At 39.5% G+C, this 288,358-nt stretch overlaps 1 protein-coding gene across 1 annotated transcript; it reads right to left on the reverse strand.

Annotated features, from left to right (window-relative positions):
* Positions 1–13,200: 13,200 nt before the first annotated feature.
* Positions 13,201–209,391, reverse strand: F13A1 (coagulation factor XIII A chain). Its single transcript, XM_024552286.3, has 15 exons — positions 209,257–209,391; positions 207,093–207,262; positions 187,972–188,160; positions 151,985–152,236; positions 122,822–122,940; positions 120,268–120,375; positions 100,383–100,557; positions 97,409–97,547; positions 72,727–72,830; positions 71,032–71,120; positions 62,306–62,459; positions 54,356–54,643; positions 48,174–48,334; positions 25,662–25,798; positions 13,201–15,035 (listed from the first exon to the last, which is right to left on the reverse strand). Exons 2-15 carry the CDS (start codon positions 207,220–207,222, stop codon positions 14,882–14,884), a joined length of 2,199 nt encoding a protein of 732 aa, XP_024408054.2. The 5' UTR covers positions 207,223–207,262; positions 209,257–209,391; the 3' UTR covers positions 13,201–14,881.
* Between the last annotated feature and the right edge of the window lie 78,967 nt (positions 209,392–288,358).

The raw sequence follows: 288,358 nt of genomic DNA on the forward strand, positions 1-288,358 counted from the left end.
CTTCTGCTTGCTCTGGGCTGTCTTTGTTGTTGTTCCTCCAGTTCTTGTAGGCATAGGGTTAGGTTGTTTGTTTGAACTGTTTCTAACTTCTTAAGGTAGGCCTGTATTGCTATGAACTTCCCTCTCAGGACTGCCTTTGCTGTGTCCCATAGGTTTTGGGTTGTTGTGAGTTCGTTTTCATTTGTTTCCAGGAAGTTTTTGATTTCTTCCCTAATCTCGTTCTTGACCCATTCATTGTTTAATAGCATGCTATTCAGTCTCCATGCTTTTGAGTGTTTTGGGTTTTTACCCTTGGCATCCGTTTCTAGTTTCAGACCCTTGTGGTCAGAGAAGACGCTTGATATGATTTCAATTTTCTTGAATTTGTTGAGGCTTGCTTTGTGTCCTATCATGTGGTCTATCTTTGAAAAAGTTCCATGGACACTTGAAAAGAACGTGTATTTTGCTTCTTTGGGATGAAAAGCTCTGTATATATCAGTTAAGTCCATTTCCTCTAAGGTATTGTTAAGTGACACAATATCTTTGTTGATCTTTTGTTTGGAAGACCTGTCCATTTTTGATAGTGGGGTGTTAAAATCCCCTACTATAATTGTGTTGCTGTCAATATCTTTCTTGAAATCCTCCAAGATTTTCTTTATGTATTTGGGTGCTCCTATGTTGGGTGCATATATATTTACAATGTTTATGTCTTCTTGGTGGATTCTTCCTTTGAGTATTATGAAGTGACCTTCTGGGTCTCTCTTTATGGCCCTTCTTTGGAAGTCTATTTTGTCAGATATGAGTATTGCTACCCCTGCTTTTTTTTCCTGTCCGTTTGCTTGGAAAATTTGTTTCCAGCCCTTCACTTTCAGTCTGTGTAAGTCTTTTGTCCTTAGATGGGTCTCTTGTAGGCAGCATATGTGTGGGTCATGTTTTCGTATCCATTCAGCTGTTCTATGTCTTTTGATTGGAGCATTTAATCCATTTACGTTTAAGGTTATTATCGATAGGTAGTTATTCATTGCCATTATTTCCTACCTGTGTTCCTCTGTCTTTCTCTTTTCCTTCCTTTCCTTAAAGCAGTCCCTTTAGCATCTCTTGCAGAGCTGGTTTGATGGAGCTGTATTCTTTTAGACTTTTTTTGTCTGGGAAACTCTTTATTTGGTCTTCTATCTTGATTGAGATCCTTGCTGGGTAAAGTAGTCTTGGTTGCAGGCCTCTGGTTCTCATTACTTGGAATATTTTTTGCCATTCTCTTCTGGCTTGGAGCGTTTCCATTGAGAAGTCAGTTGCTAACCTTATTGGGGCTCCCTTGTATGTTACTTCCTTTTTCTCCCTTGCTGCCTTTAAGATCCTCTCTTTGTCTTGGAAATTTGCCATTTTAATTATGATGTGTCTTGCAGTGGGTCTCTTTGGGTTCCTCTTGCTTGGGACTCTCTGTGTTTCCTGGATTTGGGTGACTTTTTCTCTCCTCAGATTAGGGAAATTTTCCATCATTACTTTTTCAAACAGGTTTTCTATCCCTTGCTCTTCTTCTTCTCCTTCTGGTATTCCTATTATACGGATATTGTTACGTTTCATGTTGTCCTGCATTTCCCTTATTGCCTCTTCATTCTTTCTGAGCCTCTTTTCCTTTTCTTGCTCCTTCTGGGTGTTTTTTTCTACTTTATCCTCCAGCTCGCTGATCCGATCCTCTGCTTCATCAAGTCTGCTTTTAATTCCTTCTACTGTGTTCTTCAATTCAGAAATTGTATTCTTCATTTCCGCTTGGCTCTTGTTGATATTTTCTATTTCCTTTTTCATGTTGATATAGTTTGCAGTGAGTTCATTGTAGTTTCCTTGTAGTTTCTGGTAGTTCTCTTTGAGCTCAGAGAGCTCAGTGAGTTTCCTGATGACCATTGCTTTGAACTCAGTATCTGATAGTTGACTTGCCTCTTTTTCGGTTAGTATTCTTTCTGAGACTTCCTCCTTTCCTTTCATTTGGGAATTGTTTCTTTGTCTTCCCATTGTTTGTGAGGCTCTTCTTGTTGGCCTCTGCGTCTTAAATTGCTTTGTTCTGACTCCCTGGATTTATGATATGAACTTCTATGGTAGAATGCCAATGGGATTCGGTGGTGCTGTCTCCTTACTCTCCTGTGCTCACTGGTCTTGAGCTGACGTTTATGTGTTTAACACGGTCTAACTCTAGTCTTTTCAGCACTCCAGGTTTTGTTGTCTCACCTGTGGGAAAAAGAGAAAGGGGGGGCGAAAGAAAAGAAAAAAAAAAAACACACACACACATACACACAAAACAAACCAAAACAAAGATGGGAAGGAGGGAAAAAGGAAATAGGAAAGGAGGAAAGGAAGGAAGGAGGGAAGAAGGAATAAAGAAAGATCGGAGGCAAGATAAGAAGGAATTTTAGCAAAAATTAAAACATAGAAATAGATAAAAGAAGGCAGGAAGAAGACATAAAAATGGTAAAGGATGGGAGGAAGAAGGAATGAAAAAAAAGAAAAAAAGAGAGAGGAAGAAGGAATTCAGGGGGAAAGGAAAAAAAAGAAAAAGGATAAAAAAAAAAATCTTCTCTTGGCTTTAAACCGGTCAGGTTATTTCTGCTGGTGTCCTGTCTGTGCAACGGGAGGGGGTGGTTGGAAGGATTGGTTTCACTTTTCTCTCTTCCTGGGTCACACTCTTCGCTGTTTTGTAGGTGTGGTCCCTGGCAGTCAATCAGTCCGTTGATCAGCCAATCCAGCCGCTTTGGCTTGTGACGCGTGCGCGCGCAGCAGGGGAATCCAGCCGCTTTGGGTCTGTGACGTTATTTTGTGCCCTGAGCGCGCAGCCGGCGGACCAATCGAGCCGCCATGGCTTGGAACGCTGGTGCGCAGGTGGCGGATTCAGCCGCCTTGGGGTTAGGACACTCGCCAGCAGCTTTGTATTTGGAAAACAGGCACCCAGCTGGCCCTGTGCTTGGTGAGCGCGCGCAGCCCGCTGAGCCACAGGCTCTGTGCTTGGGGGCCCGATCCAGCCGCCCTGGGCTTGAGTCTCTCGGGCGGGCGGGGCCGCCCTGGGACTGAATCACGCGGCACTCGGTTCCGAGGTTTTGGGCCTGTGGGTGGAGCAGCTAGTCTCTGCTCCAAATTATCTCGGAGGTTTCAGGTGTGGGCGCCCCTCCGGGGTTTCAAGTGTGGGTCCCGTTCGCTAATCTGCTCGCGAGCGCGACCGGACCTCAGGTGAGCGTAGCAGTCCAGGGGTGGAGGGGGAGGGGCGCCAGGGGCCTCGGCTACTACCGAGAGTTCTCTAATTAGCCCCTGAGTGTCTCTATTTTCTTTTTCTTTTTGAGAAATTCCTCCTTTTCAAGCCCCCCTGGTCTAATCAAGCACCTGGCTGCTCACAGCGCAGCCTGGCCCTCTCCCAAGACTCCTGCCGCAGCCCCTGCGCCAGGGCTGGCGCTTCTGCCGCCCTTGTACCGAGCGGTCCTGGGTCCCGTGGACCTTATTGTCCTTGAGCATTCTTTTTACCGTCAGATCTTTCAGTGTCCTCTATCTTTGGTCTCTGATCTTCGTATATGCTGGAATACTGTTGGCTGTTCGCTCTGCTCCTCAGATCAGCTAGGTATTTCCCTGGCGTTGAGGGGAAGTGGACTCTGCTCCCACCTATGTTGCCGCCATCTTCACACTATGAATTAGCCTTTTAAGACTAAAATGATACTGTCTTCCAACAACTAACATGGAATGAAATCACTGTTGGTTTAAAGGGTAGATGACCTATACCATTAGAGATTTTCAAAAAGTGTATCTTTATTATTTAACTTCTAAAAAGCTTTTCACTCATCTTTTTCCTGTCTTTCCTTTCTCTTTATATATAATTAACAACTAATTGTGATAGAGTTAAAGAGAAATTATCATAAAAGTCAATGAAATTAGATCCTGCTATGAGTGACTACATATTTAGAGAAGGGCTATTGTCTCTATCTTAAGCTTCCTTAATATACAAATCTAGAATCCTTTTAGTGAGCTCTATAGTTGATGATGCTTTTGTGCTCAGCACAGCCAACATTTTAATTTGGATCCATTCAACAATCAGCCACAGCGAGGTCCTGTGTCTTTATTATCCTTTCCTGGAATTCCAAAATCTAGTTTTGTTTTTGTTTTTCATATGCATATGCAAATGAGCCATCATAGAGAGGGGCTGCACAGGGGAGGCAAAGATGCTGAGAACACTTCATAAAGGGTCAGGAAAAGGCAAGGGAGGGAGGGAGCTATTGTGAGTCTGAGATGAAATCTGTGAAAAGAGGTGGCATTGAGTCATGGTGTGTCAGTTTCCAGTCTGCTCTGGCCTCCCCCCCTTTCTCAGGACTTAGCCCCAATGCATCTACAATCAGGGGATATGTTGTCAGCACTGGTCTTTTGAGGCATAAGGAATTTTCTTTTTTTCATAGCATCATTTCCTTTAATATGTATTTCTCCAAGAACATAGTTCTCATACATTTAAAGCCTTAAGAATTTGGAAATAATAGACATCTATATTCAATTCCAAATGGGATATCTATATATCTGGAATTACAGGCTTTTTCTTTCCCAGAAAATTACTCCACAGGAGGTGAAAGGACAGACACAAGAATGGAGTTTTAAACATCACTCTTTCTGTCCAGAGGTGGTGTTTTTTCTGCTCTGTTAAGATGAAGGACAAAGAAAGTGGCAATTATATCACCAGCCCTTAATGCCTTATTCTTTATAAAACACACATTACTGAATATTCTATGACCTTCAGTAGCGTTATAGACTCTGGGGACTGAACCTTCAGACTAACAGCCTGGTTCAGCTCTGAAACACAGAAGACTTTTTACCGCTCCCTGGTGGATAAAGTCAGAGAAACGTGGTTCCCAAGGACCAATGCCAACGAGCCAGAAATTTGGTAATCTTTGGAGGATGTGAGGTGAGAAGGTGGAGCAAAATTAAGTAGATGTGGATTGCTAAAGTAGGGGACAGTTTGGTACCCCTCTTATTCAAATGTCCTGGCTTCCTATATTATAGTGTCCCCTGTAAGGCCCAGGTCCTTCACTATATTCACTCTGGTCTACCACTCTGGCTTACCCTTCCTACCCATGGGTTCCTAACACTTCCCTTGCTAAAGAAGGGGTCCCTCCTCCAGCTAACTTTGAGGGACAATAATTCTTTATCTCATCATATGGGGTTCATCTGTCTTGTTCTTGACAACATTCCTACTGCCCCCTCCTGCCCCGCTGCCCCCAGCCCCCAGACCTGCCTTCTTATCCTAGCTTTCTAAAAGCTTATCCATATTCTGGGTAGTGGTTAGCTAGGAGTAAGTCTATGTAACACAGAGTACCATGTGTTTTCCAAGGAGTTTATGCCTCCAATACATATGCAGTGTGTTTTGGAACTCTAACTCTTCCAACCTGCTAATATGATGAACAGTCATTTTTGCACCCGGGACTGTTATTAGTTGCCTAGACCTTAACATCTCTTTGATTCCAGATCTTTATTTTCTGGTCTTTTACAACATCCTCTAGTTGTTAATTGGGAGGCAAATGTCATTAAAAATGGGTACTTAGATACTGTGGAAAAGGCCTGAATCTAACTAATGAATTGGGAAGTCTCTCACTCCATTTGTTCCTCCTTCTACCAGCTTTCACTTTTGGCATTCGAAGAACATATTGTCTTTATCTGAGAAAAACACTTGGCTAGAAAGGCATACTGATAAGGCTTAAATTATGAGATATGAGTAAGGTAATAAAGTTCTTATTTACATACACAATCCATGAATGACACAGTGAGTATTTTGGCTCTTAGTGTTGGTGGGGAGATGTTAGGTGTTATAGTATCTCAAATATAGAATAGTATAATAATAGATTCTTGGAAATCATCTTTAGGAATCATCTTATCCCTTCTTTTGCCTAGTTTAGCAATCCTTAGCAAACCATTCCCACCGAGTGCTGGATGGGCTGGGTGCTTAGCCTGCTTGGACATCCTCAGTTTGGGGCTCATTACCTTGAATTGTTGTTTGGTCTATGGTGGTAAATTTGTGGGAAATGAGTATTTGTGGGAAGGTAAATACATAGTTTCTAGTTGTGCGATAGAAAATGAAAGCTCAGCTTCTTTCTTCTGTTAGCCTTATCTCTAAATTCTCTAAACCTCATCCTGAGCTCCAATCTTAGCAACAGAAGGAGCTTAGAGTGACTGATGTTTTCTGCAGAATTGTTTAAAATCATTTTGGCAGTAGTATGAGGAGAAAAAAGGACTATTTCTGAATCTCTGATTATTTTTTTGAGTGTGCTTGAGCATGAGAAAATGAGAGCTATGTTGTTGGGAAACTTGTTTAACATTCAGTTTAGGATGATTCAGAATATTTCATTTCTAGGGAGGGGCGGATAGACAATAGACTATGCTCAACTGAGCTGTGCTCAATGGCTGAGTTCTGATTCTCATTTCATATTGACCCTGGTTCCCTTTGATATTATTTAGGCTTTTATACCTAGGCCAATTCTTGGAGGTGGAATGGTAAAGAGAAAACAAACTGTCTGGAAACAGAGGACTTTGGGATTTTAGTGGTATGAAAAATGCTTGAATGGGAGTAACCAAAATGACAGAGGGCAGCCTGAAGGAGTCCAGGGAGGGTAGCGCTTCATCTCATTCATTCATTCATTCATTCACCAAATTCTTATTGACAGGCTACTCTGTACCAGGCACATAGTGGTGCAGGCACCAGAACCACACAGTTCCTTTTATAAGTTGAAAATAGATGTTTCCTAAATGGGATCTATTTTAGTCAGTTGAGATTGTTAGTCATTTTTGGCAAAGAAAATCATCGTGATGGGTCAGTCAGATATTACAACTTCTTTCAACATTTGGTAGAAATTGTCAGGGAAGCCATGCCAAGGCATAACAGAGATGAAAAGAGATAATTAACTTTAAACTTAAGGGTATTATTTTTCTGCATGTTAACATATGGTCTAACATATAATCTCTGTTGTATTTACTGGTTTTCATATACAATGAAGCACATCCAAGTTGAATGAGACTAAATATTAATGGTGAAAGACATTTGTTTTTCAGGTTCTTTTCTAAGCTGTGTCTAAAATGTGATACTGAAGTGAAAACAGCACCTCCTCCCTCCCTGGCATCTAGATACTGCCTTCTTAGCTAGAGAAGTAGACTAGCAGGGCGGAGGCTTGTTTTGGTCCAGTCAGATGATGGTCTTTCAGGAGATGAATCCTGAAACTTGATGGCTTCTGTTAGGAAGGAAGGACCTCCAGTACTGTGTATTAGAACTCAATAAATATTCAAGGATAGCCTCTTAGGCCAAGGAAGGATGCTATGAAAAAAATGTCTGTATAGCAAGATCCTTGATTTCATCTTGGAAATTCTAAGAATAATTTTTCCATAAATTGAGGTATAACTAAGATCACCCTCAGTGATCACTGCGTCCTAATATTCATGCCCTGTGTAATTCTCTCCCCTTAACTATGGGCTGGACCCAGTGACTCACTTTTAACAGAATATGACAAAAATTATAGGGTGTCATTCTGAGTTTAAGTAACAAAAATATTTTGGGTTCTATCTTGCTTGGCCTAGTTTGCTCTCTTGCTTTCTCACTGTGATGGAAGTCAGGTATGAGGTTGTGAGCTGTCCTATGGGAAGACCAGCATGACAGGGAACTGAGAGAGGCCTCCAGCCACCAGCCAGAGAAGAATGGAGGTCCTCGGTTTGCGGGTCTGCAAGGAATCCATGAATGAGCTTAAAAGCCAGAGTCTGTCTCCCAGAGGACACTACGGTCATGGCTAACCTTGATCACAGACTTGTGAGAAATCTTGAGCCAGAGCACCCAGCTAAGCCACATTTGGATTTCTAATTTTTTTGTTGGAGGGGGGTGGTATTTTGAATACTATGAATATTCTTGAATACTCTTATCTTTTGGTGAATATATGTAAAAATTTCTGTTTAGACATATACCTAGGTGTGGAATTACTGGGTCACCACCTGAAGTCATTAGTAGATAATGCCAAATAGTTTTTGAAAGAAGTTGGACCAATTATGCTCTTACCTGCAGTGCCCAAGACCAATTTAGTATTTCACTATTTTGGCTGGACTGTTTGTTCCTCTCAATTCAGCACAGGACGAAGTATGCCATAAGATTTTAATGGCATATTTTATTAGTAGTAATACTAATAAAAAGAATCATAACAGTGAAGGTACCTTTTGGATACCGGATTACTTAATGTATTAATTTTTGAAGAGCCATATATATACAATCAGTACTTATCTGTAATTATTTTGCATGTATTGATCACTAACAGAACAACACATTAAGTACTCGTTAGAATGGCTGTCTTTAAATTAGGTTTTGTAGGAGATAATCAAGAGTAAGGAATAAAAATAGTCAAAGTAGAATTCTCTTATGTTCTCAATATTAGGTTACTTAGATGAGCTCAGGCTTTTCTTTTTTTAGCTAAAATTTCTCAAATAACGACCTTAACTTTTTGCTCAACATTGCTAGAGAATATATTACTGAATCCTATTTTTTATCATAGAGAAAGGTTTTATTTTATACTTATTTTTCAATTTTATGTCATTAATATGACTTTGTTGATCTATCTGGGCTTTTAGCATTGTATGCTTGATGGAGCTAATTGGGATATTATTGAAGATACTAAGCATTTCTTTTAATGATCAGCATAAAAGGCAGATTCCTTTATTAGAGTTATACATTTTGAATTCATGGTTATGGGCAAGATAAAAGAATAATACTCATGAGCTTGTCCTTGCATCTATAATAAAAGCAATGTATGAAAAACAAACAAATACAGATATCCATATTTGACATATGGGTAATAGCTATGAGAAACTGGCACCAGAAATAGTAAAGGTTAAGTGAATGATAAAATATTATGTCATTATGGTAGGAAAACATTCAAAACCCATATTAAATGCCATAATTCATAATGTAAGAAAACACTCTACTAAGTTTAGGACTCTCTCTTCTGAGGAAAAGGTATAGAATGACAAATTAGATGCTCTTCTGCTTTCTAAGGACCATGTAGTCCTGCTGAGCACAGGCAAGAGCAATGAGGGTACATGAGAGAGACTAACTCCAGTGCCTCTGTCAGGGACCATGGGGAGGTGACCTCCTGTGTGTTTTGGAGGGTGCTTTGATGAAAGACTCTGCCTGGAGATGTGGGGCCCAGCTGTGGCACAAAGCCTCTTGTAGAAGAGAGGCTGGGCAGAAGAACTGCTGCTCATTATGGCCACTGGTGAGTGCTGAGGACACATTTCTAGAGGATAAGACTGTTTTAGGGTCATGCCATCAACTGCAGCAAAATGGTGACATATCCTACCTCCATGGCTACTTTATGACTCATCTTTAATGAGAAACTCTGGTTTCAGGCCATTATTTAACTTAGCTGTAGCAGTGACCACAAACTTTTAGTGTAACTACATGAAAAGAAATTATTTTTTTTCCTATTGTGTTTCACATAACACAGTTAGTGAACTAAATCAGTGTAGACCTCTGTGCAAATCAAGACATGTTTGAATGTTCAGGGAGAAAAAAATGGAATATAGCTTCATGACCCGACCATTTGACTATTTCCTAGTGTTTTAGCTCATGGAAAAGCTGGGGTTTTGTGGGTGGTAGAGGGTCTGACATCTCTTTGAGGTTCTCAATGGAACAGTTCTATTTCCTAAGTCTTTGTGAAAGGACAATGTCATCCTTCATCATTGTGCCCTCTCTCTTAACTTCAAGTTAGCCAAATCTTGATGGACATGAAGGTGATGAAGTGTCCAGAAAACCATAGCCTAAAAGGAAGAGTTAAAAACACTGGCAATACTTAAATTAGTTAGATCTCTTCAAATCTACAGAGGCTGTTGAGTAATCTCAAACATAGTGGCTTAAAAATAACCATTTTACATATCTCATAATTTTGTTGGTCAAGAATTTGTGCAAGGCTTTGCGGAGCACATTTTCTGCTCTCAATGGTATTGACTGAGATCACTTGATAGCATTCAGCTGGTGGATGGACTGGTATGGAGGGCCCAAGATGGCTTCATTTTCATGACTGGGGCCTTGGCATGGGTAGCTGGAAGGCTGAGCTCAGTGAGGATGGCTGACCAGAGCATCTACATGTATATTCTCCAGTATGGCATTTTCAAAGTAGTTGAACTTTCACGTGGAAGCTCAGGACTTCCATGGAAAGGATTTCAAGAGACAAGAAGTGAAAACTGCCAGTTTCCCAAGGCTTAAGCTGAGAACTGATAGTGTTGTTTCTACCACTTTCCATCTGTCAAAGCAATCACAGAACTGACTAGAATCAAAGGGAAGGGAGAGAAGTTGGACCCTACCTCTCAACTGGAGGAGTAAGGATATTCTCTGGTTATTGATGCTCTATCACTTTTACTAAGAGGAATACTCACTAGGACCCCTTATGTTTGAAACTTCAGGGATGGTGAAATATTGCTTAGATAATTACTTAAGTCCTAGAATAATGATTAATTAATGTGAAATGGGAGTTCAGGAATTGTATCAGCAGTAAGCTTACCAAGCATCTTTTAAAAAATGTCCATTGTTTTTGGAGTTAGAAAATGCTCACTGTAAGTCCTGGCAACTGAGGTTAGCACAATTTCCTATAAGTTTTCCTACGGCAATTAAGGAGCTTTCCCCACCTCTTCTCATGTATTCATTTATGTGTTTGTTTTTAAAGAATGAAATCTGGTAGACATATTCAAAATATGTTGTTGTTATTGTTGTCTTGTTTTCATTTTCTTAATAGAGTCTTATGAAAGCAAAACCGAGTCTAAATCCATTGAGGTGCTAGCACAGAAGGAAAACCTTGTTGTAAGATGGGAAGCGTCTTTAGAAGCAGCTGGATTTCTTGAGTACTGAGTTGAAGAGCTTTGCCTTTGAGGCAGAAGTGAGCATGGCCCTCAAAAAGAGATTGAGTATTTATCATTCCCTTGGCTACCCACTGTTAGCCTCTAGGAAGTTGGTTGTCGCATACTTGTATCAGTTTTTGAAATGGGCAGCTCCCCTCAACATGCTACCTTGTCCACTTTATCTACATCTCATTTCTCATATTTGAGCCCAAATGTAGCTATATCCCAATCTTATACCTCCCTCACTGACCTAAGTTAGGCATTCTACCCATACTCTCTTGGCCTTGACCTACCTATAGGTTTTAGTTCTGCATCCAGTGTGTTATTAGCATTTTCTGTTACCCTCCCTCCATGACATGCCTAGAAGGAACAAATTCTCATTCATGGAAGTGCTCCAGCTCCTGCATTTCTGTGGCTAGAAGTCTTTGCAGATAGTTTCTCACACATGACCCCATGAATGATTATGGTGAATATGGAAAACACTGCCTCTGCTTGCTGGATTTTTATGCCCAGCTAATTGCAGTTCTCTAAAAGGGCCATGCTCTTCCTGTCCTCTAGGCTATTACATGAGTTCTTCTCTGTCAAATTATCTCCGACCTACCTCCTATTCTTTTTTTTTTCCCAAGAGTCTATTTAAATATTTTCCCATATTCTTGCAGATTTGGGGGAAGGCCTTTTCATGCATTTTTTTCTATTTATTTCTATAGTACTCTGGACATACTTGAATTAACATATCTATCCTTTGTACTTTATTCATGTATCTGGCTCCTATGATGGCTTGTGACTTCTTCCTTGGTAGAGACCATGGGGTTTCCAAAAGCTCTTCCACTAGAGCTTTTGAATAACAAAGCTCTAGCATGATACCTAATATTCAATAAATACTTTCTGAATTCATGTCTGAATGTATTTATTAACAAATGGTTGGGTGGTTAGATGGATGATTGGAATAAAGAATGGACAGGTGGTTGGAAGGCTGGCTGGCTGAATCATGGGAGGATGGCTGAATGGTAGAAAAGGTGAATGAATGGACAGTTGGTTGACTGACTACTTATCAATTTGTAGTAATATTGGATGGATGTTCATAAATGAGTTTGTACCTAGAATTCTGTGACTTTTAATTGCCACTCAGTCTAGCACAAACTTCATTTCCCCCATATTACTATTATTTATGTGCACACATTTTTGTCTGTTATACTACAGTTCTTCAGTGAGTCTTGAAGTTAGTTTTAAATTAGGAATCTTAAAACTCTGGGGAGATTAGAGATTTAAAGAGTACACAGAAATCCACCGCCTACTCCCACCCCAGTTAATTTGCCATGATACATGGCTTCTTAGGCCTTTTTTAAGTTCTTCATCAATAGTTTGGAAATAATTACATTACTCCTTTTACAGATTGGTGAAGTAAAATTATTTGAATAAACCCCACATATATTTTTTATAATATCTATCTATCTCTCTAGTTATCTATCATCTATCTATCTATCTATCTATCTATCTATCTATCTATCTATCTATCTATCTTAGTTTTGCATGTGTTGTTATTAAGGTTTGCTTGATATATCCCCCAGAAGAACCTTGGGGAAATGTAAGTATTGTTATCCCTCTTTAGTCATTGAGGCTATAAACATAAATAAGGATTTGTTCAGAAGCACAGAGAACTAGCATAGCCAGAAACTAGGATTCAGAATTTCTGCTGCTATCTGTGATACATTGCTTACTATTGCCAAATACAATTTGTAGAGCAACAGTGTTATTACACAGTATAGGATCCCAGCTATCAAAAGAGTTGGGCTGGCTCTAAGATAGGCATAGCAAATAGATTTTGTGTGCCAACTCCAAATTAGTTGGTAATAGTTTCCTGGAGTACTGTGTTGAGAAGAACTCTGAGGCTCTATCTGAGCTACAATTGTTCAGTGATGACTGCCATAAATCAAGGCTCTCCTGTGAATATTTGCCATATATTTTTTATCTGGTTTAAGACCACAAAAGGTGTTCATTATGATAGATGTTCATGCTAGCTTGTCCACTGGTTCACCCTAATGGTTCATGAGATCATTCATGAAAAAGTTTCTACAGATATTTTGCAGTTTCTAGAAGCCAATTTTTGAACTAAATATGTAAATATCCTCCTTCTGTGAATGTAGTTAAAATATAGAGAGAGCAGTGAGGAAAGCTAACTGTGACATCAGTACCTATTAGAGTCATTTTTTTTTTTGAAAGGAGAAATGCTTGTCTTCCTATCCAGGAGGATTATCCACTACTATAGGAGGGTGATTTATTGAGCAGTTGTAATTAGTAGTATGTCCTATTGAAAATTGAAAGCATTCACTTCTGTGCAGATGCAAATACAATCAGATTAACTTTATTTTAAGCTTTGATTACATTCTAGTTAATAAGAACATACTATGTTAAGGCAGTTTAACAGTCTAGCAAAATGCATTTAATTTTAAAATTGGATATTGGAAGGCTTGGCAAATGCTGGGAGATTATTCAATAGCGTTAGTATGATGTTCCTATGGGGACCAGCTACCCTCATGGACTCCTGGTACTGAAGGCTCAGGAACAGTCTCAAAGGTTGAAATGTGGTTATATAGACCAGGGAATTCCATTCTGGCTTCTTCCTCAGGTTTCTTCCTGCTGTTTTTTGTTTGTTAAGAAGCACAATCTGCTGATCCAACTCACACCCTAGGCATATCAGTGGATAATTCTGACCATAAATCAGCCTTGCAAATAAATACCCAGCAGTCTTGTCTGTTGAAACCTTGGAGCACAATACAAATGATAGGGCAGCAGTACTACTGGCTATTTGCAAGGCGAATATTGCCTCTCAGCACCTGACTGATGAGCTGAGGTCTCTACATGGGTGATGTGAAGGACAAGAAAGAATTAGTGGCTGCCCACCCTCCCTCATGTTTGGTCACTTAATCTGCCAGCTTGTCCAAATTGTTGGGCTTATTCTTATTGTATCTCTGAAAATATACCTGGGTCTGCATTATTATGCAAAGATGATCTCATAGAGACAGGTGAAATATAATCACTAATTAAAGAGATTAATTCTTCATTCCTCCTGTCCCAAGCCAGCCTCATTACTTTCCAGTACAGGCGTACTTGCATTATTTTACAAATTGAAGGCAAGACCCTTCACCACCACAAAGGCTGCAACTCGTTTTATTGGGATATTCACTTTATCGTGGTGGTCTGGAAGGGAACCTGCAATGCTTCTGAGGTATGCCTGTACTATAGCCCCCAAAAGGGATAAAGAAAGGGCTATTAATCCTTGCTGATCAGGCCATGATGTGATACCTCCCATAAAACACCATAAAACTACATTATTTAATAGATCTGAGTATTGCACCTGCTTTCTTAGCTCCTCTTAGGTGATTAAGTTTCTCACAAATGCAATTTGTTAATATGGGACCACATCTTCTCACAAGGTAAATCTGTGAAATTTGGCAGGCAGTTGCTTTGCTGCAGGTGCAAGATGAAAGACCTTTCCCTGGCTTTGCCAAGAAGACAAATGATGCTGTACTCAATCCATGGGAAAAATATTCTGACACGGAGGGCAGAACCTGTTTCTATGAAAGGAGAATAGAATTCTAGGGTTTGAATCATGTGCTTCCCTACTTTGGGGGGAGTATGTTACCCTTAAGGGCTGAGTGGAGGACCAGAAGTCTTACATGAGGCCAGGTATTAAGCGAATCCCCTTACTAAGGGAAGTCCTCTGATATTTGAAGCTGCAGCCATTTGTGATGATAAATGATGACTTTTATGATCTATGAGAGCTTAATTAGGGCTTAATTAAAGCTAATGTTCAGAATCCTTTGAAAGATAGAGCCATTACAAACTAACTTCCACTCTGAATAGCCCGGGTTTGGAAAGTGTGTCTTTGCATTCACCCTTTGGTGCCCTATCCAGTCCTGTCTGGGTGTTCATGCCTAAGTTAAAGCAAGAGCTGACTATTTTTGCATTAGCATTTCCTTAGGCAAGACTAGAAGAAGCCAAGTGCTTGGTTCCCTCTCAGCCTCCTGTGCATTTAGACAGAAGGTTGTCTTTGAATCTGCAAATTCAGCTCGCCATACACATGTCTCAGGGAGTCACTGGTCATGCTGGCTATCAGCTTCCGAGGGCCGGAGACCCAAGGACGACACACTTCTTCCCACTGCACAGTGGAGTTGGGCCGGATTTCACTGAAAGAATGAAAAGAGAGGAAAGGTTTTACTTCCCAAGGAGGTAGATCCAGTTTCATATCTTGATCAAGGAGTGAGAACACCTGATCACTTCTCTCAGTTGATGGTGGCTAGAAGACTGGCTGGTTCCACTTGTTAAAACCCAAATAAGGCCCCTGAGAAGGCTCTACCAGGGTCTGCTAGTGACAGTCCCTTGGGTCATGATTTTTTCCTCTTGGATGCATCAGCATGTCTCTCAATATGTGTGGTCCATTCAGTGTGTGGTGGAGTTGGGCTGAGCCCTACGAGCTACGAGTTAACTGAACTCTAACTCGTTCAGTTCCCAAGCCTCCTTGTCAATGTGACTGATCAGCCTTGGCTCATTTTTTTGACTCTCTAGTTCCCATCTGGGACTCAGCTCCTGTCTAAATCTCCTGGATGCCTTTGCTGAGGTGCTGACACTCTGATTAGTTCTTACCAGCCCCCTTGGGATAGACTTTGTTCCTAAGGCCCAAGATCACAACCTACCTGCTACCCATGAACTTTTGAGTGTCTGTATGGTCTGTGGTTCATAATCCTGTTTCAACCACAAAACTACGTCCTCTGCCCATATTTTTGCCTACTCCACCTTTCTGCTCCTCATTTGTTGCCTGTTGATAGTGGTCTTGGCATTCTCCTCTTCCTCTGCCACCCATGCTTTGAGGCTTTCCTGAACTTCATGGCCAAGCCCACTCCAGTGCATAACTGAGGTCAGGAAGTGCTGGGGGTATTTTGGCTCCTCTGGAGTGCTTCACATATATCACCCCATACAGGCTTTGAGAGGAGATTATAGCAGGTTTAATGTGTATGATAGTCCCTTGAGGTAGATACTATTTGACACATTTTAGAGTTAAGAAAAATGGAAGATAAAACAAGTGAAGCAACATTACAAGATCACAGATATATTAATGGGCAGAGACAAGATTTTTTAAAAATATATTCATTGATTATGCTATTACAGTTGTCCCATTCCCCCCCCCTTCACTCCACTCCATCCTGCCCACCCCCTCCCTCTCACATTCCCCTCCTATAGTTCATGTCCATGGGTCATACTTGAAGTTGTTTGGCTTCTACATTTCCTACACTATTCTTACCCTCCCCCGTCTATTTTCCACCTATCATCTATGCTACTTATTCTCTGTACCTTTCCCCCCCTCTCCCCCTCCCACTCCCCTATTGACAACCCTCCATTTTTTGACTCCATCTCTATGTGATCTCCATCTCTATGGTTCTGTTCCTGTTCTAGTTGTTTGCCTAGTTTGCTCTTGTTTTTGTTTTAGGTGTGGTCGTTAATAACTGTGAGTTTGCTGTCATTTTTACTGTTGATATTTTTGATCTTCTTTTTCTTAGATAAGTCCCTTCAACATTTCGTATAATAAGGGCTTGGTGATGATGAACTCCTTGAACTTGACCTTATCTTAGAAGGACTTTATCTGCCCTTCCATTCTAAATGATAGCTTTGCTGGATACAGTAATCTTGGATGTAGGCTCTTACCTTTCATGACTTGGAATACTTCTTGCCAGTCCCTTCTTGCCTGTAAGGTCTCTTTTGAGAAATCAGCTGACAGTCTTATGGGAACCCCTTTGTAGGTAACTGTGTCCTTTTCTCTTGCTGCTTGTAAGATTCTCACCTTCTGTGTAATCTTGGCTAATGTAATTATGATGTGCCTTGGTGTGTTCCTCCTTGGGTCCAGCTTCTTTGGGACTCTCTGAGCTTCCTGGACTTCCTGGAAGTCCATTTCCTTTGCCAAATTAGGGAAGTTCTCCTTCATTATTTGTTCAAATAAGTTTTCAATTTTTTGTTCTTCCTCTTCTCCTTCTGGCACCCCTATAATTCGGATGTTGGAACATTTCAAGATGTCCTGGAGGTTCCTAAGCCTCTCCTCATTTTTTTGAATTCTTGTTTCTTCATTCTTTTCTGGTTGGATGTTTCTTTCTTCCTTCTGGTCCACACTGTTGATTTGAGTCCCAGTTTCCTTCACATCACTATTGGTTCCCTGTACATTTTCCTTTGTTTCTCTTAGCATAGGCTTCATTTTTTCATCTAGTTTTCAACCAAATTCAACCAATTCTGTGAGCATCCTAATTACCAGTGTTTTGAACTGTACATCTGATAGGTTGGCTATCTGTTCACTGCTTAGTTGAATTATTTCTGGAGCTTTGAAGTGTTCTGTCATTTGGGCCATTTTTTTTTTTGTCTTGGTGCTTCTGTTACTTAAAGGGGCGGAGCCTTAGGTGTTCACCGGGGCGGGGTAACACTGGTCGGTGGGCTGTGATGCTGTACGTGGGGGAGGGGCCGAGAGGGAGCAATGGTGCTTGCTCCACTCTCCACAGGATTTCAGCCACTCCCTTGGCTACCCACAATCAAACTGGGCCCCTCTGGTGCTGATTCATGAGTGGGTGGGTTTGTGTGTGTTCTAGGCTCCTGTGGGTCTCTCCCATAACCTCTCCAGTGAGGCTCGGAGTTTCTCTTGCTGCCGCCCCAACCCCCATGGGTGTTTTCAATCAGAGATTTGAGGCTTTATTTCCCCGAGCTGGAGCCCTGGGTTGTGTGGTCTGCTTCGCTCCTCCATTGTTCTTCCTGGTTTATCTGCACGAATGTGGAGCCGCAGGGTGCTAACCACCGCTCTGCCTGCCCCGTTCTCTGCCACTCTGAGTCCAGCCCTCTCGATTTATCTGTGTGCGAATGTAGGGCCGCAGGGTCTGCTAGTGGTCAGACTGCCTGCCCCTTTCATCCCACACTCCACCAGTCTCAGTCCCACCACAGCAACTCGAGTCCTCTCTGCCCGGCTGCCCCTCTCCACCCCTCCTACCGATCTGGATGAATGTTTCTTTTTTATCTCCTTGGTGTCGGACTTCCTTGTCCTTCGATTTTCTCTCAGTTCTGGTTGTGCGAGGAGGCGCAGTGTGTCTACCTACGCCTCCATCTTGGTTCTCAGAGACACAAGATTTGAACCCAGGTTTATCTGATTTCCAAATCTATGCTTTTTATACTACTATATACTGTATTTCATACTATGTCCTGTAAGAAGGTGGCATTTTGACCACTGTGCTTGCTTTTCCACATGTTTGATTTCTCAAGCAAGACAGACACCCTTTTATTCTGTACCAAGAGCTTCCTGCAAGTGTCCTTGGAGGACTGCTGGACTTTGCTCTCTGACCCTCAGGGAGGGCATGTGCTGGGTGGAGCATGGGAGCCTTGGCCAGTGCTTTTTTGGGAGAGAATTGGGGAAATGAATGGAGACTCCATGCATGTTTTTAAAACAGGGAAAAGGGATCTAATTATTGTCAGGATGTACGAGGCACAGCATGTGAGAATTGGAAAGCATGTAGACATTACTTAGATCAATGCTCTCATTCCACAGATGAGGAGACTGAGATCCAAAGGGGCATACGGAAGCTTCCATGGTCACAGAGACCAACAATCCAGACAATGGACAAAGAGAGACCAATGGGGGACATAATGAGGGTGCTTGTGTTCAGAAACAATAAATGTGTTCTGTAGATGAATTCTGTGGATAGACCCATAGATAGATAGGTCAAGGGCTGGAGGAAGGTACTTTTGTTAGCACCATGGAGGGACCTGAGGAAACAGAGAATCTGGAAGTAAACTGTAGCTTCAGACTCAGGGAGGTTCAGTGGGTTATAAGGAAGGAGAATGTTGAAGATAAATCAGGAGTGGTTCATGGGACTCATTTGCACAAGCTCACATTTGCTCTTGGGGGCTGGGGCCATATCGTATCACTTTATTTTTTAAGTATATTTTATTGATTATGCTATTATAGTTGTCCCATTTTTAAAGCCCCCTTTATCCCCCTCTGCACTGCAACCATCTCCCTCTAGCATTCGCCACTCAACTTAGTTCATGTACTTGGGTCGTACAAATAAGTTCTTGGCTTCTCCATTTCCTATACTATTCTTAACCTCCCCCTGTCTATTTTGTACCTACCATTTATGCCTCTTATTCCCTGTACCTTTTCCCCCATTCTTCTCCCTCCCCGTCCCCACTGATAACCCTCCATGTGATCTCTATTTCTGTGAATCTGTTCCTGTACTGGTTGTTTAGTTCATTTTTGTTTTTGTTTATTTAGGTTTGGTTGTTGATAGTTGTGATTTTTTTTGTTGTCATTTTACTGTTCTTCTTTTTCTTTTTTTTTTGATCTTCTTCTTTTTCTTAGATAAGTCCCTTTAACATTTCATATAATAAGGGCTTGGTGATGATGAACTCCTTTAACTTGACTTAATCTGGGAAGCACTTTATCTGCCCTTCTGTTCAAAATGATAGCTTTGCTGGATAGAGTAATTGTAGGTCCTTGCCTTTCATGACTTTGAATACTTCTTGCCAGCCCCTTCTTGCCTGCAAGGTTTCTTTTGAGAAATCAGCTGACAGTCTTATGGAAATTCCTTTGTAGGTAACTGTCTCCTTTTCTCTTGCTGCTTTTAAGATTCTCTTCTTATCTTTAGTCTTGGGTAATTTAATTATGATGTGCCTTGGAATGTGCTTCCTTGGGTCTAACTTTTTTGGGACTTTCTGAGCTTCCTGGACTTCCTGGAAGTCTATTTCTTTTGCCAGACTAGGGAAGTTTTCCATTATTTGTTCAAATAAGTTTTCAATTTCTTTCTCTTCCTATTCTCCTTCTGGCACCCATATGATTCAGATGTTGAAACATTCAAAGTTGTCCCGGACAAATAAGCTTCTCCTTATTTTTTTGAATTCTTGTTTCTTCATTTGTTCTAGTTGAATGGTTATTTCTTCCTTCTGCTCCAACATGTTGATTTGAGTCCTGATTTGCTTTCCTTCACTTTTGTTTCTCTGTATATTTTTCTTTATTTCACTTTGCATAGCCTTCACTTCTTCCTTTATTTTCTGCCATACTCAATCATTTCTGCGAGCATCCTGATTACCAGTGCTTTGAACTCTGCATCTGATAGGTTGTGTATCTCCTCATCACTTAGTTCTTTTTCTGGAGTTTTGTTCTGTTCTTTCATTTGGGCCATATTTATTTGTCTTGGCATACCTGTTATATTGTATGTGACAAAGACTTAGGCATTTGCCAGGGTGGGGCAACCTACTTTGCTATGTTGTGGCCCTGTATGTGGGGGAGGGATCAGAGAAGGAACAATGCCACTGGCTTGGCTCTTACCCTGCTTTCAGTTACTTCCCCTGCTACCCACAAGTGGATCAAACCCTTTGAGGTGCTGCTCTAGTGCTGATTCCCAGGTGGGTGTGCTTGTGTACATTCTAGGACCCTGAGGGTTCCTCCAATGGACTCTCCTGTAAAACTGTGAGTTTCTCCTGCCTCTTCAACCCCCACAGGTTTTTACAGCCAGAGGTTTTGAAACGCTCTTTTCCTGCACTGGAACACTGGGTTGTGTGGTCTGTCTCACTCTCCAGTTGTTTCTCTAAGTATATCTGCATGTGAACGTGGGACTACCTGGTCCTCCAGCCACCTCCTTGCCCACCTGGTCCACCAGCTGCAGCCTTTTTGCATGTCTTCTCTGCCCAGGCTGTCTGTTTGTGGCCCTCCTACCTATCTGAATAAGTGTTTCTTCTTTAACTCCTTGGTTGTCAGACTTCCATACAGTTAGATTTTTGGAAGTTCTGCTTGTTTTTTGTTTTTAAATTGGTTGTTGTCCTTCCTTGGGTTGTGTGTGGAAGCAAGTGTGTCTACCTACACCTCCATCTTGGCTGGAAGCCATGTTGTATCACTTTAGGTAGACAGAGCCAAGGTGAAGGGAGAAACATGGGGCCACATACTTGTGCTTGACCTATTCTATGTAAAGTTGGAACCCAAAGATTTCCTCAAATGTCACTAAAACTATATATATTTCAGCTGGCTGTGGGTATATCCTCTGTGACAAAAAAGGGAAAGGGCCCAAATGTCAGAAGTCTAAGAGATCCCTTTCTCTCTTGTATCTGTGACCAATGAATAGAGAAAGGCATCGAAGGCCTTGAGAACCTCTCTCTTTGGGACTTCTCCAGGCACTGACTTTGACACTGAGAATCTGCATGTCTCAATTAGTTTGGTATTTGCTAACACTTTTTCTAATTTTTGTCCCTTATAAATGTGACTATAAATATTTAAACCAGATATATAAAAGCCAAACTATGTGAAAGTACACACACATAACCTATATGTATATTTTTTTCAAACTCATTAAATTGATTTTATGATTCAAAGTTTAAAAATTACTGACCTCACCAGTAAAAGGCAGATACTGTGGAAGATTGAAGAGTATGTGAAGAATTTATACTTATACTGTGCTTAGACCTATGGCAAGCCATAGTAAATGCCAAGTGTTAGGTGTGTGGTGTTATTTTTATCATCACCATAACTTTTGTGATTGCTCTTTGCTCTGCTTGGAGCCTCTGCAAAATAATTTAGAATAATAAGTTCCTATTGCCTGTACATAGAAAAATAGTTCTCCATCCTTAATTTACAGTGATTAATTCAATAGGTATATAGGTTTTGAGATGTTTATTTCTCAATAACTGTGTTACTTTACCCAGATCTACTCATTTTCCCTTCTCTGGTTTCCCCAAGTGATCAATCAGAAACATTTCAACATACATGACCCATGGACATGAACTAAGGAGGAGATTGCTGGAGGGAATGAATGGGAGGTAACAGGTGGAAGGTGGCAAAGGGGGAAAATGGGACAACTGTGTAGTATAAAATTAAAAAAAAAGAAAGAAATGTTTCATGGAATAGTTAGTCATCTTTCTCAAAAATCTGGCTTGGAGTTACATAGTGCATGTAAGTATTGGGTTGGTCAAAAAGTCCATATGGATTTTTCCATAAAATAAAAGACACATTTTCAGTTTCACCAATAATTGTATTGATTTTGTTATGTTGGCTATCTCCCATTATTGGCTTCTATGGGGTAGAGGCCAGGGGTGCTGCTAAATATCTTCCAACGCATAAGACAGCCCCACAGCAAATAATTGTTTAGCCAAGATGTCAATAGTACCAATAAACTTCACAAACCACTTTTGACACATTTGATCAGTCACAGCACCTTCTCCATACACCACACAAACATTTTTCTTTTGCATTTCATTTGTGTTGTTACCTTTCTTGAAATAATATAGCCTAATATGCCAAAAATGTTGCATATCTTCTTCCATCTTCAACATTAAAATGGCTCCACAAAATTCACCAATTTTGATAAGTTTTTTAAAATTCATGCTTATATGACAGCTCTTACAATACAATCTAACAAAATTGTTTTGAATGAAGTTAAAGACAACTAAGCACACTACTAGAGCCATCTTATGGAAAAAACCAAATGGACTTTTTGGCCAACCCAATACATCTAAAAGAAATTATAGTCTCTGAGCTTTTCTTCATCATTTGTGCTTACTCATTAACTTGTCCACATGATGATATTCATACCTGTATCTCATACATGCAAATATGTACAGTCTTCATATATAAGTATCACACAAAGATACTCATAAAAGAATATGCACATGCATGTCTAAGTATGCATTTACCTACAGATAAGTAGATACAGAAAGAAAGAAAGAAATCCTTTACCCATCTTGGTAAGTGGAGTCATACTGGAATAATCTCATTTACCTGGAAATAGATGTGGTGATACATTGTTCTCGGTAATGTGCTGAGCCATCAGGATATGCTGGCCATTTATCATCTTGAACACATGCAGGCAAATGGGATTATTATTACAATAACCTGCAACTCTCTATGGTTTGTGCTCTGTGTGTCTACCCTCAGCTTCTATCTTACTTGAAAAACTCGAAACTTAAATCAAAATCACAAAGTCAGGGAACATTTCTCTTGAAATAACTTCCTGAGCCTGATAATTTTTTTAGAGAGAAAAATGAACCTGGAAGATGAATTATTTGATGTCCTAGGAATATCAAGTGCAGAAACTTGAAAGCTGAGAGTCCGTGGGAGGAAGTGGGGGAAGAGTAGGAAGGTAAGCCTTCTTGGAGTTGAGTTGGCTTATACCCTGATCAAGGAATGAGACATGGCACCCACTGCCTTCCTTGTTCCTAGTTCAGTTCCCTGCTCATCAGGTCCCACCTTCCAGGCCCACTGCTTTGAGCAAGAAACCCTCTGCCTTCTAGGACCCCAGCAGGGGTGTGGATGGACAGGCAGGGTGGTGACTCCCTCAACTATTCATGATGGGTATCCTAGAAAGGAACATAGTCTTGTGAAGGATTCTGGTTCTACAGAATTGCCCTTTTTAGGAGTCCAAGTTGTTATCTAGATCTGCCACTCTTAGGTCAGATCTTGTCAGCAGAGGGCACACTGGCGTGTTTCTAATTGGCTGGCAGTAGGGATGAGGGCACTGGCTGGCTCTGGGCTTGGTTGTGAAGGTATGTGCTAGAGTCAGGAGGAAATGGATAAAGTAGTGCTCTCTCCAGAGTCCCAGACTCACCCTAGATAATAAATATTTTCCAATTTTTGACAGCCTGTGAGAAATAAGGCTTCCCTGGTTTTGGAGAGATATACACACCCCTCCACCCCTGCCAGATCTCAATTTCCATAAGACACTGAGGACCTGGTGTTCTGTCTGTTACCTAACTTCCATAGACAAATATACTAAAGCAACTAGTTATAGTAACTTAAGCAGAGGATGGGTGCGATATTTGCCTAGTGTCCATGTAGGGACTAGTCTCTTTCATCCTTTCACTGATTAACTCCACTTTGTCCACCCTAATGTAAGATATTAGCAATAAACAATTCACTGGACACTCAACCTATTTCGAGCATTGTACCTCCCAAATGGTGGGTCATTGTACTGTGTGAGCATTAATTTTCCCTCTAACACATAGATTGTTTCTTTTCATGCATTGGCTTTTGATCAGTGTGGGATTCTTGGCATAGCCCAGGTTGAAAGGTAGCAGGAGGTTCTGTGCTACCCCAGAAGAAACTTCTGGTGCCCCAGATGAAACATGTGGGGTTACTGTTTCAGAGAAAAAAAATGGATACAGCAGGGAGCTGTTTTGAAGAAACATGTTTCACTTTGCCTGAGCAATTCTTACATCTTATTCTAGTGGGAAGGTGTGAGGACGGGTGAGTGAGACCATCATTTCTGACGAAAGCAGGACTGTTAATGCTGACCTCTCCCTCTAGCTGTGGTTGATTTCTAATTTAAATCTTTTTTTTCTCCTGCAACTTTCCTATTAGCACAGGAAGGTTGTTATGTTTTGTGCTTACATATTTTTAAAGCACTCAAATTATTTTCTCTGCTGTTTATTGCATCCACAAGCATCAGGCATCTCTAAAACTATGGGAGGCAAAAGCTGTGAACACTGTAATTTGAAAGAAATGCCGAGAGCTCTTAGTGGGCAAATTGGCTTTCAAAGGTGCCCCAGAAGGGGTGAAGGAGGCCTTGCAGTTGTCCCACAGATTGCAGAGCAAGGTAGCTTCATATATGGGACACTGGGGAAACTCCTAACATACCTGGTCATCAGGCAGTTTCCAAAGCTTTCTACCTCCCTTTCTATAGTTTAGGTCACCACACAGGAAATTTGCTAGATTGATTGATGCCGACAGGGACTTATTTGTGGTATAAATGAAAGTAAAAAACCTCAGATTGGGGTCTGTTCTGGGTGTCACACTCTAAGAGGATCACTGACAAATTAGAGTATGTGGAAGAGGGAGGGAGCTAGAACCACATTAGAGGCAAGAGGAATGAAGTCAGGGTAGGCATAGAGAAGACTCAAGGAAGATGCGACATTGTCTGCAAACATTTGCCAGCCATCAGATGGAAGAGAGATGGGCCTTATTCTATGTATAGGTCCAGATGACAGAATTAGGATCAATGGTAGGATGAAAAGGTACAATTGCTTTCTAACAATTAGAGTTAGCTGACCATGGAATGGTCTGTTTTCTTGGGTGACAGTTTATGTCAGCAGAAGTCACAGAAGCTGAGAAGTGTATGGCACAATCTGATGGTGTTAGGGGCGAATGAAGCAGAGTTTCATTATGTTATTACAGAGCCTGGGTTAGTCATTGGTTCACTGAGTAGGCAACTAAGTCTACAATGTTTCAAGCTCAACTTTATTTTACTGAAAGCAATAGCTCTAGAGAGAGTGCTTGGTTGGTAAAATCTTGTTTTTACCAACACCAAGGTAAAAATAAGATTTTACCAACCAAGCTGGTGTTGGAAGGAAAGGATCCAAGAAAAGGAATACCTAAGGAATAGCATAATATTTGACACATAATAGGAACTCAATAAATATTAGTCAAATTGATACATAAAGAAGTAGGATGGCAAAATGCTTGAAACTTGGGTTCTGCAATCATCAGCCACCCTGAGTCTGAATCTTGGTGCTACTCTTATAAATTCTGCTCCTTGGGGCAATCCAGTTGACCTCTCAAAGCCTCAAATTCCTCTCCTACCAAAGGGAGATAATAACGGTACTCACCTCATTTGAGTGGTTTTAGGGATTAAAAGATGGAGTGCCTATCAAACCAACCCTATTTTTACCCCATGCCCCACAGAAATGCCAGTAAGGAAGTAGCAGCTTCTCAGACATGCTCACTGGGAATTAGATGTAAATTGGGAAAAGACTCACAGAAAAAACTTCCCAGAGCCCCACATCACCATCCCATAATCCCCAGCACATACCGGAACATCTTCCTCATTGGTTTTGTCACTCCAGGCCCATCTAGGCGTATCCAAACATTTTGCAGAGTTTCATTTAAAGGATTGGTGAACTCAACAGTCACAACCATGTCAGAACCAACCATTTTAGCGCCACGGACCTGAGAAATGAGTTGGGGGAGAACACAGCTCATTAGCAGCACATAAACCTCCCTCTGTTTTCCTATGTCCTTAACCACCTTTACTTCTGCTTTGGTTTTACAGTAGGATTATTTTTTGGCAATGGAACCAGTGTGATGAGGATAGCTTACTGCTTTGACTGGGAGATACCTATTGAGAAAACGATGGAAAATTACTAATTAGAATCACACTCTTTTCCTCATTATAAAACCACCCTAATTAGAGCTCAGGTTAATAGCCTTGCTGCCGGCTGCTCTTTGTCAGCAGGAGGTGGAAATGCTTTTGGTGCTGCAACAGATTTCTGTGGTGAGGGCAGCAGGGCCGTGTCTGCTTCTGGATGGGGCTCAAGTTTCCTGTCAGAACTTGGGGGATTCCTGAGTTCAAGAGGAAAAATACCCCAGGGGGCCTGTGCCTTTTCACTATTAGAAACACTGTAGAGCAATATGTTCAAAGAGGGAGTCCTCACTATTGAACTTGAAGAAGAGGAAGCTGGACACTAAAACAGTCAGAAGAGACTTCATTTGCAGCTACAACATCTGAGTCTGGGAGGGTGTGAGGCTATTTGTGGGTGAGTTTATTCATAACAAATCTCAGAAGTATCAGGTATTTGGCCAGAGATGATAGTTCAATGCCAGCTTCAACACTTCTTAGCAGTAAGGACTTGTGACTTCCTCAACCTTTCTGAGACTGTTTCCTTGCCTCTGAAATAGACTGACATTTCCATGGGGTGATCTATGGAGAATGCTATTATTAGTCATTGTTTTGATACTGTGTTTCTCTGTGCCACACACTGGGAGCTATATGCTTTTGCAACACCATTACAACGTGCTGGAAAATGGTCTTTGCTTCTTTGCTTAGGGGCTGTGTGTCCCAAATGGATGGATCTCTATAAGTGCTAAGTAACTTGGAATAATAAATAAAAGTTCTTCCTCATAAGAGAGGGATAGAATGAGATAATACATAAAAAGCAGCTAGCACATTGTATAGCTCCTACTTTTTTGAAGAGGCAATGCTTGGAGTAGTTTGTTTTGTTCACCTGACATTCTAGCCTGCTTTCTGCTCCAACATCTAGCCAATGGCCAGTAAATATTTGTTAAATTAGGTTGACTACTTACAAAAAGAATTTAATGGTTATTTGATTTTTCTACATAACAACCCGTCATTAAAACCTTATTTCTTTTTCTTTTTTGTAAAGTGGGAGATAACCTGTATTTAATTTTATTTAAAGTATATTTTATTGATTATGCTATTATGGTTTTCCCATTTTTTCCCATTTATCCCCCTCTGCCCTGCAACCCCCCACCCTCCAGCATTCCCCCCTTAGTTCATGTTCATGGGTTGTATATATAAGTTCTTTGAATTCTCTGTTTCCTATACAATTTTTGACCTCCCCCCATCTATTTTATGCCTACCAATTATGCTTCTTCTTCCCTGTACCTTTTCCCCCCTATTCCTCCCCTTCCCCTCCCCACTGAACCCTCCATGTGATGTCCATTGCTTTGATTCTGTTCTTGTTCTAGTTGTTTGCTTAGTTTTTGTTTCATTGTTTTTCTTTTTTGTAAGGTTCCTTTCTTGATAGTTGTGAGTTTGTTGTCATTTTACTGTTCAAAGTTTTTGATCTTCTTCAATTTCTTAGATAAGTCCCTTTAACCTTTTTATATAATAAGGGCTTGGTGATGAACTCCTTTAACTTGACCTTATCTGGGAAGCATTTTAACTGCACTTCCATAGCTTTGCTGGATAGAGTCATCTAGGTTGTACGTCCTTGCTTTTTATGACTTCAAATACTTCTTTCCATCCCCTTCCTGCCTGTAAGGTTTCTTTTGAGAAATCAGCTGCTAGTCTTATGGGAACTCCTTTGTAGGTAACTGTCTCCTTTTCTCTTGCTGCTTTTAAGATTCTCTCTTTATCTTTAATCTTGGGTAACTTAATGATGATGTGCCTTGGTGTGTTCCTCTTTGGGTCCAACTTCTTTGGGTCTCTCTGGGCTTCCTGGACTTCCTGCAAGTCTATTTTCTTCACCAGACTGGGGAAGTTTTCCTTCATTATTTGTTCAAATAAGTTTTCAATTTCTTGCTCTTGTCTTTCTCCTTATGGCACACCTATAATTCGAATATTGGAATGTTTCAAGTTGTCCCAGAGATTCCTCAACCTCTCTTCATTTTTTCGAATTCTTGCTTCTTCATTCTGTTCTGGATGGATGTTTCTTTCTTTCTTTTGTTCCAAATCGTTGAGTTGAGTCCTGGTTTCCTTCCTGTCACTGCTGGTTCCCTGAATATTTAGCTTTATTTCACTTTGGGTATCCTTCATCTGTTCTTTCATTTTTCGACCAAGCTCAATCTGTTCTGTGAGCATTTTGATTACCAGGGCTTTGAACTCTCCATCAGATAGGTTGGCTATCTCCTTGCAGCTTAGCTCTCTTTCTGGAGTTTTGCTCTGTTCTTTCATTTGGGCCCTATTACTTTGTCTCGGCACACCCGTTAAGTAGTCAGGGGGTGGGGCCTTAGGTGTTCATCAGGGCAGGGCAACCCTCCTTGCTTCCCTGCAGTGCTGCCTGTGGGGGAGGGGCCAAAGAGGGAACAAAACAGCTCACTTGCTGGGCACTAGCCCCACTTTCCAGCAAACCCTCCTGTGAGACTGGGAGTTTCTCCCACCAGGGCAACCCCCCGCCGTAGTCCACAGTCAGCTCTGAGTCTGTTTCCTGTTCAGCCAGCCCTGCCCACAGGGTCTGCCATCTCACCTCAGGTTCTCTCCATCTGCCAGTCTTACTGGTCTGGTTGGTCTGGTTGACTGTTTCTTTAATTCCCTGGATGTCAGAGTTCTATGCAGTTTGATTTTCTGGCACTTTTGGTTGTTTATGGATTTTAGATTGGTTGTTATCCTCCTTTTGGTTGTGTGAGGAAGTGAAGGGTATCTACCTATGACTCCATCTTGGCTGGAACTCCATACCCTATTTCTTTAAGCAGTGTGTGTAATATTGGAAATAGCATATAGAAATGAGCCTTTCTTATGAAAGGTTCATAAGGTTCAGTGAGAACAGTGTCCAGAGAAGATGACTCTACAGTCAAGAATAGAACTTTGTCATTCTCAAGATGGCAGCCAGATACCTAGGAGCAGAGTCCACTTCCCCCTGCATACGGGTGACACACCTAGCTGATCTACTGAGGAACAAAGCGAACAGCCAACAGTACCCCAGCGTTTATGAAGACAGGAGACTAAAAAGTATAGAGGACACTGAAAAAACAGATGGTAGGGGGACTGCTTCAAGACAAAAAGGTCCCTGGGACCAGCACAGGGACCAGGGCGGCTGCAGCCCCAGGCCCAGGCCCACTGGGCCTGTCACAGGACTCCTGGGAGAGAGCCAGGTTAAAGGCTCCCTCCCCTGCCAAACAAGGCTTGAGCAGCACTGAGAGAGATCTGATTGCTTTAAGTCACAGGGAGGGGAAGAGGGACGAAGTGGTAAACCCACGGAGACTGTGGGCACTGGCTGGGGAGAGTTGAGAGTTGGGCCGTGTGGGGCCTTGACCCGGATAGTCCCTGGTCTAGCTGGAGAGGTGGGCTGTGTGATAGGACAGGCCCTTCTTTGTATGGAGGGGCAGGATTGAGCAGGAGGATTTTCTCAAAAACAAAAATTCCCTCAGGGGCAGTTTGGGGAATTCTCCTGTAGCAGCAGCTCCACTTTCCTCTCCACCTGGCTGCCTGGTGCTCCTGCAGGGTTGTGGAGGACATTGAGCCCAAATCTGAAACACTGGGGAGAGTGTGCACCTCAGTGGGGCCTGAAACCACAGGGACCAGGGAGAGTGCTACCATGGAAGGCCCCTCGAGTGCACCCATAGCCTGAAGGAGTGTGAGTACCTGAACCTGTGGGTTTGGGGGCTGCTGGAGAGCTGGGCTGGAGGCTGCCTGAGTGCTGGTTGGGAACAGCAATGAAGAAGAGCTGGGCTAGGCCCCCTGAGTTAGCTGTAGCCAAAAAGACCAGCAAAACTGGCTTGGCCAGTTTGAAGCCAGCAGGTTTGTTTTTTTTTTCCTTTTTTAAAAGTAATTCTTTATTATTATTTTTTCGTTCTTTTAACACCTTCTTCCTCTCTTTCCTTCTTTCTGTTCTACTCCTTCTTTCTCTCCCTTTATATCTCTTCTCCCTTCCATCTTTTTTTTTTTTAATCCTCACAAGTGAGACAGTAAAACCTGGAACTGTGAAAAGACCAGAGTTGGACCCAAAGAGGGGGCATCCCAACAGCTGAGACAGTGAAACAAATTTCACTTTACTACTCCAGAGAACTTGCAAGTTATTTGTATTATTATGTTTTTTCATTTTTCTTACATCACTCATTTTATTAGTATTAGTATTAGTATTCTGTTTAGTCTTCTTCACTTGACTGGTTAATTTGCATTGTTTGACTGGTTTCCCCTTGTTATCTCTTCCACAGTGTATTGTTAATTAACTGTCTTTCACTTCATTTGTGTTCCACCACTCTAGGACCTATACTCCCTATTCTAGTTATCCAGATCACATAGATTCTGTCATATGGTTGTTGCTCCATTACTATTGTAAATAATAGCTGGTCCATACATTTGTAAATACTATGCAGAATCCCTCCCACATCTCAGCCCACTTCACTGGTTCCTGACCTTTATTACTGGCGTGGTTAACTCTATTCTCTCACACGTTACACCTATTTTCTACCCTTTACTCTCACTTTACCTCATAATCTGACCTCCCACAACCTCACAGTTTTCTAGATCAAACTCATAATCCTTCCCCCACTAAACAAGAGTCTTATATTCTTTCTGCCCTTTCTAAAAAGTGGCCAGGTGGGTGAATTATCACGGTTAACACTATACATATCCATAGGATCTCCTATCTCTTCTCTAATGGATGGTACTTTAAATATCATATAATACACTCCTGCTGTTTTAAACTATTTCTCCTTCTCCCTACAACCTATCACAAAAAAGAGTAGGTAGGAGCTGTGAACACCAGGATACCTCCTAGAAGAGAAAACCCACCAACAAAGGAACCACCAACAGCTAAGAACAGAAGAAGGTGAAGGAGGGAGTGGAAGTCACACTAACTCAACCCAGGACCTATCTGGAAATACAACTAAATAGTGGAGATTAACTGGAACAAACAACTGAACAACAGCAAGACAAAAGCCTCAAAACCTTGTACACACGGGAGAACCAGTTCCAACACAACCAGCCCCCACCTGCACAACAGAAAACAAGAGGTGGGGGACAGACTGATCCTCATAACCAGCTGGTGGGAAGGACCCACCAAAGAAAGACCCAACAACAACCAAAAACCAAAGACATACACAGAGCCAACATAAACCACAGCCCAAGATCAGTAAGCCCAGGAGATCAAGGAGACTGTCCCACTGAATCTCACAAGTATTCTACCACAGAAGTTTACACCATAAATCCAGGGGGCAAGAACAGAGCAACTTAACAAGCAGAGGCTAACAGGAAGAGTCTCATAAACAATGGGAAGACAAAGACACAACCCCCAAATGAAAGGAAAGGAGGAATCCTCAGAAAGCATGCTAAATGAAAAAGAGGCAAGTCAACTATAAGATATTGAGTTCAAAGTATTGATTATAAGGAAGCTTAATGAGCTCAAACAGAATTACCAAAAACTACAGGGAAACTACAATGAACTCACTGCAAACTATATCAACATGAAAAAGGAAATAGAAACTATCAACAAGGGCCAAGAGGAAATGAAGAATACAATTTCTGAACTGAAGAACACAATAGAAGGAATCAAAAGCAGGATCGATGAAGCAGAGGATCATATCGGGGAACTGGAGGACAAGGTAGAAGAAAACACCCAGAAAGACCAAGAAAAGGAAAAGAGGCTCAGAAAGAATGAAGAGGGATTAAGGGAAATACAGGGCAACATGAAACACAACAATATCCGTATAATAGGAATACCAGAAGGAGGAGAAGAAGAAGAGCAAGGGATAGAAAACCTGTTTGAAAAAGTAATGATGGAAAATTTCCCTAATCTGAGGAGAGAAAAAGTCACCCAATTCCAGGAAACACAGAGAGTCCCAAGCAAGAGGAACCCAAAGAGGCCCACTGCAAGACACATCATTATTAAAATGGCAAAATTCCAAGACAAAGAGAGGATCTTAAAGGCATCAAGGGAGAAACAGGAAGTAACATACAAGGGAGCCCCAATAAGGTTAGCAGCTGACTTCTCAATGGAAATGCTCCAAGCCAGAAGAAGAGAATGGCAAAAAATACTCCAAGTAATGAGAACCAGAGGCCTGCAACCAAGACTACTTTACCCAGGAAGGCTCTAAATCAAAATAGAATGCCAAATAAGGAGTTTCCCAGACAAAAGAAATCTAAAAGAATATACCACCACCAAACTAGCTCTGCAAGAGATGCTAAAGGGACTGCTTTAAGGAAAGGAAGGAAAAGAGAGAGAGAGGAACACAGGTACAAAAAAATGGCAATGAATAACTATCTATCGATAATAACCTTAAATGTAAATGGATTAAATGCTCCAATCAAAAGACAGAGAATAGCTGAATGGATAAGAAAGCATGGCCCACACATATGCTGCCTACAAGACACCCACCTCAGGACAAAAGACCTACACAGACTGAAAGTGAAGGGCTGGAAACAAGTTTTCCAAGCAAATGGACAGAAAAAAAAAGCAGGGGTAGCAATACTCATATCAGGCAAAAAAGAATTCGAAAAAAGGGCCATAAAGAGAGACCCAGAAGGTCACTTCATAATACTCAAAGGAAGAATCCACCAAGAAGACATAAACATTGTAAATATATATGCACCCAACATAGGAGCACCCAAATACATAAAGGAAATCTTGGAGGACTTCAAGAAAGACATTGACAGCAACACAATTATAGTAGGGGATTTTAACACCCCACTATCAAAGATGGACAGATCTTCCAAACAAAATACCAACAAAGATATTGTGGCATTGAAAAATGCCCTAGAAGGGTAGAGAGGGGGGAGGGAGGTGGGTTCACTTGGGGTGGGGTGGAGGGATGGGGAGAAAAGGCATACAACTGTAATTGAATAACAATAAAAAAAATGCCCTAGATGAAATGGACTTAACTGATATATATAGAGCTTTTCATCCCAAAGAAGCAAAATACACATTCTTTTCAAATGCACATGGATTATTTTCAAAGATAGACGACAAGATAGGACACAAAACAAGCCTCAACAAGTCCAAGAAAATTGAAATCATATCAAGCATTTTCTCTGACCACAAGGGACTGAAACTAGAAACAAATCTCCAGGAAAAAAACACAAAACACTCAAAAACATGGAGATTGAATAGCATGCTATTAAACAATGAATGGATGAAGAATGAGATTAGGGAAGAAATCAAAAACTTTCTGGAAACAAATGAAAATGAACTCACAACAATCCAAAACCTATGGAACACAGCAAAGACAGTCTGGAGAGGGAAGTTCATAGCAATATAGGCCTACCTAAAATGAATAGAAACATTTCAAATAAACAACCTAACTCTATACCTACAGGAACTCGAGAAACAACAACAAAGACAACCCAGAGCAAGTACAAGGAAGGAAATAACCAAGATCAGAGCTGAGTTAAATGACATAGAGACTAAAGGGACAATTTTAAGGATCAATGAATCCAGGAGATGGTTCTTTGAAAAGATAAACAAAATAGATAAGCCTTTAAGCAGGCTCATCAAGAAAAAGAGAGAGAGGACCCAAATAAACACAATCAGAAATGAAAGAGGAGAGATTACAACCGATACCACAGAAATACAAAGGATTGTAAGAAATTACTATGAAGAACTATATGCCAAGAAATGTGAAAACCTAGATGAAATGGACAAATTTCTAGAAATATATAACCTCCCAAAACTCAATTAAGATGATGCAGAAAGCCTGAACAGACCAATAACACCTGATGAAATTGAAACAGTAATCAAAAAGCTTCTGACACACAAAAGTCCTGGACCAGACAGTTTCACAGGAGAATTCTACAGAGCATTTAAGGGAGAGCTAACCTCCATCCTCCACAGATTATTACAAAAAATTCAAGAAGATGGAAGACTCCCAAACTCATTTTATGAAGCCAACATCATCCTAATCCGCAAACCAGATAAAGACATAAAAAAGAAAGAAAACTTCAGGCCAATATCGCTGATGAACATAGATACTAAAATTCTCAACAAAATATTCCAAACTGCATCCAGCAATACTTTAAAAAGATCATACACCATGATCAAGTGGGATTCATCCCGAGGATGCAAGGATGGTACAATATTCACAAATCAGTAAACATAATACACCACATAAACAAAAGCAATGACAAAAACCACATGATCATATCAATAGATGTGGAAAAAGCATTTGATAAGATACAGCGCCCATTTCTGATAAAAACACTCAGCAAAGTGGGAATAGAGGGAATATTCCTCAACATAATAAAGGTCATATATGAGAGACCTACCGCCAACATCATACTCAACTAGCAAAAACTTAGAGCTTTCCCAGTAAGATCAGGAACAAGACAAGGATGCCCTCTCTCACCACTCCTATTCAACATATTACTGGAAGCCCTAGCCATAGCAATCAAACAAGAAAAAGCAATAAAAGGCATCCAAATTGGAAAGGAGGAAATGAAACTGTCATTGTGTTGCAGATGACATGATAGTGGACATGGAAAATCCTATAGACTCCACCAAAAAACTACTCGACCTAATAAATGAATTTGGCAAAACAGCTGGATACAAAGTCAATACTCAGAAATCAAAGGCATTCTTGTATGCCAACAATGAAATTGCAGAAACAGAAATCAGGAAAAAAATCCCATTTGATATAGCAACAAGAAAAATAAAGTACCTAGGAATAAACCTAACCAAGGAGGTAAAAGACCTGTACTCAGAAAACTACAAACACTGAAGAAAGAAATTAAGGAAGACACAAACAAATGGAAGCATGTACCATGTTCGTGGATTGGAAGAATTAACATCATCAAAATGGCCATACTACCAAAAGTGATTTATAGATTCAATGCAATCCTTATTAAAGTACCCATGACATATTTCACAGATATAGAGCAAACATTTCAGAAATTTATATGGAACCATAAATGACCCTGAATAGCTGCAGCCATTTTGAGAAAGAAGAACAAAGCAGGAGGGATCATAATACCCGATATCAAACTGTATTACAAGGCCACTGTAATCCAAACAGCCTGGTACTGGCATAAAAACAGGCACATAGACCAATGGAACAGAACAGAGAGCCCAGAAATAAACCCAGATCTCTACAGTCAATTAATATTTGACAAAGGAGGCAGGAGCATAAATGAAGTAAAAATAGCCTCTTCAACAAATGGTGTTGGGAGATCTGGACAGCTACGTGCAAAAAAATGAAACTCGATCACCAACTTACATCATACACAAAAATAAATTCAAGGTGGATAAAAGACTTAAATAAAATATAAGTCGTAACACTATGAAAGTCCTAGACGAAAACATTGGCAGGAAAATCTAAGACATTCCACGCAGCAACATCCTCACAGACATGTCCCCTAAAGCAAGGGACATAAAGGAAAGAATAAACAAATGGGACCTCATCAAAATAAAAAGCTTCTGCACGGCTAAAAAAACAGCATTAAAATGAAAAGAGAACCAACAGTATGGGAAAACATAATTGTCAATGATACCTCAGACAAGGGCCTGATCTCCAAAATATGTAAAGAACTCACAGGACTCCACTCCAGGAAGACAATCAACCCAATTAAAAATTGGGCAAAGGACTTGAACAGACAATTCTCCAAGGAAGACATACAGAGGGCCCAGAGACATATGAAAAGATGCTCAGCATCACTAGCCATCAGAGAGATGCAAATTAAAACCACAATGAGGTACTATCTCACACCAGTCAGAGTGGCCAACATAAACAAATCAACAAACAAATGTTGGAGAGGATGTGGAGAAAAGGGAACCCTAGTACACTGTTGGTGGGAATGCAGACTGGTGCAGCCACTGTGGAAAACAGTATGGAATTTCCTCTGAAAACTAAAAATGGAACTGCCTTGTGACCCAGCAATTTCACTGCTGGGATTATACCCTAAGAGCCCTGAAACACCAATCCAAAAGAACCTATGCACCCCAATGTTCATAGCAGCACAATTTACAATAGCCAAATACTGGAAGAAACCTAAGTGCCCATCAGCAAATGAGTGGATCCAAAAACTATGGTACATTTACACAATGGAATTCTATGCAGTAGAGAGAAAGAAGGAGCTTATACCCTTTGCAACAGCATGGATGGAACTGGAGAGCATTATGCTAAGTGAAATAATCCAGGTGGTGAGGGACAAATACTATATGATCTCACCTTTAACTGGAACATAATCAACAGAAGGAAAAAGCAAACAAAATATAACCAGAGACATTGAAGTTAAGAACAATCTAACAATGGCCAGAGGGCAGTGGGGAGGGTGTAATGGGGAGAGGGGTTTTCCAGAAGTATATGAAGGACACATGGACAAAACCAAGGGGGAGGGTGGAAGCAGGGGAGGGAGGTGGGTTTGGTTGGGGTGGGGTAGAGGGGTGGTTTGAAAATTCAGACAAGTGTAATTGAACAACAATAAAATAATTAAAAAAATAGAACTTTATGGCTTTACTCTTTATGATACAATTTATGACTAAATCTCTATCTATGCGATCTTTCCACTCTGCAAGTAAACTAAAAATTGCAGCCAATTCCCAAGCCCCCATCTCTTGGTTTGGGGTCGGTGGAGAATAGTTTCAGAGGAGTCAGTGTGGACATAGTTTCAGAGGAGAGAGTGATCACGATGCTGTCTACAGCAGATGTCACTAATATAACCCAGACCGTGGGCCAAGCAGTGTGTTCAGCACTTTAGCCCATGGTCCTTAGCCTGGCACGCAGAATAGAATCACTTGGAGATCTTTAAAATTACAGAGGTCCAGGCCCACCCCAAACAATGACATTAGAATCTTGGGTGGTGCAGCCTGTCTACTCCAAGCACCCCTTTTGATTTCTAAGGACTAACTTAGAAAACTGCACCCCCCGACCCCAGTTGAAAACTGCTGATGTAGACAAAACATTTGGAAGAGAGACTGGATTTTTCCTTTTTCCCATATGTACTGACTCTATCACAGATGTTGGAGGTATGGAAGTGCATTATGATAACACTTCACATGATACCCTAGGTTTCATTCTCAAGTGTGTCCAATATATTTTTCCTAAGTTGAAGAAAAGTTTTCAGAATGCTTTTGCATTTTAAAAAATACAAACTAAAGATAATATTTACAAAAACTGTGTATATTTGAGAAAGCAGGGCTGCTTCAGAGACACTACTGGTAAAAGCATTTGCTCTGATCACTTCAAGTTTGGGGGAGGGGACATTTTGAAGCCATCTGCCTTCATCTGCATGCTTTGGTAAGTCTGAGCACAAGTCCCTTAAAAAAATCTGACCCTTCCTCCACACAGACACACACAATGACAAATATGAGACATGCACAACTCACAAGTAGTTTTAGGGGAGTCATTTAGATAGACCCAGGTCATCTGTCCACGGCCCTCTGGGGCTCATAGGCTCCAGGTTGAGAGTCATTTCCATACTGGTAGGCCAACTCTACAGGAAGATCCTGGGGCTGTGGAAAGCCAAGAGCACCTTTCCAGGTCACTGATGAAAGTGATGGGGGAATTTAGGTTATTTGAAAGGTTGGTCCATGTGTTTGGGCCTTCATGGATAGGTTTAAGATCTGAATTTGATTAGAAAAGTAAGTCTTCTCAGATAATTTCATATGCCATGCCTAATCAGTTTGCTTCCAGAGATTATCTCTGTAATTAGCTGCTGACAGGGGTATATAAATACTGCCTAGGCTTCCCTGATGCTAGAGCAGGGAGGAGGCTGGGGAGGGGTGGGAGAAGAAAAAAAAGGGGTTGTACAATGTTTCTTTTGTGATTAACACAGACTCAGTGTCCATTTTCTGACATTTGTCTCCTGTACCCAAATTTAATTGCCTGACTACTGAGGTGATAATCAGCTTTAAAACTCAAACCAAATCAAATCCAAAAGCCTGCCCAACATTTATCATCACCATTTTCTGCTTAGAAATTTAAGTGGCGACAGTTTCCTCCATTCTTTTGAGGAAAATGGAGCGTACATATAGCATTTTCATACTATGTGCTGATTTAAATGATGTGCCATGGATGGTATCTGTGAAATGCTGTGAATGATGACTATTGTGGCTGAAAGTGTCTGTTGAAATCTAATTTTTTAGGACTCTGCACTGCTTTTCTTCAATATTGTAAAAATAATTCTATATCAACACAATTATATTTCTGATTTTCTTGCTTTTATAAAACCTTAAGTAAAGGGAGCCTTTAGCAATCCAGAGATGGTTAGATTAAGAAGACACTTCAGTGTATATTCACCTTAGAGAAGAGAAGCTACTACTCAAACCAGAGAAAAGGATAAAGCCTATGTCATACTTTGTGACATTAAATTCTTTTCCATGTGTTTCATGGTCCCAATTCTCTAAAATTTTCCATTAAATATATGTTTTGAGAAGTTGATGATATATGCTTACCAAGTTAAACATCATTCACCAATATTGACATATTGAGTTGTTTTTTATGCTATTTCATGATAATGGGCAACTTCTGATTCTTTGGTAAACAGGAAAGTTACTGACATATACAAACACAAACTTTTGGGAAGATATTTCTTTTTAGGAAATCACAAGATCTCTTCCATGGAGTATATGCTTTACAATATACATAGCTATATTCAAAATTGAAACTGAAATGAAGGAAAAAGTTTGAGAAAGAATGAATATTGTTAACAATACGATTCATATGATTTATGAATTCACTTCACAGCCCTTACTTCCAGTGCTTTCAATCATGTGTTACATGTATTGCTGGAAAATGAACTTTTTTCTCCTCCTCAGCCTGTGATCACTGCAGGTAATAAGCAGCTACTTGTTTGTAAACTGTGTTCATCAGCACTTGCACCACACTGCTATTAGCTACCACACTTAGCTTGGCATTTAAGTGATTTAAGATAGATAGGCAGCCCTGGCTGGTGTAGTTCAGTTGGTTGGAGTGTTGTCCCATAAACCGAGTGGTCATGGGTTCCATTCCTGGTCAGCGCACATGCCTAGGTTGTGGGTTTGGTCCCAGGTCAGGGCACGTATGAGAGGCAACCAGTCGATGTTTCTCTCACATCAGTGTTTCTCTCCCTCTCTCTCCCTCCCACTTCCCTCTCTAAAATCAATAAGCATGTGCTTGGGTGAGGATTTAAGAAAAAGATAGCCAGGCAATGTTCTACATCTGCACTGTCTGATATGGTGGCCCCTAACAACATGTGGCTATTTAAATTTAAATTAATTGAATTGAATTAAATTAAATTAAAAATTCAGTTCCTTAGTTGCACTAGCCACATTTCAAGTGCTCAGTAACTATATGTGGCTAGTGGCTATTGTATTGGACAGCACAGATTTAGAATATTTCCATAATTATAGAAAAAGTTCTAGTGAACAGTGCTGTTAAGTGATTTATGTATATTAACTCATTTAATCCTCACAACCATATGAGGTAGATACTATGAGTCTTCATTTCACAGATGAGGAAACTGGGGCACAGAGAAGATACATCACTTGTTCAAGTTCACACAGTAAGTAGGGGAAGTGATACTTAAATGCAGACAGTTTGGTGCAGAGTCATTGTTTAACCATACCCCTAGACTGACTGATTAGTAATAATAATATTAATAACTTACATTGTTTTAGTGTTCAGTCAGTAATGCAGACATTCTTTTTGTCATTTTGTTTGTATTGTTCAATCCTCCCTACAGCCCCACAGGCTTGGGAGCAGACATGATCATTACATATCACATGTCACATATCACATATCACATTCCATTGATGTGAAACTGAAACTTAGAAGGTAAACAAAGTGCCCAAGTGACAGAGCCGGTAAGTTGGTAGAACCCTGATATAAATCTAGGTCTTTCTGACTGCAAAACAGTCATGTTTAAATACCACATACATTGTAGTCTCTCACAGTATAGAGGCAAAAACAGTAATGTTTTCTTTGCTGGAAATAGCCTCACTATTTTCTGAAATCCACTGAGGAATCATTTGCTATATTATCTTATATTGTCACTAAACTACCAGTTGAGTGCAATGATTATAACTTGACCCTGAACTAAATTTGAAACCATATATACAACCAACTCTTTTTTTTTTTTTACTTTATGGAGAGAGAATCAAATTCCTATGCCAGAGTAAAATGTGGCAAGATAGCCTTGGGGCCTTGATATATTATACTACTTGATGATAATAGGATTTTCTATTTAGTGTAAAGATAGAGATATCATTTCAAAAAATAACCAGTAAACCAAATATAGTGGGATTATATGATAAAGTAAATGGGGCTCATTATTCTTGATGTCTTACTTTATGTGTGTCTTCTATTAAGATTAAAAAAATGGCAAACAGGATATGCATAGAGCAAATTATGTTTTAGATACCCCAGTTACTAGAGATTTCTCATTTCATTCTCTGGCACAGGCTGTCGTGCAGCTGTGCTGCCCAGGAAGATGGAAATGTGCATGCTCTGGGGGCCGGGCTCACTCACTGCCATGCTCTGTCTAGGATGTGCCCTCCTGGCTGACGGAGCACACCCACTGTCTGGTCCTTTGTGACCACCAGCCACGAGCGGGTGAGGAGTCACCAACCACGAGCGGGCTGAGCATGTAAAGTCATGGTTGGTGGTGCCCTGCCTGGGACCCTCCCAGGATACATAGGCTTTAACTGCTCAGACCCCCTCATTATAGGACCTCAGATAGACGTGTTTGATTTTCTCCAGAGACCGTGTAGGACCGTACCACGGGGCACAAGTGCAGTGGCTGAGACACAGACAGTGACCATATTTGGGGAAGCTGAGGGGAAAGCTTGCTAGACTCAGGGTCTGAAGACCAGGGGTTGCCACAGTATGTCCTTTGGCCAAGTGGCTTGGCCTCTCTGGTGTCTGTTTCATATGTGGTTATGGAGAGGATTCAATGTGAAAGCATCTGGTGGAGCATCTGAAACATACCAGCATTTACTGAATCTAAATGCTACTGAGGTTTAAAGGAAGACATGTTGCCAAGGTGACCATGAGAACTCCTCATCCCTAGGTTCTCCCATGGAGAATGAGGTGGACTTGGTTTCTTAGGTACTGGGGAAGAGAACCACAAAGGAGAGAAGCTGGGAGCCTCCACCAACACTTTCTAAAGAGAAGTGGAGAAGCCCAGCTCCCTGTGCCCCTGCCCCAGCCTCCCACTAAGGGGCCTTGGGGATGGGCAGGGCAGTGGTGCATCCTGATGCACACCAGGGAGAACCAGGGAGGTGGGAAGGGAGACAAGTGCTTGGTTGGAGGCATGGGAGGGGAAATGGTTCACAGTCAGGGCTTAATTAGAACACAGTTTCTGTTTCATTTTCTATCTTGGTGGAAAGTTTCAGATATTTAGATTCTCATAGAACAAAAGTAAAGTGTAGTTAGGTCTCACAATTTACCTACTGACTGTCAAGCATTTGGGGGATACTTAATACATTTCAAGTGGATTCCCCAAGTTTAACCATTCCTGTGGGATAAGGGGTATGAATTGGGATGTCATAGGAGCAGGGCCCCGACACCCACCACAGTAACCATCAATGCCTTGTTCTACTCTGGTTAAAATGAAGGCCATGAGGAGGATTCTACACTTAACCCCAGGAAGAGTGGTGTGCTCAATTAGAGGACAACATTAGAGCAGCTGTTAAGAAAAATTGTGTAGTGTCTTCAGTTAGAAGAGATCTGAATATGGAGCCAGCACCAGGTATATCTGGGCAAGTTAGGAATCGGCGCTGCTCTTCTGGGTGGGTGCAGCTCTTTGCATGGCCTGGTGAGGGGTGAATAGTGACAGAGCTGGTTTTGGTGCTATCACAGCCACCCCACTCCCAGGCTGAGCACAATTTGTACTAGGAAGTGTTGGCCTGGAGGGGAGCCCACTCAGAGGTGGGTCCCAGCAGTCCCCTGGAGGGTTGGCGGGGACATTGCCCATGGGACCTGCATTATCCTCACTGCTGCAGGACCAGAGCCCTGAGGCCCAGCCAGTCAAAGCTGGTGGTGCAGACATTCTGCTAGTGATTTCTATGAACTACCCACTTTCATAGGCCCCGTGTACACTGTCCATGGGAGAGCAACCTGCCAGGCTGTGTGGTGGTGGTAGGCAACCTGTGAGAAAACAGGGCAGCTGTGCTCTTGGAGCTGACCAAGGACTGAAGAGAAAGACCAGCAATCTTTTAAAGAAAAAGTCAGTAAATGTTCTCAATGTTGAGTTTTTCTCTGATAATTTTTAAAAAGCATTTTCTATGACTTATGTACAGAGGGGGCACCAAATAACTATTTGTTGAGTGAATTAAATAAATGAATTAATTAATGAGTGACAGAATAAACAAAGGGATGAATAAACACTAGAAATTTATTTCAGTCAACAGAACAACTAAGTAAGGGGTAAATGTGTGTTAAAATCTTGTCAACGCCACTTTAGGCCAACACTTACCCTTGCGGGGACTGTGTTCACCCTAGGGGTGGGGAAGTCAGCGAGGCATGTTAAAACACATGTTAAAAAAAATCTTAGAAACAGTTCATTTTTCTTATTTTAAAAGTTCAAAATTTTTTTTAAAATTTGGAGGCACCTATGTGTTCATGGTTGTAATTTTTAATATTATACACATATAAAGTGGTTATATTTTCTCTTAGCAAAACTGTTCCTAGCTCATATGAGAAAACGGGCTACTGGTGTTTTGTGATGTTCTGCAAAGGCTGCAGGACTTGTTTCACAGGATAATCCTACCAAGGTCTTAGCACATGAGCTGCTTTAGAATGGCACTTGGAAGAGTCTATTTCCCAGATACTAAGCAGAGGTCATCTGAGGAACATGTAAAAGCCTCTGCTCTCTTTCCCCACAGCCTTACTCCAGGCTCTTGAAGACTGGCTCCCCTCACATGAGGGAACAACGCACTCACTCAACACCCAGTGGTCAGATTCAGATTCCATACCACTAGGTGAATATTACCTTCATTTTAGGCCAGAGGACCACATGCTGCTCTAAACAGTTCTCAGGGTGTAACTGTGGGATAGATGGGACTAGGTAGGGAGGGAGGACATTTTAACCAGCAATTACCAGGTCCTAGCATGGGCTAAGCCTTCTCACAAACATTATATATGTTAACTCACAAAAACTTTGTGTTTTATATGTGATTATAATTTATAAGTGATTGTATTTTATATGTGATTGTAATTATCAGTAGGTTGAGCATTTTGCAAAAGGGGACACTGAAGTTCAGAGAAAGAGGATGTGTGTTTATGAGAGAGAGGAGAAAGAAGAGGAGGAGCAGAGGAGAAGGAAGGAGAAGAAAAATAAAGTGGAGGCTAGATATGTGTGGAGGCTAGAAGCTAAAAGAAAGATATTGGTCTTTGTTGAGTGCTTACTATGATCAAGGCATTGTACTATGCTAAGCTCTGTATGTGAATTATTTCAGTGAACCCTCCCAGCAACCCAATGAGGTCAGTACTATTGTTGGACCCACTTTACTTCTGAGATGGTTGAGCAATTAGCCCAAAGCAGCCTGGGCAGGATTATGAACCCAGGTGGTCTGACTGCAGCCGTCTTTAAGCCACCATGCTACTCTGCGTCTCTATGAAAGGAGCTGCAGGTGTCACTGCTGGTGATCTTGATCTAGAGGACTTGGATGAGAACATAAAAAATGTGAAATGTCAGTGCTGACAGTGGGAGAAACCCCCCAGAATGCTACTCCCATATCGTACACCACAGATTCCAGACAAACCAGTCTGTAGCCTGGAGACCAGCTGAATTCCCTCAAGTGCCTCTATCCTTTCCAAAAAGTAGCTGTTCATTAAAAATTAAAATGCTGAAGAGTCTTTTTCTGACTTAAAACATCCTACAACTATCAACACATGCGAAGGCAGAGAAAAATTCTATGTCTGATTTTAATAAAATATACTTTTCTCATCAAAATATTTTGATAGCATGGAAAAAGAAATGTGTGCTCATTAAAGTTTAATGAATGTCTCTCCCTGCCATTTTCCATATGAAGATCATACACTATGACTCATGCTTCGTGGGTGGTGGGAATAGTTAACTTATCATCATGGGGAAGAATGCAAACCAAGACTGAGTTTACAAGGATGTAAGTACATGTCCACTGGACTACTGCTTTGGTTGACAGGTGTCTGAGTCCCACCTGTGGATTCAGACAGGTGGGCTCAATATTGTTCCAGGTTGGCTCTATTTGCTCTGAAAAGGGGGCTAGTTAAGAATAGCTGCAAACTTGCTGCCCAGTAACTCTGGTCCCAAGGCTAAGCTCAGGACTACCAGAATAAGACAATGATTTGGACAAAGTCTTTGAGGAGAAAGGAGAAAGAAAAGAAGTTCTGACTCTTGGGAGGACAGAGTTGACAATGTTACACTTATGCTCTAGAATGTTCACTGAAGCCTCTGCTCATAGACTGAATTATATAGCTCTCATCTAAAAATTTTAGGCTCACCCTGTAATGGTCCCAAGCTGCCTTTCTAGGTTTATCACCATTAGTCCCCTGCTTCCAGCAGCCTTGACTCCAACCAAAGCAGACTTCTAGTTGCTCCCCACTCCTGCCATCTACCTCTCCTTGTCATTGATTACATTATTGCCTAGGATCTGGAGTGATCTCTCCATCCATCTCTACTGCTTGAAATGCTGTCCATTCACTGAGGATCATCTACTGCTCTACAGCCTTAATTTTTGATACCCCATTTCAACCTAACTCATATGATCTTTCTCCCTTGAAAACCACAGAAGCTTTTGTGAAGGCAGTCACCATCTTCCACTTACTGTGAAAGTTCCAGTGGAAGAGCAATGTAGCCTAGTGGTTATCTGTACAGACTTTCAAGTCAGAAGGACCTGGGTTAGAAGCTTCACTCATTCTTTTATTAGGCACATGATCACAGGCGAGTTGCTTACAAATAGTAATAATGACAGTAGTAACAACAACCAACATATCCTTGGCACTTACTGTGAGTTGGGCATTAGGTGTCCCTGAACTCATTATATACTCACAACAACCCTATGAAGTAAGTATTGTCATTCTCTCTTTTTCACAGGTGAGAAAAAGATGCTAAGAGAGATCAGGTGATATGTCCAGGGTCACAGTTATTATGTTGAGAAAACTGGCTTTGAACTCAGATAGTTTGGTCCCAAAGCCCATGTTTCGAACACTATGCTACAGGGGACTGCCCTGTCTGGGCCTCAGTTTTCTCATCTGTAAAATGTGGATTATAGTAATATCCACCTTGTAAGATGGCACTGAGCATTAAATAGGATAATACAAGAGAAGTATAACATAGAGCACACTAATTAATAGCTGCTATCATTGTCATCGCCATGTGCTGCTCTGTCCCCTCCTCCTGCCCAAGAGTTAAGGACAGACAGGAGGGTAATGTCCCCCTCACCCTTTGATTTCCACATCATCTCCCCTGTGCATGGCACATTCATTATAGAGACCTTGAGAAGTTCTGCCAGCTGTGGACCCGTGCCAGGCTCAAAGAGATTGACAAAGATTTCTAGTATTTTCCTAGAACTTGGGGAAGTGTCCTAGGCAATTCCGGACCTCTGAGCCATTGTGGGTTTTTTTGTGCTTTCACTGCATTTAGCTGTCCCCTCCCCCGCCCCAGCTCACCCAGGTCCTGTTTTATTCAATTCATTTGACTCCTCTTTGTAAGGTCTCTTGTATAATACTTCAATGTAACATTTTCTTTCTCTTCTCCCCTGCCCCCTTTGCTTTCCCCCTTCTCCTCTGCTATTCTCTTCTCTTTCCTCTCTTCCTTTCCCCTCCCTTCCTTCCCCTCTCTTGCCCTCCCCTCCCCTGTTTTCTGGGTGTCCTCTTTCCCTCCCCAGTCACTCTTAGGATGAAGACTGACATCTGGATGCCATGACTGTATTTTATTTTTCCAGTAGGCTAATCAGGTCCCTGCTCCATTAAGCAGAGTTTCTGGAATCAGGGTGTGAGGTGCTTTCCCCAGGAATACCTCTTCCCCTGCTTGGATTTAGTTTGTTCTCGAGGTTAATGTGGTTAATGGGGTTAGTAGTTAAGGGGCAGTTTATGTGAGGCTGCCTCCTGCCTCCTCTCCTGAATAATCTGGGCACTGGACAGAGCCAGAATTTCCATGCTCGAGTCCTCATCAAACAGTTCTACCTCTAAATAAGTTTCCTCCAGGAAAAGCATCCCTGATACCTTAATGCTAATTAAAAACAAACCGGAAACACAACTTTTTAAAAAGTGCACCCTCCCCGCCCATCTTACGCAACTTGTTGGAGAAGGTATCTTGTTGATTCTGCCACTAGAGAATTAAACTGCAATTTAAGTAAACCAAACAGATAACTAACAAATAATCCTTCAAATTAATAATGTCTAAAGGGTGAAAGTTACTAGTTTTTTTTATACATCCAGTTTACTGTCAGCAGTGCAGTTCAGTTCCATTCTGTGCCATGGTGTGAGCACTGCACAGCTTGGGGGGCTCTCTCCTGAGCCCTTCACAGGACAGGCTGTCGCTGCACAGGTGGGGAGAGCATGCAGGCCTTGCCTCTGCTGGAAAGCTTCCTAGGATGAGTCCATGAAGGACAGTGGGAGGGGGTAACAGAGAGGCCTGCAGGTCACCGCCCATGTGTCCCAGGGCCAGCAGGCCAGGAGGGAAGCCTGCCCATTTGGGAGTACTAGGCAGGACCACCCTGCTTATAGTACCCAGCGCCTCACGCTATTAAATTCATGTTTTCACAGATTAATGGCACCTCTGGAGGAATGCCAATACTACTCCTCCATTTTACATGTTTCCTATTCTGCCTGCAGACCCTGCACATGCTCACTGTTGTCTCCTGAGGCCTCTAGTGCGTATGGTGCTCAGATGGGCCTGTTGGGGGCGACTGGGGTGAAACAACTGAACAGAGATGATGACTTAAGCCTTTCTAGAAACGAAGGGCCTGGGGTTCTTGTCCTCTGTGGGCACTACATATCTGTGCTTGGATGAGCCTTGTCCTAGGGTGACACAATGTATGATAGTCCTCAAGTGTCATCCACATGGCACGAGATGCAACAAAAGCTGTCATTTTGAATGCTACTCAACAATTATTAGTTTTACAAATGATTCACAGAAAATCATTCATAAGACACAAGGCCTAACTCCCTCTCCATCCCCTTGCTACCCCAAACCCCCAACTCTAAGGGTATTTACAATGTGAGAAATTGTTTTAAGACTTTGATTTGGTTATTGTTTTAGAGGAATGCAGCTAGGATCTGTGCTAATCACTCTTGATCACTTCAAGAAAAATGTCTCCAGTGACTTGGGAAGGTCTCTAAGCCCTAGATAAGGCTGGCAGGAGATGCCACACCCCAAGGACCTGCTAGAGGCCTGATTTCTGCTTACAGGGCAGAAAGGTGTGTCAGGGACACAGGACGATGCTGCCAGTGCTCCTGAGATGCAGGAGCTAATGGGCTACCATATTCAGCCCTCCTCTGCCAAGTTCCTTTGAGCCATCTGGACAGAGATTTCCAGTGGTAAATAGGGAGACAGTGTTAAAACTACTAGCCAAGTGGGCCAAAAAACAACAAAACAAAACAAAACAAAACAAAAAAACAAACCAAAAAACCCACTGTGACAAAAGTCAGAAAAGTGGTTATGTCGGTAAATTGGGGTGGAGGTTATTTCCTGGAAAAGGCACGAGGGAACTTTCCACGGTGTTGAAAATCCTCCACATCTTCATCTCGCTGGTGGTTGCGAGGTGTGTACGTGTGTAAGGAGTCATTGTCATCAAGCTGACATTTCACTTTGTGCGTTCTACCGTATACAATTATATCTCAGTGAATGGTGGTACTGTCCAAAACGCAGGTGGAAGGTGATCCAAGCAGTTTCCATTTCGTGCCATGCCTGACCCACTTTGTGCTGGAAGCAGTGAGAGTTCTAAGTTTATGTATCCATTACACATCTTTATCTCCCTCTACATGTGTTTTTATACCTAGAGGCTATATTTATATCTGCAGCCAGATTTATATATTTAAATCTGGAGAGGAGAGAAAAGTGTTACATATGCGTGTCTATATATAGGGTGGTTTACTTCTTTCAAAGAACAGGCGGATCCCAGCTCCATTTTTATTTTTTGGGAGGAGGACACACACACACACACACACACACACACACGAAAACACAGTAAGCCTGAATAAATAATCAAAAACCTTGCCATTCTCTCTTGTCTGAGATGCTAAAACTAACCTTGATGATGATCTTGGGGATTGTCAGCACAGTGGACTTCTGCTTGGCCAGAATATCCCCAGTATCATTGACGCGAGCTGTGACAAAGAAGTGCAGGGTTGCTTGTTCCAGCAGCTGGCCCATGTACTCGCCGGCTCTGATCAGCACCTCCTTCTTCTTGACTGGCAGAGGGAAACAAACATGCCAGGTGTCAGGACCTGAGCTAGGAGCTGCTTTACTTTTTCCAAGCACCTCCATCTTTCCCACATTAGCACAACACCCACCAGAAACACAGCAAAGGTGAGGGAGGGGCAGATGGAACAAGGAGTCAATCAGTGATAAACTCTCCTGCTTCTGGGTAAAGAAAGAATGTGTTGGAAATTTAATATTCAGTACAGTCTTATTAGAGAAAATGTGTCAAATTTTCCAAACAGTGCTTTTGCTGTTGCAAAATATAATGCAATGTTTAAAATCAAGGACCAAGGGGTTTTAACTGCCGCTGCTTTGATTCAGCCAGGAACAATCTCAAGATAGCCCATGTGAAGCAGTGAAGTTCAAGGACACCGTTCCACGTGCTGACCTCTCATGCAATAAGAAACATTTCATGCAGGCCATGGGCCACACTGGAGCAAGACTGTCAATTACCTAAACCTTTTATTCCCGTGTAGTGCCCCACATTTTCTTTCCAGCTTCTTCTGAACCAAGCTGACATTGTTTTTCTATTTAAGAGAAAGAAGCTGTTGAAACCAGTTTTCACCATAGGCATTCAACTTCTTCCCACCCCCTCTCCTGTTGCCACTTAAAAGACATCTGTGCCAAAAGATTGTTTCCTCAAGTCACCGAGTTTAGCTTTTGGGATGACACTAGAGGATGAGCAGTGGTCCTGGCTCCCTCCGTTCACCATCAGGCTGAGGACGGGGATTCCATCTTGTGGCTCTGGCCATAGCAGTGAGGTTCTGTTTAGCCGAATCACCCGCTTTCTCTATCAGTCAGTCCCCTGTCCCACAGCCCAGGATTCTAGAGAGCGAAGGGCAGTCCTTCTGCAGCCCGAGCCCGGGCCACAGTGCAGCACCTGCTGCTACCTATGTGGTCAGAGCCACAGCCACGTGTTAGCGTGACATTGTCAGCCAGCAGCCCAGCAGGGAAATGGTGGCTCGCACCCCCACTGCCACGCACAGGCTCTGCAAAGTTCAGGGACTTTAACGTCTCCACCACTGCTTCCCTGCCCAATGTCTGCCTTTTGCCAAAGGTTCCTCTTTTTTGCAAAAGTTATTGAAGGAAGTAACTCCCATGATTGATAGTTTCAAGTGAGGAGCATTGTTCCTTACAGCCCTTCATAAAGAGCAGCGGCCCGGTAACCAGGAAGGACGCTGTGTGGAGGCAGCTCCAGGGCACAGGGAAGCCTCCTGACTGGCTGGCTCTCAGGTGAGGGTGAATCAGCCCCTGACTGAAAGCTCCTCATGAATGAGCAGGTGCTGTGACCACCTCCAGCCCTCTGACTGAAGAGTTCTCAATCTTGGCTCCACATCTCAATCATCCTGCTGGATCCCGCCCCAGACCAATTAAATCGGAATCTTGTGAGTTGGGGCTGGGCATCGTTTTAAGTGCTGATGCAGACTCTAGTATGCACCGGGGATGGAGAAGTGGTGCTCCAACCACCACAGAGGTTCCCCGCGGAATCACCCCTGAAAAAGCCGTGGTGAAAGCAGAAAGGACATCCTTTCCTACCCAGGTCCCTGCTGCTCCAGGTGTGGTCTCCACCCCTGTAGACTGCCATCACGGGGCGGGGGCGGGGAGGGGGAAGGACTTGTTAGAGATGAAGGTTCTCTAGCCCTACCCCACCAACTGGATCAGGCTCTGCTCTTGATTAAGATGCCCAGATGATGGGTATGCATGTTTGAAAAGCTCCCAGAGACAGGAGGTTTTAGCAGCAGAAGCAGCAGAGTTTGAGCACAGTTAGGGCGGACTTAGGACAGCCAGTTTTAAAAAGGAAAAGTTCTGTACCCCAGAGCCTACTCAACTCCAGGCAAACTGGAAAGGCTGTTCATCCTAGACCAGTGGTTGTCAACTGGGGTCAATTCCCCTCCCCCACCCCCAGGGGATGTTTGGCAATATGGAGACATTTTTGGTTGTCAGAACTGAGGGTTGCTACTGGCTTCAAGTCGGTAGAGGCCAAGGATGCTGCTAAACTCCTACAATGCACTGGACAGCCTCCACAAGAGTCACCTGCAGCCTGGAATGTAGGTGGTGCCTCTGCTGAGAAACACTGCCCTAGGCTATGCAGAGTTTTAGAAGGTATTGGTCCCTCCCAGGCAGATACTAAACTAGCTGGATTGATTTCTGGGGCAGTCCTATTCCAGTCAGAGCCAGCCATTTGAATCTATGAACTGGCCTTGATCTTGGCCCTTGAATACTGCATTTTGGAATGACCCAATTATACCACCTTTTTGGGGTCTGAGCCTGAACCCTGCATCCTCTGTGGCTCCCCCATCAGTTAATTGTCCAGATGAATAAGACTCTGTCCCTCAGTTAGATACAATCTCAGATGAACACACAGGGCTTGCTTTTCATTTCTCCAGATCTGGACAAATGGGGTGGCAAAATAATCGGCCTTGAAGAATGTACATTTTGCCTCTAGATACCTCCAGCAATAACAAAATAGGGGCCTCCCCTGGCCATTACTAGAGGATTGTGTTTGACCACTGGATTCCTTAAGGTTTGTGAGATATGTCTGACTTCTTTCCATCAATCTTTACAGAGGCTCTCACTATGTTAATAGTGTTGGCATCAGGACCCCTTTACCTCCGAGGCAGAGCTTTCTCTCATAGCACCAGGCAAACTGGGCTGTGCTTCCAGCCCAAGAGAACAGCATGCCTGAAATAGTACATTATGTAAGTGCTGTATTTTGCTACCACACAAGAAATTGTTCTAGATAAAGTTTATTAAACGCGGCAAGAGAAAGAAGAATAGATTTTCATTCTATGGGTGGTGGAGCTGGGATCCTGCCAATATCATTTACGGTGTCTGGGGAAAGCCAAGGGAGACACAGACTGGAGCTGCCTCGTCTCTTTTCCAAAAAGCACAGAAATCTAAATATAGCCATGTGGAAATGATAGCACCTTTGAAGGTACTGGAAGGTTTAAGTTATTCAGGTTTTCCAAGCTGATTCTAGCCCACACATTTTCTTTAATCATCAGTCTGGAAAGTGTGCCTCCCATTCTACTTGGAAAACTTTCTTTGCAAGACAGCCTCCTAGGAAAGTACTCTGACCTGCTAAATCAAGGTCTAGAATCATGTGGAACTTTGCAATAATGTGCAATTTATTTTAGATTGCAGTATACAGTTTGTTGCATGCAATTAATGCCACCTGCCTGTAGGGTAAAGCAAGAAATAATTTCCAACTCCCTTCAAGTTATTCAGGACAAGCCCTGGAGTGGGCCGAGTAGGTGGGACCAGTGTAAATCCTGAGTCTGGCTTAGGTTTGGTCAGCTGTCCCCAGATCAGTGACTGAGAGGGCTAATATATATATATCATTCTAGCCCACTAGCTCATGTAAGCTCACTCATTTATTTGATCAGGGAGAGAAAGAGAAGGAGATTGAGAGATGGGGGCTTTCGTGAAGTGGAAAAAGGGTGGCATATAGTTCCCAGTTCAGTAGAGGGAGGGGCAGCTGGACTCCAGGTAACAAGGGCACGAGTAAGGAAACTGGCCCACCTTAGGGCCAAAGGTTACAGCAAGTTGGTTTACTGTCATTGCCTGAATGGGATCTGCCTTCTGTTATCTGCTTTGCCTCTACTTACTGTGTGTGACCTTGAATACATCTTCAGTCTCAGTTTCCCAAAATGTAAACATGTTGGAAATTAACATTTACTGGGAGCCTACCATGTATGAAGCATTTCACGTATATTTATCTCATTTAGTTTCCTCCACACTCTCCTCTCACACCGCACAACCAACAGTCAACCACTCTGGTGGGCTCTGCCTTCAGAACTTCTGACCAGTTCTCACTACCTCCCTTGCTACCCCACCATCTCTCAATAAACTGTTGCAATAGCATCCTAACTAGTCCTAAGCTTTAGCTCTACTTCCCAGAGTCTATTCTCAACACAGCAGCCAGAGTGATCTTTCAAAATCTAAGTCATGCCATACTTCTGCTCTGAACCCCTTAATGGTTCTGCAGGTTACCTGGAAGCAATGCCAAAGTCCATAAGAGCCTACAGCTCTTCTCACAGTCTGTACCCTCCACTCTCCACTCGTCATTTTTGCTCCTGACTCCGATCTCCTTGTCGCTCATTGAATATATCAGACATGCTGTGGCCTCAGGGCCTTTGTACTTACGGTTTCTCCTGACTGGATAGTTTGCTCCTACCCTTTTCAGGTTTCTCTTAAATGGTTTCTTCCCCAAACACCCCATATCCACCACCACTTCCTATCTCCATTACCCTGCTTTTATTTCCCTATTATAGCCCAACCACACTACATATTTGCTTGTCTGATTATTTATTGTTGAGCCCCATCCCCACCACACGAGACCATAAACTCCATGAGGGTAGTAGGTACTTCTGTCTTATTCATTGATATGCATCCAGCACAAACCAGAACTGGACTTGGACTTGTGAGCATAAAATAAAGGTTTGAGGAATGAATCAACAACCCTGTGATATGGGTGGCATTGCTTCCATGTACAGATGAGGAGAATGAGCTCACATTACTAAAGTAGCTTGCCTAAGGACACATAGATAGTAGGTGACATAGTCACACCTCAAATCCAGACTTGGCTAATTCCAGACTCAGGCTCTAAAATTCACTGTGGCTTCCTGCGCTAAACAATTGCAATGACCGTTCTGCTCCTAAGTCCTTTACCAACTGCTCTTTTCTCTAAGAATTCCTTTTCCAATCCCTAGGGATAGGAAAAGTCTTCCAGTTTCCAAAGAAAATAATATGATGATTGATTTCCTAGTTGTTAAAACCACATTACTGAAGCTAGGGTGCATTTCTTCCTTCAAGTTTGGATAGGTTTCTTAGAATTAGGATTTTTAGGAATAGTTTCCCTTTTTTTTTTCTGGGAATATATTTCTGAATTTACTGTGGCTTGGAACAGATATCAAATCCAGAAAGCTTGAACACTGTGGAGACATGATATGGTCCTCTGCTTTTATTATTCATATACCTTTCCTTTTCTCTTTTCTTTTTCAGTGCCACACATCAGGTCAACAACATTCTAGTATCCTGAGGAGTTCAGGTCCTTTCCAACCTGCTCTGTCTGACTCGACATGCTCTGCCTGGAGACCAGTTTCTTCCACTTGACTCATTTTGCCAGTTGTGTGCCTATCCGTTGTGCCCACTAAATACTAGGACCCCGGGAAATGAGATTGATTGAAATTGCAATCCCCAGTGCAAGCTGCATTGTGTCAGTCCCAATCCTGCCCAAAACATTCTCGATTGTTATAGTGAAGATACTTTGGAGGGCCATGTATACAGGGGAGGCTGGAAGGGATCAAGGATGATAAAGAATCCCCCGAAAGATGGCAGAGAGAGCAAAGCCCCTCAGAGGCTCTTGGACAGCACATCCTGAGCCTCCCACCTCCTCTCCCAAGGGTGGCCTCTCTCCTGTCTTTATATATCATACAGATCAATTTTCAGAAATGGCCTTTATGCAGAGCTTAGATCTCCCTTCCTTCTGAATTGTGAAACAACACCCATCATTCCTGCTGGGGAAGCCCCATAAAACCTGACTTGGGGAGAGAGGCAGCACCAGGAGACCTGCTTTCTGGGGTGTGTTCTTTACCTACTTTCCTGTGTACTCAATGCCCTTGGTATCTTCTTCAAATGCAGATTCTGATTTGACAGGTCTGGGTGGGGCCTGAGAGTCTGCATTTCTAACCAGCTCCCTAGGGATGCTGATGCTTCAGGTCCTCAACCCACACTTTGAGTAGCAAGAAGTTAAGTTATATTTAATTTTTATGACTCACGGGGCTGACTCTAGGCTTTGAAAATTTCAGTGTTCACTTCTATGCATGAGACATGAAGATGAAAGGTGAGGCCTCTCTAAAAGAGGTTGGTTCTCCCATGTGGTTCCCACCCCTGAATTCTGGGACAGAACTTGAACTTCAACAGAAAGTTATTAGAGGGTATCAGCACTGAGCAAGACCGAAAAGCAGATCACAAGTCCTAGAGAGAACAGCCCCTGCTGATTAGCTTACAGGACAAAGGCTCCAGAGTCACATCAAATGTCTCCTTCTTGAATTCCTCCTTGGAGACCCCAGTGTAGAAGATGATGTTGCCTGAGAGATAGGCGGAGATGGTATAAGCGCTGGGGCTATTGTTCTGGAAGGTAATAGTGAGCCTGAAGTCTTTTCCCAGCACAGCATTTTCCACTTCAAAGTCCATGTCCACATCAGACCTCGACTTCACGATGCCTTCTGTGTTGAGGGGCTTTTTAACTCCATACATCAGGGCAGTTTCAAGGGCCAGCCTCTCTTCCTTTTGACCTAGGAAAGATGGAGAGATAATGACAGGGGAAAAGAAATGCAACCCATCAAAGAGAAAGTTGCAGTAATAGACACCCGATGTGCTGTACCTGTTGCGTTTCCTCTATAAGCCACACACCTTCCTTTGAGGCAGGTGTCAAGGTTTTTCCTGTGTTACAAATTCTGCCAAGTCAACTTCCCAGAGAGTTGTGACCTGCCCCAGCTGTGGAGTTAGGCAGCATTCCCAGGGCCAATCTGGCAGGAGTTGCTAAGGGGCTTGCTCTAACAGTTGTTTCTCCAGTGTTGAGCAGTAGAATTGCAAAAAATCTAACCCTCCTCAAACTGCTGTATCTATTTGCTTCCCTCCCCAAGCACTAGCCATGAATTTGGGAATCTCTTAGCAAAGACATTGGCAATAGTCACATCTGGCCATTCCTCGTTCTCCATTATGAATTTCCTACTATTCCTGGATCTCTCCAGCAAGACCTGTCTTCCCATCTCTCTTTCCGTTTAGGCCTGTCCCATTGGCTCCTGCTGAGCTGACCCTGGGCAGCTCTCATCCTATCCTCCACTCCTTCCTCTGTTGTCATTTGCTTCCAACAGAGTGCAGAGATTGCTGTTTCCCAAAGAGTGCACTGCACTGTAGACTATGATCTAGCAAACTGTTCACAAGCTCTCCCTGAAAAAGGGCTCTAGGCCAAGTTCCCTTGGGGAGTACTGGGTTCTCCAGTGCCTCTTGGATGTTCACGATGTCCAATAGCCTAGGGAAGGTTCTGAGATTGAGCCCTACAATGGGGAGACTTGTTTATCAAGATTTCCCAAACTCATCTGACACTGAACACTTTTTTTTTTTTGAGGGATGTCTATTGGCATGGTGGTACTGTTGAGACACGGGGGCTGTTTTTAGGAATATGTCTTTTGTAGGGTTTCGAAGGTGGTGGTGGTAGAGGTGAAGGTAGGGAGAGGAGGAGTAGGGGTGAACTCTGGAGGAAGAAATAAATAGCTTTTTTGTTTGTTTGTTTAATAATATTTAAAAATTTTTTATTTTTATTTTTACTCAGTTACATTATGCTAAGTGAAATAAGCCAGGCAGTGAGGGACAAATACCATATGATCTCACCTTTAACTGGAACATAATCAACAAAAGAAAAAAACAAACAAAATATAACCAGAGACATTGAAATTAAGAACAATCTAACAATAGCCAGAGGGGAGTGGGGAGGGGATAGTGGGGAGAAGGGTCTAAATAGCTTTTCTACAGGTGAGGAAGTGAGAAGTACAGGTAAAAGTTAGGCCTCAGAGTTTGCTTCTCCTGGCTCCAAGCTGGGTAAACATTCCTCATAGAGTACAGGACAAAATGCTTGGCCTTGGGGACAGGGATTGAGGAGGTGTGGAGGAATAGTTGCTAGTCTCTTTACCATCCTAGTACCTTTGGGTGGGTATATCTTAGTGCATTGTGGAAACTAGAGAGGCACATTTTTTGGCTTGTAAAAAATAGTCATGGGAATGGCTAGTAAAAACAAAAAAAAACACTTCAGTATAAAAATGCTGGCTTGTATAATTATGTTAATTTTAAGATATTATTGCTTTACTTAGTTCATAATAAAATGCAATAGAAATGAGGAGGTCAATAAATAATAGTAACTACCGTTGACAGCTAACTCTGTGATGGACGTTGTGGTAAGTACATATTGTATATTATCTCATTTAATCCTCAGAACAACCAACAAGGCAGGCACTATTATTACCATCAGTTTCCTGGTTTGTAAAACAAGGGAGCCAACATCATAGAGTTCTTAGGTGGATTTAAGGTAGCACATGCATAAAAATTGACAGCTACTAGTACTTTGCAAAGACAGAGAAAACGCCAGCTAGTTTTGCAAACAATGGAAAATGTGTATTTGTGTGTGCATGTGTATTTACAATTTTTCTAATTGTCAAGACAACCAGAATGGTCCTCAGCTAGTTGGGCAAAGTCCCACAGAGCAAAGGGTTGCTGGTTCAATTCCTGGTCAGGGTACATGCCTGGATTGTGGGTTTGGTCCCCAGTTGGGGGTGTATGAGAGGCAACTGATCTATGTTCTCTTTCACAGCAATGTTTCACTCCTACTTTTCTCTCTCTTCCTCTCTCTAAAAATAAATAAAATGTTTAAAAAAGACTGTCAGAATGTGCCCAAAGCCATTTGTCTAGGACAAAGATTGGCTAGAGCACATGCTTACAGATCAATAGGGGGGGGAGACAGTAATAAAGGGAAGGAGGGGCTGGCTATGAGAAGGAAAGTAGTGAAGTATTTTAGCAGAATGCATCTGGCAAATAGCTCTGTGAGAAAGAGGGCATTAGTGGCTATTGCTTTGGATGAATACCAAATATGCATTTAGGCAAAACACAGGGGGCAAATAGCAGCAGCAAAAACACGGCCAGAGAGGTGTCTACTTTGGGGAGAGAGGCTGAGCTGGGTGGGATGAGGGGAGGGGGCCGGGGAAGGCTTGTAGGGCTAAGAGAGACTTTACAGCTTGTCGTGCCATGGATGGGGGAACCTCTAGCTTCATTCTGGGGACAAGCCTGCTGCTGTGAGCAGGAAGTGCCAGGCAGAGGCAGGCTGGGATGTTACAGAAAGCACAGGCCCAAACAGGAGGCAACAGTGCAGGGTTTCCCAGAGCATGGCAGAAGCCCCCACCACTCTCAAGTTGGGCTTTGTGCTCTGATGTTTCACATAATTCAGGCCATGAGTTTGGTGCTATGAGAGTATGATCTAAAGCCAGATTACATTTTCTGAGATTCCTCTGTGGCCTCTAGGAGCAAGGTCACAGACATCTTTCTGTTAACTGGGATGCAATGGGAGTGCCCTTTTGTTTGATGAAGCCTCTTCTCATCGTTTGGGTCTTAGCTCAGATGTCACCTTCTCAGAATGCCCTCTTACCCTGTGTAATATGTCCCCAACCCCAGCCCTTTCATCTCTCACTAACATATTACCTGATTTTATTTCCTTTTGCCTGTACATGTCACTACATGGCATTATTTCCCCTGTTATAATGCAAACTCTGTGTCCTCAGGACCTAGGACCTAGCCTGGCACAGAGGCTCTGAAGGATTGAGGTTTGGTGAAGCCTTTTGCTTTCATCCAGACACAAAACTTTCATCTTTATAATAGATACTAAATAGTCCAGTTTAGGATATTTGATGTTCAATTAAGCCACCTGAGTTACCACTTATTTGATCATTTCATGCTAGTTGAGTACCTATAATGCCCAGGCACTGTGCTTAGGTGAGAAGCACAACAGTTCCCGTAGGGGTCCAGGGGGCCAATGAAGAGGGATCAGCATACCTGACTCTATCACAGATGCTGGGGCAGATGTTTCTGTGTGATGCTGGAAACAGGGAGAGATTCAACAGCACCTGGGGGCAAGGAAGTCTTCTCTGAGGGTTTTTCCCTCCTCAGCGAAAACAAAGGCCTGGAGGCAAGTGGGAGCCTGGCTTGCTGGAGGAACTGTCAGCAGCTCACCTGGTTGCAGCTTATGATACCTGTGGGTGCAGTTAGGAGGGGCCCTGAAGGGGCCAAAAAGGCAGAGAGCAGAGGCTTCGCCAAGCTTCGATTGCAATGCCCTGGAGGTGGCTGAAGAGAGTGAGGGCTTTTAAGTAGTGCAGTACCAGGCTCAGATATACATTTTAAATATGTCACTTTGGCAGCGATGCGGGGTTTAGAATGAGGGAAAGAGGATAAGGGGGAAAGGTAGAACTGGGAAGCTTTGGCAGGTTTCCAGGAGAAAAAGCATCCTAGCCGAAGCTAATAGTAGTATTATGGTAGAAATAATAAAACTACCAGCAGTAGCAGAGACTTACTTTTATTGGACCTTTCTAGGTACGACCACTATAATAAAGGCTTTCAGCATGCGATACCAGTTAATTCTCAGACGGTGGCCATGGAGGAAAAGAGGAGCAGATGAATTTCAGCTATTTCAGAGGGGGCATTTGGAAGATTTGCTGCTTGACTGATTCTCAAATTGCTAAATGTGGTTGGATCCTAGTTCTCTTCTCTGGGGTAGGGAGTGGAGGAGAAATAGATCTGGGGTGGTGTGGGGGGAGTGGGAAAGGTGACTTTTGGGAAGGTTCAGTTTCAGGTTTCTGGGGGACTGTGGGTAAACGTGGAGCTGAAAAGTGAAGTCTAAACTGGAGTGAGCAACCTGGGAGTGATCAGTGTTTATTTGGGTCTGTATAGAAAGAATGTAAAGGAAGTGGGCATGAAACCCAAGGATGGGAGCTTTGAGTGAAGTAAAGTTCAGAGGGAGTAAGAACGAGGGGAGCATAGAATCAGAAGGAGATAGATAAAAGAACCAAGCAGGTTGGAATGGCAGCAGGAGACATTTGTATCAATGAAACAAAGAAAATAGAGAGTTTCAAGACTTGGGAGGGAGCAATTGCATCAACAGGTGTAGGCAAGCTGATGTCTACAAAATGATTATTCCACATGGCAACCTGGTGGTCTTGGCAATCCTGAGAAACTTCAAGGATAGGCTGTAGCAGATCTCAGGGCACAACAGGTGAGAAATAAAAGGAAAAGGAACATGACAGGATGCCAGGTGTAGGCAGCTCTCCCAAGACACCTGCCTATGGAGGCGAGGAGAAAGAAAGCTCAGGCGTATCTGATGGGGGATATATTGTTGAAAAAGAATTTGTACACTTTTTAAAACATAGGTGGCACTTGAGCCTGCTGAAATTCTAATGGGAAAGAGCTCATACAGGAGAGAGAAAAATACAAGTGACAGAAGGAATCACTGATGAAGCAATGAGGAAATGGGATCCAGATATCATCATAAAGATACATTGCCACAGAACAAGTTTTTTTTTGTATTTTCATTTTTTTTAGATTTTATTGTTGTTCAAGTATAGTTTAGAACAAGTTTTAAGGATTCTAGTTTTCAAAATTTTATAGCATAAAAGGTATAAAATTAATGTAAAGCTTTAGTTCATCAAAGTGAAAAGTGATCTCTACACAATTTAGTTAATTAAAATAGTAAATTCCTAAATCTGGTAATAATTTCTTTTTTTATGTTTTTACTCATTGCCAAATTTTAGTGGCCCCAGTGAGAACTTGTGGGTAGAGAATTTATATGAGAGATTCAATAATGAGAATCAGCGTGGCCAATGCAGGGACACAAATGCTGGCAGCCCCTTCCTGGATGCCCATGGCAGACATCGGTTGTCACTCACTCTTCCACTCTGTTGAGAGCAGTCTCAGCATACTTCTCTAAATAGTACTCCATTTGGTCATTCCCAAAGCTAGAATTAGAAAGGCATATGCCATCTATGATTAAGAAGCTAATTGTCCATCTACTTGGTTTCAAACTCTAGCCCAGAAGTGGGATGGGTGTCTCTTACAACTATCTATGAAAATTTAGGGACTATTTTGTTTTAGACCAGACCTCCACTCAGTTCACTCAGTCCACTCCACTCAGTCCACTATCTGAGTTTTGACTTCTTTCCAAACTCTGGAGACCTGGATTACAAATGTTTTCCACATTCAAAGCTGGCACATTTTATTTGTTTTAATCTGGTGTCCACTCCTGACCAAGCTCCTGACTTCTTTTTTTGTAGTCAGGAGCTTTAGCAGTAGCCTTTGGGTCCTTTCTTTCTTGACATCTGACCCTTATTTGGACTTCACTGTCACATCTGTGGCTGACAGCTAATGCCTTTCTGCTGTGTGATTTAGACAAGACAGCTGATGGCTTGGATGGCTCCCTGTAGGCCTATGTCTTGTTCTTTTGTCTGGTCAGGACTTCTTCTACCCTAGGGGAGTTTGCCCACACTCCTTGTCCTGCTGCCTCTTCCTGGAGAGCTCCTTCCCCATGCTTCACCTAGCCAAGTTTTGTTTGTCTTTCCATCTCAGTGAGCCCATCATGAAAGTCCTCCAGGATCTCTGAGACTGGCTTGTGACTCCCTTCTCTGTGGCCTGTAGCATCTGTCCACCCCCTTTTCAGGACACCCATCCCACAACTTGGTGATGGTTTGCTTCCTGCTGGTCTCTCCAGTTAGATGGGAAGGCAGGGATCTTCATGTCTCCATTTGTACCCAGTGTTGAAAATATGGGGGTGGCTAATAGCAAGTTGTTGAATGAATGCACGAAGGAATGAATGTTGCAGTTAGTTTCTTTTACCTTTTTTATGCATTTTTCTTTTTTCTTCCAAACCTTTTTGCCTGTAACTCTATAACAAGAGAACATTGCTTGTTTGGTTTATTTTATCGTGCTTGTATTTTTTTTTAGCACAAAAATGTTTTTTGGATTGTTTCTATTGCTATGCCTTCAAATTAATTATTTCTCCCTCTTTTTAGGAAAAAGCCAAAAAAAAATCTTTTGTATTTATGCTGTACAATGTATGATAACCAAGAGAAAAGAAGGATGAACGATTTTAGAAATACAGCAACAATTCACTAGGTCAGTGACAGAATTTTTGGATTTCTAATACTATGCACAAGAGTTCTTAGTTCAGCAAACTTCCTCTTCATAGTGCAAATTGCTTTTGTAAATAAGAGCACAAAGAGTGTCTAAAATCTTCAAAACAAATTCTGTACTCCTTAGCACTTCAGGAATACTGAAGAATATTTAGATATCTGCTAATTATTTATCATTTTTATACATTTACTAAAATAAATACTATTCCCAAGAACTCTGATGGTGACTCATCTCAAAAATATACTCCAAAATCCCCATCAACACACCTAAGCTCTGCTGCTGACCTTTGGCAGCTTTGTCTTCAGCTGCTGGGCACTCTGAGCTTGATGCTTTAGTAATGCCTGCAGGACCCTGAGCACCAACCAGGTGCTTCATACCTCCACACTTTGCCCATGTTCCCACTGCCTGGGAGCCCCTTGCCAGCTTTCTTTAACTATGGTCTGTGATTTCTCTCACCCAGCTTCGCTTTTTCTGTATCACCTGGTTGGACTGAATGCCCCTCTTCTTTTTATCAAATCTCCCTCTGCATAATGATCCTATCAGTTGGCCAGGGTCCGAAATTGGGTCCTCCTCACTAAGATGATCTCTAGCACTAAACATAATCCCAGGTATAGAGTAGGCAATCAGTAGTGATTAAGAGAGAATTGAACTCAACAGCTCCATTTAAGACATTCTATACAATAAAAGCTAACAAAACCACCTTGTCACTATTTTATAATTGAAATGGGCCTTCAACTTAATTGGCCTGAATTAATAACATTGCACTGTCCTGTTAATATTGTGTTATCTTCCTCAAGGGGTTTCCATGATAATTCAGTGGAACACTGTATATAAGAATAGTATATGAAGTATTAAAACAGATGTGAATCATTATTTAAATTTATATTATTGAACTAAAATTACATTAGTTATACAATATTTTCTAATAGAATCATTTAAAATTATTTTTGTTCTTTCATATATTCCATATTATGTTAAAGTAGATATGACTTAAAATAAAATCATTTTGACAAGTCATGTGAAGGAGGATTCTGCTCAAAGCAAACATGCAAATGAAACTACAATGAAAAATTGTGGGTGTGATGTGTCTTTCACTCATGAGAGTTTATACTTTGGCTCTGACTCCCATATGCTGTAAACACCACTGCATCCTCTGGAACACAGCTGGTAGGGATCATGGGTAAGTACTAAATGGACTGGGGCAAAGAAAGTGTCACTCAATGATAGTAAATTACCTTCTTGGAACTTGTAGGTATCAGTAATATCCTTCATGCCATCTCCTCCAACTTCTTTTGTCACAATTAATTTCCCAATGTGGGTGGTATCAACAGCTTCCACTACATGAGTGCCATCTTTCTTCGCTGTAATGTAAACAAGATCACTGTTGACCTAAAAATGGGAAAAAAGAGCATTAGCTATCATCAAACATCTTTGTTACCAAAATCTCTAACTCTCAATGGTGTAGTCATCTAAAATCCCTAGAACTGACATTTCTTCAACAACATTGGATTCACAGGGCTAAACTATTTTAAAACTGTTCTGAAAGAGAATCTAGGCTAGATTAAATTAAGAATATTTAGGGCTGGGACTATCAGTTGTCTAAATATCAGTGACTTCTTTCCCTCTCTCCCTTTTCCTGCTGGTAAATTTTATCTCCTAAGAGAGAGCCAAAAATTCCATGTATATTACTATCTTTTCCAGGCCTCTTTTAAGCTAGCAGTGGCTGTGTGATGTTCTTTTAGGAAAAAGAGAAAGTTTGTTGTTTGGCTTCTGGGAAAGATTTTTCTTTTTTACAAAAGGAGAGAAGACTTGGAAGAGTTTGCCTTTCTCTTCCTCTTTTGAATGTTTTCACGTGAAGTGAAGTGATGCTTAGAGCTGCTTTAGCCATCCTGAGACAGTGAAGAGCAACATTGTCAACAGTACAAAGACAGTGGAGTAGAAACCTAAGAAGCATGGAGGGCTTCACAATGCTGTTAAATGGCTAAGCCAGCCGAAGGGCTACCTACTTTAGGATGTTTTGAGTACATTCCACACCAATGAGTCACTTCCAACTCCTGGTGACTCTATGAATGAGGATGTTCACAAGGTCTTGCAGAGCCCTGCTCAGCTCCTATAGACTTATGCCTACGACTTCTTTCCTGTAGCCCATCTCATACTTGGTCTCCCTCTTTTCCTGCTTCCTTTGTTTTTCCCAGTGTAACTGTCTTCTTAAAAGAACCCCCATCTTCTCATGATGTGCCCGAAGTAGGACAGCTTCAGTTTTGTCATTTTTACTGCCGGCGATGTTTCAGGCTTAATTTGCTCTAGAGCCTACTTGTTCATGTTTCTGCTTGTCCAGTGTATCCACAGAGCTCTTCTCCAACTCTGTATTTCAAATAAATAATTTTTTCCTATTAGCTTTCTTTGCTATCAAACTTCTGCATCCATGCATTAATTGGGAATACAAGGGTGTGGATAATCTTAGCCTTGGTCTCTAACGGCACACCTTTGTTCTTGGTGATCTTTCCTAATTCTTTTATTGCTCCCCTTTAAATCTCCATCTTCTTTTGGGCTGCAGTCTCCATCTGTTATTGATGACTGAACCAAGATAAGCAAAATCTTTAACAATTTCAATGTCTTCATTGTTTATGTTAAAGCTGCATATTTCTTCTGTAGTCATGATTTTTGTCTTCTTGATGTTCAAGTATAGTCCTGCTTTGGCGCTTTCCCCTTTCAGTTTCATCAGAAGTCATTTCAAATCATTGCTACTTTCTGTCAGCAAGATAGTGTCATCTGCATATCTGCCACCCATGTTCACTCCTCCTCCCTCTGAGTTTAGCCTAGTGTTTCATATGATATGTTCTGTGTATAGATTAAACAATAGGGAGATAAACTGCACATTCGTCTGACACCTTTGCCTGTAGCAAACCATTCTGTCTCCACACACTAGCCTTATAGCGACTTCCTGTCTGTGACACAGGCCAAGCATCAGGACACTCCAGTGCTGAGGTACACCCCTTTCTTTCAGAGCAAACCAGAGCTTTCCATAATCCCCACAGTCAAGGGTTTACTGAGGTTTGTAAAACATACACTAACCTTTCAACCTTGAGGGTTTCTTATATGAGAAAAGTTAAACTTAAACTCCTACCATTTAAGTCATCTTAATTATTACTTGCAACCAAAAGCATTTTTATTGAAAAATAATATTAGACTATCCAGACAGAATTCAGGCAACTTCCTGATGATTCAGCAACTAAACCATGCTATCTGTGGGACTTGGAAATAACATCTTGGGGCCATGCTGGCTCACCCCCTTCCAAGGTTCTGCCTCATCACTCTCCATTTGAGAGACAATATCTATATCTGTGCTTGAAGGCTGATTCCCCCAGAGTCCCTTATTACATTCTTTACAATCACTTCCTTGTGTTCCACTTATTAGTGTGGAAGCAGGTAGGAAACACAAATTGCACTGCTATATCAGGTGTTTTGCTGAAAATAGTCTCTGATGTATTTACTAAGTATTTTCCAAGCCCCTCCAAGCCTCAGTTCCCTCCTCTTTTTAAAAGGATAATAATAGCTCCTTCCTCAGGATAGTTCAAAGAATTAACTGAAAGAAACATATGTAAATTACTTATCATAGTGCCTGGTATAGAGCAAACACCCATAAATATTATCAATAATAAAAATAACAAATTATTTATTAGTATTGCCAGATAGTTTTTAAGGTAGTAGAGTCCTAATGACATAGATGAACAACATAAATTCAGCCTCTTAGAGAGTTTATACTCTAGTAAGAAATATTCTGTGCATCTGAATCACCTGGTGAAATTTAAAAAAAAATAGATATATGGTCAAGGAGGTCTTAGATGGGACCTTAAATCTATTAACTTAAAAAAAAAATGTCCAAGGTAATTCTATTGGACACCCAAGCCAGAGAACCGCTGCAATACACACAATGAGTACCTTGCAGGGGAATGTCTAAGATACCATGGGGACTTCTGGGGTGAGGCAGGATGGGTTGGGGGGCTAGGAATTAACAGCCAAGTTTAAATCTGAAAGATGTATAGAAGTTAGTGAACTAAAGGATCTCATGTTAAGTGTTCTTACCAAAAAACAAATAGAGAAACAAATAAACACAAAACCCACAAAAGGACACAAAGATTTTTTTTTTAAGTGATGGATATGTGTAGTACCTTGGTTGTGGTTATGTGTGCAATTTAGAATGATCAGTTATGATCCTAATAAAGCTAGAAACAATTAAAGCATAAAACAGAAAGAAGGAAGTCTACAACAGGCAGAGGGACCAGTCCCTATAAAGGTTCAGAAGAACATATTCGAAAGGCACACTGGATTAGCTGTAAGATACTTGGATTCTAAAAAGTTACCTTAGCCTTTATGACCTTCAGTTTCTGCTTCTATGAAGTGAAAACAGTTATACTTGTCTTGCCAATTTTATAGCAACATTTTAGGACTGAGTTAGATCGGATCTAGGTGAGCATGACTTGTAAATTTCAAAATGGAGTAAAAATCTAATGGGGAACCTTGATGATAGAGTTTTATGTTTTAAAGCTGAGGTTAAAAAGGTTTAAAAGTCTCCACTTTCTCACAAAATGTTTTGAATTTTGATTTTACATAAATTTGATTCTACTATGGAGAAAGTAAGTAGCTAACATTTGCTAAATAGCGATGACGTTTCAGAGACATTTTAAAATTATTTAATTTAACCCCTACAACAATCCTGTGAAGTATGCATTATTATCCCAGCTTTACAGATGCAGCCACCAAGACTCAGACGGTCGGCAAAGTGTGGGCACATGGTTGAGAGCTGGTAGAGAAGAGGTGCAAACCCTGGGCTGGCTCATTGCCTGCTCCCTGACTCTGACCCTGAACTGGCCCCTAGCACATTCCTTGACCTTCACAGCTCACGGCCTCTCCCACAGCAACCTGCAGGACCAAGAGCAGCACTGTGCACGGTGAACTGTTTCCCTGCTTGGGCCTCAGAGTTCTGAGGGGGGAAAAATGGTGACCCTGCTACTCAACAGAGTCTCTGGGCTCTGTGGTACGAGCCATATGACGTGAAAGACCGAAATGTGAAATCAGGAATCAGGACAGGAGATGACAAAGCAGACCCCTAAGAAATGTTTGTTGCTTTGAAAAAAAGAAAAGATAGTTAAGTAACCTTTAAATGAACTTCCTGAGAATTTTGCCTTTTCCTCTGGGATAGGCCATGTAAGCACAAAGAGCTCCTCCTTCACTTGCAAATTATAGCAACAATAATGACAAATATCTTTTTAATAACAGCCTTTATAATAGCTTAAGTTTATCCAGGGGGACAAGGCTAAATATGAAAGTGGCTAAATCCTTGTCTCCCCTTGGGCACAGCTTAGGAAATTTATGTAGGTGAAAATCTCAGGGCAGCTCAACAGCACTGTCCCTTGTGGAGAGAGGAGAGAAGAAACACATAAGAAATGGCTTTTGCATGTGTCTGTTGCGGAGGGGGGAGCAGGAAGTATTCTTTCCAAACGACATGACACCCACAAGCTTTTCTATTCAGTTTCAGTCACTTCACTAATGGTTCTCCATCCTGATCACACATTAGAGTCATTAAGGAGCTTAAAAAGCAGCAGTGATAGGTCCCCACCTGAAACCAATTGCATGTGTACAGTAGAATAGTCATAAGTGCAGGGGATGCTGGAAAAAATATTGGATAAATGCTGTGTAACTTTAAGCAAGTTACTGAATGTCTCTGAGTTTAATAATACTATCCTTGTAGGGCTTGTAGGTGGATCAGTACTGCTTGTGAAAACCTATGTTTAAGGCCACTTTCTTTTGAATGGAAAGAAGTCTTCATTAGTCCAGGGGTACCAAACTCATTTTCACTGGGGGTCACAACAGCCTTGTGGTTGCCTTCAAAGGGCCAAATGTAATTTTAGGACTGTATAAATGTAGCTACTCCTTAACAGTTAAGTGAGTGAGAGCTTGGCGCTGCTACCAGGTAGAGACAAGGTACTGGGCCAGATAAAACAAGGTAGAGGGCTGGACTCGGCCCACAGGCCTTGTGTTTGACACCTGTGAACTAGTCCTACCAGTATATCTGAAGGGACTATGGTCAGGAAGCGCCTGGACATCCCAATCTGAAAACTGGTGCTATTTTCAGCATACTACACCCTTGCCTCCTGGTCAGACATGGGCACTTCCCACACAGCCTCTGCTGAGGTGCAAGCCCAGGGGGCTCAGTGAAGGTAGGTCAGGGTGGAAGGCTAGAGGAGCCTCTCTGCAAACTTCTGCTTGTGTTCTTGGAATGGAAACATATGCCCACTGCTGTCAGAAGCTACACTCTTCCCCACCAAGGATGGAGACTTTCTTCAGAACCCAGGACAGAGTTTTCTTTGTTCGTGTGTTCCCAGATAGATATAACTACACAGCTCTTAAGCTGTGCAGAGGAAGTGGTGGTCCTCTGAGGATACATCAAGGCACGGGGTACCTACCTGGTCCAACTGCCCTATGTCAGCTCTGTGCTCACTGTTCCTGCAGCTTGTAGCAGCCATGCTGCCAGGCCCCCTGGGCCTCATCTCCCATCCATGTTGGGGGGTGCCATCTGGTCCCTATCTCTCTGAGACACCATTCTTAGCAGTGTACTCAGGTCAGCTTTTGTTTGCTTCCTTGCTTGATTCATTCATTCATCCAACAAGTATTTATTCATGACTACTATGTGCCAGAACTCGCTTTCAGCAATGAGAATACAGAAAGAGATACAATCACCCCTAAGGCAAGATAGAAAGATTAAAAACAACAGAGGAAGTGGGGTGAGAGAAGGCCTCTTTGGCAGGTGACTTGAACAGAGACCAGGATACAGTGAGGGAACAGAACAGTCCCCTATCATACAATAGGGAAGAGATTTCACTGCAAAAAGAACAGTATGTGTAAAGACTCTAAAACGAGAGCATGTTTGGAAGTTTTCAGAAGAGTAAGAGGATCAGTATAACTGGGGGGGAAATGAGCAAGGGGTGGGAGTGAAGGGGAAGCTGGGGGCCAGATCACAGCAAATCTGATAAAGATTTATGTACAATTTTATTTTAAGGGTGGTGGCAATCTGTTAGAGGTTGGAGCAGGGTAGTGACAAGTTTTTGTTTACATTTTGAAAATAAAATTCTAGCTGATTTGTGGAGAATAGATAGAAAAACGGGTAAGAGGAGGAGGGAGATGCATTAGCAGGAAACTTCACAGGGCTCAGTGCTTTGCACACCTCAAAGGGTAATGATCAACTATCATAGACATAGTTGATGAGTGACAATTTTTAAAGGTGTTTCTGGCAAGATGCCCGAGGAAGATTAAGAAAAGAAGCCAAGATAATTTCCAAGTTTTATGTTATTTAATTGAATGGATGAATAATTTTAGGTCAGAAAAATGGTGCCAAAATCAGCTGCATCTAATAAGTGGTCATAATATAAACAACTTTGAATTGAGAATAAAAAGTCTGCAGAGAAGCAACTGTACAGGTTGGACATAGAGAACTGATGGCCTAGAGCTTGGGTAGGTGGAGCTTCTGGAGCCACAGGGTGGTACTGTGGTCCTCAGGAACCAGTCATCACCACTGCAAAAACCAGCTCAGTGCCTGGGAGGGAAGACAGGAGTGTGTGTGTTGTGTTCATGCATGTGGCATGTATGTTTGCAGGCACATGCATGTTTGCATATGTATGTGTGTACATGCATGTGTGAGTTTGAAGTGGGATAGTGTGAAGGAGACAACAGATCCAATCAGAAGAAGCTAAGCTAGAAGAGAAGCAATTCCCGAGAGCTTAATGAAGATGGCGATTCAGAAGATGACTCCAGACTTTTAGGACCACTCTGCTCCCTTGTTACCTCTTTGGGAGCCTGAGGGCACCATGAGTTGGGGAGAGAAAAGGCAGATGGCCCTCCAGAACTGAGAAACTCTCCCCTGCAATGAGAGCATGAGAAGGGAGGAGGAAAGAAGTAAATTTCAAGCCCTGAAAAGAATCTATAAATGCTCAGGATAAATTTCCAAAATGGAGGAGGATAGGAAAAGGGACAGAGGTAAGATGCTCTCTATGCATAACCCCTCTTGTTTGGGGTTCTGCCTTGCTAAAGAAGACCAATTTCCTGACAAGAGCAAAAACATCAATAAACATGATGCTTGCTCTGGCCCGGAAATGAGTAAGGAATGACCAAGAAAGCATGCGAGAGACAAGAGAAGGCAGAATCCAGCTGACCCACCTGGGGTAAGTAGTGAGAGGCAAGCTTACACAGCCAGGAAGTGGGAATGGGAAGAGAGGACGCAGCCTACAGCCTGAGTCATGAGACGCACCCTGTGGTGTCCTATTTCAGGTACCATTGAGAAAAGATTCTTCATACCCCTTTCAACAGCTCAAATGTCTCTTATAAATGACTCAGCCCTGGAGCTCAGCCTGTACCAGAGCAACAGACTGTACACTCTGCCAGACAAGTATGCAGTGATGAGCGCAGTGATTATAATCTGCAAACCCTGATGACATTCAAAACACCCCAATCTATATTTAATAATAGCAAAAGTGTTTGCTTTAATAGTATTAGGCAATTTGCTCTTGGAGGGAGGTTCCTTCCTCTCTCCCTCTTTGCAGCAATAAAGCATAAGAAAAGTATAAAAACAAGGCCTTGTGGATTTTAGAGTGATTTTCTATTAAGAGGTTCTCATAGCATCATAAACTATTAGATGGCAACTGGGAGGTTTAGATAAATCTTCAAGTCCCAAGGCAAAATTGAGGAAATAAAATTCCACATACGATATGCTTGTTCTTCCAAGGCTTCTAGAAACTGTAATGGGAGATATAGTGGGAGAAATGCTGTTCGTTTTGTGTATTTCACATTTCTGATTTTGCTGTTTAAATATTTATGCTTTTTATACTTCCTGAATATTTCCCAATCCTGCTTCCTCCTTCATCCTTGATTGTCATTTGTCCAGTCCTCTCTGGTGTGGAGTAATGTCACAGCCTTTTAGCTGGTCTCCCCACCTCAATGACAGTCCCATCCAGTCCGTGCTCCACAAATCTCACGGCTCTCCCCTGTGGTAATGCCTTTATTTACAGGATGGAGTTCCCACTTCTCAGGACCTAAGTCCCTCATATCTACTTCCTTCAGCTGTCATCTTTTGACACCCACTGATGCATCATTTTTTGTGAGCTTTGAATGTCTCCAACACACCATTTGGATGCTCAAGTCATCCTCCCTGTGTGAAATTCTTTCCTTCCTTTGGCTTCTTTCTTACCCACTTTGCCCAGATAACCACTAATCACCTAACAAGACTCAGCTCAGGCACTAATTCCTGCAGTCAGCATCTGGATGCTTCTTACAGGCTCTGGCAACACCCTGCTCATCTTACTGTGGCTATCACCAAGGTGTCATTACTGCCTGTCCTCATGTCACCCTCCCACCCGAGACATGGTCTTATGGCCTTTGCTCCCCTACTTCAGTTCCTGGCCCATATTTTTCAGGGCCAGGAACTGATACATACAATGAATCTGGATGTATAAATGTAGATTATTTATCATCTAAGTTGCCCATCTGACAGTTAGTTCCATAGCATCTCTTGTATTATTATTTAACTTTTGAAGTGTTTATATACTCTACCCCTCATCAAGAATCAAATTTCTTAAGGACATAGGCCCCTGAATTCCCCACAGCACAATGCCTGTTGCCTGTTAATAGTAGATATTTACTCATTCTAGTCATAGAGTGTGGTGGTTAGTAAAGCAATTGCTTTTGAGGGAAAAATAATCTCAAAACATCCAGGAAAGAAAAACGTTAGCTAAGAACTGCATTTGGAATTAATAGCCTGGAGGTTGGAATGATGTCTAGTTAACTTTGTAGGCACAAAGCATGTGCCACATGCCTTGGAAATTTAGAAGCAAAAAAACTCAGTATCTTACTCTGTGAGGTGTTTAGAGGTCTGGGAAGAAAGCAGCACTTTCCCTGGTGTCCCACTTACCTCTGCAAAAACGAAGGGTGCGTCAAACTGGAAGCAAACATGACCATGCTTAATGGCTTGAACAGAGGCTGGGCCACACCGATACATCCCTGCATTGTATAGAGGAAAAGAGGATGAGTTTGTGTCTTCAAGTCTGTCCACATTTACATAGCATAGAGGTGGCTCTGCAGAGGCAAGTGTTCGTCAGGTTCGTCATTGATTTAGCCCAGTGCTTTCAGTGCCAGGGAGGGCAGAGGACCAACGTATGTAATCAGGATTGTTTTGTTGGAAATGTCTCCTCAAAGCAAAATTTGAAGCCATGACAAAATGCAGGGAATCACTGCTCCTGTGTCTATTCTTCTACCTACAAACACATACTCAAGTGTGGGTGCCATGCTGTTGGGTAACATAACATTTATATGCTTTTACAGTTGGCATCTGGGATGTTGGAAATGGGATATGTCCTCAGGGGTTGTGTTGTTGTTTGTTTCGTGTTTTGGACATTGAGAACACCTGCCAAGAGAATTTGGACACTAATCACACACATTGACCAATGCCCAATATGCACTGAGAAAGTCAATAAGACCCTGTTTGTTTATTTACAAAGTTTTAAAATTGTAACCAGTTGTCTCTAGTTAATAAGAGATTTACTGCTATTAATCATCTCTAAAGTCTCTTCATTATATAGGGTGAGGCAAAAGTAGGTTTATAGTTGACAGTATGCAAAACACACAGTTCATTCTTTTATTATTATTTATTAATTATTGTATTATTTTCCATAAAAACAACTGAAAACCTACTTTTCCACTACCCTGTATAACCCAGAACACCAGAAAGTGTTGAACTTTCTCCCTTAAAATCCACTGAGTTTTTTTTATAAATACGTAATGAATGTTTATATATATGTACTTGTATACATACACACACACCAATTTCTCATATCAACCTGAGGAAATAAACATAATGTTCCCAGGCCATTGCCTTTCATCATCATATTAGAGATAAATAGAGGCTTATGATGTGATTTTATTAAAATCTGGTGGGGGAGTCATACTGCTATTCTTTGCTAAGCATCGTTTGCAAGTTACCTGACAAATGCTCAAGTTTTGACAGAAATCACATAATATAAAAAGAAATTAGATTCTGGGAAAACACAAACTTTTTGAGACCTTTATTTCTCTACTGCCTTATTTCTTACCGCTGTATACCAAGGAGGGTGGAAGTATGTTTTATAGCCTAGTAAAAGTGCTTACACAGATATTTTTTCTCCTTTTCTTCAAAACTGCTTATCAAAGCAGGAATAGATGAATTATGTATGTAAAGTTTTACGCTTTTTTCCCTAAAAGTTATAAAGTAATCAGCATAAAGCCAACCATTGAAATGAAATTAAGTTAAAGAACATGTATAAATGACCCATGGACATGGACAATAGGGTGGGGATTGACTGTGGGAATGGGAGATGGGTGTGGCAGAGGAGAGCAATGGGAGAAAATTGGGACGACTGTAATAGAACAACAATAAAAAAAAACAGAAAAAGAAAAAAAAGGAAATGAAATTAACCCTGATTGGCAGGTAGTTACTACAGCATATGTGCACAGGAAGCATGTTTTCGAGGTTGGTTCCCACTGGGAGTGTTTCCCACACATCAAGGGCAATCATAAAAGCAAAATGAAGATCAGCAGTTAAATAGCTCCTTCAGAAAGGATGCAGGTTTACCATCACTGTTTTCCTGAGGGGTGCTGTCCACAGCTTGCCAACCTCCAAACCCAACAGGTAGATCAGGCCTCGTCATCCAGGCTTCATTCCAGCTATGGTAGTTCCTTGGAAAACACCACTTCAGTCAGAACCAATTTCCCATCACATTCAATGCTCCAAAAAATTAAAAAGTGACCCAAATCCTGAGAATATACCATCTACTAATTATTGGAAAGGATTAACTAATTGAGGACTCCCAGAAATATTCTGGGCTCTAGACTTGAGTTTGCTGGGCAGATCCATTCCTATTCGTGCCCCTAGGGGCACTCACATGGCTGGACAGTGCTCTTTTCCAGCTAATCTGTTTCAAGTCTCCCCAGAGATATTCTAATTAGCACATTAAACAGTTTTGATATTAATCATTCTCTGCTGCCTAATAAAACATAACGTACTACATGCTAAAATGATAGGAAAAAGTTAATTGAAAATAAAATACATACATCTTTGCATTTCTTTTATATTTATGTGTATTAGATTTATAAAGCATATCCCTTGTAACAATTAAGCAATAAAATGCCTGTGTTTACCAGTTTAGACCATTGCCATGGAAACTATAACACTGACTCCTCACTATAATTGTGGCAAATTTCCATTTGCTCTTCAGCATGAAGGAAAGGTTGTCGGGGTGAGTGTATCTTTACCCTTCATCAAGGTGGATAACCTATGAGCTGAAGGCCATGCAAAACTTGTCACAACTTTGCAAGTGACCCTGGAGGTAAGAGCATGGAACAAAATGTCATCATGAATTGTATTACTATGTCCTTGGAAAGACCTGAAATTATATGATGCTACAGAAACAAATGAGAGCACGTGAACCCATCCACACTCAGAACACTACAGAAAACATTCATATAGTAATAACAATTTAACAGGAGGTGAAGTAGTTGCAGCAGTCTTTGTTTATAGCACTGATGAATTTCAAATCCAATCACTAACTATCCTTTTCCTAACTGTCCCTCAGCATTATTAATTTGTGCATGCTCCCATCTCTCTGAGTACAGCTCAACTTTGGCTCAATTCAGAGGTATTTATTTAACTATGCACCCATTATGTGTCAGACACCATGCTATGTACTGGAGATTCAATTAAGATCAAGATGTAGGTTTTGGACCATAAAGAGCCTCACAATCTAGGAGAAATGGCAAACTTAAACCAATTGTTCAAATGTTTCATAAGTTTGCCATGAGGCTTAAACAAGATAATATATTTATAGCACTCTACGTCCTGCATGTGATAAATGCTAAAAAATGGTAACTCTCAGACTTTTAAAAATAATTGATATGATGCATACCACAGTGGAAATTCATCTGGGGTGCAATAGGTCTCAGTGGGAAACTCTCAGGGCATAAGCAAAGACTTCACAGCAGAAGTGATATTTGAACTGAGTCCTGAAAAGTAAGTGGGACTTTCACAGGTCAACAAATGGAGTAAGAACAAAGCTGTGAAGGCATGAAATCAATCCACAGTATATTTGGGGAAATATGTGCTGTGGCTGTGCCTGGAGGGTAGCTTTTTTTTGCATATTTGTGTGCATGAGAGAAGAGGGTGATGGGTGAGGGTGGACAGCAAATCACAATGCTGACAAATACACATAACACTTAATATGTGCCAGGCATCATTCTAAAAGCTTTCTGTAATTAACTCTGGATGTTTCTACTGCCCTATCAGAAGGGCACTGTTATTTTCCCCAGTTTGCAAGGGAGGAAACTGAAGCACAGAGAGGTTAAGACTCTTGCCTGAGGTCACACAGATAGTAATAGAACTCCCAGGTCTGAGTTATGGTGCAGGTAAAGATGAGGTAGTGAGACCCTTTTATCGCAAATTAAATATTTGGGCTTTATTCTTGGGAAAATTAAATTTGAAATTCTGTATTTGTGAGAGATGTGTGAACAGGCAATATGAGAGATTGAGCCAAATTACCCCTGCTCCTAAATACTACAAATAGTTGCAATGGGTCAAAAATATGTTTACTACAGAGGTGGTCATCACAGTGGAAAGGGAGAGGAGCCACTGGAGGTTCAATGATGGCTTATGGAGATGTGAGGGAATCGGATGAGTTGAGGAGGACTTTTTACATTTATGAAGACTGAATGAAGGAGGAACAGAACAAGGTTCATGTTGAAGGAGGCAGTGTTGGGTGGGTGACAGGTTTATTTTGGACGTGATGAACTTGAGTGTCTGTGGCAAATCCAGGAGATGGAACCCAAGAGGCATTTTGAAATACACATGTGACAGTCAGGATTGGATGAAGAAGAAGTCCCTGGCATCTTTACAGGTGATGGAGAGTAGGGCAACAGCCTGAGGAGGAGTGAGTGAAGGGGAGAGATGCAGTGTAGATTTCTCCCCTAAGAGTGGTCTAGATTGTGAAGGGAAGAAGAGAAGATAGGGAAATGGCTAGAAATAATGCTATGTAAGAGAGATTGTTTGGATTATTTTTATATTAGGGGAGATTGTCAGCTCATAGAGGGGAAAAACTGGTCTAGAAGGAGTGGGAGTAAATAGAGATGGAATGAAAGGAGGCTCCAATACCAAGGATGCAAGAGATCAAGAGCAGTACCGTGGACAGGTGTGGGGAGCAAGGTATTGTTTGTGGGGGAGGGAGGTGTAGATGTAGATCAGAATCAGGGTATGGAGGTGTTGGGGCAGGAACATGAGGTTGGTTCCCACTTGAGAGCCTCTATCTTTGCTCTGAAGCTGGAAGAAAGGTCACTGTATTAAACAATGACTGCTAGCCTCCTTTTAGGATGGTGGAGTTCATACCATCAGGCCGAGAGATCCAGAAAACACAGCAATGAAACATTTGCAATCCTAAATGGACACAGTCCTGCTTCCTATACAATATGTGGTGTTTACCAACCCTGGCTTCCACCAATATACTACCATTCTAGATTAATATGCCCCAGAATTTCCTTACTGAAATTTAAATATCTTGGGCAAGTTTAAGCCTTGAACAAGATAAACAAGCTTTGCATTTAAGATCTCAGGTAAAAACTTTTATTTGAGGATAATATTTCTTTTCTTTCTTTTTTTTAAAATATATTCATTGATTATGCTATTACAGTTGTCCCATTCCCCCCCCCACTCCACTCCATCCTGCCCACCCCCTCCCTCCCACATTCCCCCCTATAGTTCATGTCCATGGGTCATACTTATAAGTTCTTTGGCTTCTACATTTCCTACACTATTCTTACCCTCCCCCTGTCTATTTTCCACCTATCATGTATACTACTTATTCTCTGTACCTTTGCCCCCCTCTCCCCCTCCCACTCCCCTATTGACACCCCTCCATGTGATTTCCATCTCTATGGTTCTGTTCCTGTTCTAGTTGTTTGTCTAGTTTGCTCTTGTTTTTGTTTTAGGTGTGGTCGTTAATAACTGTGAGTTTGCTGTCATTTTTACTGTTCCTATTTTTGATCTTCTTTTTCTTAGGTAACTCCCTTTAACATTTCATATAATAAGGGCTTGGTGATGATGAACTTCTTTAACTTGACCTTATCTGAGAAGCACTTTATCTTCCCTTCCATTCTAAATGATAGCTTTGCTGGATGCAGTAATCTTGGATGTAGGTCCTTGCGTTTAATCTTGGGTAATGTAATTATGATGTGCCTTGGTGTGTTCCTCCTTGGGTCCAGCTTCTTTGGGACTCTCTGAGCTTCCTGGACTTCCTGGAAGTCTATTTCCTTTGCCATATTAGGGAAGTTCTCCTTCATTATTTGTTCAAATAAGTTTTCAATTTTTTGTTCTTCCTCTTCTCCTTCTGGCACCCCTATAATTCAGATGGTGGAATGTTTCGAGATGTCCTGGAGGTTCCTATGCCTCTCCTCATTTTTCCGAGTTCTTGTTTCTTCATTCTTTTCTGGTTGGATGTTTGTTTCTTCCTTCTGGTCCACACCATTGATTTGAGTCCCAGTTTCCTTCGCTTCACTATTGGTTCCCTGTACATTTTCCTTTGTTTCTATTTGCATAGGCTTCATTTTTTCATCTACTTTTCAAACAGATTCAACCAATTCTGTGAGCATATTGATAACCAGTGCTTTGAACTGTGTATCCGATAGGTTGGCTATCTCTTCCTCGCTTAGTTGTATTTTTTCTGGAGCTTTGAAGTGTTCTTTCATTTGGGCCATTTTTTTTTTTTTTGTCTTGGCTCATCTGTTACTTTAAGGGGCGGAGCCTTAGGTGTTCACCCGGGCGGGGTAATGCTGGTCGTGTGCTGTGAGGCTGTACGTGGGGGAGGGGCCGAGAGGGGGCAATGGCGCCCGCCTCATTCTCCTCCGGATTTCAGTCTTTCACTCCGATACCCACAATCAAACTGGGCCCCTCTGGTGCTGGTTCCCCAGTGGGTGGGCTTGTGCACACTCTAGGCCCCTGTGGGTCTCTCCAACGACCTCTCCCGTGAGGCTGGGAGTCTCTCCTGCTGCTGCCCCAACCCCCATAGGCGCTTTCAATCAGAGGTTTGAGGCTTTATTTCCCAGAGCTGGAGCCCTGGGTTGCGCAGTCTGCTTCGTTCCCCACCGTTCGCCTGGTTTATCTGTGTGTGAATGTGGGTCCCCAGGGTGCTACCCACTGCTCTGCCTGCCCCGCTCTCTGCCACTCTGAGTCCGGCCCTCTTGGTTTGCACAAATGTAGGGTTGCAGGGTCTGCTAGTGCTCGGACTGCCTGCCGCATCATCCCACACTCCGCCAGTCTCAGTCCCACCACGGCCACGTGAGTGCTCTCCACCCTGGTGCCCGTCTCCGCCCCTCCTACCTTCTGGATGAATGTTTATTTTGTATTTCCTTGGTGTTGGACCCCCTTGCCGTGGATTTTCTGTCAGTTCTGGTTGTGCGAGGATGCGCAGTGTGTCTACCTACGCCGCCATCTTGGTTCTCCCGAGGATAATATTTCTTTTCAAATGACCAGGAGGTGGGGAAAACTTTGTTTTCGCTCATCATGATATCTAACTATTTATTCATGATCTCTTCCACTTTAACCTAGGACTGAGACCTTACCTAAGGGTAGAAGAGTTTAATAAGAGGGTCAGTAGCTTGTAGGCAGTGAGAGAGATGGACAGAACTATGAGCTGTCTACCTCACCCACTGCCTAAGAGTTCCAGGGGCTGGGTCTTAGTCGACACACAGAAAGGCAATGGCTGGGCTCCCAGCGTGGCTGTGAGCAGAGGGAGCCATGGGGCTTTTTTCCAGCATGCTGTTCTCTGTTCAGCAATGGCCGGGGAACGTGTATTCTGGGCCGCTCATTCCGAGAGGGTTCCCTTTAGGCTGGATGTTAAGTATTTCTGGGTACACATACTTGTCTTATATTTCAAGTTCTCCCATGAAAGAGGCTAACAATTACAGACATTTCTGAATTCCATTTACCTACTCTTCAGGTTGGGAAATGTAAATGCTTCCTGAAGGCTCATTCTTATTTGGTAGCTTCTTTGTCTAGATTCTTAATAGCCACTCTGCTTTCATGCTGTGGCTTCAGCGCGCCTGTGCAGAGTGCATGGATTCCCTTCGGAGCTCTGTCTTGTTCACCGTCACATTCTCAGCACCAAGCTGGCTCTTGGGAGGCACTTGCAAAGTAATGGTTGATTAAAAGGTGAGGGCACCTAGCAAGGCAGGTGTAATTAAACCTTTGTTTGTTTTTAAGATTCAAAGTTTTATATTTTCTCAGTCATCATTTGAAGCCTGACTTCCCATTATACCACCAAAATGTGCAGTGTCCCTTTAAAATGAAAATGATTATAAACCTTCAAAGTGATCTACTTTCCTTATTGCCCTTTCTAAAGAAGCAGTGTCAAAATTAAGACAAAGCCCCCATTTCATTGAGAGTTATTTAATCAAGTTGAATTAAATGTGGGACAGATAATGATGGAGATGGCAAGTGAACACATTTTTGCTTTATGTTACTTTCCATGTGCTTCCTGAAATGACAGTTAGTGATTTCTGGAGGTCCTTTCAAGGATGCTAATAATCCAGCAGTTTCAGTACAAAGGACCCAGAAAGTCTTCATTGAAGGCAGAGCCTCCTTAATGAAGCGGCACCACGTACTGCTTGGGGACCCGTGAAGGTATGTTACAACACTGATATTAAAGTGTCTCCTTTGACTCAGGAAACCCCTGTCCTTGGAATTTGCACACAGGAGATAATCACACAGATGTGATGGCAAGTACATAGAATATTCATCCTTGCATTATTTATAAGAAGGAAAAACCAGAAACAGCCCAATAGCTCAATATGTAATTAATTATTTGAAACTCAAAGTAGAATACTATTCAGCCATAAAAATGCAGGTCTATATTTATTAGACAGAAAAGGTACCTGTGGCCCATTAATTTTTAAAAATCACACTATAGAACACCATATATAGTGTATATGTTCATCACGTATGTAAATAAGTGTGAAAGGCAGAATTTTAAATGACCCTCACTCTTGTATAATTTTCTCCCCTTGATGTCTATGAATAAGATGGTATATCACTCCTAAAATTGTGTTACTTTACATGGCAAAGAGGATTTTGCAGCTGCAAGTAAGGAAATTAACCTTTTGACTGACTTAAATGAGAGATTACCAAGGTGGGCCTGGCCTAATCAGGTGAGCCCTTTAAATATGAGTTTAGAGGACAGAGACAGAACAAGCCAGAGATTCAAAGTAACAGAGACATTATATTGCTGGCCTTGAAGAAGATGTCCACTTATATGAGTTTTAAAGCTGCAAGGAACTGAGTTCTTCCAAGAACCTGAGGAAGCGCTGAACCTCAGATGGGGCAACAGTCCCAGCTAACACTTTGAGGCTCTGAGCAAAGGACCCAGTTAACCTGTGCCCAAATTCCTGACTCACATAAACTGTTTGATAATAAATTTGTATTGTTTTGAGCTGTTAAATTTTTGGTAATTGTTATGCAGCAATAAAAAAATGAAGACAATATTCAAAGATGTTAAAGAATGCTTAACAAAATGTTGACAATGTTGAGTAGTTAGAAAGTGTATGACTCTTACTTTCATGATGTTTTTCTTCATTTGAAAATTTTAAAATAAACATGTACTAGTTCTCCCTCCCCCCAAAAAACATTAAGAGGACTATTTTTTATTAAAAGATGGTAGAGCACAGTTCAAAATCTGCCTTGGTTCTAACAGCTGGCTAACATCACATCCAGATTGCAAGAGCCCATGGGAGTGTGGAGAAGTAAGCAGAGAACATAGCTGAAGCCACGATGGGTTTCAGAGCTCTGTGTGCTATATTTTCAAGGAGAATAAAGTAGATTATTGAAGCATAGAGTTCTTTATTGCCTTTAACTTAGCTAATACATAAACACTACACAGGGTCATCTCATTTATAAACTGTGCAGAAAGGTTGTAGAGAAAAGGAATCCCTAAAAGGGAAGAAAAAGATATGAGCTTGTAACTTTGTTTCTGCAGCTTTATCAGGGCCCAAGGGAGAGCACAAACAAGATCCAGAGAAAGCCATGGAGGAGATGCCTTAGACCAATTTCACATGTAAACCAAATAATGAACTTCTTTTATTTTAAAAATGGCAGGGGATGGAAGAAAGGTGCTTGTCTGGCTTGCAAATTATTTGTGTATTCATAGAAATGAGCACAGCCCCTCCACTCTGGCTCTGCTACTATACTTCTAATGTAGGCAGTGATATTGGGACAAAATGACAGTACAGAGTCTGGCCGAGATGGAGGCATGGGTAGATATGCTTCACTTCCTTGCACAACCAAAAAGACGGATGGCAACCAATTTATAAACAAAAGACAGCCCCGGCTGGTGTGGCTCAGTGGATTGAGTGTCGGCCTGTGAACCAAAGGGTCAGTGATTCGATTTCCAGTGTAGGGCTCATGCCTGGGTTGCAAGCCAGGTTCCCAGTAGGGGGTGTGCAAGAGGCAACTACACATTGATGTTTCTCTCCCTCTCTTTCTCCCTCCCTTCCCTTCTCTCAAAAAATAAATAAACAAAAATCTTTAAGAAAAATAAAACAAACAGAACTGCCAGACAATCGAACTGTATGGAAGTCCAACAACCAAGAAGTTAAAGAAACATTCACCTAGACTGGTAGGAGGGGTGGAGATGGGAAGCCGACGTGGTGAGGACATGTGACAAGGCAGAGGCTAGTGGACTGGGTTATCCATATTAGCATGCAGGTAAACTGGCAGGAACAACTGGGGAGCAAGACAGACTGCACAGCCCAGGGTTCCAGCATGGGAAAAGAAAGCTTCAAAACCTCTGGCTGTAAAAACCTATGGGGGTTGTGGCAGTGGGAGAAACTCCCAGTCTCACAGGAGAGTCTGGTGGAGGGGCCCATGGGATCCTAGAAAATACACAAGCCCACCCACTCAAGCATCAGCATCTGAAATGGCACAGTCCACTTGTGGGAAGTAAGAGAAGTGACTGAAAGTGGGGTGAGAGCCAAGCAAGCAGCATTGTTCCCTCTTAGACACCTCCTCCACATACAGCACCACAACCCAGGGAAATGGGTTGCCTCACCCTGGTGAATGCCTAAGGCTGTGCCCCTTACAATGTAACAGGTGCACTAAGACAAGGAAATATGGCCCAAATAAAAGAATAGATCAAAACTCCAGAAAAAAAAATTAAGTGATGAGGAGATACACAACCTATCAGATGCAGAGTTGAAAACACTGGTGATCAGGGTACTCGTGGAAATGATTGAGTACAGTTGCAAAATAAAGGAAGACATGAAGTTTATGCAAAGTGAAAAAAAGAAAAACATACAGGGAACCAACAGCGGAGGGAAGGAAACCGGGACTGAAATAAAAGATTTGGAATAGAAGGAAGAGATAAATATTCAACCAGAACAGAATGAATAAACAAAAATGCAAAAATGTGAGGAGAGGCTTAGGAACCTCTGGGACAACTTTAAGTTACAACATCCAAATCATAGGGGTGTCAGAAGAAGAGGAAGATCAAGAAATTGAAAACTTATTTGAACAAATAATGAAGGAAGACTTCCTCAATCTGGCAAAGGAAATAAACGTGCAAGCCCAGGAAACTCAGAGAATCCCCACGAAGTTGGAACCAAGGAAGCACACACCAAGGCACATCATAATTACATTACCCAAGATTAAACAGAAGGAGAGAATCTTAAAATCTGCAAGAGAAAAGGAGAGATTAACTACAAAGGAGTTCCCATTAGACTATCAACTGATTTCTCAAAAGAAACCTTGAAGGCAAGAAGGGGCTGGAAAGAAGTATTCAAAATCATGAAAGGCAAGGACCTACATCCAAGATTACTCTATCCAGCAAAGCTATCATTTAGAATGGGAGGACAGATAAAGTGCTTCCCAGATAAGGTCACATTAAAGGGGTTCATTATCACTAAGCCCTTATTATATGAAATGTTAAAGGGACTTATCTAAGAAAAAGACCAAAACTATGGACAGTAAAATAACAACAAACAGAACTATCAACAAGTGAACCTAAAAAAAACAAAAACAAAAAACAATCCAAGCAAACAACTAGAACAGGAACAGAATCACAGAAATGGAGATCACATGGAGGGTTCTCAGTGGGGAGGAGGTTGGGAGGAGAATAGGGGGAAAAGGTACAGGGAATAAGAAACATGTTAAGAATAGTATAGGAAATGGAGAACCCAAGGAACTTATATGTACAACCCATGGACATGAACTAAGGGGGGCAGAATGCTGGCGTGAGGAGGGGTGCAAGGTGGAGGGGGATAAAGGGGAGGAAAAAATGGGACAACTGTAATAGCATAATCAATAAAATATACTTGAAAAATGACAGCACATCCTGGAATTTTTAAACTTTGGCCACTTCACTGGTAGCAGGGCTGGGGTGGAATCAGAGTTGTTGGAAAGAAGTTGGGACAAGTTGGTGGAGTTGGATACTGGTCTAGTAAGACATTCCAAAGTGGAAAAGAAACCTTTGACCAAGAAAACACTTTCAGTTAGGAAAGGTAATGGAGCAAGACAACAAAAAGGAATTATTCAGAGGTACTGGGGCATGCTGGAGGAACCTTGTATGGAGCTGGGATCTGGGAGCACCACACTGTCTCAAAATGCATCTGTTCGTTGTTGGGGGCTGTGGGAGTGCTGAAACCAGGAAGGGGCATTTAGAATCTGTCTAAGGTCATGTCAGTCAAAGGCCAGAGGCCCGGCCAGGTGGAGACCAGTCCAGTCCCCTCATAGAAACCAACTGCTTACCACGAAAAAAGAGAAAATATGAAGGTTTTTGCTTTTGCTTGTCCTGCATGGGGAAGGGGTCCTATAATGTTCATTAAGAAGTTGAAGTTTAAGCACAGTCCCATGTGGCAGGAGAGAACCCATCTGAGGGGGTTGAAGATGGTGTACTGTAACTTCCAAAATGCAACTATGAGGTACATTTACAGTGGGGGTGATAGTCAAAATAATTAATAACTGCCTGCCAGACACAGACAAGAGCCAACTGGAAGCTGTAACCAATCAGAAAGGATACTCACTCTAAACTCCAGGAAAGTCTTTCCAGGGCATATTGGATAAATGCCAGGCCAGATGTATTCAACTGCATGTACAATATGATAGTACTTAAATTTCTTTCCATTTGCAAAGTTATCTGGGAGTGTGTCTTTCCTTAGTCCTGAGAGTATAGACTTTCCACTTTCTTCTTAAGCTTCTGGGCACTGATTTCTTTAATATTTGTTGAGAGAATTCTACAGCAGCTTTATTGACAATGATTTTTAGAAAATTAGGGATGATCATGTAGATTTCTTTTTTCTCCTCTTTTGATAGCCCCCCTCTTTTGATTATCTATTTTATTTATTTTTTCATTGTGGGAAAAAGAAATGGAAGAGTCAGAAGGACAGTAAATTTGGCAAAAATAAAACAAGCAAACAACTTCCCAAAATGCTCAGGAAATAGATACCACCCATTCAAATACTTATTTGCCATTACTAATGAGTAGAAGTTCCTCTGTAACTCTGCTGGATTCATTTTTGAAAATAAGCCTCTGTCCCTCCTTACTGCTCTCTCTGACATAGCAATTAGGAATGGATATTCCACCCGAAAATGAAGAAAATGTTGGATATTGAGAGTATTTGTTTGGATAACAGTAATGTGTAAAAACGGTCTGTAATTAATTCTGGACAAGTTTGTCCATAAATATTGAAGAAAGTGTTTAAAAAATACAATCAACAATCTTTGTAAGTACCAAAATTACTGTTTTGCACTTTAAAGCTGTTTATTAGTATAAGATCCTGAGGTTGATAGCTCTTACATAAAGTTTTTCTAGAGGTCTTATTAATCATCAAAAGAAATTAATTTACATTCAGTATAGCTTAAGTGGTACATATTTTATTAGCTGTTAATTATTTGAAAACTGGTAACCTTTGAATGTTGTATATGATGACTCTCTTAGGCAGAATTTATGATTAACCAAAATGACATGTATCTTATTATGAAAAACACCTTACTTTCTCTGGGGTTTATCAGATGACTTCCACTTTCTTTTTCATTCTAATCTCCTGCGAGGTATTTGTAATGTTGTCTGATTTTTTACGTCTCCCAACTTTCTCTTTGTTCACTCTCAAGAGGGATTTGAGTACAATGGGACTACAGACTCTCTTAGCAGATATTCTGGATGCCGTACTAGGGTAGGTGTAGGAGAGACATGGGAGGAGAGTCTAGTGCAGTGAGTTTCAACCTTCAGAAAAGGCCCTTCCTAATTTTATAACAAGTATTTTGTAACACCCCTTTATGATGCTGAAGTGAAATCCACAAATAGCTTTCTATACACATATTTTTTCAAGCACCAATATAATGCCTTATAGTGTACAAAGAAATGTAGAAATAAAAGGATAAACATAAAGTAATAATTTCAACAGATATATGTCAGAAAGATGATGATAGACACCAAGTTATTCCTACAAAATGTAAAACCTGAAAGGAGTGTGACAGACTCCCAATTTGGAACCACTTTGTAGCAGTTAAGTATATGCTCTTGGGAAATACTTCCAGGATGGCAGACTGAGGGCCTTCAAAAAACTGCTCCTCCATAAAAACAATGAGAATACTAGCAAACATGATCAAAACCAACTTTTGCAGAAATGAAAATGAACCAAGACTTTCAATAATCTAAGGAGGATTAATACATCAAAAAAATGAATCTTATTAAGAATAGTGACCTTTGTGACATTTTAAATTGCCTTATTCTTACACCCCTCTTTATATCTCCATTGTAGTCTCGAAAGCCAAAAGCCTTGTATCTATGGTAGTTATAAAAACTTGCAGCCTGTCAAACAATGAAGGGGAGAAAATGGTTTGGAACTCTCTGGAAACCCAACTTCAAAGAATTATTACTATTCAGCCTGTCTGGAAGCTCTCTAAAAATCTCCACTCTCAGGGATTATTTTAATTTGATCTGATTCAGAGATCACTCTGTGCAACTAGTCCTATTTGTATGATGTTTTTCAAAAACAGTTAGCAGCAGCCATTTAACATCATGGCTGCCTGAAGGGGTTGATACAAGTTGGAGATAATAAAGGCTGCCCCCCCAAAACTTAAAAGGAAAACCTAGGGACTGACATTCTCATAGGGGTTTTGAACCACTCTTACATACTCTGAGAGTCTAGATGGCCACATACAAACGCGGGGTTGTGTGCAGGCCCAGGAAAGCCCCAAGACAGTCCTAGTCTCTCACTTCTGGCTGGCCTTGAGGCTTTGTACAGGCAGAGAATGAAGGCTACAGTAGAACAGTCAACTTGCTGCTGGATCAGTTAAGACATTTACCCAACATACGCACACACAGAGCTCCTAAGAAGACTGGGGACTTGGTGGTTCAAGGTATGTAAGGAAATCTGTCCAATTGTTAACAGCCCACTAAGTTAACTCAGCAGAGAGGCTTTAGTGGCCAGACATGATAAAGAATACAGACTGTAGAATTAATACAGGAAAGTCACTAAACAAACAGCAGCAGCAACAACAAAAACAACAACAAACATCAACAACAGACTCTGGGGAGCAGGAAATCTGATTCTCAGAGTTACCATATTTATTATTTAAAATGTCCAGTTTTTAACAAAAATTTCAAGACATATAAACAAAACAGAAAGGTATGAACCATACACAGAAAAAAAAAGCAGTCAAGAGAAATCGTCACTGAAGAAGCCAAGACATTGCATTTACTAGACAAAGTTGTTACATCAGCTATTATAAGTGTGTTTAAAGGACTAAAGGAAACCATGAGAGTGATATCTAACTAAACAGGCAAAATTGAGAAAAAGTTAAAAATTATGAAAGAAAATTAAACATAAATTCTAGAGTTGAAAAGTACAATAACTGGAATGAAAATTTCAAAACTCTACCTAAGGGTCTCAAAAGAAGATTTAAGTAGGTGGAAAGGAGAAAAAACATCAGTGAAGGTAAAGCCAATTGAAATGATCCAATCTAAATAACTGAAGAAAAATATGAAGAAAAGTGAACAGAGCCCCAGACACAAGTGGGACACCTTCAAGTATAGCACCCTACTTATAATGTAACTCCCTGAAGAAGAGAAAGGAACAGAAAGAATATTTGAGAAATAATAGCTGAAAATGTTCCAAATTTGATTATAGACATGAATATACACATATCTGAGAAGTTAAAAACTCCAAATATGATCAACTCAAAGATATATACACATAAACATTTCATAGCCAAACTGTCAAAAACTGAAGACAAAAAGAATCTTGAAGATGGCACGAGAAAAGTGATTTACTATGTGCATCAGTAGCATTAAAACTAACTTTTTGTCAGAAAACAAAGAAGCTAGAAACCAGTGATATGATGTATTCAAAAGGCTGAAAGAAGAATTGTTAACCAAGAATTGTATGCCTTGCAATACTGCCCTTCAAAAGAGAAAATAAAGGTAATTACATGGAGTAAGAGGGAACACAGTATAAATTTATATTTGTTTGCAATTCTCTCTGATTTTTAACACAACTTCATAAAGCAATAATTATAACATGGTATTGATGGGCTTATAATGTAGAAATATGTAATCTGTATTGCAACAACACCACAAAGGGCAAGGGGAATGGAACAAAGTTTTTCTATGCTGTGGAAATTAAGTTGGTATTAATCTGAACTTGATTGTTGTAAGTTTTGATGTTAATTGTAATCCTTAGGAAAACCAGTAAGAAAAAAACTGAAAAATATATAGTAAAAAGAAACAAAAAATATATTAAAATGGTATACTAAAAATATATGTATTTTACACAAAATGAGAAAGAAGTGAAGGAATAGAAGAAAAAAGATAGGATACATATAAAAAGAAAACAGCAAAATGGCAGATGTGAGTCCTATTTGTCAGTAATTACATTAAATGTTAATAGATTAGATACTCTAATCAAAAGATAGAAATTGGCAAAAGAGATAACAAAATGTGATATAACTATCAATATATACTGTATATAAGAGATACATTTTCTATTCAAAGATGCACATAGGTTGAAAGTAAAAAGATGAGAAAACATACCAAGCAAATAGTAGACAAAAGGTAGCTATAGTGGCTATATTTATATCAGGAAAAATAGAATTTATGACAAATATTGTTACTAGAGACCAAGAAGGACATTTTTAATGATAAAAGGATAATGCTGCCAGGAAGACATAACAATAGTTAGCATATCTCCATCTAATAACAGAGTCCCAACATACATGAAGGCAAAACTAAGAGAACTGAAGAGAAACATAGACAATTTAACAATTTAAACAGAGGTAGGGTGTATTGGTTGGATGAAATGGATGAAGGGAGTCAAAAGGTACAAACTTCCAGTTACAAAATAACTGTCATGGGTTTGTAACGTACAGCATGGCAACTATGGTTAGTAAGAGGGTACTGCATTTTTAAAACTTGCTACGAGAGTAGATCTTAAAAGTCCTCATCACACAAAATGTTTTATAACTATGTCTGCTGATGGATATTAACTAAACTAATTGTGGCAATCATTTTGTAATATACACAAATACTATTGAATCATTGTGTTATACACTTGAAACTAACACAATAATATGTCAATTATACCTCAACAAACAAACAAACAAACAAAAACAGTTCAACAAATACAAGTTTGAGACTTCAATGCTGCACTGTCAATAATGGATAGAACAAACAGGTAGAAAGTTAACCAGGAACCAGAAGACTATAATACACCAAATAAATATAATGGACATCTGCAGAAAACACTACCCAACAACAGAAAAATGCACAATGTTCTCAATTGCAAATGGAATATTTTTTGGAATAGATGATACATTTTACCATAAAACAAATCTTAAAGTTGAATCCATTAACATTTAACGTAATTACTGATAAATAGGATTTACATCTGCCACTTTTTTATTGTATCTTTTTTCTTCCTCTGTTCCTCTATTATTTCCTTATTTTGTGTAAACAAATATTTTCTAGTATACCATTTAAATTTTTTCCTGTTTCTTTTTACCACACATTTTTCAGTTTTTTTCTTAGTACTTTCCCTGGGGATTACAATTAATGTCATAACTTAAAACAATCTATTTCAGATTTACTAACCGCAACTTAATTTCAATAATGAAAATTTTGTCCCATTCCCCCTGTCTTTTTGCTGTTAATGTAATAAAGATCACATCTTTCTATATTATAAAAACATCAGCACAACTTTATAATGACTGGTGCTATTTTTTTTTAAAAAGTAGGCTCTAGGGTGAGCCTTCTTGGGTTTGTACTTTAGGTCCTGCCTCTTTCTGGCTGCTACCAGGGTTGAGTTACTGTGCCTCCATTTCTTCTATAATGGAGACAGTAATAGTACTTACCTTAACAGGTTGTTAAAAGGATTAGATGAACTAGTAGATGTCACCCACTTAGACCAGGATTCAGTTCCAAATAAACTTATTCTATAATCGTGAGCTATTTTGATTTGTTGAGGGTGATAATGCCTTTCAATCCTTTCTTCAAGACACTGGTGTGGGCTCACATGGGTATATTCTTAGTTTTCTAATGACAGCTCTTGTGATTTTGCTCCAGGTGATTTTCTCAAAAACAATCTGGCTGACAGTAATGTGGTTAACAAGATGATCTGTTTGAAAACAATATTCTCTCCCTCCCTTCCTCTTCCTCTCTAAAATCAATTTTAAAAGATTTTAAAATTAAAAGAAAATATGTTTGGTAGCTGTTTAGAATTGATAACTTGGATGCATTGTGGGGTAATTTTATGAACCCTTAAGTATCTTAAAGTAGTTTGGTCTGTATTTAGAATTTTTCCCTACTTTTTAAAAATTTTGATTCATTTTTAGATATTTTCACATCCAGTCATCAAAACTTAGGATAATAGAACAATACGAAAGTCCAGCTTGTTGGAACACACTGCGTATCTCACACAATGTACAGGTGAATTAGTTTAAGTCTCAAAAACACACAGTGTGCAAACCACCATGCCACGTACAAGGACTGCAATGAGAATTAGAATCCATGGCTGTGTTAAACCCAGGACTGGCTCCCAGGTGTGAAAGTTGCTTAATTTCTGTTCTGAAACTTGCTTTGAAAGAGCTCTGTTTACAGATTCAGTACTACTCTTTGTGGCACAGGAATGTTTGCATTTGGAGTGAAAAAACAAACAAAACAAAACAACAGCAGCTATACTCTTTCTAAAAAGTGTTAAAGAAAGTTGGAACTTTTTTCTTTCTTTTTTCTTTTTTGATCATTTTTTGTTATTCTATTACAGTTGTCCCGACGGTTCCCCCTTTGCCCTCCTCTTCTCGTCCCACCCCTTGCTCCCACAGTCAATTCCCACTGTCGTCTATGTCCATGGGTCATTCCTACATGTTCTTTGACTAGTCCTTTCCCTTTCTTTCAAAGAACCAGATGCACTGAGGCCAGCCAATAATTACAGACATTTTCTGTGGTATGTTTGATTTCAGTTTTGTTTTGTTTTTTCTTCCTGGGAGCTAATGTGAAGCCAATCTGCAAAGCAGCAGCTAAATGTGAGTAGGCAGATCCTAGCCCAGCCCTGTGCAGATAAGCAGGTCTTCACACAAAGCAAGTGACAGAACCTGCTGAATAGTGGCGGGAAGAGCAGTGTTTAAAAATCATTTAAAACAGAAATAATTACGGTCATATAGAGCTGGAAATGATGCTAAAGCTCATTAAAACCAAACTTATACATTTATATCTGAGAAAATTAAGGCCCAGAGACATCAAGCAACTTGCTCAAAGTCACCCAGCTAATTTGTGGCAGAGTCAATCACATTACTTTACATTGTGGAGAGAGAAAGGGAGGGAAAAATTACAAGAACAGTTTGACTTGAGTTATTTGGTGTTTTTCCATGAAACCCTGAGGAAAATAAAAATAAAAGAGTGATTTCTTTCTACTTGGATCATTGACTAATTTTTAGATTAGTTGAAACTTTGAGTTGAAACTGATAAATACAAATTTCCTAGTTCACAATTATTTTAAAAGATTAAACTTAAGTCTGTTTAATTAAACCTATTTAATTTTGAATGAAGAGGCAATAAAGGAAATAAAGATTCTTATTAATTGTTTTAGCACTCACCATCTTTACAATTATCATTAATATCATACAAGACATTTAAAACTCTGAGTTAAGCTGTTTTGTACACCTGCAAGTGGCCCATCAGCTGGACTTTGAGAAGCAGATGGGTCAGCTCATGGGTCTTGGTGTAAACATGTGCTCAGTCCCCTTCTCTTCATGTCCTGAGGGCATAACCAGCACACGCTTCCCCCCACCCCGCTTGGAACTTCACTGTCTGGAGATGAACAACTTTCTCTGGAATATGTGCAGCATGAAAAGGGTTACATGAGGAAGGGCCTAGAAGCTGGACAAAAAGGAGTCACAGGGTCTCAAAAGCTGTTGGCTCCAAGAGGGAATCTGAAACACTGTTGACTACTGGACCCTCTCAAACAAAGAGGGGGTGGGGAGGGTTTATCTCAAAGGAGTCAAATGCTAGAATTGGACAGCACCTAGAGGACTGACAAACAGAAGTGGTGATAGACGGGTAACAGCCACCCATCCCCACCCCTGACCGGTATTAACTCCATCCGCTTCTTGAATGCAGGCCTGGAAGCATTTGCCCTTCAGGAAGGCAGTCAAAGAGCTAGGTGTTCTTGATGTTGCACAGGAGGGAGAGGCAAGGGGCTGAATCACAAGCATTACAGTGAGTTTCAATACTCAACAACTGTAGTCATAATAATACAGGGTAACTGTATAAAACTCCGTTCCTTCCTGCCTGGTCTTTAAAACATTGATCTTTGGTTGTCTCATCTTAGCACATGAATAGCCTTTCCCCTTGCTCCCCAGGGCTTAGGATGGAAGCCCCTTCCCCTCATCTCCACGACTTCCAGCTCATATTACAGCCCACCTGATGTGTTTTGTGGAGTGTTCTATACATGCTTGTCTCATCCACAAACACTGGATGGAGCTCCTCATGGGCAGTGATCTGATTAATTTCTCTCACATATTAGTGCACGACAGTGTTTGTTGAGTGTATTACATGACATTTATTCAGTTAAATGAGCATTTACAAATTGTCAACTAACTCCATTTATTAAGTTCTTATTCTATGCTCTGCACCCCGTTACATGCTGGTAAAATAAACAAAAATAAGTTCTATCAGACATTGCTCTCCACTGTGGGGGTAGCATTGTGGTGGGGCAAGCCAAGAGGTGGGCATAGTTCTTTCACCCAGAATGATAAAATCTGACTACGTCCTCTCCAGCAAAAGCACCCAGGATAACACTTTCATTTAGGAGAGAAGCCTTTTAATGAAATACCTTTCACAACCATAAGAAGTGCCACTATCTGCCTTTCTTTTAAAATTGTTTCTATTTCTATTGTGATCGTCATATAATGAGGTGACTAAACTGAACTAACTTAATTTCTTTGTTTTTTTGTTTGTTTCTTTTTTTCTTTTTCTTTTTGAAACTCACAAAATCTCTATTCAAACTGAGATATTTTAAGGTGAGGCCAAACAGAGACTACTCCCCTGCCCGTCAGAGTGAGCCTGTGGCCTCCCTCCTCAGTGGATCCACATATTCATATTCACGATGAATGGTGGCTCAGTGTGGTGCCAGCGTCTTCAGTAAAGTGTCCGCAGTGATTCATAGATGCCTTTCCCCAGAGGTTACACATAATTCAAAACCCATCAGCACACTGGGGACAGGCAGCTTAAATTATTCCTTCCAGGATGTTACCTTTCGTCAGCCCACTAGGAATTTCATTTGCTTCCCTGAGGCTCAATTACTCTGCCCAGCTGTGTCTATTTAAGGTTCTTCAACCCCTCCCTCTCCCGAATTGCAAAGAAGCTGACTCTTCCTGCTGTGGGCACCAACACTGTGCCCCACCCTGTGCAAAATTGCTGCCCCCTGTCAGGCGAGGTGTGCTCAGAGGGAAACCCACCATGCGGGGACCTAAGTTGCCAAACCAGAAAGAAGGTGAATAAGCAGTCCATCCATGACGGTTTGTGTGAATGAAGAGAGAAGAGTCAGAACATGGGAGGAAGTCCAATCCTTGCTTCTCTTGGCTTAGCAGTGCATCGAGCATGACACACCCTCATACTCACACTTGCGCTGTCCTTTGGATCTTGAGCTGGCTTATTTCTGCTTTGGGTTTGCTTGACTTGGCTGAGTCAGGGAGAAGAGGACACCCTGGGCTTTGAGACCCAACCAGGTAAACTAATTCACCACAACATTTGTACCATTGAGACCTCAGTAAAGAGATGGTGGAGGCACAAGAGAGACAAACCAGGAAATATTTATCATGGTTTCCTTTGAAAAGACATGAAAGCACAGGGCGAGGAGGGCAGGAACCACCTACTAACTGAAAGGGAGTTGGGGTAAGTCTGTTTAACTGGAGCCTATGGAGGAAAGTGAGTCTGGGGCTTGGGCAAGGCCAATTGCTTTCGAGACCCCATGCAAGAAAATTCACTAGGCCATGTATTGCCAGCCACACTGCCCTGGCTTATCCAGGGTCAACTGGTGCCTACCAAATCTTCCCTGCATTCACCTTAGCCTCTATTAGCCTTCTTCCCCCCACCCCCTGCTGGTGCCCTCCCAGCAGCTCAGGTAGCCCCTGTTTCTAATCTCATTAGCAGGCCCTGATTGAGCACTCCTTCCGGGCCCAGCACCCTCAGAAGTACTTTTCCTGGATTATCTCATTTGTCACATCCAGAAATGGTTGCTATCAAGATTACTCCCACTCTATTGCTAATGAAACTGAAGGTCAGAGAGGTAAAGCCATTTTCTCAAGGTCACATGACAAGTAACTCACCAGGACAGAGCTTGTCAGGAGGATGTGTCTGTGGTGTTCCTGTACCTGCTAATCTGTCAAAGGCAGCCCCGACCAGCCCCCTCAGTCAAGGAAGGGCTTAGGAATACTTTTGTTTTGCTGGAACATGTGTAGCTTCTAGGGTCCACTAGGGTTTTTGTACTGGGGAGGCATACATTTCTGGTTTTGTTTTAAAAATACCCCAAAGTAACAGAAATAGCACAGACATCTTACCACACTGGCCATCCCCCTTTTTTTTCTGACTGCTTCTATGTGCCTGGTTGGGTTGATAGCGACATATTGCCTCTAAGAAATTCCAGCTGTGTGACCAATAATGAAGGTGATAATAGCAGCTAACATTCATGAGGCACCTGTTATGCTTGGCTTTGTGCTGGGTAAAATAGAAAATTTTGTCGTCTTTACTTTAAAGGAGAAAAGAGAGGCACAGGGAGGTTGTGCCTTACCCAAGGTCACACAGCTAGTCAGTGGCAGAGCCAGGCCTTGGGTGCAGACCAGACTGAGTCCTGTGTTCCCTGTGGTCCATAGCCTGGTGCCCCCTGAGTTGGGTTAACATCAGCCATTCAGTTAGTCAGACAGTCAGTCATTACACAGTATATTAGAAACTTGCTATGCCTGTACCAAGTGAGGGGAAAGAAGAGGAGCCTAGGGCAGTGGTCTGACTGTGGAGTATGAGTAAGGGCCCCAGACCAGGGAATATAGTCCCAGGGTGATGGGATATTTGGGGAAGGCTAAGGAGCAAAGGGTGACGGGAACAGAGCAAGGAATTTGGAGCAGGGAGCTGAAAGATGAAAGGGTTACCAAGAATAACATCTATCAGCTTCACAATTTTGTTTATGGCCTCGTGGGTTATTTGTTGGGGTGCTTCGTGGGAATTTATGATGGGAGGCATTTGGATCAACAAATAGGGAGGAATAATTTTGAACTGACTGCAGTTCACTACAAAGGCATTGTGTGTGTGTGGAAGGAAGAGGTACAGACTGCAGAAAGCCAAATAATTCTCATTTTGCCATTTTTGACTGTCACACTAGGCTTTTGGGTCAGCTATTTGGGTCTGTTTTTTGTCATTTAATGTATGTGCAGGGCTTCTATACTGCTATTCTAAGGGCTTAAATGGTGCTTTAAATTGCTGTTCAGCTTACAGAGGTGAGGTTTTGTCTTGCCTATACTCTCTAGCTTACCATTGCTCAGCTCATTCCCTGCAAATGAACGGCGCTATTTTTTATTCATAGTAGCACTTTGCTACTAGTTCAGCGATTTCCTTCATCCAACATTCTCAAAAGAGTGTTTACTGGTACTAGCGAGTTAATACTACTCCTACAACTGTGATCCATTCCTGTAGCATGGGGGAGTTAAGGCACTTCTAACTCTTAATTTCTCTTAAAATGAGCTTATAACTTCCTACCATCCCCATTTGGATGTTTTTACAACTGTGAATGTTTTAGCTTTATTACTTATAAAAAAACAACAGGAGGGGTACACATTTTGAGCTTAGAAATTCCACCTAGTTCAATGCCTGGCAATTTCCTCCCATACAGGCCCTCATTAATGTCCTCTACATTGGACTCTTAGGATTTCCCCCTCTTTTTTAGAATATTGTTTTAGAGTGTGTGGTGCCATGTACAAAAGGAATTCCTTTGTAATTTTCAGTTCCCTGTAGCCAGCTCATGGTATAGCTGTTCAGGTCAGTGAAAGAACCCTGTGATTGTTATTTGGCAACAGCATAATCTTTATCCTTATTTCTATCTCTGAATGAATGATGAGGTCACAGGTTAAGGAGAACCACATCGTTATGCTCAAATATCAGTCCTATACTGCAAAGGCAAAAATGGGTTGTAGTTAAAGGTCAGTTGGTTTTCATTCTCAGCTTATCAGGTATGTGTCCTTGAGTAAATTACTTTAACCTCTCTGGGCCTCAGTTTCCTTCCTTGTAAATGGAGATATTAATAAGCATCCACCTGATAAGAATTACCTAAAATCGAGCATCCAGCCAAGATGGAGGTGTAGGTAGACACACTGCGCCTCCTCGCACAACCAAAAGAAGGACAACAACAATTTAAAAACAAAAAACAACCAGAACTGACAGAAAATGGAACTGCATGGAAGTCCGACAACCAAGGAGATAAAGAAGAAACATTCATCCAGACCAGTAGGAGGGGTGGAGGTGGGCAGCGGGCGGAGAGGACTTACAGCAAAGCCGGGGCTGGCGGACCCAGCGAGGTGGTGGATTGTGGAATGGGGCAGGCCAGACTGCAGCTAACAGACCCCACAAGGTGGTAGCTGGCAGACCCTGTGGCCCCACATTCACGTATAGATAAACCAGGAGGAACAGCAGGGGAGAGAAGCAGACCACACAACCCAGGGCTCCAGCGCAGGGAAATAAAGCCTCAAACCTCTGATTGAAAACACCCGTGGGGATTGAGGTGGCAGCAGGAGAAACTCCTAGCCTCACAGGAGAGTTCGCTGGAGAGACCCACAGGGGCCTAGAGCATGCACAAGCTCACCCACTTGGGAATCAGCACCAGAGGGGCCCAGTTTGATTGTGGGCAGTAGAGGGAGTGACTGAAATCTGGCAGAGTGGAGCAAGTGCCATTGCTCCCTCTCGGCCCCTCCCCCCCCACATAGAATGTCACACTGCAGTGACCAGTGTTACTCTGCCCTGGTGAACACCTAAGGCTCCAACCCTTTACACAACAGGCGCGCCAAGACAAAAAAAAAAAAAAAAAAAAAAAAAAGGCCCAAATGACAGAACACTTCAAAGCTCCAGAAAAAATACAACTAAGCGAGGAAGAGATAGCCAACCTATCAGATGCACAGTTCAAAACACTAGTCATCAGGAAGCTCACAGAATTGGTTGAATTTGGTCACAAATTAGATGAAAAAATGAAGGCTATGCTAAGAGAAACAAAGGAAAATGTACAGGGAACCAATAGTGATGCGAAGGAAACTGGGACTCAAATCAATGGTGTGGACCAGAAGGAAGAAAGAAACATCCAACCAGAAAAGAATGAGGAAACAAGAATTCAAAAAAATGAGGAGAGGCTTAGGAACCTCCAGGATATCTTGAAACGTCCCACCATCTGAATTATAGGGGTGCCAGAAGGAGAAGAGGAAGAACAAAAAATTGAAAACTTATTTGAACAAATAATGAAGGAGAACTTCCCTAATATGGCAAAGGAAATAGACTTCCAGGAAGTCCAGGAAGCTCAGAGAGTCCCAAAGAAGCTGGACCCAAGGAGGAACACACCAAGGCACATCATAATTACATTACCCAAGATTAAGCAGAAGGAGAGAATCTTAGAAGCAGCAAGAGAAAAGGACACAGTTACCTACAAAGGGGTTCTCATAAGACTATTAGCTGATTTCTCAAAAGAGACCTTACAGGCAAGAAGGGGCTGGCAAGAAGTATTCCAAGTCATGAAAGGCAAGGACCTACATCCAAGATTACTGTATCCAGCAAAGCTATCATTTAGAATGGAAGGGCAGATAAAGTGCTTCTCAGATAAGGTCAAGTTAAAGGAGTTCATCATCACCAAGCCCTCATTATATGAAATGTTAAAGGGACTTATCTAAGAAAAAGAAGATAAAAAATAGGAACAGTAAAAATGACAGCAAACTCACAGTTATTAACAACCACACCTAAAACAAAAACAAAAGCAAACTAAGCAAACAACTAGAACAGGAACAGAACCACAGAAATGGAGATCACATGGAGGGTTATCAACAGGGGAATTGGAGGTGGAGAGAGGGGGGAAATGTATAGAGAATAAGTAGCATAAATGGCAGGTGGAAAATAGCCAGGGGGAGGGTAAGAATAGTATAGAAAATGTAGAAGCCAAAGAACTTATAAGTATGACCCATGGACATGAACTATAGTGGGGGAATGTGGGAGGGAGGGGGTGTGCAGGATGGAGTGGAGTGAAGTGGGGGAAATGGGACAATTGTAATAGCATAATCAATAAATATATTTTAAAAAGAATTAGCTAAAATCATATACACACCGAGACTGGTACATAGTAAGTGCTTAATAAATGTCAGCTACACGACTCTTAGAGTACTGACATAGACAATGTCAGGGTTCCGTACCTGTGCCATTTCATAAACTAAGGCAGAAAAGAGCTAGTAGAGGTTTTAGCCACTAAAACAATGGCCTTTATCAGTGGTTGCTGTCATAATGGGAAGTTCAATCTTTATTAATAAGAGCCCAAACTGCCTGTTCAGTAAAATTTCTCATTCATTAGGTAAACAATCTCTGACAATTAGACATTTCTACCCATGGTATTGAATAGTCCTTAAAATAGAAGAGAAAGAAACAGTAGACCAAGTGTGCATTGTGGTAAATGTGTAATGTCACTTTAATTATATAACAGCAAATGCCCTTGTAAATCAAACTCACCACACTGAATCCTTTGTGAGTTTGGAGTTCACATTCCCATCTTCTTCCAGGAAGATGTCCATTTGCAAATTGGCATCATTGTCATGGGCTGAGAAATAATTGGTAACAACTCTTGCTGGTATCCCAAGGCATCGCAAAACTACAGGAAAGAAGGACAGACCACAACTAACCACATCACCAAAATTTAATAAATACATAAGGTGCAATCCCTTCTTATAGGGACCATCTTCTTTTTTTATATTTTTTGAAAAATTTTTATTCAGTTAGAATTGTCTGCATTTTCTCCCCATCCCTCCACCCCACCCCAGCCAAGGACCATCTTCTTTAACAACGCCAAAAATTCTTAAATAACAGAAGTAAAAAATGAATTGTCAATGTAGTAATAAGTGCGAATTTATTGTGCAGACACCAAAAAGACAGTTCACAAACCAGGAACTCAAACCAAAAATGGAAGGAGGCTCAAGGATGTATTATTATAAAGCAACTTGTATAGTGAGGGAGCAGTGACTGTTTATTCTTTACAGTGATTGGTTATAGTAGAATTTTCTTTAAAAAAAAAAAGGAATTGGTTGGTAATTACCTTATATTGACCTTAGGAAGCAGTTCACGTTTTGCCTACAGTTTCCAGAGGCATAAGCAAGAAATGACCCAGGTCAAGTTAGCCTTGCAAAATAAGCTAAAGTAAGCTTTGTATGATCAAACTGTTTTTTTTTTTTCTGCTTGGGGAATCTTCAAGGCTGGTCTCCGTTTTTGATTTTGACACTAACGTGAAAAGCCCTATTGGCACACATTGTCCCCAAATATTCCATACTGGAGAGTGGGGCTACTGTCAGGCATCTGCTGCAGAGAGAATCCTTGCTGCCTGATCATTCAGAACTGCGGTTGGGCCATGTGAAGGCAGCTGCAATAGAAGCCCAGGAACAGGGTTCTAATTGTTTAATTGCTAATCATACAATCATCAAAGTAGTATTATTTTAGTTCAGCTAAGGGGGTTATGTTCCTGAAGATAAAATAAAATAGCAAACCAGCTAATAGAAAGTTAGGAATTTGCAAAGCAGATCCTCAGTGGGGTTCGCTTTCCTGGCTGGCATTTCCTCTGTTCCACTTGGTGGAGGGTGACACCACAGATTCATTTCAATTGCTAGATAATAAATTACTAGGATGCATCTCTTGCCATATGCACCTATTGATTAAACTTAATCCAAATGCCCTCCATAGCTCCCAGGACGTCACACATCAGGGCTCATTGAAAATAATTCAGCTGACAATTTTAAGATTAATGACTTGGCTTGCCTTTTATTTTCTCAGAATAGTTTAGCATTTTTAACCAAAGAGTATCCACCTACTTCAACAGAACAACCTTGGAAGTCCAAACCTGAGTCTGGTGAGGTAGAGCTTGACACTGGGGTAAAAGAACCTCCTTCCCTCTAACTTTCCTCTTTGGGTCTATTCTCATTGTGCTTCTGCCTTTTCCTAGCTTACCTTCAAAGCCTGGAGTAGATCTGGTGATCCTTTTTTTACAAAAGGCACAAATGGATAGGAGGTGCTTACTATTTTATCTGGTTCTAAACCTAAAGGAATTACACAGGGATAATGCAATTGCAGGCAGCAAGAGGACATGGGGAGGCAGAAGGCCCTTTCGGTTTTCCTGGAATCATTTCATAAGGGTGGCTGTCTATGTTGGGTGCCATCTTCTACAGAGTCTTGGCTTGTGAACCATGAGGGAGGGGAACTACTATCTTGAAGTTTGGGCTTCTTGCTAGAACTTCAGAGACTAGACATTCTAGGAGACTAATTCATTGACCTTGATTACCCTCAGGAAATACACATATATTCCTTTAGTCCCTGGGTGTACTCAGATGGTTGAGAAAATGATCTTATTCATTTTGAGGCTATGGTGAAACAAAATACCTGGTACAAAATGCATTATTTCCCCCTGCTTGGATCGCTAATTCTTAGATTGTTACAACTTTGAGCTGAAACTGATAGGCTTCATAATCATTTTTAGAAAAATGGCCTCATCCTAGCTTTCAGCCTCCAACTCCTCGATATTTCTGAATAAAAAAATGCTAACTAGGTAGAACATTCTTTATTAATGAATAAGCAGAAAGGACACTCCCATTCAAACCTATCATTTTCTCCAAGGCTGTTGAAATGGCATGTGAATGAAAATCATTACCAATGATGAGATCACACTGAAATACATGTATTTTAAAAAATAGTCACTGAATTAACTATAACATTGGGCCTAGATAGTCAAATGCCATTTAAAAAAATGATGCATGAGGCTTAAGAGAATAATTCTGTTCCTATATGCTTTCTTCTATGCATTGGATGTTGATTGGATTAAAAGCCAGAGGAGAAACTGGGGAGTAAAGATTGTTTGTTAACTTCTGATATCTAATTGCTTATGGTCATTGAGATTTGCATATAAAAATGGAGATTAAAAAAAAGGGAGATGAGACCATCTGCCACAATTCTTTCCATAGCTAGGGTAAAATTAAGTAAATATATTTATAAAATCTTTCAGTGATAAACAATAAGCAAATAAGCATGCTTATAAAACTTCTCAATAACAAATAAGCAGCATACATGTTTTCTTACTAGTATTTATTATTTTAAATTTGGCTAATTTTAACCTTTTTAAAATGTGGGAGTTACTGAAAAGAAAGTGCCACATCCATTCCTCCACATACTTGGACCCTGGGACCCCCTATTTCTCTGGATATAGAATGATGGATTATGTAGGAAATTGTCCATCATTCTTCCTATAAAGATTCTGTAGTCAAAGAGAAACTATGAGCATATTTGGCTGAGAACAGTTTAATTATGCATTGACTACATCCCAGAATAGCCACCCATATATTCTATGGAGCCAACAGAGATTGCCAGGGTTCTTTGCCAGCTTATAGATAAAACATCATGAAGTGAAATTTTTTTTGCATTAAAAAATATTACTCAGTTGGATACTTACATGTGTTAAAGACACCAGCAAAAACCCAGCACTGACCATAACGAACTGGATTCTGAGAACTCTGATACTCCAACAGAATGTCGATGCTTCCAGTCCAGGCTGATGGGGGGACACCATAGGCATAGATATTGTCCCAGGATCCAACGAGGACACCTTCATCATCTTTAGAATTAACCTAAAAAATACCACAAGTGGTGATAAGGAAAGAAGATCATTTAGAAATTTTTTCTCCAGACTTTGATATTGGGTAAGATAAGGCTCCCATTGCCTTCCATAGGTCCTACATGATGAAAACAGTTTACTACTGCTTAATTCACTGCTATGTTATCAGAGAAAGTGATGTAATAACTAAGTATGCAAAAGGAAACCCAGTAACCAGATTTCCTCTTCAATAGCGTATCATTGTAGTAAGGTTGTTTGAATAGCAGATAGGAAGGCTTTTAATGTCTTCTTCTCCAGTGCTTAGGAGAAGATACACATAAAGCACTTGGTCTGGTTGAAATAGTGCTGGAGAATGATGTGAGAAGGAGAGGAAGAAGACCTACAAAAGAAGACAACTCAAGTAGTGATTGAATAGGCATCTTATCTTGGTGGAAGGAGAATTCAAAACTGACAAATGACCAAAGATGTATAGGTAGAGTGAGGGCCAAGAGTACATGTTCTAAGGAGTTTTGACTTTGATGATGAATAGCAGACACTAATGAATTGAAAAAGCAAACAGATGCTGACATAGGAACCATTAAAAGTTAATAAGATTCCCACTGGTACTTTATAGAATCTGTTCTAAAATATTGCATTAAAGTATTTTTATTTATGATTATTTTAATATGATCAAGGTTTTATAGTTTTGTTAAAAGACATTTACATTTACATAAAGGGCCTGTCATATTTTATAGTTTAAATATGTAGATTTGCTGAAATATAAGCAAATAATGACAGTCTTGGATATTTGGGAAAACCTAGCTGCATATTCAGACCATAGCCATCTGGTCTCAGCAGACCTCAAGTGCAGGAACAAAAAAATTTTGTGTTTAGACAATAAAACAAAGGTTGGGAAGTAACAGTTCCAAGGCATTCTGTCAGGTTTTTTGTTTGTTTGTTTGTTTGTTTGTTTTGAGAGGTGGGTTATTGCTGAATCTTATCTCTTGGTATAACTTTTTTAAATTAAGTTATTACATTGACATTGGTTAGTAAGATCATATAGGTTTCAGGGGTACAGTTCTATGATACTAGATCTGTACATTGCACTGTGTGCCCACCGCCTAAAAAGTCAAACCATTTTCCATCACCATATATTAGGCCCCCTCACCCCCCAACCCCCATTCTCTTCCCTCTGGAAACCACCACATTGTTGTTTGTGTCTATGAGTTTTAATTTTATATCCCAAATATGAGTGAAGTCATATGGCTCTTACATTTTTTATCATGTTTGAATATAGTCAGAAAAATGTCTAGGTGAGTAGCGGTGGGAGTTTTTAAAAAAACTGGTGCTACTTAAGCTGTGTTTATACATTTATGTGACCATAGTTTACAGCCTTGCTCCTCAAAGTGTGGTCTGTGGCCCAGCAGCAGTGGAATCCCCTGGGAGCTTGTTAAAAATGCAGAATCTCAGGCTTCTCCCCAGACCTGCTCAAGCAGAGTCTGCATTTTGACAAAATGCCCAGGTTATTTGTGTGCACATTAGTTCGAGAAGCATAGGTTTAGACAATGCTGAGAAGACAACAGTAAGCAATGTGAAACATGCAATTGAAACAGGTATGTTTGGATTCTGAAAATCATAGAAGATATACTAAAATATGGTGAGTTTTAATGTGTTTACCACCTTACCCACTAATAGCTCAGCATCAGTACTTGCCCAGACCCCTCTCCTAGGCTTGCTACATTTAACTGTGTAGGAGTTTATTTTTTTTCCAGTGGGTTATGAGTTAATTGAGAACAGAGATAAAAATCTGTCTTTCTGACTTCTAGCAAGTTTTGGAAAAAAGTAGGTTGTTGAATAATCACTTGTATACTCAACAAGCATATAGGCATTGTACAATTGAATAAGAATAAGACCTGGAAAGAGATAGACAAGAAACCAATCAAGTGCAGGTAAAGGTTATTGGCATTAAGACAGAAATATGTACAGGTAGACTGGGGGCCCAAAGGAGGGAGGAACCTGTTTTATCAGGCTGGAAGGTGGTGATGGTGTTGGTGGTGGGCTGAACAGAGGAAATGACAGGAAAGTTAGGGTTTGAAGGGCTGAGGGCTACAAAAGGCTGGAAACAGTTTGGATAAATGCTTAGTGTCATGAAACAACATGGCAGGTTTAGGGACCTGCTAGGTAGGAGCCACCTGGGTATCCTGTAAGGTAATATTGGATGAAACAGAAAATACTAGAAGAAAACAAATAAGATGTGCAAGTACTTGCTACTCTAAATGACAAACCATCCACTAAAATATGAAATTTACTCTAGCACTGAGTGTTTTTCCCCAAAGAGGGTCCTTTTGGGGAGTGCTCTCTAGAAGATCACCATTCCATTTGATTTAGACAGACTACATTTCCCCTTTAACTCTGCACAGGCAGGTGCAAGTGAAGGTAACTACCTAGTTAATTTGTTTAAGGTAGAAAAATGGTAATTCTTAGGAGGTTTCTGAATAACTCTGTTAAACTAATTGCAAACTTGTGCCTTTGATATAAACCTTTGACTCCAGTCTGTAACACCATGAGATGACAGGGACAGCAGGAGTCAGCCAACCATTTGATTCTATTCATGATCAATACTTATTGTTGTAGTTAAGTTGATTATTTAAAATTCTTCATTTATAATGAAACCTGAAGAGTGCCTTTGTAGGCTCTGATGTGGTTTGATTTTTGTGGGTAGGTAGATTCAGCTTTAACTCACATTATTATTTCCTTATCCTTATCATTGAGAAATAGAATAGGGCTTATGAGTCTCAGAAGTAAAAGTTTCTAAACTATGGTTCAATGACTGATTTTCAAACAGATAGACATTAATTAGAAGGGCTATTTATAGCTCAGGGTTGAACCCACTCAGCTAAGGGAAAGAGATGGAAAGGAAAAAGCTATCTCCTCTACAGACCTTTTAATTGTTAATGCTGAGCTGTCTCTCTGTTGTTAGATAAATCACAACTCTCACTTATTAGCATTTGGCCATATTAGCTACTGTTTTCTAATTAGAACATTGATTTCTGGGGAGCACAGACACTGAAACAGATAAGTTTTAGTTACAGATGTAAAGAGTTAAAGTAATAACTTCCTTCCTAGACAATAAGATATGTTTGGGGGTACTTCAAGGGCATTTTTAAAAATGCCACAATGGACTGTTTTCAACACCTATCATGAACTCAGAGTTTGACCAGTGACAGAATGAAATGTCTCGGTCTTGCATCACTGATGGTCAAGGAGACAATGTGGACTTTAGATAGGGAGTGTTATTAAACTTTATTAAGGTTTGCACTAAATTGTCCTCCCTTAATAGCTACAATATTAGAAAAATGAAATACCAGCCCTGCTTGTCAAGTTACTGTCAGCAACCTCAGGTGCATAACATAATTCAATAAACTGCAAAATCTGGTTCCAAGGAAAAATAAGGATTATGGAGTAGAGTGGGAAGACAACATGGCTCAATTCCTAACCTTAACCACCAGTTCTTCAGAAGCCCTACTGTCAGCTCAACACAATCCTGAGACTTATCATTTGTATTTCAAAGTCTAGAAAGAAGCAGACTGAATTAAAATGCAGATCATTTTCTTGTTCTGACCAGAATAGTGGACACAGCTGCTGTGGACAAGTGGGTGGGAAAAGGCCTGCATCTCTAAAAAGGAAGAGATTCTGGGACAGTGGGGAAAGGATACAATGTCTTAGAGTTATTCCCCCATGGGAATGATATATACCTCTATAGGGGGCCATTCCACATGGCATGGGGAATGTAGCCCAGCCCCTGAAAACCGATGGGGAGCGAGGTCGGTACACAGGACCCACACCCATGGATAGGTTCTCCTGTGGGGAATCAGGCCTGCATTGTACCTAGGCTGCTTTGAGTCTTGCTTTTGCTAAAACTCCCTCACCCCGAATTGAGGCAGCAAATGTTTACTGCATATCTTTAAAGTAACTTCCTAAAATCTATGCTAAATCTCCCAAGTGTGGAGTGTAACCAGTTCAACCACTTTTCCCCTTGATCTGCAATATCCTTCTCTTTGAAGTAATTAGCAACATTATTTCCTTTGTTATCTGTAAAAAGTAATCACCTACAGTGAACCTGTGCATAGTAAATGAGGACAATCCTCAATGTAATGTACCCAGAAAAGCAATAAAAGCCTGTCCAGGCAGGGGTCTAGGCCCTGTCTCTCACTCAGAGAGTGGCCATGTGGTTCCTTTTTCTCCACAGGACTTCTGTAGTTCATGTGAATTTGTTTGTTGCAGCCACAACACATGGACCTGCGGGCTGCAGTCCACATCATACCTCCAAGTAAGTGGGGAGGATTCTGGAATGTGAAATTTAACAGGCTTAAAAAAGAGAGCAGACCTCAAGTATTCTAACAGAGATTGTCATATCTTCAGCTAAATTCCCTTCTTTGCTTCAGTATTTCTCAGGGTCTAAAGATAAAATACATTGGACTCAAACTGACATTCAGAGGAGATATCAAAGTAATCTCAGATTGGGAAGAGTCAAGATATTATCTACACTACATCAGAGGGAATAGAACACTTGGAGAAGAGTTATGCAAGTATGAACATGAATAAAAAGAAAAGCTATGAAAAAAGAATAGAGGGGGTGGGAGAGAGAGAATATTACAAAGTAATTCATATAAGAAAACAAAATTGAGGAACACAAAGAATTTTCTCACAATCTCTAAGGAGATCACAGAGATAAAGAAAAAAATGAGAACCCAGTTACATTATCATGGAACTAAAAGAATATAAACAGAAGCAACAGAATAGTTACTGCTGAAAATAAAATTAATGAGAGAAAAAAAAAGCTTGATATGAAGAACATACCAATGAAAAACATGAAGTGATGATGTTATTTAGAGAGAAGCTAATAGTTATGGAAAATAAGAATGATATATCATGAGAATAATTTATATCCTTAAAATAGAGAACCTAACAAATGAAAGAGAAGGTATATTCATGATGTAATATAAAGAAATTTTACCAAGTAGAGAAAAAATTGAATTTATACATTGAAAGCACAATCTGTGCTTCAGGGTAACAATGCAGAATGTTCATTGCCTAGGAACTTCAATTAATTAAGCCATCTGAATTTAGGGGTAAAGAAATAATACAGACAGAAAATGCAAATTAGCAACAAGGGAGGAAATTATGCTGCCTTCAGACTTCTCCATAGCAACATTCAATGGCAACACACTGTCAATCAAAACAATCAGTAGTACTGAGAGAAAGAAAGGTTGACCCAAGAATATTATGCAGAGCTAAGATGTTTTGTGAATATAAAGGCTACCAGCACACATATCAGACATGAAGGATCTTGGGAAATATAGTATCCATCAACACCAAGCTACTTGAAAAATGATATCAAGATAATTAAGGACTAAATCAAACAAAACCCCCAGAAACAGAGACTCTATGGTTAAAAAGTCCAGTGGTAAGAAAATCCATGTAAGTATAAAAATCTTTGGGAATTGTAGTAGCAACAGAATGGATATGAATTGTAAAACTTGATACTGTAAAATCTATAATCCTAAGAAAAATTAGACATGAGGGAGGAAAGAAATAATGGAAGTGCTAATGTCTTAACATGTTGATCTCTCTTAGTTAATTGACACCATCTAAAACTAAAATATAATTAAAAATATAATTACTATGTTGTTTTAATGGTTTCAAAAATTTTAATAACCTTAGAGGGATCTGTTAGGAAATAAAATTTCTGGTAGTGGAGAAACATTTATTTAAAGTTAACAATTTCATGTATGGTAATTTAGTTTTCCTCTTCTGTGAAAGTAAAATTTAATAAAATTAAATAAAACTTAAAATTTAGTATAATTTGAATACAATTAAATGTAGTTTTTTAAATTAAATAGCACAACACTGTTGGGCATAATAAATGCAAACAAACAGACCAATGGAACTCAATAGAAAACACAGAACTAGACCCCAGAAATATAGTTAACTAAGTTTTGACAAAGTTGTAAAGGCAATTTCAGGGACAAAGAATAATCTTTTCAACAAATGTTGATGGAACAATTAGATATTCATATGCAAATGTGAACTTTGATTCATACATTTATTGTAGACAAAAATTATCTCAAAATGAATCTTAGACCTAAATTTAAAGCCTAAAATTATAACACATCTAGAAGGAAACACTGGAAAAAAATTGTACCCTTTGAGTAGTCAAGGATTCCTTAGATATAATAGCAAAAGAATGACCCCTAGAGAATATATTTACAATTTGACTTTATCAAATTAGGAACTTCTGCTCTTTGAAAGACATTGTTAAGAGAATGAAAAGATAAGTTCAGAGTGGGCAAAAATATCTGTAAATTACATATGTGATAAAGGGCTTGTAATCAGAATATTGAAACTCAATAATAAAAAAATGAACAAAATTTAAAAGCATGGAAAAAATAACTGAACAGATACTACATCAGAGAAGATACGTGGATGACAATCACAACAAAAGACACTCAACATTACTAGTCATGAAGAAATACAAATTAAAATTGCAATGAAATAACAACACACCTATCTGAAGTCTAAAATTAAAAAGACTGATCATATGAGGTGTTGGGGAATATGTGAACACCTGGGGCTCTTATACACTGCTGGTGGGAATGTAAAATGGTACAACCACTTTAACAGTTTCTTAAAAATTAAACATACACTGGTCATATGACTCAGCCACCCCACTCTTAGGTATTTATCTAAGAGAAATAAAAGCTTATGTTTATACAAAGATTTCTACATGAATATCCCTAGCTTTATTTTAAAAACTGGAAGCAGCTCAAATGTCCATCAATAAGTAAATGGATAAGCAAATTGTGGTTCATCTATACAATGCAACACACCTCAGCAATAACATGGAATGAAGTACTGATGCACAAGTAGCATGGATGAATCTCAAAAGGAGATAAAGAAGCATGGAAGAAGACAGACAAAAATAGCACATTCTGCATGATTTCTTTCATAGAGAATTCTAGAAAATTAAATCAATGTTTAATGACAGAAAGCCAAGCAGTGATTACCTGGGGATGGCAGACAAAGCAGGGAGTCATCAAAGGGAGAAATTACAAGGGAAACATCTAGGAAGTGATGGCCATGTTTATCACTTTCCTTTAGGTGATGGTTTTATGAGTGCATCAAAATCATCGAATTGTGCATTTTAATTTGTACATTTCATTGTATGTCAAAAATACCTCAATAAAACTTCCAAATGTAAGTATAATACTTTTAAATTAAACTAACATTATGGTATAATACCCTTTATGTTTTTAAAATTATATTTATCTAATTGGTCTGATGCATATCAAATATTAATAAAGATTGTTTCTTGGTGGTGAAATTTGGGGTGATTGTTTTAAGAGGAGAATTTCTTAACTTTTATTTAAAAGTTTTTCTAGAATGTTCAAATTCTTTTTACACAGCATTGTTTTTTTTAACCAAAAAATAAAAAAGACCTTTTATTAAAAATTCCTGGAAGCAGATATGCCAAGATACTAATTGTGATCAACTCTTGCAGTGCAAATACATATAATAATTATTTTCTTTTTAAAAAAACATTTTATTTATTTATTTTAGAGAGAGGGAAAGGGAAGGACAAAGAGAGGGAGAGAAACATCAATGTGTGGTTGCCCCTTGCACGTCCCCATTTGGGGAACTGGCCTGCAACCCAGGCATGTGCCCTGACTGGGAATTGAACCAGTGACCCTTTGGTTCGCAGGCCTGTGCTCAATGAGCTACACCAGCCAAGGCTATATTTTTATTTACACTTTAAAAATGTTTAGAATTCCCCCATATATTTATCTTAGGGGAGACAATAGTTAAAATTTATTTTGTGCTCTGAGAGCTTGGGCTGCCTCTCTAAATTCAAGGCTTAGGTCCATGGACAGTGATTAAATCGGTTTGTGCAAATACAAGGAGGGAAAGAGGCAATGTTCTTTGAGGGCTGACAAGAGAGGACAACCATTCGGGAGATGGACCATCAGGGACTGAGGAACTGTGGGAAATCCAGCCAGGAAATGCAGTGCTTTGGGATGGGAGGCCCTTTTAATGGGGTGGCTGTAGAAAGACTGGCTTGGGCTTGGCTCTAAAGTGGAGCTGAATGACCTTAGGGCCTGGCTCCAGAGTCACACTGAGCAGCCTTCACCCTAGGTCAGAACAAGCCTTAGGTCCCTATAAAATTCAAAGGGGAGAGAGGGCCTTAAAGCATGGCCAATACTGGACTTCTCTTTAATTATAGACATAGGGGAATTGAGTAGATTTTAACGTGATACTGAAAAAAAAAAGAAATGTGACATTTCTTATTTCTTGATTCTCTAATTTCCTATAACATATACCTTCACATTTTGCACACTTATTATGTTTTTCTGCATTTTTAAAGGTAAAGGTATTTTTTTTATCCTGCATGTACATTTTGTTTTGTTATAATAAGATGAGTTTTCTGTTATAAACCTGTATTGTTAAATTTCACTGTTAAAAGTTAGTTCTCATAAAAGTAGGATTACTGTAACTCTTGTAGAATACAATTTTATACTTAATACTGTCTGCAATGGTCTCTCAAAGACAACTGGATACAAATTTTGGGTAATATGAGCTAGTTTCAAATGTGGTGAGTTACATTTGTAAAGGGGAAAGAGGATTCCTTGAATAGGATCTTTCTAGGTTTTGTGAACCACAAGCCCCCAGCTATAGTCTGGTAGTGATCAATCTTAATTGTAGGCAGATGTCGTACGGATGTGAAATTGGGCTCATGACACTCTAGGGTTGTACAAAAGAACCCTAGTCACTGTTTGGGGGGTTGGAGAAGGAGATTATCAAGTGATCAGGGGTAGGGGCTTCAGGCCCCAACTCTCTTCAGTAACACCAGCTCTGCTGTTCTCTTATTTATATTTAGGTTTGATTGATATTTGTTTTAAAAAGTAGTTCGAAAAGGTAAAATTTGAAAACCCATTGGTCTGGGAATTTGAAGATATGTTTCTTATGTCTCTTCTGCCTTTTTTCAAATTATGTAGTGAAGATAGAAAAGGAGATGAGCTGAAGAAGAAGAAGTACTCATAGACAGGTACTGTCTATGGAGGGGGTGGGGCTCCCAGCAAATACAGGAGAAAGGATTAGTATAGCAGAACCCTTTTCCTCCCGTGCCTGGATCCTCATCTTTGACTCTTTTTAGAATTTCATATCACACATGACAAAGAAAAAGAAAGACATCTATAATCTTCTTGGCTTTTTACAGTGGTGAGCTTAATGGTAAGCTGTTTTATACCTCACGTTCTATTGGAAGTGTTCATCTTTCTGGAATGCCCTTCCATACTCAAACCCTTTCTTTACCTGGTACATTCCTATGGATTTTTGAAAACTCAGATTATTTCATTCTGGAAAACTTTCCTATTTCTTTGATATGGATGTCTTTTCTCTGTGTTCACATAGTATTCTTTGCTTAGTACTATCCTTCTATTTATTAGATTAAATTTCCTTCTGCCTTTGTTCCTATTACCAGATGCATATTCCCAGAAGGAAGTCACCATGCTCTTTTGACTTTGTATTCCCAGTGTTAGCACAGAGCGGGCACTAAAGAAATTCCATTGAATGAATGAATATGGTAGCAGTGGAAGGTGGGTATAGGCCACCTTTTAATATTTCTTTACTAGATCAAGACAAATGGGTTAATCAGAATGTTAACACACATTCTGTTGAAACTGACAAGTTGTTTCTAAACTTTATATAGAAATGCAAAGGATCCAGAATAACCAAAACAGGATTGAAAAAGAACAAAGTTGATGGACCAAATGATTTGAAGATCTATATATTTTATATATTTTTTGATTTTCAATGAAGTCACCAAAGCAATTCAATAGGGGGGTGGTTGGGAATGACAGTCTTTTCAGTAAATTAGTTTCCAACAGTTTTGTTTTCACCAAACGGTGCTAGAACAAATGGATAAACTGGAGGGAAAAACCCTTGACCCCTGCCTCATACCACACGGGATGATCACAGACCCAGACATAAAAGCCAAAATTATAAAGCTTCAAAAAATACAGGACGATATCTTGATGAACTTGTGAAAATAACATATTTCCTTGGGAGGATTCTTTGATGTTTTTTAAATTGAATTTCATAAAATTTAAAAACTTGTTTCTTGAGATAAATATTAAAAAAAATTTAATGGCAAGCTATGTTCTGGGAGAAAATATCTTCCATACATATTTGACAGAGAAGTTGTCTTAAGAATATAGAGAAAGCAACTACAACTCAGTAATAAAAAAACAAACAATCTAATAACAAAATGGGTAATGATTTGAAAAGATATCATGCCAAAAAAGATAACTGTCAATGAATTCATGAAAATGTGCTCAGTAGCATTACTTATCAGAGAGATGAAAATTAAAATCCCAATGGAATACCACTACACACCCATTAAAATGGTTAAAATTAAGAAAGCCAAAAATACCAAGAAGAGGTGAAGCTGTGGAAACACTGGAATGCTCATGAATTGCTGCCGGAAATGTAAAATGGTCTAAGGACTTCGGAACACTGGCAGACTCTTGTAAAGATAAACGTATACATACCCTATGATTTAGACATGCCACCTTCAGCTACTTACTCCAGAGATAAGAAAATATATGTACATAAAAAGACTTGTACAATAATGTTCATAATAGTTTCATTCTTAATACCCCCAAATTGAAAACATCTCAAATGTCCATCAGTAGGGGAACAGATAGAAATTTGTGATACAGAACACAATGAAATACTGCTCAGCAATAAAAAAGGAACAAATTAAAGACACGTGCAACAACGGATTTAGTAAAAGAAGCCAGGCCCAAATAGCATATACTGTATCCATCCAGTACGACGTTTAGGACAGACAAATCGAATCTATTGCAACAAATCAGAACAGAGGCTGCCTATGGGGATGTGTACTGATTAGAAAGGGAGCCCAAGGAAATTCCCAGCTGAAGGTAATGTTTATATTTTGGTTGGGTAGTGATTACCCTAATCAAAACTAGCTGAATTTTGCATTTAATATTTACTCATTTCACTGTATGTAAAGTTTACCTCAATTAAAAAAAACATGAAGTAACCCTAAACTATAGTGTGAAGCATATAACCACTGTTATGCAAATGACCTTTGGTATATATATATATATACTTGCCACAAGCTTTGTCAGGGGTGGATAATTAGGTTCATTTTTCACGAAAACCATTACAACTAGAGATTATTAATCTTGTCTCCCTTAGTAATTGAGGATACTTATTTGGCCAAAACATATTTTACTAGTTGATCATCAAAAGAGAGATAACCAAGTGTGGATCGAGAGAGAGATAACTAGATTTTAAGCTTTTCTAATGTCTGCTTTTTTTCCTTTTAATTTCTATACCACTGCTATATTGTGTAGGGCTGGTGTAGAGCAAGACTCCAAAAAATTTTGAAAGGAAGGAGAGAAAAGCAGAATAAGAAGAGGAGAGGTGAAGGATGTCGAAGGAGGAGAGAGGGGAAGGAAAGAGGGTGAGAAGGGAACCCAAGGTGCATATTCTATGAGGGCATATCCTAAAGGGCTGTGACGGCTTTGCTGCATTTCTATCCATCTCCCCTGGGAATGTCTGCCCAGGAAACCAGAACAGCCTGACTGCACAGCCTGGGGAGAGTGCTCAAAGCATCCCCATGTTTCAGAAATAGCTAAGTGAAATAAGCTAGTCGGTGAAAGACAAATACCATATGATCTCACCTTATAAGAGGAATTTAACGCACAAAATAAACTAACAAGGAAAATAGAACCACAAGCATGGAAACATGGAACACACTGAAAGTGACCAGAAGGGAAGGGGAGGGGGATAATGGTGGAAAGAAGGGGAAGGGACTAGACAGAGAGCATGCATGAATGACCCACGGACATGGACAACAGTGTGGGAATTGACTGTGGGAGTCAGGGGCATGGGGAGCAGAGGGCAAAGGGAGAAAAATTGGGACAACTGTATTAGAATAACAATAAATTTTTTTAAAAAAAGAAACAGCCCATGTGATTACAAAATAGATGCAGCACTGAAACCTCATTCCAGGAAGCAATTCAGGGAAAGCAGACATTTAGATTGACTATGATTATCACATTCGAGAGATGGCTTGTAATAAATGTCTGTTTTTCTCCAAAAATATGGGGAGAACAGGCATAAGAAATGTAACCTTAATCACTGAGAAACCAAGCTGTTTGCCCACAAATGGAAACTTCATTACATTGCTCGCTTTACTATAAGAGAGAAAAATGATGTCTAAACAGTTCATTGTTTTCTTCCTCTCCTGCCTCCTACCCTGAAAGAGAAGGATTAAATCAGACGAGACTTGTAAAGAACATTATATTTGTATCCTAGGAGCTCATGTGATGTGAAGAGAGGACAGACAGAGGACAAATCCAGGGAAATACAACATTGAGTATGGACCAGTGAGGTCAGGCAACATGAGGTCCATTTCCAGTTCTACCAGTGACCTTGTATAAGTCATTGAACTTCCTGAGATGTCAGTCATTTTATCTGCATTTTGATTATTTATGTAATGGATATAATTTCTCAAAAGTGGTTATGAAACAATTTCTGCTAGGTAAATTCTATTTTCTCACTGGCTTCCAATGTCAGAAATAAAAATCTCCAGTGAGTAAGGTGACCTTATGATATTATATTTAATTTGAAATTTACAAGAGATTGTCCTGACCCTGGACCTCCCATTTGTCATTGGATTCCCTTGGTCCTTCCTGAACTGTAGAAACTTCTCCCATGCTCAAAGATATCTTGAAACTTCAACTTTAATGGTTTAAAAAATCTTTTTAGAATTGGCATTTTAGTATTTTATTCTGCTGGACTAAAGTAATATTTCCCATGAATCCTTACCAGTGGATTCTCCAAAGTTGCCATTGCTGGTATTCCCTGCTGACTGAGATGCATCACCAGCAGAAAGATTATAAAGAGCACCATAAACCTCTATCTTTTTTGGCTATCCCAACATGAGGAATAGCATTACTGATATTTCTGGGCATGAATCATGGAGATAGAAAATAACAATTTAAAACAAGAAAGCTGACAGGGTTAGAGACCCAGATTCAAATCCATCTTGGAGCCTACATCTGGCAATGCTTACCAGCATGGAAATTTTAGCTCCTAGGCATTTGTGAAGTCAGAATGCAGGTGTGTTAGTGATTGCCACTCGGAATACCAAGTGGAAGCTGTATCTTTACCTTCACAGAGGTGGTGCTGAGCCAGAGTGTGCTGCACCGACTATCTGGTGCTGGTGATTACCACTTCAACCTCCATTACAAGTTCTGATGGGCAATTATACCCACATAAACCTTTGATATAAACATTGGGAAACATTATTATTACATAACCATATTAAGTGGTAGATTCAATTGTTCTAAAAGTAAGATCCATGTGGGGAATGTGGAAAAGCTCCTCAATAGTGACATGGTCACCAACAACGGTCATGGAGCACCCGGGCCCTCAGATTTCCCCAGTATACTTCACTCCAAGAAAGGAGATTTTACCTGCTTATAACCGAAGGAACAGCTAGATAGTGCTTTTAGAATTTTTATTTAAAAAACCCCAAAATGCTCAGGGAGCCGTGCTATGGTCGGTCTGTGTGATCAGGGACAAAACTTCATATATTTATTTCTGACTTTAAAGTTCCTTTGGGATAACAAGGGTAGAATTTCTAGCCCAAGTGAATTTTTAAATGTAATGTGAATAGTCATAATAGTTTGTTGCATGAGGAAGTTTGCTCAATGTGAAGCTTCCTGTAAGATGCCCAGGTAAACAACTGGAGGAAAATAAAAACATGGTTTTGTGGTAAGCCTCTTGTGGAGCTGCTTGGCAAAATATCAAAGGACTGAAGGTATTATGGGTTTTTTTTCATGCATAGAAAGAAAAAAAATAACTTTCTAAATGCTGAGACAATAAGGGAAATAAAGATGGACAAAATGAAATATAACTTTATTTTCAGTTTATCTATGAGATCACATATGCTTAGGGATTACAAGACCTAAAGTTCATTTTATCTCACAGGTCTATCATTCATCTTGAACTGGGCCCTAGGAAACTTCAGGACCTACCTCCAGTTGTAGTCAGTTTGATTTACTAGCTGGAGTTCAAGATTTTTTTGTAACACTAAAGAGTACACTGAACATCGATTGGTTGAAAAAAGTTCAGTCTTGACTTAGTGTCCAAGAGGCACAGTCAGAACAGGTATTAATGGGGATTAATGATGGCACTGTGGTTCAATATTAGCAAAAGATCAGGGTTAAAAATACACCTGTATACCTCAAGGGAAGCAGGAAAGTCTAGGCTGGCAACAGTATAAAGACTGGAATTTAAAAATATGCAACTATATTGACATTTTTTCCTCTCCTTCTTTCCAAAATTTCTCATAATGTCACATTTTGAAAATTATTATAGGCGAATCACCTAAGCCCCTGGAGGAGCACATGACCCTGTCAACATTTTCTTGCAGTGCTTTTGGTGATGGGCTGTTTGGGTATAATTTCCACCATGGAGAAAGGGCTTCCGTGAATAAGAGCATGGTTTATTCTCACTGTGGGCCCATTGTTCTACCCCTTGAGCCATTACCCTAACACTTGGTAGGCCAGTACTTAATTCTGGGAAAACTGAGCAAAGCTTGAGAGATTTACTTTCCCATATGTTTATTTCATGAGAGAATTTGCCACACTGTGTTGAAATTTTCTACTTACCAGTCTGCCTTCTCTATTAGATTCTGAGCTCTGTGAAGGAGGAAACTGTTTTGTTCTCTACTGTATCCCAGTATCTAGACTGGCAGATTTTCAATGAGTGGTTGTCAAATAAATGAGTGTTTTACTACCATCAGCATCATTACAGCAATCACAACCACCACCACCAATACCACCATCAAACCATAGCTGGTACCTAATCCTCTTTAAGAACTCTTTCCCCAGGGTCCCAGTGCCTCTGAATATTAAGAATTCTAGGATTTACACTTTTCTTCAAGTATTCCCCTATTTCAAAATTCACCTGTCTCTGGACCCCATTCCCTTCAGTCCTCTTTTTCTAGGAGATGGATACCTAATTTGATATAGTAATTATGTATTGGTACTAATGAATTGGTAATGGCCTTCTAAGGTAATATGATCTGAGAACAAGGACAATATCTAGTTCTAGCTCAGACACTTATTTGCTATGTGATCTTGAGTAACATCATTGCCAAGGGCGTCTGTTTTTTTACCTGGAAGGCCCCTAAAGTGTCTTCCAGATCTCATGTACTGGTCTCTGTGCATTTCAACACAGATCTTCTATTGACAAAGTCTCAACCCAGAAGAGTAAACCTGCACTGAGATGAGATGTTAGGGCTTTCACAGCGAATAAGCCAGCAGTACCTGCCTAACAAGTACATAAATTGATAAGCAGCAGAGGCCATTCACAACAACGGTGTGCCTTTCTGCAGAACTTCTCTGCCCACCATTGCTGCCAGATCCAATCAGTCATGGGGTAGAAACAGATACAGACATGTAACCTCCCAGCAGCAAAGCCAGGCTGTTTCCACTGTCTTCCCTTTCCCCAGGACCATGCTGTCTTTGCCACAACATGACATAGCACAACTGTTTTGCTAGTTTGACCAGGGCTCAGAGTCTTAAGTGTGGTTTCTTCACAGTAATCCAGGGCCAACAATGGAATGCTTTATTAATGCTCTGTGAGCAAAGTAAATTTTCAGATGGCACTAAGCATCTTTCTAAAATTTTCCTGGCACATTTCCTGACAATTTTCCTGTTGGGTACTGTCACATCAGATATGAGGCAGAAAGAAAATAGCAACCAAGCAATGTAATTTAGAGGTGAAATATAACTTTGAGCAAGTTTCTTCTTTTTTATAATTTTCTCTTTTTGAAAAATTTTCTCTCTTACATCAATCTGCAGTATAGCTTTGGTAAAATGTACCACTCAGTATTTAGAAGAACCTAAATAAGAGGTAGCTTACATAAGGTTATAACATTTCAGGCCCAATCCCCAGACAACGAAATGACAAAATTTTTTGACTCTCTTTCTCCTGGGTGTCTCCAATAGCCCAAGGCTGTTCACATTGTCATAAGCTTTTCCTATTTTTGCATCAAAGTAAAGTAACAGCAACTTAAAATAAGAACCAAATCAGCTATTGAATTTAAAAAGGGAAAAATAGAAGAGAGAAGAGCATCATTTTAAAGAACAAAAGGATATTTTTGCTGCCACTGGGAATAACAAATGCAGTTTGAGTTCAGGGACAAAATCTCATTTTGAAGATGAAGTGAGGCCTGGAGAGGTTGAGTAATTTGCCCTGGGTCACATAGAAAGTGGCCGAGTCAGAACCAAAGGTCTGACATGCCGTGGGCCAGATCGATGCTGCTTTCACTTTCTCTTCAGTGGAGGAATGAAAACCAACAGGTTTCAAATGAGGTCAAAAGACAGATGCCCTGTGCAGGCAAGAAGAGAGGGTTATGTCCATTGCACAGGCAAGGAAACTGAGCCACAGAGGGGTTTATTGTTGTCCTCACTGGGGTTGATTTTGATCCCAGGGGGGCATTGGGCAATATCTGAAGACATTTTTGATTGTCACTGAAGGATGGGGAGGATACTACTGGCATATCTTTAATCGAAGACAGGGATGCTGGTAAACATGCTCTAGTGCATGAGAGAGCCCCCAGGACAAAGAAAACTTCAAGGTCATAGACACTGGACAACAATAATTTTTACCTGGGGATTTTGCACTTAAAATCGAGGTTTCTTCTTCTTCTTTTCTTTCTTTCTTCTTCTTTCTTCTTCTTCTCCTTCCTCCTCCTTCTTCTTCTTTGTCTTCTTCTTCATCTTATTCTTCATCTTCATCTTCTTCTTCATTTTCTTCTTCATCTTCTACTTCTTCTTCTTATCATCATCATCATCATCATCAGGAAGTTTGCACAACCTGCGTTACTATCTGTGCTCATTTAGCATCATGGGCCTACCTACTCCCTGTAAATTCCTTGCTAATCTTCAATGCTGGACTTTGCTGTGACCACCTTAAGCCAAATTGTCTTTGGGGCCCCAGGCTTCTGCTCCTGACTTTCATCCCCACTTCACCCTTTCCAGGTGCCCAGCCAGAGCCAGGCTGCTCATCCCCACTCCTTCCTGGCAACAATTAATCCCAGGAAATTTCTGCCCTCCATCACTTTCTTCTCAGCATGAACTGAAGTCAGTGTGTTACCCTTCTTAGAACATTTATGTGTCATGATGTATCTCTGTTCCAGAACTTGTATCCTGTGAAAGGAATTTCCAGCCTCAGTGACCAGGCTGGGGAGACGTTTGAGAAAAACTCCCAAACAACCTGTAGCAGCCTCTGTTCTTCCTGTGGATGGGGCCAGCGCCCTGAGAAAATGCACGCAGGCCCGTCTGCCTTGGTTCTGGTGAGACTAGCAACTTCAGGACATTTTCTTTCTGGGCTCTCTAAATACATCTTCTCATATTTTGAAGCAAAGCTCTAATTGAGAGATTTTTTTGTGTGTTCTTTTTTTTTTCATTCTTTGCTTAACTTCACTCAACAATTTCATGATAGATTTCCAGGGTTTGTTAACAGGAGAGGAACTGCCTGAATGATCAGAAAACAGATGATTTTTTAAAAAGTGTCACCTTTCTTACTCGATTTGGAGGCTGAATTTGTTTTCTAAAATCACTATAACTGAATAGATTTTAGAAATATTCATGAAAGTCTTTTATGGATTAAAGGAAATAATGGTTATGAAAGGATTTTGAAAACTATCAAACATACTTTGAGTATGTAAACAATACTGGTGACGAAAAGAGAGATATTGCCCCTAACACCACTAGGCCTCCCCCTCCAAAGCACAAAGCAGACCAATGAAACCATTCCCTGAATAGATTCTGTTGTAGACTTCCAAACTCGAACTTCATAGGCTTTTTATGATTACTAAAATTTCAAGGCAATTTACACTCAGGTTATGTGCTTTCACTTGGCCAGATGCCATTAACAGGAAGTATTGGGTGAGCTGCTTCATGTTTGCTTCCCTCGCATCGGCTTGTGGTGGGCAGTGCTTCTGGACCAGTGAAAATACACACAAAGTGTGAGTGAGCTTACGCTGATGAGCGTGCCATTTCAGAATGCTTGAGAAGGAATTAATTTATATGCAACCACTACTAGCTATTGCACCCCTTCTCACTGCAAACCTGTCATGGTGACTTCAAAGGAGAAGAAAAAGGGGAATCTTGTCTGTGAAACAGAAAGAAATGTGATTGACTGCAGGTCTAATGTGTGTTATAAATAGTTATTGTAAATAAATTCCTAAATTCTTTAGAATTCATTGTCTTTTCATATGCAAAGTAAACTAACAACAGAAAACAAAACTGCCTTTAGAGGTTAGATTTTACCTTCTCTGCTTAAGTGACACTATTTCATAAATTCATATGTAGCTTAGTTATTAATAAAATAAAAACAAAAAAGGCAGTTTTGTTTTCTGTTGTTAGTTTACATTCAAAGCCAAAGGGGTGTAAGATTGAGGGTGGGAGATGGGGGTGGTGGGGTGGGGCACAACGTTGGGGGGAAAATGGAGACAACCATACTTGAATAAGAATAAAAAATAGGTTATAGACAAAAAATAAATAAAAACAATCCTTGTTAAGAGCTAACCAGAAATTATATTTCATAACATTCTCAGTCTAATATTGATTGATTGGACAATATTGATTTTATTTATTTCAAACCAACCTCAAAATTCTTCCAAAGACAGGTTATATTTTTAAGAAAACTTAAAGAAATTGTTAAAGAATTTTTTTGTTTGTTTTGCTCAGCCTTTTATGGAGTAAGATAGCACCTAGCTTGATGTGTCTTTAGAAGTATTCTGCTCATGAGTCAGCTTTAACTGGCTCCTGTGCACCAAGGACGGGATCTATGTGCTGCGTCTGTCAGCGTGGTCCAGGACCACATAAGAGCTGGGCATCACATTTAATTCACCCCCACACCTGACACCCAACCTTCCCACTCATGGGAATTCTGTTTCCTCTCCCAGGAAGCTGTTCTACTGCAAGATGTCTGCATTGTCAAAGACACTTTAGGATCTCTTACCCAGGGCAGTGGGGAAGGGAGAAATGTCTAGATTTGGGGTCAGCGGGCCTGGGTTCTAGGGGGAGCTTTGTCACTGACAACCTGTCATCACAGTTTCTTCCTAACTTGTGAAATGGCATGAGTAATAACCACCTTACTTATGTGATTATTATGAAGAATCAAAACTCTTTTTACAAACGATAAAGCCCTATGGTGAGGTACTAGTGTCAAAGAAGCTAGGATGAGAGAGAGTCATTTATTTTTTACTGTTACTGTGGGTGTGAAAATGGAGAAAACTGTGTCTTGTATATTTTTTTGGTCCCCCTTGATGTTTGTTTGTTTGATTGATTATGGTAACTGATATTTTGTCATGGTCACTCCTTAGTTCCTAGGCAAGAGATTCTTAAAAACAAGTAGTCTATAGTACTGTGTCACCTATAACCATTTGTCTGAAGCCAAAGAAATATACAGTACTGAGATAAGAATTTTGTTTTATAGCACATATCAAGTTCAGAGAATTGCATACTATTACAAAGTTTAAGTCACCATTTCAATAGCTCTTAATGAACTGGCATCTATACTGAGGCAAATTACATGGACTTGATTTTAGCACTCAGGATTTGTTGCTTACCATCGCAGACCCAACACGGCTGACTTTGATGGGATTCCCTCGGCCTGAAAGGTCCATCTGTGCTCTGTCCATCATATACAGGCAAGCATCCAGGATGCCGTCCTCAAACTATTTGGAAAAAAAAATAGAGAAACTACTTAATGTCCAATCTACAAGCAAGATACTCTCTGGCAAAAAAAATAAAATGAAACCACAACCTAATGTGTATTTTCTATACAGTAATTGCTCATAATCTTTCATACTGAGTATTTCATACTAGGGGGGAATAAAGGAGACATCCTCCTTTATTTCTCAGTAAAATAAATAAGAACTTAAAAGCAAGCTAGAAATAGAAGTAGAACTATTAGAGAATCAATGTACAATTTTTAAGGATCATGAACTGACTTGAAGTTCTTCAGAAAATTGTACAAGTTAATTTAGAGGGTCTCTCCAACGCATTGGCTCCAGTGCCCAAGGCAAAGGAATCAACGATGTACCAAAGTCTGGCCAAACGCTCGAGACCTCAGAAGTCACATGAGTCCTTGTGTGTGCAGAAAATAAATGGCTCACAGGTATATCACAGGAAGGTACAGCAAGCCTGTATTCCTTGCACAGGAAATAGAAGGAGACCTCGTGCAGCTAATGTCTGTCTAAGGTTTTCCTGCTTCTGAGACAAGGTGGACCCAGGGTCAAAGAGAGGGCAGGACAAAGTAGATTATATTATCAAGGGAGCAACCTAGTAGTAGTTCAATTTTTTTAGTGAGAACAGCTAGCCATTTGCAACACCAGTATTTTCTAAAAAAGGAATGAAGATAAAGTAGTAATAAAATGACAAAATGGGAAGGGTTCACCTATACTATACCTCACTGTACAGGAGATTTTTCTGAATACAGAAATCTTGCAATTATCCACACAAGTACTTGTGACAGAAACCACAATCTTACTGGCTAATTACCATGTAATTCTTTACTAAATCTAGTGAGAATACCAGCTCTACCTGTACTCTAAACAGATGCGATGGAAGCAATAACGGGTAATGGCACTATTTCTTCGGGTGTATAAAGAGCTCATTATTCTGGTTCTTCTTAAGTAACACCTTTCAGCTGTGTCTATGGGACATGATACCAGATTGCTGGAGAGGTAAAAGAATAGTCATAGAACTAGTTGTTTCTCTGCATCACTGCACACCACTGGTTACTTGGTTCTTAATGTTTAAGGACCTAAATTAATGGACTCTGAATGACAATAGAGACAGAAAGTGCCTGTGTTCAAGGGGAACTATCAAAGGCATTCTGGCTAAGGAGGACCCCTTTCCAGTCCTCTTTGCTACACACCTTGGAGACTTTTTCCTGATTAGCTCTCTATAGATTGTCACATTGGGAACATTAAGAGAATCACACCTAGAGGTTAGGAGTCAGGGACCCAGAGCAAGAGTACCAGACAGTAGGCAATAGTCTAGGGTTATATGTCACTTGGGAAGGGGAGAGCTTACAACCAGGGAGCCAAGCAGGGGTACAAGACGAGGGAAGAGGACATAGGCCATTAGCTTGATGGGATGTCAGAAATGTAGGTGGCAAGCTTGAGCCCTGGGCATGTGACTCTCAGGAGTCAAGGGGAAGGAGCAGGAGACAAAGCCAGGTGGACACAAGTTAGTGGTGATACAGGTGCCATGGGTCAGGCTGGAGCAGGGATGAGGGATGAAGGGAGAGCCCCTGTGGAAGTCAGAACAAGGCATGAAGAAGCCAAGAAAGTATCATGCAACCTGGGGAGGCCATACTCTGTGAACTTTCCAACCTGGGCACCAGAACAGCATGAGAACTTCCAATCTTCTCAGCCAAAACTTTGAGAAAGACACATCCATCCCCTCTCATGCAGCTAAGAAAGAACTGCTTCTGAAGAGGGGCATTTATTTATGTATTTATTTATGGAAATTTGGCAAATAGCATCCATTTGCTCAATTGTTAAAGACACCAAACTGAAATAGTTTGAATTATTCAATGTCTTAAATAAAATCCTTTTAAGATATTTTATATCCAGACAGTAACTTCAGGTTGCAGCTGACAAATAAAGTATCTTTAGGTAAAAGCACAGTGGGCCCCCCTTTGATGAAATGGTAACATTCTTTTCCAATCAGCAGTATTTTATACTAACACTTTAAAAAGTTATTTCTTTGAGTTGGGTACACAGCTTGCTGTATCCTTTGCATCATTATCAAAACACCTTTCCTTAACAGAAAAGAAAAGCTCAGTCCATTCCGGGTTGCAGAGCAAGGTCTGAGTTAATGAGACTTCACTGTACTAAGATGCCAGAGCACTTCCACTAGAATGCCATGTTCTCCATAGAATCTCTGATCTCTGTCACATTGTAATAACGTAAGATATGTGATTTCAGCTGATAAATTATGCAGTTACCTTTCTAAGTCTCTACTTCTGGGCTCTCAGTCTTGGGGTCTCAGATCCTGAAAAGCAGGAAATTATGCTTGTCTAATATTGACATATGGCACCCTGCAGTGATATATGTGACAAAAATATTAAGCAAAAATGTCCTTGACTGTGACAAAGTTTAAATGGTTCACCTGGCCATAGCTCCAGCTTCTCGTCTTGATGTTAGTGACGTCTCCATAAAAAATAACCCCGATGTCATTCAGGACATACTCTTCTCTTTCTCTATCATCTTCCAGGTACACAGCATCCTCTGCATCATAAGTGAAACATAATGACCATTATCAAACCAGATTGTAGTCATATATTTGAAGTTTGTTTGGTTTTGTTCCTATACTGCAATTTAATCAACTAAATGAAAGCAAAAGTCTTTTGTTTCACTAAATATAGCTCATTTCCCAATACATAATTTTAGCATTGGTGAACCTAATCAGTTGCCAAGGTCAGTCTGTAAATAATGACATTTGCCAACAAAATGCTGGCAAACTCTGGCTCTTTAAGTTCCAAGCAGCACAATTAAATAGACATGTCTCATTAAACATTTTAGGATTCTGGTGTATTAGTAGTTCTAGTGTCAGAATTCTATGAGGCAGATATAAATCTGTAACTGGATCAAAAAATAATTTTCAACCTATTAATGTTAATAGAAAACTAGCCAAATTGAAAATGATATTTAAAACAGGTCTGGGGCATATTAGAAGCCTGCAGCATCATCTGTCATCACCGATGGGAAGAGGGAGGCAGGGGTTGTCTCCTTTCAATAGACAATTGTTGTGGCTGTGTTGGGAGGTAGGTGCCCAACCAGCCTCTCTGGTCAGTTTCCTCCATTGCAACAACTTTTTTTCCCTGTGGCTCTAAAGTTAGAAAGGCCACACTACCCATCTGCCTACTTGGTAATTGGTCTAGAACATTCCCAGGGCAGGTGTGAAAGCACAAAAAGCATCTGTAATAGAGGCAGAATCATACGGGTACAAATTACACTTAGGTAAATTCACATATTTGGAACAGGGTCCGTTTGTGTTCTCAATGGGGACATGGGTCATTACATTTCTCTGGCTCAGGTTGTACCTGCCATCCCTGTCACATTTTCAGGGTTCTTTCCTCCTCATTCCCTGATAAGGCTTTTATCACTGTCTCTGGAAGGTAGTTATCAATCTTGGCAGCACATTAGAATCATCCAGGTATTTAAAAACTCCTGATTCCTGGACTGAACTCAAGATTGATAAATCAGAATATTTGGGGGTGTGGGTGAGACCCAGGCATTGAGGCTTTAAAAAATATTTATTTACTTATTTTAAGCTCTCCAGTGATTCTGATATAGAACCAAAGTTGACAATAAATGCTCTAGCTAGCCCCTTGCTACTCGAAGACTGGTTGACAGCCCAGCACCACCGGGAAGCTTGTGAGAAATGCAGAAGCCCAGTCCCCAGCTCAGACCTACTAAATCAAAATCTGTGTGTTAACAAGAACCACAGGGGATTTACATACAAATTAAGGTTTGCAAAGTACTCCTCAGTGCTACCAGCTTCCATCCCCATTCTGGGCTCTATATAGCTTTGATGGAATCCTTTGGAGACTCCTTGGTCTTGCCCGGTCTCCAATACTTTTGTGTCTTCCTCATTCTGGTCTCTGCCTCTTGCCTACAATTTGCCTGGTTTCATGCAACTGTAAATACACACACGCACACACACACATATATATATACCAATGTCTAATAAACTGTATACATTTATAGTACACAATTTCACAATCAAAATCAAAATATCCATCACACTGAACGTTTCTTGTGCCCCTTTGTAATTCCTCCTACCTGAGCCTCTGATCCCCTCAGTTCCACCAGGGAATCATTAATCTGCTGTTTGCCACTGTAAGTTATTTTGCATTTTCTAGAAATTTATGTTAATAGAATCATACAGTATGTACTTTTTGGGGGGTGTCTTACTTCTTTTACTCAGGCTAATTATTTTGAGATTCATTTCTATTGTAGCATGTAGCAATAGTTTATTCCTCCAGGGGTCATTTTATCTTTCTAAAAAAATTCAGAGTTACATGGCAAGTGTGCAGCAACCTTTCCTTAGCCCTTCAGGTATGAGCTTTGATGACTCAAGCTGCTGGCCTTGCCAGGTTCCAGGGGCCCAAGGCCGTGGTTTCACCAGAGATCTCTTTATGGGCCTATGACTCTACATGGAACTGACAGCTTCATTCCAAGTGGATAACACATGAAGAAGTGACAACCAAGTTTGAGGCCAATATTTCTGGGTAAAAGCATGAAAGAAGACTTTTAAAAGAAAAAAATGTGAGAGTGTAAGTGAAAATGCATTAATCGTTTGCACATATATGGCACTCACCAGATGCTTCAAACTTCCTGAAAAAAAAAAATTACTTTTCTTTTTATTGTTTTAATAGTGGTTTAACTGTTGTGACTATTGTAATAATAAACATTTTAGCCACTTGGGTTCCAAGTGTCTGTTTTTGAGATAGAAATTTCCTCTTATGACCACTGAGTTCTAGAAGAGCCATTTAGGAATGTTTTAAACCTAAGTGTATATAAGATGTATATGGGCTTGTCCTATAAGAGATTAGATGTTAGATTGAGTTTTAGAGGTATTATAAGTATTTCATCTAAAAAAGAGATGAGTCAAAATGAATAGCCTAGAAATAGATGTTATAATATATATAGCTCTACCTGTAAAATTAACATATAATAAAGAAAGTATTGCAAATCAAAGGAAGTGACTATGGTATTCATTAAATTCAGCTAAAAACACTGGTTGGAAGAGAACCAACAGTATGGGAAAACATATTTGCCAATGATACCTCAGACAAGGGCCTGATCTCCAAAATATATACAGAACTCACACGACTCCACTCCAGGAAGACAAACAACCCAATTAAAAAATGGGCAAAGGACTTGAACAGACACTTCTCCAAAGAAGACATAGAGAGGGCCCAGAGACATATGAAAAGATGCTCAGCATCACTAGCCATCAGAGAGATGCAAATCAAAACCACAATGAGGTATCATCTCACACCAGTCAGAATGGCCAACATAAACAAATCCACAAACAAATGTTGGAGAGGATGTGGAGAAAAGGGAACCCTCGTGCACTGTTGGTGGGAATGCAGACTGGTGAGGCCACTGTGGAAAACAATATGGAATTTCCTCAGAAAACTAAAAATGGAACTGCCCTTTGACCCAGTAATTCCGCTGCTGGGATTATACCCTAAGAACACTGAAACACCAATCCAAAAGAATCTGTGCACCCCAATGTTCATAGCAGCACAATTTACAATAGCCAAATACTGGAAGCAACCAAAGTGCCCATCAGCAAACGAGTGGATCCAAAAACTATGGTATATTTACACAATGGAATTCTATGCAGCAGAGAGAAAGAAGGAGCTTATACCCTTTGCAACAGCATGGATGAAACTGGAGAGCATTATGCTAAGTGAAATAAGCCAGGAAGTGAGGGACAAATACCATATGATCTCACCTTTAACAGGAACATAAGCAATAGAAGAAAAAAGCAAACAAAATATAACCAGAGACATTGAAGTTAAGAACAATCTAACAATAGCCAGGGCGGGGGTGGGGGGTGGGGGCGGGGACAGTGGGTAGAGGGGATTACAGGAACTACTATAAAGGACACATGGACAAAACCAAGGGGGAGGGTGGAGAGGGGGGAGGGAGGTAGGTTCACCTGGGGTGGGGTGGAGGGATGGGGAGAAAAGGCATACAACTGTAATTGAATAACAATAAAAAAAAAAAAATTGAAAGCAAAAAAAAAAAAAAAAAGAAAAGAAAAGCAAAAGAGAAAAGCCCTTTACTATTGTTCTCACTACATCAAAAGCTGTTGGAGATTTTTGCTATGCATATATTGAATAAAATAGAGATTATATAAATGTGAGAAATAGTACTGAGGACTATAAAAAAAAAACACTGGTTGGGGAAAAGTAAATTTTCTGTACATCAAAATAAACTGAAAATTAATTTAAATGTGGATTTAAAAATGGAAAGCATAAGAAATCTAGAATAAAATAAAAGTGAATATTTATTTGCCCTCTAGATGAGAAAGTTTTAGCTAAACAAAAATAACAGAAAAAATCAAAAGGAAAAAGTGATTAATGCATTTTATTTAATATAAATATAAAACTTGCTTTTCAAATACGGTAAAATTTAAAGCATATAATAAACCAGGGAAACATTTATAGAAACAGAAAGTGTTAGTAAACTTCCTTTATATGTAAAAAGTTCCAATAAATTGATAAATGTGCTGATTGAGAAAGATGCAAATACAAAACTCATTAAAAAATCATAAAGTGTTTAAAAGAAAGTCAGCAAAGGGAAAAACATTTCACAGAAAAGGAAATGTGACCATGCATACATAAAAACAATTTTAACTAAGTAGTATTCAAAAGACTGTGAAGGTTTTAAAAGAAAAAAATATATTTGAATATATATGTAAATTTGTTTATGCATTTAAACTTATAATACTCAATACCAGTTAATGTGTGATGAATTGCCAATCTACTATTAGGATTGTAATAATTACAATATGTATTTTTGTTTTCTTCTCTTATTTTTTAAATCTAATCTTGAAAATATATGTGATCTTTGATTCAGAGTAATGAATCTATCTAACCCATACAAATAATGCATAAAAAGATGTATGTGTAGAGTTTATTCATCATAGCACTACTTGTAATAGTGAAAAACTGGAGAAGAAAATCTGAAATGTTCCCAAATAAATTATTTGTCCACAAAACAGAATAGTACAAGCCATTAAAATATACTTTGAAAAAATATTTAATGATGCTGAAACTACACAGGTGGCACGTGGTTTAAATGTGAAACAAAAAATCATGTACAAAATAAACGTAATTATGTAAAAGTAATTAAAAATCAAGATCATTTTGTGAAGATAACTGATACATTCATCTAGCTCCATTATTACTGCAGATCCCTTGAAATTACAGAAAATTACATATACTAAATTAGGGTTGAGGATCAAGAAAGAAAGCCATGAGACTTTCCAGAAAAATTGAAGAATTCCTAGAATAAAAAAATATACATAAAATAGGAAAGTATGGTAAGAAGTCTGGAAGATATCTAGAGAGTTCAACATCTGCTTAAAAGGCATTTTATTATAAGATCATATGGAAAAATAAAAGAAAGAAAATAGTCAAAAATATAAGAGAAAAATATTCTCAGCTCTAAAAAAAGACTTATATTGTCAAAACTGAAAAGAATCATAGTGTATTAAACTTGATAAATGAAGATAAGATCCACACCTAGATGCAAACTGTTTCAATGTCAAAACATCTAAGAAAAAGCAAAAACTTTAAAGTCAAGTTAAAGATATCTATAAAAGAATAAAAATAGATTAAAACCATATTTTCAGAGATAAGACTTTCTTTTTTGTCAGCAGACTTTTCATAGGTGTTATTGGATGCTAAAAAGCAGGCAAGTAATATCATGAACATCCAAAGAAATAAGTGATTTTGCATCTGGAATTCTACTCCCACAGCAAAATTGTCATTCAAATGAAAGCCAACCAACAAACATATTTGGACATGAAAGGACTCAAATTTTATAACTTGCACATCTTTATAAAGGTTAATCAGAGTACTGAATGAGAAAAATGCAAATACTAAAGTCTTATAAACACTGATAAAAAAGTATTGAGGAATTATAGAAAATATTAACAACATCAAACTAAGATTCCTGATGATTTAAACATAGTAAGTGCTAATGGTTGAGTGGACAAGGTAAGTAAATGTTTGCAAAGGTTCCTGTCATGTTCTGAAGGAGATTACATATATTAATTATTTTTAGGCATTGATAGAAAAATATTAAGTGTGTGATTTAAAATTTAATTTTTTCTTAAACACACAAAGATATTCTTAAATTTGCTCAAAGAAAATGGGAAACATTAAAACTCCAACTGAAATACTATGTATCTTTTTTTTAGATTGGCAAAAATTTGACAGCATACTCTATTGGAACACTGTGGAGAAAAAGATACTTTTATATATGAGTTGTAGCAATGCAAATTATTATACACCAGTGAAAGGGAAATCAGTGGTGTCTAGCAAAATTACATCTGCATCTGTACTTAGGCTTAGAAAAATTACTTCTAGAGATCTGTCCCAAATACACAAAATCACACACACACACACACACACACACAATCTAAGCAGTATTTGTAATAGCAAAATACTGCATACAACCCAAATATTGTTAACGGTACTGGTTGAATGATGTATGCATATCCATATAATGGAGTAGTATGCAGCTGAGTAAAGGCATTGAGAAGATCTTTATGCATTGCTGTCTAAGGATATCCAGAATCTGTTGTTTGATTGAGAAAAAAGTGAGGTACACAAATATGTGTATAGTTTACTACTTTTTTAAAAAAGATTTTATTTATTTATTTTTAGAGAGGGGAAGGGAGGGAGAAAGAGAGGGAGAGAAACATCAATGTGTGGTTGCCTCTCCCACGCCCCCTACTGGGGACCTGGGCTGCAACCCAGCCATACATGGTAGAACCAGCATCCCTTTGGTTTACAGGCCAGCACTCAATCCACTGAGTCACACCAGCCAGGGCAGTTCATTACCTTTTACCTAAGAAAGAAGGGAGGTACATAGGTAGTGATACACATTTACTGTATTTTGCTGTGTATAATGCACACATTTTTGCCCAAATTTTTGAGGGAAAAATAAGGTTGCGCATTATACACGGGTAGTACTAATTCCATATCTATATAAATGTTTTTAATTATTTTACTTATGCTTATGCATTAAAAGTGAAACTCTAGAAAGCAATAACAATATCCTTTTGCAAAATAATACCCTGGAATACGATAATCAGTTTTGTTTCTAAATATAAATAAATTAAAAATTGAATTAAAAATTAAAACAAAAGATTTTTTTTCCCTGAAAGTTTGGGCCAAAGACCTGTGTGCACAACATACATGGCAAAATATGATATATACATGCACATATGTGCTTATATTTTAAAATGTAGAGATAAACCAAAATTAACAAAGCTCTTATCTCAGGGGATTAGGTTTCAGTTAAAGGTGAGATCATATGGTATTTGTCCCTCACCGCCTGGCTTATTTCACTTAGCATAATGCTCTCCAGTTCCATCCATGCTGTTGCAAAGGGTATAAGCTCCTTCTTTCTCTCTGCTGCATAGAATTCCATTATGTAAACGTACCATAGTTTTAACATAAGCAATTACCTTGATGACATTAGAGACTAAAATTTGCAGGATAAGAGAAGAAATGCATAAACAAAATTAAAGAAATAAAAATTTAAACCTTGTACACTAAATTTAAGACATTTGTTACAAAACATCCCTTTACAAATCATTCTATATTTACTACTACTTTTCCACACTTTTATTAAAGAATTTTTTTAATCTGAAGGGGAAAGGCATTCTTGCAATTTTCTTTTTTAATGACTTGCATGCATGATATAGGTAGTACTGCAGCTGCAGACTGATAACTGGACTGATTTTAAATAAGAATGAAAGTGTTAAAGGATTTGATTATAATGGGAAGTTTTTCTTTAAAATCTTTGTTAAATGGCTCCAAAAAGATTGACTCTTTTCTTTGGAGAGCATCACATGGCATGAGGTTCATACGAGTGTAGTGCTGATGCTCCCCAGCCGCCACAGTTTCTGTGAATTATCTGCACTTGCACCTCTCATCTTACATGTGTGCTCTTTTCTTTTTCTCTTCCAGTCAAGAGTAAGAAAAATTTATTGAACAAATGAACAAACAATAAATAAGACATTAACTGCTTAGTGTAATTTATTTACTTACAACATATCAAGATAAATTAAAAGAACTTTTGTCTGAAAATGCTGTCTGGAGACTATTGTGTAAATACAGAGTAACAGGGAAAAGGACAGGACAACTGTAACTGAACACCAAGAAAAAAAAAAGAAAAAATAATCTTGAAACTGTAAATTGACACGTTTGTATCAGCCTTAATTTGTTTTGTTTTTTTCTTTTCTTTTTTCATTGGAAAATAGCAATGATTAATTCCATGCTCACCACATTCTGCAACTAAGGAAAATATGTTAGCATAGTCATACTACAAAAATCTTAATGAGTAAGTACTTTTGGGGTAGGCAGCTTCCTTGTTTCTTTTCTATCCACTGATGTCAGTTAAGGTATTTGTTTCTAGACTAATAGATTCTTCGATATTTCTAGCCAGAAATCAGTCCCATAAATCTATTTTTGAGTGTACTTTGTATAAAATAAAAGTATTTAGCTTTGGTAATAATTTTTTCCCACTGAACTCCTAGCAAGATATTTTTCAATGTTTTTATATACTATGCACTTAGACTATACACTGTTTCTGAAATATCTTGTAACACTTTTTTTGTACTTTTGCCATTTGAAGAGGTTGTGGTGTAGTTAGTCTGTATTTCAGTTGCAAAGTTAAAGCCACTGTTGGCTTTGTAAATGAGAATATTGGTGTTTCTGTGCTGGTACACCACCTTTCCATCTGCAGCTGAAGCTGGAATCACATTGACCTTCGAACTCCCATTCACTTCTTCGTGGTTAACAAAAGAAGAATGTGAAATTCACTGAATGCAGTTAATAATCCTGTCAGGAGATGAATCTAATTTCACCAAAATTGAATTATGTTTTCTTCTGCTAAAATGATGATGCAGCTTGAAGACACATTGCTCCGAAATGCGAAGACCTCCCCAGGCTCCAAAGCGGTTTCCTCAGCTGGACTCTAGATTGCTGCTCTTTACTTTGTTCACCCACTGGGGAGTATGATTACCTTAAGTGTGGGAGATGGGCATTCTAACTACTGTTTTGGGAATGTACAACAACAACAAAATATATGAAGGGAGAGACTGGTTATCTCTTCCCACTTATCTCTTTCCATTTGGTTATGCTTATCTCTGTGGCTTACAAGTAGATATTTGGAGGTTTGCTTAAGAGATTTCCTATTTCTAATAGTTCTTGAAATACTGTTAAATGTTTCAATCAGAGTATATTGTAATGATCATAAACTTAATTCCATTATGATAAAAATATCAAGCAAAATAGTTAATTTACACTGAAAATATCAGTAATACCTCATGATGCATTTTCTCTTTAAAAATCACATTTTCTAGTTCTGTCCACCAAAAAGAACTAGAAAAAACAACCAACATAGTAGCAACAACTGCCCTGAGCCTGAGTTATATCCTTTAAGTAACATTCTTCCTCCTTGCCTCTTCCCTCTAACAGGTGCCTGGGTTCCTTAGGAAAAATGATTCACAGAGGTCTGTGTCAGGAAATGTACAAAACTAGACTAAAATACCCTTCCTACAAGAAAACAAGGAAGTTATTAAAGACTCTAGGGGACATGACAAAGGAATTAGAATCCAGCTTGATGGGGATTCCACTGGCAAAAATGGGATCATTCAAATATCAAAAATAATAGTCACTGAAAAAGATCAGAACAAATATTTCAATAATTACAAATTCATAATGATTTTAAATGTTTATTGGTCACCTTTGTAGGGATCTAGGAGCCAACTCATTATTTTGAAAATTTAGAAATAAGGAAAGAGACATGTATCTAAACTCATACAAATACAACCTCAAGGCAACAAAATAACTGCTGTAATAAATGAAGAAGGAATGGCAGATTAGAATAACACCATTTGGCAATCACTAATGAAATAATGGATATAGACTAAAATTTAGTAAATGACTAGTAGGGAATTTCACAATGGATGGATGAAACTGATAGAATCTAATCCTATTGATAAAACTAAACATCAAAAAGAGGAACAACTATACATTATCTATTTCCTGATAAGATGAATGCCCTAGGAAACATATATCATGATTTATGAAGTAATCTTCCTCTCCTTTCCCCCACCCTCTTGTACCCTCCAACCCTGCAAAAAAAATGATTTACTTAAAGATGAATCTGATTTAGTCTCTAGATGAAACTAACTGCCTAACAGGAAATAGAGGGATTACGCAAACATTACATGACATCAGGAGATGGGAGTCAGAAAAACTGAGAATTTATAAAGTTCTACATGCCAAATGACTCAGTTTTAGCATCAAGTTTATGGCAAGAAAAACACAGATGAAAAGGATTGCTCTAGAGTAAAGAGTTTTAGAGATATATCAACCAAATTTTATTGATAGACATTTATTCAAACAAAGTGTAAAAATACATTTTTTAGAAATATGGAGAAATTTGAATAAGGACTGGTTATTAAATAATACAAGAGAATTCTTGTTGATTTTATATACACACAAACATATATACATACATATATAATGTACATATATATGTACACATATACACATATGCTTATATCTATCTATTTTTAAGAGATGCATGCTGACATGTATAGGTATATAATAATATGATGATTGAAATTTGCTTGAAAATGCTAAGACTAAAAATAATGACAAAAAGGATAAATTTTTCAAAATGTGACTAAAGCTTGACAACTTAAATCTGGGAGATCTATAAATAGGTACTCATTGTACTATTTGTTGTACTTTTGAGTTTGTTTGAAATTTTAAAACAGTAATTATTTTATTGTCATTCAATTACAGTTGTTTGCATTTTCCCCCAACCAGTCTCCCACCCACCCCACCCACACCCACCTCCCCTCCTTGCTTCCATCTTTCCCCCCCAGTTTTTTCCATGTGTCCCACATAGTAGTTCCTGAAAACCCTTTCCATCATTATCCCCTCCCACCAAAATATACAAAGAACTCACACGACTCCACTCCAGGAAGACAAACAACCCAATTAAAAAATAGGCAAAAACTTGAACAGACACTTCTCCAAGGAGGACGTACAGAGGGTCCAGAGGCATAAGAAAAGATCCTCAGCATCACTAGCCATCAGAGAGATGCAAATTAAAACCACAATGATATACCACTTCATACTGGTCATAATGGCCATCATAAACAAATCAACAAACAAGTGTTGGAGAGGATGTGGAGAAAAAGGAACCCTACTGCATTGTTGGTGGGGATGAAGTTTTTTATAATAAAAATAAAGTTTGCACAAATGTATAAAAGAAAACTTGAATAAATGAAAGCACTCAAAAAGTTCTAATTGGATGTGAAGATTTAAAGTTGTAAATATATACTTCTACCCAAATTAGTCTGTACAATCAATGTAAACCCAACCAAAATTACACTCAGAATTTTTAGGACTCTGCAAGCTGGTTCAAAGGTTTACCTGAGAGTCTGGTTGGGATGGTGGAGTAGGTAAACACTGTGCTCACCTCCTCCAATGACCACATGAAAATTACAACTAAGTTACAGAACAGTCAACCTAAAGGTCCATCTTAAAACTAGCTGGACAGAAGTCCTATAACTAAGGATATAAAGAAGAACTCACATCAAGACTGGTAGGAGGGGTGGAGATCCAAAACAGGTTGGCTGTACACACACATGTGGTGGTTGAAAATTGGGAAATATAGCTCAGCTTTAAATGTCCCCCCTGAGGAGCAAGGGGTCCCAGTCCCACACCAAGCTCCCCAGTTTGGATCACCAGTGCCAGAGATAAGAGCCCACACAAATTCTGGCTGTGAAAACAGCCGGAATTTGTCCATCTAGATGGGATGGAAGACTGCTGGAAACTCAGGTGTTGTCCTCTAAAAGAACCCTCTACAGACACTCACTCACTCCACAGGTGTTCACTTTGGGTTCCAGCAGAGGAACATCAGCTCAAGGGGTGAGAGAGACATACTGGGAGTGATTGAATTGTGTGGCTTTAGAGCAAGGGATAGAAAGAGGTGCCACTTTATGCACCTCTCAAGAGGTCCCAGAACCAACACACCCAGTGGCTGACTTCAGACCATAAGAGAGTACTACTTAATTATCCTCACAAGTGGCATATCTAAAGGATGGTCCTGACAGGCATCAGAGCCAACTGGTGTAAATCCTGCTCCATGGAGTCAGTCCTTACACAGCAGTTGCTACGCTGTGGTTGTAGCAATACTCATAGCCAGTCATCCTGAGAGTAAACCTCACTCATGACATGCCAACAGCAATCAAGGCTCAGGAGGGTACACACAACCCACATGAGGGATACCCCTGGAGCACCCAGCTCAGGTGATCCAGGAGACTCTGCCACTGTTTCCCAGAGGACACCTACTACGTAAGGTTACACTGCCAATACTGAGAGACACAGAAGATATGTCTAATATGTAGAAACAAACACAAAGAGGCAGTCAAAATAAAAATACAAAAAATAAATAAACTGTTCCAAATGAAAAAACTGGAGAGAACTCCAGAAAAAGAACTAAATGAAATGGAGGGAAAAAAATCTATCAGATATAGAGTGCAAACACTAGTTATAAAAATACTCAAGGAACTTAGTAAGAAATTCAATAAAAAGATAGCAAGGATAAAAAAGAACCAATCAGAAGTGTGGAATACAATAACTAAAAAAGGAGTCAAGAGATGATTAGATAAAGCAGAGGATTAAAGCAGCAATTTAGAAGAGAAGATAGCAGAAGAAAGAATTTTAAAAAATGAGGATTGCTTAAGGGACCTCAGGGACAACATCAAGAGTAGCAACATTCACAATATAGAAGTGCCAGAAAGAAAAGAGAAGGGACAAGAGAATGAGAACCTATTTGAAGAAATAATGAAGAAAACTTCCCTAACCTGGTAAAGGAAAAAGACACACAAGTCCAGGAAATGCAGACATACCAAGCAAGATGAACCCAAAGAGGCCCCCACCCAGACACATTATAATTAAAATGGCAAAGATTAAAAACAGAAAGAGAATATTAAAAGCAGCAAGAGAAATACAGTTCCCTACAAGGAAGCTCCCTTAAAACTGTCAGCTGATTTTTTGACAAAAAGTTTGCACACCAGAAGGGATAGGCATCAAATATTCAAAGTAATAAAAATCAAGAACTATGCTACCCAGCAAGACCATTATTCAAAATTGAAGGAGAAATAAAGAGATTCCCAAACAGAGAAAAACTAAAGGAGTTCATGACCACCAAGCCAGTGTTACAACAAATGTTAAGGGAACTGACTTCTTTAAGAAAATGAAGGAGAAAAAAGAACATAAATATGAATAATACATTGGCAATAAATATGGTATATATCAATCACTTTATATGTATATAAAGTGATCAATAATCACTTTAAATGTAAATGGATCAAAAGATATAGGGTGGCTGAATGGATAAGAAAATAAGATCCATACATATGCTGTCTACATAAGACCCACTCCAAATTGAAAGACACACATGCTGAAAGTAAAGGGATGAAAAAGATATTTAATTCAAATGGCAAGGGAAAAAAGCTAGGGTAGCAATATTTATATCAGAAAAAAAACCCCTCTAAAACACATGCTATAATAGAAGACAAAGAAGGACATTTCATAGACATTTATGCATCCAACATTAGAGCACCTAAACATATAAAACAAATATTGACAAACTTAAAAAGAAATATAGGCAGTAATACAGTCAGAACAGGAGACTTTAATGTCCCATTGTCATCAATGAATAGATCTTCCAGACAGAAAATCAACAAGGAAATGGCAGTCTTCAGTGACACACTAGATCAGATGGATCTAATTGATATCTTTAGAGCATTCCATCCCAAAGCAGCAGAATATACATTCTTTTCAAGTGCACATGGAATATTTTCTAGGATTGACTACATGTTAGAACACAAACTGTGTCTTAATAAATTTAAGAAAATTGAAATCATTTCAAGCATCCTCTTCTCCAACCACAATGGTATGAAACTAGAAATCAATTACAAGAAAAAATGAAAATAAAACACACAGAAACACATAGAGGCTAAATAACATGCTACTAAACAATGAATGGGTTAAGAATGAGATCAAGGAAGAAATCAAAGATCCCTTGAGATGTGAAAATGAAAACACACTGACACAAAATTGATGGGACACAGCAATAGCAGTCCTAAGAGAGAAATTCGTAGCAATACAGGTCTACCTCAAGAAAAATATCAAATAAACACTCTAACTTTACACCTAAAGTAACTAGAAAAAGAACCAAGAAAGCCCAAAGTGAGTAGAAGGCAAGATATAATAAAAATCAGAGCAGAAATAAACAAGACAGAGTCTAAAAAATTACAAAAGACAAATGAAACCAAGAGCAAGTTGGTTGAAATGATAAACCTTTGACCAGACTCATCAGAGTGAGAGTGAGAGAGAGAGAGAGAGAGAGAGAGAGAGAGAGAGAGAGAGAACCCAAATAAAATCTGAAGAGAAGACATCTGACACTACAGAAATACAAAGAATTGTAAGAAAATACTAAAACCATTATATGCCAACAAATTGGAAAATCTGGAGGAAATGGATAAATTCCTAGAAGCAAACAATCTTCCAAGACTGAATGAAGAAGAAACAGAAAAATCTAAACAGATCAATTACTACTAATGAAATAAAAAATAACTCCCAACACACAAAAGTCCTGGGTTGGTTAGCTTCACAGGAAAATTTTACCAAACATTCAAAGAGTTAATACTTATCCTTCTCAAACTATTCCAAAACATCCAAGAGGAGGGAAAGCTTCCGAGCTCATGTTACAAGGTCAGAATCACCCTGATTCCAAAACCAAACAAAGATAATATTAAAAAAGAAAATTGTAGTCTAATATCCCTGATGAATATAAATGCAAAATCCTCAACAAAAAATCAGCAAACCAAATTCAGCAACATGTTAAATAGATAATATACCATGACCAAGTGGGATTTCTTCATTGGATGCATGGTTGGTTCAATATACAGAAATCAATTAATGTGTTACAACACATAAACAAAATGAAAAGTAAAAATTTTGATCATATCAATAGATATATAAAAAGGATTTGATAAAATTCAGCACCCATTTATGATAAAAACTCTCATGAATGTGAGAATAGAGGGAACATATCTCAACATAGTAAAGGCCATATATGATAAATCCACAGCTGACATCATACTCAAGAAGTAAAAGCTTACAGCATTTTCTTTCATATCAGGAGCAGGACAAGGATGACCACTTTCATCACTTTTATTCAACAAAAAATTAAAAGTCCTAGCCACAGCAATCAGACAAGAAAAAAAAAATAGGCATCCAAATTGGAAAGGAAGAACTAAAACTGTCATTATTTGCAGATGATATGATACTGTACATAGAGAACTTTATGCAACCAAAAATCTATCAGAACTGATAAATTAATTCTCTCTCTCTCTCTCTCTCTCTCACTCTGATGAGTCTGGTCAAAGGTTTATCATTTCAACCAACCAGCTCTTGGTTTCATTTGTCTTTTGTATTTTTTTAGACTCTATTTTGTTTATTTCTGCTCTGATTTTTATTATATCTTGCCTTCTACTCACTTTGGGCTTTCTTGGTTCTTTTTCTAGTTACTTTAGGTGTAAAGTATCAGGGTATAAAATTAATATTCAGAAATTGGTTGCATTTCATACACCAATAACAAGTGGTCAGAAAGAGAAGAAAAAGTCCCATTTAATATTGCAATCAAAAACAATAAAATGGCTAGGAACAAATTTAACCAAAAAGGTAAAAGACCTGTATTGGAAAAGTACAATACACTGAAGAAAGAAATTGAAGAAGATACAAATAAGTCGAAGCATATACTGAGTTCATCCTACCCATGATGTTGGTATATGCTCAGAATATTCTTCCATTTATTTGTCTCTTTAACATTGTTAAAATGTCAATATTACCCAAAGATATCTACAGATTTAATGCAATCCTTATCAAAATACCAGTGGCATTTTTCACAGAACTAAAACAAAGAAATATAAATTTAAATAGAAGCACAAAAGACTTTGAATAGCCACAGCAACTTTGAGAAAGAAAAATAAAATTGGAGATATCACACAACCTGACATCAAACTATACCACAAGTTTACATTAATCAAAACAGCATGGTACTGGCATAAAAACCAACATGTAGGTTAATGGAACAGAATAGAGAGCCCAGAAATAAACCCATGCCTATATGGTCAGTTAATTTATGGCAAAGACAGCAAGAATGTATAATGGGGTAAAGACAGTCTATTCAATAAATGCTATTGGGAAAAACTTTACAGAATCTTGCAAAAAGTGAAAGTAGACCACCTTCTTACACCACATACAAGAATAAACTCAAAATGGGTTAAATACTTACATAGGTGACCTGAAACCATAAAACTTCAAAAGGAAAACTTAGGTAGTAAATTTCCCTTAGTAATATGTTTTCTTTTACATGTACTAAGGCAAGGGAAACAAAGAAATAATGAACAAGTGGGGACTACATTAAACTAAAAAGGTTTTGCACAGCAAAGGAAACCATAAGTTAACAAAACGAAAAGACAACTATGTGAATGGGAGAACATATTTGCCAATGATAGCCCAGTAATGGATTAATATTCAACATCTTTAAAGAACTCATACAACTTGGCACCAAAACCCCCCAAACAATCCAAGTAAAAAATGAGTAGAGGACTTAAATAGACTTTTCTCCATTTGAGGCTGCATGGATGGACCCATAATACCTAGAGGGTATTATGCCAAGTGAAATAAATCAGACAGAGAAAGTCAATACCATATGATTTCGGTTTTATATGGAATCTAAGGAACAAAATAAATGAACAAACGAAACAGAGACAGACTTATGTAGAGAGAACAAACTGATGGTTGCCAGATGGGAGGAGTATTGGGCAAGTCTGGGTTGAAAAGGTAAGGGGATTAAGAAGTACATATTGGTAGCTGCAAAATAGTTGCAAGAGTGTAAAGTACAGCATAGGGAATATAGTCAATAATATTGTAATAACTGTGTGTGGTGTCAGGTTAGTACTAGACTTATTGGGGTGATCACTTTGTAAGTTATGTATGTGTCTAACCACTATGCTATATACCTGCAACTAATATCAAATAATATTGAATGTCAACTGTAATTGGAAAAAAAAATTTTATCTGAAAAGACAATGTGAAAAAAAACAGTCCAAAAGCAAAATGTTAAAAAAAAAACATTTGGGAGAATGGCTCATGGTAAATTGAGCTTTTGACCTCAATCACCCATTCTTGTATTCATGCCTTTTGCCATGTAACTATCTGTTTTTCTCTGTAAAGGCAGAGAAAAACTTTGAGCTCACTTTGGTTAAATAGGTGTTAGAAGAAGTGATGCAAGTAGGGGTTTGAAATGTGCTTGCACAATTAAGCATGTGCTCTTGAATTTTTGCCCGCACCATGAGCAAGCCCACTAGTCACAGGAAGTTGAGACACATGTGGAGCAGAGGATCTCCACAACCATGCAGTGAGCGTAGAGCATCTCCAGCTTCTCCCACCTGAAACAGAACTGGCCAATCAAGCTCCATCTACTCTAGTCAAGTCCTGAAATCATGAGATTAAATGCTTATGTTTTTTTAAGCCAGTAAGAGTTCCTACTTTTTTTTTTCTTCCTTAAGGAGCTAATGAAAACAAAGCTGTAATTAAAATAAATTCTTGTACAGTAATAGATAAATATAAGTATAGAGTTAGATGTATATTTAGTCTCAGTATATGATACACATGGCATTTAAAAGCAATAGATAAGACAGATTGGATCAGTAAATGATGTATTGACAACTGGCTATCCATGTGAGAAAAAAAAATTCAGTTAGATCTCTTTCTTTCACTATGTATACAATTTACTGATAGATTTAATAGGCACATGTGTGTCTCCTCCTTCCAATCCTTAATTCACGTAAATTGTCGCAAATATGTACAAGTAGAGAAATACAACATTCAATAAATATATTAAAATATCACTAGCCATCAGAGAGATGCAAATTAAAACCACAATGAGGTAGCATCTCACACCAGTCAGAGTGGCCAACATAAACAAATCAACAAACAAATATTGGAGAGGATGCGGAGAAAAGGGAACCCTAGTACATTGTTGGTGGGAATGCAGACTGGTGCAGCCACTGTGGAAAACAGTATGGAATTTCCTCAGAAAACTAAAAATGGAACTGCCCTTTGACCCAGCAATTCCACTGCTGGGATTATACCCTAAGAACCCTGAAACACCCATCCAAAAGAACCTATGCACCCCAATGTTCACAGAAGCACAATTTACAATAGCCAAGTACTGGAAGCAACCTAAGTGTCCATCAGCAAATGAGTGGTTCAAAAAACTATGGTACATTTACATAATGGAATTCTACACAGCAGAGAGAAAGAAAGAGCTTCTACCCTTTGTGACAGTATGGATGGAACTGGAGAGCATTATCCTAAGTGAAATAAGCCAGGCAGTGAGGGACAAATACCATATGATCTCACCTTTAACTGGAACATAATCAACAGAAGAAAAAAGGAAACAAAATATAACCAGAGACATTGAAGTTAAGAACAATCTAACAATAGCCAGAGGGGAGTGGGGAGGGGATAGTGGGGAGAGGGGTTTACAGGAACTACTATAAAGGACACAAAGACAAAATCAAGGGGGAGGGTGGAGGCGGGGGAGGGAGGTGGGTTTGGCTGGGGTGGGGTGGAGGGATGGGGAGAAAATGCAGACAACTATAATTGTATAACAATAAAAATTTTTAAAAATAAATATATAAATATATTAAAGTCTGCTGATAATTAGAGACATTCAAACTAAACCGTGAAATATATATTCTGCCTGACTACTATATTGGCAAATTAAAAAATAATAGTGACACCTAGTGCCAACGAGGGCAAGAAGAAATGGAACTCCCATGTGCTGTGGCTGTGTGATAAAATAGTGCAGTCTTTCTAAAGGATAATTCGACAGTATATGTGCAAATATAAAAGGTGAATTTACTTTGACCAAGCAATGCTATTTCCAGGTATCAATTTATAGAAATACAGTTGTACAAAGTGTATGTGAGACATTTTATGGTATGCTATAGTGAAAATGAGAAGTAATCTAAATATTTGTAAATAAAAGACCATATCAATTATGGATACAACCATTTCCAGTAGTCACTAAAAAGAGTATTATGTACTGATATAGAAAACTCTTCAAGATATATTGTACAAGGAAGTAAGGTAGAGTAACATCCATAACACAATCCCATTTGTTGTTAGAAAATCCACATTCGATAGATGTATATATATGCACAGTGATATATAAAATTATAGCAAAGTTTCCAGAACTATATAAATAGTTAAGATTGTTTTTTTCTGGATTTTCTTTAGGATTAGATGGTAAAAAAAGAAAGTCCACTTTTAATCTTATGTATGAGTGCATGTGTGTATATTTGAAAAGGACAATTTATTCAATTAATTGTTAATTAAAAATTAAAATATTCAGAAATATATTAAGTAGATGAAAATACACCAGAATGTTAATAGTGCCTCTGATATGTAGATTTCTGAGTTCCTTTTATGCTTTCATTATTTTTATTTCTATAAGATTTTCATCATCAGAAAAAAAATTATTTTTTAAATTTGGTTGCATTTAAGTGAAACTACCAGTTTAATAAGAGGTTACCGAGTTCAACTTTTATGTATTAATTTTTCTTCAGGAGCAATAATGCATTTTTTAAAATTATCAATGTATTTATTAAATATCATCATCTAATCACAACTTTTTCTCCTTCTTTAAGTCTCCCTGAACCCTTTGTTTACCAGCACAGGTTGGGTTAAGCCTTGTTCTGTTAGGGTCCTGCTGTGGCAACATCCATCCCACTAGAAGGAGGTTGTTCTGTGACTTAATTATTTATTGAACAAGCATGTGTTCAGTATTTATTATGTGCCAGGAACTTTCTAAGTGCGGCACAAAAACAAATAAACTCATTAAAACTCCTAACAGCCCTGAGAGAAAGGTATTATCTAATCCCTAACTTACAGATGAGGAAACTGAGGAACAAAGAAGTAAAGCAACTTTCCCAAGGCCACAGTGCTAGTAAAAGGTGAAGCCAAGATTTGAATGCTACGCTGTCTCCCAAGTGGATTGTGACTCTTGAGTCTGAGTCGTCAGGCCAGCGTAGCCCCAGCACCCAGCACAGAGTGCCTGGGAACACATGGTAAGTGCCTCCTGCGAGAATGAGAGAGGGAATGGATGTCTGGAGCTTAGGGAGTGAGAGAGCAATCCGTGAAAAGGAAGGATTTACTTTTGGGTTTTGGTGACTATTGATGGGAAGTTATAAATTTAAGGTGGCACACTATGAATTGGGAGGAGTGCTGTAGTCAAGATTAGGCAACCCTTTTGGTTCCCACAGCCAAAGTAAATCTTTCCTGAAAATGGGCGGGCATAATCATGAATCCTCAGCAAGGCAAGGAAGTCAAAAAGGAAGCCTTGATTTTTATTTTAAATTTATTTATGATTTTAAAAGAAGATTGAGGATGGAAAGTACTGCTTTGTTTCCCATTTCTATTCTGATCTGTCACTTTAAAATATAGTTGTCCAAATCTTGGATAAATAACATCACCATGGAAACTCCAAAAAACTTCCTATGTTTGATAGACTAATAAAAATAGGAAAACTTAATCATTTGTCTCTGAAGAATTTTGTTATTGGCTTTCTGGCATTGATTTTGCTTGTTTTTAAGATTTTGCTTAGTGTTGCACAGGTGGCAAACACAAGGACTGTGGGCCAAATCCGGCCCTCCACCTTGTTTTATCCGGTCCAGCACCTTGTTTCTACCCAGCTGCAGTGCCGAGCTCCCGCTTAACTGTTAAGGAGTAGTTACAATTATATAGTCCTAAAATTACATTTGGCCCTTTGAAGGCAACCACGAGGCTGATGTGGCCCCCAGTGAAAATGAGTTTGACACCCCTGTTAGAGGCATAGTGGGGTTTTACTAGATCCAGGGGAAAACTTAGTCTCCACTTAGTCAAATAGATGATGCTACTAAGAGGAAAAACAAACTGACCAACAACTCAGTGTTCTAAAAAGCCAATAATTTGAAGTGTTAGAAGGCAGGTGTGTGTGTGTATCTATGCATGCTTCTAAGTGTGGTGACTGGGAGCTATCCTTCTCAAATAAATGAGAACTGACAGGAGAAGCTAGGTCTCGATAGCTCATGGAGTTGGAGTGGCAATACTGTGGACCTCCTATTGACAACTCCTTGATCCTAAGGGATGTCTGGCAAACAACTACCAGCATAAATCTCAGCAGGAAAACAGACCCCACCCACATGGAGCCTTTGGTGAATGTGGTGCAATACCTCCATCAACTGTGTCCAGCAGCTCTCCCACCAGAAGAGACCTTCATTATGCCTTGTGAATAATCACCTTCCTTGGTGACTAACACGAGGCAAGTAGTAAACAAGAATGATCTCATTCATTTTACTCTTCCTCTGGTGGGAATAGTGAGGTAGTTTTAAAAAGAACATTATGGGCTGAGAAATTTTGTGACTCAGTTATAAGGCTGATTTCAGGTACCCTTGGAAATGACCACTTGCCTCCCCATCCAGAGAAAGTAAGAGTTTACAACAAACACATGAAAATGAGTCCTGAGCCTATTGATTTTAGTATCTGTATAACGCCTTTGGGAGAAAGAGGATTATTCATCACCACTGGGATGAAAAAAAATCTTTTTTGCTTATTTACATGCTATTTTAAATGTAAAGCAAAGTCATTGAAGTCAAGCCTAGCAGAGTGAACTCAGGCATCAAAGAAATCTATAGTGGCCAGAAATGCCTTCATAAAAGTTCTCTGAAAAGTATGCCTGGTGGTCTAAATTACTTTGGTTTCGTATCTAATCCTTTAAAAGGAATAATGGTGTGGTCCCTTCAAAAAGGCAAAATATGTCACCTTTTTAGTGAAAGGAGAAATTTTGAGTTATTTGATTAGAAATAACTTCTACTCACCTCCCTTTTAAGTACAAGCTGGACCTCACTAACAAAAGAGGGACGACTTATGCTGGGCGAGTGCATTCACTCTTCGAGGGAGTGACTTCATCTGCAGAGCAAATGTGATTCCAGACCGGTGTCATCATGATATGGTTTTCCATCTCAAATTAAATCAGAAGGGGCGGTGAACTCCAGCAGGCTGTACATGCTGAGGCATGTTGGGAATAACTGTGTCCACTGGAGCATATTAAGAAATGGCATTTCCAAAGTCTGTGCTTTCTTTTTTTTTCTGGAAGTTTCCAGAGTCACTGTCTTCCTAAAATGGTTTACTATATTCCAGAGGCCTGCCTTTGTTATTCAGATGGAATGAATCCATGAAACACAGGCAAGTGGGTCCATTTATGTTCCTTGCAAATGTTGCATTACGTTACACCTCAGATCAGCTTGATAAGTATACTTGATTTGTGTTAATTTGCCAGTTTTGCTGGTTAAGAACTTTTCAACTTTTCACTATACTCAAATATCTTCGGAAGATATTCAAGAAGCAATTCTACAGAGTATACCAGAGGTTCTTTACTTAGCATGAAGCCTCAAAGGGAGGAAGCCTGTGCCCCTGTGGCATGCTTCTACTTTTTTTCAAACAAAATTTTTGTTTGATCTTATAGCTATCAACCTGGTTTTATTTTTACTTACATTTAATGGCAGGACTTTGCAATGTTGATTAGCACATTATAGAAGGTTTCTGACTGGCTTCTACTTCTTGTTTTTCATGTTACATAGGACAGAATAGCCATGGTTCTGGTTTTTAAAAAGCTTATTCTTACTGAATCAAGATATCCAAGTTTTAGATCTAGCTTGTTTTCTAATTTTCTATGTGACCTTGTGAAATTTTTAACACTACAGAGCCTGTTTTCTCTCTTGAAATATGAGGCTAATGACCATCAATTCAATTAAGTAAACACTCACTGAGCACTAACTCAGTGCCTAGCACCATGTTAAACTGAATTAGAGTAGGATCCTGCTTTCTAAAACACACAATGCAGGGAGATACCATCTATGAGCATTCTTTGAAGACTACAAAAACCACACATATAGGGAGTTGTAAAGCACTTGAATTGGCAGATTAATGTGATTCTGGATTAGATCTTTCCAAACTTGTTTCTTCCAGAAACATCTCATAAACAGCTTTGGGACTTGATTCTGGGGTCTCCTATATGCCATTGAAAAGAATGTTTACTTTGTGCTCTCTGGGATCCCTTGTGATTGCAATGCTACACTGAATGATACTCACTTGGTATAAAAAAGATGAATGAGCCTCTAATTATTCGGACAGTGAGAAGAGTGATATATGCAATTTTATTAAAACTCCATAAAAATTCAATTAAACAACAATTTGATTGCTATTGTACGAAAGTACTATTCTAGGGGCTAGAGAGGTTGCAAAGATACCAAGTAGGCCAGATGCCTTTATTATATATTCTAGTTATGACATGACTTATTTTAGTACTTTTTACATTGTAAGTTGTTTTTATTAGTAGCTCATTTGTGAAACCTTTGCTAGAAGCTCTATTTAGGGCAAAGATTGTCTTTTTCACTGCTATATCCTGAGTGCCTAATACTGCATTGACCCCCTCCAAAAAAAAGTACTGCATTGCCCCTTCATATTTGTGAATAAATAATTAATAGTGTTGTACTACTCACGGGTAATTATATTGTCATGGGCATGAGGGGAGAAACACTCAATGTTTATGGATTGAATGGATGAATGGCTCTAGTCTGAGGGTGTGACTTTTGGTTCTGGGCACAAGGGTTGGTTTCCAAGAGAAATGAGTGTTGGTCATTCTCACCCTGAGAAATACCAGTGCTGGTGAATTACTCCATTCTGTATTGAAGAGTCTAAAAGGCTTGAATAATTACAAAGCAAATAGTATAAAGATAAATTTCATAATAATATACAAGCTGTTCATATTTACTTACTGTCTATTAAAAGCATCCAGATATTATAAATTTATTGATTTCTTTACATTACATTGATTTCTTTGTTTCAAGGAAAACACAGAAATCACATGGAATAAAAATGTAGAAATACCAGGTATTAATTTGGTGTCAGATGCTGAGAGAGAAAAATCTACACACATTCCCACAAACATACTCACACACACACCATCTAGGTTTTTGACATTTTTCAAAATGGTACCATGTGAGATTACATTTACAACTTATCTGTGATGGTAGGTGGAGTGAGCCTAAAAAACATTTATTTGGAATTATTAAATCAATGTGGCAAATATTCATTAAGCATTAAGTATGAACTGGGCACTGTGCTAGGTGCTAATTACAAAGCTGAAGGAGGTAAAGAAAATCAATGATGAGGAAGGGGAGCACAAGTCATCAAGAGAAGAAATACCCCATGAAAATGAATAATGGTCAACCAATCAAATACTGCCCCGGATGGAGTACAAAGAACAAGTATGGGACATGTACATCTTTCAGAATATGCTGTCTGGCACCAAGGCTAGACTACCAATCTAGAACATTCTGAATTTAAGTAGTAAAATGCATTCAATAATCCAGAGTTTCTGAGTGGCCAGAAAAACAAGATGAATTCACAATAACTGTCCAACTCATTTCTGCTGCCTTTATGGGTACAATTTTCCCTCCAACTTCCTGGAGATGGGCTCCCTCATAGAATGGATCTGAAGCCCATTTTGTGCTATTGAATTGAAAAGACTAGCGAATAATTCTCCCTGCATCCACCCCTGCCCTCACTAGTGTGTTATTGCTATTCATCCCTATTAATGATTTAGTGATTACAGAGGATAGATTGTCTATGAATGCAAAGCAAGCTGAAGGGACCCCAGGCAGGAAGCTGAGCATTCTTTTATCAATAAGTACTGTACGTACCCATAAAATTTCAACCCAGTGTTCTAAGTCACTTTGGATGTCACATCCACATTGAGTGTGCTGTGTTTCAGCATCTTGCTCATCCTGTTCTCTTTTGACAATTTCTGATTTGCTCTTCTGTTATCTTTTCCACTTGGGCAGTGGCCAAACTCCTCTCTTTTTACTTACTTTCCAATGGTCAGACCATAACTCTAAGAGTCCCTTGTTATGAGTTAGCATATGCATGCACAAAACCTGGTGATTTTCAGGCTATGGTGTATTTGAATGTGTAGGGTGTTCATGGTACAGATCCCCTTTGGGGGGCTATTTTTTAGCTTCTAGGCTGGAGAAATCACACAATGAATGAAATGAGGTGATGATTTCTTTCTCCCATTTCATTAACACTCCCTGGGAGATATCAGTGAGTATTGATATAATATAAAAAGTTATTATCTTAAAAACTGCCACCAGAATTTTTCTGGAGGGAATGGAATGGTTTTCAAAAAGTGTGTGGTCTCTAAAAGCCTGACTGTTGGAGGATCCCAAACAACAAAATAAAAAAGCTGGCTCAACTACTTTGTGTGAGAATTTGCTTTGAAGAGAGGATGGGAGGGAAGTTTGGAGAACAAGAAAGAACAGAAAGGGAAAGTAGAGCTGCAGTAAGAGAGGGAGAGACTGGGAGTAGGTTTAGGGAGGAGTCAATATAATTTTAAGAGTATAAATACTCTCCTCTGTTTTGTATTTATTGATTTATGATTATTATGTAAACCAGTGGTTCTCTAGGTGTGGTCCCTGAACAGCAGCATCAGCATCTCCTGGGAATGGTTAGGGATGCAAATTATCAGGCCCTGTCCCAGACCTACTCAGCCTCAGGATGCTTCTCAGAAAGCTGTTTTAACAAGCCCTCCAGGCGATTCTGATGTGCACCAAGTTTGAGGACCATAGTAAATCTTTCCTCCCCTCACCTTCCACATCAAATTGCCATTAATTTCTAGACTTTTACAGATGTTTTGTGGAACTAATTTGTTGGTTTTGAGGTAGAATAGGTGTCAACACTGGGGAAAATAGGATTCTTAGAGGCAGAGATGGCCATAAGAACAGAAATCCTCAAGGAATTAACAGAAATGTTTGGAATTTCAAAGGCCAAGGAATTGGGGGGAATGTGGTAGTTTCTTTATGTTCTGGGTAACAGAGAGGACCCACCTGCCATGGTTCTGTAATAAGCCCACTAACCCTTTCTCTCCTTGCTTCTTGTTCTCCACAGATGACTTGACTTTACATTTCATTGAGAAAAAGAGAATCACAAAAGGATAACAACCTCATTTTCCTTCATCCTCTTTGATTCAGTGGAACCCAAAAAACCCATGCTTTCTCTCATCTCCTGCTTTTTTCCTGTCACAGTGGAGGATGGGGAGTGCCAACCATGAAGTCCTTCAGACATCTGTTTCCTGGGCACAACTCAGTCAAGGATTTCACTCTAGAAGTCAGTGCTTCTCAACCTCAGCTCCAAGAATGACCTGTAGAGCTTTTTAAGTACCTTAGAGCCCATGCTGCACTTGAGACAAATTACCTCAGAATGTCTGAGTGGGGAGACTGAAGCATCAGTAGTTTCTAAAGCTCCCCAGGTGGTCCCAGTGTGCAGCCAAGGATTTTAAACACTTAAATCTAATGCTTTAAAAAGGGCATTAACCCTTTTCCCCTGGTTTGTCTCCATCAATGAAATTGGCACAATGAAATTATGCCTACTCTCTTATGTCTTTAAAAAACTCACCTTTGATGTTTATATCACCATCTACACTTCACAGAAAGTCTTCCTGAAGGAAATAGCAATATCTGCTATCTCCATTTCTTCACCTCACATACACTGCAGCCTATGCCCACCTCTCTGGCTTCTTTCTCTAGAAAAACAATCTTTTTACCTCTGTGTTTCCAAAATGTATGACCACTGTGTCTCCTTATCATTCGACGCATCAGCAGCATTGCTAACAGAGCTAATGGCTGCCTTCTTGAGCCCATGGATACACCTGGCTCTGTGACAGCATGATCTTCTGAATGCCTTTCAACCACTGGCTACTCCTTCTCCGTTTACATTCTTCTTTGCCTACACTGTTATTGTTGATGGCACTGAATTCATTTTTGTTCTCTCTTTAAACATCTCCACCAGCTCCTGGTGGTGCCCATGTTTACATCCCTAGCTCAGCCATCTCCTTTGATCTCCGGATTTCCTTATGCAGAAACTTACTTGACATTTTCACTTGGATGTCTTACAGATGTTACCAAATTAACATTTCTAGATGTAACTCTTAGTTTCACCCCTAGATCTTCCTCTCCACTTTCCCTTGGTCTTCCCAGCTCTGCAAATGGCAACCCAGTTGGTTAAACCAGATACATAGAGTAATTCTTGACTCCACCTTCTTCTTCACCTCCCATGCTAATCCCTGTGCACTTGCTGTCCTAAATCCAAAGTACATCTCTTATCCATTTCCTCCTCTTCTACAGTGCCACCATAGTAGTCTAGTCCATCCTCATTTTTGTCCTGCACCACAGCTTTCAAAATGACCTCTTTGGTTTTATTATCAACTTCATCTAATTGGTGATACCTAGGGGGTCCCTCTGTTCCTTTTGTGAAATACAGCATCTAATGCTGGGGCCACCTAGGTGACTCTTTCTGAACAGAGGTAACCACAAGCTGCTCACCATGGATACAACTAAAGACAAGGTAATCTAAGGTTATTAGACTATCCACCTCCTGAATAGTTCTCCTGTAAAGTTAATATGCCAGACAACAGGATTAACTCTTTCTACCCTGAGAAGAGTGGCCACATAGATTGAAATGTGTGTAGACATGTATCTCATTTTACACAGTTGATGTCATCCAGGAAACCACAAACAAACCAAAGTTTGGGTAAATCATATCATCATTTAAATATCTTAGTGATTTTGTGAAAGAAAATATCGTGGTTTTCTTTTTGCAATACACATTTATGATTTATTTATTTTATAAGTATGGATTTTTAAAATTAAATTTTCATACAGTAGGTCACTTCCTATGTACTCCTCCATCTCAGTCTCCTTTGCTGATACCTTCTGTATCAGAATCTTAAATGTTGGTGTTATTTAGGATTTGATACTACATCTTCTTTCCTTCTTTATCTACATTCTTTCCCTAGGTGCAGATAATTCCCAAGTATGATCCCTAAGTTTTGTCACCATACTCACAGATCAGGATACTTACCTATCATTTCTGCTTCATATCTAAAGTTATCTCTAATTTAACATTTTCAAAATCTTAGTTTGCCTCTATGCTAACTTTACTCCTCTCAGTCTTTTCCATCCCTGTAAATAACATCCCATTCACTCAGCTGTAGACTGCCTTCTATCTGGTTGACAAGATTACTGTGAACAGGAGTGCACCTTTGAACTACAAGTGGCCCAGTTAAGTGTTATCATCAACTGTGAATATCTGTCACATAGATAAGATTACTGGGTACAAGATAATAGGGGTGGTGGGTGGGGAGTATAGAATTAGCTCACTGCTATCTGCCAACACTACTGGAATAGATAATTCAAAGAAAAGATCAGAAGGATGCAGGTTAATGTTATATATGTATAGAAAACATTATTGTTCACTTACTGTCTATGTCCAGATCAACCCTGATTCAAATGCAGCTCTCACAAACAAGGGCCATTCAAAATTAGCAATACTACTGGCTCATTTTGGAAGACTTTAGAGAACAATACATGTGGAGTAATATGATGTGAGAAGTCCCCTGCCTTATGTCAGCTTTTACATGTCTTATTACTTTATTTTTCAGATCTAAAAGTGGACATTTGCCCATCAGCACTGTTGCCTCTGGAACTAAAATCAGCCCCACGCCAGTATGGAAGCAAGGGCAGAAAGAGAAGGGTAGAAAATATTGTGTGTGACTGAGTTTTTAAATTGGATTGATAGAGAAATGTTTGGACTTCACTGAGTTTATTTAAATATCACTAGGTTAAGCTTCTGACTCAAAATAACAACAGAAATTAATTTGTGTTGTATTAAAATAAAGTTACATGCTTGCACATCCAGAGTTACAGTTTATGAACTTTGCATCCACTATGCATATAAACAAATTTATGGGATTCTTTAGACATTAAGGCTTTCTTCTGTTCTTGAATTAGAGATATAGAGAATTTAGTTCCACTATGGAGAAAAATACAACTTTATTGTATTTTTCTGAAGCCAGATTATGAGTCTTAGTACATTTGAAAGTCAAGTTTAATAAACCTGTTTTGTTCACAGAGCAATCACAAACACAGAAGTGATGCCATCAACATATGATTTGACAATTAACTAATTGTGCAACTTTTGGCAATCTTTAATCATTTCCTGGAATAAGTGTATAAAAGTTTTAATGATATATATACACATATATACACATACATACATACATACAGGTTTTGTCCTCATATACATTAAGGACAAGTTTCTCATCTTTTTCTGTCTTTTAATCTTGGGGGAAAGTGTATGTATAAAAGGAACATGTCTTCTAGAATAATTCTGCTATAACTCTAAAAAAAGAGAAGCATTGTAAATATATGAGCTATTTTTTATGAGAAAAATAAATGCCTGCACTTTACCTTCACACCAAGGATTGAAGAGAATGTATGTGTCTGTTTCTGTGTTCCGGCTGGTGCGGATTATTCCGTAGGGGGTCCAGACAGCAACATACATGCGGAATTTCCCCACAATGCACTCGGGAGAAGACTGGATGGACAGCCGGACAGACCTGTCCTCTCTCATGGTGACTTTGGCGCCCCACTTGCCACTTTGCAGCTCCGAAACGACAGGAACTGGGATGTATGTTCCTTTGTTCTTTTGAGGGTAGCGCCCTGTGAAAAGACAGTACAGTTTGGACTAGATTTCACAAACCAGTTTTGTTCCCACTCTGTCATCTTATAGCTGAAGGTGGAAAATAATTTATTAGACTTGAAGTCATAAGAATTGAGTTGAATTTCATTTCTGCTACCAACTAGCTACATGGTGGCAGTCCATTTTCTTAACCTCTTTGAGGCTCAGATTTGTCATGTCTAGCTAAAAAACCCCAACAATATTTGTAGGAATTTTTATTGGTTGGTTAGTGAATTCAAGTAAGACATAGAAATACTAATTTCGAGTCAAAAACAAAAATGGAGTTTATAGGGTATTGTGAAGTTATCATTTCCTGAAATTCTGCCTTCTAAAAATGTTAGAATTGCTTTTTTAAGGACATAAGGCAATTATTATTATGGATATAATTTTATTATTTGTTATATTACCTATAATAGGATTATATTTATTGGTTGTCATATGTAACCATTTTCATACTCAACAAAAATATGTGTTTATTGCCAATCTCGATGATTTAGACATATGTCGTAGGCAAGAATTCAGGCTTCAGAAGTAAATTATCTAAGTTTGTATCTTGGCTTTTCTATTTCCCTAGCCTTGCAATCTTTGGCAAATTACTTGATCTTTACAAATCCCTCTTTCCTTCTCTTGTTCTTCAGTAAGGAGCTTTGTACATCATTTCTTATGCATAACAAATATTTAGCTGTTAGTTCAATAGCAGATTAAAACATCATTATATGTTACCATTTTTCCAGGCTCATCATTCTTTATACATAAGCTGTCTCAGGGTAGATCTTATTTCTCTTTATTACTGCCATTTTGGACCAAATTCTTATTTCCTATGTTAACTTCATAACTATGTTTTACCAATGGGTTCCTGAAAAATCAAAGTCTTCACTGTATATGGAAAGTCAACCTCAAAGCATTCTTCAACTCGTTTACTGACAGTTTAATCTACAGTTTGGTTTATAAGATAATCAAAAGCATCAATAACTTAAACTGAAGCAAATCTTTCCATTACACACATTTCCAAAACATATTCAATATGTAATTCTTCTTCACTTGAAGAAAAATACATATCAAACTAAGTCTGCACACTATTTTGATTGTAAATAGAAGAAACTTCAAGAGCAAAACTTATTCACTTCAATTGTTTTATATAAAACACAGAGGATGCTACATTAAAACAAATAGAAATGATGCTTCATTTTAGCATCTGCAATTACTGAGGTCTTTAAAGTATTCTTTGGTAGGTATTTAGTTGGAGATAGAGCATTCTGAGGAGGTGGTGTCATAAGTTACTGCTGTGGGAGGCTTAATCTTAATGAAAATAATTTACACAGTGCAAGATAGGGAGAAAGATTAGAGCCCTGGGGCTTTGCTATGTGTTAGGGGTATCAGTTGCTCAACACTCAGAATGAATGTCATAAATCTGATAAAGCTTTAAAAATGGTTTTCTGCCAAGGTGCAACCGTGTCTAGGTGGTGTTCTTGGGACTACATGGGGCTCAGCTTCTGAGAAGCCTGCACAAAATTTCACTTTAAAAAGCTGTTTGTTCCCAATGCACCCTCATCCCAGTATTTTCTAGTGTATGCTTCTCTTTGTGCATGATCAGCTGGGAGTGAGGTTGCCCTTTTCTCTGGAGGCATTGTTGCCCTCTACATCCGCCGTCACTGCTGAAGTGTAGACATCAAAGGCAATCAATCTTGCCAGCTAAATAGGACCATAATTCATTTATTGCAGTAGCTGTTGTCACTAAATACTGGCTTGGATTTAAAATACAGGGTATTAAATACAACACAAGTCTGGTAAAAATAAACTTTCAGAGACAAAATCTATGCAATAATGACAGACTTATGATTTTTTAAGAAAAATGGATGAAAGGGATTTTATTATTTTAAAATAATTTTTAAATAGTTTATTTTTTACTATATTTTCCCATTACCATTTATCCCTCTAATGCCCTCTTTCACCTCCACCCACCCCAAAGGATGAAAGGAACTTTGAAGCAAATTACATAAGAATGCTCCCTTGGGACCAGCAAAGAGCTAGGAGGATGTTTCTGAAACTATGTGCTATGTGTCATGACCCTCAGCATCACCTTTGTACTAACATCCATTTTTGGTGGGAGCACTGAAATAATGAAGACAATTACTAGTTTCCATTATTACAGATTATGATTTCAGAGACTCATTAAATTTGACCTGTCAAATTCACATTATGCAAAAAGAATTGTCTTTGAGCCCAGACATGACCTAATTTAAACACTCTTGTTTGTTTGAACATTTTTTACTTATGCAATAAATGTGCTAGGAGTTATTTCAAGTGCTAGGGATACAACAGTGAACGAGACAGACTCCTGTGATCATAGAGCTTGTAGTCTATAGAAAAAGCCAATGCCTGTGCTGTTTATTATGTGCTTGTTATGCCTTATTACTTATAACAAGCTGTGGGAGGGGAATCATGGTCATCATTCTAATTTGACAAATTAGGAAACTAAGACACAGGGTCATTCACACAGTGCAAGACAAGGAGAAAGATTAGAACCCCAGTGCTTTGCTGTGTATTAGGGGTATCGGTTAATCATCACTCAGAATGAACATTATCTTAACTCTGATAAAGCTTTAAAAATGGTTTTCTGCCAAGGTGCTACAGTGTCTAGGTGGTGTTTTGGGGAATATATGGGGCTCAATGTGAGCCACTAGCAAGTAGTGGAGCTCAGATTTGAATCCAGTCTGACCTGAGAGCCTGAGAGTTTACCATTAAGCTCTGTGGCAGTTACATGTATAGAAAACACTTTGTAGTTGGTGAGAACTATGTTCAAGTTATGACTTCACAATTAACTATTGATGCTTCTTTGAGAAGATTTCTTAATTGTATAAGCTTTCCTTTTCTTGTCTCTCTGCAGTTTAGTTCTGGAAATGGAAAGAAAATAAATTTTACAATATAATAGAAGCGTCTTGCCTGGCACACAGTATGGGCTGACTCAGGAGATACTTATTGTTTGTGTTTGAAACAGCTACTGGGAAAATTAGAAGGAAGAAGAGGCCATTTTAACCTTGCTGGTTCTAAATCTGAAGAGAGGTGGGTGTCCTGGGGCAGGGAGCTTTCCTGGCCACAGGGGGAACTGCCTCCGACCTTTACCGTGTGGGTGTGGGTGAAGCACTCAGCCTCTCTCAGTGAAACTTTCATTTATTCTGTAAAGTGGGGATAATAGTGGTTGTAGTTGTGATGAGAAGGGCACCTTAATAAGTGGCAGTTATTATTATTATTCCCCCATTTTCCCTGGCTTTCTGACATTTCTGCTCCAGGAGTGGGAAGCCAGGATGGGTTCAGACAACAAACCTATAGAACCCAAATCTACTTACTTTCAAAGGTCAGTTTATTCCAGATTCCAAAATCTTGAGCTGACTAACATTTCTTTCCAGAGAACTTATACAGGCCACCCTGCCATACAAACACACACACACACACACACACACACACACACACATGATGGTGTTCCATATTAACTGAAAAAGCCCTAATAATTCCAGAATTATCACAGAAGAATCACCTGAAACCTGTACCTTACTCATAATTTCTGATTTTCTGAATGGTCACTGTAATTTTCATTTATGCCCCAGAGCAGGAGTTGGCTAACTATTGTCCAGGGACCAAATGTAGCTCGCCACTTTTTGTAAATAAACTGTTATCAGAACACAGTCCAACTCATTTACTTGTGCAGTATTGTGCTACAGCAGCAGAGTTGAGTAGCTATGACAGAGACTATATGGTCTGCAATGCCTAAAATGTTTAGTATCTGGCCCTTACAGTAAAACTTTGCTAACTTTGCCTTGGAGAATTTTACACTTTAGTTACTTAAGGGGTAATTTATCATAGACGCAGAGTCTAAGACTCAGGCCTAAGAAGAAAATACCATACCTACTTTCTCCTCTCGAAGAGAAATTTGGTATTAAACCAACAGCAAACATCTGTGCTACTACTAGGTCAACATTTAGTTTCCTTAAAGCTTGTGAGCTAAACTCCTCACAGTCTCAGAGGGTGTTGAAGACATAGCAAGTTGGTTGTAACTCTTTACTGATTTCACTGTACATAGCTAAAATGTTCAATTTTATTGCTGTAACAGTTGTCAAGGCCTTTCACATAGAGATGGAAATAAAATGACAGGAATAAAAGTTTGTTTCCTGGGGTCCTTACAACCACCCCTTTGAGGGATTTTTCACAGATCGGAAACTGAGACTCCAGGAAGTTGTTGCCTGCAGGACATTGTGTAGCTAGCTAGGCAGAGAGGAGACAGGGCTTGGACCAAGGTCTCTGTGCTGTGAAGGCCATTCTCCCTCCCCTGCATCATGCCACTTCCACAGAGACAAGGGGGAGGGAGCTGGAGGGATTACAAAGATGAAGGAAGCCAAGAGAAGAAGTGGGACAATCTGAAGGGATATGAGTCAAGAGGAGAGTAAGGAGATACACTATGGTGGATGGCAGATGTGTAAGTAAGAAAGAAGTATGAATCCACGGGCTTAATGACTGGTGGTGAGAAAGAAGACCTGGCAGGCAGGAGTATGCAAAAGGGTCTCAGGACGCCAAGGAATTTGAGCTGGGAAGATTTCTAGGGTGATGTCAGTGACTGAAGGGAGAAGGGTGAGCAGCGCTGATGGCAGGTCAGGCCATGTGGCACCAGACCAGCATATGGAAGCGAATCAGGAGCAGGTGGCGATTACATTCAATCCAGCGGGAGAAAAAAGAATCCAGATTTGCAGGCCTTTTCATATTCACTGTATGGAAAAGGTGATTATTAATGTGAGACCTGACATGTCAATAGTACCTCAGGGTATTGTCGCCTGCTCCATTACAGCATGTTTAATTCTGAATGTAATGATTTCAGTGACAGCACTGGGGAAGAATTTTCCATGATTGAATTGTGAGTAAGGAAGTTGTGACAGAGTAGTATTTCATTTCATTAAATAGCCCTTCTCACCCCCAGGAGGTGGCACATTTAAGAAACCACAATCAGGCTGCACTCTGAACACCCATCCATCAACACCCATGACTGCTTGCCAGCTACCCTGGGCCTATTCTGGATGTGAAGCACAGCCCTACACAGGTGACCACCATTCACACATTTGCTGGAAGTATATAATACCTAGGTAGATGTTTTGTTTTGCACCTCACCCCCACCATGCTGTGTAATTTTGTGTTTAAAAAAATCCAAGCAAGAAAAATTAAATCACGAAATGTAATATCCTAGAAAAATCCTCATTTTGTTTTTTTAATTTGATCTTTATTGTCTTTTTCCATTACTATTTAGTCCCCTTACACACCCCTCCCCCAGCAATCACCACACTGTTGTCCATGTCCATGAGTCGTTTTTCCTTTTTCGCTCGAACCCTCCATTCCCTCCCCTCTATCCCCACCCCCCGCCAACTAGCTGTCATCCTGCTCTCCATCTATGAGTCTCTCCCCATTTTTCTCGTTAGTTCAGATTGTACATTAGATTCCACATATGAGTGAAATCTTGTGGTATTTGTCTTTCTCTGACTGGCTTATTTCACTCAGCACAGTGTTCTCCAGGTCCATCCATAGTGTTGCAAAGGGTAAAATTTACTTCCCTTTTATGGCCGAGTTGTATTCTGTTGTTTAAATATTCCATAGTTGTTTTATCCACTGATGGACACTTAGGCTGTTTCCATATCTTGGTAATTGTAAATAATGCTTCAATGAACATAAGGGTGCTTATGTTCTTTTAAATTAGTGTTTTGGGTTCCTTCAGATATATTCCTAGAAGTGGGATCACTGGATCAAAAGGAAGATTCATTTTTAAATTTTTCTCCATACTGCTTTCCACAGTGGCTGCACCAATCTGGATTCCCATCAACCGGGCAAAAGGCTTCCTTTTTCTCCACATCCTCACCAGTACTTGTTGTTTGTTGATTTATTGATAATAGCCATTCTGGCAGGTGTGAGATGATATTTCATTGTGGTTTAATTTGCATTTCTCTGGTGATTGTTGATGTTGAGCATCTTTTCATAAGCCTATTGACTATCTGTATGTCCTCTTTGGAGAAATATTTATTCAGGTCCTTTGCCCATTTTTTAATTTTGTTATTTGTTTTTTTGGTGTTTTATAAGTTCTTTATAAATTTTGGATATTAACCCCTTATCAGATGTATCAGCAAATATGTCCTCCCATTCTGTGGGTTTCTTTTTATTTTGTTGATGATGTCCTTTGCTGTGCAAAATATTTTTAGTTTGATACAGTCTCATTTGTTTATTTTTTCTTTTGTTTCCCTTGCCTAGGGAGATATATCTGATAAAATATTGTTACGGACAATGTCCAAGATTTTGCTGCCTATGTTTTCTTTAAGGATTTTTATGGTTTCAGGTCTAACATTTAAGTCTTTGATCCACTTTGAATTTATTCTCGTGTGTGGTGTAAGGAGGTGGTCTAGTTTCATTTTTCTGCATGTATCTGTCCAATTTTCCCAAGTCATTTATTGAATAAACTGTCTTTAGCCCATTGTATGTGCTTGCCTTCTCTGTTGAATATTAATGGACTATAAATGTGTGGGTTTATTTCTGGGTTCTCTATTCTGTTCCATTGATCTTTGTGTCTGTGTTCATGCCAGTACCATGCTGTTTTGATTACTATAGGCTTATAGTATAGTTTGATATTAGGCCGTGTGATTCCTCCAACTTTGTTCTTCTTTCTCAGGCTCGCTGTTAGTATGTGGAACCTTTTGTGGTTCCATACTAATCTTTGAAATATTTGTTCTATTTCCTTGAAATATGTTGTTGGAATCTTGATAGGAATTGTGTTGAATCTATAGATTGCTTTGGGTAGTATGGACATTTTAATGATGTTACTTCTCCCTATCCATGAACACAGTATGTACTTCCACTTAGTTGTATCTTCTACTTCTTTCTTCAGTATCTTATAGTTTTCTGAGTACAGGTCTTTTACATCTTTGGTTAGGTTTATTCCTGTGTATTTTATTCTTTTTATAGCAATTGTGAATGAAATTGTTTTCTTAATTTCCCTTTCTTTTAGTTCATTATTGGCATATAAAAACGCAACTGATGCCCTGGCTGGTGTGGCTCAGTGGGTTGAACACTGGCCTGTGAACCAAAGGGTCACCAGTTCGATTGTCAGGACACATGTCTGGGTTGTGAGCAGTGTTCCCAGTTGGGGGCGCATGAGAGGCAACCACACATTGATGTTTCTCTCCCTTTCTCCCTGTCTCCCCCTCTCCCTAGAAATAAATAAATAAAATCCTTAAAAAAATGCAACTGATTTCTGGATATTAATTTTGTATCCTGACACTTTGCTGATTTCATTTATCAATTCTAGTAGTCTTGGTGTAACCTTTGGGGTTCTCTATGTACAGTATCATGTCACCAGCAAATAATGAAGTTTTATTTCTTCCTTTCCAATTTGGATACCTTTTATTTCTTCTTCTTGTCTGATTACTGTGGCTATGACTTCTAGAACTATGTTGAATATGAGAGATGAAATCAGACATCCCTGTCTTGTTCCTGATATTAAGTGGAATGCTTATATTTTTGCCCATTGAGTATGATACTGGCAGTGGGCTTGTCATATATGTCTTTTATTATGTTTAGGTATGTTCCTTCTAATCCCACTTTGCTGAGAGTTTTTATGATAAATTGGTGGTAGGTTTTATCAAATGCTTTTTCTGCATCTATTGATATGCTCATGTGGTTTTTATCCTTCATTTTGTTCATGTGGTAGATCACATTTATTGATTTGCAAATGTACCAACCTTGCATTCCCAGAATAAATCTCACTTGATCACAGTTTATGATCTTTGTGATGCATTGCTGTATTTAGTTTGCTAATATTTTGTTGAGGATATTAGCATCTATGTTCATCACTGATTTGGCCTATACTTCTTTTTCTTTGTAAAGTGCCTTTATCTGGTTTCGGAATTGGGATAATGCTAGCCTCATTAAATGAGTTTGGGAGGCTTCCCTCTTCTTAAATTTTATGAAATAGTTTGAGAAAGAGAGTCATTATCTCTTCTTAGAATGTTTGGTGAAATTCACCTGTAAAACTATCTGGTCCATGGCTTTTGTTTGTTGGTAGTTTTTTGATTACTGTTTCAATTTCACTAGGTGTAGCCTTTTTATTTATATTCTCTGATTCTTCCTGATTTAGTTTTAGAAGATTGTATGTTTCTAGGAATTTATCCATTTTGTCTGGTATGTGCAGTTTGTTGCCATAAAGTTGCCCATAATATTTTCTTATGATCCTTTGTATTTCTTTGGTCAGTAGTTATCTCTCTTCTTTCATTTCTGATTTTATTCATTTGGGTCTTTTCTCTTTATTTTTTCTTGATGACTCTAGTTAAAGGTTTGTCAATCTTGTTTATTTTTTCAAAGAACCAGCTCTTGGATTCATTGATCTTTTGTATTATTTTTTAGACTTTATTTCATTTATTTCTTCTCTGATCTTTATTATTTCCTTCCTTCTGCTCACTTTGGGCTTTTTTTGTTGTTCCCTTTCAAGGTCCTTTAAGTGTGAAGTTAGATAGTTTGAGTTTTTTTTTCTTTTTCTTCTTCAGATAGGCCTGTAATGCTATGAATTTCCCACTTAGGATTGCTTTCCCAGTGTCCTACGGATTTTGGATTGTTGTATCTTCATTTTCATTTGTTTCAAGCTATCTTTTGATGTCTTATTTGACCTCATTATCGACCCATTCATTTTCTAATAACATGTTATTTAGCTTCCATGTCTTTGTGTGTTTTTCAGTGTTTTTCCTGTGATTGATTTCTAGTTTCATAGCATTGTGGTCAGAGAAGCTGATTGATATGATTTCAGTCTTCTTAAATTTATTGAGACTTGTTTTGTGTCCTAACGTATGGTCTATCCTAGAAAACATTCCATGTTTACTTGAAAAGTATGTATATTTTGCTGCTCTGGGATGAAATGCTCTGAAGATAACAATTACATCTCTTTGATCTAGTGTGTCCTTTAACGTCGCTGTCTCCAGTTGATTTTCTGTCTGAAAGAGCTATCAGTGAAGTCAATGGGGTGTTAAAATCCCCAACTATGACTGTATTTCTGTCACTCTCTCCCTTTATGTCCATCAAGATTTGCTTTACATATTTATGTGCTCCTATGTTGAATGCATAAATATTTACTTGGGTTATGTCCTCTTGTTGGATTGTTCCCTTTATCATTATGTAGTGTCCTTCTTTGTCTCTTATTATAGCCCTGGTTTTAAAGTCTTTTTTGTCAGATATAAGTACTGCTACCCCAGCTTTCTTTTCTTTTCCATTGGCATGAAATATGTTTTTCCATTCCTTTATTTTTGTCTGTGTGTATCTTTCAATCTGAGATGGGTCTCTGGGAGGCAGCATATATATGGGTCTTGTTTTCTTATCCATTCAGCTACCCTATGTCTCTTGGATGGAGCATTTAAGCTCTTTACATTTAAGGTGATTATTGATAGATACATATTTAGTGCCATTTTATTAAAGACTGTTTTCCTCTTTTTTTTTCTTCTTCTTAAAGTAAGCCCTTTAACATTTGTTGCAGTACTGGTTTGGTGTTAACAACTCTGAGCTTTTTCTTGTCTAAGAAGCTGCTTGTTTCTCCTTTAATTGTAAGTGATAGCCTTGCTGGGTAAAGTAGCATTGGTTGTAGGTCCTTGCTTTTCATCACCTTGAATATTTCACACCTCTCCCTTCTAGCCTGAAATGTTTCTGTTGAGAAATCAAATGACAGTGTAATTGGTGTATCCTTGTATGTAATTACCTGCTCTTCTCTTGAAGCTTTTAGGGTTCTCTCCTTGTCTTTAAGCCTTATCATTCTAATTATGACGTGTCTCAGTGTATGCCTCTTCAGGTCCAACTTGTTTGGGACCCTCTGAGCTTCCTGGACTTGTGTGTCTTTTTCCTTCACCACATTAGGGAAGTTTTCAGTCATTATTTCTTCAAATGGGTTTTTGATCCCTTGCTCGCTATCTTCTCCTTCTGGTATTCCTATGATGTGGATGTAGTTACACTTCATGTTGTCCAAGATGTTTCTTAAGACATCCTCATTATTATTTTTTTTTCTTTTTGCTGCTCTGCCTGGGTGTTTTTTTCTACATTGTCTTCCAAATCACTGATTTGATCCTCTGCTTCATCTAACCTACTGTTTATGCCTTCCAGTGTATTATTGATTTCAGATACTGCATTTTTTATTTCTGACTGATCCTTTCTTTATATTTCCTATGTCTTTTTTTCATGCTGTGGAGTATCCTTATAATCATTACTCTAAACTCTCTATCTGATAAATTGTTTGCCTCTATTTCATCTAGTTCTTTTGGAAAATTCTCTTGTTCTTTCATTTGAGGTCTGTTTTTTGGTCTTCCCATTTCAGCTGCTTCTTGTATTTTTTACCTTATTTAAGCTAATCAGCAATATAGCCTCAAGCTATAATCAGCTGCCTGGCTTAAACATCACAAGTTAGGGCAGAGTAATTCCTGCAGGCAGACCTATTGCTTCCCTTAGGCTGATGCCACTTGGAGAGGTCTGCTCTGCCTGAGAAAGATGGCTTCTGCAGTATGGGGAATGTCTCAGCAAAGGGATCCTGGTGACTATTCCTTCAGTTCTCTCCCCAGAGCCACCAACCCCAGACTCTCAAGTATCTCTCATTCACTCTGCCCTCCTTCTGCAGGATGCCAGAGTAGGTGGCCGCAAACAAAATTTTGTTCATTGATCCTTTAAGAGGGTCTCTGAGTCTCAAGTTATCTCTCCCTGACAGACAGAAACCCTGCTGGTTTTCACAGTTGGATGTTATCTGGTTTCCTTTCTGGTTCTGGTGCTGTAGGCTGGGGAACCCAGCTTGGGTTAGACTCCATTCTTCTCAAGGGCAACCCCCTCAGCCACTGAAATATCCCTCCAGAACTTCAGCTGCTGCCCTTGGGAGGTCCTCTCGTGACTCCTCCATACTCCCTACCAGTCTTGTTGTGGTGAAGTGGTTTCTTCTGTCTGTCCTTGGTTATAAGGCTTCTCTCCAGCTGGTGTTCAGTTGGTTATTCTGGACCATTTCTCTACAATTTTGTTGTAATTCCAGACTGGTCCTGAGAGGAGGTCAGTGTAGCTTCCACTTACTCCTCTGCCATCTTGGATCATCTTTTTTTTCTATCTCTTCTCAGCTAAAAAGAGCTTAGCATTGCAAAGGTGGAAGAGGTGTTTCATTTTATTTTTAATAGTGTAGCCTTTGAAATTGTACTGCTTAACATGAAAAGTATAATTACCAATTGCATTCTTTCATACTCATCTAAAATTGGTGCCATCTTCCCAAGTGATCTAGGAGTTAACATATATTCTTAGTTTAAATGCTTGTTTTAATCTGCAAATTATTTTTGAGGCCACAGAAATCCTATTTGTAAGGCAAAATTTGGTTGGACCATGTGCTTATATTGGAATGCCCCTGTGCTTTCTTTAATCTCACTCTTTCCTTATACATATGTGTGTGAATAAAGAGAAATGCAGCTACTTTAACCCCTTAGCCCCCCAGCCTGGTATCATGAGGAAGATGGTGAAAATATTTAATTCCTTTGAGATTTTATTCTTTTCCAACTTTGGTTCAGTGGGCCTAAGCTTTTTGCCTGGTCTTTTCATATCAGTGTCACTTACAAGTTGGCAGGAAAACTCTACCTCTCTCTGGCTCAGACTAAGCTATATGTGACCTTGGGGAAAATTTACTCTCAATCATTCGTTTCATACCTGAGAGCCCACTGTAGGCAAAGCCTTACATAAGTAGTACCCCACAGAGGAATGTGTTGCATTTTAAAAATTAATTATTTAGTCCAGGGATGACTTTGGAATATGTTTACAAAAAACACAATACCCTATGTGGTGATTAGTTCCCAGGTAGGCCAGGAAAGCCACTAATTAGCATATATTACGGTCAATATGGTTGAATGTTGTCGCTAATGGGATGTTTCTGACTTCACCTCGCTGTGTCCAGAACCTGTAAGGATGTAATCAGCATGGAGAAGTAGGTCCCTGCAACTGAAGAATACATGCCTGTCAGTCACTGTTTCCCCTGATGCTCTGACATGAAGAAGCTCGTATGTCAGGACACCCTGATTTCTGTCACCTCACGGGCATCTCAACTGTAAATCAAATGCCCTATGCTATTATTAGTAATAGTGACACGTCTGGTTGTAAAAGCCTTAATTAATCACCAGAAAGCCCTAAACAAACCTTTTCCCTTTATTTACTTAGAGATCTACTTTTTTTTTTTATTAAACTGAACTAAAGATATTATCTTATTTGTCTCCATAGCCCCACAGACTGTCACAATGCCTTGCACTGAATGGGTGCCCAATAAATGTCAATGGGACTGAATCAAGCTTTTGGCAGCTGTCCAGTTCCATTGAGACTATCACAGAGACTTTAGAAGCCCTGAAAGAGATGCCTGTAGCAAGCCCATTGTCAGTTCCAAGAGCCCTTCACACAAAATGTAAACTTTTGGTTCTGAACTTTTTTTTCTGAGGGTGTTTTCCATTCAGATATAAACACTTTTAAGCTGAATTTTGACTCCATGTAACTGCAAGACTTTTTTTAATAGTGAATTCTTATGAGAAGATTGTCTCTAAGGAACTCATGAACATATCATGGCTCTAGCTGGTAAGTTAAATTTCATGATATTAATTAATTTTTCAATTTGAAACATTTGTTTTTCCCAAGATGCACCCTTCACATTCAAAATAATTAATCTACTTCCAAATGAGCCCTGCAAGTATTTCTGTGTCAGTGTGTTGCATGGGGCAGAGTTGGAAGTGTGAACGCAGTGCTTGTGAAGGGAAGCAACCTTGTTTCAGTGTCTTAGGGTGGAATGGGGGGGTGCACAGAGACCAGGATACAATAAGTCCCTGAAAAACTTGGAAATACCAAGTTACTAACTACAGAAAAAAAAGAAACATGCAACACCACCATGACCAAAAAAGAAACAATCAAAAGGTACAGAAATCTCAGATGACAGCAACAAAGGAGAAAAACACAAAGGTTTAAAAGCAAGTCATTTTAGTAAGGATGTCCAGGAACCTGTCCCCTCTATTTCACACCTTATTTTACATAGCTGTAGATATATTGATATAGATACATGCATAAATGGATATATGATGTTTCCTAAAGGAAGAAAGCTGCCTGGCATTCTTTCCCTGTGGCTCCAGCACACTGGGGAAGGAAGAGGAACTCCTTGAGGACAGGGACTGAATTTTATTTAACTTTGTATATCCAGGCTTCTACGATGTTTGGAACATAGTAGGTGCTTAAAAAATAGTTGGCAAAGAAGGTACTTTTTTTATATATCTTGATTTTATTTCACATTTGTTTCTATCCTACCTAATTCTCTTAAGATCTTTTTTGAAGTAAGATGTAATTTGTTAGATGTAATTTTTTTAGCATATATATGCAACCAACACCGTGCTATAAACTCTTTGAATGATTCAGAAAAAATAATCAAGTGACCACCTGCTGCTGACCATCCACATGAAGATGCACATGCCTTTGATGGACAACCAAAGCCAAAATCTGGATGTGAAGAGAAGAGGCCCTGGTTCAGGGTACTGCCAACAGTGTAGAGAGGAAGAGAGGACAGGGGATTAAAATTCGAGGAAACTTCAACAGTATTGAGAAACGAAAGTTTCTTCAAGTGTGAAATAAGACTGTAGAGCTTCTTCAGCAAATTTGATGTACATTTTAAATGTGCCTACAGTATACCAGGCTTTAGCTGAGATTACTTGCCGTGAGGAACAGGTAGGGTGGAGGCTTCAGAAACATAAATCATCACAACTGTTGGGTGCAGTATAAGCCCAGAAACTGTGCCTACAAAAGTCAGAGAGGACCCCTCAGAGAATGTGGCTTTGAAATATAAGCTTAAAGGTGGACAAGGTTGGAGGAGCCTTCCTAGCAGAGGTAATATTGAAACAATGGAGCCTAAGGGAGCATGAAGACACTCGGGACACCTGTGTCCCTTGGCAGGAGCAGCAGCTGACTTGGGCAGGGTAAGAACCAAAGAGACCTTTGATGCTGTGCAAAGGCATTTAGGCTGTATCCCAGGAGGGACTAGACATGAGGCAAGTACCATCGAAATGCTTTAAGTGGCCTGATGAAATTTGCACTTACTTAGAAGCATCACTCTGGCAGAAGGATAAAGAGTTGTTTGGAGAGGACAAGAGTAGAGCCAGGGAAGCCAGTCAGAACGCTGCTGAAGTTTTCTGGCAAGACATGACATTGTCACCAAAGTGATAACTATTGGCTCTGGAGGTACAATAAGTAGGAGGCATGCAGGTTGAAGTAGGAAGCTGGGCCAGAAATGGGATGCTGGCTCCAAGTGGGACAGGCTGGGCCAACGATAACCCCAGATTTTGTTCATTCTTGACCAAAGAGATTTTGAGTGCCTACTAGCTGCCAGCCACCATTTTAGATGTTGGGCATACAGCCACAAGAAAAAGTCATCTCTTCTAACCCTTGGAGTTATGACTAAGCCTCAAACCTTGAGGAGCATGATCTTTTGAAGAGTCTGCTCCAAAAATTAAGAGACTAGTGTGGTTAACTGCTATGCTGATTTACTCAATGAAGCTGGTTTTCTGGAAATTCCCTTAACCACATGTGTGTTTTACTTCATTGGAGAGAAGACAGAATATTTTTAGTCTTTAAGAAAAAATAATCAATGTAAAAATATCTACTATTTAAATGAAGTTGGTTGTAGAACATTACATTATACTGTAGATTTGTTCATATTGCTGATCCAATTCCTAAAGAAAAGGAGGAACAAGAGTTAGAGAATTCTAATTTTAATTTGAGTTACAGATTATCCACTGGGGTATAATAACTACTGTTTATGCTTATCTACTGTGGTCACAACAGCAAAGCAAACTTACTAAACCTTTTTTATTTTTATTTCTGAGCATGACCACATGGGTGGTAAAGAAGGTAGCTACTGATGTGGTATGGTTAAGGGATTTACTCTACAGGCAATTATTGAGCACCATGTAACTGCCAGGGACTGTTCTATGAACTGAGAACACAGAGACGTCAACCTAGATACATTCATGGAGCAAAAACATGAACATATATTATCTGCTTATACATATATTCTATGACAAATGGAGATAAGTAGTATGAAAAAAATAAATAAAGTAGCTTAAGGGGGCAGAGAGTGATGGGGGTGTGTGAGCTAACTGGGAGAAGGTGGCCAGAGCAGGACACTCTGGTAAGGTGACATTTGAGCAGTGATATAAGGAAAGTAAGGAAATGAGCCATGTAAACATTGGGTGACAAGCATTGCAGTAAGTGCGGAGTTCCTCGGGAAGGTGATACTTGAGATGCTTGAGGAGGAGGTTGATGTGCCAGGAGCAGAGGGAACTATATGGAGATCTGTAGGTAGTTAAGGTCAGGGAGAGCTAGGAGATCAACTTCAGGCCTTGTAGACAGTTTTCAGGACTTTGGAATTTATTCTGATTAGGAAAAGAAGTCACTAGAAAAGAACCATGGACTGCATTAAGCCATTTAAAAAAATCGTTTTGGTGCTGTATGAAGACTGTAGAAGAGCAATAAGACTTATGAAAATCTCTTGACTTCCCATATTCCCATTTTGATTGTTGATCATGAAAATCCTTCCAATAGAGAACAAATTAGAGAAAATGCTAAAATGCTTTTATCCCTAGAAAAGACAATGCATTTACTTAAATTTGTTATTCTGTGATGTTTTTCCTAAAAGGTGGTCTTAACAGCTGGGAGAGAACTGGGCATTGGGAATAGGGAAACTTGCTCATGGGGGATGGTATAAAAATGTGGATACTGGAAGCACAAAGTTTATCTATGTCATAATTGTTTTTAGGGCAAGCTCTAGCCCTTTCCAGGCATGAGTTTAAACGAGGCTCTGTTGTTTTATCAGTCCAGAGAGGTTAAGCCCTACTAGGATCTAAGGATATGAGGAGAGTGTTAAGAGGTTGGTGTCCCAACGTCTAGTTTACTATACTTTGATGGATTTCATGATTGTAAACCAAACTGTATACCAGCTTTTTGGCCGTCCTCGCTACAACAGTTATGCAACACTTTCAACTGACAAAGGTTGTTTCTACATGTATTGGGGTTCTGCCACCTTCAAATTGGGCACTGGAAGCCCAAGGCAGGTTTGGAGGCAGCAAGAAACACACTGTACACTGAAAGTAGGGATCACTTTCTTTGTAGAATTAAAGGGTATAATTTGGCCTTCCATGAATGACACCCAAGTCCAGTCCTTTGGAAAATGGCACAGTGAGAAAATTTTGTCTAAAACATCTGTCACTACTCTTAAACTCCAAAGTTTAACTCCAGGCTTAGAGCATGTATTCTGAAGTTTCACACTGTCTGCTGAGTGGCCAAAGAATCCTCACTTTGGACCTTCCTCTGGGCCTGCTTTCCCTGGAAGCTTCTGGTCACCCCATATCTCCACACTGTACCCCATAAAAATAGCCATTTGGCAACTCATTCTATAGGAACTGGTCTCAGTTAACAGCTAATGGCAAGATTCTGGTAAATCCATTCTTGCTAAAATTTTAATATCTGATAAGATGAATTGTACTTTTTTACTTCCATATTTACCCTTTATAAAAATTAATTCCTTAACATTGTGAATGAATAACTACCATAGTTTAAATCCATTCATTGCATACAATTTGGAGAGGGAGATGGGCTCCTATTCAGTGGACACTGTATCCTTCCAGGCCTTTCCAGATTCCAGGTAAAGCATCAGGCCTGGAATACTAATAATCAGAATTCAAATTCCACGGATTCCTCCTTGAGGGAAGAGAATAGGTATGAGGAGCTTGGTTAAGGTTTCATTACACTTGTGTAAGTTATTATTATGCCTAATGTCAAAATAATATTTCTTGTTGTTTTAAGCCACTAAGATTCTGATCACTTGTTACAGCAGCAATAGAAAAGTAACCTAAACACAAAGCACATTTTTGGCAAGCTGTGAAGATTCACTAAATGTCATTTTATGAATGATGTTGCCATTGGCCTTATACTCATCCTTGCTCCAGTCTCCTCAGATGTGAAATAAGAGGAACTTCAAGGATGAGAAATGTTATGAAGTTCAGGGGTCATGGGTCAGGGGTCACCACAGGCATACCATGGAGGCAAAAACAATGGTAAGTGAGATAAACCTAGGTTAGATTGGAAAATATTGAAAGAAGGTAAAATAGCAATGAACATACCTTGAACCCATATCTTGATTTCTAAATATCACTTTCTTAAAAAAAAAGCAGAGCTCCTTGGAGAAATTGTTTCCAGGACTTGGGTGGGGAAAACATAATATGAGCCTGAAACATCTTGTTGTGCCAGAAAGTAAGGAAATAAAAATACTGAAGCCAATTGGAAGAGTTTCCAACTGACAAAATCTAGGACAATTTGAGCATCAAATTAATTAATGATAGCAACAGATTTAAGTAAGCCATTTAATTAAAGAGGAAATTATGAATTCATACTGATATCAATTACTCTATCATTAAGACTTTGATGATGAATAGAATAATCTCAGCATCAAGGTACTTCTTTTAAAGCACTTATCAACTACAAAGGGAATAGAGAGTAATTCTGAAGTGCAGAATCCTGAAAGACACCCCTGTGTTGGATTCTGTGATGTACTGCCCAGAGGCCCCTTCAGGAATGACAGACTTTCGCAAAGCTGCTGGAAGTGTTGTCAGAATGTGGTCCTCAGTGGGTCAGCCCTCTTTGGGAATAATCTCAGCTAAAGTAAACTGCTTCATCCAAGGACCCACCTCATTCTAAGGGCAGTTCACATCCGATGGATGAACGACATAGGGGTACAAAAGCCCAGTTGTCTTTCTTCTCACAAGGAGAATTTTAAGAGTCATTCCAGCTCCATAGCTTCTCTACATGGTTGGCTATGGTCTTTTTTGGGACTGCCTCACAGCTCAGCTTCCCCCTTTGCTAATTCTGCTTTATTTCACAGGGGTTGATCCCAAGAGCACTCCCTAATCAACCTCTTGCATGCTAGTTTCAAAGCCTATTTCCTGGGGGACCCAACTGCTATGGACGGAATGTTTTTGTTTCCCCAGATTCATATGTTGAAACCTAACCCCCAATATGATGGCATCTTAAATTGGGACCTTTAGGATGTGATTAGGTTTTGATTGTGGAACCCTCATGAATGAGATTAGTGCTCTTACAAAAGAGATTCCAGACAGCTCCTTTATCCCCTCTGCTATGTGAGGGCACAGCGAGAAAACAGCCATTTATGAACTAGAATGTAGGCTCTCACCACACACCAAATATGTTGGCATCTTCATCTTGGATTTTCCAGTCTCCAAAACTGTGAGAAAGAAGCCTTCTTTGTTTAGAAGCCACCTAATCTATGGTATTCTGTTATAGCAACCCAAAAAGACTAAGACACCACCCTAAAACACTGCCCAATCAAATGATCAAAGTTAACATCATCAGTGATGGAACCTGTAAAAAATTATGTGTAACCAGATAAGATTCACTGAGAAGAACACAGCATCATTTCTGTGTCATTATTGCCAAAGACACATAACCTGGTTTTAATCATGAGGAAAGAGACAAACCCAAACTGAAAGGCATTCCACAAAATTACTGCCTTATAATCTTCAAAAGTGTCAAATAATGAAAGCCAAAGAGACTATTACACTGTTCCAAATTGAAGAACACTAAAGAGATGAGACATACAACAAAATGCCACATGTGATTCTGAACTGGATCCTCTTGCTATCAAAGACTTTATTGGAACAACTGGTGGAACTCAAATGGGGTGTGAAGATTAGAGGGTCATAACATATCGATGTTAATATCCTGATTTTGATGATTATGTAGGAGAATATTTCTGCTCATAGCAAATATGCACTAAAGTTTTCAGGGATGATGGGACATCACATTGACAACTCTCTAATAATTCTGGAAAAATACTCCAGAAGTTCTTTGCACTCTTCTTGTAAATTTTATGTAAAGTGGAGTCTATTTCAAAATTTTAAAAAATTTTCCAACAATAACAACATGTGTAGCCACTGTACAATTTTCCTGCATATTCATATCCTCCTTTTTATTTATTTATTTTTACAATCAATGATGTAGGTTATTAAGTTTCTCTAGATAAGCAATATTTTTGAGCTTTCTCATTGGGACACCAACATCAGTTCTTCAAAAGTATGTGCTGAAGGGATATCCCCAGTTGCCCTGTATTAGGCAACATCCTATCTTAAACAGAGGGCACCATGTGCCTTCCTCTCAAGAATCATCAGCTCTAAGAGGATACAGGACTAACTGGTGAGAAGCAGAATGTCAATGAGGAGCTCAACTTGTTGCATAGTAATGCAAACGAAATCCAAGTTTGAAGAAATCAATATGCGGGTATGGAGATTAGTAAATCATTGAGATGGATGATTTAGTGCTCACAAAGCCAGGTTTACTGTGCCATAAAAATCTGGGGGAAATGAGACAGAGAGCAAAAGAGACTTTTTTCTACCTTCTGAAGATGATTACCTTATACTTGTGCCTTAAATAATCAAGACTGTGATTTTTTTCTTGAAATTTTGTCTTGATGGTTATAAACACAAGTGCTTTCTTTATGAATCATCTTTACTTTTAAAATTTGGCTAATACTCCACTCAAGTGTCTTTGCATGTTTAAAGCAATTTGTTTCACAAACATGAAAGTTAGAAAAGATTGAAATGATGAAAATGAAGTAATGGAGACTGTGTCATTTTTCATCACTTGGAAATATGTTACACAAATAAAAAAGTTGTTTGATGGAAAATGCCACCTTAGCTGTCTCCACTTCTTTATGTCCATCAATTTAGGCATAGAGTCATTATTTTGTCTCTTTTTGTGAAATTAATTGCTTTAGAATACTAAAGGCTCTTATCTACCCTGTGCACTAATTTTCCAGAGAACTTACAGCATACACATCAACCTAATTTTGAGATGTTGAACATTAAATGTGGCTTCTCTTTGGGAGCGAGTTATGGGGTTGAGAGGAAAGGATATTTTGCCTTTGTATTTTCCCAGTTAAGGAAATAGGACTTGAAATAGCATTAGTTCTTAGGTTACAGTTCAAATGCAAAGCATGATCCTTTTCTTGGAAGAGTTGATAGCATTATGCTGATGCCTGTTTTACCAAAAAAAAAAAAAAAATCTTGCCCATGTGTTTCTCCTCAGGTATTATCATAGTGTGGAGTGTTGCACACACTTCATTCAGCTACTGGACTGCAGGAAGTCTCAGGCTTCTACAACAAAACACTATAGACTGGGTGGCTTAAATAAGAGGTATTTATATATATCTCAGTTCTGGAGGTGGGGAAGACCCAGATCAAGGTACTGGCAGATCTGGGTTTTGGTGGGATCCCACTTCCTGGCTCTCAGAAGACCATTTGTTAGCTGTCTCCTCATATGGCGTGGTGGGGGAAGAAAGAGAGAGAGAGTAAGCTATGGTCTCTCTTTTTCTTCTTAAAAAGATATGAACCACACACGATGGGGCACCACCACCATGACTTCATCTAAACCTAATTACCTGCCAAAGGTAATCACATTGAAGGTTGGAGCTTCAACACATGAATTTGGTGCTATTGGGGTGGATGGACATGTGCAGTTCATTCCTAGCAATATCTCATCCGTCTCCTCCATCTCCTGTCTCTTACTAAAGACCTTCAGGTTGTCCTGCCCAGACTATACTTTAATCAAGTTCCTCATACCTAATCTCTCTCCTCTAGGAGGAATCAGTAGAACTGAGGTCCAGATTACAGGTTTATCCTAGAATTCCTGACCTGATGCTGGACCAGGGATATGGAAAGTTCTTAGAAGAATATGGAGTCCACTGAAGGGAAGTGATGCCAGGGACCCACATCCCTCTCCAAATTGTGTGTGATGGATGGAATTCACCTCTATAGCTAGCTGTGACCCACTGAACTTCATCTAGCCCTGGGCTGACCTTGTAAAGGAATGTATTTGAACCTGTTACTGGGTGTGGATAGTTTTAAGACCTGTAAAACAAAGTGGGTTGGGCAAAGTGATTGCTATAATTCCTTCCATCCCTAACTTTTCCGATTCTTTGATTCTATGAAGCACACCAAGCTTTGGATTGCTTCACCTTCAACAAAGAGCAGTTGCATACAGTAAAACATGTAGAGAGGCATGCTTTTTGTTTGTTTGTTTGTTCGTTTGTTTGTTTGTTTTTTGGAGCAACCAATCCTAATTGCTGAGTGGACAATTTATACCCAGGTAGGTTTCCTCCTCCTTTAGCTTCCTGTTTCTGCCTTGAATACAAGTTCAGCCCTCAACATCTTCATTCCACTCACAACTCATGGTACCTTATCCTCCTTCATCTGTCCATGCCTGACTCCCCATGCTCTTTATCTTTTCTCTCAAAATGCACTTTAGAATATCTTATTTCCTTAGGACACTGCCCTTTGCAGAATGTCAGCTAGTTATTCTGCAAAGCCAGTTTGTGCAAATTTATAAATAGGAGTCAATTGGATAGTATTATCTATCCTCAAAAAGCATTTTTATTTTGCTAGGGAATGTTCAGATGTTATGTATTAATTCAAAGGAGTAACTGCAATGAATGAATTCAATGTGTTGTTGCTAGAACACCTTCCATGCCTATGTGGCTATAGATTTGGCAGGGGGCAAATCCTATGTTCATCAACATATGACTGTATTTGCACATATGAACATAATGTGCAAATGAATGAGGTTGAAAATCTGTTTTTATTGTGACCTATTTTATTGTTATGCTACACAGCCCTCCCCCAGAGCCTTTATTTTTAAAGATATATTTGATTTCACAGTTCAAAGTATGAGAATCTGATCATGTCTAGATTAGCAGAAAAGTATGAATTATATATGTCCCCTTTCTCTTCTCCCCCAAGCATTTTTAGTGAATAAATAAATGGTGGTGGATATCATTCAAGTCTCTCTTTACTCCCATGTGTACAGAGACCTACACCACTTATTGGGCCACTTTTACATTATTGTTGAAAACTAATGGTAATCTAATTGCATTTGATCATGTTAATGAATTCTTATTTTTGATAAAGGATTGTTTTTCAAGGCTCCTGTTTTAATCTGACACGATGAAATGGATTGTTTAGGAAGGATGATGATTCTGCTGTGTGGAGAAACCAGATGCCACAGCTCACCCTTACACAAAGAGAAAACCTGAGCTCTTAATTTTACTACCCCAAAGTGCAAAGAGTCAAGAAGCAAACAATAATGGGAGACTGATCCCATTAGCTGAGCACATCCCTATGGCCTGCCAGAATGGGCCTCCCGTACCACTTCCAGTTCCTCAGGGCTCTGGTATCCTTGAGAGCCAGTGGTTTCAAGCACCAGGGCATTTATAACATCTAACCCTGGCTTCCTGAAAGCTAAAGAAAAAGTTGTGAACAGACACAAATGTTTCTATAGCCACCTCCTGAAGGTAACTGCTGTCAGGACAGTGTTTATGTGTGTGCAAGAGAGAGATCAAGAGAAAGAGTGAGAGCAGGAGAAAAACAGAGACAGAGATGGAGAGTAAAGAAATTATGAGAAAGGGAAGAAAAGATCTGAAGGGCTGATATTGAGAAAGAAAGAAAGGGTGAAAAGGATAGCAAAAGAGAGGTACAGCTAGCTATTTATAGGCTATTTTATGGTCCTCTAGTATCTGTCTGGCTCTGACTGCTGTTATAGAAAAGCTTTATGAAGGTTATACTTCCTTAAGGCATACTATAAGGACTTAGCTTTCCTATACAGAGGCAATATTCAAAATAAGGCTGGTAATTGGGTCACCTCATCAGAAAGCAACTATCATTAAGGGGTTCTAAGAGCTTTCTTGTTAGTCTCTCTTAGGGCCTTACAACACACTCATGGAGTAATGAGGGCACAGATTTTGAATAATTAGTCCACTTTTATTCTTTCTTCAGTGGGCTTTAATTCTGCTCAGACATTGTTTCTCTTTTCACAGATTGCAGACTTAAGAGCATGGTATAACAGTGGGTGCATTAGTTTTCATTAAATATTCTTCCCCCAACTTTTTCACCCCTAACTTCACATAACTGCAAGTATTTCTAGAATTTAAATAGAAAAGGCAGGAAACACCTACACAGTATAATACCTGAGTTTGGATCATGAGTGTCCAGTAGAATATACTTTCAATTATGTGGGTGCTAATTAGCTAAGGTTATGAATTCTCATAAGTGAGAGAGGTTAGTGTAAGATACAAGCAGGAAGATAGAGAGAGGCAGAGAGAGAAGTGAGGGTGAAGGCAAATTAAGGGGATAAAAAAGAGAGGGGAGGAGGGAGGCAGGCAGGCAGGCAGGCATCTATGTGGGAATTCCCACTGCAATATCCATGGTCCTTCATAAGTGCTCCACACAGTGCACTTGATGTTATGAAACACACTGGCAACTCCATTGCCCTAAGGACACTGAGCTTCACTTGGAAACTCAAGCTCTGCAGGATGAGATGTGGGTCACAAGGCAGGGCTGAGGGGGCTCCCTGTGGGTCTCTGGAACTAGAATATGGATGGCAATCCATCCTACATTGAGGCTCAACAGTCTCTGTCACTTCAGCTAGAACTTTGGGCAAATAATTCCGGGCAGAGTTCCTATTTAACTAATTTAGCTGTCAGTGTGGATGTTGAAGACACTGGATATTTTTGTTTGGAGGTTCAGTGGTTGTTATCTTTGCTTTGCTATGAGGAGAGAAAAGACAGAAAACAATGAATGGTCTTGTATTTGCCTTGTTTTCTTATTTAATACTAGTCTTTCATTGGAGAGTTTCACCCAGCACCACTGGTGCTGACTACAAAGTCTTTAAGGGTTCACCCTAAAGGGGAGGGGTGGGAGCCTTCTCTCTCACCTCCACCTTTCAGACCCAGGGTGGGGGTGGGCATTACTGAGTGGATACTTAATAACAACAAGGATCCCATAAGAACCTGCTTGAAGAGTCACACATATCTAGATTCAGGCTGGGCTGGTGCCTCAGCAAAAGTCTCCATTTATAGGTAGATAGGGAGATTAGAGCAAAATAAATGAATTAATCCACCAAACAATGTAACAGTAATCTAAAAAGTAAAAACATAGATCTTTTAAAAACTCCTCCATAGAGTCCTCTAGCTCTTTGTAGCATAAGATCTAAATGCCTTATCTAGGTGTACAAGTCTATCGATACATTTCCAAGAGTTGTTTCTCCACTGAACTTCCTTTTTATCTAGAATATATACTTTTTCCTTTTTAATTGAACATATTAGGGTGAGTTTGGTTAATAAAACTGTATAGGTTTCAGGTGTACAATTCTATAACACATCATCTGTACATTGTATTGTGTGTTCACCACCCCGAGACAAGTTTCCCTCCGTGACCATTTATTCCCCCTTTATCCTCTTCTACCTCCCAATACCCACTCTTCCCTCTGGTAATCACTGCACTGTTGTCTGTATCTATGAGGTTTTTTTGTTGTTGTTTAATCCCTTCACCTTTTTCACCCAGCCCCCCAAAATCCCTCCTCTCTGACAGCTGTATACTTTTCCCACTCAACTGGGCCAACTCCTACCCATCCTCTGGGACTCATCTCAAATAACACTTCCTGAGGATTCTTCCAACCTGCCTCACAATTTCTCCCTCCAGGGTGATTTCTAAGTATTTTGCCTAAGAGGCTGACATTGAACTCAACTTCTACTGTTTAGACTGAACCTTCCAGATTCTTTGAGGGCAGAAGATTATATGTATTTTAGAGTTGTGTGTGTGTGTATATATATCACAATACAGTGCTTTGCATATAAAAGGTGTTCAGTATGAGTCCAATAACACATTCAAAAGGAAAGTAAATTGGCTTTATGATAAAAATAAGCCAAACAAAAATCAGGAAAATAAATATAAAAAAGTAAAGTAATCATTTTGGAAAAGAAAAGATACTTTATACAAATGCCATATTGATAGAGTTTTTTTAATGTGGGCACAAAATCTTAAGTGTCAAAAAGAAGAAACAGATATTATATTGTTCCCATGACACATGGACTACAAATCCACCAGGTTCCATCATCCTTCCTCCCTCCTATTTTAAAGAATACAGGTAATTTGCAACTGTACTTAGGCATTTTCTAGAGTGAGTTCTGCATTTTACTAAAGGGTATTATAAAACAAAAATATGGTAAAGTATGTTTGTCATAAAGCAATTTGGGGCAATGTTAGGCTAGAGGAGTTTTTTTTTCTTTCTGCCTCCTCAGTGTTTTCAGTATACTAATGTGTACTGGGATTGGGACTCTCTGAGAGGAGGCATGAAGCACAGCATGACCCAAATGTGTTTGCCCACAAAATTTATTTTAAGGAGCATTTCACATGACAGGTGTTCACAGATAGCAAACTCTAGGAAACACTGTCCTAGTTTCTCAGATTCCGTTATTAGCCACTTCAAGAGGCACTTAGAAATGAACACACTGATTGTCATGATGCCAAAACACTCAGAAGCAAAATTTTAAAATGATAGCCTATGTAAATGTTGCTTCAAAATAATGAAACAGCCTATTCTCATGAAAACACAGCATAATATAGTGGAAAGAGCATAAGCTAAGAAATATTTCTTTATATCTTATCAGCTGCATGATTTTGGACAAGAAATTTCTCAGCAGAGAAAATGTGCTATGTCTTCAAAAATCACAAATGGTGATTTCATTTGGAATGTCTGACCCAAAAATTCATAGGGGCACATAAACTTAAAGGATTCCGGTGATGCTCTCAGGTATAAGAAATGGTCCTTTGCCTGGCCTTGATTCCCTTAGGCTATTGTGATTGGACTCTAGAGGTTAGAAAGGTTAGAGAGTAGGTTAGAGAGAAAGAAACTTGTACATGCACCATGTCTTAACTTTGGAGGGTTCACTGGGTAGGGTGACTGACATTTGTTGTTTTGAGGGGGAGAGCTGGTAAGAAGTACAGCTGAGAATTCTTTCCTTACAATGAACAGAGACTTCCTCAACAGAGTATCAAAGACAGAATGGGCCCTTGTTAAAGGAATAGCAAATTAGCACCATAAGCTGTTCCTAAATTTTCACAGCTCCAGTTACAGGTTAGCAAAACCTATCATTAGCACTCTGCTCCATGCCTTTCATGATCTGCCACTGAACCCTCAGAGCTAGAAAGAGACAAAAGAGCCCACAGACTACCAGACACATTTTCAGCCGCACCCCCCTACTCAAATTCATTAACACCTCCTGCCTACTTCACAGGGATGGCTGTGCTCTGACAGCGACTAATGAATGCAGTTACCAAAGCCCTGTGACCCACTGACCCACCGGTCCACCGACCTTCTGCAGCACATGTGCCCCTATCGACCCTCCTTCATCAGAGAACCTGGCACCCAGTAGGTTTATCTGGGACCATGTAAGAGAGGCACTTAAATATTTAAAAAGGGAGAAAGAAACTTAATTTTATAAATAAATCCCATGACTTAGGTTTTGAGGACAGCAACAAAAGGAAACTCCAGAGTATTAACACATATTAGCTCATCTTATATGAAGTCACAGGAAGAGAGAAAAAAAAATAACAAAACTAAGTGCAAACAGAAAACAATGAACTGTAAAGTGTTTTTTCTGTATTTTAATATAATAATGGATTGCTCTATGATATAGCTATATATATTTTTAATTATTGCATATATTGCCCTGACTGGAGTGGCTTGGTTTGTTGGAGCATCGTCCTATAACAGAAAGGTTGTGGGCTTGACTCCCTATCAGGACACATGCCCAGATAGCTGGTTTGAATGCTGGTCTGGGCACATATAGGAGGCAACCTATTGATGTTTCTCTCTCCCCTTTCCTCTCTATTTAAAAGCAATAAAAAAGAATCTTAATTATTATAAATAATACTGCTATGAACATAGGGGTGCATATATTCAGTAGAAGAGTGGATACAAAAGCTGTGGTACATTTGCACAATGGAATACTATGAATCAGTAAAAAAAAAAAAGGAATTCTTCCCTTTTGTGACAGCATGGATGGAATTGGAGACTATTATGCTAAGTGAAATAAGCCAGGCAAAGAAAGACAAATACCATATGATCTCACTTATAACTGGAATCTAATGAACAAAATAAACTAACCCGCAAAATAGAATCAGAGGCACAGAAACAACAAACAGACTGACAGCTGTAAGAGGGGAGAGGGAGGGAAGGACTGGTTGAAAAAAGATGAAGGCATTAGTCAAAGAACATATATGTGCACCCCTATGTTCACTGCAGTGTTATTTACAGTCATCAAGATATGGAAGCAGCCCAAGTGTCCATCAGTAGATGAATGGATAAAACAACTATGGGACAATTTACACAATGGAATACTACTTGGCCATAAAAAGAAGAAAATTTTACCCTTTGCAACAGTATGGATGGATCTGGAGATTACTATGCTAAGTGAAATAAGCCATTCAGAGGAAGAAAAATACCATGTGATTTCACTCATATGTGGAATCTAATGAACAAAGTGAACTAACAAGCAAAACAGAAACAGACTCATAGAGGGAGAGCAGATGACAGCTAGTGGATAGGGGTAGGTTAGTGGGTGGAGAGACTGAGCAAAAAGGAAAAAAGACTCATGGACATGGACAACAGTGCACTGATTGTGGGGGGGAAGGGGAATAAGGGGACTAAATAGTAATGAAAAAATACAATAAAGATTAAATTTAAAAACTGAATGTATAGGCATGACCCATGGACATGAACCGTGATGAGGGGATTGAGTGTGGGAATGACGTCAGGCTAGGGGAGGGGGCAAATGGGGAAAAACTGGGACAATTGTTAAGAGCATAAACAATAAAAAGAAAAATTTCAAAAAATAAATAAAAGCAATGAAAAAAATATCCTTGGGTAAGGATAAAAAAATTGTTTTTTAAATATTGCATATATTGATCTTTGTTGATAAATCTAACCTTGTTATATAAAGTCTAAAAGGAATATTTGAAGAGATTCTTTTATGTGTCTTTTATTTTTTACAAAGTATTCTCTTTTGTTTTTTAAATTACTGTTTTCACATTCTAGTTTTCCTGAAATTCAAGCACACCTGCATATACAAATTTTTATACTTAATTTCATTTTCAGTTCATATTTGATACTTGTCTTTCATTACAACTACTTTTAAAATAGAATTTCCATGGCTTTATTCAATCCTACTGAAATAAGTACTGCATTTTAAGAGAATTATTTCTAAGCCCCAGTGAGTGCCCAACACTGATCTTTTTTGGTCTTATCCCTGCCAAAGTGGTGGAGCCTGAGGTGTGTGGCATCTCTGAGTAGATAGGAGAGGCAGAGAGACACTGATTGGGATCAAACCTCCATCACCGGTCCTTATTTATTTATTTATTTATTTATTTATTTATTTATTTATTATTTTTAAATATTTAAAAAAAATTTTATTCAGTTACAATTGTCTGCATTTTCTCCCCATCCCTCCACCCCACCCCAGTCAAACCCACCTCCCTCCCCAACCTTCACCCTCCCCCTTGATTTTGTCCTTGTGTCCTTTATAGTAGCTCCTGTAGACTCCTCTCCCCACTATCCCCTCCCCACTCCCCTGTGGCTATTGTTAGATTGTTCTTAATTTCAATGTCTTTGCTTATATTTTGTTTGCTTTTTTCTTTTGTTGATTATGTTCCAGTTAAAGGTGAGATCATATGGTATTTGTCCCTCACCGCCTGGCTTATTTCACTTAGCATAATGCTCTCCAGTTCCACCCATGCCATTGCAAAGGGTATAAGCTCCTCCTTTCTCTCTGCTGCGTAGAATTCCATTGTGTAAATGTACCATAGTTTTTTGATCCTGAAACACCAATCCAAAAGAACCTATTCACCCCAATGTTCATAGCAGCACAATTTACAATAGCCAAGTACTGGAAGCAACCTAAGTGCCCATCAGCAAATGAGTGGACCATCACCGGTCCTTTAAGGCCCATTAGAAATGTGCTTGATTTCTCATACATTAAATAGTAGAATGTGGACTTTTGTCATTTTCCTTTTCATGTTTCTACAATAAGTTTGGAAATAAAGTCCTCAAGTTTACAGCAAGCACTCAAGTAAAAACATTTCATTCAACATCGTTTTGTTATGTCATTAAAGAGAAAAAAATTGATTCTTGGCCAGGGCCACTGTCTGTGGACTGCACGGTCTCCCTTGTCTGCACAGGTTTTCTCCAGGGATTCCAGTTTCCTCCCACATCCCAGAGACTACAAGTGAGGTGAACACAAGTGTGTCTACACTCTGAGTGAGTGTGGGAGTATGTGTGAGTGGCCCTGTGATGATGGAAGGAAGTCCTGTCTGGGGTGGGTCCAACCTCATGCCTGAGCTGCGAGGAGAGGCTCTGGATACCCACGACCCTGAACCTGAATCAGTGGGTTGGAAAATAATCATCTTACTTGTTTTACTCATCCTTCTTAAATGTATAAATAGCTTACACTTAATTCAGTGTAATATTGGAAGTGCTTAGGGTCTTTATTTAGAAGTTTAGTGATTTTTTTGTGACTAGAAATATGCTGTAGGAACTTAACTCTTGTTTATATCAATTAGCCTATGGTAAAATTGGTTTCATTCTATGTCATTTTGCTTAAAGTGGCAATTTCCAAGAACCTATAGATGACATTAAGTGAGGACTTACTGTAATAAGGTTTGCTATAGGCCATACATGCTGGAATACAGCTTAACTCTGAAAGTACACTTTGTAGTCTCTCAGAAGGGTTTTAAATACATGTTGGTTTTTAAGGTATATAAATTTTTATCTCAAAGGCAAATTTGCTATGCTTCCCTCCCTGAACCTTTTCACTTTGTAAAAAGGAGGACTTCAGATGCTCACTGCAGCGGATGCCATGGTACAGTGCACAGACCTCCCCCATTCAGGAAGGGAGCATCAATGTCCCTGATGCTGAGCGTGTTGATGGACACAGAGCTCTCACTGAGCTGCTTCCAGGGGTTTTCCCTCAGCCATAGAGAGTCAACTGCAGTAATTACCCTCTCCTTGAAGGTAGTAAGGAGCCAAAGTCTGGCATGTGCTGGAGTATAGAGGCCTCATCCTTGCCCCAAGGCTGGACAACTCTGAAGATCCAATCCAGGCCCAGAACTCATGATGGGATCCAAGGAGGCCTTTGTTGGTAGTAGTTCAACTCCTCCCTCTGGCCAACCCTAACTCCTTTACTCCTTCACAGATTCTGACCTTGAGAGCACTCCGCAATAAACCTTTTCCACACAAATTGCCTTTCAGCATTCATTTCCAGAGAACCCATCTTATCATTCTTGTTAAGACTTCCATTTTTAAAATTATTTTCTGAATGGTCAGTAGAAGAAGGTCTTAGACCTCAGACAAGTCCTATTCAGGAGCAAAGTTTCCCTACCCTGTTCTCATTGCTATAACTATTTGGCTAAAAGCAGAGATAAAAAAATACTGTGAAGTTGGAGCAAAACTGTGGACAGAACTACATGAACTGATCTTTCCATTATGTGTCAAGGGCATTGTAATGAAATCTGGTCCAACAAGCATGTGCATAAACACACAAAAGAGAAAGGTGAATAATCTTAGGGAATGGAATAAAAATAAACTTTCACTGTATTTTAAAATATTGTTAAAAATACTAGCTGTGGATTCCTTTTCCAAATTAAGTAGCCATTATCAAACGGTATTAACAATAATAGTCTGTTCTCTAAATGTAATTCAGTTGTGGTTCTTTCATTTTCCCTAATGCAGGAACAGTAATTTAGTTTTCCCCTCTCTTACCCCACAACTGGGATGGCAGACAATTCTGTGTAGGACCCAAGGGGAAACCAAGCATCACACAGATGCTGTTTATTCTGACTCAGGTGTCTCTTCTCTAGTCCCTCCACTTCTACTCTGGCTTCAATCAATTTTCCAATAATAATATACAAATTTGCACTGTAAGTGCAAATAAGCACAAACAATATTACTCAAGTAGTAAAGGGTTGCAGATTTTTTTCTAAGAAAGTATTTTTAGTTTTAATTGAAATATTTTTAATTTCCTTACATATACTCCCACATAGAGCAATGATTTTACATAGATACTTTCATATAGTCATATCATTCTTGCTTTCCCCCCTCCCTTTCTTGCTTGGTTTCCCTTCCTTTTGCTTCTAATATTTTGGCCACACTCCCACCAGGAACCCATGCCAGCACTTATGTGCTTCATATTCTTTTCTGCACTCAATACTATACAGATCTTATTCACATATACAGCTACACACATATGTAGTAGATGTTGTGTTCACTCTTCTGTATTTTGTTTTCTCACTACCCTCTTGAAACCCTCTGGCATAGATTTAATTTGTTCTTTTTAAAAAATAACAACTCATTATGTGAATATATCACAATATTTTAACCATTTAACTATTGAGGAACATTTATTTTTAGGGTTTTTTGTCCCTGTAAACAATGCTGCAGTAAAAAAATACCCACCTTTATAAACTGGGTTTTCAGTATGTTCAATAGAGGTTCCTCAGACTAGAATTGCTGGGTCAAGGGCATATACTTTATAATATTAATAGACACAGTAATTGCTTTCTAAAAGGATTGTAAGATTGTACATTTGTATCAGTAATGTATGTTTTTCTCTATATACACGCCAGCAGACATTACAATCTTTTCTAAATTTTTGCCAGTCTCATAGATATTACTTTGATTTGTTTTTCAAACATACAAGTGAATTTGAGTACATTTTCATATGATTGTAGTCCATTTGAATTATTTCTTTTGTGAAATGTCTCTATATCCTTTACATATTTTTCTATGCTTTGTCTTTATATTGCTGATTTGTGAGAGCTTTTTTTGCTTTCTCTGTTAACCCTTTATCTCAATTTATGTTTTAAATATTTTTCCATATCTCTTCTGTCAGTTAACCTAATTTGTGGTATTTTTGGTCCTTTGGTCATATGTATGGTCATTTCTGTCATTAGGGTACATATATAACAAATACATACACATATATATTATATGTTATATATATTCATATGTATACTAAAATATCAAAATGCAAAAAATTCACATACCTTGCTTATTCCATTAAACAAACAACTATATTAGGTACTCTTATATACTGAGGCCTATTTCTGGATTCTCTGTTTTACTAAATAATTTTTATTGTATATTCTTAAAGCTGCTTCTGATAGAAAATGCTTTATGAGAGAACCAAGATGGCGGCGTAGGTAGACACACTGTGCCTCCTTGCACAACCAGAACTGACAGAAAATCGAATGGCAAGGAAGTCCCACACCAAGGAAATAAAAAATAAACATTCATCCAAACTGGTAGGAGGGGCAGAGACAGGCGTGGGGGCGGAGAGGACTCGCGTTGCCGTGGCGGGACCGAGACTGGCGGAGTGTGGGACAAAGGGGCAGGCAGTCTGACCACTAGCAGACCCTGCAACCCCACATTCGTGCAGATAAACCCAGAGGGCTGGACTCAGAGTGGTGGAGAACGGGGCAGGCAGAGTGGCGGGTAGCACCCCACGGCCCCACATTCGCGCACAGATAAGACGGACAAACGGTGGGGAGCAAAGCAGATCGCGTAACCCAGGGCTCCAGCGAGGGGAAATAAAGCCTCAAACCTCTGATTGAAAATGCCCGTGGGGGTTGGGGTGGCAGCAGGAGAGACTCCCAGCCTCATAGGAGAGGTCGTTGGAGAGACCCACAGGGGCCTAAGGTGTGCACAAGCCCACCCACTCGGGAACCAGTACCAGAGGGGCCCAGTTTGATTGGGGTAGCAGAGTGAAAGACTGCAATCCAGTGGAGAGTGAGGCGGGCGCCATTGCTCCCTCTCGGCCCCTCCCCCACGTACAGCATCATGGCACAGCGACCAGCGTTACCCCGCCCTGGTGAACACCTAAGGCTCCGCCCCTTTATGTAACAGGTGCGCCAAGACAAAAAAAAATAAATGGCCCAAATGAAAGAACAAATCAAAGCTCCACAAAAAATACAACTAAGCCACGAAGAAGTAGCCAACCTATCAGATGCACAGTTCAAAACACTGATTATCAAGATGCTCACAGAACTGGTTGAATTTCGTCGCAAATTAGATGAAAAAAATGAAGGCTATGCTAAGAGAAACAAAAGAAAATGTACAGGGAACCAATAGTGATGCAAAGGAAACTGGGACTCAAATCAATGGTGTGGACCAGAAGGAAGAAACAAACATCCAATCAGAAAAGAATGAAGACACAAGACTTCAAAAAAATGAGGAGAGGCTTAGGAACCTCCAGGACATCTTGAAACGTTCCAACATCCAAATTATAGGGGTGCCAGAAGGAGAAGAGGAAGAGCAAAAAATTGAGAACTTATTTGAACAAATAATGAAGGAGAACTTCCCCAAGATGGCAAAGGAAATAGACTTCCAGGAAGTCCAGGAAGCTCAGAGAGTCCCAAAGAAGCTGGACCCAAGGAGGAACACACCAAGGCACATCATAATTGCATTACCCAGGATTAATCAGAAGGAGAGAATCTTAGAAGCAACAAGAGAAAAGGAGAAAATTACCTACAAAGGACTTTCCATAAGACTGTCAGCTGATTTCTCCAAAGAGACCTTACAGGCAAGAAGGGGTTGGCAAGAAGCATTCAAAGTCATGAAAGGCAAGGACCTACATCCAAGATTGCTCTATCCAACAAAGCTACCATTTAGAATGGAAGGGCAGATAAAGTGCTTCTCAGATAAGGTCAAGTTAAAGGAGTTCATCATCACCAAGCCCTTATTATATGAAATGTTAAAGGGATTTATCTAAGAAAAAGAGGATAAAAATATGAACAGTAAAAATGACAGCAAACTCACAGTTATTAACAACCACACCCAAGACAAAAACAAAAACAAACTAAGCAAACAACTAGAACAAGAACAGAACCACAGAAATGGAGATCACATGGAGGGTTATCAACAGGGGAGTGGGTGGGGGAAAGAGGGGGGAAAGGTACAGAGAATAAGTAGCATAAATGGTAGGTAGAAAGTAGACAGTGGGAGGGTAAGAATAGTATAGGAAAGGTAGAAGCCAAAGAACTTATAAGTATGACCCATGGACATTAACTATAGGGGGGAATGTGGGAGGGAGGGGGTGGGCAGGATGGAGTGGAGTGAGGGGGGGAAATGGGACAACTGTAATAGCATAATCAATAAATATATTAAAAACAGAAAATGCTTTATGATTTGTTTGTGTAATTTTCTTGGTTATTATCAGGTAATTATTCTTTCAAAGCAACTTATTTTATCCAGTCAAAAAAATAATAAAACCTCCATTGGGATTCTAATGTAAAATCAATTAAATATACACTTTAGTCTTGGGAGACCATTTTTAAAAATACATTGAGACTTCAGAACATATTTGTTTTTTATTGGTTTCTCATGCCTTTTACATGTCTTTTGTTGGGATTTTATATCTGGTTTATATAGGTTTTGTCTTGTTTTATAAAACTTCTTTCTACATTTCATAGTTTTACTTACTTTTATATATTGAATATATTCTTTTTATTTCTTCATTCTTAGTGGTAGAGGAGTGAAAAGCTACTGACTTCTATCTAGCCATCTTACAAAGTTTTATTAATACTGTGCTTTTCTCCCTCTAATCTGTTGGGTTTTCTGGATACATAATGATTGCATTAATAAAGTATAATTTTTATCTCATTTTTTAGTGTTCATAGTATGTATTTTGTTTATAGTATATATTTCTTTTAAATTGTTTACTTGATAAAACCTTTAAAGCAATACTTTTTAAAAAATAAAGAATGGTGATAGCAGACATCTTTAATTTCTGATTATTAATTAAAATTATTAAATTTTTGTGACTAAGGATACCAAAAGTTGTTGGTTTGGGGTAAATAATCTTTAGTATAATTGAGGAGAGTTCTTCTATTTTGTTTTATTTAAAGATTTTCTTAAAAACAGTTGTTGAATTTAGTCATTTTTTTTAGTGACTTTGATTTGATTGCCTGATTTGTCTTTTAATTTATTTATGTATAGGGTTATATAGACAGATGTCCTGATATTGAGCCATCTCTGCTTTTGGGTGCATGTGTTTATTTGCTACTTTTTTAAATTTCTAGAAAAATATTTATCAAATGTGTCGAATACTAATAGCTACAATTTAATAAAGGGTTCCATGATCAAAGTAGTTTGAGAAACACTAGACCAAAGTTAAATGGTACTTCCCAGAACCATTGAAGTTAATGAGCATTGTCAACTTACAAGAGGAGAATAGGGTACAAAGTGTTTTGTGAACTTTATTTGACCATCCATTTTTCAAGGACCATTCCATGTTACTATGTTAAAATAGAACAAACTTTTTGGAAATGCTTAAATGGATATTGCAGAGTAAGATTTGCAAATATTTCACCTGAGACGAATTAAAGCATGAAGGCAGAGGAAGAAATTAAAAGTCACAAGTGTAGGATACTAAAACCATTTGGAGAAAAATAACTAATATTTGTGCCAACTGCACTCACTCTTACTTATACCAGAGTTTTGCCTGGGTAGGCCAGACTTATTGATGTTTGGCCTTATACAGACCCATCTTCAAGAACAGGGTTGTCAGGGGCTGAATGCCATTTCAGCTTCAGCCAGCTGTGAAAGTATGATTCTAGAAAATAATGCAACTGAACCTGTAACCACTCTCTATTTTGTGACTATGGTGCCATGACTAACATGACATGATGATGTAGATGGACTGTCGTGACTTGGGCTCACACATGGCACTTACCAATGACATATTCCACCCTGAAGAGATCTCTTCTGGGGTCGTATGGACGATTGAAGTCAATCTGGATGTAGAAAGACTGCCCTCTACGTACAATGAGTTTGTTGTTATCATACTTGTCAGTGTGGTGATCCAGTTTGTTGCTGTCCCATCTCTCCTTGAATAGGTGAATACTCTTGACATGAAGGTAGTCTATGCACAAGGAAAACAATCAAGGGAAACCACTTAGTAACTTTGTTTAAATGTAAACTCAAAGAACAAGATCATTTTTCCTGAAGCAGGAAGGTCTATTGGATAAAACTCTATACAGACTGGGAGGTTTGGGAGTCAGTGTCTTGTGACATTTTTTCTTTCAAAGAAGATTTTTAAAAAAGTTCTTCCCCACTCTGATCTTATTAGATGAAGCAGTGTTGATAATGCCCCGTGTACAAGTCTAGATACAGAGAAACTGAGACCGAAGTTGAAGTCTTCACATTCCCTGGTTTTCCTTATGTCAGGTCCTTCTCATGGTAATGATGGCCACACTGTGTCACTAACTAGAGACAAGCAAGAAATAGCCACTTCCATTTTCTTATCTTTAAAAGGGGAAACAATCAAATCTGACAAAACCACAAAGAATGTCCTAAGGACAAAGTTGACCATTGACTCAAAATTGTCTTCTTACTTCAAGAAGGGTCAAATACCCTTCCTTTTGTAATTCTAAAAGTAGATCCTGTCCCTCAAAGGCAGAAAAGAGAGGGAACAGTTGTGGAGAAAAGACACTAACATTTCTAGGAGATAAGTATAATTGCTTCTACTTTGCACATGCAGAAACAAGCCTCATATTTCCCTAGCTACTAATCAACCAGTCTGGAAGTCAAATGCTGGTCTGTTGCCAAAACCTACAGATTTTTTAGTGTTGAGAGTTTAACTGTCAGTAATACATTTATCTGAGACATGATATTGCTGGATAAAGGTTATATATCCTCCTGCCATTTTCCCATTCCCTCTGCAAATGAGCACTGAATGTGAAGCTAACTCTAACTACCCATTTGCACTGTAGTTTAGAAAATCTAGTCCAGAGACAGATTTCTGTCCATGCATTTGTAGTTTTAATGGGACACTAGGGAGAGAAGCCTGGGCGGGGGACATGCTGGCCTTCCTTCCCTTTCCCTGATGCGGCCTGCTGCATGGTTTGCCCTCACAGCTGTGAACACGGAATGCACATCTGCTGAGCTTGTGTTGGGCATCACTTTGCAAGACTCCAATGACTTCCTTTACTTTTACACAGAAATCTATGTAAAGTGCCTGACTTTCTCCTGTCTCATCTTATTCTCATTGGGAAGAATGTGGGCTCATTAAGATACTCTCCAGTTTGAAAGTCTAGGAGTTCTTGAACCACTCCGAATTAATAAAATTCAGGTAATCCTGATTTTGAATCTCTAGTGTCATAATTACTTAGATAAGAAACATTGCCTCTCAGAAGCTGAACTTTGCTCAAGTTTAAAATGGGGATACTAATATCCAGAGAATGTCTGTGAAGATTCAATGCCATAGTGATGCAATGTGCCTGGCACTATGCCTGGCACATAGTGAAGTTGTAGGCTTGCTTGTGGCTCACTGCATATGAGCTCTGATGGAGCCAATTTATATTTTACATGGTGTTCAATGGGCTAGTCTGACCGCAACATTACAGCGAACAGAAGTGCAAGATGCAGTTTTATTTTTACCTTATCTCAGAACCCCGTCATAGTACATGGTCCCCAAAGGACACTTTCCTTCCATTATGGTTAGGATAAAGATGTGTAATTCTCTGCACCTTTCTTTTCCAAGCTGCCTTTCCCCTAAGTTTTCTGGCCTTATTAAAGTCATAATTCCCAGTGTTAACCCAGTTTCAGAAAGGCTGAAGAGTAGGGGTCAAGATCATGGGGTAGGAGAATCTTGAGCCCTCATACTCCCATAGATACATCAAGACTACAACTACATGTAGAACAAATATCTTTGAGAATGACCTGATGACTAGTAGAATAGATTTTTCTACAACTAAGAATTTAGAGAAATGCCACATTAAAACAGGAAGGAGGGTCTAGGTAGGAACCACACCCTTAGTGTGGCTTCCTGCAAGTTGGAGGTATTTCACCACCATGGAAGTGCCTCCTGAGGAGTGATGGATCTGAGCCTCACATTGAGTTCCCCAGCCCAGGTGAACTTAAACCAGGAAGATAAGACCCCATAACAGCTGGCTATGAAAATCAGCAGGGCTTATATCCAGGAAAGCTGAAGGGCTCTAAGAAACCAAGACTCTGCTCTTAAAACACTTGTGCACAAACTTACCCTCTTGGAGTTCTAGGACTGAGGCAGCAGTTTGAAAAACTCCTGGGTCGCGCATAAAGGTGATACATTGACTAATTTTATAGCAAGTGCTGGAGGGGCAGGAATCTGTTTAAGCTTTCTCTGGGGACAAAGGCACTGGCAAATATCATTTATTCTTTAAACTCCTAGCTGGCCTAGAGCTGGCAGGCACCATTTCTAACACTCCCCGTTAACCTTGCTAATATTGTTCAGCCTGCCCTGGTGTTCCCCTGAGATTGCACCTGGCCCAATCTGCCACTCCATCTAGCATCACTCCTGCCACACCTGTTGGGTAGCCTTGGCTGGCACCAGCACCCCTCCAAAACAGCCCCAGCCCCAACCTGACACACCTCGTGGGCAGCTTTGTCTAGGACAAGTGTCCCTACAAAGTGACTCTTACTCCACAGGGCTAGCCCTCTCACACCAACATGTCCACAACAGTTGAAGCTGAGCCTTGCAGTTATGTTGGGACTCTATCTGCATACCAGCATACCCACAGAAATTGCAGCTGGCCTCACAGTCAGCTAGGCCAGGGAGCAGCCCTGCCCACAAGTGTACCCACAATAGTCATACACAGGCCTCACCAACAAGTGGGCTGGAGACCAATCCTGTCTACCAGTGCATATGAAACAATTGTGGCAGGGTCTTACAGCCACTCAGCCTGGGGACCAATCTGCTTACAAACATACCTTTAGCATCTGCAGTGCAATCTCAACAGGCACATGCAACCCACACAGGGAACAACCTGGGAGCACCTGGCGCTGAAGAACAGAAAGGATTACACAGCTGGACCCCCCAGGACTCATTTTATATAAACTCTTTCAAAACCAGGAGAAAAAGCTGATGTGTCAAATACATAGAAACAATATAGAGAGTTAGGCAAAATGAGAAGATTGAGGAATATGTTCCAAAAGAACAAGAACTGACAAAACCCCAGAAAAAGAACTAAAAAACATGGAGATAAGTAGTGTACCTGATAAAGAGTTCAAGATAATAATCATAAGGATGCTCCCCAAATTTGGAAGAAGAATGAATGAACACAGTGAGAAACCCAGAAAATATAATTAGAACTGAAAAATTCAATAAATAACTAAAATTAAAAAAATACTCCAGAAGGAATCAATAGGCACTATATGATATAAAAGAACAAATCAGCAATACAGAAGATATGGTAGGGATAGTCACCCAATCAGAACAGGAAAAAAGAAATTAAAAAAAAGAGGATAGTTTAATGGGACATCAAGCATACTAATATTCACATTGTAGAAATTCCCAAAGAAGAAGAGATTTAAAGGGACAAAAAAAAAAACCCCAAAAAAACCCACCTATTTGAAGAAATAGTGGCTGGAAACTTTCCAAAGTTGGTGGAGAAAACAGACAACCCAATCCAAGAGTCATATAGAGTCCCAAAGAAGATAATCCAAAGAGACTCACCCCAGACACATAATAATCAAAAGCGTCAAAGAGAGAATCTTAAAAACAGCAAGAGTAAAACTACTACAGCTCAAAGAAACTCCCATAAAACTATTAGCTAATATTTCAGCAGAGATTTTGCAGGCTAGAAGGAAGAGCCATTATGTTCAAAATGATTAAAGTGTAAAGCCTACAAAGTAAAACCTACAAACAAGAATACTCTAATCAGTGAAGTTATTACTCAGAATTGAAGCACAGTTTTCCAGACAAGCAAAAGCTAAAGGAGTTCATCACTACTAAACTGGCAATACAAGAAATGTTCAAGAGACTTTTGTAAGTGGAAAAGAAAGGCCAAAACTAGAAGAAAATATATGAAAGGAAAAAAATCTGACTAGTACAGGAAGCCACAAAGTGTAAAGGTAGTGGATCAATCACTTATAAAGCTAATATAATGGTTACAACAGAAAAGTAGTAAAATTATTTATATCTACAATAATTAGTTAAGAAATACACATTCACAAAGATGGAAAATATGATCTAAAAACATAAAATGTGGGTGGGGTGAGAAAAGTTAGTGCTTTTAGAATGCATTTGAACTAAAGCAACTATGAACTTAATATAGACAGCTATATATATAACTTGTTATATATGAATCTCATGGTACCCATAAACAAAAAACCTGTAATAGACACACAAAGAATAGAGAAAAAGAGATCAAAACATGACATTAAAGAAAGTCATCAGCTTACAAGAGAAAGGAACAAAGGAATAAAAAGAAACAGAGAAGAACTACAAAGACAAGCAGAAAACAATAAGATGGCAATAAATACATTCCTAGCAATAATTATTTAAAATTTCAACAAACTAGATTCTCCAATCAAAAGACATAAAATGGCTGCTTATGAAATATTCATTTTGGACGTAAAGACACAGACTGAAAATGAAGGGATGGAAAAAAGATTTTTAATGCAAATGAAAATGAAATGAAAGCTTGGGCAGCAATATTTACATTAGACAAAATAAGACTTAAAAACAAAGACTGTAACAATAGACAAAAAAAACATTACATAATGATAAAGCAGATATATAACACCTGTAAACATCTATGCACCCAGTATAGGGGCATGTAAATACATAAAGCAAATATTAACAGACATAAAGGAAGAGATTGACAGTAATACAGTAATAGTTAGGGACTTCAACATACCACTGACATCAATAGATAGGTCATCCAGACAGAAAATCTACAAGGAAACATTGGCCTTAAACAACACACTAGACCAGCTTAAAGTAATAGATACATACAGACCATCCCATCACAAAACAGCAGAATACACACACTTTTCAAGTGTTCATGCAACATTCTTCAGTATAGATCACATGTTAGGCCACAAACCAAGTCAAACCAAGTTGCAATAAATTTAAGGAGATTTAAATCACACCAAACATTTTTATAACCACAAGGGCATGAAACTAGAAACCAATTACAAGAAGAAAACTGGAAAAAAAGCTAAATACATGGAGGCTAAATAATATGTTACTAAAACCAGTGAGTCAACAAAGAAATCAAAGAGGAAATAAAAAAATACCTTGAAACAAATGAAAACAAAAACATAACTTTCCAAAATCTATGGGACACAGCAAAAGCAGTCCTAAGAGGGAAATTTATAGTGACACAGGCCTACCTTAGGAAACAAGAAAAATCTCAAATATATAATCTAACCATAACCTATAAAAACTAGAAAAAGATATAGAAGGAAGAAAATAGCAAAGATCAGAGCAGAGACAAATGAAATAAAGACAAAAAAACCAATAGGAGATCAATGAAATTAAGAATAGGTTCTGTGAAAAAATAAACAAAAGTGATAAACCTTTAGCCAGGCTCATCAAGAAAAAAGTGAGAGGGCCAAAATACAAATCAGAAAGGAAAGGGAAGAAATGACAACTGACACCAGAGAAGTACAAGGGATAATAAGAGAATACTATGATAAATTATATACCAACAAATTGTACAATCTAGAAGAAATGGATAAATTCCTATCAATATGCAATCTTCCAAGACTGAGTCAGGAGGAAACAGATACCTGAATAGACCAATAATTACTAAAGAAACCAAATCAGTAATCAAAAAATGCATAAGAAACAAAAGCTCACAACAGATAGCTTCTCAGGTGGCATTAAATCAAACGTGTAAAGAATTAATACCTGTCCTTCTCAAAGTATTCCAAAAATTGGAGAAAGAATGCTTCCAAACTCACTCTGCAAAGCCACCATCACCCTGATACCAAAACCAGACAAAGATGCTATAGAAAGGAAGGAAGGAAGGAGGGAGAGAAGAAAGGAAGGAAGGAAGGAGGGAAAGAAGAAAGAGAAGAAGGAAGGGAGGGAGGAAGAGAATATTACAGGTCAATATCCCTGATAAACAGAAATGGAAAAATTCTCAACAAAATATTGGCTAACTGAATTTGACAGTACATTAAAAAGATCATACAGCACAATCAAGTGGGATTTATTCAAGAGATGCAAGGATGGTTCAATGTTTGCAATCAATCAAAATTAAAAAAATATGATCATCTCAATATATGTAGAAAATAATTTGACAAATTCAACATTCATTTATAATAAAAGCTCTCAACAAAATGGAGATAGAAGAAATATGTACCTTAACATAATCAAGGTCATATATAACAAACCCACAGCCAACAACATACTCAATGCTGAAACCCTGAAAACTTTTTCTCTAGGATAAAGAACAAGACAAGAATGACCACTCACCACTTTCATTTAATATAGTATTGAATGCCCTAACCATAGTAACCAGATAAGAAAAAGAAATAGTCATTCAAGCAGAAAGAAAGAAGTAAAACTGTCACTATTTGAAAATGACATGATACTACATATAGAAAATCCTAGATTCCTCCAAAGAACTTTTATGACTAATAAAATAAATTCTATAAACTTGCAAAACACAAAATCAATATGCAGAAACCTGTTGAATTTCTACACATTAATAAAAAATCAGAAAGAAACATTTAAAAAATAATCTCATTTACAGTTGCATCAAAAAAAAGAATGTTTAACCAAGAAGGTGAAGGAACTGAACTCTGAAAAGTATAAGACATTGATAAAAGAAATTTAAGAAGAAAAATAAATGGAATGATATACTATGCTCGCTGATGTGAAGAACTAATATTGATAAAATGTCTATACTACCCAAAGCAGTCTACAGATTCAATTCAATTACTATGAAAATACCTTTTTTTCCCACAGATCAGAACAAATAATTGTAAAATTTTCATGGAACCACAAAATATCCCAAATAGTCAAAGTAATCTCCAGAAAAGAGTGGGTTGAAAGTATGTTCCCTGATTGCAAACTATAGTACAAAGTTATAGTAACCAAAAGAGCATGAAACTGGTGAAAAAACAAACATATAGATCAATGAAACAGAATAGTGAGCCCAGAAATAAACCCATGCTATATGATCAAGTAATCTATGACAAAGAAGGCAAGAATATACAATGAGGAAAAGACAATCTCTTCAAAAAGTAATGTTGGGAAAATTGGAGAGCTAAATGCAAAAAAAAATTGAAACTGGACCACTTTCTTACACTATACATGAAAATAAACACAAAATTAATTAAACACTTAAATGCAAAACCTGAAGCCACAACTCCTAGAAGAAAACAGGCAGTCAACTCATTGACATCAGTCCTAGCAATAATTTTTTAGGATATGTGTCCTTGAACAAGGGCAACAGAAGCAAAAATAAACAAATGGGACCCCATCAAACTAAAAAGATTTTGCATGGCAAAGGAAACATTAACAAAATATAAAGACAACCTATGGAAGAAGATATGTGTAATATCAAAAAACAATCTAATTAAAAAATGAGCAGTGGTCGAGAATACATTCTCCAAAGAAGACATACAGACAGACAAATGCTGTAAGATTTCACTTATATGTAAAATTTAAAAAACAAATAAAAAAAAAGAAACAGACTCAGACACAGAGGACAACTGATGGTTGTCAGAGGGAAGGGAAGTGAGGGGTTGGGCGAAAAGGCGAAGAATGTTAAAAGGTACAAAATTCCAGTTACAGAATAAGTTACAGGATGTAATGTACAGCATCAGGAATATAGTCACTAATATTATAGTGACTTTTCACAGATGGTTGTTAGACTTATAGTGATGATCATTTTGTAAGATATGTAAATGTCAAATCACTATGTTGTATGCCTGAAACTAATATAATAATATCGTATGTCCACTATACTTTCATTTAAAAAAAAAGGAAAGAAAGACCTGGATAATCATAAATGTCCCAGTTTAAAAAGGACCTAATTAATCAACTCATCTGGTTTTCTTTTTTAGGACCATGCCTTTTAGTAATATTTCTTTTAAAAAAATCTAAAATCGTATATCCTCAGAAATGAGTTTAATCAGATCTTCATTTTTCAGCACCAGTAGGAAAAATATACTGATGTTTTAACCTCACAGAATTTTAGAGAACAAAGGTACTTTGTAAAACCATCTGGTCGACCTGCTATATACTATGAAAAATACATCCATGAAAGCTCTAATAAGTAGGCTTTTAGCCTCCATCTCAACAGGGAACCCACCATCTCAGAAAGCAAATAGTTAATGTTTAAACAAATCTAATTATTTGAAAAGTCCTCTTAACATGAACTGACACCAGTTTTTCCATAATTTTTCTAACTATGGAACCTTGTTCTAACTTCTGCATAAATATGGGATATGTTTTATTCATTTCATCTGTCACTCTTTAGGCTTAAAGTAATAGTTCCTCTAAGTCAGGAGTGTCAAACTTATTTTCACCGGGGCCACACCAGCCTTGCGGTTGCCTTCAAAGGGCCAGATGTAATTTTAGGGCTATATAAATGTAACTACTCCTTAACTAGAGACAAGGAGCTTGGCACTGCCACTGTGTAGAAATAAGGTGCTGGTCCAAATAAAATAAGGTGGAGGGCTGGATTCAGCCCACGGGCCTTGTGTTTGCCACCTGTGCTCTAAGTAAAACATTCTTTGTATCTTTAACTATTCTTTAAGATTTCTGTATCTTCTATGCATTATTCTATTTTGGAATATACATTTCATTTTGTAAATTTATCTCTTGTAGTGTTTTCCCTAGAATTAAATACATTATTGTAGTTCTGGTTTTTCCAGTGAAAAACAATGAGACCATTACATCTGTCAAAAGAAATAGTATATTTCTATTAGTTCTGGTCAAGCCACCATTAGTGTTTTGACCACTCTTATTTTATTCTTGATTTAAGTAAAGCATCCAGTAAAACAAAAGCCTTAAAAATACATTCCAATGTCATTTTAACTAGTAATGGATTACAATTCGTTCCAGACCCTTACAAGTTACTAAATTATGTTGCTATTTAGCCATATCTATTTATGCAATTTTTTCTCCTTTATAGCTTAATTTTAAGGCCTTACATGTACTAACATTAAGTTTTGTCATATTAAATTTGGTTCATTGTTTCAAGTTCTGAAGATAATTGAGAACCTAAGCATATATAATTAGTGTATTTGATATCATTTCTGACTTCCTGTCCTCCACAAATTTTTATAAGTGTGTTGTTCTACATGAATGTCTACATGACATTCAAGACATGAATATAAATGCTGATTAGGTCAGGGCCTAATTAATACAAGCTAGGTAAGTGCACTGTGGTACACCTTAAAAAGTGAAGAGATAGTTATGATATGTGTCATAACTACTCTGATAAAGGAAGTATAGGGTATTGGATGATGAAGATTTCTGGATGCTATAGGAGAGCCCCTAACCCACATTAGAGGAGATTAAGGAAGCTTTCTGGAAGTGAGGTATAAGCAATGGTCAGAAAGATGAATAAGTTGCACAGGTAGAGAGAGGTGTGGGGAAGAATGTTTCAGGGAGAGGGGAGAATAAGTCAAGATTGGAATAAGAGATTGCATGGTTTACTTAAAAAACTGAAAGAAGACTGGTTGTCTAGAGTGGCGTAGTGGGATCACAATGGCAGAGTAGGCAGGAGCGGCTCACGCCAGCCTTGTAGGCTCTGTTAAGGACTTAACACTTTAATTGCATTGGGGATCCAGTAAGAGTCTGAAATTGCAAAGTGACATGATCACACACACACAAATTTAAACTATGTCTGGAGACTGAGTGGAAAACAGATTGGATGATGACAGTCTTGGAGGCAGGAATGTCAGCTGGGAGGCTGCTGCAGTGTTCCAGGTGAGGAATTGGGTGAGTCTAGTCTGCCTGTAAGAAATGGATGCATTGGTTCTGGAGAACTGCCAGGATTTGCCTGACATCTTCTCACACCCACCCCATGATAATATACTCCTGAGACTAAGTAGGTTAGCTTAATGCCTTGGCTTCTCAAGCAGCTCTGCCTACAGGGAAAAAATAAAGCTGGAGAGGGAAACTCAAGTATATCTTTGGCATCTATAGTTCTCATTGATTCTAATTCTTACTGCAAAAGAAAACCCTGGCTTTCCAGTTCTATACACCATTCTGATGGACTTGCTTAATGTCTGGTGACTCTGCCCATCCTGAGATGATGCAATGCAGAGCTAGTTCTATGAGATATTCACAGGTATTGTGATAATTAAGAGTTTTGTGGTTAAACCAGTTTGGGAAATGCTGGTTTTAACCAAGATTAATCAGGACTCCTTCTGGATTTATGGGAGACTTTAATATGCTAATATATATTGCAAATCTCCTACAAGTACAATGTTTTCCAAATTTAAATGACCGTGGAAACTATTTTTGTGGAATATTTTGCAGAATATGTTTTAGGAGATGCTTCACTATTTACTAATTTTGCAACCTCAAAAAATTATATAATCTTTCTGAGCCTAGTTTTCTTATTTTTAAAAAGGCAACAAAATATCTCATAGGGTTAATGTAAGCATTAAACAAAAAAATGAATGCTAAGTGCTTTAGCACAGTGTCTGGCAACAAGTAAATTTTCAATATTTGTATTATATAATTATTGTTATTATTAGTAGATATATGGTAGCCTAGTGAATAAGAGTATAGATTCTGGAGCCAGACTGCCTGGACTCAAATCCCAACACTGACATTTATTATCTTTGTAATTTTGACAAGTTACATAAACTTCCTGTGCCTCAGTTTCCTGATCTGAAAAATGGTGGTTGTGTGGGGACTAAGTGAGAAAACACGCTGTTTTCTGAGTTGACAGTCTTCCTTCCCTTTTCCTGATTTTCTATGGGTAGATGGAATCATTTTCTGCTTTTGATTCCCAAAATATATTTTTCTTTAAAAGGAAAAACAGCCCATTATCATTAATCATTTAGTATTATCTTAATATAGATGATTTTATCTGTGGATCTGTAAGCCCCTCGAGGGCCAGACCCTGTCTTAATCATCTTGTTGCTCTGCCCTGGACAATATTTGCAAAGTTCCTCAGCAAATATGCCACTTTTTACTTTCAACAAATTTAATACCTGAAAAATTGAGCTTTGAGTTCCTTATTTAGTTTAAAATAGGTTATTTCATTTACCATAGCATTAACCACAAGAGTTTCTTCAATGATTTATCAGACAATTCATCCTCCGAACATGCCAGTTTCAGGACTATGTACATATGCTGTTGCCAGTGGTAACGTGGGGTTTCATAACGTGAGATCGTCAGACCAGCAGTTCTGTTTCAAACTGGAATAAAGTGCTGGGTTCTCACAGCCCATTTATACTGCTTATAACAAAGGGCAAGCAAAAGAATGGTTATGAATTCCTTTAAGTATAAAAAAGTAAGCCCCCTGAATCCTATATAATTTTAATAACCAATGTCACCTCAATTCAATAAAAATTCAATAAAAATAAATAAGTAAATAAAAAATATAAGCTCCCAAAATAAACCTCATGTTTTCTAGTACTTAACAGTGAAAGCAAACATATAATACATGTATATTAATATATAGCATTTGAAATACATTTAACAATATCAACTACATTTAAAATAATTATTTAAATAATTTAATTTTTTTAGTTTAAATTATTGTAAACGTAGTCGATATTGTTATGGGTGTGACAACATTTAATTTAAAAAATGTAGTCTCTAAAATGTTATTTTTTCCAAGTGACCTTTTTATTCTCTATTGTAATATTCCTCTAAGTCAATGCCTTCAGGAAGAAAGAGAAAAAATTCATGGAAATCACAGTGGTGCTCTATGCAGGGTAAAACTAAGGCAATGGTAAGTAAAATTTCTCTGCATAAGGTCTTAGAAGTTCATATAAAAATAATTTAAGCTAAGAAAAATATTTCATTTAAAAATGAAATGACTAAAATATGAAAGGCTAAAAGCTACACAGAGAAGTCAAGAGTTTAAAGAAATAATGTTCTAGACTACAGTCAAGTTTATAAGATACACGATTTATTTTTTAGAAGAAGACAATGGAATCCACACTGCACTCTCTCTATCATCATCTTCTAGTATGTCTGTAGATGTACTAGGTTTTGCCCCAATATTGGGGAATGAGCTGAAGTCCCCAGTTCCATGGATTAAACAACACTTCTTTCATCACTCATGGAGAGGGACCCATGGATCAAGTCAGGCATAGATTTACAAATATCATAGTTTTTTCTGTTTGTTCATTTTTCTTGGTGTTGCCCCTTCCCATGGAGTATGCACTTGGTATATATCTATTAAGCAAGAATATTGATTTTTGCTTTGTTTATTGCTTAACAAAATATAGTTTAAATTGTAAGACCTTTCTCATCACCCAAGTTCCATTTGCCACAGACAGGAAATTAATTTGTTTTTCCCTGTCCAAGTCCAGTTCTTGGCAAAATGGAGCAACAATTGCTAAGCTACTTTTTTGTTTTTTAGAGAAATATTGTAGCTGGAAACTTGGCAGCTCACTCTTTCAAAGTGACAGCTTTAAAAAATGTCTACCTAACACAATTTAGCCTGATTCTAAACATATCAGATAATGGACTGTTAAAAAAGAAAAAATCTCTCCTTATGAGCCAGCTGCCTCCTCATCCTCCTATCCTTTTCTTAATATGTAAAAAATGGATTATATTCTCCTTTGGTTATACAAATATTCTTCAGAGAATGATTATACCTGTCATAGATGGAATCTTGAAATAAGTTAAATGTTTAGGCTTGTATCCTAGGAATTCCCAAGTGTATTGAATTCTCAATGCAATTTTAAAAATATTATTACCAAAGTGTAGAAATATATACTGTCCATGAGAAAGTAGGTCTGTTTATTGTGAAATCAACAAGATAAAAGTTCTTTTCTCCTATTTCTTTTGGATAGTCATAATTTTAAAGTATCATTAACTGGAATGATTATAAACAGTTTCTTAAAGAGCATATTGTTTTTAACTGTTGCTATTAGAACTGTCCTACACCTAAAAATGTATAAGACATACCCAGCTGCCTAGAGGAAGCTAGAATAAAAGAAATGAGGCTAACATCCTCTCCAAGGACTAAAGTCTCTCTGGTCAATTTCTTTCTATCCCTAAATATCTCTTTTTAAAACATATATTTATTGATTATGCTATTAGAGTTGTCTCATTTCACCCCCTTCACTTCACTCCATCCTGCACATCCCCTCCCTCCCACATTCCCCCCCTATAGTTCATGTCCATGGGTCATACTTATAAGTTCTTTGGCTTCTACATTTCCTATACTATTCTTACCCTCCCCCTGTCTATTTTCTACCTATCATTTATGCTACTTATTCTCTGTACCTTTCCCCCCTCTCTCCCTCTCCCACTCCCCTCTTGATAACCCTCCATGTGATCTCCATTTCTGTGGTTCTGTTCCTGTTCTAGTTGTTGGCTTAGTTTGCTTTTGTTTTTGTTTTAGGTGTGATCATTAATAACTGTGAGTTTGCTGTCATTCTTACTGTTCCTATTTTTTATTTTCTTTTTCTTAGATAAATCCCTTTAACATTTCATATAATGAGGGCTTGGTGATGATGAACTCCTTTAACTTGACCTTATCTGAGAAGCACTTCATCTGCCCTTTCATTCTAAATGATAGCTTTGCTGGATACAGTAATCTTGGATGTAGGTCCTTGCCTTTCATGACTTTGAACATTTCTTTCCAGCCCCTTCTTGCCCATAAGGTCTCTTTTGAGAAGTCACATGACAGTCTTATGGGAACCCCTTTGTAGGTAACTGTGTCCTTTTCTCTTGCTGCTTCTAAGATTCTCTCCTTCTGTTTCATCTTGGCTAACGTAATTATGATGTGCCTTGGTGTGTTCCTCCTTGGGTCCAGCTTCTTTGGGACTCTCTGAGCTTCCTGGACTTCCTGGAAGTCTATTTCCTTTGCCATCTTGGGGAAGTTCTCCTTCATTATTTGTTCAAATAAGTTTTCAATTTTTTGTTCTTCCTCTTCTCCTTCTGGTACCCCTATGATTCGGATGTTGGAACGTTTCAAGATGTCCTGGAGGTTCCTAAGCCTCTCCTCATTTTTTTGAATTCTTGTTTCTTCATTCTTTTCTAGTTGGATGTTTCTTTCTTCCTCCTGGTCCACACTGTTGATTTGAGTCCCAATTTCCTTTGCCTCACTATTGGTTCCCTGTACATTTTCCTTTGTTTCACTTAGCATAGCCTTCATTTTTTCATCTAATTTGTGACCAAATTCAACCAATTCTGTGAGCATCCTGATTACCAGTGTTTTGAACTGTGCATCTGATAGAATAGCTATCTCTTCTTCTTAGTTGTATTTTTTCTGGAGATTTGAAGTGTTCTTTCATTTGGGCCTTTTTTTTTTTTTTTGGTCTTGGCATGCCTGTTACATAAGGGGCGGAGCCTTAGGTGTTCACCTGGGCAGGGTAACTCTGGTCTGGTTGCTGCGCTGTGACACTGTACATGGGGGAGGGGCCGAGAAGGAGCAATGGCACTTGTTCCACTCTCTGCCGGTCACTCCCTCTGCTATCCACAATCAAACTGGGCCCCTCTGGTGCTGATTCCTGAGTGGGTGGGCTTGTGCACACTCTAGGCCCCTGTGGGTCTCTCCAACGAACTCTCCCTGTGAGGCTGGGAGCTTTTCCTGGTGCTGCCTCAACCCTCATGGGTGTTTTCAATCAGAGGTTTGGGGCTTTATTTCCCTGCACTGGAGCCCTGGGTTGCGCAGTCTGTTTCGCTCCCCTGCCATTCCTCCTGGTTTATCTATGCGTGAATGTGGGGTTGCAGGGTCTGCCAGCCACCACCTTGTGGGGTCTGCTAGCTGCAGCCTGGCCTGCCCCGTGCCACAGTCTGCCACCTCACTGGGTCCACCAGCTGCCACCTTGCTGTGAGTCCTCTCCACCCCAGCTGCCCATCTCTGCCCCTCCTACTGGTCTGGATGAATGTTTCTTCTTTACCTCCTTGGTTGTCGGACTTCCATACAGTTCGATTTTCTGTCAGTTCTGGTTGTTTTTTGTTTTTAAATTGTTGTTGTCCTTCTTTTGGTTGTGCGAGGAGCACAGTGTGTCTACCTATGCCTCCATCTTGGCAGGAAGCTATCCTTAAGTATCTTAACAGCCTTCAAATGCATGTCCTTCACTCCATTTTCTCCTCATGGAGAGATTTCCCTTCATAAAATATGATTCTGATAATGTCATTCTGCTGTTTAGAATCCTTTACAGGCGGGAGGAAAGGTAAATCTTTGGTTGATCCCTGCCCACTTGTCTCAGGCTCATCTCCCTGTGTTGTCATCACTACTTGACATACACTGTTCCTTCCACTAGAAATGCTACTCCAAGCACTTGTCTGCCTGGGACACTTCTATTCATCTTCATCACCCTCTTTCCCACTCCACTGGCACCTCTACTCATTCCTTTTACTCGTTTCATCCACTAGGTAGAGAGCTGCTTGAGGATAGGGACTGAATTGTTCACCTTTGTGTCCCCAGAGAGAGGGCTCCTGACACATAGGTGGTAATTACAGTGTTTTTCCTCAAACCAAATGAAAAAATAAATGGGTTCTATGCAATATCATTTCTTAATCACACCTTTCTTATTCTTTCAATAACCTTGAATCCATAGAGGCTTACTTTGCACAAAGGGCAGATTAATCATTAACCAATTAATTAGTTGATTTAATTCTGACAGGGAGTAGTGGGATGGAGGAAATGATCAGAAAGACACAAAATCCTAGTAAATACTAGATTCTTCCTGCATTTGATTTTTAAAAATAGGTCCAGACTTGCTTTCTAGTTTGAATTCTGAAATAAGTGTTACATTTACTGCTGCAAATGATCACCTATTGTTAATAATGCAGAGTCAAACAAGCCTGAGAATGTAAGGTTGTATCCCAGAACATTACATATCCTGCTAAAATAACCTTTGAGACAAGAAGGCTGTGCAGAAATTTTTAGAATACCAACTGTATGTGCAGAACAGTCTATTAGAAATAGTTGCAAATTCAAACAATCTAAAGAGATTTTCACATACTTTTATCAACTATAATTGAGTTCAAAGGGGGCTACTAAGGATCCTTGAAAATACACAAGGACATCAAACCCACTGCTGACTAGCTGGTCCCCTCTCCAGGGTTCCATGGTCACCTCAAATATTTCAGTTTTTCTTAAATATTGTGCTGCTGTATGGGAGGAATCTTACTTAAGTTTATACATTTTGAGTTATAGGATAAAATAATCCTTAGCAAGTAATTATGAAAGCTGTGAATTAAAGATATTATATCCACCCACGCAGTATATATTATACACATTTGCTGTCATAGGATTATTCAAAATGTAAAATGTGCCATTTCCCCCCCTTTTCTCCTCTTGCCTCTCTTAGTCAATTTTATAAGAATAGCTTGCTAAAGGGGCACTTGAGGAAAAGTTCCATTGAAATAAGTGAGAAGAAAGAGTTTGATTTAGGGCTTTGTGCTCCTGGAGCCAAAGTCCTGGTCAGATAGGGGATCAGGGAGATATAAATCCTCGTAGTGGCCACTAGTGGCCACTGGGTGAATTGCAAGAAGGTGGCATTAAACACATGATTGCCTTAGCAGGGATGATTTGGGTAGAAATCATTTATATATTCAGTGCCAGAAAACCCTTTTAGCATAATTTAACAGCAATTTGAAATGGCAAAGAAAAATAGGAGACAGACCTGCTTGATCAGATGGTTTATTTTGGTTGACCAGATGCTGTTATTTATTTATTTATTTATGTATTGCCTTACTCATCAGGAACTTAGTACTATGTTTCATGGGTTCAGGTACCCTACCCTCATAGCATGTAGCACTTAGCTCATCTGTGTAAGAAATATTAAATTAATGCATGTTTACAAACTCTAGAAGCTGTTAATAATAGGATCCTAATGACTCTAGGACTGGTGAGTCATTTAATTCTCAAGTGACTGACTGTACATTCATTCTGTGAACAATCATTGGATCCTCATATTCCTATGCCATGGCCTGTAATAATTATCCCAGAATGTCACTTGGGGTGTGGACATAGACTACCGAGCAAATAATATATTTTTCAAAATAATTCCTACCTCTGCCTCCAAAAATAAACAAAATACAATAAAACCAGGTTATTTTTCAATTCACCTCCATGCTCATGTTCTCTGGCAGTTTTGATTTCTTATTGACATTTTGTTAAGATTTCAGATATACAGGAGCTGCAGGCTGTGCATATTTCCCTTAGAAGTTAGAGTGGGCTTCTGACCACATAAAGTTATGATCATTGATACTCTAAATCAATGAACATTTCTCAGTTATGTGCTATGGGTCAGGCTCTCTCACAAGCACTAGTCATTTGATCCTCATGACAACTGTGAGGCAGGTATTGCTTCCATTTGCTGATGGAAAAACTGAGGCTTACATGACTTTGCCTGAGTCCCAGGGTGAGTGAACGGCAGATGTGGAACAAGAACCCAGGTCTTCTGAGCCCTGGACCAGGGGGCTTTTTCCCACATCTCATTGCCTTTGTGCAGCTTCACAGTTCCCCTCAGTGATAGATCCTGAGCCTCTCTCTCTGTTCTTCCCACCCACTTCCTCCATCACCCTTCCCTGGGTCCAAGAATCTCCTCTGCCAGAGGGGAATTTTGCTAGAAAACTGAATACATCAAGGTAACCTATTTGATAATTTGAGGTCTGCACACTTTCCAACTTATTTGTATTCTTAAAAAAAATAGGACTCCTGCACCAGACAGTGAAGGAGTTGAACATCAATTACTTACTTTGTCTTCAGTTTCCCAACCTATAACATGGGGATTTAGATGAGTTGATTAGCAGGTCCATTTAAACTCAGTTCTGTGGCTATAATGGTGCAGTTTTACAGAGAGCAGCACTTACTGGGAGAAAGAGCTCAGAGCCACAGGTTTACAAGTTTGTCTTGCTTCCTCTACTCAACTGAAGAAGCCCTCTGTTCTGTGAGCCCTCCCCTCCAAATTTGGATGGTACCTGATGGATGATACTGAATGTCTCCCAGTTTTCAGCTGGATGTCAAATCATATAGACATGAAGGTAGCACAGTCAAATCCTCCCACAGCATTCCAATGGCGTTCTGACCTGCTGCACTGTGGGGATCAGCACTGTCCTTACCTCTGCTTTCAGCAGCGGGTCTCTTGATGATGAAGCAGCTGAGGGTGATCTGGGGCCCTACCCTAGCAAGTGGGTGCTTACTCTCTGGTGAAACCCAGCACAAAGCATCCTCAGGAGCAAAGTGGGTCTTGGTACATGTGTGCTGCTGACAAAAAGTGTTCCCTGCTAGATGCCATTAGCCTGCATGTCTCTGCCTGGCCAAGAGAATGGTGCCTGTGTCACCAAGCACTGTTGGCACCTGGGCCCTGCCTGTCACAACTGACAGGGCTGAGTGGAGGTCAGCTGCTGTCTGCTGCTCCCAGGGCTAATCCCTCGAGATCTGCAGATGCAAGAGCAGAGAAAGCAGCTTGACTTGCTGGCTCTGCAGGCTGCTCTGGAGAGAAATAGAGGGCTTCCATCTCCATTACTGTCAGAGTCTGGCATCTCTTGTCAGCTCTGAAATTCACAGCAATGGATAGACCATAGAGGTGGGAGGAGGGAAAAGGGAGGTGGTGCAAGCCAGACAATCAAAACAGCCACAATATTTGGGAAGTAGAAACTTCCAGCTAGAGAACATGCTTAAAAACAGAACAGTAGGGCTGGAAAAGGCCTCAATAAGCCAGTGCCCTTGTTTTGTAGAGGTGACTTCTCTGAGATTACTAAGCTATTAAGTGGCAGAACTGGGACAACAATCAGGTCTTTGGTACTTTTACCACTCAAAAGAGAGTTTTTGAGGCCTTTCTTTAAAACTAGAGACTGGCAGGGGGTCCTCTTCTAGGGGAGCTCAGTGGAAACAGAGGGTGTTGACCCAGCACCATTGGGAAGAGGGGTCAGGCCAACTGTGCCCGGGCTGGAGGTGCCTGTACCTTGCATGTTGACTCCTCGGGGCACCAGGCCCTGCAGCTCCATAGTAGGGGGGTCATTCTCTTCGGCATTGGAGTTGTTGGGGGGGACAGCTCTCCTGCCTCCAAAGGTGGCCCTGGGGGTCTCTGACATGGTCAGCTTTACAAGCTCCTTGTGGGCTAAAATGGAGACACTGAAAAGGAATATGAAGAGAGTTACATTTGACACAAGGGTTCAAAAATAGAGAAGCAAACATAACTGTGTGTTATAGCACCTGAGCAACACACTTTGAGGTTAACATAAATAAAAAGTAAGAAGTGGCAGTGAGGATTAGTCCCATGATGGAGTAGAGTTCTCCAAGGATCTTGTGGAGATTTGTCAAACATATGGAAAGCAAAAACGGAGTGGTGGTGGCGAAATGGTGACAACTATACTTGAACAATAATAAAAAATGTGAAAAAAAATCTTAACATGATGCCTGAGAATGAATATTGATTTTAATAAATATAAACAATAGATGCTTAATAAATATTTCATAAAAATTAAAAAACATATGGAAAGCAGAAGAAATGGGGATGATTAGAAGAAAGGAAAAAATGTCAAAGATTGTGGAGAGCAAGGGTTTTTTTCTCACTATCCTTAAGGCAATATTTTTGTAAGAAATGGTACATGCATGTACACGTGCTCATTTCACATGGACTTATGAGGCTTAAGCCCCTTTGAAGAATAAACTCAGACAACCATGTCCAGATAATTGGCATCTTCCCAAGCATTTGTGTTTGCAAATTCATTCAACCCATATTGATTGAGGGCCCACTATGGACCAGGCTGTGTTCTGGGCACCTGGGATATATCAAAAATAAGACAGAAGGATTCTTGCCTTGGAGAGCTTCTGGTCTAGCAGGGGTTACGGTCCAGCCCAACAAAATTCAGAAGTAAACTCAGTAGGGTGAGAAAGTGGTAACTGCTTAGGAGACAGGACACAAGGGACAGGGTAAGGGTGATGGAGAGTTTGGGTTGGTGAGAGGGAGACACATGGCAAATTAAATAGGGCTGTAAACAGCTCATTCTCTAAACTTACTTGGTCAGTGGAGTTGACACTGCCTTCATTCCAAGCCTGCTAACCCTTCCTTTGGAATTTGTAAAGACAAAGAGCCAGTGTGAATGCCACACACCTTACTGTCAGGGCCCAGTAATTACTTGTTGACCAACTGATCAAATGAAGGGAGAACTTGTTTCTGGCCCCAGTGAAGTGTGCCCTTAATCACCTGGATTACTCAATCATGACTCCTGGTGATTTGGTTGTTTTCAAAAACAGACACACCCTCAAAAGATGAGGAACTACTGTTAAAGAGGCAACTAGAGGAGACTGTTCCAGAAACATGTTGAACAAAGGCAACACAGATGGAGACAAGACTTCTTTAGGTGTTTGGTCTTGGAAGGAGACAGCACTGTTTGGAAGTATACGGTCTAAACAGGTATCCATAAATATTTACAGACACATTTACCAACAGTCTCTAGTGAATTAGGGAGGCATGGAGGGAGGAGAGATAAAAGGGTAAAGGATGGAGAGAAGGAAGAAAACGGCAGACTTCTGGTGGAGAACAGCAAGGGTAGCCTGTGGGGTCATGGTGGGGAGGGGAAGGTATGGGAGAGAAGAGCACAGAACAATGTAATTATGCAGTAGCTCGTAGGGAGAGAAAACCCACAAAACAGATAACTGGGGAGCCTGTGCAGGTGGCCAGAAGCTTCCTATTCTCCCAGGTCTGAGGGAGGGGAAGGTGCTCAAGTTCAGCTCCTTCATGGTGATGCAGTCAAACAGGAGTTCCTATCTGGCCCTACTTCACCCTCTCTCCAACCTTTTGTGTCCCTTCTCTGTAGTCTGTCCCCCTGAGGAAGACTCCCAATTCCCCCATTCCTATTAGGTGGCCTTCTTTGCAAGTAGTGCCTTCAAGAAAGCTTCATGGAATGCCTGAGAGAAGTCCCATTCAGAAGAGGGGCTGGTAGGTGTGGAGTTAGGGGCCAAAAATGGGGAATTGAACACATGGGGCTGCCTTGGACCCCCAGCCCCTGGCACTCACAGTAGCCACCTGAGAGATCCAGTTTTAGGAGGATGGATACAGAGGGCCCTAGGCAGCCACTGTGTGCAGGGCTGTGGCTATGCTGGCAGAAGGGGCAGCTGCTTACCTGCAGTCCCCTCCTGAGGTGTCCTAGCACAGGCTGGCTCTGTGTGTCTCCAGGGTACTTCCTCAAAAGGACGCAGGAAAAAACGACAAGAAAGTTGGCACTTAAATAACTTCCTAAGAGCTCCCTCCCTTCTCCCCCATCCCACAGGGTTTTCTCCTCCCCCTTGACAGCTGGAGCAATTGAACCTCTTCTGAACTTTTTATTTACTTCTTCCATCCTGCTCTGTTATTCTGACAGGCACCCCTCCTACCACTCTTCCCACCATTGGCCCCCTTACTCCCAATTTCCCAACACGGTTTCTCCCCACCAGCCCCACCTCAAGTTGTGCTTCTTCTTTCTCACTTGGTGTCTGGAAGGACCAGCTAATGACACTGTAGTGTGAGGCAGACCCCACCCCCTTCCCTTAGGTGAGGAGGGGTGGAAGGGTCTAGATTTTTGCCATCCAGGCTGGTGGGGCTTGGCAGAAAGGAGGGTGTGCACTTGTGCAGACAGGTCACAGACAGCTGTGACCATGCATACAGCAAGAGAAACATGCCCTTCTTATACAAATAAAGCCAAGGGACATGGTTTGTATTCTTGAACCACCCATAGGAACCACAGCCACCACCTAACCACAGACTTCCTGTAGGAGGGGGTGCCCAGGGGAAGGAAAATGAGTAAATACTTTTAAGAGTGCCACAAAAATTAGAAAATAGCAATATTTTTGGAAAAACATTTTGGTTTATCTTCAAATAATTGGAAAAAGAAAATAATTTTCTTCTAAAATTTTCCATTTGTTTTCTGAGTCTTCATTTCTCTAAATACTCCAATTTTTGGTCATGTCTATTTCTAACCTTTTACTGTTTCCAAATTTCTGACCCTGCCACTTATTCTAATTGTGTAGAGAGAGAGAAAAAAGAGATGTCATTGGTTATACAATCTCTCAATTTTCTGCTGCCAAATCTATGAACTTACCTGCAACCTTACAAATCTTTTCCCTCTTTCTTCCTGTTCCTAATGTGGGAAGGATTCACACACCCTGGTCTATGGCCAAGTATGCCCCTTTGCCTGTGCTCCATGTGCTCTTCTTCTCCAGCCCTTGCTGTGCTGTTCATCCATTCTCCCCCCTGAATCTTTAGCTCCAGCTCTCTAGCTGCTGCTTCCCATCAGCATGCCCATAACTTAAAGTCAAGTCTCTTTAATAGTTTTGAAATCCTTCTTCATCCCACATCCACCCAGCTCTTGTTCCTCTTTCTCCTCCTTTTCATTGCATGTTTCTTCAACTTGGCTCCTGCCCCCATCATTCTGCTGAAACTGGAGTTGGAGGTCACCAATGGCCTGTGCTAAATCCAAAGGACAAGATTAAATTCCCATTTATTTAACCTTTGAAAGCACTGAACTCTGGTGCCCACTGTAGCCTTGAAGGCCATTTTCCCTGGCCTCTCAGACATGGCACTCTCTAGGGTGTCCTCAGTGCTGCACAGGCTCCCTTAATCTCAGCAACTCTGATGCTTTAAATTTCCATCTATATCCTGACACCCCCTAAATCTAGTTCTTCAGCCATATTTTTTTACAGGATGCCAAACTCCCCCATGTAACTGCCCACCAGCCATCTTGATTTGGTATGCCCCAGTAATAATTCATATTCATCATGTCTGAAATGCTATTTGTAATTTCCCGTGAAAACCTGGGTCATCTCAGGAGTTCCCTATCTCAATGAATGCCATCACCCTACAGCCAGTTGCCCAGCCAAACATGTAGCATCATTGTTGACACTTCTTTCTCAACCTCTCAACCCCCAAATCCAAGCCTTCAACAGATATTTTCTACTCTACTTCTTAAATATCTCTTGAATATACCTATTTACCCCTTCCAATCCCTTCTCCACAGTGCAGTCAGAATGAGTTTTGTGGAACTCAAATTTGAAATCAAATACTTGGAACAAAGTTTTCTGTTATTTATTTTTGCTTTTACTACAAATCCCAAGCATCAGCTGACACAGTGCTATCCAGCCCAGGCCCTGCTTTACCCTCCAGCCCTATGTCTTTCACTCTGTTTGACACACTGTCCCGCTCACCACCCTCACCTGCACCCTGTTCACTGCATTCTATGATGCAGTCACAAAGAACTTCTAACCTTGTGCCTCTTCCCTCTCCTTCTCTCAGCAAGAGACCGTTTCTTATTTACCCTCCAAATCTCAACCTAGAATTGCCCAGATGCCCTGCAAGGAGCTTGCCTTGTCATGTTGCCCCTTAGACTGTCTGACCATTTTCTGTTTCCTTGGCTGAACCCTCATTAGACAAGAGAGTAGAGAATTCAACCAGAGTTCCCCAATGAGATACTACTGACCATTCAATTACTCAAAGCCTATCCTTTCCATACTCTTTGCTGAGTGGTAGAGAAAGGCCCCAGAGAAAGTGTCACCACACATTGGTAGTTCTGGCAAACATCAAGCCTGAGTGTGCTGCATTGCTGCTTACCCCTGCCCACATAGGGTGTGGGAAGAGTGGGCAGCCTTGCACCCTCCAAATGAGGTTGCATAGCTGCCAGGCCACCCTGGCTGTGTTGAGCATATCAGGACAGGCTTGTCACCCTCACAACCACCACCATGATGTCACTTTGGCCTGAGGTTCACTGATTATTGTGTGAGCATACACACATGCTGGTTAACTACCTAACTCTTCCAACCTAGACACATTGAAAGGAAACTTGTGCATTGCAAATAAGAGAGTGTCTGAGCACACCAAGTCCTTGCATGTGGTCGAAGACCACCCATGTTACAGAATCTTTCTTCACAGTCCTGTGACTTAGAAACCAGAACAAAGCTTTCCAGCCATCCATTGAACCATGAGCTGTGCCAGAAAATGTGACTTTTGCAGAAGCAGCAGAGTGTGTAGGCTCTGAGCTGTACAGTATCTTTTATCTCTGAACATCCATTGCATGGCACAGAGGTGGTATAGTGCAAGAAGGTAGCAAGTGGGGTCTTACCAGGAAAACAAAAACCACTTTAGGTATTTTTTTGAAAGAGGGAATTTCACACATGGATTTGTTGCATGAGTGATAGAAGAGACAGCAGCCAAACAAGGGAAGGTGAGTCAACTCAGTCATTAGCAATAGCAGGGAGAATTGTCATCACAGCACAGGGCTGGGGTTATGTGGCAAGGACTGAAACCACCAGAGATTCAGTTATTACAAGAATCACTGCCTGAGGTCAAAAAGGAGGGAAGAATGATCCTAGCTTGTCTCTCACTTGCCCTGTATTGTCTCCCACTTGCTGCACTCAGCTAAAGTCAATTGACAAAGGAGTTGGGGGAACACAGCCTGAGAAGTTGGCACCACCACACTTATGTTGGAAGGGGGTGTCCCAAGACCCCCCCATATTCAGTGATTCACAAGGTGGACCCACCAGGCTGTCATCCTCATAGCTATAACTTAGTAAAGTGAAAAATACAAATCAAAATCAACAAAGGAACAAGGGAAGAAGGAAGCCTGGTGCAAATTTTCATCCTTGAAAGTCACACGGGATATAGTTAACTCCCCCAGCAAAGAGGTGTGACAACACTTGTGAAATGTTGTCTACCGGTGACACTCACAGCCCAGGGTTGTCATTTGACATTGGTCACATAGTCACATACCAAACTCTGCACTCTCAGAAGTAAAGCAGGTGAACACTGTTAACCATACACCACATTGTCTGTACAAACCATGCAGGTGCAAAGAGCCATACTTGTCAGTTAGGGAACAGTGGGACAACTCCTGAAATCCAAGTCCCCAGACACCAGTCTAGGGCCAGCCTTGCAAGGAGACCTTTCTCTGGAGAGCAGTCTCAGGTCTGTTGTGCTGACTCCTGTGTGCATGCTGTCCTCACCCCGCCTGGAGACAGATGCAGCAAAGGGAAGGTGAGGAGTGGATCTCAGGGCAAACAGTTTCATCAAACAATGGATCTTTCATCACAGTACAGCCAGTCTTTCACTCTCCCTTCCAGACATTGCTGTTGGGTCACAGCAATGTCCTGGAGCAAGAGGACATGCTAGTGGGAAAGTCACTGGGGTCATGCAGTTTGGCCCCCCACTTTCCCTGACTTCCCAGGCTTAGAATGGAACACCTGAGGAGAGATGACTTTTCTTTGAGCACATAAGCCCCAACACACCTTCTCACCTCTGTTCAATTGAAGGGGTCTTGATCCCAATATTCTGCTGATTGCAACTTGGAGAAAGCTGGAATATACACCTCACTGCCTACTCCAGGGTCAGGGCAAGAATGCCTAAACAGTCACTTAGAAACCCTGACTCCTGTCACAATCACCTAGCAATCTTTGGGAGTTGTATGTGACAGAAGACTTGTGGGAAAGAAGGACCAAATTTTCCTTACTTTGACTCTTTAATTTTGAATTTTTAGTTCTGTGGTATGGGCCTTCTTCTCTCTAGATAAAGTACAATCTTTCTCCTTCTTAGTAACATCCGGTAAGCAGGCTATATTTGCTCAAGGAATGACTTTTCCAACAAATTCTATTTGACTGACGTGCAAAACTTCACATCCCCCCAAAACAAAACAAAACAAAACAAAAAAGACAAAACCCTCAGTCATGTCTGGACCCTGCTGGTTTTTTCCATCTGGATTTTGTTGGTTATAGATGTAAGCAGCTGAGGGAGGTGAGTGGGTATAAATAACACCTGGCCTGGTACGAAGATGCCAAACCCTCCAATGTGAATGATCAAAGTCCACCTCCTGTGGGAGCCTTTCTCCTCCAATGCCCTTGGGCCTGAGGAGTTTGAGGGAAACTTTCCACTCCAGAAGGAGGTGGGGTAGGGTTGAGGATGGGAGGGAGGATGGGCAAAATGTTTATAATCATGTTTCAGCCTCAGTAGTGAGCAGTTGGTGAAGGATAGTGACCCTCTCCATTCATTCACATCTTTAGGAAAGCCTCAGGGGAGTTTTCACAAAGTCTGACAATGACATTTAAGACCCCAAGAAGGAATTTATGAAGCACCAGCTCAGTTCTGCAGCAATAGAACTTGGGGTCTAAGAGAAGATCTCCCTTCCCACAGCTCTTCCCCTTCTCCCGCTAGGAGAGATCTAATCCATGCCAGTGACAGCTCCAGATGGCAGACGCCTCTGGTTGCTGAGTTTCCCCAGGCATAGCTGTCTCTTGCTGGGGCCTTGCCGTCACCCTGCCATCACCCTAACCTGCTTTCTGGAGGAGCAGTGGACTGCTGGGGTGTCTCTTTTGGTGGCAGGGCCCCCCAGGAGGACAAATGGAGGAAAGCAGTTTTCTCCTTACAATGAGTGATTTAACTAATGCATGCACATCCTTGCAGTGACTATCTTTATTATTATTGTTATTTTAAGTATATTTTATTGATTATGCTATTACAGTTGCCCCATTTTTTCTCCCCTTTATCCCTCTCTGTCCTGCATCCCCCTCCCTCCAGCATTCCCCCACCTTAGTTCATGTCCATGGGTTGTACATATAAGTTCTTTGGCTTCTCCATTTCCTATATTATCTTAGTCTTCCCCTGTCTATTTTGTACCTACCAATTGTGTGTCTTAATCCCTGTATCTTTTCCCCCATTCTCCCCCTCCCCCCTCCCCACTGATAACTATCCATGTGATCTCCATTTCTGTGATTCTGTTCCTCTTCTGGTTGTGTGCTTAATTTGTTTTTGTTTTTTAGATTCAGTTGTTGATAGTTGTGAGTTTGTTGTCATTTTACTGTTCATAGTTTTGATCTTCTTTTTCTTATATAAGTCCCTTTAACATTTCATATAATAAGGGCTTGGTGATGATGAACTCCCTTAACCTGACCTTATCTGGGAAGCACTTTAGCTGCCCTTCCATTCTAAATGATAGCTTTGCTGGATAGAGTATTCTTGGATGTAGGTCCTTGCCACCATTAGGCAAGGTGGCAGCTGGTGGACTGAGTGGGTGAAGTGGTGGCTGGCAGACTGTGTGGTCCCACATTCATGTGTGGATGAACTGGGAGGAACAACAGGGGAGCGAGATAGACTGAGCAACATGGTATTCCAGCATGGGGAAATGAAGCCTCAAAACCTCTGGCTGTAAAAACCTGTGGGGGTTGTGGCAGCAGGAGAAATTCCTAGTCTCACAGAAGAGTCCAATGGAGAGGCCCACAGGATACTAGAATGTACAAAAGCCCACCCACCTGGGAATCAGCATCCAAAAAGCACAATGTACTTATGGGAAGCAAGGGAAGTGACAGAAAGTGGGGTGAGAGCCAAGTAAGCTAGCAAGCAGCACTGTTCCCTCTCTGACTCCTCCCCCACAACACAATGAGGTGGGTTGCCCTGCCCTAGTGAATATCTACGGCTCCACCCGTTACAATGTAAGGTGCCCTGAGACAAAGAAATATGGCCCAAATGAAAGAACAGATCAAAACTCCAGAAAAAAAAACTAAGCAATGAGGAGATAGCCAACCTGTCAGATACAGAGTTCAAAACACTAGTAATCAGGGTGCTCACAGAAATGATTGAGTATCGCCACAAAATAAAGGAAGAACTGAAGTCTATACAAAGCAAAATAAAGAAAAGTATACAGGGAACCAGCAGTGAAGGGAAGGAAACCAGGACTCAAATCAACGATTTGGAACAGAAGGAAGAAACAAGAATTCAAAAAAATGAAGAGAAGCTTAGGAATCTCTGGGACAACTTTAAATGTTCCAACATCTGAATCATAGGGGTGCCAGAAGGAGAAGAGGAAAAGCAAGAAATTGAAAACTTATTTGAAAAAATAATGAAGGAAAATTTCCCCAATCTGGTGAAGGAAATAGACATGCAAGTCCATGCAAGCTCAGAGAGTCCCAAAGAAGTTGGACCCAAGGAGGAACACACCAAGACACATCATAATTAAATTACCTGAGTTTAAAGGAAAGAATCTTAAAAGCAGCGAGAGAAAAGAAGAGAGTTATCTACAGAGGAGTTCCCATGAGACTATCAGTTGATTTCTCAAAAAACAAACAAACAAACAAAAAAAAACCTTACAGGCAAGAAGGGGCTGGAAAGAAGCATTATTGTTATTTTTAATTGTGGTACAGTACACAAATCATAAATTTACCATATGAACCATTTTAAGTGTACAGTTCAGTAATGTTAAATATATTCACACTGTCGTGCAACCCATCTCCAGAATTTCTTTATCTTGCAAAATCAAAAGTCTCTTCCCATTAAATAACTGCATATGAGAGTATGTGTCTATATAACTATGAGTGTATAAGGGTATTTGTGACTGTGTGTCTATATGTGAGTGTATACTTGTGTGGTTTTAAGGGTACTTATGAGTGTGTGTGTCTCCATTGGAGTACATTTTCTATGTGTGTGTGTATGTCTGTAAGACTGTTTGTGAGTGTGTGTGCAGGGGTAAGGGGAGGACTAAAGGATTCCCCAGGGTATATCTTAGCCATGGGTTTAGCTTCAGAAAACACTCTCCATTGGCTTCCTAGCATCTCCAGAGTTCTGGCTGTACTGGTTTGAAGAGACTCCAAGAGTTTTTTTGAACTTTAAAGACTTTATAAAATATCACAGAAGTCAACTAGAAATGGATCTCTTAGGGATGAAGACTTTCAAGTTTGAGGAAAGTAAACTTCTTATAAAATGTGAATTAATTAAAGATATTTAGAATGAGGAGAGATGCCCTTACAAAGCCCTAAGAAGACCCACTAGATCTTACAGCAGCGTGGCAAGGCCTGCTTTCTTTGGTTTATTCAATTTCATTTTTACTCTGGTGTGGCCCAGACTCAACTGACCACAGAAGCAAAGCAAGAGTCCCACATCCACCTATCCCACTTACCTCACTTTTCAGGAGAAAAAGCAATTGGTGATAATGAAGGATTATAGGGAAAAAAGCAATTAAAATGGTAACATGGCAATGCATATGGACAAAATGATCAACAGAATGAAACCTTATAGTAATGCCACAAATTTATTACAAATGTATTAATTTAAAAAACTGTAGCAATGGAAAACCATTGCTGGTGCTTTATGAATTCTTTCTGGGGGTTTTAAATGTCATTGTCAGCCTTTGTGAAAACTCCCCTGAGGCTTTTCTGAAGAGGCACTACAAGCAATGCTTGCTTCATTAAAGTTGCTGGAATGCCAACTACTGTGTGTATGGATGTGCACATGTGTGTACATGTATGGGTGCAACTGCAGTAGGAGTTTTCAGTGTCCCCAAGGGTAATTTGGCAGCTGGAGTTAGAATCTAGGCTTCCTTACCGGGTACATATGTGATCTTGAGCAAGTTACTTAATGGCTCTGCACCTCAGTTCCCTAACCTGTAGACTGGTGATCACAAGAGTGTCTACCTCATAGGTTATGAAGATTAAAGAAGAGGATACATGTGAAACACTGTGTGCAGCCCCTGGCACAAAGCTAACTAACACTAAACATTACTGATCGTGGGAGGTGGGAACTGAGCAACATCCGTTCATCCATGAGGAATATTTTAACTTTTCCTAGTAATTGATATCATCCATACTTTCTCACTCTCTAGGACCATGAATATTTAACTTGCTAATGATTTCAGATATTTAGGGGGCTGGTCATAGTCAGCATTTATTGTCACAGTTTTCAATCCAGAAACTCTTCAGCAGTTTCGTTTGCTACTCACACTTTTCAATGGGGAGTTAGATTTATAATTGACTGGTTGCACTTGTATATGTGAGGATATATATGGGTCTACTTCAAACTGAAGCCAATGAAAAACCTTGCAACCTAAAGAAGCTGTCAGAGAAAAATTTTAAATGAAGTATGTCAAGTGAACAGATAAGTTTTCATATGGTTCAAGGCTCTCTTTGGAAGCCCACATCCAAGTAGGTCAAAGGGCAGACCTGCCTGGGCATCTCACCAACCTCTTCCATTGAAGTTTACAGATGCCAGCAGCAGATTACCCCAGTTTATGCCAGTCACTGGCTGCTCCCTCTTGTGGTTGCACAACAACACCTTCTTGTTGGTGAGGTAAAACTAAAACTAGGTCTATTGGACTATTCTGAAGGGGAGCAAGAGCAGAGACAAAAAAACGAAACTTGAAAACTGGAATGGGAGCTTCTAGTGAAGCCAGGCCGGAAATGGAAAGGATGTGATGTTCTGCAGGATCTTCCTAGAAACAGAACTTCTGGATAAATATCTGAATTTCCAAAGCAAGCCAAAGGCCATTGCATAATCATATGTTTGAGCCCTAAAATACAGCCAAAGAATTGGGCAAGTTCTCTTTTCTTTGGTGCTCACTCAGCAATTTCTGCAGTGAGGCTTGCAGATAAATATGCCAGAGTCCTTTCTGTGAATGTGTTCCTTGTTAGTGCTTTCTCCTATCATAGTGGTGACTATAAGTTGTTAAGATAACATTGGAAATATTAGCTGTACAGTATGGACATATATTGTGATCCAATGAAAATATTTCCCACAACTCTTTTTTAACTTAAATAAAAACTATTTATATACACACTCTTCATGTTTAGTAAATTCAGGTACAGTGACTTAGAATACTAGGCATCTTGAGTGGTCCATTCTACCTCCCATATTCAATGTGCTGTAATAGTCTAGCATCAGTTCCAAAAAGAAGTCCTCTAATAGCCATAACTTATAGGACATTGACCTTGATTACTCAAATTCCTTCTTTTTTATTATTATTTTTATTAAAAATTTTTCAATTAAAGTGTACATTTAATATTATTTTGTATTACTTTCAGATGCACAGCACAGTGGTTAGACAATCATATACTTTACAAAGTATTCCCCTTGAAGCTCATTAAAAAGATTTTTGGTGGGGGGAATAGAACCAGTAATGTTGTGTAAGTAGCATTGCACTTTATGGAAACTGACTTGGTCTAAAATGTATCCATGTATTTCTCTACTATATTTTTACTTTGTATGCAGCCTTCTAGGGTACCGTTGTATAGTATATACATATGGCTTTAGATATATTTGGTTTTATGCAGTGCTTTCTTTGACTTGTTTTAAAACATCCTCTCTCAAACCTGAAGTATTCTTTAGTGATTGGTTTATTTATTCAGTTATTCTTGAATTAGTGAGTTTGCAAAGATAGCCTCAATTATCCATGCCTCCCAGTATTCATGCCCCTGTGTAGTAGCCACCTGCCCACAGTGAACCTGGGCATTAACCAGGAGAGTGTAGTGGAAGTGACAGTGTGCCAGTTCTCAGCCTAATCCTTAGGGGGTCCAAACAGCTTCCACTTTGTGATTTTGGGGCCTATACCAGCATAAAAAAGTCTAGCTATACTCATGGAGTTCAGCTCCCTTGTGGAGGGATCATATGGAAATGTCAAAGGGAAAGGCAGAGGCCCTGAGACTACCTGGAGAGAAACAGGAGCTCAGCTGTTCCAGCATCCTATCTGAGCCCAGACTCTACCTGTTCATGCCAACTCACTACCTATGTGAGTGAGCTGCCTTGGAAATGGGTGCTCTGGCCCAATCAGGGCATTCCAGCTAATACCACATGGAGCAGACACAGGCTGCACAGTTGAGTCCTACCAAAATCATAAATCTTTGAGCTATTAAATAAAGTGGCTTCTATTTTAAGACACTAAATTTTGGGATCACTATTTATACAGCAATAGGTAACTGATATACATTAATCCAACAAGTATTTATCAAATTCCTACTATTGGTGGACTGAGCAATGAATAGAAATGATATTTATCTTTAAATAATATAGTTCATGGGGAGAAACTATATTAAAAGTTAGTCTTCTTGGAATTTAATCACAAGCCTGTTTGAATGATTTTATAAACTTCAAAATATTTTCTTTATTGCTCCTATTGCAAATATATTTTATAAAGACCTAATTTGGGGTATAATGTAGGTCAAAATATGTGTTGAATAATTAATGAATTAAAGTCAGTAACTATCTCTGATCAATGAAAGCAAAGTGGGTTGCTGACTAACGATAGGAAGTAAGTCTTTCAGTGAACTATGTACGGAGAGCTGGATTTCACTTTTTATCTTGCTTTAAACAGCCAGCTACTCACTTTAAACTTTGGTTTCCAAATCTGAGAGCAACATAAATAGAGCACTGCTTCTACGTCACCACTCAAAGAATTTGAGCCAGGGATTCTGCCAGGTGCTATAGGAGATTGATACTTGATTGATAATTGATTGATTGCTATAGGGAAATTCTCATACATCTTGAAGTTCAGAAGGAGCCAACAGCAAGCTCCAAATGGCAGCACTGTGCTCAGCACTGCCTGCCCCTCAGGGTCACACACAGAGGCCTAAGGCAGACAGTGACCCTCTGCCAGGCTGCTTGTCATTCGTTCACTGCACTGGGTGTCCACTGTGTGGGTCAGGGATTCTGCTAGGTGCTGCAGGAGGTTCAGTGGGGAGTGGGAGAGATTATCCTTAAGGTCATCAGTGGAAAGAAGAGCAATATATGTTAATTGTCCTGCACACTTCAATCCTGATACTTTCACTCCTTAGGGCACTTGCTGATGGCTTGGACTTAGGGAATTTTGCTCGTATTGTGGACCCCTTGGTTACCCACAGCAGGTTAAAATAACCCATTATTCTTAATATATCAGCCAACTACAATCCTCACTGCAGCCCTCACTTCCTACCACTTCTTCTTTAATTCAAAAATGCCTTTCAACACAGGCAAGAAATATGATGAAGGAACTTTTCAGTCTAACAAATAATAGTAGAAAATACTCTTTGTTGCCAAGCCTTGGGAATCAAAATGCATCACACATGTTCATTGGCTGTAGTTCAGATGATTCCTATTTTTCCGTGTACTAATTTCTTATGAAATCTCTTGAGAGCCCAGGGGATTTATAATTGGCTTTCAGTCATTTATTCTGCCCTGCCATGTCTAATTGCTCTGATGGTTCCATGATAAGACTCACATTTTAAGGTGGCTTCAGTGTATTTACCAGCCTACCCATCTGTAGGCAGGCTCATGTCTTCATATGGAATTTTATCATATTTTTCCTTTAAAATGGAGATGGAGGAATTATTGAGTTATTTATATATTTCCTTTTTATCATCAGTTTTTCACATTGGCGGCATAACATATAGAGCCTTGCCAACAACAAACCTCAGACTCTACTTTCCAATTCCATTTGATTATTTTTTTAAATATATTTTATTGATTATTCTATTACAGTTGTCCCATTTCACCCCCTTCACTCCCCTCCAACCTGCACACCCCCTCCCACCCACATTACCCCCCTATAGTTCATGTCCATGGGTCATACTTATAAGTTCTTTGGCTTCTACATTTCCTATACTATTCTTACCCTCCCCCTGTCTATTTTCCACCTATCATCTATGCTACTTATTCTCTGTACCTTTCCCTCCCTCTCCCCCTCCCACTCCCCTATTGATAACCCTCCATGTGATCTCCATTTCTGTGGTTCTGTTTCTGTTCTAGTTGTTGGCTTACTTTGCTTTTGTTTTTGTTTTAGGTGTGGTTGTTAATAACTGTGAGTTTGCTGTCATTTTTACTGTTCATATTTTTTTATTTTCTTTTTCTTAGATAAGTCCCTTTAACATTTCGTATAATAAGGGCTTGGTGATGATGAACTCCTTGAACTTGACCTTATCTGAAAAGCACTTTATCTGTCCTTCCATTCTAAATGAAAGCTTTGCTGGATAGAGCAGTCTTGGTTGTAGGTCCTTGGCTTTCATGACTTGGAATGCTTCTTGTCAGCCCCTTCTTGCCTGTAAGTTCTCTTTTGAGAAGTCAGCTGACAGTCTTATGGGAACTCATTTGTAGGTAACTTTCTCCTTTTCTCTTGCTGCTTCCAAGATTCTCTCCTTCTGTTTTATCTTGGCTAATGTAATTATGATGTGTCTTAGTGTGTTCCTCCTTGGATCCAGCTTCTTTGGGACTCTCTGAGCTTCCTGAATTTCCTGGAAGTCTATTTCCTTTGCCATCTTGGGGAAGTTCTCCTTCATTATTTGTTCAAATAAGTTTCCAATATTTTGTTCTTCCTCTTCTCCTTCTGGTACCCCTATGATTCGGATGTTGGAATGTTTAAAGATGTCCTGGAGGTTCCTAAGCCTCTCCTCATTTTTCCGAATTCTTGTTTCTTCACTCTTTACTGGTTGGATGTTTCTTTCTTCCTTCTGATCCACACCATTGATTTGAGTCCCAGTTTCCTTCCCATCACTATTGGTTCCCTGTACATTTTCCTTTGTTTCACTTAGCATAACCTTCATTTTTTCATCTAATTTGTGACCAAATTCAACCAAGTCTGTGAGCATCCTGATTACCAGTGTTTTGAACTCTGCATCTGATAGGTTGGCTATCTCTTCATTGCTTAGTTGTATTTTTTCTGGAGCTTTGATCTGTTCTTTCATTTGGGCCATTTTTTGGTCCAATTTGATTCTTTAGGAGAGCGTGATATCTGTAGAGCAGAGGCAAAGCCTGTTTAAAATGCACTCCAGGAAGACAAACAACCCAATTAAAAAATGGGCAAAGGACTTGAACAGACACTTCTCCAAGGAAGACATAGAGAGGGCCCAGAGACATATGAAAAGATGCTCAGCATCACTAGCCATCAGAGAGATGCAAATGAAAACCACAATGAGTTACCATCTCACACTGGTTAGAGTGGCCAACATAAACAAATCAATAAACAAGTGTTGGAGTGAATGCGGAGAAAAGGGAACCCTAGTGCACTGTTGGTGGGAATGCAGACTGGTGAGGCCACTGTGGAAAACAGTATGGAATTTCCTCAGAAAACTAAAAATGGAACTGCCCTTTGACCCAGCAATTCCACTGCTGGGATTATACCCTAAGAACCCTGAAACACCCATCCAAAAGAACCTATGCACCCCAATGTTCACAGAAGCACAATTTACAATAGCCAAGTACTGGAAGCAACCTAAGTGCCCATCAGCAAATGAGTGGATCCAAAAACTATGGTACATTTACACAATGGAATTCTACACAGCAGAGAGAAAGAAGGAGCTCCTACCCTTTGCAATGGCATGGATGGAACTGGAGAGCATTATGCTAAGTGAAATAATCCAGATGGTTTGGGACAAATACCATATGATCTCACCTTTAACTGGAACATAATCAACAGAAGAAAAAAGCAAACAAAATATAACCAGAGACATTGAAATTAAGAACATTGTAACAATAGCAACAGGGGAGTGGGGAAGGGATAGTGGGGAGAGAGGTCTATAGGAACTACTATAAAGGACACAAGGAAAAAATCAAGGGGGAGGGTAGAGGTGGGGGAGGGAGGTGGGACTGGCTGGGGTAGGGTGGAGGGAAGGGGAGAAAATGCAGACAATTGTAACCGAATAAAAATAAATAAATTAATTTAAAAAATAAAAAATAATAAAATGAAGCCTGCTTTTCCTAACAAACATGCTTCTGTGGTTAGGTATGATATGGAGCTTACTAGGTCCAAGGAGCATCTTCCCTCTCCCTTAGCAAAAGCAGCCCTGATTTTTGTATCAGGTTGTCTGTAGATCCTTCAGTGTATCCAGCTGGTGGCTCTCATAGCCTGTCTCTGGACCCATTTTGCAGCCCTCATTAGCAAAGAACCCCATGGACAACTTAGAAAACACAGTGATACAAAAATGAAAGGGCTTGGAGAATTACTGGTTGCCAGGACTCTACATCCAAGGCCAGTGCTACAGTCTTTCAAATTTCAGATGTTCCTTTTCTTGCCAACTTCCTATGTTTTCTGAAAAATAAGAAAGATTAAAAAATCTGGTTTTCTGGCCGTACTTCCTTAAAGTGAAGCTAATAGAGGTACATTGGATCAGCCTACTATGGCTTATTTTCTCCCAGTAGAGACTGTAGCTACACACCATGTGCAGACGTCATGCAAGTCTCCCCCAAAATACAATTTTACATTCTTGCCTTCTTCAACTGGTTTCAACTGTTTCCAGAGTCCAGATTTTGCAGAAGTCTCTATGTTTGTTGAGAAAGAAAAAAAAACTTTATTTTTTGTCAGTTTTGTCATGATAGCACTACTTCTTTTTTAAAAATTGAATTTACTGGGGTGACATTGGTTCACAAAACCATACAGGTTTCAAGTATACAACTCTATAAAACATCATCTGCACACTTCATCATGCACCCATTGCTCCAAGCAAAGTCTTTTTCTATCCCCATTTCCCCTACCCTCTTTCCCTCTGGCTATCACCACTCCTGTTGTCTGTGTCTTTGTGTTGCATAGTTATACACACATGCGCATATTTTCTTTTTGCTTAATTTCTTCACCTTCTTTCATCCATTCTCTCTTCTGCTGTGACAGCTTGAAGGTATCAGAGGCTTCATTCGCTTGAGGGTCAGGCTTTTGATTCAGCTCCTGGACAGGATTGGGCACTCTCCACGGCCATTAACCTCCTTTCTTCTTTAAGACTTTCCATCTAATACCAGCTTCGGCACTATTGTTAAGTCTGCATTTGCTAGTATTTAACTCAGTCTTCACAGACTGTAAAAGCCTCTGCTTCTTGAAGTCTTTCAAGTGTGTGAAGGCCAAATATGTGGGGAGTAGTTGCCTTTTAATGAGTGTTTTACCCTGTGTTCTCAGGGCAAAGGCGTACTGTTCACTTGCATTTGTTCAGTCCTTGAAGGCAGAAGACAGTGCTTCTATTTGAAGCTTTGGTTCATTCAAAGGGGAACAATCAATTTAATTCTGTGAGTATTCATTGAATACTTCCTATGACCTATGAAGAGTGCCCAAGGTTGTAGGGCAGTGTCTCTCAAACTGTACTGTGCCTGACAATCACTTGGAGAGCTTCTGTTTAAATGGGTCTGGTGCATGGTCCAATTAATTTGTATTTATAAAAAGTTCTAAGGGGATGCTGATGTTGTCTGTGAACCCTATTTGAGTGACACTGCTGTGAGAGACACCTTAATGAATTTTCTGGGGGTTTTCAGAAAGACATTCAAACACATTTAAGTTAAAGATGAAGACAACCAGTAATATAGGACCAAATAATCCAAGTCTCCAAATGCACACTGGAGATATCAAATGCCAATGGTGTTCAGGAGGTAATGAGAATAACGTAGGCCAACGGTATCAGACTATAGTTGACCCTTGAACAACACAGGTTTGAACTGCATGAGTCCATGTATATGCACATTTAAAAAAAATTAATCCATACAATACTCTAAATGTATTTTCTCTTCCTCATAGTTTTCTTAATAACACTTCATTTTCATTAGCTTACTATATTGTAGAATATAATATATAATACATATGACATGCAAAATATGTGTTGATTGACAGTTTATGTTATAGGTAAGGCTTCTGGTCAACAGTAAGCTCTTAGTAGTTATGTTTTGGGCAAGTCAAAAGTTACAGGCAAATTTTCGACTGCATGGGAGTCGGTACTTCTAACTTCTGTGTTGTTCAAGAGTTGACTGTAGTTGCCAGTAGTTTGGGCTAGGATTTTGGAAGAGGCAGGGTTTTGAAGAACGTGCAAAATATAGATGGGTTAGGAGGGAAAAGCTTTCTAGAAGGGAACAATAAAGGTGCTATTTAATGATAGTAAAGGTGATTATGTGCAGTTTGCACTGAGAGCTGATGAGATTGGATTTGCAAGGCACATAATTTCTGTGGAAATAAATGAAGACCAATTAAATGAGAACAGGCAAAGTTCATTTATTTTGACCTTGCTCTAGCAGCTACGAGCATTTGTGTTTTGGCAGAGACTCAAAGGGAGACAGAGGAATGGAACAGTTTTATAGTAACCGAAAGGAAAGATTTCCGGTGTGTCTTGACTGGAGGCTGTTAGCATGAGGAAGCTGTAGACCAGCTAACTCAAAGCAGGGCACCCCATGCGATTGGTTAGGGGTATATTTGACTTTCTCTGGTTAGTCCTAAATTGGAAGTGGTAACAAAAATTAGAGAAACTTCCATTCATTTAGTCCTGGCAATTTGGAGCCAGTTGTTATAGAAGTCATTGTTTGGCTTTCTGGATGGTAACTTAAGATAGCAGTGAGGCTTCCTGCAAGTTCTGACTTAGAGCAGTCAGACTTCCTGGACTAGTTTTTGTAGACAAGGGCTTGGTTTCCTAGGCATGGTGCTTCAGAGCTCCATTTTCATATATGGTCTGACCATTGTCCATTTGTATATTCAGTCTTTCATTTTGTTTAAGAGAGAGCTGGATGGTAAGGTTTTGTAGTTTTGTCTTAATGTCATCTCTCTTTTTATTATTATTATTATTTTTATTCATTTTCTGGGAATCTGGACTTGTAGCCTCAGTTCACTTAACTGGTGACTTTTTGAGTGTCTCTATCCTTTTATTCTGAGCACTCCTGAGTGCCTTCTATTTTGTGTTTATTCTATAAACACTCAGAATGATAATGAATAAATTTCTGGACAATATATTGGTCCAGTTGTCCCTGAGTGAAGCCCAATTCTTGGCTGCTTGCTACTCACGAAGTGAAAGCTATGGCTTGCAGCCCCATGAAGATGCCAGGGCTGCTTGGGAGACATCAACAAGGACTGAGTTCCTGTGAAAGAACAACTCAACTGTGTGCTCGCTGTAGAAGCTCCTGAGCCTCCATACAAAGGGGAGTCCTGCAGATTCTCGTTGGATGGATGCAACTGCAGGCCCCAGCACCTCTGCTGATGGAGGGAAATGGAAACTCTGCAGGAGGGGTCCTTGTTGCAAAGCCAACATCCTACATCCCTGCGGGCCCTAAACAACTGAGTGAGGTCAGCTCTTTTCCTGGCAAGCACTTTAAAAGGCTCCACAGCAGTGCTCCTTAAACACGACGTGGAGGCTTTGCTGGAATACCCTGCACACTCACCTTCTGTCTGAAGCTGCTTTGGCCACAGAGTTGGGCTGCCACCTTCCAGGAGAGATGTTCTTCCTTCGGGTTTCCTGACCAACTCCTGTTTATCTCATTTTCTTTTGCTCTCCAAAATTCCTCTTTATTTGGCTCCCAGGATGTCTAGTGAGCCATGAGCACTAATTAAATTCTCTAAGTGAAGTTCATGTGTTGGGCCATCCTTTCTTTTTTTTTTCTGAATTGCTTATTTGCTGCACTTAAATTCATTTTTCATGGAAAAGCTCAACATGTAAATCAATCACATATTAGATTAATCCAGTAAACTAAAATGTCCGTAGGCACTCAATGTAAAATATATTAGCATTTAAAAAGATCATAGCAAGGATTTATCATTTATAATAAATACATACATTCTTGAAATAAATAATATACCTGGAAACTACAGCTTTTTCAGGTTTGATTTCAGACATGTTGAGTATATTTGGACATACGTATATTTTCTGGGGAAGAAAACAAATATATTTGTGTTTATTTCATAAGGGATAAAAATTATTACAGAAACAATTATTTTGTTATGTATATTGAAATAGAGATTCTTAACTATCCCTCAATATTTGTTTTCCTTTTCTTCAGTAATTGAATCCTCAGTTTTTAGCTGAGCATTTCTCTGGAAGAAGAATCTCACTTCCCAAGTTCTCTGTTAGTTAATTATGACCAGGTGACAGAACTTGAACAATGAGAAATAAATGAAGATGTGTGTGAAATTTCTGGCATGAGTTCTTAAAAGAGGTGGGTGTGCCCCTCTTGCTGTAATTGCCTTCCTGCTGGCTGGAATGTGAACCTGATGGCTAGAGCTAAAACAGCCTTTATGAGCTTTAAGGATGGTGAATGAAGCACTAAGTTAGAAAGAGCCTGAGCTCCTAATGGCTGTGGAGCTCCTATTCCAGCCCTTAAATAGGTGTCTGGTTTAAAGCACTATTTTTTTTTATCATTTGCAACCAAGTCTATTCTTAATACACACACCAAAATAATCGAAGAATAGGGAATAATTTTTTCATATTTCTTAGAAGGTTGGGAATAGCATTGATGCCATATGGGACTGCTCTTGCCTTTGTCACCTTAAATCAACCTGGGGTCACAAATAGTCATTCATCATGCTCCCAGACTTTAGTGCATTAGAGTTGCTCATATGCACAGGAAGATACAGAGGTGGTTATATCCAGCCACTGATGTTTGTTTGTCTTTTTGTTTTCATCAAGAACAAACTAATGTCATGTCAACCAGATAAGCAGTGATGGTATAGTACCAGGAAGGCCTCAGGTTAGAAATGATGGAAGGACGAGCTTTCTTAAAAGAAGCCTGTTAAAAAGCCAGGTTTCACAATCTTTATCTCTAGTACCTTCAGGGACAAGCAGGCTATATAAATGTACCCTGATTTAAGACTACTGGAGTGTCATAAACTCGTGCTTAAAGCCTGAAAGTCCATTCCCTGCCTGAATGCACTCAGAGTATTCTAAAACATGCCTCATGGCTAAATAAAACACATCTCTCAGCTGGTCCTATGCCTGGGCCATCAACACACACCCCTGGCATATGATGAATGTTGCATTGGGTTATAGTAGATTCTATTCTTGGCACAAGACATGATCTTAGGCCTCAAGGAGTTTATAACCAGGGGAAAGAAGGCAAGATGGGTCCACACAATTTCTGTTTGTATGATGACTTTTAGAGCCTGAACTGCCTCACTGGGATCAGGAGTTATAATCTGGGAAGGTTATTTTTGAGCTTGGCATGAGGTATGGAGGCTAAGGGAGTGACCCAGATCAGAAACTAAAACCCACGTACCAGACAGAGAAAGGAAGGAAGTGCACACACAGGGTTAGAGCAGGAGATACCTCATTTGCATAACTAGGGTTTCCAATCCAAACAGAAAGGCCAAACTATTAGCCCTTTTTTCCCTTTCCAGATTTATTAGTTGACATAACACATCATGTAAATTTAAGGTTTAGAAAGTGACAAAATATCAGTCTTTGATGTATATGACAAGAAATAACCAGAATAAGAAGCAGAATCTTAAAATGTTTTAAATGAAACAAAATGAAATTGGTATCTTGTGTGTTATATACAAAAATCAGGCTTATGTTAGGAAGGACAATAGGCAGACAATATTGATTGATGGTCATTTTTCCCCTCTACCCAATCAAAAATACAAGACTCAAAAATAATTCATAAAATCAGGATTTTTAACAAAGCCTGGAGTTAATGACCTATTTGGTTTAAATCCCCTTTACTACAAATAGGTGATATAATCTTGAAAATTATTAGGAATGCATCTTTTCCCCCTCAATCTCTAATTATTGACAAATATACGACAATATTTCATAAATTGTTATGAAGACCAGCTACACTGGTTTAACTCCCCGTATGACAAAACTGATAACAATTCAGAAAAATAAAACACATTTTCCAGTCATAGCATTGTGCCCAAATTAACATAACCTAGCTAGAAGAAAATTAAATAGTTTCATTTGAGATATTTAAGGACTAGAATATTAGAAAAGACTATGAGAAACCATATACTCAGAGGAGCTGGGAATGAATTGCAGATCTTAGGCGTCATCCTTACACTCTTCACTTGTGAGATATCTTCACTCAGATGAAGGGAGGTAACATGCATAAAAAATTGCCAAAGAAGCTCAATGTAGAAATTAACATATTGACACTCAAAAGTAGGAAATCATGGCTTAATAGCACATGTCCAATTTCTCACATCTATTTTGTGGGACAGCTGGAGAAACAAATTGACATTAAAAGGTTACTGATATTTTTCAAAAGGTTACTGATTTTTATATTCCTAGGACAGAAATGCTTCCACCTGGGAGTAAATCCATGAGTCACTGAAGTGTGAAGGGTTAATGGATTTTAATGCTGTGTCAAATATTTAGAAATGGCACAATACTCATTGGAAAAAAACAAAAGGATAAGAAAGATATATTTATGTTATGTGGTTTAAATATGCACAAGCTATATACTTTATTAAAACATCAGAATTATTTTTCTATGAAAACAAGAACTTCTTAGTGGGAGTTGAGAAATAATCAATGGGAATATGTATCCAAAAAGGTATTACCAGTTTTACATATGTCTTTACATCGTAACACTAAAATCCCACTGAAACCCACAGCATAGAGGAGACGAAGTGATCACTGGCCAGATGAAAACACCTGGTCTGCTGGCCCAGTGACTGATATTTTACATTAATCTGGTCTGACATTACAGATTTACATTAACGGTTCAGTTGCTGAAGAAGAATATCAGTGAGGCTTCCTACACTAATCTCTCCCTCCCTGAAAATTTTTTCAGAGGCATGAACAAACAAAAAAAAGTTCACTAAACTGCATGTGGTTACTTTTTAGAATAATTAAGTATAAGGCCTTCAATAGGTGAGGTTGATCACTAGAATAAGAGTTATTCTGGGATCCACTTTAAATATAATGAAATAATGCATTAAGCAATAATGCAATAGCCCCAAATAAAAGCTTATTCCTAATGATTTTAAAATTCTGCACAACTAAACAATGAAACCTCAAGAATCCATCCACAACAAAATTTGGTTCAATAAGATACAGAAGGTTACAATACAAAACAGCAGTCATCACAAATTAATGCAGCTTTGTTCCCCAAGTACTATAGTTCTTTTTCTGAATACTGGATGCCCTTTTAAATTTTTATTGATAAGGGGAAAAACAACTACTCAAGACCAGAATGTTGAAAGGTAATCTATATTCTCAAAAGCAACTAAAGTGTATTGTAAACAAGTTATATCACATAAACTACACTTACCTTTCTCCTCAGTATAAGCCATGGTACTCACCAGCAGCTGGAGTCCCTAAGCAATGGAAATACGATCAGAATTATGTGCTTTGTTTTTGTTTTTATTAGGTAAGGTCAGAAAAAATAGGCTGGTGTTGAAAGCACGATAGATTTGAAATAATAATAATAATAAGCAAGATAGAGTCACAGCTGTACCAACATTGACTGAGCAGTCTCGGAAAATTTACTTAATTTATTCCTTGTCTTGAGTTTCTTTCCTAAAGACTGAGGATCTTCAATAGATTATTTCTAACAGATTTTTAAGATCTGACATTTAGTATGTTTAAATATAGCTTTTTGTTCCTTTAGGAATTCCTAAAGAGTTCTGTGGTCATTTTTTCATAACACCTGTTGGAATCACTATTGTTTTCTTCTTCATCCTTCCTATAAAATCCCCCAGGCTTAGAGCAAACTAGTTTTGTTTGTGAGTAGTTCAGAAACAGAATGTAACTCAGGTTGGGAACATTGAATTCAAGGGGTTCTGGGACAGTCTCTTCTTGTTTTTCTGAGAAAACTCCCATTCTCTTTCTCTGGACCTCATTGGGTGCAGAACGTAAAATCTGAAATGTTATCACTATTTCTCTGCCACTCTAGAGGTGAAACCAATGTTTCAAAAAAGGCTGAGTCAAAGAAATGTTCACAAAAATGGAACCAGAACCACAGGATTAAGTCAGCTCTGCAGCTGACCCTACTCTGGACTCGCACTTGTATGAGCCAATACATTTCCTATTGTTTCAGGCACTTGAAGTTGGTTCTTCTGGTTCTTGCACACAAAGACATTTGAAATTTTCATTTCATTGAACTTGAAGTATTCATTCATGCTAATCTTCCTCTGCACTCACTTAGCGTGTTGTGGAGGAAATAATAAGAGCGATTCACCCACAATATGCCCACTTGGTCTTGAATCTCAGAAGTGGAAAGGACATAAGTTATGTGGTTGTTAGATAGAGAATCTTCGTTTCATTCATCTTTGAATCCTTGGTACTTAGCAAGAGCCATGTAGAGAGTAAGCAATTAATAAATATGAAACAATAATAGTAACAGCTAACATTTACTGAGGACTTACTACTTGCCAAAACACACTATAAGAAGTGTTCCTTCTGAATGTGCACAGCCCAATCAGATACCACCATAATTATTCCCCTGATCAAATAAAGTGAGAATTAAATAACTTGCCCAGGGGCACTCATAGAATTTAAATCTAGATTTGCCTGATTTTGGATCCCAAGCTTTCTACTTGTAATTTTAATTACTGTAGATGTTCTCTAGTTCAGCGTTACTCAAAATGTAGTCCAGGAACAAGCTACAGATTGTTTGTGTGGAGTAGTTTAGCTGCTAGATATTTTTTTATAACAAGACTTTGCCAATGAAAGAAGCATGCATGGTATTTGAATAACAGCCAGTCTTTCTCAAGAAATGGGTTTCCAATCTTTCACCAATGATGTTGTGTTGGGAATTGTGTCCTAGTTCAGTTCATCACCTGAAATAAATCTCTCATTGTATGATAATCACATATAGAGAGAGTTCATACAATGGAGCAAAATATTTTTTCTTGCTATCCCTTTCAAGTTACTGATCAGCCCCAAAATCACTCACTTCAGGTTTCCTCCTCTCTGATATCACTTCCTTTTCACTCTTGTCCCATGTCCCCACACACCCCTCAGCATTTCCATCCTCTGTTCACTCCCAAGGTCCCAGCTCCATCCAAGGTGAGCTTTACCAGGTCCCCAAGGTTCTGAGCATCCTAGCTCCAACCAAGATACATGAAGGCAGGTCCTTACTGTGCTTTGAAGAAGGAGGCCTGAGGTCTTTGAGATTCCTCGAAGTGGAGCATCTGCAGAACAGATAAACACACAAGACATACAAATATCATCCCTTTTTTGCTAATATCAGCCACTTCTTATGGAATAGCTTCAGGTATTGTTTTGTTAACAAAGCACTGTTCTTCCCCAAAGGACAAAAAATGAAATAAAGAGATGAAAGGGAATGAAAATCCTACTCTACCACACACACCCCCTCTAGTTGTGCTCATTTTTCCTCACACATTGAGGAATATGGAAAACGATATCCTCCTTGAACAGCATTTGGGACCCACTGGTCTTGGACAAGCAGCTATCTGTCAGACACTAATGCAAAATCGATCTTTTACTCAGAACAGAACATAAAAGGCCTTTAAAAACAACAAAAGAAAATATTTCCTTCCTCACACTTTAGGGTTTCTTACTCTGAGGTCATTTGTTATCTGGTGAATTAAAAAACAGAATGAAAAATCTTGTATATTTATACATTTTTCTGGAGAGTCTGTGGCTGCAAATAGATTGATGACAAATTCCTGATCTGTTTGCTCAACACAGAGAGAGCAGTCAGTTCTGTGTTCAGTGTATTTTCTCCTTCCACTTACTGGAACATGCCAGCATATATTCTTTTTTAAAAAATTTTATTGTTATTCAATTACAGTTGTATGCCTTTTCTCCCCATCCCTCCACCCCACCCCAGCTGAACCCACCTCCCTCCCCCACCTCCACCCTCCCCCTTGATTTTGTCCATGTGTCTTTTATAGTAGTTCCTGTAATCCCCTCTCCCCACTGCCCCCTGACCATTGTTAGATTGTTCTTAACTTCAATGTCTCTGGTTATATTTTGTTTCCTTTTTTCTTCTATTTATTATGTTCCAGTTAAAGGTGAGATCATATGGTATTTGTCCCTCACCGTCTAGCTTATTTCACTTAGCATAATGCTCTCCAGGTCAGCATATATTCTTAATCACATTTTAATGAATATAAATTAATAAACAAACTGATGTAGCATAACCATTAAAATCTATTTCATGGTTTCAGACTATTGTCTGTGTCTTTTCCCACCATGTCACATAAAGAGGGAGTGCTGAGGATCAGATATGGGAACCTATAAGCAAACTTTTTATCCCTAGTGGGAGAAAAATAAATGTATGTCTTATTTTATGTAGGTCAGTGAACAAAGGTATGTACATTTGAATTTCATTTGAAGATGGCTAAAGGAAAAGAACATATTGCTTAAAACATAATGAAGCTTGGAGACAATAAATGTCAATCTGGAATTTAGCTGTACCATGAAACAATTTGGAATTTTATAGGAGATGAACATTTTCACTAGCTGAAAGAAATCTCTTTTAATTTTTCAGTAATGATAGACATGATGTGATGTCTGTTCTTAGCCTTCAACACTTCTTTTGTTTCTCCTTTGGACATACATTACCTGTAAAATTATCATAATATAGACTCTCATCTGTACTTTGCAAACAAATAAGAAAATTAGCTTGTACTACATTTAACCATACTTTCCGAAAGAGAAAGAAGACAGCATATATAGAAAATCTTAACTGAATTAAAAACCACATGTTATTTTTGTATATTTAAGTTTAGATAATTATCATTTAAGGACTTTTGTATTTATTTGGAGAGTCTTGTATCTTAATAGAGATTTTTGTAAATAAGCACATTGGGTTAAATATCAATTGATTTATAAAGTAAGCACTAAACAGTTAAAACCATCTGTCCTCTTTGCTGTGAGTTTTAGTTCCCAGAGCTTTACTAGCTCACTCTGAATGCCTCTCAATGGTCACCCCTGACATTTTCTGACATGCTTCCTAGAATTCAAGGACCAAGCAACATCTGGTGCCACATTTATGATTTATTATACATAAACCAAAGAAGCTGAGATTGCCCACATGCAAGAAGCACACTGCAAACAAATTTAGTTCCAGTAATAACCATTCTTTGATTTGTGCTATAAACTTTTCAAAGAATTTTCATAAATGTGTAATATGAAAACACATTTAAATAGTACTTTATTATTTACAGAACTCCTTTACATTCATTATTCCATTTAATCTTTCACAAGAATTGTATAAGACAGATAGGGACTCAATACTCACTTTTTTTTTCAGATGAGAAAACCTAGGCTCAGAAAAATAAGGTATTTAACTGAATCACACAGCTAGTAAGGGGTAACACTAGAAGTTCTCTAGTGTTCTTTTTACCATACCTTGATGTAACTTCCTTTTAATGCCTCCCATATCTTACAACCATTTCTTCCGATAACTAGGTGAAATACTATGATGGATATCATAATTAAATAAAAATTATAATTAGAATGTGGTCTCAGGTTGGGAAGTAGTTTCTTCAAGAAGCCACTTCTGGATTTCAAAGAAATAGAAGTGGTGTTTGATTTGAGTTTTCTGGACACAGTATGTTCCCAGACACCAACACCAAATAAATCAAATAAGTTTTTAAGATTGGTGATGTGGAGAGAAAAAGCACTGAGGGGTAGAGTTCAAGATCATTTGGGGGTAGATCCATACCTAACTGGCTATGTGGCCTTGGTCAAATCACTACAGATGGGTATTAACTTTCTGGCCAGTTGGGCCAAATGCTGTGGTAAGTGCCCAAATTCCTTACTGAGCAGTCTTAAAATCCTGTTTTCCAAATGAGGAGAGATTAACTAACTTCCAAGATTACATAACTGGGAAATAGAATTTGGCTCCCAAACCATCCTTGCCTCAACATCATCACTAACTTTTTTGGTTGCAATGACCTTTAAAAGTCCCTTCCTTCTTTCAAATTCTGAGTCTACTTTACATAGTATAGAATTCCACCAACGAACCAAACTCTCCCAGTTGATTTCATTGTCCTACAATATGCGTTTTTGAGAATAATTTGAACTTAAGCTAGTAAATTGTGATGTATTTTAAAGACCACATGGTTCAATAGTGCTAGTTTATTGTTGTTTTGTCATTGGTATTGTTGTCATTACTGCTTTTGGTTTATGTTTTTCTAATTGTTTACTGGCATCTAATTTAAATTTTATTTGTTGCACCAAATCATTTATTTGAAAGACTACTCATACTTTCCCTATTTTTCTGCTATACAAATAAAACATTGTCTGGCAATAAAAATAACTATCTTTTTTCAAAGACACCCAGCTTGACAAACTAAAGTTTAAATTTACTTGTTAGTTCTCTTAGGAAGCAACTAATATAATCTCCAGTAAGAGATATAAATAAAAACTTTACATTTTAAACCAAATTTGGGAAATTTATAGTATCTTTCTCCTTAAATATATTTTTCTTCCTTATTTTCTTTTTTCTTTGGAGGATTTCAATTGAATGTATGTTAAAACTTTGGAAATTATTCCATTGAGGTTTTGTTTATTTTTTTCCCAGTCTTTTTCCTCTGTGTCCCATAAATTGGATAATTTATATTAATGTTTCTATTGATCTTTTTCTTATGTCATCTCCAATACACTGTTAAACCCACTGGTGAATTTATTATTTCAGAAATTTTATTAATTAAAAAATTTTTCCATTAGGTGTTTTTAATAGTTTGTTTGTCAAGTGAACTTTCTTATATGTTCCTATGTGAAATTTGCTACATGTCCATTCACTATAACTATACTCTTTTTTATGTTTTTGACCATGGTTATAGTAACTTCTATAAAACACTTGTCTGGTAATTTCAATATCTGAGTTGTTTCAAAGTTAGTCTACAATAATTTCTTTCCTTTTGAGTATGGGCCATGTTTTCCTGTTTTTTTTTATAATGCATAGTAACCCTGTATTGCACCATTATTTTATAAATAATATGTCGTAGAGTCCACGAACTGTGTTATATTCTTCCAAATAATGTTGATTTGTTTGTCTTAGCATTCAGTTAACTTGGCTGAACTCAAAGTCCAAATTCAGTCTCCTCTGTGGTGGGCAGTGGCTTAAGTTTCTATTTATTTATTTTTCAGCTGTTTGGAATCTACCCCATACATGTATGCTTCATGGGATAGCCAAAGATTTGAGCAAATTTTGTTTGCAGAAATTAGAGTTTCCCTCTAATGCTCTCTCTCCTTTTTAAGACTCCTCCTCTCATGTTCCAGTTGCTGTGGTAGAACCAAAGTCTGTGTTCTGATTTCTCAATCCTAAAATGGCTGGTTCCTATCTGTGTTCTGGTTGCTTTTCAGGTCACTGACTACGGCCTGCCCTTAGCTGAGAAAAACAGGAAACTGACCTCTTGCTATTTCCTTTTTTCAAGAATGGCCTCTTGTCTAATTTCTGATTTTACTCATTCTTCAGATGTCAGATAGTTATTTTCTATTTTGTTATTGTTTTATGAAGAATTGACCTACATAAACTTTTCACCCATTACAAGAAGTGGAATTCCTAAGCCTTTTATTTTAAATGGATTCTTTGAAGCATATAAAGAACCTGATAATAATTAGTCAGAATTTATAAGCTGAAAGAATATTATTATATCCTAAAGTAAACTAAATAGATGGTTTGAATAAAAGTTTACACGGATCCTTAGTTTATAGAGAATCCCCAACTAAGCAAAGTTAAAAAAATAGTCTCTCATAGTTCTGTGTTTTCTAAAACTAGGAGAATTAATAAATCCATTAGATCATGAAAGCACAAGCCTTTACAATTCTGTCCATTATTGTGCAGATATTTGAGTTCCATTGATATAAACCAGATTGACATTTGGGGAGATTTCTTAGGTGACTTGCATTTCTTGGGTGAATCAAACTTGACCTCAAGAAAAATCTTCAGTTAATGAAACTACATGTTTTATTGTTACACACACTGTAGAAAATAAAATAACAGTGTTTAATGAAATCAGTCTCTGTAACACATGGTGGAAGGCTATCTGAAATTGACCTGACAGTAAAAAAGGAAATACATGTTCTGGTTTAGCTGCAGACCAGTTCAGACATGACTGACTCATGCTTGTGCTGAAGATAATTTCACTGGTACTCTGTTAGCAGGTTTAAGGATAAGGTATTTTTGCAAGAAAAAGGACCATCTTGAGATGAGGTTCTGAAGTTCTATTATTTATAGTACTTAAAAGTCTTAGGGGCCCAAGTAAGAGGCTCAAGATAGAGCAATACACAAAGCTGTCTTCAGAAATAGATGACCATAACTCGAGGTATAACCAGGATGCCTCTAACAATGTTACATCAGACAATAGCAGCTGACAAATGACTTTATTAGAGACTTCACTTTTTTGGCTGGCAAATAGTCTTCAAGAATTGTAATTAACCCACACTTAATTTTCCTGGAAATTAAGTAGGTTAGCTTCTTTATATAGAAGTTTTTACTCATCAGTGTGAAGACAAAGGCTGAATCTCTATGGAAAGGAATTTATAACTGTAGAAATCACTACTCCAGGAACTGATAAAATTTAAAACACTGAACTTGTCAGATTACCAACAATGTTTTCCTCTAACTATCATGCCATTTCATGTAAAAGCTGGATGTGCAATATTTAGAACTAAAGAAAACTTTACAGATCATGTAGTCAAGTCCCTATTACTTCTAGACCTGAGTAACTGAGGTCTAAAATAGAGATTTGCTTCAACAGGTAACTGAGCATAGGGACTGTTGGCTTGTTGTTTTTCAGATCTCTGCACAGAAATGGGATAAAAAGGTACAGGGCTTTAGTCAGTCATCATACCAAGAATAATCCATGAAAACACACATATCCTGCATAGCTGAGACGTGGCTTTCAAATCCCTATTTGATTTTTCTATCCTAGGGGAACTGAGTCAAATAACAAATGAGCCTCAAACCCTTTGTTTACCCCTGGTCCTAAGGCATAAAGTGGAAGTTAACCAAGTAGTCTGCTCTCTAAAATTACATCCTGGCTTTGGCTCTGAGTCTTACCTTTCTGCTGTGGGAGATACAAGGATGCAAAAAGACAAAACCAGTGACAAAAAATAAGCCCATCCTCCCAAGCCTAGAGACCAGCTAGCTTGAGTTCCCCCACCTTTTTTCCTTCACCCAAGCTCCACTTTAGTTTATTTTCCAAGTATAAAGGCATTTCCTAAGATAAAGACCTATTCAGGATGGTGGTATCACATCAACCACTTGGGGGAAAAGCAAGAAAAGAGCCATGTGGAGATACTACTACCACAGTCCAGAAATAGTGTCCTATGGAATGTCTCTGCAGTTGGGAGCATATATCTCAGGGAGGCCTGTGCCAAATGCCCAGTATTAGGGTTCAGATAATTCTCTGATGCCCAGATAGTGAATAAGCTTATCTATGGGAAGAAAGGAAGATGAAAGGGAGGGGCAAAACTGTAAATCCACCAAGCGTTCATCCAAAATAGACTGAGTTTAATATGGAACCCTCCAGCTAAATTTAAATTAACTGTATGGTTTTGTTACATTTATAGAAATTGAGGGCTCATGAGCTCAGTAATAGAGCAAAAGATTGTTTTTATTTTTGTACACACATGTTTCTAAGAGTGAAGTGAATCTCCCTACATAAACATTTGTTGCATGCCCATTATGTGCTGGGTGCTCTGTTATGCATTTAAAATTACATCACACAAAGCAAATTTTTCTGGAATAGATACTAAAAAAAGAAAATGCAGGGTCATGGAGAATGTGTAGTTCTCATTTTAATAGATATTGCCAAAATTCCCATTAAAATAGCCATATTGATTTCCGTTCCAACTTGCATCGTATGAGAATACTGGTTTCCCCAGTATCATCAGAACATATTATCAAACTTAAACTGATATTTAATCATACCTACTTTTGTAAAAAGTCAAATCTCATTGTTTTAATTTCTTTTAACACTAATGAAGCTAAACAAATGTTAATGTGTTTAATTAAATAATTGGATCTCTTTTGTGAATTATATATTCACATTCTTTGTCTATGTCTTATTGGTTATTTATATTTTACTTATTAATTAGTAAAATTCTTTATTTATTGTAATTATTAGTTTCTTAACTGTTACATATGTTGCAAATATTTTCATGTAATTATAATTTGTCATTTAACTTTTTAAATGTTTTTTAGAGGAGATATTAATTTTTATGAGTTCATGTCTGCAAATCATTTGTGTTTTGTTTTAAAGACCTGCCTTACCTCAATTACTAACAAAAATAAATCTTCCAATAATTTATAATTTTGTTTTTAACATTTAGGACTTTGAATCTGAAATTTACTTCAGGTATGGTGTGAGACAGAAAATTTAATTGTTTTCATCAAATGGATAACCAAGTATCCCTATATAATTTGTTGAATTTCTTTTCAGTTGTTGATTTGAAGTGACACCATTCTCATACACCAAGTTTCCATATAAACACAAGGCTGTGACTCTATCCAATATTCTTTTCCATTGATTTATTAATATCATCTCATGCCGCCATCTCAGTTCAATTACTATAGAATATGTATACACTCATGCACACACACACACAGTTGTCATTGTTCTTTTCTTTTAACATTATCATAGCTGCCTTGCCCATTTACTCTCCCAGATGATTCTTTAAATATGTCCACCACTTTCCATGCAATATCCTGGTATTATGTTAATTAAAATTGTGTTATTTATATAGTTATTTTGAAGTAATAGCTGCCTTTAAATTACTGAGTCTTCCCTTAAATAAACATGATCTATCCTTCTATTTGTTCAGATTTTCTTGTTATGTACTTTATTAAGAAATATACTTTTTAATTTCTTATGAGGTTTATTTTTCAGGTTTCATAGTCTTTATTTTTATCATGAACTATCCTTTCCCTTTACAAGATCAATTAGTTACTGGTTATAAAATATACTGATTTTTGGATATTGTTCTTATAAGTGATCACTTTGCTAATTCTTTTATTAGTTCAAATTATCTTTCAGTTGGTTTTCTTCTATTTCAAAAATATACTGCCTTACCACCCGCAAAAAAAACCCAAAGTTTTTATTTCTTTCCTTCCAACATTTAAAACCCATAGTTTTCTCCTGTTGTGTTGTATTATATAGTCCAGAACCTCCAGAACAACATTGAGGAGTAGCAATGATGATAGGAATCCTTTGCCTTTTAGACTAGAGTTTGGGAAGCAGAAGTGTTGCATCAGTAAATATGAAAATTTTAAACACTAGTATTTCATATTACTAAATTATCATCTAAAAACATTTGTAGTAAATCTTATCTTGACCAGCAGTATATGAGAGTATCTAATTAATCCTTAGACTACATTTTGCATTCAGTAATTATAAGAAAATGAATGTGACAATTTAAAAAATAGTTCTGATATTGAAAGGATTATAAAGTAAGTATTGGACAACTTAGCATATCTTTTCAAAGATACTGTCCAAGAGTTAATATTGATTTTGTAAAATCATTCCAAGGAAATACATTTTTGATGGTGATAGATAAATACACTCTCAAAATGGCTCAAAATTTACCTCATTCTAGCACAAAGTGTAAACAATCACTGTTCTTGTCCAGTTATTGCTACACTTGTATTACACCACTCCACTGTTTCTGACAATGCATTTTTTTTGCATTTGCATCAGTTAGGTTTATGAAGTTTGTGTATTTTGTATTTACTGAACTTCTAACTTCTCATCTTTCAATAACTGGCCAGGGCAAAAACTGCTGCAAACTATTAAAGGTTCTTTGCAGTGCAATGTTGGATGAGGGCTGCTAGACAGACTTGCCAGATATACTTCATTATTTCACCTCATGCTTTACCACAGGAGTCCAACCTGCTGGGTTTTGAATGGAGTAATATTTCTCATTAGCTTCTATCTCTGCCCTGACTTAAATAAGGATTTTAATAATAGGGGAGAGAAAGGGAAGGGTGATCAAAGAACATGTATAAAGGACCTATAGACAAAGATAATGGGGGGGTAAGATTGAGTGTGGGAGGTGGGAGTGGGTGGGTTGGGGAGAGTGGTGCAGGAAAGTGGGAAAACCTGTAGTTGAACAACAATAAAAAAAAGAAAAGAAAAAGAAAAATACCTCTGGGTACTTCTTTCTACATGGGTGTTGCTCATTTTAAACACAAGACTTACCAATTTTTTAGAAATCAAGAGCTGAATAGATATAGATTTTTTTCACCCTCATGGGATTTGAGTCTTTAAAGGATCAGAGATGACAAGGACAGAATTTGAAAAGCAATAATTTATCACTGGACATACTATTAATATAGTAATTTTACATCCACTTGTACTCCACGTAAATCCCCATCTCATGCCTTCTGGATGGTTAAAAGATTTTGTAAACTAAAGAAGTGAGTACCATATTAGTAATTTTGATCCTTTGGATTATTGAAGCATCTTCTCATAATTGCTTCTCTTTTATTTTGACACATGTATGCTGCATTCATTTAGTATAGTTAGCTTAGGGTAGTTTTTATAAAAAATAAAGAGCTGTTTAGTAAGGGTTTATTGGCCCCTCACTTGTTTTATTATTGTCAGCACAGCATTTAAAAGGACTATTTAATAAAGTAGTGAGGTCTTAAATGATTGCTCAACTAGCTCATCAAAATGATCTAACAGAGCCTCACAGGGCAAACTATCCTTGCATGTTCTTTCTTGATTATCTGTTGGTCATCAAACAAGGGACAGCTGCACAGACAAGCCCCCAGTAGCAGCAGCTCTAAAACAATAAATGTGGAAAAACAGTAACTTTATAGTGGAGACATCTGGCAGACACTTCCTTAACCAAGAGATCAAGTAAGTCCAGTGATGAAACAAATCATCGTCCTATGCCTCCTGATATGATTCACTGAGAACACAACATCACTCTGGAAGTATTGCTGCCAAATGCACAGCCTGCATCTCATTGTAAGGAAACATCAAACAAACTCAAATGGAAAAACGTCCTACAAAATATCTGCCCCCTTCTGCAAATATGTTAAGGTCACAAAAATCAAGCAAAGACTGAGGAACAACCATTCCAGATTAAAGGGGCCTAAAATGACAGACAATGAAATGTAATACATAATTTGGGGTTTTCTTTTGTTGCAAAATATGTTTTTGGGACAATTGGCAACATTGAAATAAGGTCTGTAGATTAGATGATAAAATTGTCTTAATGTTTTTTCTTGATTTTTTTGAATTGTACTGTGCTTATATAAAAGAATGCCTTTGTTCTTCCAGTACTGAGTCATGTGACCACTGCTCGTTACCAGAGAAAATGAAAAAGCCAGTCTATATGCTAAATATATATCAGTGGACTAGTTAAGAATCAGGGTTCTATTACTCAAGAAGAGAGAGAGGGTAGATGTCAGAATAAAACGAGTGGTGTCAATCATAAAGAAGAAGTTCTTGGGAAAGTTGTTTTAAAAAGACAAGGTCACATAAGAGGAGTACTTATTCTAAGGTGCTATTGGGTGATGTCATGGATGGGAACGACACTATGCCTGGGCATCATGCTGCCTGGAATGGAAACATCAGAGACTGAGACTCTTTGCTACATGGTCTCTCAGAGGCCACACAATCTCCTTTACCTGTTCTCCTTTGTCTCAGTCTCAGCAGTTTCCTCTACCTACCTGCCCAGCATATGCTTCCAAATAGCATTCCCAGTCCCCAAAACTACATTACATGCTGGCCCAGATTTGCCATCAACTCACTGCTAGTACTCCTGATACCTCAGTTCACATCCTATTGGTCCCACTCAGACGTTTGTGGAAGGACTAAAGTTGACTATGATATGCATAGAAGTGCTTTAGGACAGTTATTCACCCCTGCTCAAATCATATGTGGCTTAAGAGAAAGAGGCAATGTCACATGGGCTCCTGGACTCTGTAACAGGGTTACAGTCAGAGCTGATCCTGGGAGAATAAATAGTTGGATGAGAAGTAACTGTGATCTCCGATATAGTACTTAGATAGGATACAAACTGGAAGACACTTTAGAATACTTGTTGCTTGAAAAAACAACCCAAAAAACAAATGGAGATGAAGTGGACCATTCATTTCCAGAGGACAAAACTACTAGGATCCATCTTGAAAGCAGCAAATCAAGAGTCGAAGTGGAAATATACAGTAACCATAATGAAAGGAAATTACTCCCAATAAGGTAACTCCATTGGCCTTTTTTCCCAGAACTTCCCCCATTGCCCCCCTGCCCCAGCATATGTGTGGAAATGGGTAGGGCACGGGAGGGGCGAGAGGCAGTCAGCACAGGCAATCTACAGGGACTAGGAAAAAGAACATGTATGAATGACCCACAGACATGGACAACAGAGCGGGACTGACTGTGGGAGCAGGGGATGGACTGGGCGGAGGAGGGCAAAGGGGGAAAAATTGGGACAACTGTAATAGACAACAACAAAAAAAGATTAAAAAAAGAGAGAGAGAACTGAAACCTGGGAGGCACCCCCTCCCTAGTAAGCTTTTTGCCTTTCCTTGAATCTTTTTTCCTAGACTCAGAAGGTCTTGGTAAATCTGTCAGCTGTCACAAAATACCATCTGTCCTAAGAAAATGGGTGCAGAGGTGGCTGTAACCCAGGGGATTTTCCCAAGTGCTGTCAGCAGGCATTTTCCCTGGAAGAGAAGCAGCATCAAGTCCCTGACAGGAAAGTGAAAACTCACAAAGCAAATTCCTAAAGTTGTATTCACAGGGGAATGGGTGCAGGTTTGGTAGCAGCGTGAGGGTGGTAGCCACCCACCTGGGAAAGAAGGGGAAATGAGCAGTCTGCTTAAGCCCACTCATGCTTAAGAGAGGCAGGAGGAAGAAGGGAGGGGCATAGGGATTATGAAAAGTGGATGAAGGTTAGTCATGTGAGAACTCATCATACCTGGTGCAGTGTATGGACTTCCTCTGTCCTGCCTGTAATTTCAGCCCACCAGCTGAGGGAATGCCGCTAACCTGAGGCCCTGTTGACACTTACATGCTGTTAGCACTCAGACTAGTTAACTGACAGATTCAAAACTGTACTTTTTAGATCTCTTTAAAGAAGTCAGCCAAGCATTGGAGAGGGAACTCTTTTAGCTCTGTTCTGCCATCACTGGTAAGAGGAGGTTTCCTCCAAATTGTGGAGAGAGCTGTCTACCTGCATTTAGGATAAACTCAAGCTGCCGATTCACTCAGTGGGTAGGCAGGTACTGGGGCTAGTGCCCACATTTTCCAAGAGTCAGAGTAATTGCTTATGTATCTCCCCATGAAACTGGGACTCTGAGTCCCGGTGGCTTTGAGATTACCCCTCATGCTTTTACCCAGGCCCATGGCCATCATTTGGAGCTTCTATTAGGACAACAGCAGACTTGCGGACGAATACTTCAAAGCCTGTTGTGCATGTGCTGAAGGCATGCAAAATGCAGCATGAACCCTCTGATTGCGTGAGGTATTTGAGAAATATCTCTAAAAATTAAACCCTCAGTTAGGCAAAGGCCAAGTGCATAGAGATGAGAAAAGCCCAGAAATATGCCCAAAGGAAACACACATGCACACACATACACATCCACCACACACATGCACATACAACATACACACTTTTCAAGTCCACAGGAAACCCCAGACAGCAGCAGTTTGTGAACACTTGTTTCTCATATGTAAGAGACGGCATGAGTTTATTTCTGGACAGGTGTCTGAGCCATGGGCACAGTGCTTCCCCCATAATGATTAAAGGATGTGAGGGCCCTGAAATGTCAGTCACAGGACTTTTCTTCCTTGAAGGGGCTGCTTCAACCTCTGGGGTTAGGAGCAGATTCCTTTGCAGGGGCTGTAGAACCTGTTAATTTGCCTGGACAGAAGACACCACAGCCTGTTCATTTTGAGGTGCATGTCTCGAGACCTGTCAGGTATCTGCAGCCTGGGTAGGAGGATGCAGTGCCCTGCCTGTGCTGAATGCATCCATTCTCCTGGAGTTTGAGACACTTAGGCTACACATCTAGGGAGATGCTCTGCCCCTCTGGAAATATATAAATTTATATTTTATCTCTGGCTGTGTCTACCAGCTGGTTAGAGGAGCTTCCTTACAGGTGGTAAATGAGCCCAAATGCCAAAGGAATTAGGAATCTCCATTGTCACACTGGGTTCCAGGTTTCATTAGAAAATAATTTAAAATATATATACACATAGACATACTATATATTATATGTTCATACATATATGTATATATCTTTTATTTAATTAACAAACACATACTCTTACAAACTCTTGCATACTCAAACACAAACTCTTAGGTACACTTGTATACCAGTTACTGGATGTAAGGCACTCTTTCAAGCCCTTTATAAATGATAATTCATTTTATCTTCACAACTCCAAAACTGCAACTATGTTTCTTATTTCCACTTTAAAAGAGGAAACTGAAGTGTGGGTAGGTGAAGTAAGAAGCTCAAGGTCACCCAACTAGCATGCAGTGAAGCCTGTGTTCACAAGACCCTCTGACTCCAGAATCTTCACATCCCTGCTATAGTCCACCAGCTTGTCCATATCTCTGTTCACTCTCTACTGAAAAAGGACCTCTGAGGGAGAATTTAATCACACTTAATTGAGCAATTTGGTAGTATTCAAGTTTTTACATGGATATTTTTCCAGGCTACCAACTCTATAAAATAGGGGTACATTCATCTATACCTTATAACTTTTCAAATTCAGCTTTGCAAAGCCTTAGGCTTCGTATAAAGAGTTATAGATGATGAATTTGTTAGCACTGAAAACAAATGCTAAGTGTGGTACAATTTGTACAAACGAGTGAAAAAAGTCAGAGGAAATCTGTTTTCACAAGATTTCATTTAAGTTATTCGTGTATTTACCTCCAAAAAAATAGAAAGAGTCTAAATCTAGTTCTAAAAAATGCCATCAAATGGTGCAAAAGACAAAAAATCTATCATAAGTGTAAAGGTGTTTTTTACTTGCCTATTATTGACCTTCATCTTGTTAATCCCATTGTTACCTGGTTATTACTGTTCATCACTTATCTTTTATACTATTTTTATCTGCTTTAGTTCTATTCTCATTTTTAGGGAATTCTACTTGTGTTTTAAGTCCCATATTGAAGCTATATCTTCCTTAACTTCATTTGAATGAAGTCATTGTTTGAATGTAGAATGTATTCAAAGATATTCAAGGGTTAAAGTATTTTTTTCACAGCAATAGCAGTTGCTTGTATAGTGTCTTAAAGACATTACAATCTGAGTGAGAACAAGATTTTGAAACTGGAGATGGGAGTTCAGACCCAGTGCCCTCCGAGCAAAAGTACCAATGTCATTGAAATTAAGAACAATCTGACAGTAACCGGAGGGGAGGTGGGACAGGATAATGGGGGGAAGGGTTTTCAGGAGCAACTATAAAGGACACATGAACAAAACCAAGGAAGGGGTGGAAGCAAGGGAGAGATGTGGGTTTGGCTGGGGATGGGGTGGGGAGTGGTGAGGGGTAAATGCAGACAACTGTAATTGAACAATACAATAATTTGTGTAAAAAAGTACCACTGTCAGAATCAGGTGGCCCACATGGAGAGACTTTTGATGATTATAAACCCCTTTCTCCACACAGTGCCTATGACAGACCCCAGAAGCACTATTGTCCTGGGATACCCACCATTCTTCTGAAAGATGTAAAGACAACAGACAAAGGTGTCCAAAGCAGCCCAAGCACAGGCAGAGACCAGACAGACCCCCATGGAGTAGGGTTGCCCAATTTAGCAAATAAAATACAGGAAGGCCAGTTAAACTCAAATTTCAGATAAACAAATAATTGTTTAGTGTACGTATATCCCAAATATGGCACGGGACATACTTACACATAAAAACTCATTCAAACTTAAGTGGGCAACCCCACCAGGGGCAGCGAGGGCATGGTTGCATTGAGGCTACTGCTCTACCAATGGACAAGTACCAAATTCTTTGCATCTGCTTCGCCCGGATGAGTATCATAAACTAATCAATGTGTGAACACATTTGGGGAAGTCTCTGCTCAGCCGTGAATGAGAAGATTGTGTTAGTAAAAAAATGGATGAAACTGGAAGTCAGAAGTACTGAATTTAAGCCATTCCTCAGACACCTATGTGAGCCCTTGAACAAGTCAGTTAATGTACGGGGAAGGAGAAGGAACTAAGGTTTTTCTCATGTGCAAAGGATGACTCAGCTTTATCCCTAATTGAGGATAATATCTCCCTACTGATTACGGTTTTTGTGAGGCATAAATAATATCACCAACCATGAAACTTCTTTTTGCACACAAAAATTACACAAAAAATACTACCCAAATACAAGATAGCATCATAACAGTCACCAGCTAGACCTGTCTTGGGAGGGAAAGGGGGAGGGGGTGGAACACAAGAACCTCCTTTCCTCTTTCTCTGGTCTCTATCTTCTTGACTGTGAGTACCGGATATATATCTCTCATATATTAAGGACTGTAGTATTGCTGTGACCAAATCAACTGTTATTAATTAATTTAATTGAAGTTGTTGGCAAGTGAATGGCTCAGCAAAGTTTGGCATTTTGCTAGCTTACTGTATTTTTTGGACTGTAAGACACACCAGACCATAGGACACACCTAGGTTTTAGAGGAAGAAAATAGGAAAAAAAATTTGAACCAAAAAATGTGGTAAAATATTTAATAACATAAATAACCTAATATTTCACCAATGTAAATGTAAACAGAACTCAACAGCAGCATTAACAACCATTATTACTGACTTTAAGCTTTAAGTACGGAAACTCCTCTAATCATCAGGGAACCCCAAGAACTCGTCACTACTGTCCACATTTATGAAGCTCAGTTCCTCAGAATCACTAGTATCACTGTCTTCACTCTGTTCATAGAGGATGGCATCTTCCGAGCTGTCTAAGGCACTGCTGATGTCACACTTTTTGAAGGACTTCACAACAGTTTCATTCTTACCTGACTGCCATGAGGTTTTCACCCACTCACAAATCTGGGTAACAGTGGGCTCTTCATTCATCCAGTTGGTGTCAGATCATCATTTCCAGCAGCCATCCGTTTGTTCCACTCTTCTCTTGTGAAAACTGTAAATGGCTTGATGGAAACATTCAAAGGTTGCAACTGGCTGGTAACCCCCCCAGGAATTATGGCTAGAAGGGTTTTCTCTTCTTTAAATCTCTTTTTTGTGGCTTCAGTGATATGTTCCCTAAATTGGTCAAGCACTAATAGAGCAGGTTTTTTCAGAAGCCCTCCAGGACATTTGGACCACACTTTTTCTACCTGTATCTTCCAGCCATTTTCATCCATCCATCCTTTGTCATGAACATGAACAATAACTCCTTTTGAGATTGCCTCTTTTGGCATGTTTTTTCTCTTGAAAATAAGCATTGGTGGCAGTTTGGTGCCACCTGCACAGCAGGACAACACAACCATGTAATGGGTTTTTATCATGTCGTGAGGTTTTCACGGTTATGGTTCTGGAACCTTTCACATCAACAGTCTTGTTTGATGGGACATCAAAGGTTAACGGGACTTCATCCATGTTCCCAATCTGGCTTATTTCAAATCCATTTTTCTTTCTTGCATCCAGTACAAATTTGTGAAAAGACACAATCTTGGATTCATATTCTATAGGCATTTTTCATGCAATCCTAGTTTTGGTGCACACAGCAAGGCCACATCTCTTCATAAATCTGTGGCACCATGATGGTGATCCAGTGAAGTCCTCAATGCCTTTCTCTGCAGCCAGACGGCTGGCTTCATATATGATCATTTTTGTAGATACTGAAAAGCCATTGTTCCTGTGATGTGTGATCCACTCTTTCATGTCCACTTCTAACTGTGGCCATTTTGCAGCATGCCCATGAAAACACTTTTTAGTTTTGTTCGTTTTTTGCAGTTGATCCTCCTGTTTCCTCTATTCCCGTATCATTTTTTCGGTTGGAGATAGCCCAAAGTGTCTCTCCGCTACTCTGTTCCCATGTTCTTTGGCATACTTCACAACCTCCAATTTAAAAGGGATTTTACCTGTATGAAATCCTTTTCTGCTTTGATATCTTTCTACAATTACTGTAGATTCAGCAGGAGACTATGGTACGCTGTCGTATCTTTCTACAACAAAATACAGTAATGACAGAACTATCAGCACTGTGTCCTTCATAGTTATGGGGGCGCTGTAGCTGAGAACATCAGTGGATGATGCCCTGTTGTGGGGAGATCTGCTGCTGACTCTGTTATGGGGGGATCTGCTGCTGACTCTGTTATGGGGGGATCTGCTGCTGACACTGTTAGGGGGAGATCTGCTGCTGGAGGGCCACAGGTTGTGCAACACTCTTGTACGGGGACAGCAGTTTTGAACAACGTGTGTGGCTCTGCAGCTGTTGCCAAATTACAGCTCCCATCAACCCAACCTGTCCAAGCATGATGGGAGTTGTAGTTTTCCAACAGCTGCAGGGCCACATTGACAGGTGACCCTGCAGTGGAATTTGCGTATGTTAATGTTAATGGGGGACACACCAGTCATGTGATGGAGGCACATAGGGGCCCCGCAGGCTTTCTTCTCCTAAAGTGCCTGCACCACCTGTACCCTCCTCCCTAGCACTATAGTATGCTGCAGCCGCAGCAGGGACTCTGCTCCTGCCTCCCTTGCTTCGCATAGCCAGGACACCCCATCTTCCCAGCCCAGGGCCCGCAGCATCGCCCCACTCCTACCACTGCCGGCTTCCTGCAGTGGCCACCCTGCTCCTGCCTTCTGTGGCCCTGCTCCACAGCCTCCCCCTCACACCCAGCGAGACAGGTAAGCTACATTCGGACTATAAGACGCACCCCCACTTCCTCCCAAATTTGGGGGGGGTGGGGAAAGTGCGTCTTATAGTCTGAAAAATACAGAAAACTTTTTAGCTTAGAGCAGCCAGGCTATTTCACAACTAACCAAATAGATGTCAAAGAAAGTTGAGTTTTTACCTGCCACAGATATATGATGGCGTTATTTACAAAGTAAGCATGTAGGGTCGATATTCACTGAAGCAAAAGGTTGAAACACCTAAATCTCTATCCAGTATAAAGCACTGTTATTATGTCAAATACTTTTAGGGTCAAAAGATCTGGATTTCAGGACAAACTGACACATACCCTGTGATCTGGGGCCAGTTATTTAACCTTCTGAGCCTCAATTTTATTATTTATACTGCCAACATAAGAAACGTTTAAACCTGTAGAAAATGTTTAAGAGTTTATTTAAGTCAAACTGATGACAATTGCCAGGAAACAAAATCTCAATGAATTGAGAAAATGGTCTAGAGAATGGCAGTTTTGCAATTTATTTTGTACATAATAATCAAAGGAGGAGGTTTATGGGGAAGGGGGTTAAATGAAATCCATGGGTGGTAGATTAGGGAGGCAGGAGAAAGAAAAGCGAGGAAATCTCTGGAATTGAATGAGGAGTAAAATGGAGAGACACGTATACTTCTTTTACATTGGTGGGTACAGGAGAGTTAACATTTACAGCACATAGAGGTGGTATGAGAGGAACAAGATAATAATCACAAGTTCTGTGCTCTCCAGCTCTGGTGGGAGGTTGTGCCCTGAGGGGTCTGGAAAAGGGGATCACTCTGACATTCCAAAGGTATGTTATCTTAGATGCAAAAAGAAAATAGATGGCTCACGTAAGGCGAAGATTGACCTTTGTCAAGGAAGCAACCAGCCTAGGACATGACTACCCACCATTTTTATGTTCAGACCATCCCCTGTGGTTAATTTCCATCTCTGAGTTGGTAAGGCCACATGCAAGCCTCCCCTGAGCTTGTGACCTCTTTTTCATCCACAGTACAATAAAACTAATAGCCTTCTACCTTACATAGACATTTGTAAGGATTAAATGAGGTTTACATACATATGTATCACTTTGGGAAATGTAACATACAATAAAATGTACATCATTATTCTTGTTAACCTGTATTTGTGTTTGTTTTATCCTAACTGAAATAGGAATAAAACCTTCTAAAAACACCCAAAAGTGTCAAAATCCTGGCATTATTTTTGTTATCTATTTCCTACATTGATTTTTTTTTTGTTTTTACTATACACCTCTCCAAAGTAAAATTGCCCCTGCTTTCTTTCAACTAAAATTACAAGTATTGGGAAGACATATACAATTTGGAATTTGAAAGGCCGTTCAGTATTTTCTTCCTGAGGCTTCAAGGTCCTCAAGGTGATTTTGGTGTGTGCAGATACATTTTCTGACAACCCAAAATCAATTTTGTGAAGCTCTCCAAATTTCATCTTCAGGCAAACTTGTTAATAGTGCCAACAAATGAGAATTACAGTGCAGTTCAGACAGAGAGATGTAATAAGTTAGAGGAATTCTGCTTTGGCAAGAATCACATTAGTAAATGCAATAAAGGCGGCTGAGTTGCAAATGTCAGCCCCACTCCCTGCCTCATGTAGGTCTCAGCCAAGCAGGTAGGGGTCGGCAGTATCTTGAACCACTGAGCGATTGGGAGCCTGGCTAATATTTATTATTCATAAGAAATGGAGCCAGTGCATTTCAGACATTTGCAAAGCATTGCAGCCGTTAATGAGGTAGGGGGAGTGATCTGTTCCCCAGTGGCCCCCCACTGTATTTATTTGAATGTGTGATCATTAGACTGCACAGGTCTCTCTGGGGCTCAGTGCCCAGAGTGCATCACACCCTAGAGAACGTGAAAATACTTTAATTAACAACAGGAGTGGGCAGGCCTGCTGGGCTCCTTCTGTTACTATCCTCAGGACCTGAAAAGTCAGCACTCAGTCATCACCCACACCATGTTCATTATCAATATAAAAGAAAACACTAAGCAACAATTTTATTTAAAATATATTTGGAAAGACCTCTAACTATACAATATTACTGGCTTAACTTTATTAGTAACCAACACCACATCAACACATACATCCACTAGCATTCACACATCCGTAAGACATGCACTTGATATCCCTTTATATTCCACATGCTTTGCAAACAGTACAGTATCCTGGAGAGTATAGATGGATAACATGCCAAATTGGCTGGGAATATGCAATCATATGAATGTGTAAATTTATATTTGTCACTCAGATAAATTATTTGGCTCATTAATTTAAATAAAATGCTGGCAAATTCCTAGCACACTATTTAGCTGAGAGACTGAGAGACAATGTGGTCTTGTTTACTTGTTTGCTTGCTTGTTTTAAAATGTCATACCAGTGATTCCTGCCTGAACTCATTGGTTATATTTAAGATCATGTCACACCCAACCAAATTTGCAGGCAAGGAGAGTAGGGCTGTTATGCGCATTGTCACAACAAAAATTGCCATTTTGAATCTTATAATCTATGTCCCAGACTAATTTGTTGCCATGTGTGAGTGCGAATGTGAGCAGAGCTAGCGGCACACGCACTGCAAGCTGACCAGAGGCATTGCCCCCATAGCTCAGTCTGTAGGCTGGTTTCTTGTAGGATAAATTTATTTGATGGCAAGAACTCTAGTTTCTTCAGAATTCAGAATTCTCTAATGAAGACTTAATTATTGCATTGTATCAATTAGTATTTATTGAGCATCCACAGGAGTCTGCCATTGACATAGGCCCAAAAAGCAGTGGGCAATCCAGATGGAGAGAGACCAGTATTTGAGACACATTTGGAGGAAATTAAATGTTGATGTGTGAGGCTGGGACTTTAACCTTCTTGAGAGCATACTATTTTTTTCCAGGTATATTGGGGAAGTTTTATTTTTGTTTTTTAGGATAGTATGTGAAAGTAGAATAAGTGGTGATCTAGGAAACTTCTTAAAAAATTAAAACATTATTTCAGAACAATTTTAGATTTGCATAAAAACTGCAAAAGCAATACAGAGAATTCCCATGTACCTCATACTTAGTTTTCCCTATTATGAACATCTTACATTGGTATGATACATGTGTTCCTATTAATGAATCAGCATTGATACATTGTTATTAACCAAAGTCCATATTACATTGGAATTTCCTTAGTTTTTCCATAAGGTCCTTTTATTTTGTCCCAGGAAACTACATTACCTTTAGTCCTCATGTCTTCTTAGTCTCCTTTGGGCTGTTATAGTTTCTCAGTTTCCTTATTTTTGATGATCTTAACAGTTTGAGGAGTACTGACTAGACATTTTCTAGAATTAAGTTGGGATTTGTCTATGCTTTACTCATGATTAGACAAGGGTTATGATTTTGGGGGGAGGAATACAGAGATAAAGTGCCATCTTTATCACATGATATCAAGTACTTACTATTAACATGTCAGGGACTGTGTTTTTCTCCCCCAATAGACTATTTCCAAAAAATGTTTGAGAGCTTTCTTGAAAAAGTGGACCTATAAGGAATGTATCATATCCACAAGCTCTCTGATCCACTCTCTTGGCCATGGTTGGCCTCTTTTTGCACTTAAATGGTCCTAGTAAAAATCATTTCAATATTAACATTAACTATTTAAGATACACAGAAGCTAGATCTCATTCAGAGAGCATAATTTCAACATCATTCTAGAAAATCAAGGAAATCTTGATTGACTTATATGTGAGGAGTGTTGGCAATTGGAAAGAAAATTGGCAGTTTCCTTTTTTATGTATGCTAAACCTTTATATATAACTTGATGGTGTCTTTATGTTACATTTTAAATGTTCCTGTCACAACAGGGAAATTATAGGTATAATTTTTCTTTACCTCCTGGGGTTGGGAACATGAATATTTACTGAGTATCCACTCTGCATAAGCATTTTACATATTGTATCTAATTTAATAATCACAGTACTCCTATTACACCACAGGTATAAGCATGTACATTTCACAGATAAGAAAGTGGCTCTGGGATACCACCAGGTCACATGAATGATAAATGATGAGCTGCAATGTCTGAATGACTCAGGCTCTTTCTATGATGTGCCCAGACCTGCTGGAGTTGATAATGGTGTATTTTGAGTGAGGACAGAAAGGCCCCTCTCTCATGCCTGAAATGCCCCATTAGAAGGGCAAGACTCTTGGCCTTGGATCCAGGCTTCAAGAATCTTCTAGGAAAATGCATCTTTTATTCGTACAGGCATTGCCATAGCCTTTACATATTTAACAATGGTTCTTGCTTTTTTTTTTTTGATAATAATACTAAAAAAAATGTTCATATAATTTTTTTCACAAAAAGTTGTAGTTTTGTCTGGAAAACCAAGTGAGAATAACTTTAATAATAGAGTAAAGTAGAAGAATACTTCACAGTAATTAATAATTGATCAATATGAAAATAGTTGCGGGAGAACCAAGATGGTGGCGTAGGTGGACACACTGTGCCTCCTCGCACAACCAGAACTGACAGAGAATCGAATGGCAAGGGGGTCCAACACCAAGGAAATAAAAAATAAACATTCATCCAGACCAGTAGGAGGGGCAGAGATGGGCACCGGGGTGGAGAGGACTCTCGTGGCTGTGGTGGGACCGAGACTGGCGGAGTGTGCGGGGCAGGCAGTCTGACCACTAGCAGACCCTGTGGCCCCACATTCGTGCACAGATAAACCGAGAGGGCCGGACTCAGAGTGGCGGAGAGCGGGGCAGGCAGAGCAGTGGGTAGCACCCCGTGGCCCCACATTCGCGCATAGATAAACCAGAGTAACGGTGGGGAGCAAAGCAGACCGTATAACCCAGGGCTCCAGCTCGGGGAAATAAAGCCTCAAACCTCTGATTGAAAATGCCCATGGGGACTGCACTTGGAGAAGGAACCAAGATGGCGGCGTAGGTAGACACACTGCGCCTCCTCGCACAACCAGAACTGACAGAGAATCGAACAGCAAGGGGGACTGACACCAAGGAAATAGAAAATAATCATTCATCCAGACTGGTAGGAGGGGCAGAGACGGGCACCCGGGTGGAGAGGACTCGCGTGGCTGTGGCGGACCGAGACTGGCGGAGTGAGGGACAAATGGCACAGGCAGTCCGAGCACTAGCAGACCCTGCGGCCCCCATTTGCACAGATAAACCCAGAGGCCCGGACTCAGAGTGGTGGAAAGTGGGGCAGGCAGAGTGGCGGATAGCACCCTGCGACACCACATTAGCCCACAGATAAACCAGACGAACAGCGGGCAGTGAAGCAGACCGATGCGCAACCCAGGGCTCCAGCTCCGTGAAATAAAGCCGCAAACCTCTGATTGAAAGCGCCCCTGGGGGTTGGGGCGGCAGCAGGAGAGACTCGCAGCCTCACAGGAGAGGTCGTTGGAGAGACTCACAGGGGCCTAGAGTGTGCACAGGCCCACTTACTCGGGAACCAGCACCAGAGTGGCTCGTTTTGATTGTGGGTATCGGAGTGAAAGATTGAAATCTGGAGGAGAGTGAGGCGGGCGCCATTGCTCCCTCTCGGCCCCGCCCCCACGTACAGCATCACAGCACAGCCACCAGCATTACCCCGCCCCGGTGAACACCTAAGGCTCCGCCCCTTAAAGTAACAGATGCGCCAAGACAAACAAACAAACAAAAAATGGCCCAAATGACAGAACACTTCAAAGCTCCTGAAAAAATACAACTAAGCGACGAAGAAATAGCCAACCTATCAGATGCACAGTTCAAAGCACTGGTTATCAATATGCTCACAGACTTGGTTGAATCTGTTCGGAAAACAGATGAAAAAATGAAGCCTATGCTAAGAGAAACAAAGGAAAATGTACAGGGAACCAATAGTGATGCGAAGGAAACTGAGACTGAAATCAACCAGATGATGGTGTGGACCAGAAGGAAGAAAGAAACATCCAACCAGAAAAGAATGAAGAAACAACAACTCAGAAAAATGAGGAGAGGCTTAGGAACCTCCAGGACATCTTGAAACGTTCCAACATCCGAATTATAGGGGTGCCAGAAGGAGAAGAGGAAGAACAAAAAATTGAAAACTTATTTGAACAAATGATGAAGGAGAACTTCCCTAGTCTGGCAAAGGAAATAGACTTCCAGGAAGTCCAGGAAGCTCAGAGAGTCCCAAAGAAGCTGGACCCAAGGAGGAACACACCAAGGCACATCATAAGTACATTACCCAAGATGAAACAGAAGGAGAGAATCTTAGAAGCAGCAAGAGAAAAGGACACAGTTACCTACAAAGGGGTTCCCATAAGACTGTCAGATGATTTCTCAAAGGAGACCTTACAGGCAAGAAGGGGCTGCAAAGAAGTATTCCAAGTCATGAAAGGCAAGGGCCTCCATCCAAGATTACTGTATCCAGCAAAGCTATCATTTAGAATGGAAGGGAAGATAAAGTGCTTCTCAGATAAGGTCAAGTTAAAGGAGTTCATCATCACCAAGCCCTTATTATATGAAATGTTAAAGGGAGTTACCTAAGAAAAAGAAGATCAAAAAGAGGAACAGTATAAATGACAACAAACTCACAGTTATTAACGACCACACCTAAAACAAAAACAAGAGCAAACTAGGCAAACAACTAGAACAGGGACAGAACCATAGAGATGGAGATCACATGGAGGGTTGTCAATAGGGGAGTAGGAGGGGGAGAGGGGAAGAAAGGTACAGAGAATAAGTAGCATAGATGATAGGTGGAAAATAGACAGGGGGAGGGTAAGAATAGTGTAGGAAATGTAGAAGCCAAAGAACTTATAAGTATGACCCATGGACATGAACTAAAGGGGGGGAATGTGGGAGGGAGGGGGTGGGCAGGATGGATTGGAGTGGGGGGGATGGGACAAGTGTAATAGCATAATCAATAAATATATTTTAAAAATGTGAAACAGAAAAGAAAGAAAATAGTTTCAACTATAGGACAAAGTAGAGTTTTTTTCTATACGGAACTCAAATAAGTTCATGAGCAAAGGAGCAATACAATGGAATCATGGGCAAAGCTCATGAACAGGAAGTTTTTAAATGAAAGGAAAATGTCTAGTAAGTGTATGATATTTACTATAAAAGATATTCAGGCTCTTGACTAATGAAATAAATGCAAATTAAAACAACAATGTGATTTTTGACACATCAAATTGGCAAAGATTAAAAATGTTAATACCCAAGTACAGCTTAGTCAACACGGTCAATAATATTGTACTAACTATGTGTGGGTACTAGACTTATCATGGTGATCAGTTTGTAGGGTATATAAATGTCTAATTACTATGTTGTAGACTGAAACTAATATACTATGTCAACTATAACTTAAAAATTAATCTTTAAAAAATGCTAACACCTGCAATTGTCAAGAATGTAGAAAGGTATGATTTTTAGCAGTACCTATCAGCTTTAAAGTACATTGCCTTTGAAACAAAAATTACCCTTCCAGGAATTTATTTTATAGGAATATTTGTTCAGGTCTGCAAAGATACGCTTTCCATGATGTTAACTGTATCATTATTTACAAACTAGCAAAGAGAGAGGAAACAACTCAAACATCATTCACTGGGGGCTCATTGAAATAAGTCATAGCACACACACTGGAAAGCCACGCATCACTAGAAAGGATAAGGGAAAGCTCTGTATATCCACATGATGTTTCTGAGTAAAAAACATCAGGTTGATAGTTTGTACTTTTACCCAATTTATGTCAACATATGTGGCTTTACCTATATATTCCCAGCCTTCTTTTGGATTTAGCAGTGATGGGGCTTTATTTTAAAAAGGACACATGGACAAAACTAAAGGGGGGTAGGATTGAGGGTGGGAGGTAGGTATGGCTGGGGTGGGGTAAGTGATGGTGGAGGCATAAGGAGACAACTGTACTTGAACAACAATAAAATAAAATAAAATAAAATAAAATAAAATAAAATAAAATAAAATAAAAAGTCCTAAACTCAGCATACTTTTAGTTCTTTGTATGAAACTGTGTATGTACCTGTAAACACACCAGCAGTTAAAAAAGGTCTGTAAGCAGAGTGAAGATGTTATAAGCAGGATACTCAGAAGTTCATTGAAAGCATGTTGGATTGAAGTTAACATATGTTATTAAGTGAGTCTGTGGTGACTCCAGAAAATATCAAAAGCACGGAAGTTATATAAAATGACATTCAAACATGCAGATTTAGAGTAGAAAATGTGGGCACAAAAAAACTCTAATGAGGGTGCACAGAAATACCACATCAAATAACAGTCAGTAAAGAGAAAACAACAATAAATGAAGCAACTGAAGAAAATAAATCAGGAAAGTATGGCAGCCTGGTTGGCCCCAAGGATTATTTTTGAAAAGCAGCAAGCTCTGGAAATAGCAGCAGAATTTCTCCCAGTCATATGTACAGTCTGGTCTGTGGGCTGTTGCTCATTCAGTGTGGTCTCTTTGGTAACCTCTACTCAAAAATGTGGGGCCCAGTGGTATAAGACTCTGTTATTACACCTTTCAATCTGGTGTCCATTCTCAAATTGTTGAATAGTATTTACGTACAACGACACACACCAGGTTTTGAAAGATAACAAACAAACCTCAAAGGCACCAAGACTGGGATCAGCCTTCTAAAAGTCCAGCTCCCTGGTTAAATGAATCATAATCTCTTTGATCTAACATCTGGATGGCATTCTCTTTAAGGATCTTATTCCCTATACATTCACCTTTCTTCCTCATATCACAAGGTCCAGCCTTCAACACACAGGCTAAAAGCAGGGAAATTTTTCAGAGTCTAAGCTGAAATGTGTTAATTTTATTTTTTCAAGGATCATGTTTCAGCCTTTTGTTAATAGTTATCAAAAAAAGTTAAACAAATTTGATATCTTTTATCACTTTATTTCCAATGGATCATATGCTGCTTGACACAAGGTAGATAATAAAAAGTTAAGAAACAAATAAGAGAAAGGGGAAAAGAGTTTATTTGAGATAGACGTAATTATCTGGTCATATCTTCAATTTCCAGATTTTCCGTAGCATGAGTCAAGATGTAACCCAATGAACAACAGAAAATTTCAGTGTTTAAAGAAAAAAGGTAGGGTAGTCCTATTTCTACTGCCATCAAGACCAGGGATGGTAACAGCAGAGAAATGAATAAAATAAAATTTCAAGGCTAAGAGCAACCAATAGTCTGAGCTAGAACCCCTAGCTTCTGAGATGTAAACTGATCCAAGGCTGGTAGTACACCTGTCAAAGATGTGGGGGGGGGGGCAAACCCAGGCCTCCCCTGGCTGAGGATGCTGAAGCCAAGGTGCTCTTTCTCATTGTGGCAGAAGTTGCCCACACACATGTTGTTGATATCTTATAACTTCATCAGGTGATTATGACCATTGTTTAGAGAAAAAATGAAGTGAGATAAACAGACAGTAATGGTGGGGATACTATTTTATATAGAGTGGTCAGCAAAAGACAGTCAGACAAGGTGACCTTTGAGGTGAGACAGAAGGAGGTGGCCATGTGCAGAGTACCCCAGGCAAATAGACTAAGAAATGGAAAAACCCTGGGATAGAAGGATTGCACATGACATCTTCCAGCAACCTTAAAGGAGGCAAGTGTGATTACAGTAAAATAAATGAGGGGGAAATGAGGTCAGGGAGTAGAGGAATCAAATCGCATAGAGTCTTCTTTTTTCACATAGAGCCTATAGGCCTGGAGAAAGGCTTTGCATTGTCTTCTGAGTTAGATAAAAAGACATTGTGGAGATCAAGAAGGTGAGTAACATGATCTGTTTTAGGTTTTTGAATCATCACATTCTGGTGGGGGTGCAAAAAACAGACTGAAGGGAGCCAAGAGCAGAAGTAGGGAGACCGTTTGGGGTCTACTGAAACAACACAAGTAAAAGATGATGGCACCTTGGATCAGGATAATAGCAGTGGGGTTGGAGAACATGGGTGGACTGAGAATTTGCTGCCATATTGGATATGAGGTGAAAGGGAAAAAGAATAAAAGGATGACCTTAGGCTTTTTAACCTGAGTAACCCGAGGAACGGAGTGATTTGTCTTTAATCGGGATATGATAGATGGAAGGAGAAGCAGGCTGGTGGGGTAAAGTCAAAACTGTGGTTATGGACATGTTGGGGTTTTTTTTGAGGTTTTTTATCCCCCTCTAATTTTATTGTTGTTCAAGTACAGTTCTGCCTTGTCCTCCCACCCCAGCCTAACTCCCACTCCTCCCTACCTCCCTCCCATTTCCACACCCCCCCTATTATTGTCCATGTGTCCTTTATAATTGTTCCTACAAATCCTTCACCCTTTTCCCCTGAAATTCCCTCTCCTCTCCCCTCTGGTCACTGTCAGCCTGTTCTCAATTTCAGTGTCTTTGGTTATATTTTGCTTGTTTGTTTGTTGATTAGGTTCCAGTTAAAGGTGAGATCAGATGGTAGTCTTTCACTGCCTGGCTTATTTCGCTTAGCATAATGCTTTCCTGTTCCATCCATGCTGTCACAAAGGGTAGGAGCTCCTTCTTTCTTTCTACTGCATAGAATTCCATTGTATAAATGCACCATAGTTTTTTGATCCATTCATTTACTGATGGGCACTTAGGTTGCTTCCAGCACTTGGCTATTGTAAATTGTGCTGCTATGAACATTGGGGTGCATACGTTCTTTTGGATTGGTGTTTCAGGATTCTGAGAATATAATCCTAGCAGTGGAATTGTCAGGTCAAAAGACAGATCCATTTTTACTTTTCTGAGGGAATCCCATACTCTTTTCCATAGTGGTTGTACCAGTCTGCAATCCCACCAAAAATGCACTAGGGTTCCCTTTTCTCCAGATCCTTTCCAACACTTGTTGTTTGTTGCTTTGCTTATAATGGCCATTCTCACTTGTGTGAAGAGGTATCTCATTGTGTTTTTAATTTGCATCTCTCTGATGGCTAGCAATACTGAGCATCTTTTCACATGTCTCTGGGCCCTCTGTGTGTCCTCCTTGGAGAAGTGTCTGTTCAAGTCCTTTTCCCATTTTTTAATTGGGTTGCTTGTCTTCTTAGAATAGAGTCGTGTAAGTTCTTTATATATTTTGGAGATTAAACCCTTGTCTGAGGTATCATTGGCAAATATATTTTCCCATACAGTTGGTTCTTTTTTTATTTTAATACTCTTTTCTTTAGCCATGCAGAAGCTTTTTATTTTGATGAGGTCCCATTTGTTTATGCTTTCCTTTATGTCCCTTGCTCTAGGGGAGGTTATGGACATGTTGATTTCAAGATATCTATTAAGCATTCAGTGAAGATTATGATTAGGTGGCTGACTATATTAAATTAGAGTGTAAAAGGAATCTGAACTGATGATTTAAAATTGGCAGTCTTCATCATATAAATCAATGGGACTAAGTGAGATCAACTAGGTACTAAGCATTAATAAATAAAATGTCTGAGTACCTTTTCCAAAGGATCCTGGAAATCTGCAACATTCAGAACAAAAGTAAAAATGAAGGTGTGGCAGGAGGTGGAGCAGGAGCAACCAGTGAGAGTGGTATCCTGAAGACCAAGTGAAGAAAGCATATCAAAGAGTGGGAAGTGGTCAACTGTGTCAAATTCCGTTGACACATTCAGTAAGATGAGTCTAAGGATTGGCTGAGAATTGAAGATTATGGTTGTCAACATGGAGGTTATTGGTAGAGTGAACATTTATTTCCCAAACTTTGAGAATGAGAGTAATGTGTATTACTAACCTATTGCTTGGTAACAAATTACCCGCAACCTTGGTAACTTAATGTAACAAACATTTTTTATCTCATACAGTTTATGTGGGTCTACAATTTGGAAAAGGCTCTACAGGAAAGTTCTGGCTTAACACCTCTCATGAGATGACAACTGGATACTAGCCAGGGCTGTAGCCATCATCTGGAGGCTTGACTGGGGCTATAAGATCTGTCTCTAAGGTGGCTCACTCACATGGCTAGCTGTTGATGGAGGCTCCTGTACTTCTCCAGATGGGCCTCCCCCAAGCATCTTGATTGTCCTGGCAATGTGGAAGCTGACTTCCTCTAGAACAGGCTGAAACAGTTACACATGTCAGCTCTACTCAATTTGGGGCAGGGAGGGTACCACAGAAGAGTGAACAGTTGGAAGCTAGGATAGGGTGGGGGCCATCCTAGAGGATGACAACAATAGAGTGTTAATTAACATTTGTGCCCAGACAACAGATATAAATATGAATACATCTCAGGCAAACTGAGGTGTATTGTCACCCTAGTCTCGTGATTTTGAGTGGAACATTTTCAAGGGAATAAAATGATAGAAATGAGAACCACACAAAAGAAATTCAATCCCAAAATTCATTCAATCACTGCATAAAAAGTAAACTCTTCTTCCATTTCTTTCCATGAGGCATGAAACTGGTAGAACTGTGAATATGACTGATAGCCACTTTGCCATCAACTTGGTGTCAAAGAATAAAGCCAACAGAGAACCCCTGTTAAGAGGTGGAAATTGCCCATAACATTGTTTAAGCACTTGGATCCAGTCAAGCCTAAAGCTCACATTAACTGGGACAGTCATCACATTCTCCTCCCATCCTCTTTTAAAAACTTGTTAGATTTCTCAAATTTACAATAAAAAAAAAATAACCCAGACCAATGTCTCCCTTATTTAAGTAGATCATTGTGAACCACAGTCCACTAGTCTCTCAGATACATCCAGTCATGTCTGAGTGCAGGGTAAACATGCCTTAAACTCAGTCTGGTCTCCCTACCACACCAGGGTGACTGTTCAGGTCAACTCCTTTAAGAACTTTTACTTATACTAGCATCTAAGTTGGTGGCTAGGATTATATGGTAGATTTTATACACATGAGTACATATTGACATTGAGTTGGTACCGATATTTGAGCAATTCATAAAAGCCAATCTTCAAGACGGGCAATGCCACAGGTACTTCTTTAGAAACAGCCTTACTCTATAAAATACCGAGGATTCTTCCTTAAATAAACCCAATAACAAAAATCTTGTCTGAGAAAGTGCTGCCAGCAGAACAGCTGAATCATCCATCTGGAACCAAACTGAAGTCCATCTCTGTAAGGAAAAGAAAATGTCTGTTTTTAAATTGTATGCTAGTTGCTTTCTCTTCTCTTTCTTTCTACCCTCCCCCCCTTCAAGATCTTGTTTCCTTCATTTATCCAACAAGAAGAGCACTGTTTTTTCACATAGCATCTCAGGACTTATTCTATTTACAGTATAACTATTTTAAATTTGAAAAAAAAATTTCAGTTGGTAGAGGGACACAGAAGAGAGGCTAGAGATGATTAGAAAAAGGTGACTGGCTTAAATCAGTCTGTAGGGCTCTTCCTTGCAGAAGGAGTATCCCACCCTGAGGAGGAAGTTTTCCTTAAGCAGTGCCTGTTCAAAATGCACATTCAGAGGGAGGAACAGAACCAAACTGTGCATGCAGAAAATTGAATGTGTCCATTGATCTGGCAAGTCTGAATAAATTTTGTTCTTGTTAGCACAGCAATTAGTCCTTGTGGCCACTGAAGTGAAACAAGACAGTTCTGGTGTCACTTGTCTTCCTCCCCCATGTGACCCAAACACAGCACATCCAGCCTGGGACAAAGCAAACCTCCTTAAATTTCGTTCACCACCTACTTCAGTTTAGAAAATGGGCTGAGGAGAAGGAACAGCATGGAGGTGACATTTAATTTCAAGATTTTCCCCCTGCTGCCAGTCAGCATTAGTTTGGCCCTTTCAAAGAATACAAACATTTGAGGGGATTGCAAGATGGCACTGGAGTAGGAGGATATATCACATGCCTCCTCCCAGAACCAAACTAGAAATAAAACCAAAGAGGGGAGTAGTCACCTGAAATAAGTGGAAAGCTACCTGGAAAAGAGCAAGATGGGGCTAAAAAACACCATGAGACTGGTAGGAAGGTTGAGGTTGTTAAAGGGGCCAGCCCATTCACAGAGGTGGTGGCACAGCTATGGGAGATTCCCCTCGAAAGGAGAGAAGCCAGGACTGAAAACTGGGCTCCCAAGCACAAAGCACCCAGCAGACCACATAGAAGGCAGTGATGAAAGGCCATGGGGTTTTTCTCTGGTGGGGAGAGACAAGACCCACTGGAAACAAAGCCACTATTTTGTTTCTTAATTCTTAAAGGGGTCAAAGCACAGGTTTTGTGTTCACAACCACTCACTTTGGGCCCCAGCGAAGGGAGGGCTGTGGTGTGGACTGGAGTCTCCCAAGGAGAGTCAGGAGTGGGAGGCACTGGGGAGATATAAGGGGGAGTGGCTCTGGGGTTTTCTGAGCCAGGATATACCTGGATTCTGCAGCAGCCATCTTCCTTGAGAAGAACAAGCCACTCCCAGGAAAAAGCAATTACCTTACCCTATGGGATATGGCTTGCCCTACCCCCCGGAATCCTGCTTGCCCAACTCTGCATCCTTTTTAACCTTTTTGTTGTTGTTGTTATTCTGTTTATTTTGTTTTGTTTTTTTTCTTTTCTTCTTTCTTTTCTTTTATCATGCATCTTAACCTCTGCTGAGGAGACAGCAACTTTTGTAGACTGAGAGAATGTCAGCCAATCCATACACTTTTCCGGGAAACATATTAGTGCTTCCCTTTCACAGGGAGAGCCACAGAAACACTCTCCTAGTTTCCAGTAGATCCAAAATCTGCGCTCTAGAGATCACACCCACTAACCTACTAGGGGCCCTCCCTTGCCGAATACAGGGTAAAGTTCCCATACAGACTCAGACTAGTGGCTCAGCGACAGGGGGACACACTCACCCTCCTCCCTGAAGTCTGAAAAGCACCTGCCTCAGAAGATCCAGGAGTCCCATCCCCCTGATTCTACCAGAAGCCTGCACAGAAACAGTCAAGTCTGTGACTACTCTAAGACTGACAGCAGACAGACAGACAGAGGCAGATTCCATGGTGACTTGCGTCATTTGCTGATACACCCCAGGTCCCAGTGCTGATAAATCCCAGCTTTGCAGAGCAGATTAGCCCATCTTGGGAGCAGCCAAGCTGGGAGGAATCTGCCACAAACTGTAGATTGCTTGTAACTTTAAAAAGGCTGACGAGGGCTAGACATAGCTAGCAAGTGACATTGGCTCACACCAGCCTCAGACAACACAGAACCATATCCAAAGGGAGAACCCAGCAGGCAAGCACTAAACTCTGCTGAGACAAATTCCACTTTGTTCTTTTTCATTATTTTCATTATTTTTTCAAAGCCTTTTTATTATTTTTCTGATTTTTTTCTTTCTCTTCTATTTTTGTTGCTCTACTTTTTCATTTCTCTGATTTTACTCTTACAATTGATTACCCTGTTTTTCCCTTCTTCTTTCCTTTTCTTATTTTTGTTATTCTTTCTCTTTCCCTGTCCCTTTTTCCTGTTTTCCTTTTTTAATTCATTATTTGTATTAGTTCTGTTCCCTTTTCTCCTCTCATAATGACTTTCAGTCTTTGGCCTTCTCTTTTTCTTTTATTACTCTTTTGCCTAATATTCCATTTTTCTCTCCACATATTGTTCTTTGATCTTTTGTCAATAATATTGCTGTTGTTAGGGTGAGTTTTGCTTGTTTTAGTTTGTGTGTGTGTTGTTTTGCTTTGTTCTGTCAGCACCTGTACAACAATATACAAGATGTGGTGGGGGTTAAGCCTCTCAGTCATCCAGCCAGATGGAAGATTCCACCAACGAACAGGCCAAAAATATTCAGAACCCAAATACAACAGAAGAGCAAACATAACCCCTACAAAAGGCATTCCTAGAGCATCCAGATGAGGAGATCAAGAAGTCTGCACCACTGGCTGTCATAGGACTCCTACCACATAAGCTCACCCTACAAGACAGGGAGTCAATGCATATCTATCTAATACATACAAAATGGACAAAAAGAGACAGCTGAAATGAGGAGACAAGAAACAACTTCCAAACAAAAAAAGGAGGAGTCCCTACAAAAAAGAGCTAAATGAAATTGAGGCAAGCAAATTATCAGACATAGAATTCCAAGTAATGGTTATAAGGATGCTCAAGGAACTTAATGGAATTACATCAGCATGAAAAAGACATAGAAACTATGAATAAGAACCAGTTGTAAATGAAGAATGCAATATCTGAAAGAAAGAATACACTAGTAGGAATTAACAGCAGGCTAGATGAAGCAGAGGATTGAATTGGGGATTTGGAAGACAGGGTAGAAGAAAACCCACTCAAGAACCAAGATGGCAGCGTAGGTAGACACACTGCGCCTCCTCGCACAACCAGAACTGACAGAAAATCGAACAGCAAGGAAGTCCGACACCAAGGAGATAAAAAACAAACATTCATCCAGACTGGTGGAGGGGTGGAGACGGGCAGCCGGGGCGGAGAGGACTTGCGTTGCCGTGGTGGGACCCAGACTAGTGGAGTGTGGGACAAACGGGGCAAGCAGTCTGACCACTAGCAGACCCTGCGGCCCTACATTCGCACACAGATAAACCGAGAGGGGCCAGACTCAGAGTAGCAGACAACGGGGCAGGCAGAGCGGTGGGTAGCACCCCGCGGCCCCACATTTGCACACAGATAAACTGGGACGAATGGTGGGGAGCAAAGCAGACCGTGCATCCCAGGGCTCCAACGCGGGGAAATAAAGCCTTAAACCTCTGAGTGAAAACACCTGTGGGGGTTGGGGCGGCAGCAGGAGAAACTCTCAGCCTCACAGGAGAGGTCGTTGGAGAGGCCCACAGGGGCCTAGGGCATGCACAAGCCCACCCACTCAGGAACCAGCACCAGAGGGGTCCAATTTGATTGTGGGTAGCAGAGGGAGTGACTGAAATCCTGCAGAGAGTGGAGCAGGCGCCATTGCTCCCTCTCGGCCCCTCCCCCACGTACAGCATCACAGGGCAGCGACCAGCGTTACCCCGCCCCAGGGAACACCTAAGGCTCCACCCCTTAAAGTAACAGATGCACCAAGACAAAAAAAAAAAAAAAAAAATGGCTCAAATGACAGAACACTTCAAAGCTCCAGAAAAAAATACAACTAAGTGAGGAAGAGATAGCCATCCTATCGGATACACAGTTCAAAACACTGGTTATTAAGATGCTCACAGAATTGGTTGAATCTGTTCAAAAACCACATGAAAAAATGAAGCCTATGCTAAGAGAAACAAAGGAAAATGTACAGGGAACCAATAGTGAGGCAAAGGAAACTGAGACTGAAATCAACCAGATGATGGTGTGGACCAGAAGGAAGAAAGAAACATCCAACCAGAAAAGAATGAAGAAACAACAACTCAGAAAAATGAGGAGAGGCTTAGGAACCTCCAGGACATCTTGAAACGTTCCAACATCCGAATTATAGGGGTGCCAGAAGGAGAAGAGGAAGAACAAAAAATTGAAAACTTATTTGAACAAATGATGAAGGAGAACTTCCCTAGTCTGGCAAAGGAAATAGACTTCCAGGAAGTCCAGGAAGCTCAGAGAGTCCCAAAGAAGCTGGACCCAAGGAGGAACACACCAAGGCACATCATAATTACATTAACCAAGATGAAACAGAAGGAGAGAATCTTAGAAGCAGCAAGAGAAAAGGACACAGTTACCTACAAAGGAGTTCCCATAAGACTGTCAGATGATTTCTCAAAAGAGACCTTACAGGCAAGAAGGGACTGGCAAGAAGTATTCCAAGTCATGAAAGGCAAGGGCCTCCATCCAAGATTGCTCTATCCAGCAAAGCTATCATTTAGAATGGAAGGGAAGATAAAGTGCTTCTCAGATAAGGTCAAGTTAAAGGAGTTCATCATCACCAAGCCCTTATTATATGAAATGTTAAAGGGACTTATCTAAGAAAAAGAAGATAAAAAATATGAACAGTAAGAATGACAGCAAACTCACAGTTATTAACGATCACACCTAAAACAAAAACAAAAGCAAACTAAGCCAACAACTAGAACAGGAACAGAACCACAGAAATGGAGATCACATGGAGGGTTATCAACAGGGGAGTGGGAGGTGCAGAGAGGGGGGAAAGGTACAGAGAATAAGTAGCATAAATGGTAGGTAGAAAATAGACAGGGGGAGGGTAAGAATAGTATAGGAAAGGTAGACGCCAAAGAACTTATCTGTATGACCCATGGACATGAACTATAGGGGGGGGAGATGTGGGAGGGAAGGGGTGAGCAGGATGGAGTGGAGTGAAGGGGGGGAAATGAGACAACTGTAATAGCATAATCAATAAATATATTTTTAAAAAATAAAAGAAAAAAGGAAAAAAACCCACTCAGAGAAACAAAATGAAAAAGATTCAGAAAGAATGATGACAGTCTAAGAGATCTTTGGGATAACATGAAATGTAACAATATTCCATCATAGGGATACCAGAATGAGTGGAAAGAGAATAAGGAATAGAAAGCGTGTTTGAAGACATAATGACAGAAAATTTCCTTAACTTGGTGAGGGAGAGAGTCACACAGGTTCAGAAAGCACAGAGAGTCTCAAACAAGATGAACCTAAAGAGGCCCACACCAAGACACATCACAATTAAAATGGCAATGGTTAAAGGCAAGGAGAGAATCTGAAAGGCAGCAAGAGAGAAACAGTTAGTTACCTATAACAGAGCTCCGAAATGGCTGTCAGCTGATTTGTCAACAGAAACACTAGAGGCCAGAGGGACTGACATAAAATATTCCAAGTAATGGAAAGCAAGCACCTAACGAAGGCTAATCTATCCAGCCAGTCTCTCATTTAAAATGGAAGGTGAAAAAAAGAGCTCCCCAGACCAAAAACAAAGGCTAAAGGAGTACATTTCTACCAAATGCACATTGCAAGAGATGCTAAAGGGGCTGCTTTAAGAAAAAGAAATAGATAGAAAGAGAAATGCGGGTACAAACGGGTAAAATGGCAATGAATAAGTACCTATCAATAATAACCTTAAATGTAAATGGATTAAATGCATCAATCAAAAGACATAGTGAAAATAAATGGATAAGAAAACATAACCTGCATATATGCTGTCTACAAGAGACCAACCTCAGAACAAAAGAATTACAAAGACTGAAAGTGAACAGATAGAAAAAATATTCCATGCAAATGGAGGCAAAAGGAAAGCTGAGGTAGCAATACTTCTATCTGACAAAATAGACTTAAAAACAAAGATCATAGCAAAAGACAAAGAAGTCACTACATAATACTTAAGGAGTCAGTCCAACAATAGGATATAATCCTTTTAAACATAAATACACACAATATAAGAACATCTAAATGTATACGAAATAATGGAGATCTTTAAGAAAGAGATCAATGGCAATAGTCATTGCAGGTGATTTTAACACCCCATTGTCAACAATGGACAGATCTTCCAAACAAAAAATCAACAAGGAAATAATGGCATTAAATGACACACTAGATCAGCGGTGTCAAACTCATTTTCACCAGGGGTCACAATCAGTTTCGCAGTTGCCTTCAAATGGTCGAATGTAATTTCAACTTCTTAATTGTTAAGGAGTAGTTACATATATACAGTCCTAAAATTATTTTGGCCCTTTGAAGGCAACCTTGAGGCTGATGTGGCTCCCAGTGAAGATGAGTTTGATACCCCTAAACTAGATCAAATGGATGTCATTTATATCTACAGGACATTTTACCCCAAAGAAGCAGAACATAGATTCTTCTCAAAAGCACATGGATTATTCTCAAAGATAGACCATATGGTAGGACACAAAATAAGGTTTAACAAATTCAAGAAAATTGAAGTCATATAAAGCATTTTCTTGCATCACAATGGCTTGAATTAGAAATCAACCTTAAGAAAAAATTCAAAAACATCAAATACATGAAGGCTAAATAGCATTTTATTAAATAGTGAATGGGTTAACAATGAGGTCAAGGAAGAAATCAAAAAGTTTCTGGAAACAAATGAAAATGAACACAAAACAGCCCAAAACCTATGGGACGCAGTGAAAGAAGTCCAGAGAGGAAAGTTCATAGCAATACAGGCCTACCTAAAGAAGATAGAAAAAGCTCAAATGAACAAACTAATTTGTACACCCAATAGAACTAAAAGGAAAGAAGTGAGTAGGAAGAAAGAAAGAATCAAGATCAGAGCAGAAATAAATGGCATAAGAACTAAAAAATAACTTACAAGATCAATGAATCCAGGAGCTGGATCTTTGAAAAGATAACAAAATTGGCAAAGCTTTAACCAGGCTAATCAGGAGATAAAAGAGAGAAGACCCAAATAAAATCAGAAGTAAAAGAAGAAAAGTAACAACTGATACCACAGAAATACAAAATATTGTAATAAATTACTATGAACAATTATATGCCAAGAAATTGGACAACCTGGGTGAAATGGATAATTTCCTAAAACATGCAATATTCCAGAAATGAATAAGATAGAAGCAGGAAACCTGAATAGACCAATAACAAGTAATGCAATTGAAGCATTAACCAAAAACTCCAAGCACACAAAAGCCTGGGACCAGATGGCTTCACAGACAAATTTTACCAGTCATTCAAAAAAGAACTAACACTTATCCTTCTGAAACTATTCCAAAAAATTCAAGAGGAGGGAAACTCCCAGACATTTGTTACAAGGCCAATATTATCCTAATTCTAAAAACAGGTAAAGACACAACAAAGAAATAAAATCACAAGCCAATATCTCTGATGAGAATAAATGCTAAAATCCTCAGAAAATTATTAGCAAACTGGATCCAATGATACATTAAAAAGATCATACACCATGATCAAGTGGGGTTTATTCTACAGATGCAAGGATGGTAGAATATTCACAAATCAATAAATGTAATACATCACATAAACAAAATGAAAGACAAAAATCACATGATCATATCAATAGATGCAGAAAAAGCATTTGATAAAATCCAGCACCCACTTATGATAAAAAGTAAGCAAAGTGGGAATAGAGGGAACATACCTCAACATAATAATGGCCATATACGAGAAACCTACTGTCAACATCATACGCAATGGGCAAAAATTAAAAGTATTTCCATTAATATCAGGAAAAAGACAACAATGTCCACTTTCTCACTCTTACTCAACATAGAACTGTAAGTCCTAGCCATATTGATCAGACAGGAAGAAGAAGAAAAAAGACATCCAAACTGGAAAAGAAGAAGTAAAACTGTCATTATTCTCAGATGATATGATATTATACATAGAAAACCTTATAGGCTCCACCAAAAACTACTCAACCTTACCCTAATAAATGAATTCATGAAAGTAGCAGGATGAAAAATCAATACTCAGAAATCGATGGCATTTTTCTACATCTGTAATGAACTATCAGAAAGAGGAAACTAAGAACACAATCCTATTTATTATTGCAACAAGAAAAATAAGGTACCTAGAAATAAATTTAACCAAGGAGTAAAAAGAAAACAAAAACATACTCAGAAAACTATAGAACTGAAGAAAGAAACTGAGCAAGATACAAATAAGTGGAAACATATACCGTGTTCATGGATTAGAAGGATTAACATCATTAAAATATCCATACTACCAAAGCAATCTATAAATTCAACACAATTCCTATTAAGATACTAATTGCATATTTCACATAGCTTGAACAAGTATTCCAGAAATTAATATGGAACAAAAAAGACCCCAAATAGCCTCAGTAATCTTGAGAAAGAACAAAGTTGGAGGATCACAATACCTAATATCAAACTATATTACAAGGTCACAGTAATCAAAACAGTGTGGTGGTACTTGCATGAGAACAGAAACATAGATCAAGGGAACAGAATGGAGGGCCCAGAAACAAACCCAAGTCTTTATGGTCTATTAATGTTTGACAAAGGAAGCAAGAGCATTCAAGGGAGTAAAGACAGTCACCTCAATGAATGGTGTTTGGACAACTGGACCGGTACATGCAAAACAGGAAACTAGACCATCATCTTACACTATACACCCAAATAAACTCAAAATGGATAAAAGACTCAAATGTAAGTTGTGATACCATAAAAATCCTAGAGGAAAACGTAGGCAGTGAAATTTCAGATGTCTCTCCTAGCAATATTTTTGCTAATACATCTCCGAAGGCAAGGAAAATAAGGGAAAAATAAAGAAACAGGGCTATATCAAATGACAAAGCTTCTGCACAGCTAAAGGAACTGTCCTCAAAATGAAAAGGGAACCAACTACATGAGAACATATTTGCCAATGATACATCAGACAAGGGTTTACTCTCCAATATATATAAAGAACTTATACAACCCAACAACAGGAAGACAAAAAATCCAATTAAAAAATGGGCATAGGGCTTGAATAGACACTTCTCTAAGGAGGACATAAAGAGAGCTCAGAGTTATATGAAAAAATGCTCAACATCACTAGCCATCAGAGAAATGCAAATTAAAACCACAATGAGATTTCACCTCAATATGGCTATCATTAATAAGTCAACAAACAAGTGCTGACAAGGTTGTAGAGAAAAGGGAACCCTAGTGCACTTTTGGTGGGAATGTAGACTGGTGCAGCCACTGTGGAAAACAGTATGAAATTTCCTCAAAAATTAAAAATAGAACAGCTTTTGGCCCAGCGATTCCACTGCTGGAAATATACCCTAGGAATCCTGAAACACCAATTCAAAAGAATTTATGCACACCTATGTTTTAGTAGTGCCATTACAATAGTCAAGATTTGGAAACAGCCTAAATGCCCATCAGTAAATGAGTGGACAAAAAAAGACTGTGGTACGTTTACATGATGGAATACTATATAGCAGAGAAAAGAAGGAAGTCTTACCTTTTGCAATGGCATACATGAAACTGGAGACTATTAAGCTAAGTGAAATAAACCAGTCAGCGAAAGACAAATACCACATGATCTCACTTATAAGAATGATCTAATGAACAAAATAAACTAATTAGCAAAATAGAACCAGAGGCACTGAATCATGGAACAGACTTACAACTATAATAGCATTAACAGTAAAATATTTTTTTTAATTAAAAAGGAAAAAAGAACACAAACATTTCCTGAGCATCGGCTTTACATGAGATACTTCTTATACATTGTCTCATTTAATTCTCACAATTAAGACTTATAGTAGCTTTTTATGAAGAGTCATAGTTTATATGGAACACCTAATATGGCAGAAACATTGGCAATGGGCAAAATATGCTAATGGGTTGAACCTAGTGCTAAGAACCAGAGAGTCAATTCATGATCCCAAGTTCAGCACTGCTCTTGAGATACGGACTGAACAATATCATCTGTAGTTAATTTGTTGTATTTTTTAGTATATTTTATTGATTATGCCATTATAGTTGTCCCATTTTTTTTATCCCCTTTATCCTCCTCCACCTGGTATCCCCATTCCCTCCAGCATCAACCCCCCTTAGCTCATGTCCATGACTCATACATATAAGTTGTCTGGCTTCTCCATTTTCTATACTATTCTTAACCTCCCTTGTCTATTTTGTACCTACCAATTATGCTTCTTATTCCCTGTATCCTTTCTTCCATTCTCTCCCATCCCCCCCCACTGATAGCCCTCTATGTGATCCCCCTTTTCTATGATTCTATTACCATTCTAGTTGTTTGCTTAGTTTGTTTTTGTTTTTGTTGTTTTTAGGTTCAGTTGTTGATAGTTGTGAGTTTGTTGTCATTTTACTGTTCATAGTTTTGATCTTCTTTTCTTAGGTAAGTCCCTTTAACATTTCATATAATAAGGGCTTGGCGATGATGAACTCTTTTACCTTTATCTTATCTAGGAAGCACTTTATCTGCTCTTCCATTCTAAATGATAGTTTTGCTGGATAGAGTCATCTTGGATGTAGGTCCTTGCCTTTCATGACTTTGAAGACTTCTTTCCAGGCCCTTCTTGCGTATAAGGTCTCCTGAGAAATCAGCTGATAGTCTTATGGGAACTCCTTTGTAGGTAACTGTCTCCTTTTCTCTTGCTGCTTTTAAGATTCTCTCCTTATCTTTAATCTTGGGTAAATTAATTATAGTGTGTCTTGGTGTGTTCCTCTTTGGGTCTAACTTCTTTGGGACTCTCTGAGCTTCCTGGACTTTTATGTCTATTTCCTTCACTAGATTGGGGAATTTTCCTTTAAAATGCAGTGTTCCACACTAAGATAAGCAGAGAGGTGGTGTTATCAAGTTAAATGTAACACTTTGTTCTTTAAAGAAAGGTGTTTGAAAATGCATGGCATGATAACTGCTGAGTTGCTGAGTAAATAGGAATTTCACACTCAGACATAACCAGTGGGAGTGTGGAAGATGATGTGAATTGAGCCCCATGCTCACTCCATGCAATTCAATGTTCCCAGATGGTGCATTCAATTAGAGTGTATTTCAGCAGCTCTAAATGAAATCTGTTGAGAAATAATAGCTCACCTTAATAGTGTACACTCTACCAGGGATGGGGGGAAGCATATCAACCCGTTATCCCTAACACACTGGTATTTTTCCATAGCTCAAGGCATGGAAACTGTCATAACTTCCCCAGCCACACACATAGAGAAACAGACTTTGTCATTTCCTCTCCTGAGCATCAGTTTCTCCCCCATCCAACAGGGTTTCACAGCCTCAATACTATTGACATTTGGGATTAAATCATTTTTCACTGTGGGGCTGTCCTGTGCACTGAAGGCTGCTTAGTAGCATCCCTGGACTCTACCTATTAGATTCCCATAGCAACAACCTTCCCACAAGTTGTAACAATTAAAAATATTTCCAGACTTGCCAAAAGTCTTCTAGGAGTAAAATAAGCCTCACCCGAGAACCACTGCCACAAAAGATGGATAGTAGCTGAACCGCGGAATGTTTGAGTTAGAAGGTCTGGAGAGCTGAGCAATCATTTCTATAATCATCCATTTCATAGATGAAGAAACAGAAGACAGAGAAATTTGGTGACTTGCTTCAGGTAACACAGAGGTATTCTGGTGACTTGGCTTTAAGTAGCACAGCTAGCATTAGGAACTAGGCCACTGACTACTCTGGTCACCTTTTCTAGTTCTTGGGAACAATGAAGGAATTATATTCTTATCTACCTGAAAATGTTAAGGAAGAGTATGTGAATTCCCTTTAAAGGGAGCCCATTAAATCTGGAAGGCAAAATACTCTAGAACTATAGTCATGCCTAAATTATTATAGGCCTAATCCAAGCTCCTCGGAGGTCATACCAATTTAGGCAAAACAATTCTTCATCAATTTCATTCCCCAACATCTTCCCCCTCACACATAATCCCTCCTGTGCCTAGAAAGGTCACACTACTTCCAAGACATATAATCATAAAGTATCCAGAAAGATTGGGTACCTTCAAATTTTCTAACACACACACCCTTAACCACCCCAACACATGATTTGGTAATGAATGAACTCAGTCTCCACCACTATCATTTCCTTCCTCAGCTCACCTGACTTTCCTTTTTCAGGACTTAGAATAGTTCATGCCTTCATTCACCAACCTCTCACCCACCTTCAACCAAAAAATGCAAAATTGGCCACTACTGTCAGAAGATCCATGCCCTACAAACCAGAAGTAATCTTAAACACTTTAATTGAAAATCCATTTCTTCTTTAAATGTCCACCATGTTTTTGGCCTTACCTAACCATCAACAAACAGGTAATGTGGCGAGAGAGACAGAAAGAGGAACTAAAGATTTCAAAAATGCCACTTAGGCTTGAAATTTTCTTTTCACTTTTATGCATCAAGCCATATCCTCTTCTCCTCTAAAACACATTCTTCAGGTATCTCCAGGAATCTTTCCTAGGCCTTCGGCCTAGGGCCCTATGGTATCATGAGAACACATCCATTGCCCTTAGCACAGTCCATTCTTCTGTGTTGCAAATAGAAAAACATGCTCTAGGAACAAATAAGAACAAAGAACTTGTATAGGGTATTCTATAATTGATTCTAAATTTACAACAATGTAAAAAATTTAATAATATATGTTATTGTAATACTGCATGGAATTTCAAAATGGTCAGTTCTCATAAATAAATGACTTTAACTGTATTGTCAAATAAATAGCATATATTTTTCTTCTAACTTAGCTTATTCCATAGTCAGTGTCAGTGTTAATGACTTCTCAGATACTGTCTGGAAATGCTCATCACATCTGACATTGATACAGGTGCTCTCACACAATTAAAAAAGTAGATACCCAGGTTTCCCTGTCCCCCTTTCACATCCGTCCTGCTGAGGACTAGATTTCCTGGGCCTCATCCATCTGCACAGGGCATCCCACTGCTTTCTCCACAGCCACTCCCCCCACACACCTGTGCTGGGGATCTAGGCAGCTTCTGCAGCGGGGCTGGACGCTGGGGACCATGAATCCCACCATCAGAGAACTTAAAGTAGAATGAGGACCTAGTCAGATAAATGGTAATGAGTGGACACAGCCCATGGGGCAGGCTGCTAATCTTATTTGGGGATTGGGCTCCAAAAAACCTTCCTAAAGAAAATGGCATCTAATTTAACTTTAAACATGAGTGATCCAGGCAGAGAGGTGGGAAAGTGTTCGAGGTCTGAGTAATGGAAGCTGTTACAAAAACTCAGGGAGGGCAACCAGTTCTTTTGACTCACACTTTCTAACTATCAGCAACAGGTTACAATGACAATTTGTCCATAGACAATCCTTAAGGACAACATGATTATAGGACAGGAAAGAGTTCCCTGAAGCCCCTACATATCTCTTTATCTGTTCAGTAGTGCCTATAATAAATTGGGAGAATGTATGTTTCATTCCATAATTAGAAATAAAATGCCTTCAGAGAGGTAACTTAAGATTTGTAAATTTTGAGCCAGAATGCAAATAATTATGTCTGATCTTTTCTAACTTCATAATGGTGATAGTTCTTAAACATTAAAAAACAGTGTATTTTTATTTCCTAAATGCCACACTGTAATGATCAAATTCTTAGGTGTGTTTGTGCAACTCAAAGATAAAGAAAAATTAAAGGAAAAAGAGAAAAAACCCTGGTCTAGATGCAAAGCACACTTAAAGCAAGTTTTACTTTTGGCTGTATTTTATTTGTTTATTATAAAAATTTATTTAACTTGTTACAGTTTGAAGTAAAACATTTCTAAAATGTGTGCTCAACAATAATATCGAAATGTTTGCAGTGTACAAAAATAAAAGAATTACCTGAACATCTTATTTAAAAAGTAGGTTCAGGCTGGGCTGCTGTGACTCAGTTGGTTGGAGCATTGTCCTGTACACTGAAAGGCTGAGGGTTCGATTCCCGGCCAGGGCACATGCCTAGGTTTTTAGTTCTATCCCCAGTCAGGGAGCATACAGGAGGCAACCAACTGATGTTTCTCTCTCACACTGATGTTTCTCTCTCTCCTAAAAGCAATGAAAAATGTCCTCAGGTGAAAATAGTAATAATAATAATAATAAAAGTAGGTTCAGATATTTGTACACTCATTGACACAGCAGCATTTTCCCTCATAGCCAAAAGGTCTAGAAGCAACCCAAGTATCCACAAGCAGATGAATGGATAGACAAACACAGCATATACATACAAAGAAACACTGTTCAGTCTTAAAAAGGAAATTCTGACACATGTTCCAACGTGTGTGAACCTTGAAAACAATATGCTAAGGAAATAAGTCAGCCACAAAAAGACAAATACTGCATGATTCCAGTGTATGAAGTCTCTAGGGCATTCAAATTCACAGGGATAGAAAGTAGAATGGTGGTTATTAGGGCCTGAGGGGCCAGGGGACAAAGGATGAGGAGTTAGTGTTTAGTGCGGACAGAGCTGCAGTGTGGGAAGATGAAAAAGGTCTGGTTATGGATGGTGGTGATGGTTGCACAACAATATGAATGTACTTAATGCCATTGAACTGTACACTTAAAAGGGTGAATTTCATGTTATATATATTTTATCACAATTTAAAATAGTAATACAAAGGGCAGGGGAGCAGGTTCCTGGGTCCTGCTGTTAGAAAGTCTGATTTCATAGCCATATCTGTTAGGGTCTCATCAGAAGACAGAATTTATCCCACATAGCTCAAATGAAGGGAGTAAGGTGAGAGACTACTTAGTTAGATGTGGACAGGGCTAAGAAGGCCAACAGGGATGTTGTGGCGCTCAGAGAGCAGAGAGCAGACAGACATCACTGCTGCAAGGCCTGACGAGGCAGAGGACAGAGTGTGTTACCCAAGCCCAGTAGGAACTGAAGCCTTGATGAGGCCCAGTTCAACATGAGGGCTGTCTCTTAGGAGGATGCAAGTGCTACAGAGATGTGAGGACAAAGCAGGAAAGGAGTGGGAGGAAGTTAGCCAACCCCTCTTCCCTTCTATTCACTCGTCTCCCACTGCAGCCTCCCATTCACTGGACCCAATTAGAAGCCAGACAGCAGACCAGAAGCCAGAGATACAGTTAGCAAGGGTCAACCTGGCAGGACAGAGAGCAGAGAAAAGCGGGGAATGGGTCTGGGAGAGGCTAAAGGATAACTAGCATAATAGTTTAGGAAGGGGCTCTGGAAACTGTGTTTTTAAAAATGCACCTTAAGAAATCCATTTGCAGCCTGCCCACCACTTCCACCCCAAACACATCTTAAGGACAAGGTTTTAGGAGAAGGGGCCAGAAAGCAAGAAAGCATTGAGCAGCCAGAGGTCCTGATGAAGGTGGGGCACTAGACAATGTCATAACTGTGATTCACAGACTGGTATGATTGCTCCCCTTCCACTGACAAACCAAATCGGTATGTGAGGACACCTTTACACACTACAGCACCTCAGCAGGCTCTGTACCACAGCGCAAACCAGTCTGGTTTCTGTGGACAGGCAGGCACCTGAAATAGACTTACTTGACTGGGAAAGTGAATGAGTTCACCTTTGCCCACCTAAGTGTGATATAGACCACACTAAAACCATAACCATCATCATTCTAAAGACTGCATCAGCTTTCCGGTAAACTCTTGGATTAGGTAATAAGCCTTGGTATTTCTAAGAAAGTCATGTTCAACACAAAGAAACTTTGCAAATGAGTGTAAGTACAAATATGTTGGTAACTGTGGGCAAGTAACAAGTGGTTATATTAAGAAATCATTTAAGTTCTGTAATGTTAAGTGTGAGGCTTCTCTATGGAACAAGCATCAATTATAAACTCACAGAATTCATTCTTATTTATTCATTTATATACCTAACACTTACTGAACCCCTGTAATATGCCAGGAGCTAATCTAGATGCCAGGACTATAGTGCTGAACAAAATAGATGAGACCAGAGCCCTTGTGCAACTGAGGTAGCTGAAGATGTGCACCACACTGGGTTTCGCTTCCCCCACACCACAGGTTTCAGAGTTCAGCAGGCCTCAGTTGCCCCTCACAGGACATTAGTGAAGGTGCTGATGTTCATGTAAAAGCAGGTCGATGGAGTCATATTCCAGGCTGTGTCCCATAAACTCTGTCCATTAATACTTGGCACATCAGTTTCTTTCTTTCCTTCTCCTTCTTTTCTTTGGGGTATTGTTTTTTCCAACTTATCTAAACTGTTAAACTGGTTGTGTTTTAAAAACCATTGCTCCAATATTCAGTCTCATTCAAATAGTTCTAGAATAAAACCTTGACTCACCCACCCCCAACAAATTCAGTAAATGGTCTTTTAAATTGAAATTTAAAAAAAAAAACTGGAATTGGTTAATTAATAATTTGTTTTGTGTTCCTATAAGCAAACTACCCAATCACATTTTATTTATCACTGATGCCTCAGCTCTAACTGGAGTCACCAAATCATTTTGGTTTTAATACTAAAGTCCCATGTCCCTGGATATTCCTCAGTCCCTGGGAAGCTCAAACAGTTGTTCATCCTTCACCTAATGCAACAGAACCTAGGAGGTTCTTAATACATATTTTCTGTATGAATGAAAGAATAAATAACCTCATTAAAAATAGGCAATACCCACCCTCACACTACACCAATCCAATTTTCTCTAAGACATTTTGTTAGATAAAACCACAAAAACAAGACTTTCATACAGAAATCTATTTTCACTTACAACCATTAAACCTTAGATGGTTTAAGTGTGACCCTTAAAACATTAAAACCCACATATAAACTCAGTCAGTATGCAATATGTTGATGTCAGGATTCTTAGAGAAAAGTGTCATGATATTGGGATTAGCTGAAGAACATATATGCATGACCCATGGACATGGACAATAGTGAGGGGACTGCCTGAGGGGGGGGGGGCTGAGTGGAGGGGGCAAGGGGAGAAAGAAGTGGGGATAACTATAATAGCATAATCAATAAAGTACAATAAAAAAGAGAAAAATGTCATGTGTTTATTCTTTTTATATTGTATAACTTTCATTCAGTTAAGTGTAAGTGAGGTGGGTAAATAGATTTTGGGAGCTAGAGTTTGAAAATCCAATGTTTAAAAACAATCTGCTGGCTTAAGCAATTGTAAACCTGAGATGATGGCTTTCTTCAAGGCAGAAGCAATGAGGCCTGCATGAATGCTGGTGGTCCCACTCCTCCCTTCCCTAAACGGGCAAAAAAAAAAAAAGCCACATTGCATATGTAATTACACATCACCTTTACATGAACCCCAGACCCCAGACAATCTCATTTGTGTTTCATCTGTGAAGGCAGCCCCTGCCTCATGACCTCACACTTAACAAGCCAGTGCAAGCCTAGTGATGCTCCATCGTGCACAGATGTTTCCCAGCCCAGCTCATCAGGAGAGGGCAGGCTGCAGGCTCACTCCCTCCCATTCCAAAGCTTTATTAGCCATTGTCCTTCATAACTTCAAGGTGAAATCTTGGCATGCAATAAAAACTCACTTTCCACGGTTTCTCACTTAACAGGCAAATTTATTTCCCTTATAAAACAGGAATCACAGGTGTCAATGCCACCTACACAGCTATTTTACTGCAGGGGCCACCCCCCAAAACAGAGTGTCTTGTCCATGGGATATGCTTTTCTGTGTTTTAAAACAAATTAAATGAGAAGCAGCCACAAACTTATTGTTTCTTTCTCACTTGTTAAATATTTTTTCATATTTAGGTTGTCTGTTATGGAGCACAGTGTTAACTTCTTGTTTTAGCTTTGTTGAGTTATAATCAATAGATAAGATTGTAATATATTTAGCCCTGGCTGATGTGGCTCAGTGGATTGAGGGCTGGCCTGCAAACCCAAAGGTCGCAGGTTCAATTCTCAGTCAGGGCACATGACTAACATGACTGGGGCCATGTCCCCAGTTGGGGGCATGCAACAGGCAACCACACATTGATGTTTCTCTACCTCTTCTTCTCCCTCCCTCTCTCTCTAAAAAAATAAATAAATAAAATCTCTAAAACAAGATTGTACTATATTTAAAGTGTACAAGGGGATGATTTGATATATGTATATATTGTGCAAGAATTACCATCATTGAGTTAATTAACACATCATCACCTCACATATTTACCTTTCTTGTGTGTAAGAGAACATTTAACTTCTACTGTATTAGCAAATTTCAATTATACAATACAGTATTATCAGCTATAGCACAGGTGGCAAACAAAGGCCCAAGGGCCAAATCCCACCCTCCACCTTATTTTATCTGGCCTGGCACCTTGTTTCTACCCAGCGGCAGCGCCGAGTTCCTTGCCCCTAGTTAAGGAGTAGTTACATTTATACAGTCCTAAAATTATATTTGGCCCTTTGAAGGCAACCTCGAGGCTGATGTGGCCCCCAGTGAAGATGAGTTTGACACCCCTGAGCTATAGTCAACATGTTCTATATTAGATTCTTACTCATTTTATAACTGAAAGTTTGTATCCTTTTACCAACTCTCTTCTTATTACCCTTACTCCCTACCTAGGCCAAGGCAGCCACCATAATACTCTGATTCTATTCTGTTATTATATTATACTATTTTTTTTTTTAGATTTCACTTGTAAGTGGTACCATACATACCTTTTCTTTTTTTGTCTGGCTTATTTCACTTAGCATGTACAAGAGTTCCCTTTTCTCTGAATCCTTGTGAGCATTTTTCTTTTTTTCTTTTGATAACAGACATTCTAACGGGTGTCAATTGATATCTCATCATGGTTTTGATTTGCATTTTCTCTGTGATTAGTGATGTTGTGCACATTTTCATGTATTTGTTGGCTATTGGTATGACTTTGGAAAAATGTCTATTCAAGTTCTTTGTCTATTTTTAATTAAATTATTATTTTTTTGCTATTGAGTTGCATGAGTTCCTTGTATAATTTGGATAGTAACCTTTTATCAGATATGTGTTTGGCAAATATTTTCTCTTATTCTGTAGTTTACCTTTTTATTTTGTTGATAGTTCTTTTTGCTGTGCCAAAGCTTTTTAGTTTGATATAGTCCCATATGTTTGTTTTTGCCTTTGTTGCTTTTGCTTTTGATGTTAATTCCAAAGATCATTGCCATGAACAATATCAAAGAGCTTATCCCTTATGTTTTCTTCTAGGAGTTTTATGGTCTTAGGTTCAAGTCTAATTCAGAAGTTGATTTTTGTGTATGGTACAAAGTAGGGATTCAGTTTCATTCTTTTGAATAAGGATACTCAATTATCCAAACACTGTTTATTGAATAAACTGTTATTTCCCCATCGTATATTCTTGGCTCCTTTGTCAAAAATTATTTGAACATATATGCACAGTTTTATTTTTGGGCTTTCTATTTTGTTTCATTGATCCGTCTGTTCTGATACCATCTTTCCTTTCTTTCTTCTTACTTTCTTTCTTTCCATTTTCCTTCCTCCTTTCCTTTACCTTCCTCTTCCTCCTCCTCCTCTTCTCTCTCTTTCCTTTTGTGCATGATCTCAAACACATATGACTGCAGAAACTATATCATAAATGCCAATTAATAGTCTGTAAGGATAATGTTCTTTAGTAAACAGTTTAGGAAATGATATCCTGAACATTAAATGAAGATTGATAGTCTTGGCTGGTGTGGCTTAATGGATTGATCTGAAAGATAACCAGTTTGATTCCCAGTCAGGGCACATGACTGGGTTGCAGGCCAGGTCCCCATTTCGAGGGGGGAGGGGTCGGTGTGAGAGACAACCAATCTCTCCATATTTCTCTCCCTCTCTTTCCTGTTCCTGTCCCCTCTCTCTAAAGTAAATACATACATATATACATACATACATACTGCTCCTGCTTTTCAAACAGTATTTTTAAAAAAGATTGAATTTTTAAAAATCTACTGTGTCCTCATTTCAACAGAATCTCCCAAACCTAGCTTATAAACTAAAATGTTCTTGCCTTTACTTCTATAATAGAGTGCTGCATAGTGGAAATTCATCAATTCCAGCCCAGCTTGCCCACTAAATCACTGCTTAACCTCTTCATGTCTACAATGGGAGTTTGGGACAAGGTATTTTTAAATGTCCCTTCAGTTCTCATCATTTTCTATATTAACTGGCACACACACAGTGTAAACCACATAGGTTTGTTTGGCACTGAATTTTGTCCCCCCAAATCATGTGGTAACCGTATCTGGAGATCAGGTTTTTAAAGAGATAAGTAAGTTAAAATGAGGTCATGAGGGTGGGCCCTAATCCAATATGATTGGTGTCCTTACACGAGGAGGGAGAGACTCCAGTGATGCATGTGCACAAAGGAAAGACCATGCAAGGATACAGTCGGGGGGGGGGGGCATCATGTGCAAGTCAAGCAGAAAGGCCTGAGGAAAAACCTTGCTGACACCTTGATCTCAGACTTCTGATGTCTAGAACTGTATATTTCTGTTGTCGTGTTATGACAGCCCATTTTAGGACTTTCACTTTGTATCCTACCTAACAACTTCCACTCACATCCCACTGATCAGTACCACAAAACTCTTTTTCAAGAGAGAGGCTGAAAAATAATTTTTTACTTAAACAGTTTGCTGATCACCCCTCCAACAAAATGGAGAAGGAAAGGGAAGGGGAGTATGGAGTTGGAGTAAGCAGTAAAAATATATAGGGCTAAGAGAAATGCATCCATCTGTGATGCTCTACTGGATATTTTTAGAGGATGTGGGATATGAGCTGGATCCAGATACAAGCATGGGGTGAAGAGAAGTCTATGTAGGGGGGTCATGATAGCAAAGACAGAGAGCCAGAGACCACAAATCATGTAAGAACCAGTGAGGCTAGGGCTTAGGGATATGGTCAGGTGGGGAAAGGTACTAGAAGATCAGTTAGAACATTTAGGTTGGAGGTTAGTTGGGGAGTATATATGTAGTTTGATTGGGCTGACATAACAAATACTGAGTGATTTAAACAACAGAAATATATTTTCTCATAGTTCTGGAGGCCAGATGTTTGAAATCGAGGTGTCAGCAGGGTTGGTTTCTTCTGAGGCCTCTCTCCTTGGCTTGTAGATGCCATCTTCTCTCTGTGTTTTCATATGGTCTTCTCTCTGTGCACGTCTATGTCTTAACCTCCTCTTCTTGTTGAAGCATCTATCATATTGGATTAGAGCCCACCCTAATGACACCACTTTGACTTAATCACCTCTTTCAAGGCTCTTTTTCTAAAGACAGTCACATTTTGAAATATTGGGGCTTAAGTCTTCAACATTTTGATGGAACACAACTTATCCCATTGCAGGGAGGATCTTAAAAGCTAGGCTAGGGAGTTTGTGCCTTATTCTATGTGTAATGGAGAGACAGCATAGATTTTTGAGCCAAGAAAACATTGTAATTTTTATTTTTCAGCAAGCTAGCCCTCATTTGACATTGTGTGGGATGCAATGACAGCAAGGAAACACAAGGATAACTATTGTTTTTTTCAAGATTTTATTTATTTATTTTTAGAGAGAGAGGAAGGGAGAAAGAGAGGGAGAGAAAAATCAATGTGTGGTTGCTTCTTGTGCGCCCCCTACTGGGGATCTGACCTGCAACTCAGGCATGTGCCCTGACGGGGAATTGAACTGGCAACCTCTTTGTTCGGAGTGGGCACTCAGTCCACTGAGCCACACCAGCCAAGGTGAAGGGTAACTATTATTTTAGTGTAGGCAAGAGGTAATAATAATCTGAATCAAAACAGTAGTGATAGAAGTGTAAACAGAACGAAATGGAGGAGGGAATAAATTCAAGAGACACTCTGAAGGTAGAATATCCAGAATTTGGTAAATAATTAGATGTTGGAGTCCTTGTTCAGGACAATTCAGTGCTTGACCAGAGAGAAACACTTCTGTTCCCTTAACAGAGTGGGAAGTGAATGAAAAAGTAGCCTAAGAATGGATACATGGAACAGGTTGACAACCATCAGAGGGGAGGAGAGTTGGGGAGTGTGGGGGTGCCGACTGAAAGAAGGTGAAGGGACTAGGCAAAAACCATATATACATAACACATAGACATAGACAACAGTGTGGTGCCAGCCAGAGGGAAGGGGTTGGGGTAGGTGGAGGTGGGCATAAGGGAAGGGGAAATAGGGATGGAAAGACTCTTTGGGGCAATGGGTGCACAATGCAGCAGAGTACAGATGGTGTTTTGTTGAGTTGCACGCTTGAAACCTGTATGATTTTGTGAATCAGTATCACCCCAATAAATTCAATACAATAAAAATTTAAAAAAGAGCATAAGAGAACAGAGTGAGAGGAGAAGAGACCATCACACATAACTGAAAATGGCTGCCACACCCTCATTTGCCCTCACCCCTAGGAGGAAAAGATGTGTACTGCTCAAAACCACAGGGCGACCCAGGCACAACAGCAAAAGACTGTTAAAGAGGAGACTCCATAGCATGAAGGCCACTTTGATTTTATTTCAGGTGCCTCTTTCTTTATCTCACACAAACTGACGTCATTCAAACCAAAGCCAGTGGGAGCAACCCCTCCTTTTTTCATTTCACAGTCTGACTTGCTGGCTAAGAACTGAATTTGCAAGTTCACCTCTTTTCAAGCTGTGGATCTTTTACAGTAAAATGATACTAACTGTCCCCTGAATTTTGGGTAGTTGTCACCAACTTGGATCTCAGGACCCCTTGCTAGCAGCTCTATGTTTTAATATGCTTTAATTTTTGATTTCTTGTAAAGTTTGAGTAGCTTGGGATCATTGATTTCCCCTTTTCATTCAGGTTTGGGTTGGGCATGTGTGTGGAGACAGCCCTGCCCTTTTCAGCCATTTTGAGAAAATCTAAGTCTCTCAAGCTCAGATTTGATGCTAAATTAATTCACTATTTTTGTTGTTTTTAATGGACAATATGATTCTGGAAACAAAATTATTCTCTGCACTTTCCAATACAGTAGTAATTAGCTTCATGTGGTAATTTAAATTTATTTATTATTTTTTTTAATATATTTATTGATTATGCTATTACAGTTGTCCCATTTCCCCCCCCCCACTCCACTCCATCCTGCCCACCCCCCCTCCCTCCCACATTCCCCCCCTATAGTTCATGTCCATAGGTCATACTTATAAGTTCTTTGGCTTCTACATTTCCTACACTATTTTTACCCTCCCCCTGTCTATTTTCCACCTATCATCTATGCTACTTATTCTCTGTACCTTTCCCCCTCTCCCCCTCCCACTCCCTTAATGACAACCCTCATATTCTAGTTGTTTGCCTAGTTTGCTCTCGTTTTTGTTTTATGTGTGGCCGTTAATAACTGTGAGTTTGCTGTCGTTTTTACTGTTCCTATTTTTGATCTTCTTTTTCTTAGGTAACTCCCTTTAACATTTCATATAATAAGGGCTTGGTGATGATGAACTTCTTTAACTTGACCTTATCTGAGAAGCACTTTATCTTCCCTTCCATTCTAAGTGATAGCTTTGCTGGATACAGTAATCTTGGATGTAGGTCCTTGCGTTTAATCTTGGGTAATGTAATTATGATGTGCCTTGGCGTGTTCCTCCTTGGGTCCAGCTTCTTTGGGACTCTCTGAGCTTCCTGGACTTCCCGGAAGTCTATTTCCTTTGCCAGATTAGGGAAGTTCTCCTTCATTATTTGTTCAAATAAGTTTTCAATTTTTTGTTCTTCCTCTTCTCCTTCTGGCACCCCTATAATTCGGATGTTGGAACCTTTCAAGGCGTCCGGGAGGTTCCTAAGCCTCTCCTCATTTTTCCAAGTTCTTGTTTCTTCATTCTTTTCTGGTTGGATGTTTGTTTCTTCCTTCTGGTCCACACTACTGATTTGAGTCCCAGTTTCCTTCTCATCACTATTAGTTCCCTGTACATTTTCCTTTGTTTCTCTTAGCATAGGCTTCATTTTTTCATCTGTTTTTCGAATAGATTCAACCAAGTCTGTGAGCATATTGATAACCAGTGCTTTGAACTGTGCATCCGATAGGTTGGCTATCTCTTCCTCGCTTAGTTGTATTTTTTCGGGAGCTTTGAAGTGTTCTGTCATTTGGGCCATTTTTTTTTGTTGTTTGTCTGTCTTGGCGTCTGTTACTTTAAGGGGCGGAGCCTTAGGTGTTCACCGGGGCGGGGTAATGCTGGTCGCTGCGCTGTGACGCTGTACGTGGGGGAGGGGCCGAGAGGGAGCAATGGCGCCCGCCTCACTCTCCTCCGGATTTCAATCTTTCACTCCGCTACCCACAATCAAACTGGGCCCCTCTGGTGCTGGTTCCCGAGTGGGTGGGCCTGTGCACACTCTAGGCCCCTGTGGGTCTCTCCAACAACCTCTCCTGTGAGGCTGGGAGTCTCTCCTGCTGCCGCCCCAACCCCCACGGGCGTTTTCAATCAGAGGTTTAAGGCTTTATTTCCCCGAGCTGGAGCCCTGGGTTACGCGGTCTGCTTCGCTCCCCGCCTTTCCTCCGGTTTATCTGTGGGCGAATGTGGGGCCGCGGGGTGCTACCCGCTGCTCTGCCTGCCCCGTTCTCTGCCACTCTGAGTCCGGCCCTCTAGGTTTATCTGTGCAAATGTGGGGCCTCAGGGTCTGCTAGTGCTCAGACTGCCTGCGCCATTTGTCCCACACTCCGCCAGTCTCGGTCCCGCCACAGCCACGCGAGTCCTCTCCACCCCGGTGCCCGTCTCTGCCCCTCCTACCAGTCTGGATGAATGTTTATTTTCTATTTCCTTGGTGTTGGTCCCCCTTGCTGTTCGATTCTCTGTCAGTTCTGGTTGTGCGAGGAGGCGCAGTGTGTCTACCTACGCCGCCATCTTGGTTCTCCGGTAA

The sequence above is a fragment of the Desmodus rotundus genome, chromosome 3 (genome assembly GCF_022682495.2).
Source record: "Desmodus rotundus isolate HL8 chromosome 3, HLdesRot8A.1, whole genome shotgun sequence".
NCBI classification, from domain to species: Eukaryota; Metazoa; Chordata; class Mammalia; order Chiroptera; family Phyllostomidae; genus Desmodus; species Desmodus rotundus.

Coding starts and splice junctions, on each gene's coding strand:
- F13A1 (XM_024552286.3), bottom strand. CDS start 207,222: ATGTCAGAGACCCCCAGGGCCACCTTTGGAGGCAGGAGAGCTGTCCCC. Junction 100,558..120,267: donor GCCGTGTTGGGTCTGCGATG/GTAAGCAACAAA, acceptor GGTATTTTTTAG/GTTAATTCTAAAGATGATGA. Junction 25,799..48,173: donor TCCCCAAGATCATCATCAAG/GTTAGTTTTAGC, acceptor CTCATTTCTCAG/GTCCGTGGCGCTAAAATGGT.